Source organism: Eublepharis macularius, chromosome 14, assembly GCF_028583425.1.
Source record: "Eublepharis macularius isolate TG4126 chromosome 14, MPM_Emac_v1.0, whole genome shotgun sequence".
NCBI lineage: Eukaryota > Metazoa > Chordata > Lepidosauria > Squamata > Eublepharidae > Eublepharis > Eublepharis macularius.
Window position 1 is genome coordinate 60812614 of NC_072803.1, and position 219060 is coordinate 61031673.

At 46.3% G+C, this 219060-nt stretch overlaps 1 protein-coding gene and 2 pseudogenes across 3 annotated transcripts; 1 reads left to right on the plus strand and 2 right to left on the minus strand.

Annotated features, from left to right (window-relative positions):
* Positions 1 to 34804: 34804 nt before the first annotated feature.
* LOC129341916 (39S ribosomal protein S30, mitochondrial-like) lies at positions 34805 to 41096 on the minus strand (annotated as a pseudogene).
* Positions 41097 to 44801: 3705 nt separating this feature from the next.
* ASS1 (argininosuccinate synthase 1) lies at positions 44802 to 213661 on the minus strand. 3 transcript variants are annotated; one of them, XR_008598202.1, is made up of 17 exons: positions 213560 to 213652; positions 201801 to 201913; positions 200201 to 200269; positions 192909 to 193097; positions 174132 to 174188; positions 171674 to 171748; positions 155851 to 155921; positions 154663 to 154693; positions 126552 to 126642; positions 120517 to 120601; positions 118342 to 118406; positions 99516 to 99647; positions 82325 to 82481; positions 58880 to 58945; positions 51325 to 51410; positions 48191 to 48349; positions 44802 to 45288 (listed from the first exon to the last, which is right to left on the minus strand). XR_008598202.1 is itself a non-coding variant. In XM_054997683.1 (15 exons), the coding sequence occupies exons 2-15, from the start codon at positions 201906 to 201908 to the stop codon at positions 51359 to 51361; spliced, it is 1248 nt and encodes a 415-aa protein (XP_054853658.1). In that variant the 5' UTR covers positions 201909 to 201913; positions 213608 to 213661; the 3' UTR covers positions 51098 to 51358. The 3 variants fall into 3 exon arrangements, 2 of the variants coding, with proteins under 2 accessions (XP_054853658.1, XP_054853657.1); XM_054997683.1 differs by lacking the exons at positions 44802 to 45288; positions 48191 to 48349 and having other exon boundaries at positions 51098 to 51410; positions 213608 to 213661; XM_054997682.1 differs by lacking the exons at positions 44802 to 45288; positions 48191 to 48349 and having other exon boundaries at positions 51098 to 51410.
* On the plus strand, positions 130471 to 130589 carry LOC129342760 (5S ribosomal RNA; annotated as a pseudogene).
* Positions 213662 to 219060: the final 5399 nt, after the last annotated feature.

Here is a 219060-nt window from a genome sequence, read left to right on the forward strand (position 1 = left end):
GGCCTTATGTTTGCTGGGCTTGCTGGTCGCCTTGGCCGTTTTACCTCAGTCCCGAGTCACTGCTGAGTTCACAGGTTAAGTGGCGCCTTCCCGAGATGTTGCCACAGCCTGCCTTTTCCGAGTCGTGGCTCAGCCTGACGTGATGATTCACTGCCTTGGCTTGCTGGTCGCCTTGGCCATTTTACCTCAGTCCCGAGTCACTGCTGAGTTCACAGGTTAAGTGGCGCCTTCCCGAGATGTTGCCACAGCCTGCCTTTTCTGAGTCGTGGCTCAGCCTGACGTGATGATTCACTGCCTTGGCTCATAATGCCTTTTTTCCAATGTGGCCTTTTCTCTTCCTGCAAGTTTTATGTAACGGCTCAGTTGACAGACTTTCAGTCAGGGAATTCCCATTTCCAACATGTCTCTTTTCCTGGTAGCAGTCAGGTTAGGGGGAAAGGTATTATGCAATAGTAAACAACATTGATCATGTGCCTAATATTTATCTTAATTGTTTATTAAATGTGATATTTATTGAGGTATTTATCATATTAGTATCCCACCCTGGCCCATGGCAGTCTATATGAACTCCCCCCCACCCATTTTATCCTCCTCACAAATAACCTATGGTAAGTTCATCTGAGAAAAAGTGACTGGTTCAAAGTTAGCTTCATGGCCAAGGAGAATTTTGAACCCACTTCTCTCATGCATCACATGCATAGAGGGTTACCATTCCCTCACCACGTGCTCCTGCACCCACAGTGGGCCCACTTTGGGCAGAATCATGCCCTGCAGGGCCCGATCTGACCCTTGGTGAGTGCAGGAGCGCTCCCGGATCGCCTTTGACCCCTGCACGATGATGTCACTTCCAGAAATGACATCATCGCGCAAGCTGGGAGCGCGTGCGCGCGTAAAAAGAACCCCCCCCCCGAGCGGCAAGGTGAGTGCCAGGCTCCCAATCTCCTGTCAGGGGAGTAAAGGGACCTTCAAAGCCCTGGTTTGGGCTCTAGGGGACCTGGCAATAGGGTTGCCGTCCCCCCGCCCGAGGCGGGGGATCCCCCGGTTTTCATTACTGTTACTATTTTGGTTGGCTTTGGCGGATGATTTTAATTGTCAGCTGCCTTAATCTTAATTATGATTATGATGATTATGATTATGATTGTTTTTATTGCAGCATCAGTGTGCATGGCATTGGTCATGGCATAGGTGGCATTCAGATTTCATGCTAAACTGGTTTTTCAAACCGCATCTTGTACATCAAATTCTGAATAATCTACCAGGGCCACTTTCACACATCTTTCAAATAGCGTGATACTCACGGAAGGTTTCCAGTTTCCTCAAGCAATTTTTGATGCCATCTGTGACGATGATGCTTTCGTGGCTGCCTGCCTCCAATTTGTAAATGGATGGCATCAAAAATCACACAAGGAAGCCTGCAGCCTTCCGTATCATGCGAAAATGGCCCAGCTGGGAATAACAAATCCTGGTGTGCGTGTAAACCCTTATTTGTCTGCTTCTTGCCTTTTGCTTACATCCCAACCTTGAGGCATCTCTGGGCCTGCTGGGTGGAAGATATAATGATATTCAACAAACTGTGATGCGTGACTTCAACTATCACAATAAACCACAATACAAATTGTGGATCTACAGGACAAAGGAAAGGAGACATCCAGATGGTAATCCTGGGTAATAAGTCCCAGTGCCACACCCATCACAATGCCAGATTTTTGCAGGGGGGGGCAGGGAAAAGAGCGTAAGAAGAACATAAGGCTAACCCTGCTGGATCAGGCCAGGGCTCCATCTTGTCTCACAGAGTGGCCAACCAGTTACTCCAGAGGGCCAACAACAGGGCATAGGGGCTGAGGCCTTCCTCTGATTTTACCTCTAGCAGTCTTATTCAGAAGTTTACTGCCTCTAAATATGGAGGTTCCATTTAGTCACCATGGCCAGTATGCACTGATAGACCTCTCCTTAGGGTTGCCAGGTCCCCCTGTCCTCCCAGCCACAGAGGAGGGACTCAGCACTTACCTTCCCCCCCTCCTCTTCCTTGCGTGTGCATGCACTCCCAGCCCGCACGATGACATCACTTCCATCACACAGGCCACAGCTGCCCCCGAGAGCGCAATTCAGGCCTGAATCGGGCCACTGCAGAACGCAGTAGCGCTCTTGTGCTCCACAGCAGCCCGATTTGGGCTGGATCAGGCCTGTGGGAGCACACAGCACCTCCCAGGAGCATGCCCCCAGGAGGCGCATTCCTCCCCCACCGGCCAGGTAAGCAGGGGTGGGGTGGAAGGTGGGAACAGAGAATCCCCTGCCCCCCAGTGGGGGACTGGCAACCCTACCTCTACTCCATGAATCTGTCAAATCCGCTTTTAAGGCCAGCTATGCCTGCAGCCATCACTACATCCTTTGGCAGTGAATTCCATATTTATTTTATCACTCATTGTGTAAAGAAGTATTTCTTTTTGTCCATCCTTAATCTACTGCCCATCAACTCCATTAGATGCCCTCCAGAAAGGTAACGAAATCAGCATTTGCTGAGGCAAACCGGCATTTTAATATCGGACTGCCCACAGAGAAAATTAAGGATGTTGGCTTGCCAAGCCAAATCTGGGTTTCACAAACTTACCGTAGTTCAAATAAGCCAAGGTTTCACATTATGTCTGAACTTAGCCTTTGGTGGAATATTTCAGTAGTTAAACTAGTATAAAACTGCAATAGGCTTGTATTGTAAATATGCCCAGTTTGTGGCAATGAATTACCTCTGAATTATTTTCTGCAGTTCTGTGGGTTAAACGTAACTTTCAAAGGAAAGGAGAGAAAGCCCAGGAGCCCAGAGAAGCACTGCGCATTGAGCACAAAATTCGCAGTGAGCATGAGGGAAAGTGTTCGCCTTTATACTTGCAGTCTTGTCTTTGAGCAAAGTGGGGAAGCCGATGTACAGGCCAAAAACACACCATATCCCACCACCATTTCTTCGTAAAATAGATGTGCTGTAACTTTACAGCAAGACTGAGAGGGAAAATGACCTGGTGTTCAGAAACTGTGATAACACTAGGGTCTGTAGTACATCTGAATGGAACAGCTGACAGCTTAGCCCTGATTGATGGGGAGGGGGCCTATGGGTGGAAGTGCAGGCGGCAGAGCGGGGGGGGGGGCGGATGGAACCGCTAGGAAATCAAACAACATCAAGTGGCAATTGAAAAGAGGAAATTACAGTCCTTAAACACTTCCAGAAACAAATTTTTGATGTAAATCTTCTGAAATTAAAAAAAGGGAGAAGGGGGGGGGACTCCTTGATTCGACATCACTCTTCTCATAAGTGCAAGCACATACACAAAGATACCTTTCCCCAACACACACACACACACACACACGCACGCATTCTGGAGAATCAAAATTAGTTGTGACAGCTGAAATTCTGTGCTCGTTTTACGACATTTGACAGGGTACTTTAAAAAATACACATAAGAAGAAAAGACGAAAGTGGCTCGTTGTAGCACTGGGGGGTGGAAGGAGATGTAGGGGGATTTAAAGTGATACAAGACGCATAATTCAAGGCTTCTTGGATTGCAAAAGCTCCTCTTACCTAAGGGGCCCGCTGCCTTATTTTTATCCAAATGGCTCAATTACCTCAAAGCCCCACAGAGAAAATTATGGATGTTGGCCTTTATTTTCTCTCCCTCTCTCTCTCTCTCTCTCTCTCTCTCTCTCTCTCTCTCCTTGTCTCGACAACTGTAGATATTTTGTTTTCTTTTCATTCTCTTTCGTTCTCTCTCTTCCCTTCTTAATCGGTGAGTTGCGTCATTGAATCAAGATAGTTTTTTTAAAGAATTAAAAATTACTGAACGGAAGGTATTGGATGGGATGCAAAGGCCAAGGAGTTGTGGCAATCTGGCCTTTTAATGACGGCTGATTTTTGTTGCGCAGGTTTCACGTTGTGCCTCATTACAGACCCCCACATACACTCCCTAGCAGTCTCCTCACCCTTACTTTTCATCCTCCTCCATCTTTGCTACATCATTTCTCTCCCCCTTGTCCCTTCTCTCCATTTCCCCCCTCCTTCCTACTTCTTAAAGCTGCTCGTAATAGTAGCTTGTTTGGCACTTCGCGCGGCCTCAATGAGAAAATATCCCCCTCTCCCCATCTTCAACTTCGTTATTTCCAAACCCTGCAATAGCTGGTTTGCAAAGGGCTGCGGGAAGTGCCCATTTGGCAATGTTTTTCTTTGCCTCATGTTTGTCATCCTTCGAATTACCGCTCCAGGGAGCCTGGTCAGACCAACACTGGGCCTTGCTATTCACGCCTCTCCTACTCCTTGAGATCATGCAGGGAGAAATTAGTTATTTATTTTGAGCGCCTGCTGCAACTCCTTTAGCTTCAGGAGTGTTTGTTTGGATTACCGGCCGGAGTAGGGGGAAAGAAAAGATTGGGGCTCAGTGGGGGATCCAGCTTTAGAAACCACGGTCTGCAGGGACCTTGTGACTACTCAACACCCAGCAGGGAGGGCCAGACGGAACCGGGACAAAAAGGGCTACCTGCGGGAGCACAAGCGTTATGTGGAGGGGGGGCTCCATTTCCCAGATGGTGTCAATAGGAGGTGCTCTAGAGACCATTGTACAAGCCACAGGGACAGAGACGTCATAGAAAAACTCCCACTTCCGCAACAGAAGGCTTTTGAATCATTTCAGAAGTTATGGATCTGAAATAGGAACATTTGCTCATTCATAACTCAGCAGAAAGCAGATATGTGTACACAAAATGTCTCTGGATTGGGTTGGCCATATATGCGCAGGAGCTGCGGAGCTGAGAACATATTAAAGTGCCCCTTAACACCTCTTGACAGATTTCAAATGCCAACGGACAGTTAGCTGTCTAAAAAATTATCCATACACTTCACTTTTGAACCAGTTTCAAATCTTTCTGGGCTCTCAGCCCATTTGAGCATGCTGACTTCTAACACTGGTACACAGTTTTGTGTCTTTTGTGCTGGGTTTGAAAATCTGTGGATTGGGGCACATGGATATTATGAAAGCTTCCTTGAGCAGGAGTGTTACCCCTTTACCCTCGTCCTGGTCTCCTTCACTTTGCAGGCTGGCAACATGGCCCAAAGACAGGGAAAGACTAGCATTTTCTGCCACCTGCTAGAAAACTTCTTGCTTGGGGTTGTACGAAGATAAAAAGACATAAACAGTGATTCTGCACACGTTGGATAATGCACTTCCAATCCTCTTTTATAGATCATTTTGAACAGATTTTTCATGTGCAGAACAAAAAATCCACCTCAAACGATTGATAAAGTGCATTGAAAGTGCATTATCCAAGGTGTGCGGAATCAGCCAAACTGTCTGCTTAGGGTTGCCAGGTGCTCTGCACCTCGATACTTATGGTGAGACGTGGTGATGCCACGGGCTGGGTGCTGGTACAGTTGCCAAGTCTAGCTTGCGAAATTCCTGGAGATGGGGGCAGTAGCAGGGTAGGGACTTCTGTTTCTCCTAGACTCTATGGTATACCATAACTGAGTCTGCCCTGTGAATCTACCATTTGTTCTAAGGGAACAAATCCCTGTAATCTGGAGATAGGGTTGCCAGCACTAGTTTGAGAAATTCCTGAAGATTTTGGGCGTGGAGCCTGAAGAGGGTGGGGTTTGGGAAAGGGAGGGGCCTCAGTGCGGTATAATGCCATAGAGTGCGCCCTCAAAGCAGCCGTTTTCTCAAGGGGAACTGATCTTTGTCACCTGGAGATCAGTTGGAATTCTGGGAGATCTCCAGCCACCACCTGGAGGCTGGTAACCCTATCTGGAGATCAGTTATAATTCCAGAAAAACTCCTGCTCCCGCTCCTGGAAGCTGGCAACTCTGTTGCCTGGTGATATCCTAGGGTAAAACTAGATGGTGGCATGGGCAAGACCTATAGGTGGCATTACTTTTGAACAGCAGTACATATGGCAGTACTTCCAGAGATTGCTTTGGAAATGTACATCCTCCTGGGCCCTTTTCACACTACATACCTGCTTCCAGAACATTGCGAAACGCAGCGCAAAAAACACGGAAGATAGCGTCTTCTCGCGAGAGTTTTGCGTGATCGCGCAAAACTCTTGCGAGAAGACACTATCTTCCACGTTTGTTGTGCTGCGTTTCGCGATTTTCTGGAAGCAGGTATGTAGTGTGAAAAGGGCCCCGGTATTTTGTGAATGTGTATTGTCACGCAATATGGAGCTGAAGAGACAAACCCTTTGTCGCACATCATCATTTTAAAAAATGGAGATTAAATATTCATTAAACATTGAACGTAGTTTACTTATTTATTTAAAATATTTTTATGCCATCTTTCTACCCAGCACAAGGTCCCCAAGGCAGCAAACACTCAAAAACATTACAACCAGCTTAAAAAATACACAGTATAAAAACAATTAAGAATAACAATTTTTAAAACTACATAAACAATCTAGGGCCCATTTATGAGCATTCGCCCCAATTTCAGTGGCTTCGGCGTTGCACCCGTTCATTTCACACTGTCCGCTGCAGTTTCGATTTGGTGTCTGTGATTCGTTTCAGACCCGCTTTGAAGCCTCAGTGCAGTTTTGGGCTTTCGGGGCTTTGCAATTCACGTCACACTTTAAAAAAAAAAAAGGTGGGAGAAGGGCCCCCGAGGGTTGGGGGGCATTTTGCATGCAAAATGCCACCCCTGGCAAGACAAGCCTCCCCCAGCTGTAAGTAGTAAAGAAAAGAGCACCTACTTAGGGAGGCCATGAAATGCCCCCCCAAGTGGTAGCAGGCTGAGCCTTGGTGGGGGGTGGGAGGAAAGGTGGGAGAAGGGCCCCTGAGGGTTGGGGGGCTTTTTGCATGCAAAATACCACCCCTGGCAAAGGAAGCCTTCCTCTTTATTTTTTCCCCATAGGAAATAATGGAGATCAGCAGCAGCAAGCACAAAATAGGAGATTAGCAGCAGCAACCTAAAGCTATGCCCTTTTATAGGCGAGGATAGGGGGACCTGGTTTGGGGGGCCATAACATGGCCCCCCAAAGCCCAATCGGTCTGAAACTTGGGGGGTTGTTAGAGGGGAGTGAGAGGAAGGCCCCCACCAATTTTGGCTTGATTCGGTGGGAAAAAGCCTCCCCCAGGCTTCAGAGAAGCATGGGGAGGCTTTTTCCCATTGAAAAGCAAGCAGAATGCTGCCCCGAATTGCCCCGAATTGATTCGGGGCATGCCGATTCGGGATTCCCGAATCGATTCGGGATTCCCCGAATCACCCCAAATCAGGGTGATTCGGGATTTTTTCGGGATTCGGATTCCCGAACTGCACACCCCTAGTAATGTTACAATGACCATTTCCACACTACTCACCCTGTTCCAGAACGGGGCGCAACGTCACGAAAAAAACACGGAAGATAGCATCTTCTCGCGTTAGTTTTGCACAACGTCGCACAAAACTCGTGTGAGAAGACGCTATCTTCCGTGGTTTTTTCATGATGTTGCGCCCCGTTCTGGAAGAAGGTGAGTAGTGTGGAAATGGCCAATGTTGGAATGTTCAAAGGAAGGAGAGTCAGTGTGGGAATTCAGACAAAACAGGAAGAACAAGTGAAGAACCAGGAACTGTACCACAGTGAAGATAAAGCCACTGGGCTGAAGTGTGGAAGAATCCTCTCCACCCCTGCGTGGCCTCGCCTGATCGTTCTGCTGTTCCTCTGAGTGGATGTATTCTATATGACTAATTAAATGGAGGGTTGAGGATATAGAACATCAAACTGAGTGTGTGTGTGGTCAAATTTTCAAAATATTTTGAAGCTGGCAGTTTATTTAACATTCTTAAAATAAATGGCTTCAAAAGAGTGTTCACCCTGGCAAGATGTTTGACCCTTCCTTTTGCAGTATTGGAAGGCAGATACAGTAATATCTCTTATCTGGACTGAATCCACACGTCCCAGAATTGAGGTAAATGTTTGCTAAACTTCTGGAAGTATAGCGTCTTTCTAGTGCAATTTCTGACTCATTGCGTGATTAGTCAGAAATCACGCTAGAAAGATGCTATACTTCCAGAAGTTTAGTGAACGTTTACTGTGACGCCGGGATGTGCGGGGACATGTGAATTTGCCCCTGGAAACGCTTTGTTCCTGTACATTAAGAGAGGTGGAAACTGAAGAGCTTATGTTTTTCAGTTGTCCATATTATAAGCATGTGATGAGATGATCACGGCTATTAGGTAAAATCTCAAATCTCGCTGAAAAAGGTAGACTTGATTATCTCCTATCCAATAAGGATGCCAAGATTACCTATCAAGTAGCCAGATATTGCTTGGTTATATACAGGTCTCAGAAATTAAATGCCTTGAATTTTTCTTTTGGTGTAACCATGTTATACAATTGGTTAGGTAAAGGTAAAGGTGCAAGCACCGAGTCATTACTGACCCATGGGGAGATGTCGCATCATGACATTTTCTTGGCAGACTTTTGTTGGTTTGCCATTGCCTTCCCCACTCATATGGTTAAATGACCATAAATAAAGAAATGAATGGATTCAGTACATGTATACCAGGGGAACGAAAATGATGGGTTGACAGGGACTTATATGACCTATCAAGTGGGCAGGAGCAGTCTTAATGCTTCTAGAGTCCTGGGTGAAACTTGAGGGTGGCATCAGAATCACTCAGGCAGCGTTGGGGGGGGGGAGCAATCAGTTGCAAGGGGATGGTCACTCCCAGCTATGGTTGCCAACCTCCAGGTGGGGCCTGGAGAGCTTCCAGCATTATGACTGATCTCCAATCTACAGAGATCATTTCCCCTAGAGAAAATGGCTGCATTGGAATGTGAGCACTATTGCATTACTTCTTTGCTAGGAGTCCTCCCCAGATTCGATCCTCCCTATGTTCGACCCCAGATCTCCAGGAATTTCCCAACCCAGAGTTGGCAGGTTCTGTTTAAGTTACTCCAACCAAAATGATAGATAGATAGATAGATAGATAGATAGATAGATAGATAGATAGATAGATAGATAGATAGATAGATAGATAGATAGATAGATAGATAGATAGATAGATAGATAGATAGATAGATGATAGATAGATAGATAGATAGATAGATAGATAGATAGATAGATAGATAGATAGAATCATTTTCTGACAGTTGCCATTTTTTTCTGGGTGGTTTCCCCTAATGCAGTTCTAATATAGTGGCCATCTTATTGACAATCAAACCAAGAGACTGCAGGGTCTCTTTGTATTTATGTATCTGACAGATGGGACATTTGGGTATCAAACGTATAATCCTTTGATACGGTCTGGTGTTGGGTGCATTTAACCCCTTCCTGCCTAGAAAATGGGGAGGGCAACTGATATTCCTAGGAGTCAGAGAACTGCATGGTGGAAAAGAAGAGCTCGGTATTGAATGAGGAAATGCTGCTTGCTTTTTGGGGGAGGGAGGCGTTCTTGGACATGAAATTTTTTTTATACCTAACAACGTTTTCATGTTTGAAGGGTAAACCCATTTGTGTTTAAGTCAGTCCTTAACGTAAACCAAAGGTCTCTACATGGCTCAAATAGTGGTTCGAATCAGAGCCAAAAGGAAACAGCTTTTTCAAAATGCAGAATATATTTTAAAGGTTTTTTTAAAATCCCACCTCTAATTAATACATGCTACAAAGAAAACTCAATAATCAATAAAAAAAGTCAATTTGAACCACATCATAGCGGGGTGAAACAAGAAGCCAGGATTAAATCAGGAGTGGGATAGGAATCTGAGGAACTGTTTGCTAGTAAATAACTTTGTTAGGTGCTAGGTTAATGTTTGTGGGTAGTGAGTTCCAAAATCTAGGTGCCACTACAGAAAAGGCCCTGCCTCTGATAACCAGCCACTTTACTTGTGAAGGTGTAGGGGGTTTGCTGAGAAGCACCTCAATAGAACATCTTAATTACTAGGCAAATTCATATGGAAACAAACAGTTCTTAAGTTCCCCACTATTTAGGGGTTTAAATTAAAAGTTAAAAGAGGTTTAGTTAAAAACTATTAAGGGGTTTAAATTGCCCTCATAAGTGCAGGGCAAACTCTGATGTGAAATATTCAAATATTTCATATAGATCCAGAGGAGTTAGCCATGTTAGTCTGTAGTAGCAAAAATAGAAAAGAGTCCAGTAGCACCTTTAAGACTAACCAACTTTACTGTAGCATAAGCTTTCGAGAATCACAGTTCTCTTCTTCAGATTGCGTCTGAAGAAGAGGACTGTGATTCTCGAAAGCTTATGTTACAGTAAAGTTGGTTAGTCTTAAAGGTGCTACTGGACTCTTTCAAATATTTCAGAGATCCTTATTTATTTTTAGTCCTCCTTTCTTACCAATGGGCACCCATAGAAGCTTACATAATTCTCCTCTATTTCATCCTTATGACAACCCTATGAGGTAGGCTTGGCTGAATGTGTGTCTCACCCAAGGTCACTGAATGAGCTTCTGTAGCAAAGCAGGGTTCTGAATCTTGGTTTCCCAGATGCTAGCATGACACTCTCACCACTATACCATACTTAAGTAATCTTCAAGTACTTGCCAAATATTTGACATCTCTAATTTGATATTCTATGATACTTGATTTCTGTATTTGTGAAGCTTTTAAAAATTGGTTAGGCAGCTTACTAGGGGGGCATAGTCTGGGGTGAGACAGAGATCAAGTCACCCCCCTGTCCTAGGCACGTACTGTCAAACATAAGTTCTACCGCTACTTTTCATAAACTGTTTTTTGCATCAATTGCATGGGAGTGGCATATGTGTATAAATGGCATTGAAGAAAGAAAAAAAGCAAAAAAACAATAGGTCACAACAACCACAATGAGGCAGACCAAAGCCCATGACAATGACCACACATGGAATCTAGCGGAAACATTTGGGCTCAACCAGGGCCTTTTTTCTGGGAAAAAGAGGTGGTGGAACTCAGTGGGTTGCCCTCGGAGAAAATGGTCACATGGGTGGTGGCCCCGCCCCCTGATCTCCAGACAGAAGGGTGTTTAGATTGCTGTCTGCTCTGCTCGGCACGGAGGGCGATCTGAACTCCCCTCTGCCTGGAGATCAGGGGGCGGGGCCACCAGCCATGTGACCATTTTCAAGAGGTGCCGGAACTCCATTCCCCCGCGTTCCCCCTGAAAAAAATCCCTGGGCTCAACTGAAGAATAGATGAGCAAAGGTGCTGCAGGACATTTTTGACCTGTGTGCCCTGCTGGCCAACATCTACCTGACAGCTTTGTGGAGTGCAAAAAGATTTCAAACGTGCTGCACCATTGCTTGATTTCTGTCCCCCCTCATTATCAGAAGTAACTGATTTCATTATCAGAAGCTACTGATTGCATCTACTCCCCCCTCCCCTCTCCACCTATATATCTGACCAGTTTCTTCGTACCCTCCACGCCTCTGATGAAGAGAACTGTGATTCTCGAAAGCTTATGCTACAGTAAAGTTGGTTAGTCTTAAAGGTGCTACTGGACTCTTTTCGATTTTGCTACTACAGACTAACACGGCTAACTCCTCTGGATCTATGTCCCCCAACACTCAGTCCCCTATTCCGCTTTAAAACGGACAACCAGTTTAAAGAGTGGCCATGGTCTTACTCCCTCGTTCCCCCAAAGGGCCTGGAAATATGACCAGCTCTTTTGCAAAGTGTTCCTGTTTAAGAGCCGCATAGCCTGTTTGATCTGTTTACATGTCTTGCAGAAACAGATCAATGTGCCTCCCGCAAGTGTGCCTTTTCCCGATGAGATTTAATATGATACTCCTACCATCCAGCATTTGACAGAGGAAAAGAGGGACACGCTTATCACACTCTTATTCTTTCATTCTAAGGATCACTTTGCAAACACGGGCTGTGTGTTTTTGAAGGCTGTTTACCACTTGGCAGTGGCCGAATCCACACTTCCCTACCTTCCGCTTTTCATATGCATTAATCGCGCTGGATTCTATCCCGCAATGTCCCAGTCTGTGTTCACATCCCTTCTGTTACTGCCGCTGCCTCGTGCTATACTTCATCCACATCCCTGGTAGAATCGCGCAATACAGGGCGGGTTTAGATCCAAAGTCGCCAATGACGACATCACGTTCATTTTTTTTTTCATTTTTTCATCAGATTTACGCTATAGCGATTTTTTGCTAAATTGCTATGGCGAGGCCAAACCCCTATGATGCCTGGTTAATGTTACTCTATGCCTTCTTCTTTGAAATCCATTGGACCATTATTCTGGCGGGCTAATTTGAACTGATATTTAAGGTGGGGGTGATCCAAACTCTCCAAACGGGCAGACTAATTATTTGACGCTTGAATGTAATGTTAGAATGACGGATTTCCGCTATAATGGTAATTTCAACAGTTAAAAAATAATAATTTTAAAAGCCACCGATATTTCCGACTGTTCGGCATCCGAAAAATGACACGGAAATTTATTTATTTTATTAATTTATTCAATTTATATACCGCCCATCCCCAGGGGCTCTGGGCGGTGAACAGTTAAAATCGATAAAAACAAAAACTAAAATCAATATACAAATAATAAAACAAATTAACAAGGTGCAGTGGTGGGGAGAACCCTCCCCCACCCCAAAGGTGGGAGGCCGACATGGCACCGCCCCCTTCAATCACCAAACGCCTGGCGGAACAGCTCTGTCTTACAGGCCTGGCGGAACGATAATATGTCCCACTGGGCCCGGGTTTCCATTGACAGAGCGTTCCACCGGGCTGGGGCCAGGACTGAAAAGGCCCTGGCCCTGGTTGAAGCGAGGCGGGCTTCCTTAGGGCCGGGGACCACAAGTAAATATTTATTCGCTGATGGAAATGGAAATGACGCCACCCCTTGATGTCTCCGTGGGCATTTTGGAGCACCCGATTAAGATTTATGGCCAGGATTGTGCAACAATGCTGGGAAAGTCCCCTTTAAAAAAAAAAAGGAAAGGGCGGGCAGGCAAAAGCTTGATAATTGCACGGCAAAGAGGGATGGTGTTCCGGAAAGGCTGCAAACATGGAAGTGGGGCGGTTTGAAGGGGGCGGTCTCCTTGTGAAATGCTTCTATTTGTCCACATCCACAGTGAGAACCGCACAAGAGAAGCGTTTGAACGCTTGACAAATTCTTCTGAGGCGCAACGCAAAAGACACGAGAGAATGGCGGGATTGAGGTAAGAGTATGTGAACAACCCTCTGAGAAGCGAATAACGGGCAGGGAAAAAGCGGAAAACTTGAGACGTGTGGATTCGGCCAGTATTTATACTGCAATGGGCTTCCATCACCCACTGGAAGCCACGAAGGTGTTGTGTCTAGCATTTATACCATTATTGGCCTTGGGTTCTGAGATTCTTGACAGAAAACCAGATATAGAAATATTTTAAATAAATAAATGTTTCTTTAAGGATTAGGATTTATTTCAATTTTTTATGCCCCATTATTTCCCCAAAGAGTGACCAAAGTGGCTAAGAGCCAACGATGAACCTAAAACACATAAGTTACTGAAGCCAATGTGTTTTAAGAACAGCATGGGGGCGTTTATCTTGCAATAAAACCAAACTCATATTAGAATATCCAGCCCAAAATTTAATGTACAAAGACATTGTAATATTTCTGGGTCCACAGATAATACTACAAGAATGACGAATTACTTAAAACAACTTCAGTTTAAAGATAGTAAAAAGTCCAGTAGCACCTTTAAGACTAACCAGCTTTATTGAGGCATAAGCTTTCAAGAACCACAGCTCTCTTTGTCACGATGTATCTGACAAAGCGAGCTGTGGTTCTTGAAAGCTTATGCCTCAATAAAGCTGGTTAGTCTTAAAGGTGCTACTGGACTTTTTACTATTTTGCAACTACAGACTAACACAGTTAACTCCTCTGGATCAGTTTAAAGAGAAACTAAAACTTATTCTACAGCAGTTTCTAAGCTTTGCTCTTAAAACAAAGCCAACTAGGGCAAATTCACAAATTCCTAGTTCCTTAACACTGTAGAACAAAAAGAGAATATCTCCAAATTGTAAATTCTATAACTACAGAAAAGACTAAATGGTTTCCTGGCTCTAGTTTTATCTGTGTGTAGGGTTGCCCGCTCCAAGGTGGGAAATTCCTGGGAGATTTGGGAGGTGAGTAGGGTTGCCAGCCTCCAGGTATTGGCTGGAGATCTCCCGGAATTACACCTGGTCTCTAGGCCACAGAGATCAATTCACCTGGAGAAAATGGCTACTTTGGGGGGTGGATTCTACAGAATTATGCCATGCCAAGGTCTTTTCCCTCCCCAAACCTCACTTTCTCCAGGTTTCACCCCCCAGATCTCCAGGAATTTCCCAACTTGGAGCTGGCAACCGTAGCGTGAGTCTTGGAGAGGACTGGGTTTGGGGAGGTGAGAGACCTCAGCAGTGTATATTGCCATCCAGTCCTCTCTCCAAAGCAGCCATTTTCTCCAGGGAACTGATCTCTATGGCCCGGAGATAACTTGTAATTCTGGGGGATCTCTGTCCGCCACCTGGAAGCTGGCAGTCTTATCTTTGGGCCTGCTTCACTTCTGAGCCCTTGAAATGCAACAGTGACGGGCTATTGGCTGAAAATACATCTCGTTTCTTCTGGAATCACAGTGCTGCAAAACTGCTTAAAGCTGCAATAAAGTGTACTGCTGGAAAATACAGTAGGAGAAAGAAAATGTGGAAACTACAATATAATTATATGTGTTCCCCCCCCCCATTCAAATCTAAAAAATGTAAACAGTAGCATACTGCATTTTAAGACACATATCCGTGTATGTGACATGGCCTGGCAAAATCTGCATGTGAAGAAGACATTTGGCAGCTTTCTGCAAGGAAAGATGAGAAATAGGTATGCTGAACCTTGGAGCCTGTGTTTACAATTACTGCCTCCCACTGACTCCATTATTGTACATTGCTGTACGCTGTTGTTTGCTCTCTCGTCACCCCATCATCATTCACATTGATGCAAAAGCCAGGACAATGTTTGTTCTTTCAAGTAACAACATAGTAGAAAAACATAAACGTGGCCTAAAATATGTTATCAAGGGGAATGCACCTCAAGTGCTGCGCTGTATGAGCCTGCAGGTGGTACACTGCAGGGTGCCTTAGTGTTCACGCACATGAATTTACATGGATGCAGGGCTTTTTTTCAGCAGGAACGCGGTGGAATGGAGTTCCGGAACCTCTTGAAAACGGTCACATGGCTGGTGGCCCCGCCCCCTGATCTCCAGACAGAGGGGAGTTGAGATTGCCCTCCGTGCCCAATCTCAACTCCCCTCTGTCTGGAGATCAGTGGGCGGGGCCACCAGCCATGTGACCATTTTCTCCGAGGGCAGCCCACTGAGTTCCACCACCTCTTTCCCCAGAAAAAAAGCCCTGCATGGATGTGTACCAGAGGTAGGCTGGTTCTGCTTGAGAACCTGGGAAAGGAGATGAATCCTGAAGAATGAGAACTCACAATAACAACATTTTAATAAGTCCTCAAAGGCCAAAACGGGGACAGTGACTCAGAGGCGCATAACTAACTAAGACTAAATATAAGCGCTGTTCTTAGTATGTAGGGAGAGATGGCACGTTGCATAATGCTTCCAGAATGCTCAAAGCTGCTGCTGGCATATGGGATTGACTGACCTTCAGCTGATAATCCCAGGAACGTTGGGGAACAGGGGAAGGGAGTATCATGTGATGTGGCAATGTCATTTGAGTAGGGTTTCCAGCTCCCCCCAGGCAGCCAGCAGGGCTGGCGATGTGCTAGTTACTTCCTTTTTTCGTATGTTTTGGGTCACACCAGAAGTGACGCCATCACTCAGGTACACAGGCAAGTTCACACCTGTTTTCTCAGCCTCCTTGATAGGTTCCTGCCAATGCCCACAAACTCCGGGTGGGCAGCCTGCCCTCTCCAGCCAATTGCTGACAACCGCTGGTCAAAGGCTACAATCACTGAGAGATTGCCCAACATCAGAGGGAACTGGGGAGATCCAGGTTCAAATCTCCACTCTGCCAGGAAGCTCACTTGATGACCTTGGGGCAGTCATTTTATTGTGTGCTGAGCCTGGAGCTCGGAATGATTGCAGCCCAGAGTGATTTCAGCCAAAACAAGGTTCTTTATTGCAAGCCAGAACAGACAGACAACAGCAGACACTGCTCACTAGACACACACTACTGACTGAACAGAAGCCCTCAATATATACAGAGAAACCTCGCCCTAAGAATAGCTAGCAACCAATAAGAATGTGTACTTTACAATACCATCATTTGCATTAACTGTATACAATGTATACAGGCCACTGATTGGTCTTTATTTGAGAGGACCGATTGGCTGCTGCCTTCAGAAAGTACCCAATGAATGTGCATGTGAATGTACCCAATGAGAATTAAGTGCAGGCAATGTAACCAATGAGAATGAAGTGAGTTAGGAACCTTGACATAACCTGAAGCTAACAGTGCAGAACATTCAATACAGTAATTACCTTAGAGGCCTCGTTTGGCCTAACTCAGCCCCATACACAATTCTTAGATTAACCTACCTCATAAGGTAGTTGTGAAAAAAATGGAGGGAGAACCATGCATGCTGCATCGAGCTCCTTTTGAGGAAGGGCAGGACAAAAATGTGATAGATATTCATTCTCTAGGGATATGTATACCTGCCTTCCTAGTATTACAATGTCATTCCAGACAGCTTACAACATGTCATTAAAAATTAAGAATAAAATTTGTATGATACAAAAGAACATAACAAAAGAAACCTAAAAAAACAGCAACAACATAAAAGCAGAAGTTAAATATAGCAACAGAAAGAGCAGCTAAGAATGTAGCCAACAGTATAAATTAAAAAGCATCCAATAAGAGTATAAACACCAATTATCTTCAGGAAATGGCTACTAGTCACTGGAGGGTCATGAATGAGGTGGCGTTCTGGGACAGAGAATTCCACAGTCTTAGGGGATACAACTGAAAAAAACCCTATGCTACATACCTGCCAAGCTCAGGCACATGAACATGAGCATGCAGAAGAAGGCATCAGTTGTGGATATCAGATCATGAATGAGCAATCATGGTCCTTCGTGTACCCTGATCCCAAGTCATTTAAGGCTTTGAAGAGCTATCATTTTATTAAAACAACAACATTCAGTTTATATACCGCCCTTCAGGACAACTTAACGCCCACGCAGAGCGGTTTACAAAGTGAGTCATAATTATCCCCACAACCAGGGCTTTTTTTCTGGGAAGAGGTGGTGGAACTCAGTGGGTTGCCCTCGAAGAAAACGGTCACATGGCTGGTGGCCCCGCCCCCTGATCTCCAGACAGAGGGGAGTTGAGATTGCCCTCTGCGCCGCTCAGCAGCGCGGAGGGCAATCTCAACTCCCCTCTGTCTGGAGATCAGGGGGCGGGGCCACCAGCCATGTGACCGTTTTCAAGAGGTTCCGGAACTCCGTTCCCCTGCGTTCCCCCTGAAAAAAAGCCCTGCCCACAACAACAATCACCCTGTGGGATGGGTGGGACTGAGAGAGCTCTGGAAGAGCTGTGAGTGACTCAAGGTCACCCAGCTGGCTTCAACCAGAGGAGTGGGGAATCCAACCCAGCTCTCCAGATTAGAGTCCTGCCGCTCCTAACCACTACACCAAATTGACTCTCTTGCCATTTCTTGAAGGAACTTAAGGTGAAAGAGTGACTGGCCCACAGTTACCTACTTAACCTCATGACAGAGTGGGGATTTGAATCTATGACTCTCTGGTCTTAGTCTGACACTATCCATTACAGCACACTGGTCAATGCCAGCACTTTGAACTGTGCCCAGAAACAAATGGTCAATGGTACAGTCTCAACAGCTGTAGCAACTGAAATTTTCCAACCTCTTTCCACAGCAGCTCAAGGAAACCACATTACACTAATCTAATCTGGATGTTACTTAACTAGGTATGACTATAAGTATGATAGGTCATCCCACTCTAGAAACTCTCATTTAACACCCAAATGCTCCATACTATGAAGTGTAAGTTTTATAGTGAGTAGAAATTGGGGAGGCACATTCCACAGTGGGAGGGAAGGCAACATGGTATGGCCTGATCTTGTCAGATCTCAGAAGCTAAGTAGAGCTGGTACTTGGATGGGGGCAGGGCTTTTTTTCAGCTGGAACACGGGGGAACGGAGTTCCGGAACCTCTTGAAAATGGTCACATGGGTGGTGGCCCCGCCCCCTGATCTCCAGACAGAGGGGAGTTGTAATTGCCCTCCACAGTGGAGGGCAATCTCAACTCCCCTCTGTCTGGAGATCAGGGGGTGGGGCCACCACCCATGTGACCATTTTCTCCAAGGACAACCCACTGAGTTCCACCACCTCTTTCCCCAGAAAAAAAGCCCTGGATGGGGGAATAACCAAGGAAGGCTCTGGAAAGGAAAGCAATGGTAAATCACCTCTGCTTCTGACTTGCCTTGAAAGCACATTGCTGGAGTTGGGGTAAGTTGGTTGCAACCTGACAACTCATACGTACACACACAGTGGCTTGAGATGAAAAATTGTGATACAGTGCAATTACTGCTATTGTAAGGCCTGAAGTATTTAGTTAAATAAATAGTCGGTTAAACTGATTAATAGCACTTTGATTAACCTAAAATCTGTCAACAGCTGAAGATACATTTCAGCAGAATGCATTCTAACCCAATTCAGAAAAGAATCCAGTAGCACCTTTAAGACTAACCAACTTTACTGTAGCATTTCGAGAATCACAGTTCTCTTCATCAGATGCAATCCAGAGACTGAATAAACTTCTAGAGATGGAAAGGTTGAATCCTATACAACTCAACTACGAAATTCCGCTTTCACACCATTTATACACAAATATATACAACTGATGCAAAAAAAAATGTTGAAAGTGTGTTAATTGAACAAGAAACAAAACGGTGGGAAAATAGACTCATGGTTTGGTTTCTCACAAGGGGGAGGTGAGGAAATCAAAACGGAGATTTTCAAATCAAACCAGCAAGATTGCAAAATTCAGTTTCATCCCTAATTATGGCCCAAATAGGAATTAGCTCTCTCATTAGGAATCCTCCTTGCATAGGAGAATGAGCCATCTTGTCCACAGATGTAACTATGGCCCCATGTAAACCGCCTCTGCCTCTGCCGGGAAACCCAGCTGCTTTGACATTACTGAGGCTTTCCTTTACAGCACCGCTTTTGCCTCAGGGTTTACGCTGAGTGAGTTCACCATTATTTTTATGAACCCATCTTTGTAAAAGTTAATGTCCCAAGTCTTTGCTCCTGTCCCTTGTCCCACGCCATCTGCCGCTCTATTAGGCATTATTTAAACTTCCTCCCCATAGAGAGCTCAACCCACCGCACAGGATTTACTGCCATACCTTAAAAACCCTCGTTATAAGCACCAAGAAGCTGAGGGGTCAGTATGTCACGGCAGCCCTCCATCGATTGGGTTTTAAAAAACATGCAACTTTCCCCTTGGCTAAAGCTCTTAAGATTGGTCTCCGGCTTCACAGCTTCTGTCTATACCTTCCATCGACTGACCTGAGCTTCTCTGAGGGGACAGAGGGGCCCAGGCAAGGCAGGCAAAACCTCAGGCCGACACTGTCGACCGCTGAGCATTACTAAAACATGGCCGTCAGGGAAGTCGCCAGCTGCGCAGTTGAACTATTGACCCCCAAGAGATGTAATGTGCTTCCCTGGTTTATCTTAATCAATATTTCCATAAAATAAGCCACACAAAAGCTAGATAAAGGCCTTTCTGAAACCCCACCTCACCTTCCACATGTCTGGTAAACGGGCCAGGACACTCCTGTTTTTGTTTTTCTGCTGAGCTAGACTTCAGATGAACCCCAAGGCCTTTGGCGGGACAAGAGATCAGCAGAACCTCATGAAGAACATATATGACCCATCGACTGGACTGCCACCACCTTCCTCAGTGAAGAAGAGAAAACCTCCCTTTGAAAACAAGCAATGAGAGCAACTTTTCCAAACCTGCCAGTTCAATTAGACTAGTGAAGTAAATGGTACCATAGTCAGAAGAATAAAAAAAACAGTATACTTCAATTTCTACCAAGCTCCGTCCCTATTTGCGAAGTTCTGCAAGAGTCCACCCACAGCAGAATGGGTGCCATCATCATGGCTCTAACCAGAGCTTTTTTTCAGCTGGAATGCGGTGGAACAGAGTTCCGGAACATCTTGAAAATGGTCACATGGCCGGTGGCCCCGCCCCCTGATCTCCACACAGAGGGGAGTTGAGATTGCCCTCTATGCCGCCAAGAGGCGTGGAGGGCAATCTCAACTCCCCTCTGTCTGGAGATCAGGGGGCGGGGCCACCGGCCATGTGACCATTTTCTCCGAGGGCAACCCACTGAGTTCCACCACCTCTTTTCGTATCATTCAATAACTTCTCAATTGAATTCCTAAAATGGAGTTTGCCACCTGCTATGGCTTTCCACTTCTGGGCTGCAACTTCTTCCTGTTCACAACACAGTCCAGAATTCTAACACCTCAATCGCCTAACTAATTCTGAACAATGTGGGATGTTTTCTTATTACTTCTGCAGCATGGCAGTTGATGAAATGTGGCTCTTTCCTACCACAGCAGTAACACCCAATGCCTTAGGCTACAGGGGAGGGTCCCGTGGTGTGGCTCCTTCCCATACCTGTGTGGCCACAGTTTCTTGCAGGTGTAATAGTTATCTCTTCTCACGTGGAGGGCATCATGGCACCGGAGGGGGCTGTGCAGCAGTGGTACCCCATGACACCGGGGTCATATGATGCATGCTCTCAAACTAATACAAGCCCACTGTCTGGACTATAGCTCAGGGCTGCACGTCTTGATAAGAAGGAGGAACCTACGAGTGGGATAGGGGTGAGGAGAGCAATCCCTGTTGTGTTAACCATTGTTTAATGCAATTGGCAATTCATCTACTGTGGGTGTTAAATAGAGAGGAAGCCATAATACCCTGTGTCCCAATTGGTGGGACTGCTTTAGTGCTTGGGAGATCGATATCCCAAGGCACTTAAGTACATATAATATATATCAAGACTGAATGGTGGAATGTGTATGGGGGGGTGGGGTGGGAAATGAGAATGAGCTGGAGAGACTTAGTGGTACAAATCTCCAATCGCTCCCTAGGTGATGGAGTAAGGACACGGGGGGTTCTGAATGACCTCATCTCTTACTTTGCTATCTGCCCCAGCTGGGTTTCTTTCACAATCGAATCCTATGAGGGTTTCTTCAAACATTAACCAATTTTCTGAATAGAAAATATTGGAGATTTTAATGAAGGATAGTTTAAGCACATGTCTGGCAGTGTTTTGTACATCAAGATAAACTGCAATAATTTTATTTTCCAGTGATTTGTATCTTGCAGTTCGAAAGGGCCCTTAAGGAAGCCAGAAACAATTACTACTGAAAGCAGTAAATACAGTAAATGGTTACATGTTGCCACAGATTAGACAAACTCACTAGAAAACCCAACAATGGATTTCAAATTTCTCATCCCTGCTCTTTTGACTCAGAAATTCTCACTTCAGTTTTGCTCTGCTCTTCTGCAAATCAAACTCACGAGAATCTCAATTTTCAAGTTTATTTTCTGTCTCTTCCCATTAAACTGTTTCAGTGACATTTACATGATTTTTAATATTATTTTTTATTCACGGCAGAAAAATGGTGCAAAAATGAACTGGGAACACCAGCGATGAAAATGAGTGAAACGAAAAGGCTCGCAGCAATAGCACAACAAAAGAAACACACGTTGAAAAATGATTAATGGAACCCACTTAATAATCTTGGTAAGGTTGGGAAGTCAGTAAATATAGAAAAGGCCAAACTGGAAGTGGGCTTAAGAAGGCAATAGGTCAAGAGAAGAATGGCTGGAATGGGTGGTGGTGGTTCATAAAAGACGAAATGGAAGAAGGACTATCCCATGAGAGAAAGAGAAGGTCAAATTAGACTTTATTCATATATTAATGTGTAAAGTGTGTGTGTGTGTGTGTTTAACCAAAAATTCAGCATGCAGGAGCAAAACCTTGTCCCTACCCATGATTTGATGGATTTTTCTTCCAGTGCAATTCCAACAAAGACTTGAGCCAGAAAAGAAGAAAAATGCTTCAATCAACAGAGCACAGCAAAATCAGATGGGTAAGGAAGGCTCAGTCATTGGTTGCTGAACATATAAATCGATCCCATCATTAAAATGGCCCAGGATATAGAATTGTAGGGTTGGAAGGGACCTCTCGGGTCATCTAGCCCAACCCCCTGCACAATGCAGGAAATTCACAGATATCTCCCCCACCCCTCCCACACCCAATGAACCTTACTCCACACTCAGAAGATAACAAAACGTCATCAGGAGGATCCCTAGCCAAACTGGTCTGGGGAAAATTGCTACCTGACCCCAAGGTGGCAATTGGCCTTACCTGGGCATGTAAGAAGGGGTCACCATGAGAACTAACCACTGATATAAGCCTTCCTGTCCTCCCTCTCGTGATCTGCCCAGGTTCACAGAATCAGCGTTGCTGTCAGGTGGCCATTTGGCCTCTGCTTAGAAACCTCCAAAGAAGGAGGATATGGTGACCTGAGAGATTCCAGCATGGGCCCAGCTGATGGTGATGTGGGAAGAGGTACAGGAACGTCACCTGTCATCATTGCCAGAGGCTGTCAGAGCTGAGAGGCCCTGCAATGGTCTCAACATCACTGGGGCTTGATTGGGTTTCCTACTGGCTGACACAGACACTAGGAAAGCAGCCCAACAGGAAGCTTTCCAGTGAAGTAAAGGGCCAAAGATGATGCCACTGGTCTCTCTAAGAGCCAAGCTACAAGTGATGCCTGACACAGGTTGGACACTTGTCAGCTTCCCTCAAGTTTTGATGGGAAATGTAGGTGTCCTGGTCTTGCAGCTTGGCTCTCCATTTAATTGAAGTTTACAGAGTGGCAGTCTATGGGAGGGAGAACATGCGGTCGGGAAGGGATTGCAGACGTCGGGCACTCACCGGGCACCCCCTTCCCCTCTGCTGGGTGTGCATGTGTGGGTTTCTGTAAACTTCAATTAAATGGAGAGCCAAGCTGTAAGACCAGGACGCCTACATTTCCCATCAAAACTTGAGGGAAGCTGACAAGTGTCCAACCTGTGTCAGGCGTCACTTGTAGCTTGGCGCTAAGATGCTGGGCGCTGACAATTCACAGGCCACACAACTATCCCTACATGGGGAATAACTGCAGTCCTCATCACAGGTAATGATGAAGGTGCTGTTTTGATTATAAAATTCCAATTGCTGAAATGGGTTTTCCCTGCTCAGAATGGCTCATTTGTCTCAACCCTAATAACAACATTCAATAGTATTATTACTATTTAAACTGACACATGCTTTTGTGTCAATAATGTAGAAGTGACATTAAAATGGGGAATAGCATGGGAAAGGTGTAAAACGTGTAAAAGGAAGAAACCACTCGGGAAACAAATCAATGTGTGTGTGTAGGGTGGGGGGACTCACAATGATAACACTAGAAAGCCAAAGGAAATGAAAAGAGAGGGCTTCTCAAGGCCCCTGAGCGCAGAAGGAGTTCAATAGGGGGCCTGCACCTGTCTGCATAAGGCAGAATGGAAGACGCAGAGAGATGGAAAGGAGTCTTCCAGGCTAGCTAGTCCAACAAAACAACCAGAAGAACCCAACTAGTTCTAAGAGACCCAAATAAATATACTTTTTGATTTTTAACCAAGTGCAAGTGCTGTACGTGCAAGAACTTATAACATTATATTACTACCATTTCAAATATTACAGATTCTCCTATATATACCAATGCTATAAATAGAAAATCACAATCCGTCTATACATTCAAGAAGTCTATTTGAATCCTAACACAAGGTAAGTGTCCATGTCCAAAATTCAGAATGGGAGCAGCTTGTTTTTTCTTCTCCTTTACAGGCAGAATATTCCAGGAGGAAAGCAGATGAGGCAAAATCTCCTGGGCAGTTGGCAACGAGTGCGCCAGCCTTGGTTATGTCCCGTTTCGCGTTGCTTTTTCAAGCCAAATTATTTACTGCACGTTCCTTCTTAACAAAATCTTAGCAAGCATTGGTGAGTATCTTCTTATGGTGAGGCGGGTGGGGCTGAGAGAGCTCTGAGAGAGCTGTGACTGACCCAAGGTCACCCAGCTGGCTTCAAGCGGAGGAGGGGGGGATCAAACCCGGTTCTCTAGAGTTGAGTCCCGCTGCTTTTAACCACTACACTAAACTGGCTCTCAGGCAGCCTAAAACTAGAGCTTTCCCAGCAGAGAGATGTCCAGAATCGGCATGAAGACCTCCAGTGAGGAAGAACTCACCAAACCTCACCTCAGGGAATTGACTGCATTGTGGAACAGCTCTTATTGTTAAGAAGTTTCTCCTAACGTTCATCTGAAATATATACCCTTCTGTAGCTGCTCCCCATTGGCTCTCGTCCTGCCCTCTGGAACAGCAAAGAAGGGCAGCACAACAGAGTGGTTAGAGTGTCGGACCAGGTTCAAATAACCACCACATCTGCCCTGGAAGTTTGCTGTATGACCTGGAGTCAGTCACATGCAATAACTCAGCCTAATCTATCTCACAGGGTTGTTGTGAGGATAAAATGGAGGAGAGAAGAAAAATGTAAGTTGATTTGGGTCCCTGTTGGAGAGAAATGGGGTATAAATGAAATAAATGAACAAACGAACAAACAGAAAAAAGCCTTTACTTTCTTCCAGGGGACAGCCCTCCAGGTATATGGGAAACCAAACCAAAAAGAGGCTGCCCCGGTACCATAAGCACAGACCCGAAGTGGACCAACCATGACGGAAGGCATAGGAATGAAAGTTCCCCAATGATATAACTCAATATAACATCATAATTATGATAATTATGATGTTATATATATATGATATATGATAATTATGATGTTATATATAAAGTGCAAGGTGATTAAATGCGTTACGATAATAAATATCCATAAAATTCATACAAAAGTCAGTTCATTCCATAAATACACGTCAATTCTGCAAATACAATTCATATATAGGTAGTGTCAGCTGTCAGTAGAAACAATGAAAAGTTAATGTTCAACAAAGCTTTGATAATTGTTCTTCTTTCTCTTTTAGGTACACCGTGGAAGAACCTGAGAGTATCCCTCCCACTGACCCAAGTAAGTAGAAAGCTGATTTCTGAAGAGTGAGTCTAAATTAACAAAGCTGTTTCCTCTCTTTACAGGTAGGACCCTGTTCAGGGCCGGCGCCACCATTGAGGCAGTGAGGCGGGTGCCATGGGCACCACAGGGCTGGATGGGGCGTCGGAGGGGGTGCCAGGGGCAGAGGCACGCGCCACGGAGCTGGCGTGCCTAGCCCACAGCTGCTGCTGCAGTTGGCCAGCCCCACGCCGCTGGTGCTGCCGCCGTGGCCACACGCCCCTGGCTGGGTGTAGCAGCCACAGGCCAGGCACAGCAGGCAGCCGGGGCGGTCTGCGGAGCGCGGGCAGCCTCCTCACGCCTCCCCAGCCACCCGCCAGCCAATGGCCCCGGCTTTGCTGCATGATGATGTCATCATGCAGTCTGGGGGGGGGGCGCATGCGTGCTGTGAACATGCATATAGGAGGGTAGCCGCAGGCACCAGAAACCCTGGCGCCAGCAGTGACCCTGTTCCTGAGGTGCATGGCTCACCATCCATACACCCCATGCCCAACAGGGGACTGGTTATTCAAACCACAAGTTTCATATATAACTTTCTTAGGGGTATCAGTATACAGGTCCGATCTTTCCTCACATTTAACAATAAATACCAACTTTGTACATCGCAAAGAGAGACTCAGGAGCTGCAGAATTCCTATGCCTTCGGTCGTGGTTGGTCCACTTCGGGTCTGTGCTTCAGGTATATGAACCAAAATCATGTCTCCCTTCAGTCTCCTTCAGGCTAAACATGCCCATTTCCTTTACATTTTCCTCATAGGACCTGTTTTCCAGACACCCCGCCCTCTTCATTACTCTCCGTTGAACCCATTACAATTTTTCCACATTTTTCTTCATGTTTAGCACCCAGGTAACCTGTGACAAGGGCCGATTTCAGACGGCCCTCCCCATCCAGAAACGTCGCGCATCATCACGTGGAAAACACGAAATATCGCGTTTTCCGCACGACGATGCGCAACGTTTCGGGACGAGGAGGGCCGTCTGGAATCGGCCAAGGTTCCAGATGAGTTCTGACTAGTGCGGAGTAGGGTAGGACTATTATTTCTTGCGCCTTGGTGACTAATCATCTATTCACACAGGATAAGACCGCATTCGCCTTTTTTGCCACTGCATCACACTGCCAACTCAGGTTCAGCTGGTGATCAACCATAATCTTGACATCCTTTTCATTTATATTACTGCCAGAGGCTGACTCTTTGAGGTGTTTGTAATTACTACTAGAGAGTCTCAGTGTGGTGCTTCCCCCCCCCTCTGGTGTATTGTTTCTGCGACTCCTGAGGAAAGTTCTATAAAACAAGTCACTTGCTGGCTCCTTGTCGAGTTGTGGGATCCTTGCTCCCCTATATTTACTGTAGAAAGGAAAAAGAAAAATAGACTATCATAGTTTGTTTGAAGCAGGGCTCATTTTGAGGGGGAACGCGCCGGAACACAGTTCCGGCAGTTCCCCAAAAAGGTCACGTCATGTGGCCCCGCCCACCTGACTCTCGGTTATTTTGGGCCCGTTTCAGCCTGGATTGGGGCTGAAACAGCCTGGATCGGGCCTCTGACGGGTGATAGATCACTCTCTCACTCAGCAGCGGCCCGATAGGTGACGTCAGGGCTGTGTGGCACATGCAAATCAGTTATGCTAATGACACACTTCCGGTGATGGCAAGGGGTGTGGCATATGCTAATGAGATATGCTAATGAGTTATGCTAATGAGTTCCTCCAGCTCTTTTTCTACGAAATGACCTCTGGTTTGAAGTATTATATACTAACCTGCTATGACGAGACGTCGTTGCTCTGTCTTCTTCCCCTATTCTACTCAGCACCTGTATTGGTATTTAGACTATTAGTTACTAGAGAAATTGTGTGACAGCCGCTGGCCTGGTTTACTACGTACTTTTTGGACGAATATTTTCACTATATCTACTCCTTTTTGTGGTTATGTAGCATATGCACTTTACTGTTCTTGGAATATATCTTTAATATATATATATTTACACTTTTCATTGTTACTGCCCTCTGCGATTTGCTTGTTGGCGTGCCTACTGGACAGCAGCAGACATTCTGAGCAAGAGCAGTCTACCTAGCCACCCGGGCTTCCAGCAAAAGTCCACAATCAATTATTTTGCTCCAAAAGTTTTCAGTCACGCTGGCCAGGTTGGATCAAGGTGACCCTTTGTGATTTGTGCAGTACTGGTTGTAGGAGGGAGCAGGTAAGGTATAGAATCATATTTATGAACTTTCCCTGGGCTCGTTGAAATGGCTACTTGCAGCGCTTTTAGCTGGTCAGGAGGGCCACTGCTCATTTCTTCCTTTCTTTTCCCTTTTAACCGTTCCAAGTTCAGTGAGAGCAATATTGCTACACAGGTAGCAAACAACTGTACCGGTAACCATGTGCCCTTAGATTTATATTTTTCTAATCCCCTTCTTACTCTTTACTGGTGACTTTTGTCCTTGATGGGTTCAGTGGCTGAAAGAGACTTTATTATATCACATAGAGGGAGCTATTAAAGGGAAACTGGCATACATTCTCTTCCGAACAATGCCAGTTTTTGCTAATTCTCTTGTATGTTATCGGCGTTTGGGTCCCATCTGGTTGGCACAGTTTGCCTCAATCTCTGCTGCTATTATGTTACTGCTTGCCTGTTTGAATAATATTTTTCCCCCTCTGTTTTATCCACCTCCCCCTTCTTCCTTTCTTTTATTCTCTCTTTTAATAGTCTCCCAAAGGCCGAGCAGAACTTGCTTAATCGAGTAATGTCAAATGTGTGCAAAACAGACCAATAAAACCTAATGCATTTCCCTGTCTTTGTCTGTCAATCTCTCGAGTGCCTAACATTTTCCACTCTAAAAACCACTTAAAACACATCTGCAACAATCCCTCACAAAACAGCCACTTGTTGGCTAATTGTACGGCCCTCTCTGCCCATCTCCCCATTTTGTCTTTTCTTATCTCTTGCCTGTGGAGGCTCAATCCTGCCAGGAACTGGTTGGCTCCGAGGGCCCCCTGCTCCAGACTAGGGCACACGGCAGCAAAGGCAACTCTGCACAGGTCTCAGGACCCAGAAGGATCATCATCTTTGCAAAGACATAAGGATGTGCTGTACATTCGGGAGCTGGAGCTTCTGTTTCTATGCCACTGAGTCGCTTGGGTGACCTTGAGCATGTTGCTTAAATGCAGGATGGCATTTAGGCTGAGGTGTCTCTCTAGGCTTTTGCATTAAAAAAAACCAGCCTGGAGCAGGGTGGGGGGGGGATGGTTTTAAGAGTTTCCAGTAGGTTTCCTGCAGGCGTCATTTCAGGAAAAAAGAGAGGGAGAGGAAGCCGAGCAGTTTCCACCTACAGATATCACAGGATTGCTGGAAGCTGGAAGGCTGTAGCCGCTTCCCAAAGCAGTCAGGCCACCTTTTGAAAAGGGAGGTGCAAAGGGGACATACGGAGGGAAGCGCAGGAGAGATGCTGTCCCGAGAAAATAATTTTCTGAGTTGAGTAGATTGTTGCAGAATGTTTTTTTTTTCACCAAGGGCCCTTCTGGACAAAACTCCAAGCAGTGAGAGAGTGCAAGAGACTTCGTTGGCTGATGTTTGTGAGGAGGGGCACTGAGAATGTCACTTCACATGTCATCTTTAAATGAATGCTACTTAGGGAAATGCAAGAGAGGGATGTGGACTGAGGACAGCCAGGGCCCTGTTGTCCTGACCTGGATGGCCGAGGCTGGCTTGATATTGGAAGCTAAAGAGGGGAAGGTTCTAGTCAGTATTTGGATGGGAAACCACCAAGGAAGTCCAGGGTTGCTATGCAGAGGTAGGCAATGGCAAACCACCTCTGAATACCTCTTGCTTTTAAAATCCCTACAGGCAACTTGACAGCATGCACACAGACAAGGCCCTATATACGCAGGAGAGTCCCTGTTTCTGGGATCTGCCACAGAAGTTACAGTCCTTGTTTTGGCCTTTAGTGTTTGTTGTGTTAAGATTTTTAATGTGAGCGGGTAGAGTTCTCCGTCTTCAGGACTCAGTTCCCTCCCCAGGGTCTCTAAAAGTACCACTTTGGAATAGGCAGCAGGCACATCATGCCTCAAGAGCTCACGCATGTCAATGCAGGCGCATGAATTTAACAGTGTGCAATGTTCCACCAGCCATTTCACACACTACAGCTGCGGAGGGCTATTTTAAACTGTTGCTAACATAATAAGGGACAATTATTGCAAGTTCTTGCAGAGTTCTTGTGGAGTAAATGGACACCTATATGTTTATGCAATACATTTTATTCCTCTAGGATCTCAGAGCAATGTGTGCGGTACTCCCTTCCTTATTTTTAGTCTCACAATGATCCTGTTGGGAGAGAGTGACTGGCCGAAGGTCATCCAGAGAACTCCAAGGCATGGTGGAGGTTTTTGTTATTGGTCATGCTACTGCATTGTCACACATGCACACTTGAGAAAGGATACATCTTTAATTTCTATTGATGGGGGGAGGGGTGAAGTTCCTAAAGAACAGGAACTGCAGCAATGGACAGTAACCACCTTTTAAAAGGCACCCCCCCCCAGCATTTCCCCCAAAGACAAAGGGGAGGGGGGAGAATAGGGTCAATCAGGGCTCATTTCGAGGGGGAACGTGCAGGAACGCGGTTCCAGCAGTTCCCCAAAGAGGTCACATGTCAGGTGGCCCCGCCCTCGGCCATCTTGAGCCCGTTTCAGCCCGGATTGGGGCCAAAACGGCCCGGATTTGGCCTCTGACGGGTAGTAGATCACTCTCCCACTCAGCAGCGGCCCGATCCTGACTGTTTGGGGCCCCTTTTCTGCCATTTTCAGCCCCTTTTTGCCATTTTGGGCCCAATTTCAACCCTGAATGGCCAGGATTGGATCCAAAACAGCCAGGATAGATGATGTCAGGGGGTGTGGCATATGCAAATCAGTTATGCTAATGACACGCTTCCGGTGATGGCAAGGGGCGTGGCACATGCTAATGAGTTATGCTAATGAGTTCCTCCAGCTGTTTTTCTACGAAATGACCCCTGGGGTCAATAATGTACCAGGGCGGTTTCCATACGTCTTAAAAACAGAGCCACACTCATCGAACGCTGGCGGCTTCTTCGCGAGATTTTTGACGTCACCGTTTCCAAAACGGATGCAGGCAGTTATGATTCCATTTTTGCACATTCATTTTCGCACATTTGTGTGAAAATGGAATCATAACTGCCTGCATCCGTTTTGGAAACAGTGATGTCATAAATCGCGTGAAGAAGCCTCCAGTGTTCTGTGAGTGTGGCCCGATTTTTAAGCCATGTGGAAACGACCCTGGAAAGCCAATATGGTCTAGAATACAAAATTGAAAAGAGTCCAGTAGCACCTTTAAGACTAACCAACTTTACTGTACATAAGCTTTCGAGAATCACAGGTCTCTTCTTCAGATGCATCCTCTGGATCTATGGTCTAGAATAGGAATTCCCAACCCAGATGATTTTCAGTGCCTGAAAAGTTTTTTTTTAACGTTTCTGCTGGGTTTTAAATGATCAGTACACAATTTGAGTCCCTCGATCTGCTGTATTTTCCTGCCACAGCTTACTTTTAATCAGTTGCTGTTTGATTTCAGATGCTGCTGCAGGTTTGAGTTTCAATTGATTTGTGTGATGGATTTTTTTTTTAAATGTAACTTTCAACACTGCTGTTGATCTGATTGTGGGATTATTTTATATTTTCCAATTATTTATGAGTCTGTCACTCATCATGGGAACACATTTGAGGAGAGGCAGTATACAAATATTTGAAGTAACAATGAGAGGGGATGGAGAATTTCAGAAGAGGTGAATTCAGACGAAAGATCTGGATGAAGAGAGATGATGATATTCTAAGAAGGAGTTCCAGGCATTCGGTGCGCTAGAGTCATTTATGTAACATGTGAGCTGCTGAAGATATGGACCGGTCCTGTTGGTCTGTCCTGCTCCTCTCTCTCTTGTGGGTTATCTAATGAGCCAAAGAAACTGACAGGACAGAGGCGGTGGCAGGACAGATGATGTGAAGTCTAAATGAGCAGCTCAAGTAACCCTTGAGGTCAGCCCCGTGACCTCCCCTTGTACCATTTTCTACCAAGAGCTAAAGGAAAGCCAGAGGCCAAAGGTCACTAATGTCTACGGTTACCACAGGCCAACAAAACATACCTGTCCTTTTGGTGGTCTCCTGGACATTTAAGCCCCTTCTCAATTAGGGTAGAGGAGGGAGGGGATGAGCAGAAGGAGGGCCCACAGAGTGCTGGTAGGGCAACTGACCACAGCTATTAAGTGACCAGATGGATCTCCGTTTTGGTTCTCCGGGGCTCCTTGTGTAGGTCTCTTGTCTTCTGTCTTTTCTTGCCGCGGCCCAGCTTTGAGGGCCTGTCCCCTCGGGGCAGCCTTTTGTAACAGCCGTGACTATGTGCCCTCCCGCATTTCTGATCCTGGTTGTCCTTCTCCCTCAGGTTTTTCCCATGACAGCGGGTACCATCGAAGGGGAATAATGCTCCCTTTCAGCCTTTCCAGTGATGGCTTTGGGAAACTCCTGGGAACAGAGGCAAGGCAGATTCTTGTTAAATATTTAGACAAAGCCACCTTGTTAAGAGGTTTACAAAGGAACCCATCTCCTCAGCTGCCTGGGAAGCTTTCGGCTATAAGTCTCTCAACCACACAAGAGAATTCTTATTCTCTTTTGCCAAGCTGGATGTATTTAATAACCATCCACGGCTCTCGGTATGAGGTACGTGCCGGGCCACCAAAACCCCTAAGAGATGCTGTACTTTTCAATGTGGTCAGTTTAGCCATGGCTATGTTACACTAGGGTTATGCTCTGGATGAAGGCTTTCTTGGGGAGCACAAACCACTGTGGAGTGATAGTGAGACATGCTGTCAGCACATCTAGTTTGACCCAAACGTCCAGCCAAGTGGAATAGGTCTGGAGCAGAGGACAAGTATCATGTTGGCTTTGTCTAGTCCCATCCAGTTGGCAGCTCACAACTGAACTGTGGCTCATCCACTATGCGCACACTGCTAGAGCTGCTGTAGCACAGTGGTTAAGTGGTTGGGCTGTGAATCAGCACTCTGCTGGTTTGAATTCCACTCCTGCCATGAGCTCAGTAGGTGGCCTTGGGGAAGCCCCTCCTCTCAGCCCAGTTCTCCATCTGTATTAGGGTTGCCAGCCTCCAAGTGGTGGCTGGAGATCTCCTGGAATTACAACTGATCTCCAGGTGACAAAGATCAGTTCACCTGGAGAAAATGGCTGCTTTGGAGGGTGGACTCTATGGCATTATACCATTCTGAGGCCCCTCCCCTACCCAAACCCAGCCCACTCCAAGCTCCACCCCCCAAATCTCCAGGAATTTCCCAGCCTGTACCTGGCAACCCTAATCTGTATTGTGGGGATAATAATAATACTGGCCTTGTTCTCTGCTCTGAGTGGGGCACTAATATGTCTAGAAGAGTGGTATATAAGTGCAGTTGCTGTTGTTCTCTGCTTTAACAGCTCTTGGTGCTACTGGAAATATGTGCTGTCTTGGGAATTTTTCCATCCTGTCCTTAAATGCCTGTTTCAATTCCTCTTCCACTTCAAAAGTTTTGAGGTTTTGTTTTTTTAAAAACTAGCTGTGCAGCCTAAGGAAGAGCTCTGAAGCACAAAGCCTTGTTCATTACCTGGCGATATTTTTGCGGTCTTCATTAAAAGTCACTGCTGTTTGTTTTTTTAAAATTTCATAGCGTTTGTTCTCCCTCTGGAGTTGACTTCTGGCCCTGGAGCCCTAATGGGAAGGAAAAAAATATCTAAAAGAAGACCAGTTTGGAGACCAAAATACCTCTGAGGAAGGGCTTGATTCCCCTCTCGTGCCGCCCCTCTTTGTAGGGTCATGTGGCATCCAGTCCAATTTCAGCCTCTTTATCTGGGCTTAGCGAGGTTGCCTCCAAATCCCACAGGACAACATTAACCCTCTGCATTGTTGTATGGCTGTTTATGTGCTGTGATATATTATTCATAACATTTTTCAGTTTGGACCTGTGCTTCCAAGGGATCTCCAGCTCAACTGCCCCAAAGCACCCTGCCCCTTGCTCATGAAGACAAATGTCTCACAAGCCCCCCTAGAGACGCAATGTCACTTCACCCCTAATGTTCTGGCAGTTTATCCCTGGCTGCAGCAGTGATGATTTTATACTGTCGATTGCATTTTAGAAGTACCAAACTGCTTCTGGAAGGAAGCATTTTCCAAAGAGTATTACAAATCCCCCTTTTTGTGCATAAGATCACTATATTTTGGTTTTAAAAATGCTGGCTGCTGGGTGGGGCAAGAAGGTAGAGCATGGGTACAATATCGCGGGCCAGTGGCAGAGCCAAGTAGAATCCCAAGAGCTAGTTGGGTGTAGTGGAGAGAGTGATAGACTAGGTCAGGGTTGACCCAGGTTCAAATCCCTACTCAGCCATGAAGCTGTCTTGGATATCACACGCCCATCACTGTCTCACCCAAATCTACCTTATAAGGTTGTTGTGAGGACCAAATAGAGGAGAGAATAATTATGCTCTTTCTCTCTCTCCCCCTCTCTCTAGTTGCCTAATTGGACAATAATAGATCAAGATAGGTAGCTGTGTTATTCTGTCTGTAGCAGTGGAAAAGAGCAAGAGTCCAGTAGCACCTATAAGACTAACAAAATTTGTGGAAAGGTATGAGCTTTTGTGAGTTACTGCTCAGGTATCTAAAGAAGTGAGCTGTAACTCACAAAAGCTCATACCCTACCACGGATTTTGTTAGTCTCAGGGCTCATTTTGAGGGGGAACGCGCAGGAACGCAGTTCTGGCAGTTCCCCAAAGAGGTCACATGTCAGGTGGCCCCGCCCTCGGCCATTTTGGGCCCGTTTCAGCCGGGATTGGGGCTGAAACGGCCCAGTTCGGGCCTCTGGTGGGTGGTGGATCACTCTCCCACTCAGCAGCAGCCCGATGCTGACCATTTTGGGCCCCTTTTTGGCCATTTTCAGCCCCTTTTTGCCATTTTGGGCCCAATTTCAGCCCTGAATAGCCAGGATTGGGTCCAAAAAAACCAGGATAGGTGATGTCAGGGGGTGTGGCATATGCAAATCAGTTATGCTAATAGATCCAGAGGAGTTAGCCGTGTTAGTCTGTAGTAGCAAAATCAAAAAGAGTCCAGTAGCACCTTTAAGACTAACCAATTTTATTGTAGCATAAGCTTTCAAGAATCACGTGATTCTCGAAAGCTTATGCTACAATAAAATTGGTTAGTCTTAAAGGTGCTACTGGACTCTTTTTGAGTTATTCTAATGACACACTTCCAGTGCTGTCAAGGGGCGTGGCATATGCTAATGAGTTCCTCCAGCTCTTTTTCTACGAAATGACCCCTGGTTAGTCTTATAGGTGCTACTGGTCTCTTGCTCCTCTCCTCTGGACAATAATCCGATCCGATCCAAGCCACACAGTCACGTCTGACCCTCGGCTACTCCGTAGATCGTCCCCCTCCAGGCCTTTCTGTCCTATAGCGTGTCGAGAGAGACCCACAGAGTCTCGCAGTGAAGTTTTTACAGGGTAGTTCACCATTGCGTTCCCCAACCCAACACACTTAGCCGTACGACAGCCACAGATGGTAAGCCATACGTTGCCACCCCCTTGGCACTTTGAGCCGGTGTGGGATAAGGGGGCTGGACAATAATAGCGCTAAGTTATTGTTTCTTTTTGATTTTACAAAATGTCATTGCCGACTGTTTTCATTTCCCTCATCTCATTGCTGTTGTCAATGGCTCTGTCAGTAATCACAGCCTGTGATACAAAGGGCCGGGTCACATCTGCCTCACTCCAGAATCCCTCCCTGGTACATTGCTTGCGCTCCAGTCCAGGCAAAAAGACTTGCCCTTCCATTGGCATGGTAGACAACGGCCGTTTCCACATGCTGTTAAAGAGACGGTCTACTTACTGAAGGCTGGCGTTTTTTTTCACATATTCCAGATGCCTCCGATTTCAAAGCGGAAGCAGGCCGTTTGTCTTGCGTCTGATCAGCGTCTTTTCTGAGATCGGGATTTCCCGCTCTTTCCTGTGCTGGGTCAAGGACGCTGATCAGACGGAAGACAAACGGCCTGCTTCCGCTTTGAAATCGGAGGCATCTGGAATATGTGGGGAAAAAACGCCAGCCTTCAGTAAGTAGACCGTCTCTTTAACAGCATGTGGAAACGGCCATTTTCAATCTAATCAGTGAGGCCTAATCTTATCAGCCTCTCTCTTTTCAGTCTGCTAGGAAGCAAATGAAATTGCACATGGCCATACATGCAGGGATTTTGGACCTATAAATATTTTGTTATCATATTGCCTTTTGAACAATGGAAGTTTGTCAGGTAAAACTCTGAAAACAGGCATCTCCCCAGGGGCCGCATAGTCCAGAGGGACAAACTCTGAAAGCTGCTTTGGTATCCAAAGTTGACAGTGAGGTTTATCATCTATTTGAAATCTCATCGGATCAATTCTGCCCATCCAGTGTCCACGGGGAACTACCACCTCACCACGCAGCCAATAGAAATTTACTTCTGGTTTAAAATCAACGGAGGAGGAAATGAGGACCAGGATGAGGCTGGCCCAGTCGGCGGTGGGGGCAGGCTCCCTGATTCTTTTATACCTTCTTAATGCTGGTGGAGGCAAAAATGATACTTATAACAACAACAACATTCGATTCATATACTGCCCTTCAGGACAACTTAACACCCACTCAGAGCGGTTTACAAAGTATGTTATTATTATCCCCACAACAAACACCCTGTGAGGTGGGTGGGGCTGGGAGAGCTCCAGAGAACCGTGACTAGCCCAAGGTCACCCAGCTGGCTTCAAGTGGAGGAGCGGGGAATCAAACCCGGCTCTCCAGATTAGAGTCCCGTGCTCTTAACCACTACACCAAACTTGAGGAAATGCATTTATTATTGTAAGAAAAATTCAGTATAAGGAAAGAGAAAGCAGTGTAAAATAAGGACTTTCAGGGCTGTTTCTCATAAGGGAGAAACAAAATCAAAACTGAGATTTTCCCAATCAAACCCAACAGTTTTCAAAAACTTAGTCTCAACCCAAGGTTGATTCACTAAAATGCTTGCTGGCATGGGTTCACTATATACCAGTTCACAAAGCAAACCCTGTCCACATCTAGGGTCATCAACTCTTCGTCACCGTAAGCATTCCAAAACAGCACATGCCACGAAGCAGTGGGTGACTCAAGTAAGTGAGCCAAACCACATCCAGTGCACAGGAAGTAATGGGTTTCTTTTTTAAAGCCTTTTTTTACATTTTCATAATGTTCTTAAGCATACATCCTGAACACACGTAACCACCTTTTATTGAATCAGACCTTTGCTCTATCAACTTCAGAACTGCTTCCTCTGCAGCACACCACCTGATCCTTCTAGCTGGAGATGCGGGGACTGAACCTGGAACCTTCTGCATACAAAGCAGCGGGGCTTTTTTTCAGCTGGAACGCGGTGGAACGGAGTTCCGGCACCTCTTGAAAATGGTCACATGGCCGATGGCCACGCCCCCTGATCTCCAGACAGAGGGGAGTTGAGATGGCCCTCCACACCGCTTGGCGGCGCAGAGGGCAATCTAAACTCCCCTCTGTCTGGAGATCAGGGGGCGGGGCCACCAGCCATGTGACCATTTTCTCCGAGTTCCACCACCTCTTTTCCCAGAAAAAAAGCCAAGCAAAGCAAAAGCTCTTCCCCTTAGCCATGGCCCCTCCCCTAACATTTAGGGGATCTATAGGTTGGCAGAAGATAATTACAGTCACATTACATGAGATAAAGAATTTCATCAGGTCAAAAATAGCCGAAGGAAGTATAAAAAGAGTTGCATCCAACCAACTTTTCTGCTGATGAGAAAAGGGAGGAAGGGGTCCATGAAAAACTCTATGCTGGGGATTGTGGAATTTTGTATGATGGGGGGGCTGTACAAAGGAAAGGAATTAGAGTTACCAACCTCCAGGTGAGGCCTGGAGTTCTCCTGGAATTACAACTGATCTCCAGGCTGCAGAGATTAGTTCCTAAAGAGGAAATGCAAAATTGGGAAAGTGGACTCCATGGCATCAGATTCCCACAGAGCTGCCTCCCCATACTCTTTCCTCCCCAGACACCAACCCTAAAACTCCAAGAATGTCCCAACTAGCTCTAAAGGGAATTGGGCAAAACTGAATGGAAAAAATGCTTGATCCAACCCAATATATTATTTCTGCTACAGGTACAGTATTTTACATTTAGATCTATTTGTCTGTCTGTCTGTCTGTCTTTCAAGGTATGTGTCAAATTTCTTATTTACGTGAACAAATGATCCATAGGGAATCTGTTTTTTCTATATTTCTATATTTTTTTTCTATAATGTTTTAATGTTTTTATAATGTTTTTACTGTTTTAAACTGTTGTTAAACCGCCCTGAGCCTGTCTGATGGGGAGGGCGGTCTAGAAATGTGACAAATAAATAAATAAATAAATAAATAAATAAATAAATAAATAAATAAATAAATAAATAAATAAATATTTATATGTGGAAAATTTTGTTTGGCTTTAATTTACGCAGTTATTTTGTAAGCTAATTAAAATTTCCCACATCATTGTTATATGGCGGAAAGAAGCACTGTTGTCACTCTTCCCTCAGTGGCCAATTCCACAAACCTTCAGAAAACAGTTTTGAGATGGACTTTAAACACTGGCTGTTTTCACACATCTTTCCCCTCATGCAAAATCGCACAAAACTCACAGAACGACGGTGTCTTCATGGTGCAATTTCCTGTCGTGATTCCGTTTCATGGCGCAATGACGTCAGAAATCATGCCATGAAACGGAATCATGAAGGGAAATTGCACCATGACACCGCCGTCATTCTGTGAGTTTTGCACGATTTTGTGCGAGAGGAAAGATGTGAAAACGGCCACTCTTTGAGTTTTCGTAGGTTTCATAGTGTTCGGTGCTAAAATGGCCAGAAGAAATGAGGCCTTTCCAGTCAAATAAGGGAAGGAAAGAACAAAAGAGAAAACAAGAAGGCAGATGACCCAGGGGTGAGGAAGATGTAATGGTTTCTTCACCCTATTTTTCTGCATTCCAGGAATTCAGCCAGCAGCTTTAGCTCCATTGGGTTGTCTTTTTTTCTTTCCCCAGTATTAGAAATTGATGGGCAGCAGGTTCCGGACAGACAAAAGAAGTGACGTGCTCATACTACAGAGAACTGATTTAGAGAATTCACTGCTGCAAGAGGAGATAGATAATGGCTACTTGACTTAGACAGCTTTCAAAAGTAGGGTTATAAACATCCACAGAGGAGAGGTCTAGCTGAGCCTTCATGTTCAGAGGCAGTGCACCTTTGAATACCAAACAACGGAGGAAGTTGGTTTCCTTCATGTCCCCGACCTTTCCAGGGCCATCTGCCCGGCCACGGTTTTAATTCTTATGATAGACTAGATAGTGTTGGGTGTGATCCAGCAAGGCATTTCGTATGATTCTGGCAACCAGCCCTGAGCATCAGACTCCCTGCGCAGTCCTGGTAGTTTGAAGACGGTACCCTAGTGGTCAAGCTTGATCCGGGAGGATTCCATTTCAAAACTTGCCTCTTCCCCAAAGTTAGATTTAGCAAGCCATTTTCTTCCATCCTCTTCAGTACTGAGAGCAGCACTCATTTCAAGGGGGAATGCACAGGAACACAGGCCGTCGTCACACGGGCATCTCTTCCGTTAAATTTACAGCATATAGCGTCCTACCTGTTATCGGCACAGTAACGTTTCTTTGGGTCACCTAACGGCTCTTCACGCCACCAGCTGTCCACACCGAAGCACTCTGTTCTGTTCTCTCTAACTGTGCAGAAGCAGCTCCTCCCCCCTTTTTTAAAATTATTCTGGCGTTTAATTCCGCTATAACGGTATAACAGCATATAAACATTCCGTTAGAGCAAAATATTACGACCCTTTTGTTTTTCCAACTTTGAAATTATATAAATAGCCCTTTGCCCGCAGAAAACTCCCTGTCTGATGTGATCCCCATCACTGACGACTCTGCCATGGCAATTGAGTCATTTTTACTTCAGCAGAAAGTTTGCATTGTGTTATGTCGTTATGGCGTTATAAGGACATAATAAAATTTTAAAAAAGGGGAGTCGTGGGAAGAAATGGATTCTGGGATTGAAGGGAGGGCATAGGATGTTGCGAGGCGAAATACATCGATGTGAGGCATTCACACTGAGGCACAAAATAGCGCGACTATCAAGCACAAAGCAGAAGAGAGAAAATCGCTACAGTGTTGGAATTAGGTGGGTGTTTGCCAGGAAATAGCGCCATTTTAGCGCTAAATAAAAGCCCGTGTGACGACGGCCACAGTTCCCCAAAGAAGTCACATGTCAGGTGGCCCCGCCCACCTGGCTCTCAGCCATTTTGGGCCTATTTCGGCCTGGATTGCGGCCGAAATGGCCTGGACTGGGCCTCTGACGGGTAGCGGATCACTCTCCCACTCATCAGCGGCCTGATCCTGTCCATTTGGGCCCCTTTTCAGCCATTTTCAGCCCCTTTTTGCCATTTTGGGCCCAATTTCGGCCCTGAATGGCCAGGATTGGGTCCAAAACAGCCAGGATAGGTGATGTCAGGGGGTGTGACATATGCAAATCAGTTATACTAATGACACACTTCCAGTGATGTCTAGGGGTGTGGCATATGCTAATGAGTTATGCTAATGAGTTCCTCCAGCTCTTTTTCTACAAAATGACCCCTGACTGAGAGAATAATACCAGAATACCATATAAGGCTGTCACCAGATAGTTCTGTAAAACTCTTTGTGTATTTGAAGTGCTTTATAAATTTTTCTTTTTAAAGGCTACAGCCTTGTGTTTCCCCACACAAAAGGGTCTGGCTGAAAACTGCAATTTTTTACCCCCAAATGACAAGGTGCATCCAGGTGTCAACTTGTTAATAGATCCAGAGGAGTTAGCTGTGTTAGTCTGTAATTGCACAATAGTAAAGAGTCCAGTAGCACCTTTAAGACTAATTGTAGCATAAGCTTTCGAGAACCACAGCTCTGATGATGCATCTGACGAAGAAAGCTGTGATTCTTGAAAGCTTATGCCTCAGTAAAGTTGGTTAGTCTTCAAGGTGCTACTGGACTCATTACTGTTTTGCAACTTGTCAATAGACTCAGTAAGCCTCCAGTGGGCTTTCTCAGCCTGCCCTGGAATGCAAAAAAGGAGGGATGTTCTACACTTGGCAAGCTGCAGCAATGCCGGGTGGGTGGCAGTCAGCTTGGGTGGGTTTGCCACTTTTACAAGGCCGTGCCACCCCCCCCCCACCCCCCTGCAAGCCACCTAAGTTTGTCCGCTGGAGCTGACTGGTAAGGAGTTGGTGACAAATGGGGCCGCTGCATCTTTAAAGGGGAAAAAAGGACCTTTTCTTCTGTGTACTGTGGGGGAGCCCAGCAGTATGCCTGGAGGAAGATGCTGGCGGCCACCTGCAGAGATCCTGTACAGCTGGGGAAGATTAGCCTTTTCCACTAGACCAGAGCCATTACCTTCTGCCAATATGCTATCACTTCCGCTAGGAGAGCTGGCAGATGAGATATCGATTGAAAGTGACCCTGGAAGAGCCCCTTCTTTCCAGCCTGAGAGGCGTACAGATCAGCCCCGCCAGCGGCACAAGCTAGAGGTGCACGCGCACCGGAAGGTCACTCAACAGCTGCCTGCGCCCCAAAAGTCTCCAGGTTCAGCAAGTTATTCGCTTCTCTCGCCGGGGTTGAGAGGAAGAAGGGGCGATGTCCCTAAATCAGGTCACTTTCAAAGGGGATTTGGCAGATTGATGGGAAAGAGGCCCGTCAACAGCTACTAGCCATAGCGATGAAGCAGGACCTCCGTGTTCAGAAACAGCGCATTACAGCTGTGAGAGGGGAGAGCTGAGGCCTCTCTGCTCCTGCTTGTGGATCTTCTGTGCTATCTGGCGAGCCTCCCTACCAGTCTCCTGTCCGTCAGGGGCCTGTGTTATCATCCTGGCCCCCCCTTATGAATCAGCCCAATTCGAATGTTGCCCCCTCCTTCCCTTCCCTTCCCTTCCCTTCCCTTCCCTTCCCTTCCCTTCCCTTCCCTTCCCTTCCCTTCCCTTCCCTTCCCTTCCCTTCCCTTCCCTTCCCTTCCTAAGGATGCTAATGATGAGGACCAGCATCTTGGAGATGGCAAACTGTACAATTTGTGTATTATAATTACCTGATTTTATATTGTGTTTATATCTGATGTGACCCACCCTGAGCCTGTTCGAGGGGAGGGCAGGAAAAAAATTGATGATGATGATGATGATTTGGTGAGTCGCTGTTGGAAAGAGGATTCGGGGCTAGATGAACCTCACTGGTCTGAGCCAGCAGAGAAGTTTTTACGGAGATGGAAGTAAATTTGAGGGAAAGAATTCAAGAAACGATCCATCTGCTCTAACAAGCCCATAGGAGTTTTCAAGCAGTCCTTCATCCCTCTCCTCCGAAAGAGTCCAGGGACTGTCATTTGGTGAGGGGGGAGCAACAGTTCTCTGGCAATCCCCTTCTCACTTCTGGCACCTTAAAGCACAACATCCATTGTAGCCGTTTGGTTTTGTGGCATGGAGCTCGCTATATCACATGCATGAAGTATAACCTAAAACGGCAGACACGTGTGTGGGTGTGCTCGCTCACATGTACGTGGCTACAGAAATATAAACAGGAGAGAAAGGGCTGTGAAAGGCAGGCAGTCCAGGCTGCAACGACAAACACAGCTACCCCTCTGGAATTTGTCACAGGACTACACTTGTCAGGGGGGGAGCAAGAGTGACCATTAAATCCCGCTGATGTCCAGATTCCGGAACACTCCAGAACACCTTCCAAAGAGGAGGTGAAATTGACAGGGACTTCGGGGGCGGGGGGGGGGAGAGAGGAAATTAACAAACCCTCTGAGGAGCGATCTTTGCCGGCTCTGTGGGGAGGTGAAGTTGACAGAACTTTTGACTCTGTCTTTTTAAACTACGCTTCCTGGCTAGCATTGCGCCTCCCTACTCTTGAGTGTTCTTGTGTAAGAAGTCTCATGTAGAGAGCCAAGATACAAGGTAGTGAGTGAGGGTGAACTAGTGTGGTGTATAGGGTTGCCGGGTCGCCCTGGCAACTGTTAGATCAGGGGGTGGGGGACACATGGGGGATGAAGAACTTACTTTTGTAACCCCCCTGCGCACACTTCCACCCCTTGCTGCAATGATGTCACTTCTAGAAGTGACGTCATTATGGTGGGGTGCAGAAGCGTAAACACCCATTTGTGCACCCATTTGTGTACCCATTTGCCCAAGATGCGCCAGGCAGCGTGCCACCTCCTGTCATTTGCCAAAGGGCTTGCGCTCTGTTTCAGCATTTCTTCAGCTCTTTATTGGATTTCTGCAGGTTTTTAAAAATCTTTGCAAATTTGCATGCATACACCCTTTGCAGGTTTTATTGCAATTCCTTTGATACGGATTCTACCAAGGTTGCCTTGCCAGGGGTCCCAGGGCCCAAGCGGGGGTGCAGGGGCTGGGATCCTGGGGACAGTGGGAAACTCAGCTCCCATGCGCGCGCACAAAGCGAGCACTCTCCTGGGCTTCCCTTTTGCAGAGGAATCCTGGAGTGTGTTGAAATAGGGGTGAGTGAAAACCACTCCTTTGTTCTCTCAACCGCATGCTGGCAGGATCCCCAGTGCAAAATGACGCTTTGATGGGAAGCAGTAACACCAGGCGGCTTGAGGAACTGGCAGTGCAGCCACTCAGGTTGAAGAACAGTGATTTGAGTTTTCAGGGGGACTTCCAGTGCCAGGCAGGCTGCTACTACTGTTAGCTGTTGCTTTCTCAAAATCACTCCTTCCTGTCCCTCTCCCATATCTGCACCCACCAGGCTGCACGTTCTTCCCAGTTCCCACAAGAGTCAGAAGATCTCCTGCCAGTCATCATATGCTGTGTTTGTGCACAGATGTCAGATAAGATACTGTAATGCACAGTACAGCTAAGATACTGAAAAGTACAGTACTGCCTTCAATGGATTAGTGGATTGTGAAAATGATGGAGTTAGCTGAGATGGCTAAACTTATAGCTTTGATTAGAGTTAAAACATTGTCTACATGTATTATGAATTGGGTGAAATCAACAGCAGCTGATACGTGGACTTTCTCGGTGGTGGCCCCTGCCCTGTGGAACAGCCTGCCTGAGAGGGTCAGGAGAACCCCCACTCTCCTGGCTTTCCACAAACGATGCAAAACCGAATTATTCAAAAAGGTTTTTTACTCAGATAGGAGGGTTGTACTGTAGGGAGGGGGTCTCAGATGCTTCACTAATGAGTTAGGGACCACAGACTTCACCACTATGTTGCCTTACATACTACTGTTGCTTTAAATATGTGCTCCTATAAACTACGTGTGCTTCATGTTGTCTACTGTCAGTTTATTCTCCATTTCAGTATTTCTTCAACTCCGTATTGGATTCTCGCTAATGCTATGTCTTTGTAAACTTGTATTTATTTACCCTATGGCATTGTTTATGGAAATGTCCTTGATATTGACTGTACTAATCTCATACTGTGTAATCTGCCTTGAGTCTCAGTGAGAAAGGCAGACTGTAAACAATATAAATAAATATTGACTTTCTGTGTGAAACAGAAAAAAAATGAACAGATGATTTGTGAATTTGACTTATAAAAGGATAAATTTAGGAAAACTAAACAAAAGGGATACATAGAAAAGGTTAAGTTTATGTATTAAGACTATAAGTATATTGTTTGTAATGATATTATATGTGTCATAGAGAAAACTGAAAATGGCTTACTATAGATGTATTTTTTCTTTTCTTTTTCTCTCTAATTATTTCCAGTTTCTTTCTTTTCTCTCTCTTTTTCTTCACTCTCTTCTTATATATATTTTCTTTTTTTCTTTCTTCTTCCACCTTTAATGGGATTTTAATCTTTTTATTAAAAATTTTTTTAAAAAAAAAGATACTGTAATGTGTGTATGAAATGTATGTAATTTTATTACGGGACTGTGTGTGATAAATAACATTAAGGTGTTGCGTTTGGGTTAAATTTGGACACCCAGATATACAACAGACTGAGCAAGATTGAGGTCCAGTAGCACCTTAAAGACTAAATACATTTCTAGGGTATGAGTTTTCGAGAGTCAAAGCTCCATCAGAACTTTGACGTATGAGTGTTGACTATTAAAAAGTTCATACTGTGGAAATCTAGTTGGTCTTTAAGGTGCTGTTGTACCAGAATCTTGCTCTTCTGCTGCATACTAACATAGATACCTACCTAAAATTATCAGCACAGACTGAGTTACACAAGACAGAAAAATCTCAAATTAATTGTAAGAATCACAACAGCTTTAGGGTGGGGTGGGGGGGCACACAATTAAACATCAAAAGGGTTCAAGGACACACAGTCAACACAGCCACTGCTAGTCACACATTGAAACAATAAAGAACTAATGAAGCAAATAAGACTGAGGGGGATTTAAACAAAATATTGGTGTAGGGCTAGGGGGAAGCAAATCTCAAATAAAAACAGTAAAATGCTTCAGAAAGGAGACATGCAAAAGAAAGAGACAGCACACACAAAACAAAATCTATATTCAAGAAGAAAGCTAAGAAAGTAAGAAAGGAATAATATAGTATGAAATACTATATTGTACTTTGGCACAAGAATTACCTTTCTTTCTGGGTATTAACATTTTCTTTATTTAAACTATAAACTACACACCACAACAAAATAAACAACACACATAGAGAACAAGAAAAAACACACAGTTCTAAACATAACACACTAACAATACATATATGTATAAAATTAAGAGGAAAAGAAAAAAGAAAACAAAAAACCCCTAAATTACACTACAAGTTGAATTCCGATTTTCTCCACACAAGTATATATCATTTCTGGAGTCCCACTTATTCTAAGTTAGTCACAAACCCCCTCTTTTTTCTATTGTTCCTGTTTCTTAATCCATAAATCCAGATGTCATCAAATCCTTGTTACCCATTTCATGCAAAAAGTCTATTAGCGGTTTCCATTCAATCAAGAAGTTAACTAATGTCCTTTCTCTAATTAATGCAGTAAGTTTTGCCATTAACGCAAACTCCAAAACTTTTGTCAACCATTCCTCCACTGTAGGCAATGTTGTAGTTGTCCACTTTTGTACATAAAGTACTCTTGCTGCTGTAATAGAGTATAAAAACAGTGTTCTAAAACTTTTTTCCAACTGGCTGTCCATTATTCCCAACAGAAAAGTCTCTGGTTTCATCTGAAGTTTAATCTTCAAAATCTTCTGAATCAATGATTGTATCTGCAACCAAAAACTCTTTGCTTTCTTATATGTCCACCATATGTGAAAAAATGTCAGTTCTTGTTTAGCACATTTCCAACATACATTTGATGCCTCCTTATACATTCTAGCCAATTTTTCAGGAGTCATATACCAACAATACATCATTTTGTAAAAATTTTCTTTAATAGTGTAGCTTAATGTAAATTTCAGCCCTCTTGTCCACATATTTTCCCATTGCTCCATTAATATATCATGTCCACATTTTTTCACCCATTTAATCATACATTCTTTTACTTGCTCTTCTTCTGTCTACGAATTACCTTTCTTTCTGAGTTGGTTCCTACAATCATGCATGTTCCAGAATGCATAAACAACTCTTATCTGATTTAGAGTCCAACCCCATATTTCAGGATTGGATTACCTCACACATATATGTAATCTTAATGGCTGCCGTCTGCAATCAATCAAGAAAGTCCAGAGGCTGTCTCTCTATTCCTCACACTATGAAATGCACCTTGAGTCTCAGTGAGAAAGGCGGGCTATAAATGACATTAACAACAACAACAATAATATAACATGTGATTTATGTACTGCCTTTCAGGACAATTTAACACCCACTCAGAGCGGTTTACAAAGGATGCCATTATTATTCCCACAACAATCACCCTGTGAGGCGGGAGGGGTTGAGAGAGCTCTGAGAGAGCTGTGACTGACCCAAGGTTACCCAGCTGGCTTCAAGCAGAGGAGTGGGGAATCAATCCCACAACAACAACGACAACAACAACAATAAGGAACACAGCTCTATGCCCTTATTAGGAAAACACAGCAGAAAGAGGAGACAGGTCAAATCAGAGAGAAACAAAAGCAATGAAGTAAAAAAAAACCCCACGTGTTTTTTCCCATTATAGTCTGTTTAGATAGGGAATTTGTTTCATTTTCATATTAATTACTATAATTATGAAACACTCCATTTTGTACTTAGTGTAATTAATAATGAAAGAATTGCACAAGTCTACTGTGCAGCCTGAGTCAGACCATTGGTCTATCCAGGCCAATATTTTCTCCTCTGGCCAGCAGTGGCTTGAGAGCCAGTTTGGTGTAGTGGTTAAGAGCATGGGACTCTAATGTGGAGATCGGTTTGATCCCTCACTCCTCCGCTTGAAGCCAGCTAGGTGACCTTGGGTCAGTCACAGCTTCTCAGAGCTCTCTCAGCTCCAGTGATTGTTGTGGGGATAATAATAACATACTTTGTAAACTGCTTTGAGTGGGTGTTAAGTTGTCATGAAGGGCGGTGTGGTGATAGAGATAGAGTGCCCTGAAATCATAGCTGACCTATGGCGATCCCTGGTGGGGTTTTCATGGCAAGAGTCTAATAGAGGTGGCTTGCCATTGCCGGCCTCTGCAACTGGTCTTTGCTGGAGGTCTCCCATCCAATTACTACCCAAGGCCGACCCTGCTTAGATTCTGAATTCTGACAAGATCAGGCTCACCTGGGCTGTAGACCCTGAAGGGCAGTATATAAATCAAATGTTATTATTATGTTATGATTAAGAGTCATAGGACCAAGCTACAAGTGACGAATGACACTTGAACAGCAAGTGAACAGACTCACGTGTATTCCTCCCTGTTCACTTGCGCTCCACTTGCGCTCTACGTGATCAAGTGGAGCGCAAGTGAACAGGGAGGAATACACGTGAGTGTGTTCACTTGCCATTCAAGTGTCATTTGTCACTTGTAGCTTGGCTCTCAGATCAGGGGCTTTCACATCACCTACAGCCTGATCTTTTTCCATGGGAGATGCCACAGATTGAATGTGAGACCTTCTGATTGCTACGCAAATGCTCTGCTGCTGAACCATGGCCCCTTCCTTCTCCCCCCCCCACAACCGTTTTCACACTTCCTCACTGACTTCCGCTTTGGTCAGTCCTACGTATCAACATGCTGTAAATCAAAACTTGTCAATCCTGCATTGTGTCCCCACATCATTAAAAGATCCAGCTCAGTGGAGATATAACCATCTGCTACGGGCACTGCAGTGTCCCCAAGAGCAGTGCCTCCTCTTTTCCCAAAGAAGCAAATAGCAAACAGTTATAGGAAGAAAGTACAGTTGTGAATATGATCTTCTGTTTCCTGCCCTTTTAGTGGAGGGGGGGCAGGTTTATGCCTTCCGCAAGTTTAGTTGATCGTGGTCTAGAACTCAAAAGGAGTCACTTGGACTCTAACTCACTCATATCTAGCCCGCTCCAAATAAATGTCACATCCTGGTTTCTGTTTGTAGGCCATGCGTTTACAAATTGCAGACATTAAGTCCTGGTGCTCCACATTTTCATGGCCATTGAATCAAGAGATGACGTTTCTTACCTGGTGTTCAGCTTTTCTGGATACTAATGGCTTAATAATGATCCTTCGATGGCTTTTGATGACTTGGAGCACACTTCTGATATTTGGATGGGGTGGAAAAAAGCAATACAGGATGGCCATTTTCACACTGCTTACCGGCCACGGAACATCGCGCCAAGCTCCTGAAACAACAGCATCTTCCTGGTGCGATTTTGCGCGAGAATGGCAGTTCTCGTGCGAAATCACACCAGGAAGACGCTGTCGTTCTGCGAGCTTGGCATGATGTTCCGTGGCCGGTAAGCAGTGTGAAAACGGCCCAGGTTAAAGGGAACTGGCAAGAGAGAAAAACCGTAAGTTTTGCAACTATGGGGGGGGGGGCTCCAAACATATGCTGTTTTCTAGAGTCAATAGGGATACTTGAACTCTGGCAAGTTCAGATCATAGTTTGCTCACCAGATGCCAGCAGAGAGCCAATTTTTCACCAAGCACTTCAGTTGTTTGTGAGCATTGTCTGGTAGTTACCTTCCATGTATTTCAATGCGAATGCAATCAGCAGTATTTCACACATATCTGTTCTCACATAGCCCAATGGGAAGACTTTGTTTGTCCTTGCTGTATAGTCAATTGTTAAATAAAGAGAACAAACTAGCAGTTAGTTATTTATAAACACTGCGCTTTAAAAACAAGTCTTACAGTTTGGTGTTTGTCTTAGTCCTCATTATTGACATTGTTTTGTGGATACACATTTTTTTGCACAGCCTTGTGAGAGTTATAGTTACCCACCATCATTATGACCAGAACCAACCATCCATGACGCTGGGGGAGAATCAATTTCACCTTCTGTGTAGATGCAAAAGAAGCCGGCCACAAGCTGCATTGCTGCAAAGCTGTTCAGCTACTGCTCAAGTTGGACAGTAGTGAGATGAGATTTGAGGCTCAGCTCACAAGCAATTCTGGCTGTTGAAAACAGGGTGATGGCTATGATTGCCTCACAGTTCGTAGCACCTCTAGAGAGGCAGATGTAGCTTTAGAAACTAGTTCGGTGGGTGTACTGGCCTTATCCTTCATGCTGAGTGTATATTTGTATTTTTTTTTAAAGGATTACAGAACCACCATATGTCTTCAAGTACTCTTTTGTTCTTGTAAAAAGCTGTTTCTCTGAAACTTCTCAGGCCAGATCAGATTGTGCAATGATGGCTGTCACCTCTATGCATTGTGAGAAATGAAGATGTACCCTCTATGCCCCCTCCTGCTCTGCATGCAAACATCCTTACAGGGCCAAATCAAATCAAGCCAACAGACGTGTTTCATTCCCAGAGTTTAGTGGAAAATCCCTGTGATCCACATGCATGGATTCTCAGTTCCCACATTAAGCTTCTGCATGGACAGTTACATGTTGTTATATTGAATTGTTATCTAAAATAATTTAAAAAAAAAAAAAAAAGCTTCTGCATGGACAATCAGAGGCAGGTACGGCATATGGCCAGGCAGGTGTATTTTCATTCTGCAACACGAAAACAGGTAATCTCCCCATGAAGCTTGAAGCAGAGCCTATTGTCTACTCTGACTGGCAGCAGTTCTTCAGGATCTTCATAGTATCTGAGAGCCGAAACAGACGTGATGAGATACCTGGGTTCAACTCATGTTCTCTTACTTCAAGGTTTGTCGGGAAGTGGAGGCGTCCTTGCAGCTTAAAGTTTATGCAGCTCCAAGCTGCGCAGCTTCAGGTGGGGGCCAGGCGAGTGAGGGGGGAAATGCAGCAATGCCCTCGCCCAGCCCCCACAGAACGACGCCAGGCTGCACAGGGAGAGCAGGAGGAAAGGCGCCCAGAGCATTGCTGCATCTCTCCCCCCCCCCCCCGCTCACCTGGCCCCCACCTGAAGCCGTGCGGCTCGGGGCTGCATAGCTTGCCATCGCTCTGCGGAGGCTGGGCAAGGGGTGGGAGGAGCGACGGTCTGTGCAATCAGGGTAAAGGCAGAGCACACCGGGCTATGTAACTCTGGGCCATGTGGCTTTGGGTAGGGGCCAGGCGAGCGAGGGGGGGAGATGCTCTGGGCGCCTTTCCTCCCGGCTCTCCCGGTGCAGCCAGGCGTTGCTCTGCAGGGGCCAGGCGAGCGAGGGGGGGAGATGCTCTGGGCGCCTTTCCTCCCGGCTCTCCCGGTGCAGCCAGGCGTTGCTCTGCAGGGGCCAGGCGAGCGAGGGGGGGAGATGCTCTGGGCGCCTTTCCTCCCGGCTCTCCCGGTGCAGCCAGGCGTTGCTCTGCAGGGGCCAGGCGAGCGAGGGGGGGAGATGCTCTGGGCGCCTTTCCTCCCAGCTCTCCCGGTGCAGCCAGGCATCGCTCTGCAGGGGCCAGGCCGGGTGAGGGGGGGGAGATGAAGCGATACTCTGCGTAAGCGGGGAAGGGAAAATGCCGCGATGCACCTCGAAGGCGGGAGGAAAGGCGCCCCACGCCTGCACTTCCCTCCCTGCTGCTCTGCAAATACTAAACTTTAAGCTGCAAGGACGCCTACACTTCCCGACAAACCTTGAGGTAAGAGAACACGAGTTGAACCTAGGTATCTCATCACGTCTGTTTGGCCTCTGATTCAGTTCCTTACTACTTGGAGAAGCAGAATGATACAAGGCACATGCATGAATATTCCTTGACTACTCCAGCATAAAGCGGTGATTTGGACAGATCATTGAAGATACACTGCCACAGACAGAACTTTGCGTAGTGTGCTCCCTTTGCAATGCTTTTGCCCAATTGCTGTATCCACCCCCCCCTCCACAGTCTGATCCTTGTATCAACAAGGACAAGCAAACTTTCTATCAGTTTTCCTCCATGCCTCTCAATCTGGAACAGGTCTACAGCCAGCAGAACTGCAAGCAAAGTAGTTTTTTAAATCTCATTTTCTTGCCCTCCAGTTTTGTTCTCTCCTTTTCCTCTTTACCTTGAATTTTTGTTTAAATGGACAGTTGCAGACTGTAGAAGGGTGGGGGCAGAAAAATCCAATCCAAACAAATTTCTTTTGATAAAAGACTTTCTTTCTTTAAAGGAAAACCAAACCAGACCAGAGCAGACCTCATGGCAATTAAAGCAAAGAAAATGCACCTCTTGATGATAACAAAAATGAAATTGTTATCATTAACAGCCCTCCCTCCATTTTCCTTTTAGCATGCTACAAGTAGGGAGAAATGGTTTGGGCAGATTCCAGCTCTCATTTTCTCTCCTACTCCTCCCCAATAAAAATGCACACCACCCAACAAAACTTGTGTGTCCTTCAGAAGCACTTAATCTTTCGCAGCGCTACAAAGACCAGCTTGGCAAAGAGCTGGGCTGGCTAAGTGGAGAAGAACAAGGAGCAACAAGCAGCAAAAGAGAGAGAAAAGACCCATTTATTAAAATGCAAAAATAATAGGATGGCTGTTTTAATAAAATCCCCATGCACAGAAACACAAGCACGCACCCCTCGTCTCTGCTGAGCTCTCTTTATTTTTGTGCCAGTGAAGCGTGTGTCCCAACTATTGCACAGTCTATGGGTTTGGGGAGACGAGTAACAGTTACCAAGAACTGACACGATTAGTGATAATGCGTGGGAAATTACCGGAGGGGACGAGCCTGCAACACATTGATTGCCATTAGTTCTGAGCGGAGTTGACCTTGCCTTGGAGTCGATGATATTCTTTCAGCCTGTAAACCAAGGAGGGAGGGAGAGAAGGAAAACAATTCATTGTGAATTAACATTAACAACAAGCAAATCTGAAGCAATTAAGTTCAGTGAAACAAGGAGGGGGTAGGGAAACACAGACATTTCTCAAAATATGCACATTTTCTGCATTCTTTCTCCCACCCCTCAACAATTGATTGCTGCGTAATTAATTCATCGGAAGGGAATAAAGTGGTGTACATTATTGCACAGAACAAAGAAGTTAACAGGCTACGGCGTGTGTGTGGCTAGAGGGAAAGAAAAGGCCATCATATAAATGCATCACTTTATGGTCTTTTTCTTCATAGTCTCTCCCGTTGGGGAGGGACATTGGAGAAGGTAACAGGAATGCCAAAGAGAGCAGAGATGTGCAATTTGGGTTCAGCAGTACTCTTTAAAAATGCCAAATTTTACCTGATTCTGTAAAATTCAGTATTACTGGATTCAAAAGCGAATACCGAATCAGATTCAGCATTCCTGAACTCAAGTTTACCAAATTAATTGAGGTTAATTTGGTAAATTTCGGTAATAGTAGCTGGGCTGTTCCTTTGCTAAGGATCAGCAAAGAAACACTGTTTCCCACTTTTTTAACCAGATGGAAGGGAGGAGAAGGGAGGGGGAGTTAGGCAGAAGGGAGGGGGAAGTGGCCAGTCCTTGCAGGAACTGTCCTTCTCTGGCCTATGGGATTCTCTACAAGGAGAGTGCCTATTTTAAATTGCCCTGCAAGGAGTTAAGGCAGGCTTGCCTCAGAACAGCCTCCATTTTGTATTCTCTGGCTGCCTGGAGAGATCTGAGATCCTGCCCACTGCTGGCTGTGGACTCTCTCTCTCTGTGGTCTGGTCTGGGCCTGGACTGCTTTGGACTCAACATGAACTGTGAGTAGATCCTGTTGCCCAGTGAGTGGACTTCTCCTGCTGCCTGCTCAGACCTGCTGCTGCACCTGGAGGACTTCTGCTGCTGCCTGGTTTGAGAGTTGTAGACTCACTGGGTTTTTTCTGTCTTTCAGACCAGGGGATTGGCCTGGTGTCTGGAAGGGACAGGGGTGGGAAAGGGAAAGTTTTTTTTCAGTTTGCATTTTAAAAGCTGGGGGGGGGGTTGCTGTGTGGGGGGTGCATTTTGGTTTGGCTTTTAATTACAGTTAGTGTTCATTTTGCTGTTCTTCTAGGGTGGGTTCTTCTGTTTTATTGTGTTGTTGGGGTGCTTTGTTTTCTGCTTTATAGTTCCTCCCTGCTTATTAGATCAACTTATTCTTCTGGGGGGGGGGTCTGTGTTTTCCCCTGTTGTCGGTGTTTTGTTGCTTTACATTTTTTCTGGTTGTTTGCAGGGGGCTGTTTTCCCTTGTTGTTGGGGCTGCTCTTACTTCAAAGTCTGGTAGATGTTTCTATTCTCTGTTGGCATAGAGGTTTGGCTTCGTGAGTTTGTTGGTTGGTTGTTCTTCTGGGGAGGGTGTTTACAGGGGTGTTGCTTGGTTTACATTCACCTAGTGTTGTTTTGGTGTACTTTGGATATTCAAAGAAGGTTGTGTGGACTTTTAAGAGTTTTTAAAACAGGTTAATTGTAGGTCTTGTAAAAAAGAATTTAATTAGCTTTTAGGGACTAACAGAGTTCCCCCCCCCTTTTAATATGCTTGCGTAGCAATTAAGGATTCTGGTGTGTTTGTGTTCTACTCAAATTCTATCGATAAATAGGCCACCCATTAGTGACATTTAACTAGGCTTCCCTGCCCACCACTGGTTCCCTTAAAGCCAGGCCAGGCACATTAGAAATGGGTTGGGGTTTTTTTGCCATAGGCTTACCTGTAGATTGGGGTTCAGGGGTAGCTTAATTCCTGAAGAGGAATTCAGCTGCTGGCTAGTGTAGCGCCACATACCTAAATAGGGCCTTTGAAAAAGAGGTGTGTGTGTTCATCTCCAGGTTTAGACACACAAAGCAAGCTTTCAGAGTAGATAGGTAGATTTTAAAAGGAACTCTCGTTTTTGGCTAGGTGCTTTGGATGGGTTGGTAATTTAACTATTTACTAAGGTTAGTTACAAGTTAGTGTAGGTTCCAGGGGGCAGAAAACTGAATGACAGGAGACCGGGGGGGCATGGGGGAAAGGCAAGGGGTAAGACTAGAGGGACAGAGGAGAGGGGGAGGGCTGCAGCTCTCCTCCCACTTGCGTGGAGGAGGCCTGGCCCAGAGTAGGCGCTGTTCATCAGCTTGGCTTCTCGTGACAGCGAGAGGGTTCGCAAGGTCCTCTTTCCTGGGGCAGCTGCAGGGGCACCACCCAGGAATGTTGTTCTCTTGCCACTGGGATGGGAAGAGTCAGAGAGAGAGATGTTAGGGAAAGCAGAGAATGACACACTATGTGTCGCAAAGGGAAAGCCACAGAATGCTGTTGTGTAATATAATGTATGTAATGTGTTGTTCTAATGTTAACTTTCCTCATTGCAGGGGTGGGAGGGAGCCAATGAGGAAGGCTGAGGCAGAGAGAGGATTACTTGGGTTTCCCAAATACCTCCATGTCAGTTTCAGCCTGAGGCCACATGGGTGGGATCCATCCAGGGCCAGATCTACGGTTGCCGGTGCCCAGGGCAACCAAAGACTGGCCACTCACGCGCCAGCACTGCGTGATGACATCACTTCCGTGATGTCATCATGCACGGGGGCGCGTGCCGCCCCTCAGCAAGCCGGCTGTCCCAGCGTGCCGCGGAGCTGGTGGCGGCAGTGCGAGTGGCTGGGAGGCCGCTCGTGCCATTCACCTGCCCCACAGTACAGGGGGTGGCTGGCTTGCCATGAGCCCCTTGTCCTGCAGGGCAGGCAAATGGGGCGGGCGGCCTCCCAGCCACCCACGCTGCCTTTCGCCTGCCCCGCAGGACAGGAGGCATGTGGCAAGCGTGCCCCCTGTCCTGCTGCCCATACACTCCCGGGGCTAACAGCTGCACCAAGTGCCCCCTCTTTGGTGGCGCCGGGGGCAGACTACCCCCCTGCCCCCCTGTCGATCTGGCCCTGGATCCATCTTATACCACCGTGATTGCCTGCTGTCACCTTGAGCTTGTGGCTGGGTACTGCTCAGTTCCGTTCTGTAGTGTATGTTCCCCCTCTGGCTGAACCCAGTGCCTGGCTGCTGCTGTGAATGGCACTAGTTCTGTTAGGCTAAGTTTCAAGAGTGACCTTTGCTTCAACTAGGTTTGGGTGGAATGGATGTGATTCTCTGGAGTGAAGATGGTCCCCTTGCTTCACTTTCGTTCTAGGGGAAATCCATTCCCTTGCTTCAGTTTGCTTCTAGTTGCAAGACTGCCCCCTTGCTTCAGTTTGGTTTGGGTGATTCTCTGGTGTGAAGTTGGTCCTCAAAGGGAACAATGGAGAGTGGCCAGTCAGCCTGATCAGGGGTTACTAGAGTATGGGGGGGGCATCAATTTGGTTCTTTTGGGTTTCCCCAGGGATGAGCTTGCATTTGGGAGTGCGCCTTGGCCGTGGCATCCCTGCCATGTGTGTACGTGCCTCTAGGAAAGAACTTGTAAAAGTTCCCATCGTTGGGAACACGGAGAGTGGCTGGTCAGCCTGTTCAGGGGGCATTGCAGTTTGGGGGGCATCAATTTGGTTCAGTTGGGCTGTCTGGTGTGGAGCATGTATTTGGGAGTGTGCCTCTGGACATGGCAGACTTGGTCCATGTATTTCTGCAGTGGGAGTCGGCTTGAATTCTATTCCCACAATAGGAACAAATGGAGTGGCTGGAGGTACCTTCTTCAGGGGCCCACGGAATTGGATCCTGGGGTCCTATCTCCCTGAAACTAAGGGGGGTTGGGGACAGTTAGGAGTAGGTCTCTGGAAAATGTGGTGGATTTCACTTGCAAAATGCCACCCCCCAGCCTCCTAGGTAGCCCCCAGGGAATAATGGAGATTGGAGGTGGTTGGAGCACCTTCTCTGGGGAGCCATAAAGTGCCCCCTGGAATCCAATCTCCCTGAAACTGGGGGAGGGTCTTTACGAGACTGTCAGGAGTAGGTCCCCTGCAAATCTGGTGAAATTTGCTCAAAAAATGACCCTTCCAGGCCACTGGAAAAACCCACATTGAGTTTCATATAGGAAACAATGGCTGAATTTTACCAGATTTGCTCTGTAATATTGAACTGAACTAGGGAATCAATTCAGTATTCAGGGAATACTGAATTTTTTCCAGTTCTGTATTACCAAAATGAATTTAAATAAAAATTAATTAATTAAAAAGTAATTAAAAAGCCATCTCTAGACAAAGCTGATGTGGCCAATTATCGTCCAGTCTCTAATCTGCCCTTTCTGGGCAAAGTGATTGAGAGAGCAGTAGCTGACCAACTCCAGACCTTCTTGGAAAACCCTAGTGCTCTAGACCCTTTCCAGTCTGGATTCAGACCAGGGCATGGGACAGAGACAGCACTAGTAGCGTTAGTAGATGATCTCCATCTAAATATAGACAAAGGCCACGCCTCCTTATTGCTCTGCCTGGATCTGTCTGCAGCCTTTGACACAGTAGACCATGCCATCCTGTTGAGGTGTTTAGAGACAGAAGTGGGCATCAAAGGATGTGCCTTGGACTGGTTTAAATGGTTTCTCATGGAATGGACTCAAAGGGTTGCCGTCGGAGATCAGCTATCTCCAAAATGGAAAGTACCTTGTGGGGTCCCGCAGGGTACAATCTTATCTCCCATGTTATTCAACCTCTACGTAAAACCTTTAGGAGAACTCATTTGCAGCTATGGAGTTGGATGTCATCAATATGCAGATGACCCCCAACTCTATATTTCACTATCCAGGTCCCCACAGGATGCAGTAGAAAGCTTAGATCGCTGCCTGATAGCCATAGTAAAATAGCTGAAAAATAACAAATTAAAATTGAACCCAGACAAGACTGAAGTGATGCTTGTTGGGAAGTCAGAGATCTTGGAAAACATTGTACTCCCCACCTTCGATGGAGTTCGTTTGACCCTTGCAGACTGTGTTAAGAGCCTAGCGGTTATATTGGATCCAGCGCCACTACTAGAAAAACAAGTTAAGGCAGCTGCAAAAAATGCTTATTACCATCTCACTCTAGCCTGAAAAATGGCTTCTTATCTCGACACGGCCGACCTGACCACCTGGATCCATGCTATGGTAACATCAAAACTTGACTATTGTAATGCATTATACATTGGTCTCCCATCTAAGTTAACTAGGAGGCTCCAATTGGTGCAAAATGCTGTGGCTCGACTATTATTAGGAGCAAGCAGGAGCTTGAACATCACTCCCATCCTACAGTCATTCCATTGGTAATGGTTATTACATACAAAGCCCTTCATGGCCTTGGTCCAGCATACCTATGGGACCGCCTCTCTCCCTATGTCCCTCTACGGCAGCTTCACTCATCTGAACAGGGTCTCTTGCAGGTGCCAGCCTGTACATGGGGGAAATCAACAGCAGCCCGTACACAGGCTTTCTCTGTGGTGGCCCCTACCCTATGGAACGGGCTGCCTGAGGAGGTCAGGAGAGCCCCCACCCTCCTGGCTTTCCACAAACAATGCAAAACTGAATTATTCCAAAAAGCCCTTTTTCTCAGCTAAGAGGGTGGTATTGTAGGAAAGGGGCCCCAAATGTTTCGCTAATGAGTTAGAAACCATAGATTTCACCATTACGTTGCCTTACATATTATCTGTTGCTTTAAATATGTACTCCTATATCCTACCTGTGCTTTATGTTGTTCAATGTAAGTCCTAGAATTGATTATGATCTCTTTCAGCAATTCCTCAACCCCATACTGGATCCTTGCTAATACTATATCTTTGTAAACTTATATTCTTTTACCCCAGGACATTGTTTATGGAAATGTTCTTGACACTGTATGGAAATGCCTGCCCTTGTCCTTGCCACTAATCGTACTAATCTCACGCTATGTAATCCACCTTGAGTCTCAGTAAGAAAGGTGGAATATAAAGAAACAAATAAATAAATTTACCAAATTTATTTCCTGTGCACTCCCCTATAAGAGAGGTCTGTAGTTAAGGCAGCGTTAATTAACTATGTTTTTTGTTCTGAACATTTTGCTCCTTTCTTTATGCCATTTACTGCCACAAGATAAGGAGGCAGCTCCTTCCTGGAAGTAGAAAACTAGATCTTTGGGGAGAAGAGACCCAGACTAACCCCCTTCATGCATGTGCATTTTTGGGAAGAGCGTGGCACTCCACCTGCATTCTAAAGAGTCAAAGAAGGAGTCTAGCACATGATTCTACTGACTGTGTAGCTCTGCACTGATTTATGTCCTTGCATGTCAATAAGTGAGTTGATTTACAGCTGAAACTACTTAGGAGGCTGCCTATTACCATGGCCGTTTCTACATGGCTTACCTGCTTGCGTTATGTCCCAGCAGATCGCGCAAAAAACGTGGAAGATCGCGTTTTTTCGCGCGGGATTTGCTCGATGTCACATGACATCGCTCAAATCTTGTGCGAGAAAACGCGATCTTCTGCGTTTTTTGTGCGATCTGCCAGGACATAATGCAAGCAGGTAAACCGTGTGGAAACGGCCCAAGATTTTACAGAACTTCAGATTATGTCGCTCGGATCTGGTTTTTTTTAAAACAACATTCCCAATTATTAATGCATACAGAGCTTTAAAAAAAGCAGTACACTTTGGTAACAAAAATATTGGGTGACATACAACTGGCTACTTGGTGGGATTTTTGACTCCCCACCTATCCTGTGGAATGACCTGCCTGAGGAAGTCAGAAGAGCCCCCATTTTCCTGGCTTTTCGTAAACGATGCAAAACCAAACTATTCAAAAAGGCTTTTTATTCAAATGGGCGGGCTGTATGGTAGGGATGGGGTCTCAGATGCTTCACTAATGAGTTAGGGACCATAGACGTCACCACTATGTTGCCTTGCGTATTATTTGTTGCTTTGAATATGTACTCCTATGTACCACCTGTGCTCCATGTTGTCTAATGTTAGTCCTAGAATTGATTATGTTTCTGCTTCAGTATTTTTTTCCTACTTTGTATTGGATTCTTGCTAATACTATGTCTTTTAAACTTGTATCTATTTACCCTGTCGCATTGTTTATGGAAATGTCCTTGATACTGTATTGAAGTGTACTTGATACTGATTGTACGAATCTCATACTATGTAATCCGCCTTGAGTCTCAGTGAGAAAGGCGGACTAGAAATGACATAAATAAATAAACAAGCCCCAAAGTCTCACTGGGCAGGGGCTTAATATAGTGCTTTGGATCTTGGATCTGGCATTGTGATATTTAACCCTGTTGCATTAAAAGCCATGACCTTTTTGCTATTATAACTTTCCAAGCTGAACTTCAAACACCAAAGTGCAACGTGAATCCAACATTTTGAAGGGTTGCCTGATTTAAAATCAGTAGGATTTTTAAAAAATCCTGTCTGAAAGGGTTTGCAGAAATAGACACATAGACATGGTTGGCTTGAACACAACCTGGGGCTTCCATACAGACCTAAGGGAGTTGATATTGATGAATCCTGTGGCATCCGACGGCTCGTAATTCCCCTGGACATCCATGCTACATCAAGAGAAGGTGAAAGAACCTGTTAGCCAGCTCAACAGATAGAATCTGGGATTAGCAATCAGGGAATGCAAGAGTGGGCTTCCCCCACCCTCCTCATCTGCTATATTCCGACCGTGTGTAGTGAGACACCAAATGGAACTATTCACTTGTTCCTGTGGAAATGAATGGCAACTATTTGTTTATATGTGAAAAAATAAGAAGAGCATTTGGGGATACCTTGAGGACGTGGCCTGAACCTGCTCTCTGTGCCTGGTGAGCCCCTATTTCTGAGGGCCAAACTAGACATGACATGACCGTGTCCTTCTGGCTGTCACAAGGATGCTGCCACCATGTTAAAGTGATTTTAAAATGCTGCACGGCCCACAACAGAGTGGACTGGGCCATTCACACTCCCCCCCCCCACTTGAAAAGGTGCAAAGTGGGGGAAGCAAGAGCGCTGTGAGGTTGGCCCCGTCAGAATCAGCCCTTTCGGCGTAATTTTTAAATCACTATAAAATGGCAGCACTGCCTGTTTGCAGTATCACCCCCCCCCTTTCATCTGCATTGGTGTCTCTTGGTCATATAAGAGTGTGACAGACTGTTGAGAGAACTGGCTATACATACCAGTGAGAAAGACAGAATGCAATTACACCAGAAAAGCCGTTAGTTACTCATCTCAGATTTACAAAAAGCAGCCATATGCTTTAAAAAAAAAAGCTTCATTTTGCTAAAATTGGAAATGTCCCTCGCTTGAAAGTTCCATCCCACTTGTGGACCCTTCAGGGTGCAACTGGACATTACAGGGACCCATGATCACATCTTCCATACTTCTCTTTTAAAAGTACTAGTAGCAAACATGGTGGAGAGACGTTCAAATCAGGACTGTAGTACTTGGAGAGAGGGGAATTAACCCACTCCCCAACCTCCCAAAATACATAGGCAGCCACAGCGATTGTTGTACGTGTTGCCCTGTGGGGCAAATAGCTGCTGGAGGCATGGACTTAAACTGAGACAATGGCAATGGGTGAAAGGGTATTTAAAGCCCACCCCACCACCATGGCCACAAGCCATCTCCCCCGGGGCAGTTAGCTTTTTTAAACCATGGTGGCGATCTGATTGAGGATCTAACCATCAGCTGTACGAAGTAAAAAATGGCCATGCATGACGAAGGGGCAGAAACTGTAGGAATGGCAACATATACTTTCAAATTTATGTAGTATAAGGACCAGAAAACAAGTGCTTTGCCAGATAAATACGCGGGATTGGAACATGTTGCTTTGCGTGCGTGGGGGTGGGGGGGCATCTATCAGAGAGCAGGGCTGCCCCCAGATCCCAAACGGAATGACAAAGCCCCCCCTCTGTTGGTTCCTTCTTGAAGAACAAAAGGTGCCAAGCCTGTTCGTACAGGAGCCTGGATCTTTGCAAAGGAGTATCTTACCTTACAAGATGGTGCTCAGAAAGGGCCCCTTTGTTAGGCCGAGCCCATTCCCGTTAATTATAGAGCCATAAAACACACACACCACAATGCTCGGTGCCCCCAAGGTCTCGGAAGCAATCTCTTCCTTTTTCCTCCCACTTCATGTTAACTCCCCACCCCCCCGTCTCTCAAAAGACAGAGCCCAACCTCCATTACCAAGTGCTAAGCACGAAGGCCCCTTCACCTTGTCTCTGGCACCTTAATTTGACCCCGTGGCAGATGTTTGAATTCCACAGAAGAGAAGCTGCTATTGCCCCCTTTAACTACAAGAAGAAAGTGACTTATGTAAGAGTGAAGATAGTCATAATAATTTAAGCTTGACTGAGGTGGTTTAACCCCCTTATCCCACACCGGCTCAAAGTGCCAAGGGGGTGGCGACGTATGACTTACCATTCATGGCTGTCGTACGGTTAAGTGTGTTGGGTTGGGGAAAGCAACGGTGAACTACCCTGTAAAAACTTCACTGCAAGACTCTGCGGATCTCTCTCGACGCACTATAGGACAGAAAGGCCTGGAGGGGGACGATCTGCGGAGTAGCCGAGGGTCGGACGCGACTGTGTGGCTTGGATCGGATCGGAGGTGGTTTAAAACCACATTTTTTTCCAGAGTAAAATTGGGGTTGGGGGTGGTTCTGTGCAGTACGCTAGGGGAAAGAGGGATGTGGCAGCTGTCTACTGGCTAGCACCCATGCTCTCACCAACTTTCCCCATGCCACCTCCCTTCAATTCTTGCAGCAGTTCAGCTGTTTTTAAAAGTGGGTGGGGTGGGGGTGTAAGGCGCAGAATGAAAAACCCAACAGAAACCAAAACTTTAACAGAATCAGTACCAAATCATTAACTATGCCAACTAAATAAAATAATTGCAGAAAAAATACAAGATGGCGAAAGCAGGTGGTAAAATGGCCGCGGGGGAATTAGGCTCAACCTGAGCAAATAAAATCTTCTTTACTGGGTGCCTAAAAGACATCAAAGTAATCACCAGATGAACTTGGGGGGGCGGGGGGAGCATTCCACAGACCAGGTGCCACCGCTGAAAAAGCTCTGTCTCTGTTAGCCTTACCACCTCACCTCCACAGGTGAGGAGAGCAGGACTTGAGATGAGGGTCTTAATTTGCAGACAGGACAGTAGGGGAGGGGGTGCTCCTTAAGGTACCCTGGTCCTAAACTCGGGGCTTTAAAGGTAAGAACCAGTACTTTGAAGTGTGCCCATAAGCAAATACAGATTTTTCAGTACAGGCAAGATATCCAACCCTCCAGCTGGCTGCAACACTCTGCACTAGTTGTAATTTCTGAACTGTCTTCAAGGATAGCTCAGTGTAGAGTGCATTGTGGCAGTCCTTTCCTTTCCCGGTACAGCTCTTTTGGCCATAACCTTAAGCTTGATCCTGCATAAACAAACAAAAACCAAAATACTACTACTACTATTACCAATAATAATCATAAAAGAATCTCACTCCAATCACAAAAGTGTTCTAATTTTAGACTGGATTACTAAAAGGTATGATGACAGTGACCTGGTAATGTATGGGTCCTTATCGGGGCTTTTTTTCTGGGAAAAGAAGTGGTGGAACTCAGTGGGTTGCCAGCACAGGGGGCAACTCCTGGTGGGAGGTGGCGTTCCTGGTACCACATGCACGAGCGCAAAGTGCACGCAAGCTCCCAGGCCCACACAATGACGTCACTTTGGGTCAGCTGGAACAAGGGGGAAGTGTTTTAAAGTTTAAACTGCGCTTGGTGAAAATGATCACATGGCCGGTGGCCCCGCCCCCTGATCTCCAGACAGAGGGGAGTTTAGATTGCCCTAAGCACCAAGCGGCACCGAGGGCAATCTCAACTCCCCTCTGTCTGGAGATCAGGGGGCGGGGCCACTGGCCATGTGACCATTTTCAAGAGGTTCTGGAACTCCGTTCCACCCCGTTCCTGTGTCAGGTCCAGTATGTTTCTAAACTGTACTGACTCCATTTTCTAATGCTTCTAGTGTTTAAGTGCTTTCTCCCCAGGTGCACCAGTTCCCAGGCAGCATTCCCACCAGAGGAGATTGTTGTGTCTAACCCAGTTCCACCAAGCATTGGCCTTGAAGGAGAGCAGCTTCCCAGGACTGAAAGATGTTGTTTTGAGAACTGTGGGGGGAGGCTGTTCCAGATGGGTATTGTTACTCTGTATCCTATGCTTGCTCTTCATTGGTAACAATGATCATGTACCATCCTGAGTCTCCTATTCAGGACAGTGGACTATAATGGACCTTTTCTGCAATAAAACTTCCTTTGCTAGACATTGGACTTATTCTTGCTTCTAAAGGGAATCTGGCAGAGAGTACCTTATCTAGCCACAGTCTGACATTTTGTTACCAATCATGTCTGAGTCGGGCCCAGCGGAATCCAAGGTTGTCCCGGACAGGGATCCTTTGTTCGAGCCGTATGTGTCTCCCGACAAACAACCCGTACAAGCCCAAGACTCCCAGGAGCTGGGAGCAGCCGGGAATGGAACCGAAGTCTCCACTTCCACCCCACCTCTCATCGACCTCAGTGCTCGGGTCGAGACCGAAGCCGACCTCGGGGCAAGGCCGAAAGCGACCGCTCTCCCCTTGATTTCGGTACCCACCCCGTCGGAGTGGGGTGCCAGACCCAGAGAAACTAGAGAGCGTCGTGTAGGTGGGCTCCATCCTCGAGTTTCTATGGAAAGGCGCCGAAGCCTAGGAACCGTCCTGGAGCTAGACAGCAGCCAATCATGGAATTATTGGAACAGGACGCTCGAGCAGACGGAAGAGGACACGTCTCGCCGCGGCGCCCTGAGTTGGGATTACTCCGAACTTGCTCCGTGGAAAGAGCCAACGGAAGTCCCTGAACAAAGTTGGGAGCAGATACAAGGTCGCACCTATGCGGTGGATACCAGCATCTCGGCCGTAACGGGCATGGCCAAGGGGATCCTAGCCGCGAGATTGAGAGTCGTCCAAGGGGACCCTCCTCCTTGGGGCCCCTTGTCCCCGGTGAGTGCAACGAATGAAGCTTCCACGAGCGAACAACCGGGGGCGAGTCGTATGCAACAGTTAGAAGCTAAACTGATGGATATGGAAGAAAGTTTAGCTCGTGCCATCCATTTAATTTCGGCAATGGGAGCAGGGGAAAGATTATCCCCTGAAGAGATGGCGATACAGATAGCTACCCTTCAAAGTGTCATATCCTATCCGGTGGAGGATGCCCAACAGCAGCCGTCACCTACCGGCGAAGGGGGCACCTATCTGGGCGAATCGGGAGAGCAAACCGAGGAACTTCCCGAGCAGCAAGAAATTCCACCGAGAAGGGATGACTCGGTTGAGCCACCCGGAGAGACCCCCACCGAACAACCTAACCAGGAAGGGGATGCGCCCCCAGATGAGACTCCCGTGGAGAGGCCTACAGAAGGTGACGAAAAGCCAAGTGATACACCGGTGATACCCCCTCTTACTTCTCCTATAGCGGTCCGGCCGGACCAAGAGGGAGCCCCGCGTCAACCGCCAAACACTGTCCCCGTCGGCCAACCTACGGGAGAAGGTCCAATAGCGCCCAGAGGCCAGCCGCTGCTTCCTAGATTGACGACGCCCGGAGGGGCAAGCCCGCGCGGCCTTCCACCTACTCAACCCTCGCCGCTGCGGCCCCTCTTACCTCGACCGCAGCTCACACCGGTGCAGCAGCCTCAGGACCAGCCCGTCTTGCCACCCCCGAACCAACCGGGACGGCCTGCACCACTACGACCCCTCCGACCGCCTCCGCAGCGGCCGATCCCAAATCAACCACACCAACCTACTCCACCTCGACAGCCACCGCCAACGCCTCCGGTGTTACCCGCTAGACCGAGGATACCGCCACCTGCTCGCCCGCCATTGCAGCCGCCGGCCCAGCCAAGGCCAACCCCGCCAGCGCAACCACGACAACCTCCGCCCGCACCACCAGGTCAACCCCAGCCGGCACCGCCGGCTCGACCGCCGCCAGCACAGCCGGCACCGTTGCCCCTACCGAGGCCCCAGTTACCTCCGCCTGTGCCTCAGGGACAACTAGAAATGCCGATGGACTTTTACCCAGTGCCTGCTCCGAGACAAGACCTCCCGATGGGCTGGGTAAAGCTGGAAGCCACCTTCGATGGGGACCCCTCCAAACTGGGATTTTTCTTAGTACAAGTGGTACAGTTTTTCAACCGTTGGGGGCACCTATTCGGCAGCGAGGCCAGTCAAATCGAACATCTCGGATCTCGTCTACAGGGCAAGGCAGCAGACTGGTATGTAGGACTATACAATGTCGGGGCCCCAGAACTTGATACTCTCCAGGGGTTGGTGGATGCTATTCGAGCCCAATATGAAGACCCCTTAGAGGAAACTAGGGCCCGAACAGAACTGCAAGCCATCAAACAAGGCAGCATGACAGCAAGAGACTATGTTACAAAATTCCGACAATTAGCAGCCAAGTGCCCCAGGTGTGAGGAGTCCACCAAAATTATCCTGTTCAAACAAGGCCTTAACCCGAGACTTTTGGACAGAGCCCTCATGCAAGACAATCCCCCTACGCTGTTAGGTTGGATCCAACTTATTTGTGAAGTGGAGAATCGCATATTAGAAGTCCGTTTGGTTGAACAACAACAACAAACGGGACAAAGAAGACCATTAACCTTACAGAGGGCGGCACGGGGAACTAGCTACGCCACCCGTGGAGCGAGAGATGCTAGATGGCAACAAGGGCTGTGCCTGCATTGCGGACAGGCTGGTCACTTTGCAGCACAATGCCCTTACCGGCCTGTGCAAAGACCTCCGCTCCAACTACGCCGTCCAACTCCGGCTCAGTTTTCTGCGCCCCAACGCCCGACTCCAGCACCCCGGGCGAATAGAGGTCGCGGCACTTCCCAAAGGCCAGCCTCAGAGAGAGGGTTGGAAGCGGAAGAAGTCATGGAATATGATCCCGCTTCCCCAACCGCAGAAGTCAATCCAGAAAGTCCCCAGTCGGGAAACGAAATGGATCTGTCGTAAAAGGACCCAAACGACAGATCCACCAGAAGCCCGTCCCTGCACGGGACCGGCCACCTGGGTCCATTTTATTCATGCCAGTGACTCTACTCAACCCTGAGAGGAAGATGCACATTCGGGTGCAAGCCCTTATTGACTCGGGCTGCTCAAGAGACATTATCGCCCCTGCGTTAGTCAATGGACTAGTCCTACCAACCCGGGATTTACAAAATCCAGTAATCTTTGAACAAATGGATGGTACCAATATGAATCCTGTAACAACGGAGACCATCCCAGTAATCACGGGCATGGGGCAACATTGGGAGAAGAGGTCCTTTGTCATCAGCTCTACTGCCAAGTACCCGTTAATTCTAGGCAGTAGATGGCTATGTGATCACAACCCCTATATAGATTGGGCACAAGGATGTATTACCTTCAGTCACACCAACTGTAAAAATCACCGTTGGAATCAGAACTGGGGCGACGATCCAACGCATAAAGAAAAGGCCCTTCTCACCCAAGAAGAAGTCAGCCAAATACCCGAACCGTACTGGCCCTTTCTAAAGGCTTTCTCGGAGGAGGAAGCGGATACTCTACCCCCGCACAGACGTACGGATTGTGCGGTAGAAATTTTACCCGGAGCCTCACTGCCCAAAGGACGGCTCTATCCCATGAGTCTCCATGAACGTGAAGAGCTTCGAAAATTCATTGACACCAACCTCCAACGCGGATTCATACGCCCGGCCACCAGCCCCCACGCCGCTCCAGTCCTCTTCGTGAAAAAGAAGGATGGCGGACTCCGACTGTGTACTGATTTCCGAGGGTTAAATGCGGTATCCACAAACAACGCCTATCCTATACCGCTCATCCGAGACCTTCTCAACGTCGTGGCCCAAGGTAAGATCTTTACAAAATTAGATCTTAAAGATGCTTACTTCCACGTTCGTATTAAGGCAGGGGATGAGTGGAAAACGGCTTTTAATACGCCCCTCGGACAATATGAATACTTAGTTATGCCTTTTGGTTTGACGGGAGCCCCATCCGTATTCATGTCCATGATAAACGAAATTCTACACGAATTTCTGTACAAAGGGGTGGTGGTGTACCTTGATGATGTGTTAATTTACTCAGACAACGAGGAGGAACATATCCAAACCGTACAGAAAGTATTAGCCACCCTGATGGAAAATAATCTGCCCATCAAGTTGTCCAAATGTGAATTCCATAAAACCGAACTTACTTACCTCGGGTATTGTATCTCCCAAGAGGGTCTGAAAATGGATCCAGCCAAAATACAAGCGATCCAAGACTGGCAAACACCCACCACCCGTAAAGAACTGCAATCCTTCCTGGGTTTTGCCAACTTCTATAGGGATTTCATAGCAAACTTCGCCCAAATCACGCTCCCTTTAACAGACTTGCTAAAAACCAAAGATAAAGGGGACCAAGCTAAGAAACCATCTTCCAAACTGCTATGGACCCCCGATTGCCAGGCGGCCTTCGAATATTTAAAAAAGCAATTTGTAACGGAACCCGTCCTCTCCCACCCCAACGAACAAACCCCTTTCATAGTGCAGGTCGACGCCAGCGATACAGCGGTTGGGGGAGTTCTGCTGCAGAAGGGGGAGGATGGGAGGCTGCGGCCTTGCGCTTTCTTGTCTAAAAAGTTTTCGGAGGCGGAAAGAAATTGGAATGTGTGGGAGAAGGAGGCCTTTGCAGTAAAGGCGGCCCTCACTAACTGGAGACATTGGCTGGAGGGGGCGCGATACCCTTTCGAGGTCTGGACGGACCACAAGAATTTGGAGGCCCTCCGAAGCCCGCGCAGACTGAATGCTAAGCAATTGCGATGGGCGGAATTCTTTTCCAAATTCAACTTCACTCTAAACTATCTCCCGGGCAAAACTAACTTTTTAGCGGACGCCCTATCGCGCATGCCCCAGCACAAGAGCAAAAGGGAGGAGACTGTCGACACTGTATTCTCACCTACGCAACTTGGGGGCGTGGTGACCACTCGCAGTCGGGCCAAGCTGCCCCTCCCGGCTAACCAAGAATGGAAATCGAAACTCAAAACTGAAGTAGAGAAAGAGGGGGATAGGGCTCCACGAAACAAACTAACCCAATCCCCACACGGGGATTGGCTAGCTGGGAGCAAATTTTATGTCCCAAACAGCCTCAGGCTGGAGATCTTACAGCGCTGTCATGACGCTCCCACTGCTGGACATTATGGGTATTTGAAAACTTTACACCTGATCCAGAGACAATTTTGGTGGCCGGGCATGCGCAAAGACATTTCCCAATACGTTAGTTCCTGCCCTATTTGCCTCAGCGCCAAAACCAGGAAAGGGAAGCCTCCGGGTCTCTTACAGCCCTTGGAGACACCAAACAGACCCTGGGAAGTAATATCTATGGACTTTATCACTGATCTGCCTATCTCTAAAGGACATAATAGTATCTTAGTTGTGGTAGATCTGTTCTCCAAGCAAGCTCATTTTATCCCTTGCACTGCTATACCCTCCGCTCGAAAACTAGCGGATTTGTTTCTAAAACACATTGTAAAATTACATTCCTTTCCGTCCAAGGTGATTTCGGATCGCGGCGGACAGTTCGTTGCCAACTTCTGGCGGGAGCTTTTGAAAATGTTGAATATTGAGCAAGGCCTCAGTTCAAGCCACCACCCACAAACCGACGGGCAATCCGAAAAAACAAATCAAATATTAGAACAATTCCTTCGTTGTTACATCAATTTTCAGCAAGATAATTGGGTGGACCTCCTCCCTTTGGCCGAGTTCTCATATAACAACAGTGTACACGCTTCGACGGGAGAGGCCCCCTTCAAAATTGTCTACGGAGCCCACTTCAACCCCTTCCCGTTGGACGCACCCCCTCTCCATTCCTCAAAATTGCCAGATGTGTCTTCATGGTGGGGGGAGGCGGCACAGCAATGGACTCTCATTAAAAAACACCTCGAAAAAGCCAAACTGGATTACAAAAAATACGCAGACCGCCATCGTGTGGCCGAATGGGAATTACAACCCGGAGATCATGTATATATTTCCACAAAAAATCTGAAACTAGCTCAAACAAGCCGCAAACTCGCTCTAAAATTCCTAGGACCTTTTCCTGTGCGCAAGATAATAAATAAAGTGACTGTTGCTGTAACTTTGCCCAAGAACTTGCGCCATGTGCATGATACGTTCCATGTCAGTCTTCTGAAAAGAGCTCCCACCGACAACAAATGGCACGTCAAAGCTCCACCCATTCCAACTTTGATTGACGACCAAATACACTATGAGGTACAACAAATCTTGGACTCTAAGCTCAAACGAAACCAGCTTTTTTACCTCATTCGCTGGAAGGACTTTGATTCTGGTTACGATGAATGGGTGAACTCTGCACATGTTCATGCTCCTAGATTAACCAAAGCTTTTCATACTCGCTATCCATATAAGCCAGGGGGGGATCTATTTTAAGGGGGGCAGAATGTCAGGTCCAGTATGTTTCTAAACTGTACTGACTCCATTTTCTAATGCTTCTAGTGTTTAAGTGCTTTCTCCCCAGGTGCACCAGTTCCCAGGCAGCATTCCCACCAGAGGAGATTGTTGTGTCTAACCCAGTTCCACCAAGCATTGGCCTTGAAGGAGAGCAGCTTCCCAGGACTGAAAGATGTTGTTTTGAGAACTGTGGGGGGAGGCTGTTCCAGATGGGTATTGTTACTCTGTATCCTATGCTTGCTCTTCATTGGTAACAATGATCATGTACCATCCTGAGTCTCCTATTCAGGACAGTGGACTATAATGGACCTTTTCTGCAATAAAACTTCCTTTGCTAGACATTGGACTTATTCTTGCTTCTAAAGGGAATCTGGCAGAGAGTACCTTATCTAGCCACAGTCTGACATCCTGCTGAAAAAAAGCCCTGGTCCTTGTCTTGTAAAAGAAAAGAAAGGCTCTGATTAATAGCTGTGAGCTCATTCTTCTCAAGTATCGAAGTAATCCATCTTCTGGCAGTCTAACCTAGGTGCGATCAGAGAACAGGTTGCCATGGCCAAATCTCACTTCTCAAAGAATAGCCACAACTGATGTACTGGCCAGAGCTGATAAAATGCACTAGAAGCCATAAAGGGAATTTGAGTTTCCAGACTAAACAGATCCAGAGGAGTTAGCCGTGTTAGTCTGTAGTAGCAAAATCAAAAAGAGTCCAGTAGCACCTTTAAGACTAACCGATTTTATTGTAGCATAAGCTTTCGAGAATCACGTTCTCTTCGTCAGATGCATGGAGGGCAGAAGGCTAAACAGCACCCCCAAGACAAAACTTGCTTTTTCAAGGGGAGTGAAAATCTGTCCAGAAGCGTCTGACCTGCTCAACCATTGGCCAACAGCACCCCAGTCTTGTCCAATGAACTTCAGATTATTGGCCCTGACACCCAGGAGATCTGTTACCACTCAGTGCAGAGTACAAAACTGAGCTAGATGGACTCAAAATACAATGTGTACAGATGTTGGTGGTAAGCTACAGCCAGCTTTCTACATGCAAAACTTCAGGTTCAACCTGAATTAAAAAGCAATCAGCTAGCTGGACCGGGAATAAGTCCCATGTGAGCCCTTGCAGTGCCCATCAGAGCAGGTGATTCTGAGCTACAGAAATCAATGGTCTGGCTCTGTATGAGACAGTTTCACATGTTGAATCACTGTCTCTATAGTAAATCATCAGTGCTGTGGGGAATCGTCCAGAGTAGGGGTGTGCACTTGAAAAAGATACGGATTTCCTGCTTCGTGTTTACCCGAAGCGGGAAAACAGTTCGGGTGTTTAAACCGCTTCAGTATGCTCCATAAAGATTCAGGAATCTTTACGAAGCACACCGAAGCTCAAAGCAGCACTTTTCTTGCAGCTTACAAGCAGCAAAAAAAGTGCTTCTGTCAAGCTTCCCGCCCCACCACCTTTTTTACCCAACGGGAGGGGGCAGGAGGGGGTTGTAGTGAGTCACTACAACTCCTCCACCCCCCTCCCATTGGGTAAAAACAGGTGGGCAGCTCAATGCAGAACTTTTCTTGCTGTTTGCAGAAGCTTTCTGCTTGAAGCTTTCTGAAATGCTCTGACGTTTTCGGAAAACTCTGCTTCAGTATTTCCGAAACGGCTCAGCAATGCTGGGGCCAATTCGGAAATACCAAATCTACCCGAACTGGGACCGATTCGGGTTAAAAACTCATATCGGAAACCCGAAGCGCACACCTCTAGTCCAGAGAGATACATAGGGTAAAGGGACAGGGACTGTAGACTATACTATTGCATACTGCCAGTTGCTGTAAGTATGCTCCTCCTGGATAACGCTCCACATTATTTAATATGTTATATCAATGTACTTATGTTTTGTTTCAGCTCTTTATTGGATTTCTGCTCTATCGTACTGACTTGCGCTATATAATCTGCCTCGATTCTTGGTGAGAAAAGCGGACTATAAAATAAATCATAAGCCACTTGGGATCCAAGAAATCGTCTCGTTCTCTGCCCTGCTCCACCTCTTTCTGCTGTGATTGGCCTCTGCCTTTTGCTGGCCCTATCTAGCCACTACCCTTCTGTTTAGCAGGCGTTGGGTGCTGCTTAACATCTGTGGCATCTTCAGCTTATGGGTCAGGGCCCTCATGTGGTTCGCACAGCTCCACTAGTGGGACTGCTGCCCCTACCCCTCTGATGCCTTTTGGATGGACCTGCTGCTGGTGTACAAGATGAGGTCACTTACTGGTGGAGAGGATTCTGCATTGCTCCGAATTTTGGCTTGCTCCTCACTTTGGTACATCCCCTGGTACTCAGACTGGGCATCTTGTCCATGGCTTTCTTGGTTAGCTACCAACAATTCTGGCTTTGGTACCAGTCCCCCCACCCCCTTGAACACATGAAGCTGCCTTATACTAAATCAGACCCTTGGTTGATCCAAGTCGTTACTGTCTGCTCACACTGGCAATGGCTTCTCCAGGGTCTTGGTCAGGGTCTCTTCCTGTCACATGACTCCAAAGTCATGTGCTTGCAGTTTTGTGGGACCTGGTTCTGGAAAGGTTGGAGACTGCTGATCCATGGCAGGCAGCTTGCAGATGCTGCTTCTTGTACTACCCGTGCCGCAGCCTGGCCCTTGTGTTTCCCAGTTCCCCAGGTCTTTCCCCAGTTGTGGGCTACATGCTATTTTCCCTCTACCTGCCTGCACTATCTGGCCAGAACTAGCTTCAGGTTGCCTCTCCAAGCTACAGTTCTCTCTTGTTCTTTGACGGGATGCCTCAGCCCAACCAGTCCTCCTTTCCTGAGAGGCCCTGCCCTGGCAAAGGAGAGCCAGGACATGGCAGAGAGAGGTTGCAGGGCAATATGACATGCATTAACAATGTGCAGTAGGACCAGGGCTGCCTCCAAGGGGCTCAAAGGTCAGGGATTTGTCTAATAGAGCACCCCAAAAGATCAGAGACAGCATGAAAGAACATTCAGTTTGCATGTCCTGCCTCTCTTCCAGGAGAAGGGGGTTGTCTGAGGGTCCCCCAAAAAACCCTGGAGCCACCAATGAGAGTGAGTGGGCTGGGCCAATCCCCAACTGTTCATAGGAAGGGTGTGGCCTCTGGTAAAGGCAATGTGCTCTCAATGTACTAGGCAGAAAGAGTCCCCTGCTTGCTTGAGTGCCCCTTCATTCCTGTGGCTTCTTCTTCATCTTTCTCCTCATCCTACAGTCAAAGGCCCAAGATGGAAAGAGGGTTTCCTGATCCGGCAGCTGCAGGGCACTGTCTGGGGACCCCATTCCCCCGGTGGGGGCGGGGGTCCCGCGCTTTCAACCTCCACCCCCCCACCACCACCACTCATCTGACCAGCAGGGGAGAAGGGCACGGGAACGGGCCTCCCAGGTGCTCTCCTGGGAGTGACGCCATTGCACTGCCCTGGGAGCACGCACAAGCTTCACAGTGAGCCAATTTGGGCCCAAAATGGACCAAATTGGGCCCATTGCAAAGTGTGTGCGTGTTCCTGCACCCGCATGATGACGTCACCTGGGAGTATCGTCACCGACAGAGAGGTCGTTGTGCAGGTGCAGGGCCGCAGGTGCAAAGCGTGCCTGGGTGAAGCATGCTGGGGCCCAAAGAAAGGCAAGTGACAGGTCCCCTGCCTCCCTCCAGGACTGTAAGGGGCCCTGGCAACCCTCGCACCTTCTTCCTCAGACAGTGCAACCGGCCAGCGGAGGTCTAGCATTTTGGGTCATATGTTACAGCCGCTCACGCCTCCAAAACAGACCCCCAAAGTGCATTCACAGCACCGCAAGCCAATTTTTCATGCGTGTCTATATATAGCCCTCGTTTCCTACATGCAGGCTTTTTTTTTTTTTTGACAGGGGAGCAACCTCGAATTGTACCACCTTGTTTCATGCAGATTGGCTCTGCGAGGCATAACGTGAAGGGGCTTATTGCAACCAGAGGGTAATCATGGGTCTTTAATCACATTCTGTTAATTATTTTAATTGTTAAATATGGAACTGCAAGAAAAACAGGTCACTCACGTCTAATGGCCATTGTGGCTCCTCATTATGTGGCACAGCAGTTCCACTTTCCTGAGTGGGTATGAGAGAACTAAACGCTACCATTATGCATCACTTTTCGACAAAACAACCACCTTTCCAAGGTTTTTGATTTTAATTGGAAGCCGGCTTGTTGTTGGTCTTTGCTGCCTCCATGAGCCCTCTCTTAGTTTTCACAAGAGGCAGAGCAGATTGAAGACTGCCGGAACCCACAATTCCACCTCCACCAAATAAAGAAATGAATCCGTAAATATAGCCAACCTCCAGTCTTAGAAGAACTCCTCTACTGGGGACAGAGCTTTCCAAAGGAACAAAGATGGAGGACAACTCTTCTTCCTGATAGGTGCTGCTCGCGGGAACCAGGGGGAAAAGGTCTGTCTTTGTGGATGTGCAATGGGAGTCCCTCCCAAACAACACAATCCACATCTGATAACTTTCTCAAAGAACATGCAGTAAGAATGACCCTGGACATATATGCCCACACAGATTTTCTTCCCCTTCAATGTCTGCTAGGAAAGTCCTCAACAAGTCCAGACTGAACGCCAAACTACAGGTTTGGTGTAGTGAAACTCTAATCTGGGGAACCGGGTTTGATTCCCCTCCGCTTGAAGCCAGATGGATGACCTTGGGTCAGTCACAGCTCTCTCAGAGCTCTCTCAGCCCCACCCACCTCACAGGGTGATTATTGTGGGGATAATAATAACATACTTTGTAAACTGCTCTGAGTTGGCATTAAGTTCTCCTGAAGGGCAGTATATAAAAACCTAATATTATTATTAAGTTTGGATTTTAATAAGTTGGGTCCAGGTTCCCCGCAGCCACACAGCATCTGCCGGGAATGGCTTTTATAATATTCAGGAGAGCCTGAAAGGACTCTGAATGTGCCATGAGAGGAGGGTGGGCTCCTGTGTCCCCCCCCCCGCCTCCCCAGCCATTTTCCCTGGTGGAAACGGTGCTGTGGAGGGGAGCTTTCCCTATTTTTGTTGCTCCACGTGGAGTATTCTATGCACGTGCAGCAGCTCAAATGAGGAAATAACTCCTGGCCAGCAGGGGAAAACAGCCAGGGGAGGAGGCAGGACCCCCCCCCCAGTGGTGTCTGAGCCTATTTGGGCACTCCTTTATTTTTTTAGAAGCCATTCTCCACAGCAGTGGTGTGAGTTAAAAGTAGGATTGCTAGTCCCCTGCTGGGGGGCGGGAGATCCCCCACTCACACTCTCCACCCCCCAGCCCTGCTTACCTTGGGCCCAATTCAGGCTGAATCGAACCGCTGCGGAGCACAGGAGCACTCCAAGTCCCTTCTCACTGCCCGGCAGTGCTCCTGTGCTCTGCAGCGGCCTGAATCAGCCCCCTGCGGAGCGTGCGAGTGCTCCCAGGGATGGCACATGGCCTGCACGATGAAGTCACTTCCCAGAAGTGATGTCATCATGCAGGCTGGGAGCGCGCACCTCATCAGGCAAGTGCCAGGTCTCTCGCCTCCTGCCGGGAGGATAAGGCGACCTGGCAACCCTAGTTAAAAACCTGTGTGAGCTCCCACTGAGCCCAGAACCTCATGCAGGGTGTCTGAGGGCCTCTCCACAGTGGCCTCCTCCTCCTCCTCCTCCTCCTCCTTGTCTCTGATGGTGGCTATGCTGAAAAGACCACACTGTGACTCCTCACACTTCTTTAAGTCCTGCTGGCACCGATCTCAAAGGATCATGGGAGAGTCCTTCTGGCATGCCTTCTACCCAGAAATAGCAGACTGCTCCAGAGGTTTAGGCAATGTCACAGGGGCCTTGGAAGCAGTCTCCCTTTCCTCGATGGGCTAGACACCTGTGGGAGGGAGCAGGAACATGCTTCTCTTACACTCTGCTTCCTGTCACCAGGCACTAGATTGACCTAGTCCGTTTCCATACGCCCTTATAGGGACGGCCCACTCATGGAACGCTGGTGGCTTTCCCACAGGAATCCAGGTATCTCTGTTTGCAAAATGGTCCGGGAATACACTTTCTGCAGTCCCTGAAAAGCTGCCAAAAAAAATGGAAGCCAAACAGCCCAAAAGCGTTTTGCAAATGGAGACGTTGCCAGCGTTCTGTGAGTGGCCCATCCTATAAGGGCATGTGGAAATGGCCCTAGTGTCTCCAGTAAGGGTGCAGGCCTTCTTCCAGGTGGTCATGAAGGTTCCTGACCATACCAACCCACTTTAGAAGCTACTTGAGAACAGGTGCTTGCAACATCTGCCTTGGCAATTGTCAAAACATCTGCCTTGGCAATATGAAGGTTCTGGATTGGCCAGAGCTGGTGTGACAATGAGGGGATTAGTTTTCAGCCTTGGCCTGATCAAAAGAGCAGAACCTTCTGTCTGTCCCACTTTTGCCTCCATGTCCGGAAACAGACCTCAGGACTCCTTGGTTGGAGACCACTCGGATTTGTCACTTCTGTAGCTTGACCCAAAATCAAGTAGATGCTGTCCAGCTGGTATCAGAGACCCAGATAATGAAGGGTTGCTGATGTGGCTCGCATCTGTATCATCGATGAACCCCACATGACATAGCCACTGAGCTTCTGCCCTAGAGAAGCTGTAGAAATAGTTTCATTAATGGAGAAGCAGCCAGATAAGGCTCCTGCGGCCCTACCGAATTTTAAAGCAAGATTACGGTAAAATGTTTGTCCTCAGTTCTGCTCATAAAGAAAGAGAAAGAAATGTTTTCAAGTTGGAAAAATAGGCTACTGTTTAGTTTCAGGTGGGTAGTTGTTTTGGTCTGTAGCAGAAGAGCAAGATCCGTGTCTAGTAGATATCTGACCAAGGGAGCTTTGACTCTTGGAAATCTGGAAATCTAATGGATTTTTAAGACGTCACTGGACCCAAATCTTGCTAGGCTACAGTTTAATATCACATCTCTTATCTCTTCCTTCTTGAAGCATCTAACAGCTTATTTTGTGGCTCCTTAGGGCCTTTAAAAAACTAAATTTTATTTCATGTTTTAAATCCCTTAGGCTAGAGCATTCCTAACCTTTTGGAAGCTTGAATGTTATTTCTCTAAAAGCCATTGTGCTCTATAGAAGTTCCTGAAAAATATCTCACTGACACCTGTCTTTTGTTATTTTATACATATGCAGTGCTTTGGAACACGTCTGCCATGATGTGCTAGATGATGCCAACGCTATTACGGAACCAATCCATCTGTACCCAAAGACCCCAGATCAATGTCTATAGAAAAAAGGGGCATCCTCACAGAATGAAGTTGGCCTTCCACCATTAATATATAAATTGGGTTGCGCTGTTCCTCTTATGGCAGGTGAGTGGCTAGGGACGAGGAAGCAGCTAATCTTGCTGAGCAGCTTGAGGCAAATGGCTAGAGGGGGAAAGAGGCTGCCTCAGACCCGCCTCTCTGCACTTCTGGATGCAGTGAGAGCCAAGCTACAAGTGACGAATGACACTTGCCAGGCAAGTGTCATTCGTCACTTGTAGCTTGGCTCTGAGAAAGTGGAGACAGACCCAGAGACAAGGGGTATGGGGAGTGCACCTTGGAAAGAGCTCCTTTAGCACAGTTCCACTGGGGCTATGAGGAGCCAGCAACGGTTATAAGCAGCTTCTTCCGAGCTCGGACTAGGGTACAACTGGACCATAGTGTGAATGTTAGAAATACCAAATAACACCGTGCAATGGACTCATGAAACACAATACGAAGTTTACTTGTAACAATGCTTAATTGTCCGATACAAAATATGCAGGCAGATATACAACCACAAACCAGAGGAGACGTTACCGACTGAGCTGCGTGAAAGGAAAGGAGAGGCTAAGCAGCTCTAACACAATTCACAAGCAGGATTAGAAGTCATAGGTTTGCTGTGTGCAGGCAACTTGTGAAACACGACCCTGAGGAAGGCACTGAAACACACAGCCAGATGTGAGTAGGCCGTGTGTTCATCAACACAAGTACTGAAGATTGAAGTCTGATATTGTGGAGAGAATATTTTCTGTATATTATGTATGATTTTGGTTTGTGGTTTCTGTATATCTACCTGCATATTTTGTATCAGACAATTAAACATTGTTGTAAGTAAACTTGGTATTGTGTTTCATTAGTTCATAGCATGGTGTTATTTGGCATTTCTTCTGAACTCAGAGCAGAGAAGAAATGGGTATTAGGCAGGGAGATGACCTTGCAGACATAAAGACTGTGCCTCATCTCCTTATTTACGGGACGTGTGTGTGTGGTGTAGACTGGCTGGGGGTAGAGGAATCTTTGGGAACAAACTCCAAGAATTCCAACACAGCCAAGGGCCTACCTTGAAGAGCAGTGAAGTCCTGTTTACATATCCAGGGAATCTCAGGCCTGCCGAGTGCACCCCATTTAACAAGAGGCTGATGGAATTATTTTAAAGAAATATCCTTGCAGCTTTAATAACCGTAAGATTTAAACACATGCACACACTCCACACAAACAAAACCCAAACTAAGCTTGTTTCTTTACCATTCCCACCTTTCCCTTGTAAAGGGGGAAAAATCCCTGTTCTTTTTCCAGAAACTGCAAAACCCTTTTTTTAATTTAAAAAAAAAATAAGAGAGAGTTTACAATGATTTTACCTCCCCTGACGGGCTGTAGAAAAACCTCTACGCTTTTATTTTTGCTCATCCGAGTGGTTCTGACCTGCTCTATAATTACATTACTTTCTACCTACTGTGCGAAGGCATTTTTTGCACGATGTACCTCTCACAGCTCTCTCCCGGGTTCCCGTGATGCCGTCACTCAAACGCTTTTCAAACCAGCGATGTAGAAATCAAAAAGAAAAGAAAAATGGCTAGAGACGCAGAGAGAATAAGTGCTCCTGCCCCCCCTTTTGCTCTCTCTCTCTCTCTCTTTTCCATCTCTCTCTCTCCCCCCTTCTTTTTACGTTATTCATTTAATCTCCCCGCATGAGAATGCAAACCATAATGAAGGGTTGGGACGGATTATTAGAAGCTGTTGATTTCGAGGGGGAGGGAAGAAAGAGCCAGAGACAGAAAAGGAGAGGATAATTTGACATTTACTCTGACTGATCTAAACTGATTTGGGTATATTTATGGCTTATAAAGTGTTTAGAAGGATTGAAAGGGGCTGAGGGGAGGCGGGCAAGAAAGTCACAGGAGAGAGGCAGACAGCAGTATAAAAGAGGGAAAAGTGTCATATACAAAAAGGAAATATATGACTTCTAAATAAGGCCCCCGCTTACATTTTAAAAACTCAGCTAAGAGGAAGTGATCACTCTGGAGTTAAAACATGGGCACGGCACCCTCCTTCACCTCCAGTGCTACGCTTCAGCATCACAGCTGCTGTGATTTGCCAATCCATTGGTTAGATGAACTATTAAAAACTTTTCTATTGACTGAAAAGGTGCCTCAATTAATTATTTTTAAATGGGACAAACCCCAGAAAATGCGAATAGGAGGCACCATCTTAGAAGAGGCATTTCCACTCACGGAACAGAGGATGGAATGCATCTTCGAAGGGCCGTGATGGAAAAGATGCCAGAACAAGGGAGGGCAACCTGTACTGTATATGCCAAACAGCAGTACACCCAGGGCTTTTTTTCAGCTGGAACACGGTGGAACGGCATTCCGGAACCTCTTGAAAATGGTCACATGGCCGGTGGCACAGAGGGCAATCTCAACTCCCCCCTGTCTGGAGATCAGGGGGCGGGGCCACCAGCCATGTGACCATTTTCAAGAGGTTCCGGAACTCCGTTCCCCCGCGTTCCCCCTGAAAAAAAGCCCTGCATCCATCCATCCATCCATCCATCCATCCATCCATCCATCCATCCATCCATCCATCCATCCATCCATCCATCCATCCATCCATCTATCTATCCATCTATCCATCTATCCATCTATCCATCTATCCATCTATCTATCTATCTATCTATCTATCTATCTATCTATCTATCTATCTATCTATCTATCTATCTATCTATCTATCTATCACTGCTCATACGACTATTGCCTTAAGCAGAAATTAAAATGGGAAGAAACTTACTTAGTATCATTTCTCTGATATTTCATTATTGCCCCTACATATTTTGCCACAGAAAGAGTAACAGAATCATTTGTATTCGACAAGAACCACGTCACCTGCGCTCTCGTATTAGGTAGTTCTGTATTTTTAAGTAGAGGGATGATTAAGCTAGCCCTCAATTCATTAAATATGGGACACTCTATAATCACGTGTTCAATGGTTTCAATTTTACCATATGGGCACCTGCATGTTCTGTTGGCATATGGTACTTTCTTGTACCTACCCACCAAAACTGCCGAGGGAACTGCCCTGTGAACCTAGAAATTAAGTTGTTGGCAATGGGACCCCAGGAGTAGATAATGAACCTTGTTTGAGCCAACAAAATATCTTGAGCTGATCCATGTTGGTCACATTACAGAGACAGGTCCCTTAGCCCAAGGAATTTACCGCTGACAGATATGCAGTCACTTCAGCTGGTGGCAATAGAGACTGCCTAGCCCCTCTGACTAAACTACTGTGTCCCAAGGAAGGAATTGTCACCACCCAAGAGCACAGTTCCCCCCCCCAATATTTTTGACATTTCTTTTCCTTTTCATACATAGTCCAGGAAGACCATTTTCATCCTGCCTAATTTCTATGGCAAGTTTCCCATTTTTGGTGGTTTCTTTTATGCTCTTTTTATGCAATTAACACAACAGCAAGCACCAATTTTAAAATCAACATTTCCACCAGATTGTGTGAGTGGGACGGGAGGGAAAAGGCGTTTCATGCCAAGTGCTGGGAACCCATAAAAGAAATTTGAAATTTTGAAACCATCCAGTGCTGCCTCAGAACAAACGGCCATCCTTACTTGGCAGTCAAATGAATATAAAACCAGCCTCAGTTTATCCTGTTAACATGCCTTGCAGAGGAACTTGTGCTGGTATCTTCCAGAGGAGAAGCAAGGGAAAGTGGGTCCTTTTAATCAGGGCTTTTTTCTGGGAAAAGAGGTGGTGGAACTCGGGACCGCACAATGACGTCACTTTGGGTCAGCTGGAACAAGGGGGGAGTTTTTTAAAGTTTAAATCGCCCTTGGTGAAAATGGTCACATGGCCGGTGGCCCCGCCCCCTGATCTCCAGACAGAGGGGAGTTTAGATCGCCCTCCGCGTTGCTCAGCGGCGCAGAGGGCCATCTCAACTCCCCTCTGTCTGGAGATCAGGGGGCGGGGCCACCAGCCACGTGACCATTTTCAAGAGGTTCCGGAATGCCGTTCCACTGCGTTCCAGCTGAAAAAAAGCCCTGCTTTTAATCATTTTTATTATGTGCAGTGGAGCTGCCACACCTTTGGTTTAAAGGAGAAGACTGAGATTGGGAGGGGGCTCTTTAACCCTTCAACTTTGGGGGCCATGTGGAAGTGGCCTCACTGCACTCACCCCAAATGTAACTTCTCTCTCCAGGCTTAAGAGCGGACAGGACAGGGTCTGCAACTGTGCAGCACTGAATGGCTAGCATTTGAGCTGTCATGAAGAAACCTCCCCTCCCTAACAATTCCTGGACTAGGATTAAGACATTTTAAAAAAAATATGGTCAGTAGCCCAGTTTGGCCTGAGTTCATCAGCGCTTGAGAGCTAATAGGGCTGGCCACAGCCAGTACTTGGAGGGGAAACCACTTAGGAAGACCAGGGTCACGATGCAGAGGAAGGCAATGACAAACCACCTCTACTCATTTCTTCTTTTGAAAACCTCATGGCTGGGGTCACCATGAGTTGATAGCGACTCAATGGTACAGTCTTCGTATTCTCCTTAAAAATGGGTATGCCGTCTTCAAGATGGGAGAAGATTTACAACTGAACTGGTATTTGATTGGGGGTAGGTGTACCTGTTGTTCAAGTTGTGAATCATAGAATCATAGGTTGGAAGGGGCCTCCAGGGTCATCTAGTCCAACCCCCCCCCACAATGCAGGAAATTCACAACTTCCTCCCCTTCCTCCTCACATACCCAGTGCCCCTTGCTCCATGCCCAGAAGATGGCAAAACACCATCATGATCCCTAGCCGAACTGGCCTAGGGAAAATTGCTTCCTGACCCCAAAGTGGTGATCGGCCTTACCCTGGGCGTGTAATATGGGGCCACAAGAACTAAGCACTGATATAACCCTTCCTGCCCAGGTTCACAGAATCAGCACTGCTGTCAGATGGCCATCTAGCCTCTGTTTAAAAACCTCCAAAGAAGGAAAGCCCACCACCTCCTGAGGAAGCCTGTTCCACTGAGGGACCTCTCTAACTGCCAGGAAGTTCTTCCTAAAGTTTAGCTGAAAACTCTTCTGATTTAATTTCAACCTGTTGGTTCTGGTCTTATCTTCTGGGGCAACAGAAGATCTGTCTGTATCCTTCCTAAATTGTGGTGCCCCAAACTGAACACAGTGAAGGCAACTGAAAACCAAGTTTGCCTCATTGCTGACAGACACACTGTGAACAGTATGTTTTTAAAGTGCCTCCCAAAGTGATTTTCAATATAATTGACTGAATATCCTTTTCTACTAGGCATGCCTTCCTAAGAGACAAATCCCTCTGCTCCCCCAAAGGGAACAGGAACTTTTCTATGACACAGTTATTCTGAAGTGCTACTAGAAACTAAACCCAACAAAACACTCTTTCAATTCAGGTTTTTTAAATGCAATTTGACTGTGAATGTGTTCAAAAGTGGGCCTTCAAATCTTTACTGCCCTGTCACAGAAATCTCAAGTGGCGTCAAGATTGAAGCCAAATGTGCAAACAGCTTTCATTGAGAAAAGAATCAAGCAAGAGAAAAGCTCCTTCTATGAGGTTTGATGGGGATTAGACCTGGTAGCCAAATGGAGCCTCCATGTTCAGAGCCAGTAGACCTTCAAGTTCCACGACCCAGGGAGATGCACGAAGGCTATTGCCGTACGAATTTCTGAGAGGTATTTGGCTGGATAGGGTTGAAAACAGAACACTAGACTGGGCCCAAATATTACTGGATATTGGGCCATTGCAATCTCTGAACTTTGGGGTGTTACGGGAAAATCCAGGCAGTAAATGACTCCCAATAGCACAATATCTGATGGTGTGCAGATGCTACCCTAAACTAAATGTTCAGATCCAGCAGGACTGTTAAAGATGTCTGTTTCTCACATTGATTTAATTCCTACTCCACCTACCCACCCCGACAGCCCATGTGGTACAGTGGTTAGTGTGTTTGGCCAGGCCTGGGGAGACCTGGTTACATATCCTCTCTCAAGGTCAAACCAGATGTGCAAGGAAGGATGCCTGCTTGCTGCTGAGGCTGGGAGCCAGCCCAATCCCAACGACAATCTTCTCCCGAGGTCACCCCAAGCTGTTGCTTGGGTGGTTTGGCTGAACAGCCAGCCCTGGAGGATGCTGTACTAAAAATCACTCGGTAATATTAACCTCTGTGGTGTTGGAAGGCTGACGCTTACCTTACAAGCTCCTCGTTGTACAGAGAACGGCAGGACTCCCTGTTCAAAATGTAGACTTGGCCCTTGAAGACAGAGACCCGCACCTTCCCATCTACAAAGTCCTGGGACTGGGCAATGCAGCGGCGGATATAGACACACTCTGGGCTGTACCAGAATCCTACAAGAAAGGAAGGAGCTAGTCAGCGCCTCAGCGGACCGTGGGGAATTGAAGGGTGCAGACTGGCCATCGGCTTTCACTTTCAGTTCTTCAGAAACTTTCTTGGATGAGAAGGTCAGGCGTGGGCAACCTGATGGGCAGAATGGTTGCTGTTATGAACCTCTTTTATAAAGCCGCATAGTCGTGCTGGTGTATCAGCAACACAGAGCAATGGCTAGAGGGAAGGGAGGCCACAGGGAAAGGCTCTGGTTTTTAGGGCCAAGCTAGAAGTGATGAATGACATTTGAACGGCAAGTGAACAGACTCACGTGTATTCCTCCCTGTTCACTTGCACTCCACTTGCACTCCACTCGATCACGTAGTTTCTCAGGGCGGTAATTGTTAAGTGGTGGTTTGCCCTGATTGGCTGGATTCGCTTTAAAGTGGGACTGTTTCCAGCCATAGGGAGGGGTGCAGCTTTTCCTGCTATCGACGCTGCTGGACCACTACTTTGATCTGAACGTCGCAAGACCTGTTATCATGCAATGGAGTCCGTGAGTGAGGCCAACCTGTGGGAGTATTAGTCAGCTAATCTAAGTGTTTCGGTTATGTTAGCCCTAGTTAGCCTTTTAGTAAGGATTTGTTATTTTATAGACGCTTGCAAAGTTTGAGTTTCTTAGAATAAAAAACTTCTTAGTTCTGTGTGCCTTGGTTCACTGTCTCTAACGCTATAAACTGTGTTACACTGGGCGAACTCACATCTAAGGATAGAGGGGCCTTCCTCTGACATAGTGATCGAGTGGAGGGCAAGTGGAGCACAAGTGAACAGGGAGGAATACACGTGAGTCTGTTCACTTGCCGTTCAAGTGTCATTCGGCACTTGTAGCTTGGCCCTTAGTGACTTTAGACGGGAGAGAAGCTGTTCACAATTCCCCGAATCACCACGGTCCCCCGAAAAGTCTTTCTGCTCCCTTTTCACATCATCCGTATCCAACCTAAATAGCGTATTTTAAAAACCCTTGATGTTTCAAGTAGTTATTCACATAACTGCTTGCCCCCCACACACACACACCGTTTCTTCATATTTTTATCCCACTTTTTCTCCATGGAGGCACACTAGATGCATTCCCGCTTTGTGCAGTTTCTTGGGCCCCCACCTTGACCAGACCCTCCAGAATTTCACCCCCCCCCCCGCCCAGCCTTCCTTTCCAGCAGACCTGGGGATAGAGCAACAGCCCTTGGCATCACCCGTGGAAGAAGTCTCAGGGGGAAGGCCTGGGAAGGAGTCTCTCCCCACGGCTTTGGTGAGCTACCATCAATAGGGCGAGACGGAGCATTGGCCTGATTCCCCATAAGGCAAGCTTCACAACAGAAGGGACCGTGGCTCAGTGGCACAGCACCTGCTTGGCACGCAGAAGGCCTGAGGTTTGATTGCCAGTAGCAGCTGCTGGGAAAGGCTTTTTTCTGCAGGAAATCCCAGAGAGCTGCGATCAGCAATCCAGTAATCTAACTCAGTAGAAGACAGTTCAAGACCTAAGCATGCAAGGCAATAGGAGCCACCAGGAGCAAGAACGAGGCCCCCAAAGAGATTTAAGCTTCTCCTTCTCCTCATTTTGTCTATATGCCCCATGATTAAAGCCAAGCCTGCCCCCCCCAAACATCCACATGAACTTCAATCGCACCCCTACTGTTCACACAGGGTGATTGTTGAGGGGATAATAACAACAAACTTTGTAAATCACTCTGAGTGGGTGTTAAGTTGTCCTGAAGGGCAGTATATAAATCTAATGTTGTTGCTGTTGTTGTTAAAAAGACATGCAAGGAAGATGGGTTCATGGCTGCCACCAAAAGGGGCACTTATCCAGTAGCCTGAAAGAAAAGGTAACCCTGGGCTGGTTTGTGGGTCTCCACCAAAGCACACTAGCCAGAAAAGATCCACTTTCCTACTCCATACGATCCCAAGCAAGACACTCCGATTCCTCCCCTGTTGTTGCCTCTCTCCTCCCCCTGCCGCTGCCCCCCCCCACCATTGTCTGCATTCAGAGGTCTATGGCCTTGGAACAGGGATTGTCTGGAATGCAACTGAAAACCTGAACCAGAGTTGGAACCCAGTCCAGTGCCCATATTCTGGCAAAGGTCTGTGTGCCAGGTGGTGCCTTTGCATTCCACTCGTCCTTTCCTCCCCCAGTCCCCTTTCCTTTCTGGACCCCCTTCCTCCCCGCCTTCTCCTGCCCTCCTTATCCCAGTTCCAGTTCCCAAGCTGGGAGTTTCCCCCACTTAAAAACTAAGTGAAGGAAATGTGTCTCCAACACATTACCTCCCTCCTGTGCTTAGCGTAGCCAGGGCCTTGATTTCTGTTTCGCCATTGTGCTCACGGGCAATGCTGACAAAAGAGAGAACTCGGGGAATTAGTTATTATACATATAACATTACCAAAGACCATCTGGGGCCACCTGAAACCAGGCAGGCAACAGGTGTGTGTGTGTGGGGGGGGAGATGGTTAAAGCATTGAGGTGTCTTCACTGCTGTGGCAAAAGCCCTCTATGACCCAGTTGAACCAGGGAATTGGTGTTAACCTTAATTCTATGGCTATAATTAAAGTGGGGGGGGGGAGTTGGAGAGATCCAGAATGAAAACTGCAATGGAGGAACCAAACCCTTCAAAGTACGGTCTCCAAAAGTGGAAGCTGATTGTCAAGGAAGACAGCTACTCCTCTTTGGCAGTTAGAAGTTACCTTAGAAACAGACTGCCTTGCTGGTCACTGAAATGCTTTTGCTGAAGTTCAGATGCTGCAGAAATGAGCCAGATGTGATTTGGCAGCTTGCTGGGCTGACCAGCTCTTGTATGATACAGTCATACTGAGCAGAAGAGCATTATGGCACGTAAACTTTGACCTGAGGGTCTTTATCGGGCTGGGTAATCGGGACCCATATGCCCCAGGTAGGCTCACCTTTCCCGTCTCTTTCATTTCTCAAATAACCCGGTGCTATCGCTCGAGTCGGCATACGCAGCTCATCTTTCCCACCTCCATGGAGTGCTGCTACAGGGCATCTGTCTACTTAAGTCTGGGTCTCTGCTTTTGTCACTTGCCCTCTGGGAGGAAGGCAGAATTCAGCCTCCATTAATGGTGACAGGAAAGTTTTGTCTTCTTCCCATGGCAAGGGGGAATGGAGGGGGGTGGTGAGACAATTGGGCTTCCCTAAGAGTTTTGTGTGGGGTACCCTGGATGCAAAACCTGTTCCTTCATAGCCACATATTTTTCTTCCTTCTCATGTGCTGGCATTATATGTTGGGGACATGACCTGCACATGAGCATTTAGCAACGCAGATCTGATTCACGTACTATTGCGTATTATTACTGTGAGCAATATACATATGTGAAATATACGTACTATTTTGTGAAATATACTTAATTGCACATCATGTTCTCCATTCAGCTGCACAGACTTCTCTCTTTGTGTATGGCATTACAGGTTTCAAACAGGGGAGCCTTAACAGCAGAACCACGAAGCTTATACTTTTTACCATTGTAGTGGCTTAGTGGCAAAGAGAGCTGCTGACCTGAAATCTCCTATACTCTAGCGCCACCACTGTGTGTGGCCAGAGGGTGGTATTGCACCTCCCAGTTCATCAAGAATCAGCTGGTATGAAGGCCCAGTGGGCTTCCACATAGTCCTACACAGTTAATAATTTTGGTCTGGTTCTTCAGACTGCGCTGCTCGTTGCTCTTGCCTTGCCTGGATAACTGTTTCCTGACCCCTCCAATCCCAATTCATTTTACAGTGAATCATACCTGAACCATGGCTCTGCACTTGGCCATCACTCAACTCCCTGAACATGCAGCTTCTGCCCCCCCCCCCCCACCTCCAGACCTAATAAAAATATCCTCAAACCTGCTGCCTGTTTGGGATGCATTCACAACAGAGAAAATGTGGTCTTTGGACTGCAGCCAGAAAACCACAGACATCCTGAAGCTTGAACTGGTATAGAACAGGGCAGCTTCCCTATTGATTGAGTCCCCTCCCCACTATATTCCCTCTGTGCAATCCCCCTGTGCCGCCCCCCCCCCCCCCCACTTTGCCTCTCTGTTGATCCTGATGATCCACTGATTCCCAGGAACAAAGTTTCAGGGTGAAAAGTGGGTTGCAGAAGAAGGGGAGAATTGGCAAAAAGCCCAGTTTGGAAACCTTAAATGCCATGGAAGTGCATGGCTGGATCTAGGCTACTGTGTGCAAAAGTAGAAACATTCCACCAGACCCCATTGCTGTCCTGGGGGCAGCCCTATTACCAAATCCCAGCTAGCCAGTAATCGAGGTTCCCCAATCCAGCATCTGGCCACCAGAGAACAAAACACTTGCTGGGAATTAAGAGTGGCAGAAGTCCTGTTTATCAGTTATCCCCCTGTTTTTAATTAGTTAATTAAGCTTGCCAGTGTTTAAGGAGGATCCTTCTTTCATCCATTAAGTGTTTTTGGTGATCAGGCCATTTCCCCTTAATCTTTTTGTGTGTACACAGGTGTCACTTCTCAATTTTCTTTTCCGAGCTACACAGGCCAATTAAATAAACACACACTCCCCAGCTAGAATTGGATTAGATTAATGCCCTCTTTAGATCTAGTTCTTCTAACTGGGATGTTCAATGTGTGTTGGACTGTGCCACTTTGTTCTGCAGGTCAAATACGTCTCTAACTTCACACACATAGAAAATTAGCATGGCAGGGAGCAAGTTAGGCTGGATTAGACCTTTCTCCCTGGCATGCTAGTTTTCCACGTGGCAGGACTTTTGTGTACAGAAGAGCCCCTTTTTGTGGTCTGAAGAGCTATACCTTAGAAATGGGCTGTGAGGCAATTTCCATGAGCCTAATTTTTTCCCCATTGATATTCCTCCATGAATTATTCACATGCTTGCATGGAGATCTTTAACCAGTTCTAGATTCCAAGAAAAAATATAAGGAATATTTGAGGAGGAGGCACAAGAGTGATTCCAAACCTGACAGATATACTTGAATATGGGAACCGATTTGCACTGACATATTTCAAGCTACAAACAGCTGGCGTGGTGTAGCGGCTAAGAGAATTGATTTGTGATAACACAGGAAGTTCACAGTTCAAATCTTGCCTTGGCCATGAATTCAGCCGGTGGCCTTAGAAAAGCCACTTCCCCCAACCTGAAACCTGGGGATTATGATAAAAATGCCCTGCTTTGGAGGGCTCTTGTAATTATAACAAATTAATGTACGTAAAGCACTTTGAACACTCAAAAATTCCATTATTAAAGGTATCAGCCTTCTCTGTTTTTGGTGTGTTGAGCTGCCCTTGCAACTGCACATGCTCTGACAAGCTCTGATACAGCCGCCTAAGGGATCAGTTTGTGTGCTCTGAGAATGCAGGATTTCTGAAAATAACCCAGCCCCGATAAGGGAAGTTTCCTGCTGCATCTCTGCATGATTTATTGCACTGGCCTTGCCGCTGTCTCTGTTGTGTAACTGTGTTGTGTCTCTGTTATGGATACATGTGGAGCACAAGATCACACCTCCGACACAGCAGATTTAGCCACTTCAAGGAGGCGGCTATCTGCAGGAACCACTGCTCTGGGCTTCCAGCAGTAGCTCATGCAGAGACACCAAAATGAGCTCCTCAGAGGATGGAGAGGTATTTTCATCCCGCCCTTCCTCCAAGGAGATAAGGGTGGCCTGCACAGCTCCCACCGTAGTTATTATGAAAGAGACTGACTGGCCCATTGAGGTTCATGGCTCCGTAGCAATCTCTGAACCAGGATCTCCTGACACTGAGAGCCAAGCCACAAGTGAGGAATGACCCTTGCCTGGCAAGTGAACAGACTCACGTGTATTCCTCCCTGTTCACTTGCCCTCCACTTGCCCTCCACTACGTGATCAAGTGGAGCGCAAGTGGAGGGCAAGTGAACAGGAAGGAATACACGTGAGTCTGTTCACTTGCCAAGCAAGTGTCATTCCTCACTTGTGGCTTGGCTCTCACTGCTACACCCCTCTGGGTCTCCCTCCAGAGTAGTCTACAAGTAATCCTCTTTTGAGGGGCAGATTTCATTCCCAAAGTAAAAGGGGCTGTAGAAACAGGGGAGACCCTGTTCTACTCACGCCACACCCACTGCAACGGCAGGCATTTTGCTAGCATGAAAAATAACCATCAGTTTTTAAACTCTCAAGTCAGATATGCTCAAGACTGGCAGCCTCTCCTTTTCTCGGTCTGCTCCCCCGCCCCCCCCCCCCGGCCACCTCTCCTCCTCCCCTCTTAAAATGAATTCCCTACACAACATGATCCCCTCTTAATAGCCTTCCCACTTTGTAACTGCAGTCCTGTTCTAATCCTTGCAACAGAGGGACCCGTGGGAGACCGTGCCATTTCCAACACCTGGCCTGTACCTGGCAAGGAGAGAACAAAACCGGGGACGTCTGTTTTGCAAAGCCACCTTTCCCACTGCGAGAGGAGGAGGGGGGAGGTTGCGGGGGTAAAAGGGAAATGACAACCGCTAATTGCCTTAAATTCAGAGAGACTAGTTACAATAATTAGGTGTTTAAGGAAGACAGGGCCATGAAAGCCAGGCCTCCAGCAGGCTCCCTCTGCAGAGCGGAACATGGTTGGAGATTTGGCCTGTTTTTAAAAATGACTCTCTCTTTCCCTCCACCCACCACGGACTAGACGATTGTTTCATGCTAACCTCCATCCCCGGAATGGGAAAGATCATAAACTGCAAGAGCCTTAACCTAAGTGCGTTAGATTTAAATGGCATATTGAAATATATACACAGATGCATATTTTAGAGTGGTGCCCAAATCTGACTAATTTGGAGCTTTGCTCAAGAGCTCAGGGTGTGTTGCGGGAAGATCAAGTGAGCACAATTTGAGACTCACCAAGCCACACACAGCCCCGCCTCCCAGCTCCGTTTTCTTTCTTCCCAGCATCTGCAAACTTCACATGTCCAACACTGATAGCCTTAGATCAGCGACCCAGAGGAGTCGGCCGCGTCAGTCTGCAGTAGCAAAATCGAGAAGAGTCCAGTAGCACCTTTAAGACGAACCAACTTTACTGTAGCATAAGCTTTCGAGAATCACAGTTCTCTTCGTCAGAGGCGTGCTGACGAAGAGATCTCCATGCACCTGACGAAGAGAACTGTGATTCTCGAAAGCTTATGCTACAGTAAAGTTGGTTCGTCTTAAAGGTGCTACTGGACTCTTTTCGATTTTACTGATAGCCTTAGAGGTGCTCTTAAAAGAACTCTACCTTCACTGCCCCCCTCTCGTGTGCAGTTTCTTTTTCCTGCAAGCCTTTGCCCCACTCTTTCTCCCTGGAGGCCTCTTATGCAGGGGAGTGGGATGCCTAGGGTTGCCAGCCTCCAGGTAGTGGCTGGAGATCTCCCAGAATTACAACTGGTCTCAGAGATCAGTTCACCTGGAGAAAATAGCTTCCGTGGGGGGTGGACTCTATGGAATTATGCCATGCCAAGGTTCTTTCCCTCCCCAAACCCTTCTTTCTCCAGGTTTCTCCAGGTTTTACCCCCTAGATCTCTAAGAATTTCCCAAATTGGAGCTGGCAACCCTAGGGGTACCCCATCTAACTTCCTGCAAGCTTGAGCCCAAGACCCACCTTTCCTATGTCGTTTATTCCTTTGTCCTCAATTTGAACAAAACTGAAGCAACTGAGAAGGTTGCTTTGTTTCTACAGTATGCCATTAAGATCTGTCAAGATAAGACATAGCCTGTTTTCACACTGCTTACCAGCCACAGAACATCGTGCCAAGCTCCTGGAATGACAGAGTCTTCCTGGCGCTGTCATTCCAGGAGCTTGGCGCGATGATCTGTGGCCAGTAAGCAGTGTGAGTGAAAACGGCCCTTGTGATGACCCGACACTCTATTTAAATTTTATCTGAACAAATGTTTATTTTCTTATTGTAACAATCCTGCAATTTGTACCAGCCTATCTTTTCTGCTATAATACCATTAAAGATCTTGTGTGTGTGGGACCAGCTTCTTCAAGGGATGAAGGTGGTCCTATGCAGCGTCTGGACCTCTGGAGCCTGCTAACTGCTAAAGAAGAAAAAGAAGAAGAAAAGCCGATGCTTGTATGATTGCACCTCCATCTCCTATTATCTGTAGCTTTCCCTGTCCTCTCTCAGTTATTTCCACCATCATCAAAATTTAGACTTAAGAGCTTCTTGGGTCATCATGGACCCTTTTTTCTAGTTTATGCTACTCTGCCAAGCTCTGAGTACATTAGTTAGCATAATGTAAATAAATTAATAACTTCGGGGGTGGGAGGTCTACCAAGGGTCAATGGAGTTTCTGTTTATTTCTGCCTGCATAGGACTGAGAAAACAGAGAGGGCCAACAAGCAAAAAATAGGTCCAAATACATAGCTAGGTTCCAATGTGCATCCCCTTTATTAGGGATTGTTGTAGCATTTAAATGATTAAATGATTAGGCCAATCAAAGATGGTTTCATCAATAAGACAATGTTTCCAATTACTAGGAAGCAGTTGTTAAAAAGTTATTTTTAAAATAAACACAAAGAATAATAATAATAACATAATAATAACAATAAAATTCAATTTATATACTGCCCTTCAGGACAACTTAATGCCCACTCAGAGTGGTTTACAAAATATGTTATTATTATCCCCACAACAACAATCACCCTGTGAGGTGGGTGGGACTGAGAGAGCTCTGAGAGATGTGTGACTGACCCAAGGTCACCCAGCTGGCTTCAAGCGGAGGAGTGGGGACTCAAACTCGGCTGTCAAACTCGAGTCCTGACACTCTTAACCACTGCACCAAACTGGAGTATGCCTCCTTCTCCCACAAGCAGATGCCTCTTCCAACATGGTACCTGTTGCAACAGGCACACCCAGCACCCCAAAATAATGATTCTTTTCCATGGCAGAACTATTGTTCATTAGTATGCAAATCTTCTGGACAATCAAGTAACATTTGTTCAAACAAAAAATGGAAATTTAATTTTTTTAAAAACCATTCCTCTTTTATCTTCACAAATTCCCTGTGAGGTAGACAAGATAGAAGATTAATTATCACAGGGGTGGGCAATCTGTGACTGGGCCATACCAATTCAGAGTGCATAGTGGAGTATATGACTAAATGCTCTTTCTCACAAATTAATCTTCTGCCCATGGAAAATTAGACTGTCAATGCTAGAACCTTTTCTCCCTGACATATTCGTTTTCTATGTGCTGGGATTATTTTTTTCTGCAGAAAAGCATACAGACATGTGAACCCTCAACCACAATCTAAAGTGGCATAGCCCAGGCACAGGGTGGCCATCTTTGTAGGAACTAAGCTTCAGAGAGTGACCTTTCTGAGGCTACAGAGATGGGCACAAACGGGAAAAAACCCGAACCATGTGGTTCATGGTTCGTCACATTTCATGAACAACAAATTTTCATGAACCTGTCCCAGTTTGCGAACCAGTTAGTTTGGTTCATGAAAACATCACTTCTGGGCCAGCAAATTGTCACTTCTGGGCCAGCAGAAGGTCACTTCCAGGTCAGCAGAAGGTCTGCAAGAAGTCCATCCCATGTTGCCTAGGAAACTGATTGATCAGTGCCAGGCTGTCTGTGCTGACGAACCAAAAAACGAACCAAACGAACCAGCCTAAAGTTCGTGGCGGTTCATCAGAAATGGGCTCTGATGAACCACCGGTTTGCGAACCACGACCGCCCTGGTCATGAACTTTGGTTTGTATTTTGGTTCATGCCCATCTCTACTGCAGAGATGAGCTTTCATTGCTCAGTAGCAATTCCAGGACGGGCCTCTCAGCACTCTGTTTCATACAGCCCACCCCCACCAATCGGGCCTATCTACATTATAAACCTATATGATTTTTAACCTGGTTTTTGTGATCATAGATTCCCCCAAGGAATGCTGGGAAGTTGGGGTGGCAAGAATGGTAAAGATTCTGTTAGAGATCACCAGCCCATTTTACAGAACTTTAGGAACAACTTTGCAGGCATAAGTCTGCAAAAATATTGAAGAATTGCCATGTGTACAGTGTCCCTAGATGCAGAGGAGTTAGCCGTGTTAGTCTGTGGTAGCAAAATCAAAAAGAGTCCAGTAGCACCTTTAAGACTAACCAATTTTATTGTAGCATAAGCTTTCGAGAATCAAGTTCTCTTCGTCAGATGCATGGTACAGAAACTGGTCAAATATAGAAGAGGAGGGGGGAGGAGAGAGCAAAATCAAAAAGAGTCCAATCTGATATATGCCCTCATGTGCCAACAATGTCCTTCTGCTCTGTACATTGGACAAACCAGCCAACCTCTACGCAAAAGAATAAATGGACACAAATCTGACATTAGAAATGGAAACGTCCAGAAACCAGTGGGAGAACACTTAAATCTACCAGGACATTCCATCAAAGACTTAAAGGTTGCTGTAGTTCAACAGAAACCTTTCAAAAACAAAATCCAATGGGAGGCTGCTGAACTGGAATTCATATGCAAATTTGACTCTGTCACGCTGGGAATGAATAGGGACTATGAATGGTTATCACATTATCACAGGTAACAGATTTCCTTTACAGAGGCGGGGTCTGGGGGAGCCCAGAGGCACCTGGCATGGGCTTCCGAGGACCACAGTTCTCTTTGTCAGATGCATCTGATGGGGAGAGCTGTGGTTGTCGAGGGCTTGTGCTACATTGGAATTGGATGGTCTGGTTGTTTTGCTGCCACAAACCAACACGGCAAACTCTTTTGAAGCCTCACAAAAGCCAATTAATCTCCATACCAAGAGGAGATGTTTACATTTACTAGCAAAGGAATGTTTTGGTTACATCCCTCTCCCCCCCTAACTGCATCTTCTCTCTCCTCCCCCCTCCTCTTCTATATTTGACCAGTTTCTGTTCCATGCATCTGACAAAGAGAACTTGATTCTCGAAAGCTTATGCTACAATAAAATCGGTTAGTCTTAAAGGTGCTACTGGACTCCTTTTGATTTTAGTGTCCCTAGAATATGTGCAAATGGTTTTCCTATAATAGAAAGAGATCCCCTCCTACTACTCTGGTGCCTATGCTTCTCCCATTACGGGAAAAGTGCATGGAGGGAGCGAAGGAGCGCTTGACACATCACCTTCAGATAACCAGTCATGATGGGCACAGTGGTAGTCATGCATCCCAATGGAGCACATGCAACATCAGGACTTTGGACAGAGCACCATGGGCACCAATGACAACGAGGACTCTTGTGGCACTCTACAGACAGAGAGACCCTCTACATGAGACAATTTACGCAAGGATGCTCAGTGAAGGGAGATGCAATGTTAGCTGGGAAGCTGAGTTTTAAAAGACAGATCGGAATGCTCTGTCAGTTTCACCGTTCTAGAGCCAGCAAAGATGGCTCCTAAGAGGGTTTATTTCCTCTTCGCCTCCTTGAAGGCTCTGACAGTCTCATGTCCCCTTTGGGTATCTGGTTGTGGTTATCTGAAGTTATCTGCTGGGAAACTTTTTCTCTTGGTGCGTGTCATAGAAAAAGCATGGCCCCTGGGGCAAGGAACACTCCTTTCTTCTTGACATTTGCAAAAGTATCTGAATAAGAGGGCTGCTTTGGAGGAATGGTCAACACGCCCCCCAACTCCTCATATTTTATTTATTTATAATATTATTTATAGTCTGCCTTTCCCATTAAGACTCAAGATGGAGAGCAAGAGCAACGGATTTTCCTTTCCCTCTGTCCTCCAGCCCTTTTAAAAGACAATGCAACAAACCACACATGCCCCATAGGTCTTCACTGAACACTCAAGAGAGTCCTTCATTTTGTGAGAACCCACCCCTTATTTTAGTTGCCTAAGCAACCATGTAATTGGCAGGGTTACCAGGCAACCAATATGATGCCCAGGCCAGAGTTGTGCTTCATACAGAACCTACTATGATCCTGAGCACCACCTTAACTCTGCCCAATTTTATTTGCTGCTGGTTCCTTCCCCTTTTTTTGCAAACTGGTATCCACCAAGAGCTGGGCCTTTTTTTATGCAGCCCTGAGCATGCCTGAGGCTGTACAATATAACATTATATATAGTCAGGGATTTTTCTCTGGGAAAAGAGGTGGTGGAACTCAGTGGATTGCCATCGGAGAAAATGGTCACGTGGCTGGTGGCCCCGTCCCCTGATCTCCAGACAGAGGGGAGTTGAGATTGCCCTCCACGTGGAGGGCAATCTCAACTCCGCTCTGTCTGGAGATCAGGGGGCGGGGCCACTAGCCATGTGACCATTTTCAAGAGGTTCCAGAACTCCATTCCACCGTGTTCCAGCTGAAAAAAAGCCCTGTATATAGTTATATATAGTTTTTGTAGGCAGACACGTTGATCTCTCTGTAAATAGATAAGCTATAAATGTTTGTAAATAGACATGTAGTAAATAGCCTCCCATATAGATGGGAACTTTGGTGGCAGAGCTCAGAGGGGCCAGTCACAATTTAATTCCTTTTTCAAGCTACATTATCTATTGTATAAAGACCAGTTTGGGAATGACTGCTGTAGTTCCAGACACTGGAAAAATGAAATTGACTAGTCCACATTAAAGAGCTCCTGGTACAGTCAATGGAATTGGCTGCCCAGGGACGTGGTGGGTTCCCCTTCATTGTCAGTCTTCAAGGAATGGCTGAATGAATACTTGTGGGGGATGCTTTAGGCTGTTCCTGCATTGGGCAGGGGCTTGGACTAGATGGTTTGTATGACCCCTTCCAATTCTGTGATTCTATGAATTTGACTCTAAAAAGAAACTTTACACATTGGGGTTTTTTTTGAGGGTCCAGGAGCTGATGTGTGGACGTGCACCCACCCTTTGGGGTACTGGTGGAGGGATTCTCTTTAAAAAGCTAAAAACAGTTCCAAAATTGTACTAGGCATTGGGGAGGGGGGAGTAGGCAGAGGAGGAAGAACATAAACATGCAGACAGACAATTCCCCCCCCCCCAGAAAATATAAAGGCGGTAGGAGGGAGGGAGGCCTCATTGCCTGTGGGGTGCATATTTTGTAGTACTTCAAAGACTTGAGAACCCATTTTGCCAACGATAGCAGTGAGTCAAAGGAAATGACTGTGTACAGCTTGGGAAACAATGCCTCTAAAATACCACCTTCAGCTCTCTCAAAAGCTATTGTCTGCCTTCAGCATTACTTGTCAATGTTGCTAACCGTTATGAGCAGATGCCACACAATGGTGTTTCCACACTGAGGGCCATGCTAGAAGTGACGAATTACACCTGAATGGCAAGTGAACAGACTCATGTGTATTCCTCCCTGTTCACTTGCACTCCACTTGCACTCCACTCGTGCAAGGGAGGAATACACATGAGTGTAATTCATCACTTCTAGCTTGGCCCTGAGTTACAGGGACTCTGAAGCTGTCTGGGACTCTTTAATGACAAGTTCCACAGTGGTGGACAAGTTGCCTTCAAAGGAAACTTGTCCATCCCCTTCCAGTCTTCTGCAATGTGGAGTAATTCTGTATGTTCCAAGACATATGTTTGCATTGAGCAATATGAATAGGCCCCAAAGTCCTAGCTAGCACCTGTTATGAGAGAGAGTTTGGTGTAGAGGTTAAGAACACCGGGACTCTAATCTGGAGAACCGGGTTTGATTCCCCACATCTTCACTCAAAGACAGCTGGGTGACCTGGGTCAGTCACAGCTCTTTCAGAGCTCTCTCAGCCCCACCCACCTCACAGGGTGATCATTGTGGGATAATAATAACATACTTGTAAACTGCTCTGAGTGGGTGTTAAGTTGTCCTGAAGAGCAGTATATAAGTTGAATGCTATTATTATAAGGTTATTATTATTATGAACTGAGAGGGGGACATCCTGGAATCCTTTATGATACACAGAAAATCCATCAAGTGTTCAGAATTTCTCGGGCAACCTAAGTGAAAAAAATGACAGCATGACAAAAGCATTAGTTTGAAAGCAAATATAGCCGTCGGCATGTCAGACACAGAATGGGAACGCCTGGTTTAAAAGCTGGCTCAGTCATGAAACCCTGTCTCACAGGGCTATTGTGAGGATAAAATGGAAGAACGTCAGGCAATATATGAGCCGCTTACAGGAAGAGTAGGATAAATGTGACTGAACCCTACATTTGGACCAGGCTTAGTATCAATGGTATGCTAAGAAGGAAGTGCAGATTATTTTAGATGTCTAAGGGGGGGGGATCTAAGGATGTACCCAGGGCTTTTTTCTGGGAAAAGAGGTGGTGTGTTTCCCTCGGAGAAAATGTTCACATGGCTGGTGGCCCTGCCCCCTGATCTCCAGACAGAGGGGAGATTGCCCTCCGCGCCACCGAGTGGCACGGAGGGCAATCTAAACTCCCCTCTGTCTGGAGATCAGGGGGCGGGGCCACCAGCCATGTGACCATTTTCAAGAGGTTCCGGAACGCCGTTCCAGCTGAAAAAAAGCCCTGGATGTACCAGTAGATTTAACGTGGCCCTCCAGACTCACCTATGACAGGACATTTCCCATGCTAGCTCCTGGCTCAAATGCCACAGCCTCCTACCTCAAATACAGTCACAGTTTCCACTCCTCTCTTCTTTTCGCCCTCCAACTGGCAGCAATTCAGTAATGGCTTGCCCTGCTGACCACACAACTGATTGAAATGTCAGAGGTAACAACCTCCTTGTCCCTCAGGGACTGGACTCCTTGGGAGCTACCTTTACAAACCCGACTTTCACCTCCCATTTTCATGTATTTCTCTCTAGCAAGTCACTGGAGATCTCAACCACAAAGAAAATGCACAGTGCCCCAGTGTGGGCCTAGTCCCACATAGCAGGTTTCCTTTAATACGAAAGAACGGACAAGGAAAGAAATCCAAAAGTGCTGTGGAGAGACAGTGACATTTGTTTAGGCTTCTGCAGTTTGTTATTTTTTGTGCATCCCATTCAAATCTAGAGGATCTAGCCGCGCAGCTCGTGACTTCAGATGTTTTCCCAGAGTAGCGAACTCTACAAATCTTTCAGCCTATCTAGAGGAGTTCTTATTCTGAGTTCTGGCCAGGCCATGAGTCTGTAGGGAGTTAAGCGAGGTCTGAAGGTGTCTGACCTTTAGCAGGAGTCATCCAGAAACAGAAGCTGCTAATCGGTTTTGAAGTACTGGTTTAGGTTAAGAGGCAGGTTCTTCAGGACCCTGGAGAGTTCTCTGGGAAGTGAGAGGTTGAAGGCCCCAAACTCACAAAGCTCTTACCCGAGGTTTTAGCTTGGCTCAGGGGGAGGGTGCTTTCATTATACGAAGGAAGTCCCGGGCACCTCCAGTTAAAAGATCTCAGGAATCAGGTGTTCAGAAAATCCTTCTCTGCCTAAGACCCTGGACTGGATCACTTAGCTGTGATCTTTACTGAAGAGACATGATCTGGCTGCTGTGACCCCCCCCCCCTTACCACCTTTGCCCTTGTTTAATGCGCTGTATGTGGGACCATGCTCAATGGTGGCCCAGAGGATTTAGGACCTTTCAGGACCAAAAGAGTTCTGGTCAGAGGTTTCTGATAACTCTGAAAACTTTGTGAGGGGAGGAACTACCTGCCAAGCCCTGCTGTAGACGTAGTACGGCAAAACGCATCAACCCACTGACTGCAGATATAATATCTGTAGAATGTGCTCCCTGACCATAACAGCCAGTTGTGACTACTGTTTTTTTAAGGCAGATAAAGAGTAACAAATGAAACAACCACTAAACAATAGGAATGTGTCTGAAGTAACTGTTCTGTGTTGTTGACCTCTAAAAGTACGCACCTGTTCCTGACCCTTTGCTTCCAGTTTTGTTAATAATGTCAATCTGTGAACTTTTCCTTAGTGTGAGGTGCACTGGTTGCTAGTCATGCATGGGATTTGGTATAATGGATGTTGATGTCATACAGATATTGATGGCTGCCTGCAGCATGGGAAAGCAATCATATTCCCTTGGTGGTGATGGAGACTGCCCTCAAGTCAGAGCTGACTTATGGCGACCCCTGGTGGGGTTTTCATGGCAAGAGACTATCAGAGGTGGTTTGCCATTGCCTGCCTCTGCAACCCTGGTCTTCCTTGGAGGTCTCCCATCCAAATACTAATCAAAGCTGACCCTGCTTAGCTTCTGAGATCTGAAAAGATCAGGCTCTCCTGGGCTATCATATAAATATGAGCTAGGGCTAGTATCAGGGGTGGATTGGGCATTCCACTAACTAGGAAAGTTGCCAGTGGCAGCCAGAAGTAAGCTCAGCCAAGCAGCCCCCGTAGTGCTGGCAGAGCTGCAGGAATCAGGCTCCAGGCTTGTTTTGACATCTCAGAGCCAAGCTACAAGTGACGCCTTACACAGGTTGGACACTTGTCAGCTTCCCTCAAGTTTTGATGGGAAATGTAGGCGTCCTGGCTTTACAGCTTGGCTCTCCATTACAGCTGCAAGACCAGGATGCCTACATTTCCCATCAAAACTTGAGGGAAGCTGACAAGGGTCCAACCTGTGTCAGGCGTCACTTGTAGCTTGGCTCTCAGTCCACCCCTGGCCAGCTTCCTGGGTCAGCACAGGAAAGCACCTGCCAAGGTCTACAGCCAGCCAGAGGCCCCAGACCTAAGCCTGGAGGCAGTGGAGAAAATTGAGACTCATACCCTGATGCCTTCTCCGGGTATATTTCCCAAGACCCCCTTAAAACAGACCAACCAGCACTGAAGGAGCTAAAAGAACTGTAAGGAAGTCACACTTGGTTCCCTGCAAAGAAGTCCCAACGGGGGTGTCAGAAGGGACCTATGATTGGGAGGGGGAAGAAGGGAGATGCAATGGGGGGGCGCTATGGACTCTACCTGACCTGCATAAGGTGCACTGATCACATACAAAAAAAGGATTAACATTGAAGTGTGAAATCTCTTGTTCTGCGTCAAACCTCCTGGGCCCAGATAAATTGCCCAGAGGCCACAATCCACCACAGGACCCCCCACCCGCCGGCTATCCCTGACCGCAGGCAAAAACAACGTTGGCTGGATCTTAAAAGTGAACTGGCTTCTGTGACTCAGTGCAGGAGCCTTTAAAAAGGAGGAGGGGGGGGAGATGCGTTACATACCATTGTACACCAGTTCTGCGAATTTCAAGGCGAGGCCCTGCTTGACTCGCCGTACTTCCCGGTCCATAGTGAAGGCCTCAATGTCTAAATGAGCGTGGTAGAGGATCGTCCCTGCTGGGGTCTCGTAGATACCTAGCCATTTTGCCAGGCAGGGGAAGAAAGGAAAGGGGGGGAGGGGGAGAGGGAGCGGGAGAGAGAAATGAATGAGACCCAAACTGTCAGGAAATGACAAAAAATAATGATTTGGCTGACAGAAGGAGCCACGGTCCCAGCTCCATTCAGTCTCAGCTTGCCATAAAATGCATCTATCATTATAGTCCTGCTGGGGCCGAGACAGTCCACTCCGCACCTTGCGGAGAAAATTTCTAGATTCCCCTCTTTGAAGAGGCACTCCAACGAGGCTAAATGACAGGGTTTAGGAGCCGATCCCCCTGCAGGCGCGTGCCCACCGGTCTGAGGCTGAAAACCTGTAATTAAACGAGCCACGCAGGGCAAAGTCATGGGGGTCTGGAAAAATCCTCCCCCTCATCTTTCCCCTCCCCATATCTTGCATTGAGGAAGAAGGGGGGGGGGAATCCCTCATATCAGCTGTGGAGAATGGAGACTACCCAGGGATGGGGAATTGCAGTGTACTTTCATTTGGGGCTGTCAACCGAAACCCCCCCCCCCATCCAATCCTCGCTGCCAACTACAACTTGAACCATTGCCGAATTTAGCAAACAGTCAACAGCAGCCCGAGTTGAATTGTTTTTGATAACGGAGCACTGGGCCAGCGACTGCTGAGGCTTGGCTGGAATTGAATTGAGTGGTGAGAAGGAACTCGACTAGTTTTGCCATATCTCCACATTTCCTTGAGTTTTTTTTTCTTCCTCTATTGCCCGTTTAAATATGTGATATCCCCTTGTGGATTGGCACTGACCAACTCCTGTTTAGCTGTGATCATGTCTTGGGGAAACAGAATGTTTGCCTTGAAAATTTTCTCAAGGTGAAGGCATGCAAACAGAAGGAGGACTGTCGTTTCCAATAGGGAAGGGCGTCATTCACAGTTCTCAAAAAGAACAATGAGTCCTGTGAATGGTTCTAGTAGTCTTCGTGCTGAAAAGGATAACTCTAAGCAAGGAGAGGTACAAAAATGCTGACATGGGGGATTGGGGCACCTTCCCTTTGAAGTATTGGGGGGCCTCTTGAATAATTTTAACAATGAAAAGAAGATCACAAAAGAGGTTTATAAAGTTATGAATGGAAAGAGAATGGAAAGAGAGAACTGTTGTCTCCAGTTATGGTTGCCAGCTCCCAGGTAATAATAACGGGAGATCTCCTGGAATTACAACTGATCTCCAGGCGACAGAGTTCAGTTCCTCTGGAGAAAATGACTACTTTGGAAGGTGGACTTTATGACATTATTCAGCGCTTAGGTCCCTTCCTTCACCAAACCCCACCCTCTCCAGGCTCTGTCCCCCAAACATCCAGGAATTTCCCAGTCTGGACTGGACAACCCTATAGTCCTTCTCTCACGGCTTAAGAGCTCAGCCAACGCATGCCATAGGCAGCATGAACAGACTGCTTCTTCCCAGAACACGTTGTGAAGTTATGGCATTCCTTGCTGCAAGATTTGGCCAGGGCTATTAACACAGATAGTGGGAGGGAGACAAATTCATGGAGGACAGATCCAGCAATGGCTATGTATGCTATTGAACACAAGATACTAGGCAGGGGTGGAATGGCCCTAAAGTGGCAGGAGCAAGCTTCTCCCTGTTAGATGAGAGATGAGTTGACCCACCCAGTGACAAAACACCCGTAGTCCATGTTGCCACAACCTACACAGGCCATGTGGATTATCTTGTTCCAGGGCTGTTTTTGTGTCCTTTTTGGCCTCTAATCCCAAGGACAAGCCAAGGGAGGCGGCCATCACCTCCATCCCTTGGCTGTGAGCTTGCACCTGGTCGATGCTGGAAAGAAGATCGGTCTGCAGAGACTTCAGGCCTAATCAACCAGGCCCAAGATAACTAAACAAATGGGTGGGGATTTGGGAATAGAGCTAACAGTTAAAAATATTGATCTGTTTAAAAACAACTATGAAAAGCTCTGGACTCAAATTGAAAAAGACATGATAAAATGGAACAAATTGAATTTATCATGGTTAGGTAGGATTGCTACAATCAAAATGAATGTGCTGCCTAGAGTTATGTTTTTGATGCAAATGATACCAATTGTCAAGGACAAAAAACAGTTTGAAAAATGGCAGAGGAAAATATCAGAATTTGTGTGGGCAGGAAAGAAACCTAGAGTAAAAATGAAAGTGCTCTGTGACGCAAGAGAAAGAGGTGGCATGCAATTACCGGATTTTCGACTGTACCATGAAGCAATATGCTTGGTATGGCTAAAAGAATGGGTGTCCTTAACTAATCATAAGTTGTTAAATTTGGAAGGCTATAACAAACTTTTTGGATGGCATGCATACTTATGGTATGATAAGTATAAAATGGACGCAATGTTCCAGCACCATTACTTGAGAAGAAATTTACTGTCAACTTGGTTAAAATACAAAAAATGTATAGAGCAAGAGAAACCAATGTGGATTGTTCCTGCAGAAGAAATTAACCTGAATTTGGAATATAAAGGAGATGAATGGCTTACTTATAAAGAACTAATAAAAACCGAAAACAATGAGTTCAAACTTAAATCGAATGAAGAATTAACATTTAAATATGGTTGGCTACAATATCGACAAATTAAAGACTTATTTGAATCAGATCAAAGGAAGGCAGGTTTCAGAAATAAAAACTCAGAATTAGAAGAACTTTTATTGGGGGATAATAATAATAAAATTTCTAAAATGTATAAAGTATTATTAAAATGGTATACTGAAGATGAGACGATTAAGGTTCAAATGGTAAAATGGGCAATAAATTGTAATAATGAGATTATGATGGATGCATGGGAACAGTTGTGGAAAAATCCTCTAAAAATTTCAACTTGTACCAGTATCAAAGAGAATGGCTATAAAATTATATATAGATGGTATTTAACCATTCTTGCCACCGTTATCATATAGTACAGTATTACTCTATCCTTTCTATCCAAAACATTTTAAAACAAAAAACAACAACAAATGGGTGGGGATTAAACACCTTCAGGGCCGGATCGATGGGGGGGGACAGGGGGGTAGTCTGCCACCCCCACTGCCAAAGAGAGGGCACCATGTGCAGCTCCCAGCCACCAGGAACGTGCCAGTGGCAGCACGGGCTGCTGAGCAGCCGCAAGTGCCATTCACCTGCCCCACAGGACAGGGAGCACACGGCAAGCCGGCCGCCCCCTCAGTGGGACAGGCGAGTGGCATGGAGGGCTGGGAGGCCGCCTGCGCCATTCGCCTGCTCTGCAGGACAGGGAGCACGCGGCAAGCTGGCCGCCCCCTCAGCGGGGCAAGCAAATGCTGCTGCCGCTCTGCTGGTGGCATGCTCCGCCCCAGCGTGATGATGTCACGGAAGTGATGTCATCATGCAGCGCCAGGCGCACGCACACACGGGGCCAGACTTGGGTTGCCCTGGGCGCTGGCAACCCTAGATCCGGCCCTGAACACCTTGAAAGAAAATTCCTTCCTATATAGTGGAGATTGTACCCTATTTCATGGTTCACCCATTATCCATGTTTAGATAGGAAATCACTTCGACTTGCCAAGTCCTGATGGCTGTCAAATCTGACCTACCAATTTTCATGACCCAAAAGGGCAGCAGAATCATCAAGGAGTTCAGAACTGAAAAATTTCCTGGTTTAGCCATTGCACTGGCAAGACTTCCCAGACCACAAAGCCGGACAAGCTGGTATGTGTGTGTGTGTTCGGGGGGGAATCTTTTCTATAGGGAAGACTTGATGCTAGAATAGCATTGCAGGAAAGATGGGTGGTGGCTGAGGAAAAGGGTTAGCACAGGCCATCGAAGCAACCCCACCCCAGGGCATTTCTACCCCCAGCAGTTTCACAGCCTGGCAGTCTTACAGTATTCAGCCAAGGTTAAGTGACAGGCCTAAGGCCATAGGGCAGACCAGTACCTGAGAAGTAGGGGGGGAGGGGGATCTGTTTTGTAAACCCGTTTGCAACTTTGCAATTCTGAACATAAATCCTGGACAGGAGAAAGTGCTAAATCGGAAAACATCTGCGACAAGAAAAGAAGCTTCAGTTCTGTAAAGCCATGCAACAACCTTCATCCATTCCAATTAATCTGTCTGCTCCTTTCCTCAGAAGGTGTTAAAGTTAATTTGGGCTGACAAAAAGCTTGGTTTTGTATGTGTGTGTGTAGGTGCTTTCAACCATTCCAGCCCCCGCCTTTCCCTACACTTTACTCTGAAAGAGAAAAGGCACATAGACTGGATTATTCCCCTCTGTCTTTTCTCCCCCCTTTTTTTCTTTCTCTCTCTATAATATTTTTGTTTGATTTGTGACAAGAACCTGAAGCTAAAAAGACTGCAGCTCTAGAAGCCTCCCCCCCACACACCCTTGACAGTCAAAGTACGAACCGCTGCATGAAGGGAAGAAGAAAATGACAGGCGCTCTTCCTGCGTTACAGCGCAGGAGACAAGAGACACCTTCAAAGTGACACTCATGCCGTCTCCAAGTGTCTATTTTCATCTCCCCATGTTTACAGGAAAAAGACAGAGGTGTCAGCGATGCAGGCTCATGGCATTTCAATCATGCTGTAATTGCTGCTGGGGGGGGGGAGAGGAAGGGGGGTGAGAAAAGAAGTGGACTAGGAGGGGGGAAATAGAAGGGAGGGGGAAATAGTGACAGCTGCCACTATTTAAAAATTTCTAATTTGTAACCTCAACTGTCTGTTCACCTCCAGCTGAACAATTTGGGCTTGTTCAACGGTGCTTTGCCAGGATCGCTGTAACACACCAAAGCCACTGGTGTTAATGCTGGCAGACTCCAGGCAATGGAAAGGAGAGAAAAAGCAGGACTCGATGAAGTGGCATACATAAGGGATCCAGCAGGGGTGGATTGGCCCTGAACCTTAGTGGGAAACTTCTGCCTGGGCCACCACCCTGAGGGGCCACTGGCAGCCAGGAATAAGCTGACCCCAGTGGCTCTTGCGCTGTTGGCTGTACTGCAAGGTCTACCCAGCTCAGACCCAGTCCCTATTAACAATAACAATGGGTATGCACTTGTTGCTGTTGTTGCAGCTCATGCCTGGGCAAAACCCACAAATCTTTCCATATGCTTTTTTTTAGAACGAATAATAGTTATGAGCCTGGGGAAAAGATATTCCCTGCCTTCCCCTCCATGAGGCACCAGAGTTACCAAACAAAAAAAAGAGAGAGAGATAATTGGTCCCATTGTCAGACATCCTGAAGGAAAGCACAGGATAATGCTCCTCTTGGTGGTAGCTTTGGACAGCTGGCGTCTCCAGAATGAGGCAGTGCTTTAAGTTAGTCCAAAATGTACCAGGTGATGCAAAGACTGATGGTTTCCAGACCTACAGGAACTCTGCATCTTTACCTCAAACTAGAGGAATGAATCATCTCAAATAACATCCTTGGATCTGACGAAGAGAACTGTGATTCTCGAAAGCTTATGCTACAGTAAAGTGGGTTAGTCTTAAAGGTGCTACTGGACTCTTTTCGATTTTGCATCCTTGGATGGGAACAAATTGGCTTCAGGAAGGGCTTTGCACCTTGAGACCGTTGTTTGATCTTAGCCCATTTAGTTGAAAAATACACCTCCCCGCCTAGAGGTAAACTGTATGTTGCATGTATAGATCTCAAGAGAGCTTTCAACACCATTCCCAGGAGCAGACTGTGGAGAAAACTGGAACGTACTTCCATCAGTAAAAGATTGCTCTGTCTAATTAAAAATTTCTACTCCTCTTGTGTGGCTCAGATCCGCTGTGGAGAAAAGGGAGAACTTATGGAGTCTTTTCCCTGTCTTTTAGCACCACTACTTTTAAATCTATATCTGAATGACCTTGCAATGGACCTCTCTTCAGCAGAATTCCACCCCGCCCCCCGCCCCCCGTAGTTATCCTCCAAGGCACTAACTCTACTCCTCTCCGCAGATGACACTATCCTTATGTCCCACGCTCAGATTGGACTGAGAAGACTCCTAAGTTGTTTCTCAAAATCAAAGGTTATGGTCTTCTCTGAAGCCAAAAAGAGTACCTCCTTCATCTGGAGAACTGATGCTGTTCAACTGGAACAAGTCTCCAAATTCCCATAGTTGGGTGTGGTTTTTGATCCCCATCTTAACTGGCAAACCCATCTTAAATTTGCAGTAAATAAAATCAAGCCTTCCATAGCGTTTGAATGTTTTTTCCTCCAAGGGAGGCAAACATATCCCATGTATTCAATATGAGAATCATCCCACAGCTCCTTTATGGAGCTTCAATGTGGATTCTCTGAGTAAAGGAGAACTTAGATCGCCCACTTTGCCACCTTCTGCGATGCATTACAGGAACCTCAAAATGTATAGCTGGGATAGCTCTGTGATGAGAATTGGGCCAGGGCTCTATTGAAGCCAAAGCGCAGCTACATGGATTCAAACACAGGCTAAAGGTCCTTTTTTTCAAAAAGAAGGACAGTTTGCTTTATGAGCTAAACCAAGATCAGTTCTACTCTCATTGGATGCAAGAAATAGACAAGAAACTATCTAGCTTCGGCCTAGCAAAGGACAATATATTGAGACTTGGGGAAAACTAAATCCATTCTAATTATCAAGAAATGCATAAAGGACCTAGATTACTCCAGCTCAGTTATATGAACTCGGAGAGTATGTTTCACCCAGTTCTTTGGCATCCTTCCACCTCCAACAATTCCAGCCTATACTAAATATCTAACTCTTCCTCGCTACTGTAGAGCATTCGTGCTTGTGCACCTGAACGCTGCCCCCTCAGCAATCCTACATGGGGGAGACTGTAATTTGCCTTATTCAGACAGACTCTGCCAACGTGACTTGGAAAAGGTTGACACCCTGTCCTCTATGATACTGGAATGCCCTCATTATAACTTTTATCTTGATGGATTGCCCCTATTTTAACTAAATTATTTCCTATTGTGTCAAGAGATAGTATAGTTCCCTATCTGCGAGTGGATAGAGACCCAAGGACTACGCTGGCCGTGGCTAAATATCTCTTCTTCACCATATTTTCCTTAAAGAAATAAAGACTCTGCTGTTCAAGATAATTGGATTAAAGGAGCTTGAAAGGAGAAGAAAAGATAAAAGGTCCAGGTTTGCTATGAAGTGGCAGGCAATGGCAAACCACCACCTCTGTTTGTCTCTTGCCTGGGATGCCCCATGGGGTCACTGGAGGTCAGCTGTGACTTGATGATCCTTTACACACACAATTCTATTACGTTTCTCTATCAGGGTTTCTGAATGGCTCCTTGTACCAAGGCACGGTGGCATTGCCTGTTGTTCCTGGATGCTGCCTAGTGAGTCTCTGTATGAGTCACTCTTCTGGGCATGCCTTCTTCAAGTCAGGAGTCAGGACTAATACCCTGAAGAAACACTCAGTCAGACTCATGAGGAGTGGGCTCACCTGCAGGTATATGCTAAAATTATACTTTCTGGATTGCAGAGTTAAGTGTGCCTCCAATTTTAGCTCCGAAAATAAGCAAATGTATGTCACTCTGCAATAATGCCAGCACAGACTGGCAATTACTCGCTAGTTTCTTGGGGACGGAACCTGGGATCTTCGGCTTGCTAAGGGCTAGGTGTGATTGAGAGAGAAACCTCTGGTTTAACAGAAAACAGCCGTCTGTCACTGCCACCCCAATTCAGATGTGGGCCACAACAGGCGGGAAAGCTAAACCTCTTCCCAGGCTGTTTTTGTGGTCTCACTTGTCTCTCCTGATACTGCCCCACAGGGGGAAAAACATACAGGCAGCACCATCCCATCTGTATGTTTCTCCTGCAAGAGAGGCAGCAACCTGGGAAGGGGAGCACTGAGATTAGTAAGATGCATGGGGGGACCTCCCTTCCCCTCTGCTGCAACCCAGACCCACCTCCCACCAGGAGGACTGCCATACAGAGCTTCAAAAAACTAGGAGACGTGTTCATCAATCTCACATCACCAGGTCTAATTTGGCCTTGAATCAAAACATCAATCTGTCAATTCCAGCACTATCTGCTCGATCTGGCAGCGGCCGTTTGGCGAGTGAGGCCATGCCCAACATCTATTATTATTATTATTTACTAGCAACAAAGCCTGGGTTGCAGCAGAATGGGAAAAAAATACAATGAGCTCTAGAATGAGGAGAGTTGGCAGGCAGGCATTCCGTCCTCCTCCATCACTGATCCCAGCTGGATGAAGGCGGAGGGGGGGCAGGCATGGCCACTTCCTCTGCACCTGATCCCGGCCGAGTGAGGGGGGGGGCAGGCATTGCTGCCTGCTCTGCGCCTGATCCCAGACATGTGAAGAAGAGATGGGCATTGCCTCTCTGCACCTGATTCCAGCAGGTTGAACAGGGGCAGGCATTGCCTCCTGCTCCATGCCTGATCCCAAATGGGTGAAGGCAGAGGATGGGCAATGCTGCCTGCTCAGCTCCTGATCCCAGCTGGGTGAAGGGGGACCAGCATTGCCACCTGCTCCGGTCCTGATCCCAGCTGTGTGAATGCAGGGGGTGGTGGTGGCAGGCATTGCCACCTGCTCTGCACCTGATTCCAGCTGGGTGAAGATGGGGGCAAGCATTGCCACTGACTCTGCTCCTGATCTTGGCCAAGTAAAGGGGGGAGTGGGCATTGCCACCTGCTTCGCTCCTGATCCCAGCTGGGTGAAGGCGGGGATGGGCATTGCCTCCCCCCTCTCCTGATTCCAGCTGCGTGAAGGTGGGGAACAGGCATTGCCACCTGCCTCGCACCTGATCCCTGCCTGGGCTTCCCACTGTGGCATGCTCTCTGGAGGTCTGGCTGCCTCATGTGGACTTCCCTCCACAGCAGTGCCCTCTGGTGGCGCTCCAGGGTAGGAAGTGAGTTGTCTTTAAAACGCTTAGCCTTTTATATAGTAGGATTATTATTTATTTAACTTACAGTCTGCTCTCCTTGCAAGCAGGCTGAGAGCAGATAACGAAGTTTGAATCTACTTTAAAAATTACCATTTAAAACAATAAAAATTCACAATTCAGCAGTAAAAAGTACAGCATTAAGCAGCAGCCTATATTGCCCATTCCTAAAACATTTCTGTAGGTCGGAGGTGAGGGATAGCAATGGTCCAACAGATGGAAGAGAAAAAAACTGGGAAGGGGTTACATTCCCCCTCCGCAGGCGGCCGGCCTATCTGAGCTCCTCTTCGCTGCAGAAATAAGGGGTTGAGCCAGGAACTGGGGAGGGCTCATGCCTCAGCGGCAGAGCAATTCAATTCTTGGCACCCCCAGATCAAAGGGTCAGGAAGTAGGTGGCCTGAAATACCTCGACTTCAAGAGAGGTGCTGCCAATCAGAGCAACGATACGGAACTTGATAGACTAAAAGCCCGACTCAGTATATGGCCGCTTCCTGTGTGTGAATTTTCTGCTTGCAAAGCGCGTGTACCACCACTGTGCTGCAAGCCCATGCCCATAGGCCAGCGGTCCCAAACATTATCACGGCGAGTGCCATGGCACCCACGGATGCCTTCCCTGCCACCAAGTGTTTTTAGAATGTGGGTGAGGTCAGATGGGGCATCTGATTGGCTGGGAAGATTTTTGGGGAGCAGCTACAACCATCACACAAAGATCTTCACTGAGTAACTGAAGGTAAGCTGTGTGTGTATGCAAACATTTTTTAAAACATAAAAGCATCCTCTTAAACAGAACATCTGCCCGAAATGCTGAAGAGTTCATGTTAGAGTTATGCATAACACAACTCCTGACATTGTGTGGTTGGCTCCACCTTCTCAAGTGTCATTTTATGGTCGCGGCATCATCTTGTGCCAGAATTTCAATGCCCCCCCCCAGTCCTGCTCCCTGAATTCCTTCCAACCCAGAGTGAACCTAGCGAGACTTCTGCATGCAACGCTGCCAACCCCTCTGTGAGATCTAAAGCAGGAACCTGCTGTTTCTCAGCGCTGCCTCAGTTCGCTCCCCCACCTCAGCCATTGGAAGTTTGGGAAGCACGGCATTTCATACCTCCTTGCTTTGCTTAAACCCATCTTTTTAATCAAGATGAGAACAAATATTATGATAAGGCTTCCTTACAAACTATCACTTTCTCCCCCCCTCGCTCCTTCCTCCTCTCTTCTCCTTTCAGCTCAAGGAAGGTTGGGATTCCTTATTAGAAAAACCCTGGAAGCAGACAGCAATATAATGGGATGAGATTAATATTCTTTTCCTTGTTTGTTTGTAGTCTGCCTTTCTCACTGAGACCCAAGGTGGATGACACAGCACAACTGGGATATTAATTTTTTGAAGACCATCACAATATGCTTACAATTTGTTGGACAATTTATCTGAAGCCATTCCTTTTTTCACTTTATTTGTTTGAAAGAAAGTTAACTGACTTCCTCTGGTGACTCCAGACTGCTGGATAAAATAACAAATCTCCACACAACTGTTAACTGCTTGTTTCACTTTTCATGGAAAATGTCGTTTCTCTGCTTTGAATTTAGCGTACAGTCTCAGGTACATAGATCTTCCTTCATCGAATAGCCTTGGCTATGACCTCTGTACTTTTTTGTCCACCAGGAAAAACCTAGAGAAGGGCCAATTCCAGACGACTAACCTGAAGGCGCTGCATGCCGCCATGTTCTGGATCGCGACGGGGAAAATGCAAAATATCGCGTTTTCTCGCGCAAGTTTGGCGTGACATCGCGCCAAACTCGCGTGAGAAAATGCGATATTTCGCGTTTTCCCCGTCGCGATTCGGAACATGGCGGCATGCAGCGCCTTCAGGTTAGTCGTCTGGAATCAGCCAAGAACTCATTGGGTGATTCAGAATCAGATGCCTTTTGGACTGCCCCTTTTGCCAACAGGGATCACAAATTCACAATTCCTGTGCCAGCTCAGGGGAGGAGTTACCTGCAGCCCTGCTAGGCAAACTCAGAGCAGACTTGTTGACCCACCTAATCCATGGGAGCGCTTTCACTTCTGCTGTTGTAAGTGTTGTGGAGAGTAGGAACAATGTTGTAGGTACTATAGCTGGTACCAAAACTGCCTCCTTTAATTGTAATGTGGGCTGTTTCTGCATGTGGCAGCTTTTCCCCGGGCACATACAGGTGATCATTTGCCAGCTGTGTGCATGTTGTTTTTTTAAACCAGGTTTTCTTCATATTTACCAGGATCACACTTGCTCCAATGTTTTCTTTTGTTGTGGGCTTCTGGTAAGGGGTTTTTGTTTTGTTTTTTGGCATTTCTGGCCTATGAATTTAAAGCATTTTTGAAGAAACTTCTTACTCCTCTCCATCTCTGCCCAGTTCTTCCCCCGAAGCTCTTGTCCTTCCTTCTTCCCATTTCTGTTCAGCCACAGAAGACTGTTTGCAAGAGTAGCTACATTCAATCGCACATGGGCAAAGTAAAAAAATAAATAAAGGAGGACAGGTGCTTTTAGTCTATGACGATGAAAGTGCCTGATCTCCCCTCCAAAACTACTTGCGGGGGGGGGGGGCTGTTTGGAAGTTTTCTTGTGACCTCACTACCAAAGGTCAGCGGTAGAGATAGGCATGAACCAAAATACGAACCAAAGTTCTTCACAAACTGGCCAGTTCATGGTTCGCGAACTGGCGGTTGTCAGAACCCATTTCTGAGAAACTGTGACAAACTTTAGGTTAGTTCGTTTGGTTTGTTTTTTGGTTCGTCATTGCAGACAGCCTGGCATGATCCATCAGTTTCCTAGGTATCTGGGGATAGGCTTTCTGCAGTAGAGGTGTGCACCCCGCCACTTTTCAGCTAATGGGAGGGAAGTCCCCCATCAGCTGACAAAAGCTGCCAGTATTTGAAAGCAGCAACACTTTTCTTGTGTGAAGCCTTGGTGTAGTTTCAGGCTTGCAGAGCTTTGCAATTCCCGTCACACTTTTTAAAAAAAACTTTGAGCAGGTGTAGTAATGTTGCAATGTTGGAACTCTTCCCCTGTATTTGCTGATTAGGCTGTCCCCTGCCCATTGGAGAGGCAATTGGTGGCAAAGTTCTGGGGGAAACATGTACTTTTCGTGCTTGTTCCACTCTCATTTTTTTAAAAAAAGCTAAACCAGGAAAGAGTTTAAATGCTGCTGCCTTATCGTGTCCCGGCAGCTTTCCTGCCACTTTGTTTCCAAAGGGCTGTGCAAAACACTTGGGTTTTTTTTCTCTTTAGCAAAGCCAGAAACATGCCTGGGAGGGAGGGGAAAGCAGCCATTTAATCCTTTCCTGGCTTTTAAAGCCAGAAGGAATGTGCAGTAATGCTACAATGTTATAACCTATTCTTGCCGCACCAAAAAAAAAAGAGTGTGTGTGTACTCCAAATGAAGAAGGGAAAAGCAGCCATTTAACCCTTTCCTGGCCTTTAAAGCCAGCAGGAAATAAGCAGCAACATTAGGAATTGTTCCTGGCTTTGAAAAAAAAGAGAGAGAGCTTGCATACTCAGGAGGAAGGAAGCCAACAGAGAAGCAGCTTTATGACCCTTACCTCACTTTATCTCCTGGGAAAAAGTAGAGCAGCAGGTGTTTGAAAGAAGCAACACTTTTTTTGCCATGCAAGAAAAGTGTTGCTGCTTTCAAATGCGGGCAGCTTTTTTCAGCTGATGGGGGATCCCCCTCCCATCAGCTGAAAAGTGGATGGGTTTGAAAGAAGGAAACTGGAAGCACACATCCCTATTCTGCAGACCTTCTGCTGCCCCTGAAGTGATGTTTTCACGAACCAAATGAACCAGTTTGTGAACTGGGGCAATTTCATTGTAGTTTGTGGTTCGTGGTTTGTGAAATGCAGTGAACCACGAACCATGCAGTTCGGCATTTTCCCAGTTTGTGTCCATCTCTAGTCAGCACTTGTGGGTACTGCATGTGAAGGATGAGTTGTCAGAGTGACTCAACAAAACATAGACCTAAAGCGGGAAAAAGGCGGGAATGACTGGCTGTGTGGAAACGGCCATTGTCTGCTATATTGCCTGCGCCCAGTGGCCTGTTGAGCAGGAAGAAGTATCCCATAGGACCTGGACATTTGTCTGTTCTTCCTCTTTTGAGAGAAGCATTCTGCACTTTTCTGTGAAAACACAGACTGTCCCTCAGATGGCATATCCTCAACTTTATTTCTTGTTTCTACAGGAAGAGCCACAGAATATAGCTATGCATGTCTTTGCAGGTCTACCAGTGAAGCCAGGACTCCCATAGAAGAGTTAGCTATATGTCTCCCAGAGTTGATCTGCTGCTTCAACCATTGGAGGGCCTCATCCTGAATGACCTTGGCCATTGTAGGAGACCACTTTGTTCTACAGGAATATCTGATATGCTCCCGTGATCACAAGATAATTGACAATTTTAATATTAAGGGCCAAAGTGGTGTAGATCTTCCAGCCTATAGCATCCAACTTTCTTCTCTCCTTGCCCACTGGAGTGGAGTAGGTACTTTGCTTTGTTTGCATCTCCTCCACAATCAGGGAGGATGGAGGAGGATGCATGAAGACACAATTGTCCTCCTTCATCTTGTATGTGACCTCAGCTTTTCTGGCCATGTCAGTGTCAAGGGACTTGGCCATTCTTATCATTTTTTCAACATTAAAGCTTGAAATCGCCTGTTTGTGATATTGGTTCTTTATCACCAACACTGTCATCTAGGGACAGATCCGGCCGCCTACTCAGACCTTGGTCTCTGAGTCTGAGAACTGGAAAGATAGAGAAGACTGAGGGGGCATCCACTGCACAGCATGACATTGGTCAGTCTTTGCTGAGATTGGATACGAGAAGGATCCATAGGAGACTGGATAACTGACATCTTCCCAGCTGGGTATATAAGGGGGAAGCACGTAGTAAGGATACCAGGGAAGGCACTGGTGAGAAAAAGGGCCATGGTGTGCAGAGCGCTTTCAGTTCTGATGCCACAACTTTGAGTGGCATGGGAGTGGTTGTTCTGCTTTCAGCGTCTGTGGGTCTCCTTGTGAGCCAGGACTTACCCTGCAGGTGTTCACTGAGCAGGGTCTGGAGCTGGACCCAGCACTCAGAGTTATGGCCTTGCAAAGTGGTTGATCCTACAAAGGCTGTCTTCCCAAGTCTTACTTGAAGTAGCCAGAGAAGAGATAGGCGCCAGCGGCACCATTGGCGGATGCTGGAGCTCCTTAGGCTGTTCTGTGCACCAGCCAGGATCCTGCCAGGAACTGCCCTCAGTGCACTGCTCTAGCTCTACCATCACATGGCATGCAGGCAGTCTGGCACTTCACCTCCTATGCCCTTGCTTGACCCAGGCCATCTGCCACCAGCATTTCTGCAGACTGGAAGAGGATCCTGGGGGACTATAGGCCCAGGCTCGAGTCCTATCAGGCAGAGGCCTGGTGACGGTCTCCCTCACAGATTGTGACAGGGTGTCCTCTGGCACTAATGAGATGTCCACAGGTGTCATGCAGTGCTTGGCCCTTCCTGGTCCCTCTGGTCCATTACAGTCACGGGTCCACAGTCACTCCTCGGGCTCCTGTTCTGGGGATTCTGAGTTGGAGTCACTGAGTGGGCCAGAGGGGTTCATGACACTGGTTCCTCTTCATCTTCTGATGATGAGGAGGAGGGGGAATGCTACTGGACTGAGGGCATCTTGGGCACTTAAATTATCTCAAGGTCCTTGCTGAGAGCCAGTTTGGCATAGTGGCTAAGAGCACAGGACTCTGGAGAACCAGGTTTGATTCCCCACTCCATCACTTGAAGCCAGCTGGGTGACCTTGGGTCAGTCACAGCTCTCTCAGAGCGCTCTCAGCCCCAGACACCTCACAGGGTGTTTTGTTGTGAGGATAATAACGGCATACTTTGTAAACCTCTCTGAGTGGGTGTTAAGTCATCCTGAAGGGTGGTATATAAATCAAATGTTGTTGTTGTTGTTATTATTATCATCATGGTCTCCAGATCTGCAGTTCTTGCACAGGCTGTGGTCTTTGGCTTCTTCTTTGTCCTAGCCTTCTTAGCTGGTGGCTCCGAGGTGCCGTGGAGCAGAACACTGGATCCCCGTGAGCAAGAACGCCCAATCTATGGGTCTGACGATGATACGATGTGCATCAGAGATGACAGGCCTCTGGGTGTTGGCTCTGATGGGTCTCTCTACTTGGATCAGAGTTGGCTCTGACTCCATGCCAGATCTGAAGGCCCTGGGTGGCTTGGTTTTGACACCAATGGCCCCAAAGGCCCACAGGATCCGATTTTTCCATGCACTGCCAGGGCAGATAGCTTCACTGCTGGGTTATTGGTGCTGGGGAAAGCCCATTCACAGAGTATCACTTTCATGTGAGTAACTCTCGCCACATGGGCTTTGAGGTTAAATACTAGTCAGCAGGGCTTTTTTTCAGGGGGAACGCAGGGGAACGGAGTTCCGGAACCTCTTGAAAATGGTCACATGGCTGGTGGCCCCGCCCCCTGATCTCCAGACAGAGGGGAGCTTAGATTGACCTCCACGCCACTCGGCGGTGTGGAGGGCAATCTAAACTCCCCTCTGTCTAGAGATCAGGGGGCGGGGCCACCAGCCATGTGACCATTTTCTCCAAGGGCAACCCACTGAGTTCCACCACCTCTTTTCCCAGAAAAAAAGCCCTGCTTGTCAGTGTTTGTATGACCCGACAGTATGGCTTTCTCCGAGGCACAAAAGATAAAGTGAGCGTCCATCCATCTTTGCCATTTTAGTGCCACATTCTGTACACTTTTTAAAGAGGGCTATCTCAGCTGTGATAGTTCTGTACAGTACTAATTAAAGCAATATATTGACTTGTCAATACATTTATTTGTAAATCAGCAAGTTCAAAATCAACTTATTGATTTACAAATACAGTATTACAAAGCAAAATGTCATAGAAACGTTAAACTGGGTCTGTTATGCCCCCAATGGTCTCTCTGAACCACCATCACCCCATGTCTGAGTGCTGTTAAATGTTGCTAATTTTGATGTATGAGACAAAGTAAAATGATTTTTTAAAAAACAAACACCTTATTTATTGAAGTATTCCTTTTAAAAATTCATTTTAAGTTCCTGCACAGTCACCACAGGACATTACTTTCATCCTGAGGAGTTATCCATGTTAGTCTGTAGTTGCAAAATAGTAAGAGTCCAGTAGTACCTTTAAGACTAACCAACTTTATTGTAGCATAAGCTTTCGAGACCCACAGCTCTCTTCGTCAGATGCATCACATCTGGACTCTTTACTATTTGCATTTACTACTCCCCTCTAAAACTCTTCACCTCTAGGGGGCACTCTAATAACAGAGACTCTGTAACTCCAATTCTCCCCAGCTGTTCAGAAAGAGACTTTGAGAGCGGACAATTTTCAAGGCAGCTGGAAGTAGTTAAGGCAATATTGCCGCTCACAGGGCTTTTTTTCTGGGAAAAGAGGTGGTGGAACTCAGGACCACACAATGATGTCACTTTGGGTCAGCTGGAACAAGGGGGGAGTTTTTTAAAGTTTAAATTGCCCTCGTCGAAAATGGTCACATGGCTGGTGGCCCTGCCCCCTGATCTCCAGACAGAGGGGAGTTTAGATTGCCCTCCATGCCGTAGCGCAGAGGGCAATCTAAACTCCCCTCTGTCTGGAGATCAGGGGGCGGGGCCACCAGCCATGTGACCATTTTGACGAGGTGCCGGAACTCCGTTCCACTGCGTTCCAGCTGAAAAAAACCCCTGGCCACTCATATGAAACTGTCCTAGACTGAGCCAACCAATTAGCTGACATAGCCCAGCAGTATCTACTCGGCTAGCTATCTAACAGATTTCCCATAGCTTTACTATCTAACATCCTTTTAACTGGAGGTGCCAAGGACTGAACCCATGACCTTCTACTGCCAATGGCTGCAGTTCTCCAAGGTCTCGAGCAGAAGTCTGGCATCTTTTATCTGGAGGTCCCTGCCAAGGATCAGATCTCCAGCATGCAAAGCATGCACTCCATCATCCGAGGTATGGCCCTCATTTATTCCTTCTCTTAATTTCTCCCTTTCTCATGAGGCTGCCTTCCGTCTCCCATGGAAGGTCTACACCGGCTTGGTTCAAGCAGCGGTGAAGCTCCGGGAAGGCCCTGCTTGTTTACTTATTTCTGGGCAAACAGGATTCAAAGAACTACAAAGCCCTGCAGAATTGTGGGCACGCGCAGTGGTGGGCTGAGTCCACGTACTGTGGGCTTCAGTTCTCACCTTCAGCTCTCAAAAAAGACCATCTCCAGTCTATCAGGAGCAAAATGTTTGAATGCGAACCTGTTTCATACCATGGATAATCTATCAGACTGGGGAGGCCATGGCAGCTTCTGCCTGGTGAGATTTCGGCGTTTTGCATTCACTGCTGCAACGCAGGTTGGCAAGGGTGCTTCGATACAGAAGTGCTTCACATATTCTACTCGACCAGCCACCATTTTCCTAGCATTTTCCCCTCACTGTGCCACTGAAGAGAATGGCTGTGGTGTACTGCCTAGACTGGCAACTAGGATTTGAGAGACCCAGGTTCCAATCCCCACCTCTGCCATGGAAGCTCACTGGGTGACCTTGGGCCAGAATCACACTCTCAGTCTAACCTACCTCACAGGGTTGTTGTGAGGATAAAATAGAGGAGAGGAGAATGATGTGAGCTGATTTGGGTCTCCATTGGGGAGAAAGGCAGGATATGTATGTGTATGAATGAATGAATGAATGAATGAATGAAATGGAGGCGCCCCCCCCCCCAACTTTAAAAAATCAGTAATTACTACAGTGTTAAGAGCCCCGTGGCACAGAGTGGTAAGCTGCAGTACTGCAGCCCAAGCTCTGCTTACGACCTGAGTTCGATCCTAGCAGGAGCCGGGTTCAGGTAGCCGGCTCAAGGATGACTCAGCCTTCCATCCTTCCGAGGTTGGTAAAATGAGTACTCAGTTTCCGGGGGGTATAGTATAGATGACCGGGGAAGGCAACGGCAAACCACCCAGTAATAGAAGTCTGCCAAGAAAATGTCGTGATGCGACGTCCCCCCATGGGTCAGGAATGACTCGGTGCTTGCACAGGGGACTCCCTTTACCTTACCTACTACGGTGTTATAATGCTATACAAATGACTGTTTCTTTTTTTCAAAAGCCTTGTGAGGGAAATGGTGGCCACAAGTGGCTGGCAGAAGGCAAACGGTTCCACTTGGGGGGGGGGCTGTTGCAGGGCAAGGCAGTGTGATAACATATTTGGAGTCTGTGCTCTTCCCAAAAAGATTAAAGCAGGTGTGGGAAAGAGTGCATTGGTGATTAGGAAAGAAGAATTAGAACACAACATTGTGTTTATATTTTTTAAAAGAGCCGCAGTTTCAGAAGCCAAACTTGTGAAAGCAGACTCAACTTCCATTTCCCACTCACCCATGAAGCTCACTGGATAACCTTCTAATTACTTTCTCCCCACCTCTCACCCTAATCTAACTTACAAGGCTGATGTAAAGTTAAATGAGGGAGGGAAGTACAGTACCTTGCTCTAATTTAATGGATAAGGAGATAGGGGGGATGGAGGAAGCAGGGGTGCAGCCTATGAAAAGAGGAAGCACAGAGAGGGAAAGAGAATTATCCCAGAATCCCTTGTGCCTTTCAAGAGATGCAGGGGTGCCTGGCTGCACGGGATATGTTGTCTCTGAGACAAGGCACAACCAAGGTGGCAGCTTGGGCTTTCATCTGGAGGAGTCTTGAACAGACCCACACCTGAGAAATTGTCTGCCTTGACGCCATCAAATTCAAGGAAGATCAGACCTCCTTGGGACATGACTAGAAGAGAACAAAAATCTTACCTCTAGACTTCATCCCAATAAACCGGTTTTCCACTATGTCAATGCGCCCGACTCCATGCTTGCCTCTGCAGGGGAAACGAGTCAGGGGTTCACATGGGTGTGTTTTGTTAACTGACACACAAGAAGTGTGGAACTGACACATCACGTGCACCTCCCCCTTTAAATCAGAGCCCCAGTAGCAGTTTTCTGCTTTTTGGGGTGGGTGGCGGTGGTAATCATGGAACTACATGTAAGAGATATGTCAGCCCCAAGATGACTTTTAATAAGGGCCAATTCCGCACGGCTTACCTAAAGCCAGGACGTTGCGGAACTTGCTGGAAAAAACGCGGAAGATCGCGTTTTCTCGCGCGAGTTTTGCGCAATGTCGTGCAAAACTCGCACAAGAAAACGCGATCTTCCGCATATTTTTCGGCATGTTCCGCAACGTTCCGGCTTCAGGTAAGCCGTGCAGAATCAGCCATTGTTTAGACAAATGAATGAAGAACACACCTATTTTTGGCTATTGGTCAAGATAATTCAATTATTGTTCTCACACATTTTCATCCTACCCCTTATCCTTCATGCATAAATCCCCTTCCTCCATTTTATCGTCACAAGAGCCTCGTGGCATAGGTTAGGCAGAGAGGCTGTGACTGTTCCAAGCTCAGCTAGAAAACTATATATAGCTGAAAGGGGATGACAGTACAGGATAACTTATGCTTTGAACCTGATTCTTGCCAATAAGTGAAACCTCCATGTTCAGAAGCAGTATACCTCTGAGCACCAGATATTGGAAGCAAATAACAGACACTGTTTGTGAACTTCCCAAATGGGTTTCTGGTTCGATGCTGCAGGACTGCCAAACGCTTGACTAAACAAGCCTTTGGTCGGCTCCAGCGAGGAAACACTTAAATATCTTGACAGGGGTTTTCAGTGTGGCGCCCACTGGCAACTTTTCTGATGCCCATCAAGTGTATTTAGAAAGTAGGCAGGGCCTGGTGGCGCTTTGCCCGGCAGGGCTTCTGATTGGCCGCTGGAGATCTGATTAGCTGTGCAGATTTCTTAAAAGTTGCCTGGCAGCAGCTGCAGCCACCACAGCACAAAGATCTTCACAGTGTGGCTGAAGGTAAGCAGTGTGTCTGCTTACCAAGCTCCCGGAATGACCAAGCTCCCGGAATCGTGCCAAGCTCCCGGACTGACAGTGTCTTCCTGGCGCGATTTCACATGAGGGGTGGTAAGCCTGCCATTTTCGTACGAAGACGCTGTTGTTCCAGGAGTTTCACACGATGTTCCGTGGGTGGTAAGCAGTGTGAAAATGGCCATTGTGTACTTTTTCCCGCCTCCTGCAGCAGCCATTTTGCAGTGATATCCACCACCTTGTGTCAGAATTTCAAAGGTGGCTGCAAGTTCAAAAAGGTTGTTGACCCCTGGCTTAAGTCTTCACATGCAATAGCAGAAGGGTTGCCAGCTCTCAGTAGGGAAATTCCTGGAGATTTGGGGGGTGAAGCCTGGGAAGGGGGAAATTGGGGAGGGGAGGTACCTCAGTGGGGTATGATGCCATAGAGCCCCCCCTCCAAATCAGCCATTTTCTCCAAGGGAACTGATCTCTGTAGCCTGGATATCAGTTGTAATTCCAGGAGATCTCCAGCTACCACCTGAAGGTTGGCAACCCTAACACAGCAGGCATTTTTGCAAGAGTGTTGTAGTGAGCAAAATTGCCTGGGGTAGCAGGATTTTCTCTTTTTTACGATTTTTATTAAAGAGAATTTTCCCATATTGATAAAAGGATAACAAAGAAAAAAGGGGGAAGAAAAAAAATTAGGAATAGTTACGAATTTTCTCTTTGAAAAGGTATGCAAATACTACACAATATCCCCTAACTTTATTATCCTCTTACTCATCAAATGCACAAACCATCAATTCATTTCTCTCTGTTTTGCACAAAATCTATAAGGGACTTTCCGGTAGCAATATATTCCAGCAGCAGAATTTCTCCTCTGACAGGCAGGCTTTTTCTTGGGTCTCGTGGTGAGAAAGCTCTTTCCCATCACTTGCAACCAGAGCTCTTCAGCTGGAGGTGCGGGAAACTGAACCGGGCAGCGTGCAAAGCCCGAGTGCCTTTGAGATCCTGGAATGAACAGCAGGTGTGCAAGAGCCTGGCAGTGTGCGCGCGCACACACACACAGGGCAACTTACGCAATTTCGTTCAGGTAAAGGAAGAGCTCAAGGGCCGACTGGCGAGTGGTCGCTTCGCTGACATTGGTGACCTTGATAGGGACACCTGCAGAGCGAGAGAAAAGCAACACTGAGACAGCAGGGAGGGGGGGCAGGAAACCAGGGGGGTGGGGATCCCAAGGACTCTGAATCACCTTATTAATGTCAAGATCACCTCTTTAAACATCACCTCCTGTGCGTTAAATAGACGTGACAGATATGAACTCTAAATAACTTCTTAAAAAGGCATGTCCAAGCTGCTTCGCTCAGAAGGCTTTTTTAAAAAAACCCACACACAATACCAGACAAAAAAAAGCCTCAAGAGAAAAGAGAAATAAAAAGGCAATAAAAATTCCCCCTCTCCCACATACAGCTCCCCCTTCCCACCCGCCCTCCAGTCCTCCCTTTTTAGAAGTCTGAAATTGCGGCTAAGACCTCGACTAATTAAATTTCACGCTTGCTCATTGTCTTTGGGCCTAGCACCTTCTGTTCCACCAGCCACTGAGGCTGGCCCGACGAACAACCAGCAGCCAAAATGGGGGGGAGCAGGGCGGGAAGACAGAGGTGTAGGCAAGACACACCCGGCCCCTGTAATGTCTCTCTGGTGGACAACAAGCCCCACACATGTTGCCAGTTAACCGCTTGACAAGAGTGAATGGGGACCCTGTCTCGTGATGAGAAGGATGAAGACAGGGAGCCATGAATTCATTAGTGCACCTATTTTATTATTCTTTTATTACTCGTATTATTATTTAAAGGTTAATGCTGAAAGAGGAGGGGGAACTTTGGGGAGGGAGGCGGGAGGTGGTGCCCAAATGGGAAAGAAAACAGGTTTTTTCCCCCCTTCAAGTGGGATGAAACGAGCAAAAAAAGTATGCAGAAATAGACACAGAGGAAGGGAGGAGGGCAGCCATGAGGGCCCACAAAAGGAAAAAGAAAACCACCTCAGTTAGCCCTGTTTGGAGGCTAATCTCTTCCATCTGCCCTCCTCATTACCATATAGAGCTATATCAATTGCTAATCAGGATTCAATGGCTTCCATTCTAATCTTTATACCAAGGCGTCCACTAAGGCCCACTGTGTGGTAAAGGGTCCCTGTCAACTTTTCCATTCTAAACCCCTTTATATATATATGGGGGGGGGGCTGGGAGGGTTTATAAACTCGGCTGTAAATTACTATTAAATGTAAGCTCCGACGATAATGAACCCTAAGTCTCTTTCTTGGTGGACCTGCCGCCTCCCCTTGTCGTCTCCCCCTTTTCGTTCTATTATCGTCTTTCGCCTGGCTCTTGGATGCGGTTCGCCTGGCGGAGCGCAGGCATTGTCAAAGAAAGCTGCTTATCCTTTTTAAAATAGTTAATAATTAGATTAGAACTTCAAATAAATTAACTAGGGGGTGAACTGAGGGTGTGGAGGCAGGCTACGGGAGGGGAAACGAGAGACAGAGCGAGACGCAGTTCTTAAACCGAACCAGGTCTTTTCATAACATCGGGAAGGGGAGTTGGCTTTAGAGACTCTGAAGCTGAAGGAACGTTCAAAAGCCTTTGCACTACCAGCTAGTTAATTTATCTGCGGTTTTAATCAAATTATTAACTATATTAGAAAGGGACAGCAGCTGTCTACCCTCCCATAGCCCAGAAAAAAACACCAATAGTAAGAGGAGACAGAATGAGGGAAAGGGTTGGTGAAGGGGACCTTGAAATTAAGGTAGTGAGAAATCATCAAACTTTCTATTAAAAATGAAATTATGTGGTGCTGAGGGTGAGGTCGTCTCTGGTATGCTGTTTGGAGTCCTGGTCACCCCATCTGGTTACTAGTGTGGTGTGGTGGCTAGAGGGATGGGCTAGGGACTGGGTGGCCCAGCTTCATTCATTTCCCTGCTCTCTGCCACAGACACTTGCCGGGTGACTGTGGGCCAGCCACACACTCAGCCTAACCCATCTCACAAGGCTTGCTGAGAGGAAACAGGGGGGGGAGGAGAACGCTGTAAGCTGCTTTGGGTCACCATTGGGGAGAAAGGGGGGGGGCAAAAATGAAGCAAAATAAATAAATAAATAAAATAAAGAGCAACCCAAAGGACGAAGGGTTGTTGCGCCTTTCTTGTGAAATAGATCCAGAGGAGTTAGCCGTGTTAGTCTGTAGTAGCAAAATAGAAAAGAGTCCAGTAGCACCATTAAGACTAACCAACTTTACTGTAGCATAAGCTTTTGAGAACCACAGCTCTCTTCGTCAGATGCAATCTGATCAGCCCTGTGTCTGATCACCACCCACCTCATCTTTGTCATGCATCTGACGAAGAGAGGGGTGGTTCTCGAAAGCTTATGCTACAGTAAAGTTGGTTAGTGTTAAAGGTGCTACTGTTTTCTTTCTTGTGAAAAAAAGCTAAAGAGTTTGGGACTTTTCAGCTCAGAAAAAAAGGTTGACCAATGGGAGCATGGCAGAAGATTACGAAATTATGTATGGTGTACACAAAATGTAAATAGAGCAAGATAGTCTGTCTGTAGCAGCAGAAAAGAGCAAGAGTCCAGTAGCACCGAGAAGACTAACAACATTTGTACTAGGGTATGAGCTTTTGTGAGTCGCAGATCTGAAGAAGTGAGCTGTGGCTCACGAAAGCTCATACCCTATGACAAAATGCAGAGAGAGGGATTTTTCGTCTTCTCCTGTGATACTAGGCATCCAATCATGAGCAATAGCTTCAGGACAGATCACATTTTTTTTCCCACACAGTTATGGAATTTTTTCCCACAAGTGGTGATGCTGACCACCAGCTCAGATAATTTTTCAAAGGGAGTAAATAAATCCACAGAAGAGAGTTCTAACAAAGGTTACTAGCTATGCTATACTAGCGAGAGTGCCATTAAGTCATAGCTGACTTATAGCGACCCCTGGTGGAGTTTTTGTGACAAGAGCAGGGCTTTTTTTCAGCAGGAACAAGGTGGAACGGAGTTCCAGCACCACTTGAAAATGGTCACATGGCCAGTGGCCCCGCCCCCTGATCTCCAGACAGAGGGGAGTTGAGATTGCCCTCCGCGCCAGTGGCATGGAGGGCAACTCCCCTCTCTCTGGAGATCCGGGGGTGGGGCCACTGGCCATATGACCATTTTCACTGCGGGCAATTTAAACTTTAAAAAACTCCTCCCTTGTTCCAGCTGACCCAAAGTGACATCATTGTGCGGTCCTGAGTTCTACCACTGAGTTCCACCACCTTTTTTCCCAGAAAAAAATCCCTGGACAAGAGACTAACAAAGGTGGTTTGCCATTACCTGCCTCCACAACCCTGGTCCTCATTGGAGTTCTCCCAAACAAGGCCTACTCTGAGATCTGACAAGTTTGGGCTTGCCTGAGCTATCCAGGTCAGGGCAGCTGTGCTGTCTAGTTATTTCATTAAAGGTAAAGGTATAGGTAGTCCCCTGTGCAAGCACCGAGTCATTACTGACTTTTTACGGGGTGGTTTGCCATTGCCTTCCCCCTTTACCCCCAGGAAACTGGGTTCTCATTTTACCGATCTCGGAAGGATGGAAGGCTGAGTCAACCTTGAGCCGGCTACCTGAACCCAGTTTCCTCCGGGATTGAACTCATATCGTGAGCAGAGCTCGGACTGCAGTACTGCAGCTTACCACTCTGCACCACAGGGTATTTTAATTTATACCTCACCTTTCCTCGTGATTCAGGGCAGCTATGTAGAACTTGCATTGTCAGAGGCAGTCTACCTTTGAATATGATTGTCTAGGGAACAGACAATGGGGGGCTGTTGCTTTTGTGCCTTGTATCTTGCTAACTGTTCTGGAAACAACATGTTGTACTAGAAGGACCTTTGTTGTGATTCAGCAGGGTTCTTAGGTACAAGGGATGCGTCTGGAAGAACTGAACCTTCTCAGTACTAGGAAGCAGGGCTAGAAGACTTCCAGGAGAGGTCTTATCTGTGTGGCAGCCTCACATTTGCCCAGGGCCCTTTGCTGGGGAGGGTGGGAGGCATGGCTTTTTTTCAGCTGGAACGCGGTGCAACGGAGTTCCAGAACCTCTTGAAAATGGTCACATGGCTGATGGCCCCGCCCCCTGATCTCCAGACAGAGGGGAGTTGAGATTGGGAGGGCAATCTCAGCTCCCCTCTGTCTGGAGATCAGGGGGCGGGGCCACCAGCCATGTGACCATTTTCTCCGCAGGCAACCCACTGAGTTCCACCACCTCTTTTCCCAGAAAAAAGGCCCTGGTGGGAGGGCACAGCCAGTGGGGGTGATATACTATGTGAGCTACTGAAGAATCCATCCAAAACTTCACCCAGTGGATGGAATGAAAAATCTGATAGGATTATCAGAGAGAAATGAAATGAAATAGATGACAGCTAAATCTCAAACAATAAATAGTTCCAGATGTCTACCTGCCCTTTGGAAATGAATTATTTCACTCTTGCCCTTCCGTGGTAATTTTTTAATGTCACCCACATATGACCAGTCTAGCTAGTGCTATTTGTCGGTCATAATTGCCAAAATGCAAAGTGCAGTACATTTTCGAAGAGGCATGCCTTGTGAAATCTGTACGTTTTATTCTTGTTCGTAGTAGGTTGGGTGGGGATAAAAGACATGTGGGTCCCCAATCCTTGACTTCTGCCCAGGACCCCAGAGTCGCTTAGACTGCCCCTAAAGATTTAGAAAAGAGCAAGAGTCCAGTAGCACCTGTAAAACTAACAAAATTTGTCGTATGGTATGAGCTTCCGTGAGTCACACTTCTTCAAAAATCAGCATTGGTAATGAGACAGGAAGCCTAGGTCTCGATTCAGTCCAGGTGTGATAATGAAGCTCAAGACAATGCGTCCACCTGGACTGAATCGAGACCTAGGCTTCCTGTCTCATTACCAATGCTGATTTCTCCACACCCACTACCCCTTTGCATAGCCCACCCTATCCAATCATGCCTGCTATTGTCATTCACTGGCTATTTCGTTCAACTTCTGTAATTACTCCACTCTCCAAGATTTAAGGACAGATGGACTCACATTCTAGTTGTATCTGAAGAAGTGAGCTGTGACTTATGAAAGCTCATACCCTGCCACAAATTTTGTTAGCCTTAGAGGTGCTACTGGACTCTTGATCTTTTCTGCTGCTACAGACAGACTAACGCGGCTACCCATCTTGATCTATCCCTAAAGATTTAATCAGGTACAGTGGTAGGTCAGCTAGGCTGCTTCTAATGAAAACTGCTGTGATCAATTGTATTTCTTTCTATCACATTTCTTACCTGCTCTGCTTCCCATGGACTCAGGGGTTCCTCCACGTTACCCTTATAACAACCGAGTGAGGTAGTTCAATCTCAGTGGCTGGCCCAAAGTTACTCAGTGAGCTTCACAGCTGAGTAAAGACCTGAACCCAGCTCTGTTTGATCCTAATCAGGGCTTTTTTTCTGGGAAAAGAGGTGGTGGAATTCAGTGGGTTGCCAGCATAGGGGGTAACTCCTGGCAGGAGGTGGTGCCCCTGGTACCACATGCGCACACACAAAGTGCGTGCATGCTCCTAGGACCACACAATGACATCACTTTGGGTCGGCTGAAACGAGGGGGGAGTTTTTTAAAGTTTAAATCGCCCTCTGCAAAAATGGTCACATGGCTGGTGGCCCCGCCCCCTGATCTCCAGACGGAGGGGAGTTTAGATTGCCCTCCACACCACTCCAGTGGCGCAGAGGGCAATCTAAACTCCCCTCTGTCTGGCGATCGGGGGGGCGGAGCCACCGGCCATGTGACCATTTTCAAGAGGTTCCGGAACTCCGTTCCACCGCGTTCCTGCTGAAAAAAAGCCCTGATCCTAATCCAACACTCTGAAATGCTACGAGGCACTGGCTGTGGGCAGGTAGCAGCCAGTACTATGGCAGGTTTGTCTGTGGTGTTAGATCTCTGACAGGGCTCATTCACATGTACAGTCTCATCAAGTGATGGACACGCGGGTATGGATCACCTATAGCACTTCCAAAAGGGGCATAAAAAGCAAGTGAAGGAGATAGCACTGCGCCATCACGGCCCTTACCCTTCTTGAATTCAATCTCTAAGATGTCAGGAGTGTCAGGAGCCACAACAGGGTCGCTTGTCTTTGTATAGAGGCCAGGAGGAGCTTGGTTCTGTAAAGAACATTGCAAAAAATTACACTGTGCTAATGTCTCCAATTGTACATAGCCTGGGGCCAGCAAAACTGGAGGCATAAATGGACGCAGCATTTCTGGAGCAGCCGGTCCAGTTTAAAAGCCCCTCATCATAATCAATAGAAATGCACCTTTTTCTCTCCCAAGGTGAGCTCTGAAAAACCAGCTCTAAACATTTCTGCAGGCATCAGTTGGAACCAGGAAAAAAATAGCTGAGCAAGGCACCTGTTGGCAGGTGCTGTGACGTCGTAAGACATACCTAGTTCCTAGAGGAGTTTTACAACAGATTTTTAAAACATATGTGTGTGATTTTTTTTCTTTCCAAGCAATGAACGAATGGATATATTAAGAAACATATGTGTGCTATTTAAAAAGAAAAAGGACAGTCCTCCTGATAAGCAAGATGGGCGGCTGATTCAGCGTTCAGCTTGATGAAAAGTATAACATTAATGTATGTTGAAAAGCTGGGCTCACACCCTGGGTGAAGAACCCATTGTGACTGCCCTTTGGATCTTGCATCTGTGTTTGTTCATCATATCTTACTGCTCATTGTTCCAGCTGTTGATCACATGGGCCGTTTTCACACTGCTTTACTGGCCACAGAACATTGCGTCAAGCTCCTGGAACAACAGCATGTTCCTGGCATGAAATCGCACCCGGAAGACACTGTCGTTCCAGGAGCTTGGCGCGATGTTCCATGGCCGGTAAGCAGTGTGAAAATGGCCATGGACTTACACTATGTAATCCACCTTGAGTCTCAGTGAGAAAAGCAGATGATAAACGTAAGGTGCTGCTGCACTCAAAGCTTGCTATTATACTTCCAGGGACAAGGAGCAACAGAAAAGTCCTCATAGAAATTGTCAGAGTCAAAGACCACACTTCCTTATGGTTATGAAAAAGGGGGTTGCGCTGCAGCGGAGGGCAGGCTTATTTCTGAGATGCGCCTGTGGGGTGGCCTGGCAGTGCCGCACCCGAGCCAAGCACCAGCCTAGCGATGCCGAGCGATGCTGAACAACACTGGTGCTGCCGCCGCACCCATGTGAAAACAAAGGAGTATCACGGCAATTATAGATAATGAAAAAGAAGAGAACCCCCACAATAAACACTTTGTAAGGAATAGATGTTTCACTTCAGCAACGTTTAAGGAGAAATTAGAGAATTACAATTTGTAATTGTGGATCTGTGTTTATATAAAGCGCAAGTGCAAAACGTCAATTAAATTCACAATGATCCACCATCAACATCCTATTACAATTCATAACATTGAGTAACGATGTCATGACTGTAACCCTACATTCATTCCATTGTTCTAGGTGTTGAAACACTGCTAATACTATGCCTTGATTTCATTTTCAGGTGCTCTAGCCACCTAACCATCACTTTCGTTTCTCCCTCTGGCGGCCTGAGAACACAGCTGTGCTATCTCTTTCTTTGAAGCTCACTGAAGTGACCTTGCACTGTCTGAAATGTTGCTGTTTCTCTTATGCCTCTTTGTCTTGTCTAGCTTGATGTATAAACTCCAGCAGAAGTTCCCAGACTTTTTCCTGCCCGAACTTGTGATTTGGGAGGGGGAAAATGTTTGAGTCTTTAGAGCTGTACTTTTCTCAAGTTTCTATTCCTATCAAGGAAGCGTGTACTGCTTGGATGCTTTCTTGCCTCTGAGTAACTCTATGGACATATATATGGAAAGATTGGATTTCTGAATAAAAACCATTTAACCAAGAGCTTGGACTGCTTGTTGCAATGGTACAAGGACCTGTTTACCATATTGTGTCATCCATAGCCTGACAAACAATATAAATACATAATATCCATTTCTGACTTCTGTTTCCAACAGAAAGGTTCCAGTCAAGCAATTAACAAGGTAAGTCCATGGAAGGTCCAAATTTTTTTTTGATTTGTTATTTCTATTTTGCAGATAGCCGAAGACTGCGATAGCCATGTGACTCGGAGACTGTAGCGGCTGTGCAACTCAACAAGGAGTCTGGCTGGATCCTTGTTTTGTGATCTTTCTCAAGAATGCCACAGGCTTTGCTCCCTAATGTGTGATGTCTTTCTTTCACTTTCTAAACAGGAACCAACATACTAATGACCAATTAGGTAAGCACTTGCGTGTAGACAAATTGTAATTCGTTAATTGCTTTTTAAGTGTTGCTGAAGTGAAACGTCTATTCCCTACGAAGTGTTTATTGAGAGGGTTCCCTTCTTTTTTGTTACCCATGTAAAAAGGGGCAAACCCCAGGGTGTGGTAGGAGTTAGATGCAGGATTGCCAGCTCCAAGTTGGGAAATTCCTGGAGATCTGGGGGGTGAAACCTGGAGAAAGTGGGGTTTGGAGAGGAAAGGACCTTGGCATGGCATAATTCCATAGAACCCACCCGCCAAAGTGGCCATTTTCTCCAGGGGAACTGATCTCTGTGGCCTGGAGACCAGCTGTAATTCCGGGAGATCTCCCGCCAATACCTGGAGGCTGGCAACCCTAGTTAGATGGCTCTCTAAGCTGCGCCAGCTCAAGAAAGCCCCCCCCCCCCAAACCAGGCAAAAAGTTACATCATCAAAAGCCATGGCTCAGCCCATAGACCTAGATCCAACGGAAGAGGCCAAGTGCCCCACCACAGGCACAGCCCTTCCCCAAAGCCCAAGTGGAGGCACAGGATGCTGACTCCACCCACACCCGGTCACAGCCCTCACAGCTCTACAGGAATCCCAGCCAGGGTGCCCCATGGTTCAAGAGGTAAGGTGCACACAACACAGAGGCTTCTGCCGTAAGCACTTAGAGTGCACAGCATTGCACTTGGGTAGTGGGAGAGGCACAAGGAGCGCCAACGAAGGAGCCCTTAGCACTAGCACCAAAAGGGGGAGAGCGAAGTCCATGCCGTGTGTCTCCCTTCGGAATCCTCCTAACAGGGACCTCATCACTGGCGGCGCAACCCAACGGGCTGGCCGTGCACTGACAGGCGAGCAGGGGCAGGAGCCCCTCCAGCCAGGAGCCTGCGCCTTCTTCCCCCAGCCCCCCTGCTTGAGCCCAGACACCACTCCATCAGCAATGCTGGCTCTGAGGCTAGCAGGGTATGTGTATGGGAGTGACTCAAGCCTGGCCCACTTGGCAACATGCCCCACATCATGCAACGGGGCATGCTCCAAGGGAAGTGTACCCAAGGACTGCTGTCTAGGTTGGGAGGGGGGGCAGAAACAGTGGCAGCCCCATAGCAGGCTATAAGGACACTCCTTTGCCACGGTGCCCTTCCCCTAGGAAGAGGACAACTGGTAACTGCTCTACTATGCTCTGTGGATTAGCTGGCCAATTAGCCATGGGCCCATTGCCTGACAGGAGCTGGGCTATATGCAACAGCAGCAAATGGAGCAGTTGCAGAGTACTTCTTCACAGGACTGTAATTGTCCTTTGGATGGCTACAGCATGCACCCCAGTGTGGGTGTGGGGGGGGGTCATCAGCTTTTGAAAACCACAGCTCTTTTCGTCAGATGCATCATCAGCTTTCAAGAACTGCTTTCAAAAGCTGATGATGCATCTAACGAAGAGAGCTGTGGTTCTTGAAAGCTGACGATGCATCTGATGAAGAGAGCTGAGGCTCTCGAAAGCTTATGCTACAATAAAGTTGGTTAGTCTTAAAGGTGCGATTGGAGTCTTTACTATTTTACATCTATCTGTGCAATAGTCTCTTCCTGGCCCCGTGGTGTGCCATATGCCTGATGGCATCTCTCCTTTGAACTTACCCTCTTGACCCAGTGGTTAGGATGCCAGTCTTGGATGTGGGGGCTGTGGGTTTGAGTCTAGCCTCTGTCTTTCTGCCTATGGCTATGCCACTCTGAACACGCCTAATCTCATCTGATCTTGGAAGCTAAGCAAGGTTGGGCCTGGTTAGTACTTGGATGGGAGGCCTCTCGGGAATGCCAGGTGTTGTGCCCCTTTCTGTCTTTCTTTTTAACGTTTTTATGTGGGAGGTGACTCAGAGCAGGGACAGTTGCATGTTGCAGCACTTTTGCTGCCCACATGCCTATGGGCTGGGTTGAGGCTTCTCAGGCCACATCCTGTGTTGGGGTTGCACAGTTGCTTGGTCTTCCCCTCCTGCCCACTGGCTCTCCATGGAGGGAGGGGCATCACTGAGGAGCAGTGGCTGGATTGGCTGTGCCTGTATGTGCCACTCGCAGGGGCATCATTGCCTGTCGTTGTCTGTTTCGTGGGTATTGCCACGGTTGCTATGGACTCCAGTGTGCTTGCAATGCCACCTGTGCCTTGCAGAGGGGCACATGTTATTTCCTCCTGCAGAGTGTCCAAAGGGAATAGACCAGCTGTGCCCTGGTTTATAATCCAGGTAGAAAGTCCTGTTTAGCATGACTACCAGTGTTTCACATGATCATTCATTCTTCTGAATGGTGTTGACCATCTACTAAAATGTTCATTATCACGATGATCAGAGGGCCTGATTAAACTTGCTGTAAATGCAAAGTGGGTTCCATGACTCTAAATGTGAGGTGGGTTGCTCTAAATGCAACATGACTTGCGTTTAATGTGTGAACAGCCCACCTCTACTATCTACGAAAGCATGCTGGGCGGAACACAAGGACTGATAAAAGCTGTTCCTGCCTCTGTGTGCACTGGTGAATCCATGGCTGTTTTTACACTGCTTACCAGCCACGGAACATCGTGCCAAGCTCCTGGAATGGCAGCGTCTTCCTGGTGCAATTTCGCATGAGAACGTTCACACACGAAATCCCGCCAGGAAGACGCTGTCATTCCAGGAGCTTGGCACGATGTTCCATGGCCATAAGCCATGTGAAAACGTCTCATTTCCCTCCCCCCACCACACGGTTTTGAAGGTGAGTGCAGCCACACGTTAAACGTGAGTTGTGTGGGAGTTTCCCCAACCCACCCTGCATTTAGAGCACGTGTGATCAGACCCAGACTTCTCTGTCGCAAGGATCCTTGCCGTGGGTTGCAACACGCCTCCTGGTGCACCCAAAGACATTCCGCACACATGGGGTCCCTATTGGAGGAAACCCATCTACCAGGGGAAGGAGGGTGGGTTTTGCCTTCACTGCAGAGGCATCCCCAAATGCGAAATGAAGAAGGAACAGCAAATGGTGCAAAAAGGAAGAATTCTTTAATTGTAAGATTAAAGGATTGTAATGGGTTACTTACAATTAAAGAATTCTTCCTTTCTGCACCATTTGCTGTTCCTTCTCCGTTTTGCCTTGGTGCAGCCCCCCCTTTCTTTTTCATCCCCAAAAGCAAAACATGACCCCCCCCCCGCAAGTGAGATGGGGAGCTCAGCACTGAGAACTCAAGCCTGCTCTGTTTGCATAGCCCCAGCTCTTCACTGACATGGTCTGCCGCTCGGTCACATTGTGGTATGAGTCCCACCATGGGACAGAACTGGCTTTTGTACTCAAGTTTATATAAATCTTAGTTGGCTGTGTAGTATCTTGGTCAAACTGGGCTCATGGCCAAGATCTGTTGCAGTGAAGCAGCTTTTAAAAGCAAGGTTCCCGACATTCTTTCAAGCCACCCTTCCCCTTCCCTCCCACGGCTGTCTCATTCCACCTGGATTCATCAGAGGGACAGGTGAAATAGTGAGCCCCCCTCCACTGGCCTATCTGGGAGGGCCAAGCGCTGTTGGGTCCCACCCCCTCTCAGAACCATTTCCTGCAGTAACTCTTCCACCAGGTAAGGTTGCCAGCACTGCTTTAGCAAATGCCAGGAGATTGGAAGGGGGAGGGGCAGTGGCTGGGGAGGGTGAAGTTTGGGAAGCATGAAATATCTCTTCTGGGAGATGCTCTAGTAATTCCTTCAATCCCTGGGTTGATCCTAGAAAGACTCCTAGGAGGTAAGCCCCAGTGCCTTGTGCCACTAAACCCACACTCCAAGTAGAAAGCAAATAAAGACCTTTTTCTCCTTCTCCTATAACAACAACAACATTTGGTTTATATACCACCCTTCAGGATAACTTAACACCCACTCAGAGTGATTTACAAAGTATGCTATTATTATCCCCACAACAACAATCAACCTGTGAGGTGGGTGGGGCTGAGAGAGCTCTGAGAGAGCTGTGACAGACCCAAGGTCACCCAGCTGGCTTCAAGTGGAGGAGTGGGGAATCAAACCTGACTCTCCAGATTAGAGTCCTGCCGCTCTTAACCACTACACCAAACTGGCTCTTAAAACAGGACCACCAATGTAGTAGTCGATTCCCCAATGGGCAGTAGATTCAGGACAGAGACAAGGAAGGCCTTCTTCACATAATCTGTAGAACTCACTGCTGCAGAATGTAGTGATGGCCTATAGCTTTAAAAGGGGATGAGACAAATTCATGGATAAAAACTATTAGCTATGATGGCTGCATTAAACCTCCAGACCGGATGGCAGTGTACCTCTGTACCAAATGCCTCCATGGCATAGGCCTTCCAAGGCACCTGGGTGGTCACTATGGAAGATAGGACGCTGAGCTAGGTAGAACTGTGGTCCAACCCAGCAAGGATTTTATGTTCTTGCATACCAAAGGAGTTTCAGGTTGAATGGTGTCAACCCAAATTGCCACCTAGTCAGTTTTCTAAGCTCCCCGGGCTAACTCAGCCTCTGATTAGGTTACTCAGGGAGCCAACGCTGCCCCACTTGGCTCTATAAAACCTCAGCCCTAATGTCTGCTTTTAAGTCTGAGCAACATATCCTCGAGGAGGAGGTTTTGCCAGGCTGAACACTGGCTCTCTAATCTGGCTGTCCCCTCTACAGTTTGCACATGGGGCAAATAACTCCTCAAGGGCATTGGAAAGAATGCAGAGGCAAGGTTGAAATCTCTTCCTCCACTACCTGGGAGAGCTGATCAGGAAATACCCAGTATCAGATCTGTTGCACTATCTGGTCAGTGGGCCCTATGCAGGGTTTTTTTTTCAGCAGGAACGCAATGGAATGGAGTTCCGGCACCTCTTGAAAATGGTCACATGGCCGGTGGCCCCGCCCCCTGATCTCCAGACAGAGGGGAGTTGAGATCGCCCTCCGTGCTGCTCCAGCGGCACGGAGGGCAATCTGAACTCCCCTCTGTCTGGAGATCAGGGGGCGGGGCCACCGGCCATGTGACCATTTTTGCCGAGGGTGATTTAAACTTTAAAAACTCCCCCTTTGTTCCAGCTGACTCAAAGTGAAATCATTGTGCGGTCCTGAGTTCCACCACTGAGTTCCACCCCCTCTTTTCCCAGAAAAAAAGCCCTGGCCCTATGACTGCCCATTCATCAGCATTTACTATATGTAGAAAGCATCTGACTCATTGTGTTTTAAAGAATGATTGCCTACAAAATCTGTTGGCACAAGGAAGTACCATGGCTACTATCCACAAAGACCTTTTAAACAAAGGATCCATTAAACAGATGAAAGATAGCACTCGTTGTGGCCACCATGAGAACTAGAAAAAGAACTTCCAGTCTCCAGAATGATATACCAGAGGTGAATAGCTGTGAATAGCAACAAAGCAGTGACTGACTGGTCCGTTTGTAAATTTTTCTGCAACATCCGGCAACACCAGCAAAAAACATCTGCTAGACACCAGCCATTGTCAGGAAATGGAATGTTAAGATGGATGGATCCATCAACTGATCTAGAACCTCAAGCCTAGACCTGTTCTTGCTTAGGCCTTCTCTTCAGGAGAAGCTAAACACCAGTGTTAATTCAAGTAGAACAGTTGGCATATCCCTCCTATCTACACATCCTTCCAGGAAGATCCATCCCATCCAACATTTCTGATTTATTTCTTTTCAACCAATCATTGTGCTCCCAAAACGTTTCATAGGAGGAGGGAAACGGTCCTCTGGACCCCGATCCAGCTGCAACAACATTGCTTTCTGCCCACCTTCTGATGACTCTATCAAACGACAGCCACCTGGGTGCAACTCACAAGCAGGATATGAATATAACGGCTTGACTTTCCGTTGCTCTTTGCATCATGCCTGCGGAGGTACACTGCCATTGTTCATAGAGGCTCCACTGAGCCAACATGGCTTCTTTTAGCTCCTTTGCTTATTCCTAAGCATAAACCGGATAGAACTTTTTAAAAAGAAAACTACCCTAAAAGCCTAGGATTGCATAGGCAGCAAAACCCATGAAGAAGAGTTTCTGATGCCTTCACAAAAGGAGAGGGAGAGAGAGACAGAGATGACTGGGAACAAAGGGCCAGGGAAATCAGACAATTTTTTCCCCTCAACTTGATCTCATCTTTTTCTTTGACGCCCCCACAGCTGGAGATGGAATAGCTATGGAGGAACAAGTCACGCAGGAAGAAAGTGTGACTTTGGCAGAGAGGAAACGAGAGCGAGGAGAGGCAGAGCCCATACTCTTCCAGCAACCGAGAGACACGGCCGTGGAGAAATGGGGTTTATTCTGCACTGACCGAAAAACTAATGACTACCCTTGACCCCAGCAGGTGCTGCTGTCGAATGCGCTTTTTGACGGTGTCCCCGAGGTTAATACACCCAGGGGGGAAATAGAGGAACAAAGCAAAAACCCATTTCAAAACACATCAACCTTTATGTATATTTTTTTTCTCCCTCGCCAGATTTTATAGCACAGAGGTGTCTTATCTCTTAAAGCCGGGCCGGTGGAAAACGGTCACATTCCCATAATTAGTTTATGCCTCGGGCGCTTCTGATGAATTTTCACATTTGGAGGCATGCAATAAGTGGAGGGTGGAGCAGAAACAACGGGTTATTTATTTTTTTAAAGGACTCTCTCTGGGAAAGTGGAGCTTAATGCCCTTCTCCAATTTGCAAGCTACACAATTTAGCCGTATCTTGCTCTAAAGACAGGCCTCCCCCCCCCCACACACACCCTGCAAAACAGAGAACAGAAAGTCAAGACAGAATTTCTGTGTCTTCTAGGCCCAAGCACAGGGCCACTCAAAGCCTCAACAACGTATCTGGTAGAATCATAGGTGTCATTTTGAGATGCAGGCTGCAGAAGCTACCCAGCTTAGCTGAACACCAGACAAGACCACCTGCGCTCAGAAAGTATCCAGGCCACCTACACGGAACCACGGTGGTTCCTTTGGTTGGTCATTACTGATTTGTTTTAGCCAGGGCTTTTTTTCTGGGGAAAGAGGTGGTGGAACTCAGCGGGTTGCCCTCGGAGAAAATGGTCACATGGCTGGTGGCCCCGCCCCCTGATCTCCAGACAGAGGGGAGTTGAGATTGCCCTCCGCGCCGCTGGAGCGGCGCGGAGGGCAATCTCAACTCCCCTCTGTCTGGAGATCAGGGGGCGGGGCCACCAGCCATGTGACCATTTTCAAGAGGTGCCGGAACGCTGTTCCACCACGTTCCAGCTGAAAAAAATCCCTGATTTTAGTGCTAAGGAGGCAAGCCTACTTGGAGTTGGAGGGGGGAGTCAGACCCCTTTATTTGTATTTTACCTGCTCAAAGCAGGCGGGGCTGGTATTAAGGTTGTGGTTTCTGGGGAAGGAAGATTAGCTGTCCCCCCCCTTTCCATTTCCCCAATCAGCAATAACCCCCCCCCTCCCCAGGGCTGCTTTAAATCCCAGGAGAGAAAATAAGACAGGCGCAACTACCTGTCTTTTTTCTCTCCCATGGTTTAAAACAACCCAGGAGGGAAAAGAACCATTTCAATCAGGGAAATATTGCAAGTGGGAATAGTTAAGCACACACACACACACAAACATACCAGCACTGCCGCTCTAATCTTGTGTCTGTTTATTCTAGCTAACTGACAGAGCTCTGTTATTGTGTGTAACTTGGACCCTTAGGAGCATTTGGTGACTGTGAGACAACTTTATAGACCAAGGCCCTCATCAAAATCTCCTAAGTAAAAAGAGCAGCGAATGGGTAAGAGGCAGGTCTGGCTAAATTTGAGGAAGGGGCCTGTAGGATAGGTGTAAAGGGTCCGTTTACACCAAGGAGCGAAGTCCGCAGGGCTGGAGTGGCCCAGTTATTTACCAAGAAAGTTCCAGACTGCCGGCTGCCTTAAAGGGCCGCTGTTGGCCAGGTCACAGAGGCCACTCAGCTCAGACCTGGCCAGTGTCAGTGGCCGTTTCCACACATCTTACCTGCCTGTGGAACATCGTGCGTAAGACCCGGAAGACACTGGCTTCTCGCGTGAAATCGTGCAAGGAAGACGCTGTTATCCAGGAGTTTCGCACAATTTCACACAAAACTTCTGGATAACAGCATCTTCCTGGCGCCATTTCATGCAAGAAGACGATGTCTTCCAGGTCTTTCGCGCGATGTTCTGCAGGCAGGTAAGACATGTGGAAACGGCCATTGATCATGGGCAAGCCCACCCCCTCCATGAACCTGATGGCCCCTGCAGTGCTGCTTGCCTCAGTTTGCTCCTGGACAATTTAGAGTTGCCAACTCTGAGTTGGGAAATTCCTGGAGGTTTGGGGGCAGAGCCTCGGGAATGCAGAGTGTGGAGGGAGGAGGTCAGTCAGAAGGGTGTGAAGCAGCCACTTCCTTTGTGGAGACTGATCTCTTGAGGTTGTAATTCCTGGAAACCCTGAGGCCTCCCCGAGAGATTGACAACTTAAGTTCTAATCTGCTCACAAAGTAAGCATTCCCCTCCACTCAAGGATCGATACTGGGACTGATGCCAACTCATTCATCAAGTGATCTGGAGCCACGGGGATAAACCGAGGTAGCCACATCTGTGAACAGAAGTTATCACTTATAAATCTTAAGATGGAGGATCTTTTTTCTTCCACAGTAAATCAATGTAGAAAACAGGTAACCAAACTGATTCATGCTAGAGATAAGAGCAACACCCATTTTGATGCTAGGAGACGTGTTCTCCACTTGCCTTGTGCCTGCTAAGGGTAAACCCCCTTCCTATTTAGAATCCTTGGTTAGCCCAGAGTTAAGTTATGCATGCATGATTTAACTGCCTCTTTTCAATGGTATCGTTGGGTCTGTCTTGTACATGTTCTCCTGGAGTGCCCTTATGCGCTCCAATTTAGGCTAAACCGGAAGAAGCGTTGCTTTGATAAATGGAATATGTCCTTTAGTGACATCAGAGCAAAAGGTTCAATTCCTCTTAGAGGATTCGGACTCCAAAAGCACTTATTTTGTTGCTCAATTTCTAGAGGCTGCAGAGAAGCGTCAAAGGGACGTGTTTCTAGACATGGGTTCTATGTAAGTTTTCTTTTTAGCCTTAATCTTCAAGACCTAGGTCAAAGAGCAGGAGAAGATGAAAAAGAGGTAGCCACATTTGTGGCTGGCGCCAAATGATCAACAATGGCAAAAAGCTGATTCATTCGTCAGAAGAGGCCCAAACTGGTAAATGGGCAACCAAATGGACTGTGAAGTTTAACGTCACTAAGCATAAATGGAAGCACATTTGGGTCAATTACAAACCGTACGTCCTTCACATATACACTTTGGAGGTCTCCACTGGCTATGGACAGGGCTTTTTTTCTGGGAAAAGAGGTGGTGGAACTCAGGACTGGACAATGACATCACTTTGGGTCAGCTGGAACAAGGAGGGAGTTTTTTAAAGTTTAAATTGCCCTCGGCAAAAATGGTCACATGGCTGGTGGCCCCGCCCCCGGATCTCCAGACAGAGGGGAGTTTAGATTGCCCTCCGCGCAGTCGAGCGGCACGGAAGGCAATCTAAACTCCCCTTTGTCTGGAGATCAGGGAGCGGGGCCACCGGCCATGTGACCATTTTTAAGAGGTGCCGGAACTCAGTTCCACTGCGTTCCCGCTGAAAAAAAAGCCCTGGCTATGGGTAGCCAGGAAAGAGATCTTGGGGTCACAGCCCACAGCTCAAATAAAATGTCAGCCCAATCTCCTGCGGCAGTGCAATGGATGGGTAATAGAGCAGGCAGCATCCTAACGCCATTGCATAGATCTGTGATGCTGTTATAGTGGGAATCCAATGTATAGTTTTGAGACTGCCCCATTTTGGAAAGGATCTCTTACTGCCAGGAAAGGTGCCGAAAGGGGTAATCAAAATGATCAAGGGGCTAGAGTACCTTTCCTATGATGGAAGTAGGATTCTCAGATGCCCACCCGTGGCAGGCAATCTCTCAGCGGTTTGCCCCCATTGCCCATGGATCACTGGCGATCGGAGGAGGTTGCAATCTGCCTGGCAATTGGCCACCACAGGCAGACAACCTGAGCAAGAATGTGGCGGGCATTCTCCTGGCGGGGCAAGACAACATCACTTCCTGAAGTGATGTCATCACGCTTCGTGGGGTCAATTTTGGGTTAAATAGGCCAATTCTAAAAGAATTGGCCCTGTGCGATGCACAGGAGCATTGCCATGCAAAATGCAATTATGCCATTTCTGGAAGGGACGCCATCATGCTGGCGCAAGGAGTGCATGTGCAAAGATCTCCGTGCAGGTAAGTACTGCCCCCCCCCCCGTTCCACCAGGAGTATATGAGGACCTGTCAACCCTAGATGGAGGGCAAGAAAGGTTGTGGATTTTTAGTTCAGACACAAGACAGTTAAGAGAGGATATGGCTGAGGTTTGTAAAATTAGGACTTACGTGGAGAGAGGGGACAAAAAGAAATCCTTCTCATTAGAACATATCAGGGCAACCTGATGAAGCTGGTTGGCAGTTGGCTCAGGGCTGACTAAACCCAGGGCTTTTTTTCAGCTGGAATGCAGTGGAACGGAGTTCTGGCACCTCTTGAAAATGGTCACATGGCCGGTGGCCCCGCCCCCTGATCTCCTGACAGAGGGGAGTTTAGATCGCCCTCCGTGCCACAGCACGGAGGGCTATCTAAACTCCCCTCTGTCTGGAGATCAGGGGGCGGAGCCACTAGCCATGTGACCATTTTCACCAAGGGCAATTTAAACTTTAAAAAACTCCCCCCTTGTTCCAGCTAACCCAACGTGACATCATTGTGCAGTCCTGAGTTCCACCACCTCTTTTCCCAGAAAAAAAGCCCTGACTAAACCTCTTCATACAATGTGCAATCTTGGGGGGGGGGGGCGGGGGCAGGGGGGAAGGCGGGGAGGAAAGCATGTTAATCTGCTGCAGAAAAGCAAGATTGGGGTCCAGTAGCACCTTTAAGACCAACAAAGCTCATACCTGGGAAATCTAGTTGGTCTTTAAGGTGCTACAGGACTCCTATCTTGCTCAATTATCTAATGAAACCACTGCCACCAGATGTGGTGATTGCCTCTAGTTTATTTTTTTTTTTATTGCCTCTAGTTTAGAATGAATACCTTAAAAAGACATGGAACCAATTCATGGAAGCCAGGTGTATTTATCAGCTATCACAGTTAAATGGAACCTCCAAGTTCCATGTTCAGTGCCAGACACTGGAGACAAAAGAATAGGTTGTTGCTTTGGGGAAGTTGGCTTTTCAAGATACCTGGATGACTGTTGTGGGAATCAGACTGGTGGCGTAGACGGATGTGTGATCTGATCCAGGGAAGTTCTTTGCTTCGTGTGTTAGAGCAGCATCTCCCCAAGAGCCCCATCTCCCCGTGCTCCCCTGGATCACAGCCTGTTGAAGTCACTGAAAAAGCTTCCACAATGTAAAGACCTTTGGCTGAAGTCCAACAGGCGCATTTGTCCCATTGAACAGACATCACCAACAGATGGGCGAGCCCAAAGAGAAGCCCGGAGGGCTAACCATAAAGGAGGATGGAGGTGTGGGGAGTGACTTAATTATTTAAACATAGTGGGTTTAATTTCCTTGCTGGTACGAGCATGTGCAACTCCACGACAATCAACGAGGCCCAACGGAGGCCAATGCCGCAGCTGCAGGATGGGTCTCTTTTCCTAAATACAGCCAACGCGGAAGGTGGACAGAGATGAGCTCAATGGATGTTGCTTGCGGCTTTTCCTCCCCTTCTTGGAAGGAATGTGGCTCAATCGAATGCCTCACCATTGGCCCCAAAACTCAATTTGCAGCATCCTCTTACAAAGGCTTGGCTGAGCACCACTGCAGGAAAATGGGACAGAACTTGGATGTGGTGGAACAGTAAAGCCAGGGCTGGTTGTCTGGTCGAGCCACCCAGTGAGAAGGACACTGATGTGCCATGGAGGCTCAGTTGACCCATATCCGTAAGAAGCGTGGGACCAGCTGGCATCCTTCCCTGGGCCCTCCCACCACAGACTGTCAACCCCACATTTTGGACCTGGTTGGCCCCGGCACAGGCATAGGCAGGGATGGGTGCACCTTGAGGGGGGTGACCCAAGTCTCTGAACTGGCTCCCTTGAGCAAAGCATAAGACTGTTAAGAAAAGCCTTGCTGGGTCACACTGAAGGCCCATCTAGGCTGCATTCAAGCATCACGAGGTGACAGTAGGCCGGGATGTGCACTCACTCACCTGGCTGCTACTCTTGTGCAGGTGTCCCCCTCCTTCTTTACTGCACAGAGCCTGGCGAAGGAATCCGGCTTAGAAACTAACTCCAGTGTCTTACAGAGAAACACAAGTTTAGAGTTTAGAACCAGGCGTCCAGTCTCCATTTCTGGAAGAGGAGCAAATAATGCAATCCTATGCAGAATTACTCCAGTCTAAGCCTCTGGATTCTGATGGGCTTCGACTGAAGTAATGCTACACAGGATTGCTCCATAACTCCAGGTAACCCCTGTGCCTGCATGGGTACACCATGAGTATCACAGCTCGTTTGTAACTGAGATTCTTTCACTGCTCCAGGCAAGAAGGGCGAGAGGAAAGGGAGGCATCACGCACAAGCCAAACTTGTGACTTTTTAAATTGTAAGCCACCTTGGGTCCTGCTTTGCAGGGAAATGTGGGTAAAAATCAGTCCATCAAATCTGAATGCAGCCATAGCCCAGCAACTTGTATCAGAGAAGTAACCAGCCGGATGCTCCCGGGAAGTCCACAAGCACAGCATGAAAGCAGCTGCCCCTCTCCGCCTATTTCGATTCCGTTAAACGGTATTCAGAGATGGACTGCCTCTGACCATGGGTGCTCTGTTCAGCTATCATGGCCGACCATGAACTTGTGCGATCTGATTAGTAACAGTTCTCCAAGCGTTCAGTCAGAAAGAAGTCTTTCCAGGGCTTTTTTTCTGGGAAAAGAGGTGGTGGAAATCAGTGGGTTGCCCTTGGAGAAAATGGTCACATGGCTGGTGGCCCCGCCCCCTGATCTCCAGACAGAAGGGAGCTTAGATTGCCCTCCAAGTGGCGTGGAGGGCAATCTAAGCTCCCCTCTGTCTGGAGATCAGGGGGCGGGGCCACCAGCCATGTGACCATTTTCAAGAGGTTCCGGAACTCTGTTTCCCCGCGTTCCCCCTGAAAAAAAGCCCTGAGTCCTTCCTAGCCCTGAAATCCGTTCAGTCAGAGATGCCGGGGACTGAGCCTCCGCCTTTATATTGTTTTCTTCATTGGCAAGGAAGCTCTAGACAGTCAAATCCTTGAGCAAGGCAAACAACTATCCAGGCACCTCTTAAGTGTTAGGCAAATGGGATGGTGGTTACGTTACATTTTCAAAAAAATTTCTCTCTGCTAACAGATCCATAAACAAACTCCCTCTCCCCCAATACGCCTCAGCAATAGAAAATGCTCTTTGTATTTGCGAACATTCGTTATTTGATATCCGCATCTGCCACGTCATAACATTTTATTAGCAGTCAAAATATCTTGCAGCTGACTTAAGACAGCATTTAATTAAAAAAAAAACAATTTCCAAACATCATTCGTTCATCTAATCAAGAAACATCCTCTTGAAAAGGTAAAGGAGAAAATCAAGTCAAATCTTTATATCCTATATTGCAGTTTAGCAATGTGACATTTCAGTTCTCACCTTTTGATGTCACATTCTGAATATCGGGGGCTGTTCTCTTCAAACAATTTGTTTATGCATACGGGAATCAGGGCTTTTTTTCTAGGAAAAGAGGTGGTGGAACTCAGGACTGCAAAATGATGTCACTTTGGGTCAGCTGGAACAAGGGGGGAGTTTTTTAAAGTTTAAATCACCCTCGGTGAAAATGGTCACATGGCTGGTGGCCCCACCCCCTGATCTCCAGACAGAGGGGGTTTAGATTGCCCTCTGCACTGCCAAGCAGCACAGAGGGCAATCTCAACTCCCCTCTGTCTGGAGATCAGGGGGCGGGGTCACCGGCCATGTGACCATTTTCAAGAGGTGCCAGAATTCCGTTCCACCACATTCCAGCTGAAAAAAAGCCCCGCAGGTAATGCTTTTGATTGAACATAGGTCTTTGTGACTGGAATGAGTTGTCATAGCGGACACATGGCTGCCACTGAAAACAGCAGACCCATGTCCATGCCTCCTCTCATCCTCAAGTATTGTCTGGTACATGAGGTCATCACCACTTGTGGTATCCTGTACTACTGCTCCACTGTGTTGGCTGTGGCTTACGAAACACAGAAGTTGCAATTTGATGACATCACATGTTTTTTTACTACAAGACATTACCAGAATGGCGAAGAGGAGGAGATTTAGGGCTGCAATTTCCTGAAGTTGCGGCACATGTGCAGTAACAGCAAATTGTAGCCTATGTATAAAGAAATGTTGGTATTCAAATGAGCATGAAGAGCGCAGCCATACAGAAACTTAATGAAACAAGGCTGTGACCCACCCATACAGCAGAAAAGATTAGACTTTTTTCTCATTTCATTTTTTCCTCCTAACTATATCATTTTTTTAAAAAAAATGCCTGTGTTTTCATGCTTGCTTCTGTTTATTTTAACAACACATATATGTCCTCAAAGCACAAAAATGCAGAAGCCCAAATTACATGGGCGGCAGAGTCCAATTTTATATTGCCTGCCCTTTTGGTAGGCTCGATCATACTTATTAAACTAGGCAAAAACCTGCTTGAGATTATGGAAAACTTTGGCGCTCAAGGTTGAGGAGGGGAGGACGAGGAGGGGAGGGGAGAAGAAAGGAAGAGGGTCGAAGAAACAGAAGGAGGGGGGGGAAGCATTTTAAACTCTTTAACCAAACACCCAAAGGCAAAGTTGGGTCTGTTTGCAATTTTCCAAGCTGACAGCAAAAGCTCCCATTAAATAAAATAACTAAATAGAAATGGGGGGGGGGGGCTTTGGCTTGCATTCCATCATCACGGTGCGTGCCTGCCTGCCTGCCTCGATTCTTCTCTTCCCCTAAAAGCCCAGTTCAAATGACACATAGGTTTGCTACGGTGTATCAATGCCTTCTATTCATCCCACGCTGCAGGAGGGCTGGTCTTGCAATGTCATCTTTAAAGGGATGGAGGGGCAGGGATGAAGGGAGGTGGGGGGGGAGAGAGGGGAGGCCGAGGGGGGGGGGGGCGGGATCAGGGCAAGAAGAGAAAAAATTGGAAGCAAATGGTCCATGAACTAAACTATGATGCACAGCTATCGATGCCGCAAATGGTTTATTCATCCGGGTTGATATTGTTGTGCCTGGGACTGAATGAAGTCTTTTCAGGATGCCCATATGAAGTTAAAGCAAGTAAATTTCTATCTTTCTCAGCATTAGATGCCTCATTGCTCCTCAATCGGGCCTCACAGAGGCAGAAAATAGCTCAACCATCTGTTTTCAAATCCCTCCGGCTGGCAGGTCTTGGGGGGTTTTCACAGAGGGGGGTGATGGCTGTGGGGGGATTAGGTGGAGGACTCACAGAAACTTCGCACCCGCATCCTATTTTCCTTGCTCCCAGTGCTGCTTACCTTCCACCACTAACCCCAGCGACGAATTTCAGAAAAGGGGACAGATTTGGGCTAGTTTCTAGCTTGTCTTTTTTCAGTCATACTTCTGTACCAAAAAGGGGATATAACAGATATGAGTTAATGCAGTTTGTCCCAGTTGAAGGTGTACAGAGGATGTCGGGACCAGAATGTTCGAGTCCTCCAGCTTTCGGATTCATGAGTCCACCTCAAGGGATAACAGGAACCACGAGTGCTTGAGTCTCAGGGGAAAGGGAAGTGGTTATCTCCTGAGGCTCGTTTCTGGATACAGATGGGAATTATTCTGTAACAGAAGCTGTGCCACTGTGGCACACCTGGCTAGCCTGGCTCCCAGCAAATGTCCCGATCAATTGGTCAATACAGAGGTGGAGAAATGTGTGTGCAATCACTCACTTACGCCTCTGAGCCTACCAGTATAGGATAGTAGCACAACCCCATGGGTTGCCAAGACTGCACATTTGACTGCACAGGCCAGCTTTTGGACTTCCAGCCAGGCTCCACCAGAAGAATTTGCTCAAGAAAATTCTGCTCTGGAGCTCAGCTTAGTAGCAAAGTTCAGAGGGAGAGAGAACCGAGGGAGGCAGCACCAGCAGAAATGGCCCTGGGCAGGAAGCTTTTTTCCCCAAGTAGTGTCTCCTTTCATATAGAAAATAATAGAAATTAAATAAATGACTTTCTGTTTTTACTAAAATTTGCCACCTGAGACAGATGGTCTCACTGTGCTATTAAAGCCTAGGGGGGGAATGGGGAAAAAATCAGCAGGGAATGTGTGAATTTTTTCCAGAGTACTTAAAAAAAACTTCCAAAGGAAAAATTGGAAGTTTGGGGAAGCTTTGAAAAAAAAAAACCTCATATGAAATATTTTCTCTTCTGGAAAGAGTGAAATGAACTCGCTCAAAATGTATAGTATGAAGGTTTTTATGTAAGAAAATGAAAATTTCTGTGTATATTGTAGGCATAGACAACACATTTTCAAGGGTCTCGCTGTTGTTTAAATGACTGTGCCAGGAAGTCAATGTCTCTGTTCAGTCCAGGTGGTTGCATTTCTTGAGCTTTGTTATCAGTTTCAGCCCAATCATTCCCTACCACAAATGTTAGTCTTATAGGATAAATCAGTTAGGTTAAAATTAGCCTAAATTAACTAGGTTAAAAACATTTCTTTTTAAACAGTTAAAAGAAGGCTCTCTTTGCTTTTTAATTTCTACTTTTATGGCCTGCATCTCACCTGAGGATTTTTTTACGACTGATGTTATATGTCCGTTACTAAAATAATTTTATTCTTGTTTTATGCTGCGGAATAGAGTTGTTATGCTCCTTGATGCTGCTTTTTATGGACCTAGTGGGTACTTGGCAAATGTTATCGCTAGTTTTAGCACCAATGGGTTTTTTTTAGACATTTTTTATTTTTATGAATTTATTGTAGAATTGTTCTTACTTAGTGAACTGCCTTTCTAAATAAATAAATACATGCATACATAACCAGGAATAGTCAGTGGTGACCTTTGAGCCACCAAGACTGCGAAAGCAAAAAAAGAACAATCCTGCCAAAGTCCATTCAGTTACAATGATCTTGGAGGTCCAGCCTCATATGCTGCCCACAATACTCCCCATACACGCAGAGAGCCCATTTGGTGTAGTGATTAAGAGCGCAGGACTCTAACCTGGAGAGCCGGGTTTGATTCCCCACTCCTCCACTGGAAGCCAGCTGGGTGACCTTGGGCTAGTCGCATCTTCTAGGAGCTCTCTCAGCCCCACCCACCTTACAGGGTGTTTTGTTGTGGGGAGTGCTCCCGCTGTGGTGTGTAGGAGCACCGCCAGGAGGGCCCTGGAGAGCTCTTGCACTTCACAGTGGGCCAATTTTGGCCCCATATGGGCCCAATTCAGCCCATTTGTGGCACAAATCAGCCCACTACAACATGCTGAAGCATGCTGCGCTGCCCGGGAGCGCACCTCAGGAGGCGTATTTTTTCCCTGACATCCAGGTAAGGGGGGTGGAGGGTGGGAGTGAGCGATCCCCACCCCCAATGGGGGACTGGCAATCCTATGTGAGGGTGAAGGGAAGGGAAGACCCACGTATATCACTCTGCGCTCCTTGGAGGATAGGCAAAATAAAAATGTGGAGAGAGAAAGAGAGCCTTTCCAGCTAGAAGAAACAAGTGCATCTTGTGGTCAAATGCTTTTAGGGTTACTGGTTGGAAAAGTGCGGATTTATGATGAATATGGATGAGCAAATCTTCTCTATTTTGTTTCTTTGTATATTTGATCATGTTAGTGGCTTCGGTTCTCTGCTTTTCACTGTCAGTTTTATGGACATGTTTGCATTGGGTGCACATCTCGCAGGGCTTTTAAATGCAATTTATATAGTACTTATGCGTGCAATGCACCTCATTGTGCATAGCTGTGTGGGTTTAATCTGTGCATGGTTTATATTTGTTAATGGACTCTTATGTTTTTATGGCCTTGCAACATGTGTTGCAGTGTTTAGTCCATCACCTTGAGTCTAAGGAACTAAAGTGGGATAGAAATACTTTAATTTTTTTAAAAAAAAATCTAGACTTTTAGTCTATAAAGACGTATTGAAACACAAATAATGTTGGGAAAATGTTTATCCAAAATTCCAGTGTGAAGAAACAGAAAATGATGCAAACAAGAAGACAAAACAAAACAAAAAATCAATTTTGTAGGAGGGGAAAATGAAATGAAAATGTGACAGGGCTGGAAACGGCAGCAGTGAGACATTTAAAACTGTCCCTGTCTAAGAACATGTCAGAAGCCACAGCAGCCGGGCCTTAACTCGACTGTGGGCAGGTCATTCATTCCTATCCGTCCACAGACCTTTTGGATCTGATACCTGCTCCTGTGCTGTGACCCTCAAGACCAAACACAAAGATCTCCACAGCCAGCTCCTCTCCTTTTGCACAATCTGTTATTTTAGGCCTGTGATACTCACAACAAGAAATGCAATTCAAACCAAGCCTGGGGATCACTTTGCTGGCATTTTACTTCTGAGGAGAGAAACAGAGGCTGCCTTCTTTCAGCAGCACCTTCATGTTCTCCACCAACAGCTGCCGTTGAGAGGAAAGAATGCTTCCCCTCCATGTGCATAAGAAACAGTTTGAGAGGAGCTATGCAATGTTTTCCCTTGCTTGAGCTAAGGGAGAAGCGCTGAGATGTTTGCGAATGTCAGCCTTGAAATAATGATGAAAATTAAAGATTTCTGTCAGGCTACACATACACAGAAGATCAACATAGACCAGAAAAGGATGCAATGGTCTTCAACAAAGTCTTGCAAAATGCTGTTAATGAAGCACTTTACCTTTCTGAATTAAAATTTGGAAGAACGTTCCACTCTGATTTCCACCCCAGGAACCCGCTGCCTATGCGTCTGTGTGAGCCACTTATCTAACTGGAAGAAGGCAATCCAAGAACCATAAATCAGGCAGTGATCCAGTAGGCAGCGCCCTCTGAGAGTGATTTTTAACAACAACAACAACATTGAATTTATATACCGCCCTTCAGGATGACTTAACACCCACTCAGAGCGGTTTACAAAGTATGTCATTATTATCCCCACAACAACAAACACACTGTGAGGTGGGTGGGGCTGAGAGAGCTCCAGAGAGCCGCCCGTGACTAGCTCAAGGTCACCCAGCTGGCTTCAAGTGGAGGAGTGGGGAATCAAACCTGGATCTCCAGATTAGAGTCCCGCGCTCTTAACCACTACACCAAACTGGCTCTCTGTATCAGAACTGATTAGGTTATCCAAGCACACCCGCATGCAGAGCCATTGGAAAAACTCGCCCATCTAATGAATCCTGTCTGAAAGAAGGCTATGCTAAAGCTGGGCTCATACAAATATGCAGTGGGCAGCCTCCTATGACCACCAACTGAGTAACTGAATGAGCCAATCACAACCAATGAAGAGCTCCATCAGAACAACTACATGTCCCAGGAAAGGTTATTGGAAAGAGGTAAGTGAATCATGCAGAGATTCAATAGGCACCCTCCTCTGGTACTTGGTGCTCAGAGGAGCCTTTCAGTATTATTGTCTCATGATTAGACATGGGCACAAACAGAAAAAAAACCCGAACATGGTGTTCGTTGTTCATTGTCATCCACGAACAACGAACAAAGAACATTGATGAATATGACTTGTTCATGAACATGTTCGTTGTTCCAGGGGGGCAGCACACTCTCCTCCAGCCATCAAGATCCCTACCACACCACTCCCAGAAACCCTACCTGAGCAGGCAGCAGGAAATGTACCAATAATAAATAATAGCTTGGCCTCAGAGCCTGGCAGCAGCCTTGGAACCTGAAGGGGTAGATCCCTACTGCACCACTCCCAGAAACCTTACCTGAGCAGACAGCAGGAAAGGTACCAGTAATAAATAATAGCTTGGTCTAGAGCCTGGCAGCAGCCCTGGAACTTGAAGAGGTAGATCCCTATCCCACCACATACAAAAAAAATTGAAGCTCCAATGTACTCTCCCTGTCTCTCTCTCAAAATGCCAACAGCAACTGTCTCTCCCTCACTGTCTGCAAAACCAGAGCTGGGAGCCCCCCTCCCCCCTGCTCTTTGCTTCCTTGTAACAAATTTGGAGCTCCACACTTGAAAGGAAGACCTGCCTATCAAGCTAAATTGGGCTTAGATTGGAGTTTCCAGGGCAACAACAGGAGTTCAGACAGAGTTCAGGCAGTCCTTGCCTCCGGTTGCCAAGGGAATTGATTGCAGGTGCCAGACTGTCTGGCTTGACGAACAGCAACGAACGAGACTTGCAACGACCACCTGTTCGTTTAGAATGGGGCCTCACGAACAGCTTGTTTGCGAACAGCTGATTGGGCTGTTTGTGGCTTTTTAAAGTTCCTATTGCTGTTCATGCCCATCTCTACTCATGATACACTAAGAGTTTGCTCATGGAACAAAGTTTGAGAATGAGTGGCCTCTAAGGAGCATCCCGTCACAGGGAATTGCTCAGAATCTTTTTCCCATCTCCATACTCCCTCATTCTCCTCGTCTTTCCTCTTCCACCATTGCCTACTCCACCCCCAATGAAGGATTGTCTAATTAGTGCTGATGGATAGTTTAAGTAGCTCCCCTGAGCGTGGCAAGTCCAACAGAGCATGAAGTGGAAAAGACGAAGACCAGCAGGCAACAAACCCATTCGGCCCCATTAAGACACAGCAAGAGCAAAGTCCACGATCACCTGAATGACACATGATGCTCTGCACAAGCACAGCCACAGGCATGGGCAGAGAGGGGCAACTCAGCTTGCCCCACCCCGGGAGTGAAAGGGGAAGAGTAGAAAACCAACGCAAACTCTAACGGCAAAATTCTGGCCAGAAGAGAAGGCACAAAAGAGGCCTGCGTATGGCGGAGAGGAAGGACTTGCAGGATTCTGCTTGGAGCAATAATTTGTATCTGTTGTGGCCCACTCCCCAAACCCATTTGACAGAAAATCCTCCATCAACAGACTCAAGCCAGCCTTGCTTCCTTGAGGAGGGGGCAGGGGTTCACATGATCCTAGAACCTGCTGGATCTAGAGGCTATCAGATGGATGGGGAAGATCCTCTCTGAGGATCAGGGCAAGTTACCAGAAAGGGACAACAGAGATTTTTCAGGGGGGGTGGGAAACTGATTTGGCCTACTTACCACCTGAGTCTACCCATCACTGAAGGGGTAACCCAGTGGAGAGGGCAGAGTGTTTGAACCAGGGTTTTCTCAGGCATGCCACCATTACAAGCTAGAGGTGGGACTCTGGTAGTCCTCAAACCTGTCTTGGTCTCAGAGTCTCTCTACACGTTACTAAGTACCTAGGAATGCTCAAGTGCAGGATTGTTTGTGTAGTCCTCAATTCATGTGCAGGCTGTTCTTGCTCTAAGCACATGAATGCCACTTTCACGGGAGCTCCCTTTGTGTGACTGCATCTGCAAGTGATTCTAGAGAACAAAGCGCCAATTCATCTCCATTTTGGCTGCAAGAACAAGTACTGTAGGTGCCTTTGAATTGCCAATTTGCACTTCTTCAAGGTGTGAGAAAGTGTCAAGATCTGCATTTCAATTAATGGATGTGGGGGAAACTGGGATACCTTTAGCAGTTGATATCAAATGCGTGAATGAATTAATGGGGAGAAAAATGAAATGAGACTGTGCAAGTGAGTGCATGGAATGCTGGAGGGGAGACACGTGAAATGAGGTTCATTTGAGCATCTCTAGGTACTTAGTAACATGTAGAGAGACTCTGAGTTGGGCTGGGCTGGATCAGCATTTGTCTTCCTTGTGAACTCTCTGGTTCTGAAAAGCTTGGTGATAAATCAGATACTGTTACCTGGAATGGTCTCCTTGCAAGTAAATAGAGTGGGGGAATTAGCAAGCAATGAAGACAGCTATGTGAGAGGCCAGTAACCACACGATCTTTCTCACCAATAATTTACAGAGTCCTTTCCCAAGGATACACACACACGAAGCCGGTGTTCTAAATTAAGGGATGATTTTTATTCGAGGGGCAAATGCATATGCACAAGATTGCACACAAACACACAAGAAGCCTAGGAAAAGCAGTGGTGAAGGTGGAATAGATCTGAAGGACTGCAAGGCGATAATTACCTATCCAGAGAGCAGGGAAGTATGCGGAGGGAGAGCTTCAAACACCAGCGGTCTCAGACAGGAGAGCAAGAGGTGTAGGGCAAACCTCAAGGGAACAGTACTTTGGATCCGACAAGTGGGTACAATTTGAATGGGGCTGGGGCAAAACCTTTATAAGTAAAACATGCCCTGAGGTGGGAAAACCCACCTAGCTGTTAGAACAAAGACTCCAACCGCCAGTTCCTGGGACCAACAAAAGGTTTGCTTACCTTGATTGGTAGCTGCCAGGGCGTGTGAAAGAGAATGCAAAATTTGTTCTAGAGCTGCACAAAAGGGCAGTTTGTTAATGAAATCCACTGGAGCTAAGTTGATTAATTTAGTTGGGGAATGTACCTTCCCAGGAACGAATTGTAAATACTTATGAATGTCATTTGCTTAGCTCCTCAATGAAGGACAGGAGATCTCATCATGGGAGGAGGGAAAGGAATGTGTTAAGTGGGGATGACTCTGTGAGACCTTTGTTGCACTGGATTCCTTAGGGGCTGGGGAGACTGCAAAACTAATCACCGTGAATCTCTCCACATTCTTATGCAGCATTCCATTCATGCCTGGGTCTCCTGGGCAGGACTCAGCAACTATTAGCTGGAGGTCCTCTGGCTGCAATACAAACTGCCATTTTTAAATCCAGAGGCCCGGTGCCATTTAATATCACAGGCAGCCATGTTAAATGACTATTAAAGATGGCGGAGGCCGGGCCATCTACTTACAATACTTGGAACCAGGTTGCTGAAGCTCAGTGACTTCTGCTGAAGCTCATTCCCCAACCAGGCCCTGTGAGCTCAGCGCCAATGGAGCAGGACAATATTCTTAGGCCCTTTGTAGGGAAAAAGTAGTTCCCACCAGAGAAGACACTGCACACACTCAGGGGCACTCTGACTGGCATTGTTTCTAAAAACCAAAAGCAACCCAACCAAACCCTACCACTGCAATCATTCCAATTCATTTATAGGGTTGATTCAAACTACATGTTCATCCATTAAATTGAACAATGACAGCTTGGCAGGTTGAATCATCCACCATTAGATGAACAACATGGACAAATGCTTGGATCCAGTGATGCGCAAGTGAAAACACAAATGGACATAGTGTGCTTCTGCTTGCACAAGAGCTGGTGCAACACTTAGCACTTTCATCCCTATACATTATAGTGTCAACTGGCATCAGTTGCACAAGATCATGAACAAGTGGGAACACAAGTGGGAACACAATAAATCTGGCTTAGTGCAAGCAATTACCACCGTCTTTTTCTTGTATTTCTGTTTGTGCAAGAGCAAGTAGAAATTCTGCACTGGATCCAACCCAGTGTGTTCTTATCACCCTAAACATGACAGAGTTCAGTACACCCATTCAGCTATCAGTCATCAAGCATCAATTCACTGAACAGTAGCAATGCTCCCAAAATTCCCCTCACCCAACTTTCAACCTGGGTTTTGTAGATATGAACGAACTAGTCTTGTTTCCGACATGGAACCGACGCATTAAAAACCCGCCGCATTGTTCCATTCTTCAGCTCCTGGGTAGGGGCAGATAGCAGCATGAAGACAGCGAGGGTAAGGCAAAGGCAGAGGCTACCCTCCAAAATCCACATGCTGTGGCCACCACCTCTGCTTACTTCATTGGAGGCAGGAGCACATGCATGCGCAGAGAAAACAGCTCAGACACACAGGGGTTTTTTTCTGGGAAAAGAGGTGGCGGAACTCTCAAGAGGACAATGAGGAAGAAACACACGGGACTCTTTGAAATCATATTATTTTCAAGCACTATTGCCGAGTATTTTCAAGAGGTGCCGTAACTCCGTTCCCCCTGAAAAAAAAGCCCTGCGGACAAGGAATCTTAATGCAGTCGCATGACTGATTGCATCAAGGCTGTTTTGCTAGCAGTTTTATCGACGACTATGCAAACACGGAGAAGAGGTAAATTTATTATTTACTTCATTTATACCCATTTTTCTCCCCAATAAAGGCCCCAAATGGCTTAAATCAATCTCCTGACCTCTGTTTTATCCTCACAACAGCCCTGGTAAGTTTGGTTGCGAGTGTGTGACGAACTCACAGTCACCCTGTGATTTTCCATGGCAGAGCGGGGATTCAAACCCGAGTCTCCTAATTCTTAATCTGATGCTTTACCCACCGCACCACAATGGAAGGAACTGAAAGCCAAGATAAACTATGCGCGACCCAATTCCAGAATTAATTTTAGAAACATTCCAAGTTTAATTCTTCACTTAGGAATATGTATTTTAGTATAGGACAATCCTTTTGCTAGACTTTCTTTATTGCAACCCTTAGGGCAGAACTGGGTATTTTCTGGCAAAAATGAATTTTTCAAACAGAAGGGAGTGGCATTTGTAGGTAGGCAGAGGGTACTTTTCTGATTCTTCCCTTTAAGCTCTTCTTCCCCCGCCAGTATTCCCCCGAGGGATATTATTGAACGTTATTACTACTTTTCTAGGTAGACGTCAAGCTGATGGGTTGGTAGTTACCCAGATCCTCCTTTTTCCCCTTCTTGAAGATGGGGACAACATTTGTCCCTCTCCAGTCTTCTAGCACCTCGCCTACTCTCCAAGAATTCTCAAAAATAATCGACAGAGGTTCAGAAATTACATCTGTGAGTTCTTTTAGTACCCTTGGATGCAATTCATCTGTCCCTGAGGGCTTAGTTCCATTTAAAGACATTTTGTTCATGGAGTAAGGGTCACTGGAGGGGGGGGGGGTGTATTTGGGAATTTCCTGCATTTTGCAGGGTTTTGGACTAGGTGACCCTAGAGGTCCCTTCCAACTCTGTGATTCTATGATTCTATAATTCTACTCTGGTTCAGTTAGAAAGTTGGGTTTCCTTTATGGTTTCTCAGCCCTCAGGGGAAAAAAGGGGTCATCTTATTCATTACTGAAATATTGAAAATGGATAGTAAAGTCAATGTTAAAACAGACATCTGTTTTTACATAAAATGACAAATAATGTTATAAATGCCATAAAACAACGGATAATGCAGAAACAGCACAAAAATGCCCTAAAAGAAACAAGCAAAATGTGAAAACTAGCAGACAGGTGGGATGGAGTACAGCACATCGATAAAACACAGTAAAGACGTAACACCGGACATATTTGTATATCTTTACTTCCACCTCCCCACCTGCCAAGTTCCTTCTCGATTCCAGAGCCCAGTTGAGAGAGAAAAATCCTGTTGGGATGGGGGAAGCATCGGTGCATAAGAGGGATTTGATAAGCACATGAATATACACACACCTGCCATGTGCTGCTCCCCTGGAAATGTGTATTTCTTATCCCCTTGCATCAAGATAATGCTTTCAAACGCAGGGTTGGGAACTGTATTTTTGCTCCATACTCTCCAAAGTAAAAAGATGTCACCTCTTGAAAGCCTTTTGCATTCAGTTCTGGCTCCCACCATACTGAAGCCTCATCTGTCTAATTGCTCCTTTATTGTTTCCTAATGACATTTTCTCCTGCAGTGTCACTCTGAAATACTTCCTTCCCCTATTTTCCCCAGCAGCAATTAATGTACCACAAGATGAGGGGGGTGGAGGGAGGTCAGAGGATGAGGGGATGTGGGGGTCAGAACAGCAAGGCCTGGCATCACCACCGCCCATGGCTGTGCCATGAAGTTTTGACACCAGGACTTATCAACCCATGGAGAAGCCATCAGCCTCTAAAGCACTTTTTTTAATGATTTCATAATTGTTTTTGTTTTAGACATCATCTTACCTTGGGGTTCTCCAAAATCCCAGCCTCGTAGCTTGGAAGGACAGAGATCAAGGAAGAGAGAGGGAATAACAGAAGGTACAATGAGTTCTTTTGTGTGTACATGACATGCGCCAACAAATCACAACCAATTTTGGCAACCCTTCAAGGCAAAAGATGTTCAGAGGTGGTTTGCCATTGCCTGTCTCTGCGTAGCAACCCCAGCCTTCCTTGATAGTAAATACATAAAAGCATTGGCCCAACAAGGAGGATGGTGTCAAAATACTCCATTGAAGGGCTCCCAGCCTTCCCAGCCATCAAGGGCATGGGAGGAGACTGGCATGCCTTGGTGGGGCCCCACTGCCGCCCGCCGGTTCCAAGCCAGGGCTCAGAAGCAATGCTGCAACAGCTTGCGTCTAACCAGCAGGGGTTGCACAGGCCCAAAAGAGGATCATTGGACAGGAAATTATTTATTTAAAATATTTATGTACCGCTTTCTGGCAGCCAGGGCTTTTTTTCTGAGAAAAGAGGTGGTGGAATGCAGTGGTGGAACTCAAGACTGCACAATGACATCACTTTGGGTCAGCTGGAACAAGAGGGGAGTTTTTTAAAGTTTAAATTGCCCTTGGCAAAAATGGTCACATGGCCGGTGGCCCCGCCCCCTGATCTCCAGACTGAGGGGAGTTGAGATTGCCTTCTGTGCTGCCAAGCAGCGTGGAGGGCAATCTCAACTCCCCTCTGTTTGGAGATCATGGGGCGGGGCCACCGGCCATGTGACCATTTTTAAGAGGTGCCGGAACTCTGTTCCACCACGTTCCCGCTGAAAAAAAGCCCTGCTGGCAGCACTCAAAGTGGATTTCCTTGCTTGTACCTCACTTCTGGAGACAAAATACCTTGAACTGGCCCTGGCTGATGATTCCACAGCTTGGCTGTAAGCTCAGGATTCTTTTCTTCGTGTGAGAATGGGGTGAGACAGGAGAACCAAACAAATTCTTGGGCCTGCTGTTCCACTTAAGAGGAGGCAGCAACTTCGCAGTGATGTCCAGGGGTGGTATGAGGGGCCATTCCCTACGAATCTAAGGAACAGTCTGCCTTTGCGCCCCAGAAGATGAACGGGAGACACCCAGCGTCTTCGTGCCCTTTCCTGGAGGTTTCTAGTTAGTCACAGAACACATCTGGTTTGACCCAGCAAAGCAATTTTGATGGTCTCACCTGATATGCATAAGGTTTTCATCCATACTCCAGGGATTGGAGGGTGTCACTGGGACCGGAATGCCGTGTTTCTGTAGAAAAGGGACGGGGAAAGAAAAAGGACGCAGTGTCACAACCTGTGCTGCAGCAGACACAGAGAGTCGTATGCTTGTGATCTGCTTTTTGGCTTGCCCAGGGAGTGGCTACCAATTGTTAGAAAAGATACAGTTTTTCAGAATATTCCATGGATGAGAAAAGAACTGGGGGGGTTGGGATTGAATGAAATTCCAGGATTATAAGGGATCGTGTCTGATCCAAGAGAAGCGTTTCAGCATCAGCCTCTCCCATCCGCTCTGATGAATACGAGATTCCTATTTGTCAGGAGAATGCCTCTTGTCATTAGCCCCCATTCATGAAGCATCAACTAATTATCCTGGACAATTAGCAAGCCACCAAGCTAACAAGCAACCCTTAATGGTGTGCATTTAAATCAAGATAGTCTGGATTTTCTACTGGGGGCAATTTCTCCTTCTCACCAGCACACCAGTGGCTGAAAACAAGAAATATATTTTGCTTTTTACTTAGCCAGGAACAAATGTTTTTGGTGGGTTTCCCCCCTCCCAGTTTGCTCATTATCATTACAAAAAAAGTATGTATTGGGGAGTGGGGGGAGGACCAGGGAGTCCTTTAATTACACTGTGAATGTACAAACATAAGACTACTTTATACTGAGACAGATCACTGGCCCTCCTAACCCAGAATTATCTTCTTTGACTAGCAGTGGCTCTCCAAACTCTCAAGATCAACTTTTCTAGCCCAGTTAATGAGATAGGCTCAGTAGAAGAGCACATGCCTAATATATAGACAGGTCAGATCTCTATCATCTGCTGCTGCTCTGAGTGCTCCCGAGTCATGACGGGAAATCACGCCTGGAAGACACTTTTGCACGGCCGGTAAGATGTGTGAAAACAGCCAGAGATACTGCATTGTATCAAGTCAGATGATCTAACGTGGGCCGTTTTCACACATCTTTACTGGCTGCGCAAAATCGCACAAAACTCCCGGAACGACAGCGTCTTCCTGGCATGATTTGCGGCATGATTCGGAGTCATGACGGGAAATCACGCCAGGAAGACGCTGTCGTTCTGGGAGTTTTGCACAATTTTGCATGGCAGGTAAGACGTGTGAAAACGGCCCAAGATGCTTTTAACTGGAAATGGAGCCCTGGGCCTTCGGCAGGCAGAGCAGGAGCTCTCTCTCTCTCTCTCTCTCTCTCTCTCTCTCTCTCTCAGCTACCCGCTGCCTGTTGACTAGATCCATCCTCCCTTATACTGAACCGGATCTTATATCCAGCAAGTAGCTTATCTGCCTCTGGTCTCTCACAGACTGTAGCTCTCCAGGGGTCCAGTATAAGGGAGAATTCACCCAGGGCTTTTTTTCTGGGGAAAGAGGTGGTGGAACTCAGTGGGTTGCCCTGGGAGAAAATGGTCACATGGCTGGTGGCCCTGCCCCCTGATCTCCAGACAGAGGGGAGTTGAGATTGCCCTCCGCGCCGCTTGGCGGCGCGGAGGGCAATCTCAACTCCCCTCTGTCTGGAGATCAGGGGGGCGGGGCCACCAGCCATGTGACCATTTTCAAGAGGTGCTGGAACTCCGTTCCCCCGCATTCCCCCTGAAAAAAAGCCCTGGATGCACCTATTTAAGGGTGGTGTGGGGGTAGCAATGATAAAATCCCTGCTCTGGCTGCAGAACATCCAGGTTCGATCACCAGTTAAAACAATGACCCAATTTGTTTATTTGGGGCGGGTTACATCCCTTTTTCCCACCATTTTAATCCTCAGCGTACAAATATTGTTAAAATAATACTCTATAGATGATCACACTATAGGATCATGTATTTGGGGGAGGATTTGGGGGAGATCAAAGCTAATGTCGTTTATTAAGATTTGCAAACTTTGACCATTACTTTATAATATTTCAGACTGGAACAATATTCATTCTCACAGGGAAGTTAAATATCGTATTTTGAAAGTAATGTGCGCTTGTTTCCAATGGTAGAACGCAAAACTTCTTTGTTTTTATTAGAGATGATTTCAAATGTTTCATCCTTCCTGGTTGGACACCCCCCTCCCCCGCCCCCAGCCCGTCCTCATTTATAATTTTGCTATTCTCTCTCGTACAAATTGAAACTTGATTTTTTTTTATTTTGGTGCCATTTCCTTTCACAATCCCCCCCCCCATAAAATGTACACATTTCCCAACATTATTTGTACACTGATAGATCAGCATCGTGCCTCGTACATGTAAATGCTACCCATGGTTTGGGAACCAGTTCTTTTCTTGTCTTCCTCAAAAAGAGAAGAAAAGACCAAATTTCACACCATCCCCTGCAGACTTTTGCAAGCTCTAAGACTCTTTACTCTTCTGTGCCCCCTTTCCCCACCTCCTCCCACTCTCTCTTTCTCTGTCTTGCACACACATACGCGTGCACACACATACGCGCGCGCACACACACACACACACACACACACACACACAGAGCACAGACAGCTATAAACCCCAGCTCCGTTACAGGGTCACTCACTCACTCAATTAGCCGGCGACATTTCAGTGGGTGAAATGGTCTGTGAAAACTGGGCGACTAAACGCAGGGCACCGAATTAGCAGGAGATGTAGCAATGACACGGTTCCCAGCCTGACAAACGAGAGGCAGCAGGACGCTGAGCAGCAGGCTGCCTGGGACTGCCAAAGAAAGCCCAAAGCAGGCCCGGAGTGTTTTTGTTTTGGTTCGTTTTGTTTCCGTCACTAACTTGCCTTTTAACATTTTTGCAACAAAATGTTTCTGTCTTGATTCCGAAAGCTTGGTCAGAAACAGCAGCCCCTGGAGTCACCTCTGAGCATCTGTTTGTGGCTTCGAAGTTTACTTAGGGACGGAGGCTGAAGTCACCCAGGATGGGTGGCAGCCACCAAACACAGTCGCCCTGTTTCACCACTTCTTCCTCCTGTGTGGGGTGGGGCTTTGGTGTACACCTGTTTGGTGTAGTGGTTAAGAGCGGCAGGGCTCTAATCTGGAGAGCCGGGTTTGATTCCCCACTCCTCTGCTTGAAGTCAGCTGGGTGACCTTGGGTCACTCACAGCTCTTCCAAAGCTATCTCAGCTCCACCCACCTCACAGGGGGATTCTTCCGGGGATAATAATGGTAAACTGCTCTGAATGGGCATTAAGTTGTCCTGAAGGGCGGTATATAAATCTACTACTACTACTACTACTACTACTATTATTATTGGTAGAGCACCTGCTTTGCACACACAAAATTCCAAGCTCAGTCCCCATCATTTTCAGTCAAAATTATTGGGTAACAGGGATGTGAAAGGCCTGCACCTGAGATCCTGAAGAGCTGCAGCCACTTAGAGTAGACCCCCCCCACCCCCAAAGTAGCGAGCACCACCACAAAATGGCTGCTATGGGGGGAGACAATCACAAAATGTTTGGAGGTTCCATGCCAAGCATCTTCCTACCACAGCAGTCATTTATAAATGGATACCCCCTGCAGCCCAAAAGGTGATTAGATGGAGAAAAGCCAGGACTGGCTCTTTGTTTGGGAAGAGATGGTTTAGGGGCAAAGCAAGTGGGTCCCTGGAGACGCAGCAATGAGCAACATGGTGCCCACGGATGCCATGTTGGGGTTCACTGCTCTAAGGCATATGCAGCTCTTCACTCCATCTTCCCAGCCACTCTGAGCGGCAGAAAGACTGTAAATGGCCCACAGAAGCTTCATTGTTGCGGACATTCGAACCAAAGTTGCTGCAGTCCACTGGTTAAGTGGTTCGGCTGCGAATCAGCACTCCACTGGTTTGAATCCCACTCCTGCCGTGAGCTCAGTAGGTGGCCTTGAGTAAGCCCCTCCTTTCAGCCCAACTCCCCAGCTATATTGTGGGGATAATAATAACAATAACTTGTTCACCGCTCTGGGTAAGGCACTGATCTGTCTAGAAGAGCATTATATAAGTGCTGCTGCTGTTGTTGTTGCTGTTATACCCATTCTACCACACTGAATAAACTTTGGTTTGCAAGGCTGGTTTGCAGGGCAAGCGCAAACCACAGCTAGACTCTAACAACAAAACCACTGCAAACTAGAAAGCCATTCATTTGCTAGAGAAATGAGAGTGGAGAAGAGTCTGCATCAGTATGCTCTGAGCTTTTTCCAGGCTCATTCATTTATTGCCAAAACATGGTTAGGCATTAGGTTTTAGCCACGCTGGGGGAAAGAGAGAGCTAGAAGGAAGAAAGGTGCATGGCTTTTTTTTTAAAAAAAATCAACACTGAAAAGGCTGGGCCAATTGCCTGTTTCCAACATAAGGGCCGATTCCACACTACCTTAGCTCCCACTTTTCTTGTGCAATGATTGCTCCATCTGTTATTGCGCGTTCTTCGCTTGTTTGTCCACATCACCCTTTGAATAGCGCTTCTGCTGCGCAATCCGTTGATCACATCCCCTTTCAAAAAGACCGGTAAAGGGGCGGGAAAAACCCGAATGGCCCCGCGGTTGTTGTTTTTTAAGGACAAATTGACGCTATATCAACGAGTAAGCATCCTGGTTCAATGGTACAACGACACCATTAATATAATATATTTTTAAAAATCACCTGAGACACGATGAGCGCTCAGAACATCACAGCCTGCATGCCGGTTGAAATCATCCGGGAATGGGTGAGCGGTCACTATCACCTACAGCAGCATCCCACAGCAGAGCTTCATTTTGTCTTTGGAAAATTGACATCTGTGCCTAACTCGTCGGCACAGTCCGTGTCGGGGCGTAACATGAGCCATGATTTCAGTATCATGTGGATGCCCCCCCCAAATATATAAATTGAATTAACATATGAAATTGTTCCTCTGATATTTGAGGTCTGCCTGCTTTTTTAAAATGAGATTAATATGATAAGATGTCGCCATATCGACATGGTACTCTTTTATTTTTTTAAAAAAGGGGTGGGGACAAAGGCGGAGAATTACTCCTTAATTGGGAGGCGGGTCAAGAGAGGCTCGGAATTCAACGGAGGGCAGTTATTCGTCAAAAGATAACCCGCGGCGAAAGTGCAATGGGCTGTGGCGACGCCATGCCGAATTAATGACGGCTTCGGAGATGATGCGTGTGAACAGATGAAGGAATGGCACTGCGGAAGCGAAAAACTGCCGCGAGAACAATGGTAGTGTGGATTCGGCCAAGGTTTAAAATCAGCACTGAGCCTCACACATGCTATTTGGGGCGGATGCAAGATTTCTGTTCATGTGGAAAAGAACATGGAGGAGGTGAGGCATTTGTCATGCAAATGAGCAGTCTTGCCAGTGCAGGTTTGACATCTGTGTTGCACACCTGACTGAAGCAAAAGCCGCTTTAAGCTTCCCATGTAAAAGATGCCCTGCTGATCTACAGAATGAAAAACTTTTGTGTCTTATTGCATTTTCCAGCAGGGCTCTTCCTGGCAGGATTACCACAGCACTGTGCAAACTGCTTTTAGCTACAGCCAGTTGGCCGCTCTTGTACGTGGGAGAAAGTAGATTTGAAATGGACAAAACGAAAAATCAAAATGTTGATGGTTGTGTGCACATTCTAACTTTTGCCTTGGAGCTTCCCATAGTTTTGTATGTAAACAGTTCCTAGTTAAACATGAAGGTGTCTTAATTTTGTAGCACTGTGCTGACAACCTGTCTAACTTTCTAGTAGATTTTTATCCCTCCCTCCAAGGATATCTTCACACAAGATTCTTGTTTCCTCGGTAATAAACAACAACCCCAGGCGGGTCCTTCTTTTTGACATATGTTCGTTGTCTTATTTACGGAGTGTGAAGACTGGAATTCTGAGAAAGGAAAAGTGCAACTTTGAACAAGAAGATGGAGCAGAACAGGAAAGATATAATGTCCTTTTGCTCGTGAAAAGCAGACCCACACACCCACTGCCTGGTGCTCTTTTCCTGCCCACCCACCAAAACCAAGCTAGCACTGGACAGTCCACAACTCTGCACCCAGTGAAAAGAAGGGCCCCCATTCACACTTCAGCAGCCGGGCTGCTCCTGACCGGTCCATTAGCTTTCAAGAGCTTGTTAGTCAATTAAAGCACTTCTTTGTTTATAGTGAATGGCCTGCCATACTAAGCATAGGGTGGGTAGCGGAGGCTAATGCCCCCTTTATGACAGCAACCTTCCCTCCCTCGGCCCACCCTGGAGACTGGGGGCACGAGGGCGCGCGCGCGGACACACACACACACACACACACGTCAGCCCATTACACTCTTCTAGGTGTTTGCCTGGAGGTAAAAATGAATTTCAACACCATGGACCTCATTCTGAGCATGTCTGAGTCACAGAGTGTTGTTGCAAGAGTGTACCTATCTGGGATTCGTGGCTTTGACCCTGGAAGTTTGTGGCTTTCATACCATCTCAAGCCATGACACCTAGTTTACGGGTCTGCCCCAATCCACCCCAGGGCCGATTCCAGACGGCCCTCCCCGTCCCGAAACGTCGCGCGTTGTCGCGCGTAAAATGCGAAATACCACGTTTTCTCGCGTGAGTTTTGTGCGATGTCGCGCAAAACTCGTGCGAGAAAACGCGGTATTTCGCATTTTCTGTGCGACGACGCACGATGTTTCGGGATGGGGAGGGCCATCTGGAATCGGCCCAGGTCTTGTCAACCAGACATGCACTAGGAGTTCTGTGCTATTTGCCCCTTTGGGTCAACTTGCGTGTAGCCCATCAGTACACATGTAGGTTATCAGCATGTGTAAGTGGCTTCCTGGCGCTGTTTCAGGTCAGGGAAGATGGTGCAGGGGGGTGGTGCCATCTGTCATGGTCCCGTGAGGAATCCACTCCCCTGCCCTTGGAAAAAGCATTCCAAGCACAGAACTCCTAGCACACATCTGGTTGGTAGGACCTGGGTTTCTAGCCCCAGGCTAACAACTAGTGGGAAGCTTCCTTGGGGGCAGAGCTAGCTGAGGACACAATCACAACATATCCAGAGCAACCTGGAAGCAATGTCATCACATAGGGGGCAGTACTGGTATTTGTCCAAAACTCTATGGTTTACCACAGAGTTTTGGGATAATGCTAGAGCATCAGCTGACATCATGATGTCATTTCCAGGCTGCACTAGAGTTGACATCATGGTGTCCCCCTGGAAATTCCCCCTCCCCCTGCCACATAGCTGAGAGGCATTGGGGACAACTGGCCTGGGGCAGGAAATTTCCCATCAAAGCAAGAGACCTGGCCTCGCTGCCGGAGGCAGCCTTGGAAACAAAGTATTGTAGTTAGGCCCTCAGACTTCTCTCAGCCTAAGGGCTGAGTGTGCCCCCCTTTAAAGACCTCTTAATTTGTCCAGTTTTTATTTTATCATTCCTCCAAGGAGCTCATGGTGGCATACATGGCTCTCCTCTCCTCTACTTCATCCTCACAACAACCTGGTGAGGTATAGGCAAAGAGATAACAACCAGCTCAAGGCCAGACCATGAATTTCATGGCTAGGAACTATCTGGATCTATATGTCCAATACCCACAACTTGTACACTACCATAAACATTGTGAGTTGCTATAGTTGGTGGTGTGTGTAAGTGTGTGCAGCATACATTTTATTTCTATTTATTTTGTTTACTTTATGCACACCATTCTCCCCAATGGGACCCAAAGTGGCTCACATCATTCTCCTCCATTTTATCAGCACAACAATCCTGTGAGGTAGGCTAGGCTAAGAGGGTGCGACTGGCCCAAAGTCATCCAGCAAGCTTCCATGGCAAAGCAAGGATTTCAACCTAAGCCTTCCAGATCATAGTCTGACACTAACCACTACGCTATGCTGGTTTTCAACCTGTTTTAATAAATGAATAAATAAAAACACACAACACTGTGTGGGATCTCCCTGAGCCTTCAAAGAGGGTACCAGACAGAGCAAACCACCTTGGCCGCCATGGCCAGAGGAGGCCCAGATGGCTTGGCAGCAACTGACCAGTAAGGGCAGGGCTCAGAAGGTAGTTGACCATCACCTTGATGACTGGAACGCCCTGTCTCAGACCAGAGGCCCAAATGTCTGACAAGAGTTCCTCACCAGACCCAGAAGTTGTGAGAGGCTTGAGGGCCAGTTTAAAGTCCTGTTACCTGACAACCAAGAAAGAGCAGTTGGGGTACATGCAGGGCTCATTTTGAGGGGGAACATGCAGGAACGCAGTTCCGGTAGTTCTCCAAAAAGGTCACATGTCATGTGGCCCCGCCCACCTGATTTTGGGGCATTTGGGGCCCATTTCGGCCTGGATCGGGGCCAAAACGGCCCAATTCAGGCCCAAAATGGCCAGGATCAGACCCAAAACAGCTAGGATTGGTCCCGAAATGGCCCAGATTGGGCCTCTGACAGGTGGTGGATCACTCTCCCGCTCGGCAGCAGCCCAATCCTGACCATTTTGGGCCCCGTTTGGGCCATTTTAGCCCCTTTTGCCATTTTGGGCCCAATTGCAGCCCTGAATGGCCAGGATTGGGTCCAAAACAGGCAGTATAGGTGATGTCAGGGGTGTGTGGCATATGCAAATCAGTTATGCTAATGACATACTTCTTGTGCTGTCAAGGGGTGTGGCATATGCAAATGAGTTGTGCTAATGAGTTATGCTAATGAGTTCCTGCAGCTTTTTTTCTACGAAATGACCCCTACATGAAGGGTTATTTGGGGCTCACGCCCACTCGAAAGGAGGAGATGGGGTGCAACTTTGGCTCCTTTCCTAATTATGAGGCTGACGAGGCTGCAGAAGGCCAGAAACAGACCAGCACAGAAGGAACTAGCTCAACCACCAACCCTGCAAGGTAGGTGAGCAACCCTTCAGGAACAGGTCCTAGGAGGAAACAAAGGTACTGAGGCAAGGAATGCAATAAGGGTATGTAGCAACAGGCAGAATAGATTAGCCAGCCCTGTGATGAATGCAAGACGCCTGGCTTTTCTGGACAGTGGAGTAGCCATTGCTGTCGGCTCTCTTCTGTGGCATTTAGCTCCAGCCACAGAGATCCCAAGTCAGAGAAAGCTTATTAGGAACCTATTAAGCTTACACAAAAGGGATGATTGGTCTATACCATTGCTCTGTTTCCTCCAACAGGCAGCCTGTAGGGGAGGCCTCTCTCTTCCCTAATCTTACTCAGAGCTTTTAAGTGAAGATGCCAAATTAGACCTGGGTGCTGCTGAGCCTTCAGCAGTTTGACATGAGGGAACGGCCCTGCTCAAGCAGCAGAGATCTTTCACGTGAGAATTTGGGAGTCAGTCAGGGTCTTTATGGCTGTCTGAAGGCAAGCTGAGCCCAAGCCTGCTCTTTCAGGTGGCAGGAGCCTGGCGACGAGGAAGGGAAAGGATGCAGCCAGCCGTTTGAAGCAGCAGATTGGAGCCTTTCCCTGCTAGTAGATCTACTTGGAAGCAAGCCCCCCACTGGACCACTTCACATCAGTTGATGCTTTCAAAAGAATCGCATGAGGTTGTCCTGGGCTGTACCACTGCAAGCTACAGCAGGAGGGAACGGATTTGCATATCTGAATACTTCCATATTAAACAAAAAAAGCACAGCCACCATATCGAGTCCTTAACATGGACTCAAAATTATGTACAATAACATTGTCCCCATCTCCATTTTATCCTGACAGCCATAACCCTGGCCGTTTTCACACTGCTTACTGGCCACAGAACCTCGCGCCAAGCTCCTGGAACGACAGCGTCTTCCAGCTGCAATTTCATGTGAGAACAGTTCTCGCGTGAAATCGCGCCAGAAAGACGCTGTTGTTCCGGGAGCTTGGCACGAGGTTCCGTGGCTGGTAAGCAGTGTGAAAATGGCCAGGGAGTTGCTTTGTTTTCTGGAGTGCAGGCAGGACTTTTTTTCAGCTGGAACGTGGTGGAACAGATTTCTGGAACCTCTTGAAAATGGTCACATGGCTGGTGGCCCCGCCCCCTGATCTCCAGACAGAGGGCAGTTTAGATTGCCCTCCACTCCGTGGCGCGGAGGGCAATCAAAACTCCCCTCTGTCTGGAGATCAGGGGGCGGGGCCACCAGCCATGTGACCATTTTCTCTGAGGGCAACCCACTGAGTTCTACCACCTCTTTTCCCAGAAAAAAAGCCCTGAGTGGAGGCATGTATACTCTCCCACAGGCAGCCTGAAGTGGTACAGTCCAGGGAACATTTCTCCATTCAGGTTCAGCTAAATGTATAAATTGGCTCAGATTGCTTGTAAATAAACCCTGTGGATATTTTACACTTGTGGGGTGAGCAGCGCAGGAACATAGCAGAGTAGGGTGGGGTGGGGGAAACTAAGCATAGGGGGAAGACAGATGTACCCCCCTTCAGGAGGGGGTCAGAATTTTTCTGCTTCCAGGCTATCTCTGCTTCTCTCCACCCTTGTTCCTCTGCTGATACACATGTAACTAGATCTGACTCGAGCATTGGATGTTTGCCTCTCCTTCATGACCTGGTCAGACTTACGGCTTTTGAATCTTTTTTGTACAAATGTGCCTCTATCCTTTTTTAAACACTCATCCTGCAGTTTTTTCTTAAAGTCACTTCTTTTTAAAAATCTTGAAGCATTGTTCTTGGCAAGAGGGTGGGATAGTTTTGCAACGGCCACAAAGGGGAAACAAGGTGTGCAGCTGCATTTTCCTGGAATTTGGGAAAACCCATCGGACCTGGGCTCAGTTCAATTTGGAAATGTGTATGTATCTGTAGAAAGATCCGAGCATTAATCTGTACAGCAAGTTCACTGTATGGCCAAACTTTTATGCCCTCCTGCAGAAAAGAACACCTGTTGGTACAAGAAGAAGCTGGCATTTATTTCTGCCAGTCAAAGAACTGCCACAATCAAAGAACAGCCCCTTGCCGTCTCCACACATCTTACCTTCTGCCGGAACATCACGGAAGACATCATCTTCTCATGTGAAATCGCGCCAGAAAGATGCGATTTTGTGCAAAAATCCCGGATGACAGCGTCTTCCTGGCGCAATTTTGCACGCAAAGACGCTGTCTTCCGCGATGTTCCAGCAGAAAGTAAGACGTGTAGGAACGGCCACCATCAAGGAAGCCTAGGGTCGCTATGGCAAACCACCTCTGAAACCACCTTGCCTAGAAAACCCTGCCGTAGCCACTTGCGACTTGATGGCAATTTCCAGCACCACCAGGTCTGTTCAGTTTATCCCCTTCTTCAAAAGACCTATGTGTGAACAGACAGGTGTTTGCATGAGTCTTTTTAAAATAGTTCACAAACAGGCACTGCTGTGCTTATGGAGGGTGGGGGGGAGGAATGGCACGTTGTTCCGCATGAATACTACACAGTACTTTCAGTCACAGCAAAATATTCCCAAGCCCGAGCAACATGGGGAGCTACTTCCAGCTTTCTCCGAGTATAAAAACTTGCTAAATCAGTTTGACCAAGGTGGGGGGGGGGAGAGAAATGAAGGTGTCTCCTGCAGCTCTACAATGCCCCTGCCTGGTCTCCAAAAGCCTCTCATCTGTGCCTAGAATCTAAGAATGGTGTTATGGTGAAGAATGAGTACAAAAAAGCCCATTCGTTTTTCCATTAAACAACGCCCCCCCCCCATGCAGACGCACAAGGCAGTGGCTTGAATGGTCTCTAAAACACCTCCTTATTCTACCCTAATTGCTTTAAGCAGTGCCCCCACCCCCACTCCATCCCATAGCTGTTGAGGCCTTTTTCATAAAAAAGAAAAGAGAAAACACACGTTCCATTTTCCATATAGTAAAAAAAGTACAAAAAACCAGCGATCTTAATAACTCGCCTATTTGACAATTTGTTTGGCAACATATGGGAGACACTTGTAAATTCCCCTCTTAATAACAAATAACAGATGGCAAAATACAAGCCTCAAAACACAAGCATTTGGGGGCTTTTTTGTGTGTAAACGGGACACAGCGGCCTCCACCATACTTAGCACCCCATGCAGTACACTGCCTGCGACTCAGCTCCTCGGCTTTACAGATATTATCTGGCCTGCTTTAGATGGCAGCTATTTTTTTTAAAAAAAAGACAAAGGGGGGGGGAACTCAAGCAATTTTCTGGTTTATACACATAGCTGCTCTTTTCCTTTTGATTGATTGAGCCCAGTTGTCAAGCATTTCCTTAAAGTCGTTGAAAAGAAAGGTCCCCCGGTGGGCATTGAAGGAACCGATGCAAAACTTCTAATATGTTTTATTGCAACTTGTTCTTCAAAAAAATAAAGAAAGAAAAAGAAAGGGGGGGGAGTAAAGGGCATGGAAAACTGAGAGAATATGCTTTTACTTTGATAATCACACAAGCCATTCAGGTGGGACAAGTTTCTCCCTTTAAAGTGGCTTACAATTAACATCTAGATAATTATGGGGCATTTTTTTAAAAAAAGAAGAAGAAAGGGGGGGATATCCTCCCACCCCCAAGACGATAGAGCAGAAGCCCTCCCGCAGGGGTGGCTGTAATTGCCACAGTAACGAGCGGGCGAGATTGTGTGGAGCGAAATCCAAAGTGCCCTTTAAGGTTAGAAAATTAAAGGGTCGTTGCAAAGAAAGAAGGGGGGAAGAAATCGCATGTTGCCTCAGCAGAGAGGAAAGGGAAAATGGGTGATTTTTGAAAGCCCTTTTTAGGTCTTTCTTCAGGCACGCTCAAGAGACTGCAGTGCATTGCCCAAGCACCTCTAGACTGGTTTCACTGGTCTTTGCCCTCCTCCTGGGCAAAGACCTGCAGCCTGCCATCCTGTGGCAACACGAAGATAGATTGAGGCCTGGTTCGCTCAGTACAGAAGTATGAGGTGATCCGACCCTGAAGTGCTAGGATGGGTTGCAAGAGAATGCAGGAAGGGAATTCCAGCTTTCAGCATTCCTTTACATACAAAAACTCCCTGAAAACAGAAAACTAGCACACCAGGGAGAACGGTTCTACGTCCTCTCTTTGCTTGCTATGCAAAGTGTGATGGTCCATGATCCCCCCCCCGCCATCAGACGTGGTGCAAGCCACGCTGCTGCCTCAACATTTTAGCAACTTATTCTTCTGAGGACTGTACCACTTCAAACTGCAGGTGCAGAGGAGGGGAGGATCAAACGTTACATTGCTGTCCTATGTGTAAAACTCCATGCAAGGACAAAACTGGGGTACAGGGGCAAATTGGGACATTGAAACAGCCTGAGCCAAGTGCCCTCGGGGGTGCTACTAGTACTGTGGAGGCTGTGTGACTCAGTTTCCCCTTGGCGGTCTATGCCGGCCCCCATCAATGGCCCACCACCAGGAATTTTCCCAGCAAGGTCAAGTGCCAGTACACACCCTGTTAGCACAAAAAGAGTCTAAACAGGTAATATATTGTTGTTGGGCCCATCCCAACTGAAATTCCTGGTGCAACTGGATTTGCAGATACAGGAGGCCTAATTCAACCTCCGGATGAGGCCTGAAGAGCTCCTATAATTCCAACTAATCTTCAGGCTGCATAGATCAATTCCCTGGGAGGAAATGGCTGCTCTGGAGGGTGGACTCAATGGAATTAAACCCTGGGGAGCACCCCCCCCCAAATGCCTTCCTCAGCACCACCCCCAAATCTCCAGGAATTTCCCACCCCAGAGTTGGCAACCCTAAATCAAATCCCTGCTGCACTCCCTCCCCCAACTCCACCCCTAGACTCCACCTCCAAACTTTCCAGAATTTCGCAGCCCAGAGCTGGCAACCCAAATTGGATGTGGGCCACATGTGTGAAAAGGGGAGTAGGGAAGACCCCCCCTCCCCATCTGCCATTGTCCTGACCTAAAATGGCTTCAGTAAGTTGCTGTTTGCCCCATTGGGGAAATTTAGGTGTAGCCCATCAGAAATGCCATTGGTGCAATGTGAAATCGGGTAAATAGCAGCTCCCTGGTGTGTTTCAGGTTAGGGTATGGCATGGGAGTGGGGGGACAGGTAAGGATAACTCTACATACATTATATCTTTTATGAGTTTGCCACACAGCCAACCCATGCGCTGCGCTGTCACACAACAGCTCCGGGGAATGTCTTCAATTTTTTAAAACAAGAACATAAATGGGCTTGTAAAGCTGCTGCAAGGAGAGGTAGCGCGCCTGCCTTTCTCCCTAGTTTTTCCCCCCATGCAAAAACAGTGCAGGGTTAGGGGACACTTTTCCTGTTTCTGCTGCCACAAGTGCACACAATACACACAATACAACTCTCTCTCTCTCTCTCTCACACACACACACACACACGCACGCACGCACGCACGCACGCACTGCTATTGCACAAGGAAAAAAGGCTTGGGAGAAAAACAGAAGCTCTCCTTCCCCCAGCAGTAGCTTTTTGAGCCCATTTGTGCTCTTCTTTTTTAATGGAAGCCATTCCTTCTGTATATTCCTCCCCAGAGCACAGGTTGACTGGCATGGCAAACTTGAAAAAGAAGTAACGTGTAAAGTGATCTCCCTGCACACCACGGCCCCCAATCAAACTGGGTCCCACATTCCTGGGGATTGAGTTGCATCCCGGGAACTGCCAGCACGCATCCGGTTGAGAGGAAGTTGGGCAGGAACCCCGGAACAACATATTAAGTAGCTAAGCCATAAGAGTTGGGTTGGATGACAACCTTCCTCCACGCTGTGCTAAGTTTTCCCTTTTAAAAATATGGGAGAGTTCAAAAGTGGTATTCCTCGCCTGTTCCCAGTAAACCAGACTGGCCGCTTCACCTTCTCCCACAGGTGCAAGTGGCAACTGTTCTCGCCTGCAGGAGACATGCGCCCCACTGAAGAGTGAGCTATCAAATACAGCTGAATTCTCAGCACCACGGTGCCACACCACTGAGCACTCACCAGCTCAGTGCGCAAGTCTTGCCGAACACCAACCGGCAAGCATCAAGCTCTGAACTCAAACACTGCCCGATGGGCTGGATCCTATGAGCCAGAAACAAAAGGCACTGCCAGCCATGGATCTTTCCCACCTGCCTCTTTCCGCAGCAGTCCTGTTAGACTGACAAGAATCTCACAGACAAAACATCACAAGCAGGGCTTTTTTTTCTGGGAAAAGAGGTGCTGGATCTCAGGACCGCACAATGCTGTCACTTTGGGTCAGCTGGAACAAGGGGGAGTTTTTTAAAGTTTAATCACCCTAGGTGAAAATGGTCACATGGCTGGTGGCCCCACCCCCTGATCTCCAGACAGAGGGGAGTTTAGAATACCCTCTGCACCACTGGAGCGGAGCGGCGCGGCGCGGAGGGCAATCTCAACTCCTCTCTGTCTGGAGATTAGGGGGCGGGGCCACCGGCCATGTGACCGTTTTGAAGAGGTGCAGGAACTCCTTTCCACCACGTTCCAGCTGAAAAAAAGCCCTGACCACAGGACACCAGGGCTGCTCTGAAGAAGGGGAATCCGGCATCACTGCCCCATTTTCCTCTTGCATTCATGGAACTTCTTGCATAAGAGATCAACGGAAGAGCATGGAGACGCTACGTCACCCACTCCACCTCTTCATTGCATCCCCATGTACCCCATCACATTTTGTTTGTGGGTTTCCCACAGCTCTGTGCATCGTATTTTCTGAAGACTCAGGAGGCTGCTGAGGAAGGTGAGAAAAATCTTCATCTACAAGCGTCTGTGTGATCATTGAATTCAGGCCAAGGTCAAAAACAGACTGTGGATATGAATCTTCTGCGGATCTGGATCTTGAACAATTTGCTGGGGAGAATTTTCAGAAGCAAATTCCTTCCCGCTTTAGAGTTGGACCTTTCGGTCTGAGGAGGATCCAGAGGGCAATAGGCCAGGGTAGGAAAGGACACGCAGCAATCTCAGGGACAAGAGCCACTGGGGAAACACCAAAAGAGGGAAGGAGACAGGTACCTTTGCAAATTCCATCAGATCACTCCGCCCTCGGAAGCGGCTGTAGAATTCTGGCAATCGCCAAGGAGCAATGACCTGTAGAAAGGGTGGGAAAGAATTGGTTGGTATAACCGTATGGAACTGCCTTACAGCAAGACAAACCTCTGGCCTGTCTTGTTCAGCACTAGGGTTGCCAGCCTCCAGGTGGTAGCTGGTGGACAATAGTCCAATCTAAAGGTGTAAAAGAGATCAGGTGCCTTATTTTAAATGTGACTTTCGTTTCTCCAAAATGATGTCACAAGCCCTTAAAAGTAACATGTGCTCCTTTGTTCGGGGGTACATTCTGAGCTCATCTTGAAGCCTGTACCTTATATTTGCAAATATACTTTTTTGTCACAACAGCCCTTATCTGTCTCATCTTCTCTTTGCTCAGCGAATTGGAGGGGCAAAGGGGAAGCACTTTTGTGCAACAGGAGGAGCCTCAGCAGGTTATAATGCTATAGAGTCCACCCTCCAAAAGCAGCCATTTTCTCCAGGGGAACTGATTCCTGTCAACTGGGGATATTTTTTGTAGTTCTTTAATTTTTTTGTAATTCTGTAATTCTGCCACCACCTGGAGGCTTTGATGAAAAGAAAAACACCCCCATAACTATCTATCGGCTTATACTTTTTACTGTCAGTTCAAATATTTCAACCCAAGTCATTAGAATTTATAGCCACTTATCAGTCTCTTCACCATATGCAAATCATACAATGTCACTTTTCCAAATACACAATCATAAAAGGATCACCTGTATTGTTATACTTTAGTAATATTAATCAGTTCAATAATATCTCTCTTTCTTGTAGGAGAAATTCCTCATTCCAGACACCGTCCGACGGGGGGCCTGGCTTCTTGTTGCCTTGTTTCCCGCTGCTTTCTCAAGAACGTGTCTGTAACTCCTTTCACATGAATACAGGTGTCATATCCTACAGTTGTATCATCCACGGGCTTCTTTCAAATGCACATGAGAAAGCAGCAGGATGGTGGATTTTATTGTTAAATATTTATAGATACATTTTAAATATTGTGTTAATGTTTTAAATGTTTGATGCCTGATGTTCACCAGTTTGAGGTCCTTGTTTGGGTGGAAAGGTGGCATGGAAATGCTTTAAATAAATGAAATAAACTTAGGGCAGAGCAACCTTCACCACAATGAAGCAGGGCCGGATCTAGGGTGGCTGGCGCCCAGGGCAACCTAAGTCTGGCCTTGCGTGTGCACGCAAGGCCAGTGACATCATCATCCCAGCACTGCGTAATGATGTCACTACCATGATGTCATCACGCACTGTGGAGTGCGCCACCCTGTGCAGCAAGCCGGCTGCCCTGGTGCACCATGGAGCTGGTGGCAGCAGCGCGGGTGGCTGGGAGGCCGCCTGTGCTGTTCACCTGGCCTGCTGAGGGGACGGCCGGCTTGCCGTGGACCCCCTGTCCTGTGGGGCAGGTGAATGGCGCGGGTGGCCTCCCAGCCACCCAAGCTGCTGCCACCAGCTCCGCGGTGCACCGGGGCAGCCGGCTTGCCATGCAGGTGGCACACCAACAGGGCGGCAGGCTTGCCACGCACCCCCTGCTCTTGTGGCAGGCAAATGGCGTGGGCAGGCTCCCACTGCCCTCTGCTCAGCTGCCCATGCACTCCCAGGGGCTGGCAGCTGTGCCCGGCGCCCCCTCTTTGATGGTGCCGGGGGCAGACTGCCCCCTGCCCCCCCCGTCAATCTGGCCCTGTAATGAAGAAACAAAACACCTGCCTGCTCCTCAGTCTTTCCCCCTCAGTCTTGAACTCTTGGAGGCTCCAGTCAGGACTTCGCTACCCTTTGGCAAAAGAAGGCTACCAAATCTCAAGATTTAGCAACCTCTGCACAGTTAAAAGGGTTCCACTTTGCTACTACCTGTATCTGGTGCCACAGAGGGGATCTTTTCATAAGGCACACTACTTACAGGGCAACCATAATTATGCACAGGTGGGTTGACTCAAAATCACAATCAAATCTAGTGAAAACTCAACTACACATCATCACCTTTGGGCAAGCCCAGAGTTGCCATGACCAATCAATTTAAAAGGTGTCTCTGGTCTTAAAAGTTGACCATAGTTTGATAGAAGGAGGGCCTTTTTTCTGGTAAAAGAGGTGGTGGAACTCAGTGGGTTGCCCTCGGAGAAAATGGTCAGGTGGCTGGTGTCCCTGCCCCCTGATCTCCAGACAGAGGGGAGTTGAGATTGCCCTCCGCGCCGTCGAGTCTGGAGATCAGGGGGCGGGGCCACCAGCCACGTGACCATTTTCAAGAGGTTCCGGAAGTCCATTCCACCATGTTCCTGCTGAAAAAAAGCCCTGGAAGTACCTATAATAGAGCATGAAAGGTTATCCTAGAAGAGGCATTCCCATTCTTTCCACACATGGTAATGTGATAAATGATCATATGAATCCAACCCATATAGCTCCTTACCTTGATCTTAGGGCAAAGAGCATAATAAGTGAGCTCAAATCGAATCTGGTCATTACCCTGAAAGGAGAGAGAAAGAACTTGAAGTACAAAGTGCAACCACATGCCCCACAGCTCCTGTTCTTGCATTTTGGCACCTTGGCTGCTTGCCATTATCCACCGTCACCCTGTTTGGATTGGCATTTGGTTCGGCGCTCTGTTGGTCCAAAAGATTTAGGCCACTGACTCACAAGAACCTCCACTGAATATGAACACACAAAGCTGTCTTAGATCAAGAGTCAGACCTGGGCCTGCCTGGCCCAGTACCTAGTCTGGCCCACGGTGGTTCTGTAAGATAGCGGGCAAAGAAGTGTCTTTTCCAACATCTTCTAGCCAAGATCCCTTAAATGCAGCTGGAGCTGTCCAAATGCAAAGCACAGGGCAGGACCTACCACTGAGCCACGGACTCTTTGCCGCATACACACACGCATCTGTCCATTTCACTATGAACATATGAGGCTGCGATATGCCAACGGAGGCCCTTTGTCCATCTAGCTCAATATTGTCTGTTCTGACTGGCCGCAGCTGTCCAGGGTCTCAGGCACAGAAAGGCCTTTTCCCATCACCTGCTCAGCATTTCATTGCAGGGACTGAACCTGGCACTTCCTGTTGCAAAGCACTTGCTCGGTCATTGAGTCATAGTCCCTCCCTGATTCCTTTCTCCTTACTTTAAAGCTTCTAGTCTTCAACACAATTGCTGAAAAGGGGGGAAGCACGCAAGGAGGGAACAAGACTTATTAATGAAATATCTGTTCAAATCCCAACAATGCCCATTAAGGGCAACAGACTGTTTTCCCTGCAACCTCCTTTGTAGGACACGCACACACACACACACAAAACACCACATTTTTCCAGGTCATTTTGAGCTTTTCAGATTAAACACAGAGCGTTTCAAGTTTATGTAGGATGGACACAATCAGACTAGCCTATGACATTTGCACACTCTCTTTAGCAAGATTCGGCTCGAGAAGGGGAAGGGGGAGAAGCTTCTCACAGCACAGGAGCAAATGGAAAAGTCCATTCAACCGTTTTCCTGAAAATTCACCCACCACACCCAAACACTTCCAAGTACATCTCTGAGGCCAGAAGGCCTAGAAAATCTGAACCCCCTACAAGCCACAGCCAAGATTTTCGGGATGTCGTGCCCAGAATTTCAGAGGTAAACACATAGATTTTTAGCAGATGCAAATGTCATATTTTTAGTTGTTTCTGGAGGGAACAAAATGCACGTTGCTTAATGGAAAAGAAAGAGGCTTGTAAGAAGCCAAGAGTCACCTTACCTCATGCATGTCACAGCGAGAGGTAAAGCTGGGGGCAATCTGTGTTTTAATGAGAATGCTGGCAAATGGGCTGGTGGTGACCAATACATTAACAAGCCCAAGATACTCCCGACAGTATCTTTCCCTAATTAGCCTTCTCCGTGCACACATAATTCCTTGCCCATCTGCTTACCATTATTGCAAAGGCAAATATTGGCACGAAGCCATCCTGCTGCCGTATCGTTCGGCCAGCAGGCTAAAAAGCCAGGGTCGGACGAGAGATCTGTCTGAGGCAACCAAGAGAACGCACGGCCTCCGTTTCTGAATGAGCTCCGAAGAAGCGCAGCACGTGGTGCTGGAAGAACAGAATCCAGCTCTTAAAACGGCCAGCATTTGCTGTTCTTTTAAAGTACAGGGGCAATGTCTGCTGCTACAGGGCTGGTATAACGTGGTGGCTGAAGCGTAAAAGAACAGTGAAGCCAAATATCTTAGCTTTCATTTATTCTTCAAGCTTCTAGTCCTTATGGTGGCACAGATAACCTTGAAAGTGCAACAGGGCCATTGTCACAGATCAGTATCAAAAGCAGCTGCCAGGCCCCAACATTCGGGAGGGCAGGGCTTTTTTTCAAGGGGAACGCGGGGGAAAGGAGTTCCGGAACCTCTTGAAAATGGTCACATGGCTGGTGGCCCCGCCCCCTGATCTCCAGACAGAGGGGAGTTGAGATTGCCCTCCGCACCGCTCAGCGGTGCAGAGGGCCATCTCAACTCCCCTCTGCCTGGAGATCAGGGGGCGGGGCCACCGGCCATGCGACCATTTTCTCTGAGGGCAACCCACTGAGTTCCACCACCTCTTTTCCCAGAAAAAGAGCCCCGCGGGAGGGTATACCACCATGAGGCAGCAGCATAAATGTCTTCCCCTCTCCCTCTCCAGGAGGTAGCATTGGGCCCCCTGGTCCTGATCCTGTCTACCCCTTCCCTTATAGCATATTCTACTTTCTTCTTCCTCCCTTCTTTTGCCAAATAGCCTTTCAGTCACCCTCCATTAGAAAAGTAGGGAAGGGGGGTAATTCCCCCCTTTCTGCATCAGGTTTTAACTGGATTATTCAACTGCTATTTCTAGAAAGAGGCAGGAGAAAACTCGGCTGCCTGTTGTGTCTCTGTATGAGTCAATGCTTTCTTCCATCGGAACAAAGGCAGCAGCAAAATAGGGAGGAGGGGGGTGTCTGCATGTAGAAAGAAATTCCTGCTCTTGCAATGTGAAGTAACAATGACAGTGTGTGACACTGAAGAGAGCAGTCTGAATATTTCTGCTCTCTCTCTCTGATTAAGCCCTGTCCCTCTTTTCTTTTTAATGGAGAGAGAGAGAGAGAGAGAGAGAGAGCGCTTTGGGACAAATATATTTTAAACAATGGCCATTTCCACACACGTTGAATAATGCACTTTCAATGCACTTTAGCAATCCTTTGGAAGTGGATTTTTTGTTCCACACATGGAAAAGCCGTTCCAAATGTTCACTAAAGAATATTGAAAGTGGATTATCCAACGTGTGTGGAAGCAGCCAATGTGATTAGTGCTAATTGGACAATGCTTATTCCTAAAGGTTCAACGCCTTTTCCGGGTCTCTAGAAAGACATACCCTGCCTTTCTGTCCTACAGATAACACAGAAACTGGCTTACTGCATGAAATTAAAACTTTATAAATTGTAAACCATAGGTGTTTTTTTTTTAATGTAGAAGATTGAGAACAGTAGAAAGGTAGGAACAGCAGGCTGTCAAAATCAGCAGCACGTAAAAGAGGTTTCAGGGAATCAAAAACCAAATGTCCTTGACCCTTTTCAGTCTGATTTTGGGAGGGAGGTTGGTTTAATTGCTCTGGTTGTGATTGGGCAAAGAAAATGTGTTGAGCCTCTGGGATCTCTTTGGCTTATAACAGAGGGAACTGCTGGATATTGATGTTGAGCTGCGCTGCCACGGAAACCCCAACAGGCTTAAGAGTTATCATGTTAAATTGATTTCAGTCTTTCTAATCTGTGTGGATCTAGAAAGCCACGGTTAATGACCTGGAGTCTATGAAGCGGTCCTGTGTTTGCCCCTTTCACCAACTTTTTTGAACTTATATGTTAGATCTTTAAAAGAGATCATCTGCAACTTTGGGGTTGGACATTAGCAGGATACTGATGGCACCAAACTCCATCGTTCTTTAGCTAAACCACCAAAAGCAGCCATCTCCAACTTAGGCCCATGTCTCTGGAGGCTGAGGGATAACAAGGTAAAACTGAAGTCATGCAAGTTGAGGCAGATGCTGGTTGGGAAGACAGGACATCTGAAAGGGATTGTTCTGCTCAGTTTGGATAAAGCAGCATTGAACAAGATAAATGCTGTGAAGAGTTCAGGAACTGTACTGTTATTTGAAGATCATGTAAATACAGTTGTGAGAATGGCTTTCTTTCAACACTATCTTGCACAGAAACTGTCTCCTTCAGACTCCTGACTTGGCCATGCTGATTCACACTTCAGTAAATTTAAAACTACTGGCCTAGTTTGCTGTTGGTATCAGAAGTCTCCTGGGACTATTACAAAACCCCCAGGAGAAAACATCTACCAAAGCTTTACTGTCTCTTATAGGTCCCAAACAATTCCATCTGCTCTCAAGCCGTGAGGCAGATGGTGTGTGCTGTACATTTAAGAAGTTAGAGCTTCAGCCAGAGGCTGGTGTATTCTTCGGGATCAGGTTACTAGTCTTTGCTACTTTTATACCATTTCCCCGCAAGCAAAGCTTAATTTGGGGGAGGGCAGGAGGAAGGGTAGTTAATGGTGATGGAGCGGAGTTCATTCCTCATAGTGCAGGGTGTCTTAAAAAAAAAAAAGTCAGGCGGGCGGCTCCTCTTTCACAACCTCCAAAGTAGGCATTTAATGCTATGCTTCAGCCAGTCCGTATGTTGCAATTCTTCAGTCCCAATCCTAGGCAAGTTTCCTTGGAAGAAAGAGTTCAGTGGACTATACATCCAAGTAAGTGCATGTGGTTCTGCACCCTGAGATCTTGGCGTTAGATGAAATCGGTGGTCTGGCATTTTTATAAGCCAGCTCCATTTATTCAAAATTTGGAGAACCCTAAAATGAGACCTCCTCAGAGGTCTCTAGGCCTTAGCCTTGAAAGGACAGACCATGAAAGCTCAGAAGCAGGGAAATTTTCAATCAGATTTCTCACTCCTGTTGTTTTGATTTTGTTTTTCAGACTCAAGATACCTTATTTGGGGCTGTATTCTATGCCCTCCAACTGAACTTTTCCCATAAAACATATGTATTTTTTCTATATTTATACGTTAGAATATACACATTATCAGGGGTCATGTTGTAGAAAAAGAGCTGGAGGAACTCATTAGCATAACTCATTAGCATGTGCCACACCCCTTGCCAGAACCGGAAGGGTGTCATTAGCATAACTGATTTGCGTATGCCACACCCCCTGACATCACCTATCATGGCTGTTTTGGACCCAAACCTGGCCATTCAGGGCTGAAATTGGGCCCAAAATGGCAAAAAGGGGCTGAAAATGGCTGAAAAGGGGCCCAAATGGTCAGAATTGGGCCGCTGCTGAGCGGGAGAGTGATTCATCACCTGTCAGAGGCCTGATCCAGGCCGGTTCAGCCCCAATCCAGGCCGAAACAGGCCCAAAAAGGCTGAGAGTCAGGTGGGTGGGGCCACCTGTCATGTGACCTCTTTGGGGAACTGCCGGAACTGCATTCCTGCGCGTTCCCCCTCGAAATGAGCCCTGCACATTATACATGTAATTGATGCATACTGTATGTATTTATTCAATATTGCATACATTTAACCCCTTCCCAAACCCAACCAAAGTTTAGTGAAAGCAGTAGGGCTTTTTTTCAGCTGGAACGCGGTGGAACAGAGTTCCGGAACCTCTTGAAAATGTTTCTTTTTAACATACTGCTTTTCAGGGATTTTTTTTTGGGAAAAGAGGTGGTAGAACTGTGGGTTGCCCTCAGAGAAAATGGTCACATGGCTGGTGGCCCCACCCCCTGATTTCCAGACAGAGGGGAGTTTCAATCGCCCTCCATGCTGCTCAGCTGCACTTATATTTTTAAGCAAAGTCTCTGTAAAGATTTGCTTCGTTGCACCATTGTTTTCAAAGTTTTGGGCAGCCAACTGGAGCTTTCAGGGATTCAAATTCACACAAGAATAGAGAAGTCAGAATAAATCATTGTCTCCTCCTTGGGACAAAGTAATGGGATAATTTATTTTAACCTTTCTTCATTACAGAATTCCATCATCAGATCAACATCAGAATTCCACTTGCTTTTTTAAATCACTGCTTTCTGATTTTAAATTGGATGTACCATCTGTATACAAGTTTTACTTGTAAAGTGTGTGACCCTAAGATCTAACCACTTGCAAAGAAGTCCAATCCCATTTCTACTTGAGTTGCTAATCTGGGAAAGTCTCTTCCATGAATAGAGGCAAGCCCTAAACAGTGACTTACTCATACAGAGATGCAACAGACAACCTCCTTGGAGAACAAATCATTCCACTGCAGCAAAAGTGATGAACTGCTCCAGTCACACCTGACCCAGTGACAGAGTGAGATATAGTATATACCCAGCACAGATGAATTTGGAAGGAAGGAAACAAAGCCAGAGTGGAAAGATGTGGATTGGGGCTGCCTGATCTAAAACTATATTATGCAGCTGCCTGTTTAGTTTGGTTAAAGGATTGGATAAAGTTAAAGAATAGCGGCTGCAAGAATAATTTGTGCACAATATTGGAAATCGAATAAACTTCCAACAACAGCTGATTGGCTAGTGAAGATGTTGGAGATTGCGGAAATGGCAAAATTAACAGAATTGCTGAGGGACAAAACAACAGCCAGTTTTGTGAAGATCTGGAAACCTTTCATGGACTTTCTGTATGCAAAAGAGAAGTCAGAGCTAATGATCTGTGGATCTGAAAATTAGAGTTATACGGTTGGCAACAAATGATAGGTTGAAGTATGGGGGATAAAAAAATGCAGATATCTTCGCAGTAAAGTCAAAGTTATATGTTTAGTTAAGATATGGGTAATACAGAAGAGTTATTGATTAAGTAACGAGCTTAAAGAAATTCTGTAAAGTGTTTAAATGGTATGTCTCCCTCCATGTTTTCATGTATTAGTTTGTTTTTTGTTTCTATGTTTTTGTTTCTCTATGTGAACTTTTGTTTGTCGTTTGTTGCAATAAAATAAAATAATTTTTTTAAAAAAAGAAAAAAGGAACAAGGCCAGAGCAATGATTCATGTCCAAATGTAGTCGACAGCCTCTTAGGTGGTTATGTGCTTTGAGGTCTACAGGAGCCTCTAATTTTTTTCATTTATTTCATACAGTATACTAGTAGTTCTCTGGGTTGCTGCATTAGCCCAAAGAGAAAATGAAGACACCAGTGCCTTACTACTAAAGCACAGGGGCAGACAGCAACTTTGCTCCGACTTGTGAGGAGATAGCAGTAGTTATTGCCACTATCATTTTCCTGGGACCTTTTCTCATTAACATCATTCTTATTAACATCATTTTCCTGGGACCTTTTCTTGTTTACATTAGACCGCGTTTCTTTTACTCCTGAAACTCTTTGCGCCGGTTCCACGGTCTCTCTCTGCCCCTTCAGGAGCATTTCTGCCTCATCAGGCAATGAAATCCTGAGTCAGCAGCCTAGTTGGCAGAGATGGTTTTCAAATATGGAGCTCTGGCCCCCTCTAGTGGAAGAATGCTGAGCATGCAACTTTCTGTAGGACAAAGTCAACTCTACAACAGCTGTAAAGGAGCTCTCTGAATGCCAGTTGGAGAGAGAGCAAAGAGGGATAGACTTTGAGATGGATCCTGTGGTTCCGTTCTGCTAGCAGAAGAGCAGTCCTTCAGCAGGAGGAGCCTTTGCTAGACACAAGATGCCCCCAAGCCCTGTTGTTATTCTGCTTCCTAATGCCACTGGGCATTCAATGCAGAGCTCAGTGTTAAACACAACTGCCCCCAAATAAACAAAGGGTGAAAATTAAGCCCAGATCAGGCACTTAAATGATCCCCAGAGGTATGCAAGGAGCCTCTGCCCCTGACGTTTAGCCATTGTGCCCCCCACCTCAAGGGCCAACCCGCCCAGGCAAGTACAGATTTTGCTTCCCCTCTGCACTACAGGATATTTGTCCAAACTAATAACTAACCACTAAATCATTTATCATAAACCCATGGAGGGAAAGTGAGGCTGTGACTGTCACTTGCCAGAGAGCTCTGCCACCACTATTTCTCCACTTTCCTGTTTTCTCCATTACTAAAAAAACATACTTGGGTGTACAATAAAAAGAAATTGGCACAGCCAAGAGCAAAAAGTGAGAAACCATTGACAAAAACAGCAATTAATATAAAACACTAGCGGATCAGGGAACATTTGTTCACTACAACATAGTCCCTGCCTCTGTGCCTCAAGCAGCCACTGGAGAGCCAAAAGCCTCAGGAATGCTTCCATATCCTCCTCCCAAAGGGGCTTGCTCTTTCTCCCATCTTCTCCAGGCCATTTACAAAGCAAACGAAGATGCCCCTGGAAGTTCGGCATGGCTTGTCTCTGCCAACTTGTTTTTTTATGATCATGGATTTCTCAATATCTTGTATACATATAGGCCCTGAGCTGTACCTCATACAAAGCAGTCAGCTAAAACCATTTTCAGTCACATAAACAAGACAATGAATGGACTCTCTCCTTTGCCCAAAAACAGTTTAACTAATTTTTAACAGAGAAAGAAAACAGATCATCTAGATATGTGAACCGTGACGAGCTTTCTTGAACTGTGCCCTGGGGGTAGTTCAAAAGGGCTATTCTCCCCACCCCAAAATGCTGACGTAGAAAACTTCAATTTTTTTTAATGAAAATCCTAAGCTTGAATTGTTTCTGGACTTCTTGGTAGCCAACTACCATTTAGTATAAACAGTATCCTAATGTACTGCCAGAAATCCACAGTAATTCATAACCTAAACCACTCTAGCAGCTGGAAGTCAGATTTGGTTCGAAGAAGGGGCTTGCCATTACAAATTAGCACCAAATAAAAAAGTCTAAATTTAAATAGTCTAATCTGTATATTTTATTAAATATAGATCCCATAAAGGAAGGTTCAACTTTTAAATAGTCAGTGATAATCATGTGGTAAGAGCCCCGTGGCACAGAGTGGTAAGCGGCAGTACTGCAGCCCAAGCTCTGCTCACAACCTGAGTTCAATCCTGGCAGAAGCCGGGTTCAGGTAGCCGGCTCAAGGTTGACTCAGCCTTCCATCCTTCCGAGGTCGGTAAAATGAGTACCCAGTTTCCTGGGGGCAAAGTGTAGATGACGAGGGAAACCACCCCGTAAAACCGTAATGACTCAGTGCTTGCACAGGGGACTACCTTTACCTTTACCTAATCACCTGGTACTTGTGAACCCTGAAAACCAGAGTATCCCCACTTGGACTAGAGTAAGTCTGGGAGTGGGACCACAAGTGACGCCTGACACAGGTTGGACACTTGTCAGCTTCCCTCAAGTTTTGATGGGAAATGTAGGCAGCTTGGCGGAATGTTGGACAAGTGACAGTTGAAAAGTCCATTGGACAGCAGTCGGAGAGCCAAGCTGCAAGACCAGGATGCCTACATTTCCCATCAAAACTTGAGGGAAGCTGACTAGTGTCCAACCTGTGTCAGGCGTCACTTGTGGTCCCACTCTGGTTCTCCAGCCAAGCTTGGGGGCAGCCCAAGGAAGAGGGTGCCAAAATATCACAGGGACTCAACGCACCCCCAGTCATAAGCAGCACAGAAGGCAACTGACACCGCCCCCTGGGCCTGCGGTACCCCTGTCCAGGCCCAAGCTGATGCTCAACCCAAAGGGGATGCTTGGGGTGACAGAATACCATGGGCTACCCCTGCACTAGGTTGCAAACCGTTGTGGCCCATTCACACACTTTCTCGATGGCAGACCCCTTTAAGGAAGAGCCTCCCGGAATGTGTCAGAAAGTCTTCTTTGCGATAAGCTTCAGGGAAAGCCAGAAGAGGGAACTTTTCAGATGGGTAGGTAGACAATGGTAGCCAGAATCAATAGTATGGGGAGCCCACAAATTCTGGGGTTCGCCTCCATCCTCCTCCTTTGTAACACTGCAGAAGAAGACGAGTGAATTTAGAAAACGTGTGTGTGAGGTGTCACGAAACTGCAGCTGACTTATGTTGACACCTCGTGGGGTTTTCAAGGCAAGAGATGTGCAGAGGTGGATGGCCGTTGCCTTCCTCTGTGCAGCGACCCCGGTCTTCATTGGAGGTCTCCCATCCAATTACTAGCCAAAGCTGACCCTGCTTAGCTTCTGAAATCTGACAAGATCTAGACCTGGGCTATTCAGGTCAGGGCATTTAAAAAACATAATTTAGAAATATTTCTTCCATTGTATAAAAGGGGGAATATCAGTCCCTATGTAGGTGCAAGCCTAAAGCAACTTCTCCTTCCGCAGGTGTATTTACAACACAGAAGGCATGCCCAATTTAGGATAGAAATCTTGCCACATGCCCCCTGTAATGTTTTGTATCAAAATAGTTTCTAGCTGAACCCTAGCGGGCAGAGTGAACTGCATTTTGTAGTCAGTGTGCTGAGAGAAAGTGATCATTCTTACTAAATCAGGCAAACTGTGTGGAAGCCTGAAAGGGGTTTTATTCTAGTTAAGTCAGACAAACTGTGTGGAGCCTGAGGGCCAAGCTACAAGTGACAAATGACACTTGAACGGCAAGTGGATCGAGTGGAGAGCAAGTGGAGGGCAAGTGAACAGGGAGGAATACACTTGCCATTCAAGTGTCGTCTCTTGTAGTCTGGCCCTCAGAGAGTTGATTTGTGTGTATCTCTGAGAAAGGTAAACTATGCATGAGCCTAAGTCAGTCTTTGGGTGTCTCAGAAAGGATTCTGGCTAAATCAGGCAAACTGTGTGGAAGCCTGAGAGCCAAATTCTGCCAGCCAAACTTGGCGCTCCAGGAGTGAGTCTGTGTGTATCTGAGGGCCAAGCTACACATGACGAATGACACTTGAACTGCAAGTGGATTGAGTGGAGGGCAAGTGAACAGAGAGAAATACACTTGCCATTCAAGTGTCATTCGTCATGTGTAGCTTGGCCCTGAGAGAGAGATTATCTTATCTAAGTCAGGCAAGCTGCTTGAAAAGACCTGAGAGCAAATCTACGTCTGTGTGGATGAGATGAGAGTTTAGTATGCTAGTGAAGATCGGTGTGGAAAATTAGTCAGGTGACTGAGTCTGGGAATTTACCTTTTAGAAGAGAGAATTATTTGTGAAACCACCAAGCTTAAGAACTATTCTGAAACCAATATGCTTATCAAAACTCTACAGCCATCACAATTATGTTCTTATAAGTGAATTCTACTTCCGTTTAAGCAAGAAAATCCCTTTTTTACCTCACAACCCCCTTCACATGCTGAGTGTTCTGTCCAACTACCATTTATAACAAGCCTTCCTATATTACCAGTTATAACAAAGAGATCTAAGGCTAAAACCTTTGGTGGCAGCTAAAATGTTTTGAGGGAGTCAGGGAGGCAGCAATATAAGGGTCACACAAACACAGCATGGAACATGTTCTTGAGGTAAAAGCTTACATAATGTAGAGAACTCCTGAAGTCTGTGTGAGTGGAAATAAAAAGAATGTTGGGTGTGACCAGAGCCCTCCTGAGGTATAAACTGAGGCTATCGTACTTTGGTCACATCGTGAGAAGACAAGATTCTCTGGAAAAGTCAATAATGCTAGGAAAAGTGAAGGGCAGTAGGAAAAGAGGAAGACCTAAAACGAGATGGCTTGAATCAATCAAAGAAGGAACATCCTCTAGTTTGCAGGATCTGAGCAAGTCTGTTAAGGATAGGATGTTTTGGAGGTCTTTCATTCATAACATTTCTATAGGTCAGAGGCGACTTGGTGACACACAGGGCTTTTTTTCAGCAGGAACGTGGTGGAACGGAGTTCCAGCACCTCTTGAAAATGGTCACATGGCTGGTGGCCCCGCCCCCTGATCTCCAGACAGAGGGGAGTTTAGATTGCAATCTGTCTGGCAATCTAAACTCTCCTCTGTCTGGAGATCAGGGGGCGGGGCCACCGACCATGTGACTATTTTCACGAAAGGCAATTTAAACTTTAAAAAACTCCTCCCTTGTTCCCGCTGACCCAAAGTGACATCATTGTGCAGTCCTGAGTTCCACCACTGAGTTCCACCACCTCTTTTCCCAGAAAAAAAATCCTGGTGGCACATAACACAAACAAAGTAAGAAGGAGCAGGATTAAAGATCCAAAGGTGAAGGTTTAAAAGGCAATTAAAACTAAGCAAATCATTACACCCCCATTCCTAAAACCCACTTCTCAGCACACTAGTACAAAGGGTAAGGTTTATGAGACACAGAAGGCTATGTGCATTGCAGGTTTCAACTGGAGCCAAAATGCCCCCAGAACCTTTGCTCAAGAACTCCTTTTCCATGTTGAAAAGCAACATAAAAAGGAGGCCTTGGACCATGTGCAGAAGTCCAAGGCCTTCTCTCACCAGTGGGCAATTAATTACATAGAAAACAGTGTTGCTGTAATAGTGAGGCAAGAAATAGCACAAGCAGTCAAGAGCTACAACACGAAGTCTGACTGAGTAATATCAATCAGACTTCAGGGAAGGCCTGTTAACATAACAATTATTTAAGTTTGTGCTCAAACTACAGATGCTGAAGAGGAAGAAACGGAAAACTTTTATGCAAGTGTCCAAGAAGAAATTGATCATACACCTAAACAAGATATGCTGATAATCATAGGTGACTGGAATGCAAAAGTAGGAGACAAAGCAGAATCAAACATAGTTGGAAAATTTGGACTAGGAGCACAAAATGAAGCAGGAGAGTGACTCATAGAATTTTGTGAAGCCGACAACCTGTCCATTGCTAACACATACTTCAGCAACTAAAAAGATGACTGTATACATGCAAATCACCGGGTGACCAATACAGGACCCAAACAGGTTACATACTTGGAAACAGAAAATGGAGAAGCTCTATTCTCTCTGGTAAAACAATACCAGGAGCTGATTATGATACTGATCATGAGTTGCTAATATAAAAAAAATAGAATAAAGCTGAAGAGAAACACTAAAAGAATCATAGTGCCAAAATACAATTTAAATAATATTCCTGAAGAATTTAAAGACCATGCAAAGAACAGATTTGCAATACTAAGTTTAATTGATTGAGAGCCAGAAGAGAGATATTATCAAGGAAGAATGTGCAAAGACTGTTCCTGTAGCCAAAAGAAAGGAGAGACCTAAATGGATGACTGAGGAAACTCTTAAAATTGCTAAATATAGACAAGAAGCAAAAGCAAAAGGTGACAGAAATAGGGTCGAAATTCTAAATGCAGCTTTTCAGAAACTTTCATGCAGAGAGTTCTATTATAATAACCAGTGCAAAGAAATAGAAGACAGCAACAAAAAAGGAAGAACAGGAGATCTGTTCTAAAAGATCCAAGAAATAAGACAAATAAGTGGGTACTAGATCAAATCAAGCCTGAATTCACCCTAGAAGCTAAAATGACAAAACTGAGGCTATCATACTTTTGTCATGTCTGTAGCCCCTACATCCGTGTCATTGTTCTAGGGGATGCTAATTGCTAATACTGTGTTTTGATTTCATATTGCAAATGCTATGTGCATCACTTTCGTTTCTCCCTCTCCCAGCCTGAGAACACAGCTGGGTAATCTCTTTCTTTGAAGCTCACTGAAATGACCTTGTAGTGTCTGAAATGTTACCATTTCTTTCTGTCTTGTCTAGCTGATGTATAAACTCCAGCAGAAGTTCCCAGACTTCTTCCCGCGCAAACTTGTGGTTTGGGGAGGAGGGAAATGGTTGAGTATTTAGAGCTGTACTTTCCTCAAGCCTCTATTCCTTTCAAGGGAGCTGTACTGCCTAGATGTTTCTTTGCTTCTAAGGGCCAAGCTACACATGACGAATGACACTTGAACAGCAAGTGTATTTCTCCCTGTTCACTTGCCCTCCACTCAATCCACTTGCCGTTCAAGTGTCATTCGTCATGTGTAGCTTGGCCCTAAGTAAACTTATGGACCTGTGCATATGGAAAAGATCTAATTTCTGAATGAAAGTCATTTAACCAAGAACCTGTGTCTTGCTGCCATGATCCAGGGGTCTGTCTGCCATATCCTGTCATCCATAATCTGACAATTTTGGTCACATCATGAGAAGACAAGATTCTCTAGAAAAATCAGTAATGCTAGGGAAAGTGGAAGGCAGTCGGAAAAGAGGAAGACCTAAAACGAGATGGCTTGACTCAATCAAAGAAGCCATGTCCTCCAGTCTGCAGGATCTGAGCAAGTCAATTAATGATAGGAAGTTTTGGAGGTCTTTCACTCATAGGGTTGCCATAGGTCGGAGGCGACTTGATGGCACGTAACACAACACAGACCAAACCAAAGTGAGACTTGCTGGTTCCGGGGTGGGTGGGAACCACTTTTGGGAACCCCAAAACCTTTCCTTGAAAGAGGCAACATATTTCAGAAGCTTTAGTCACAAAATTATGAAATCCAGAGGAGTTAGCCATGTTAGTCTGCAGTTGCAAAATCGTAAAGATGCATCTGATGAAGAGAGCTGTGGTTCTCAAAAGCTTATGCTCCAATAAAGTTGGTTAAAATTATTAAAGGCACTCTGCACATGTTCTATTTACCACTCATGATGCAATCTGTAATCAAAAGTTCCCCTTTATGTGGTTGTACCCTCTTTCATAGGTCTTTGAAGGGTTGTCTTTTCTTTTATGGTAATAAAAAAGTAAGTCCTTCTATGTTCAATTGGACTCATCCCCAAGAAATCATGTCTAGAACTACAGCCTGAAAGTGGTTTGGTTGTCTTTGGGCAAGGGAAGTTAATGGGAGGGGGAAGCTCTGGACTTGAATGCGTGTTATGCTCAACAGCTGAGTTACGGAAGGAATTTCTTCCATCCCCCTCCTTCTCAGAGCCAGGGTAAAGGCTGAAGGATAGCATTTCCCAACCCCTCGGCCAGACAGAAGATTGTCTCTCTATTCTGCAGCAATAAATATTCATTGTGTGACCCCACCCCATGTGAATACTCCTCCGCTGATTTTCCTACTAACAGAAACGGAGGGGGCTGGGCTGAATTTTCTCAATGAAATGGGCATATGTAAAAGAAATCACCCTGGATTAATTCTGTTATGTAGGCCTGATTCTGAAGGAGGGGGGTCCAAAAGACAATACACTTGTCCATTGTGGCTATGGCCATCCATCCAATTTCTCCATCTGGCGAGTCTATGGCTGGTCTTTCCCCCTCTCCTCCCTTCTTCATGGGAAAAATGGATACGCTGGTTGAAGGAATCTTATAGATGCATTAGGAACTCAGAGGGAGCCATAAGGACAGGCTCCCTGCCCAGTGAATTAGCATCCTGGTGTGAATGGGCCAGGTTTAAACAGAAAGAAGAATCATAGAGTTGGAAAGGACTTCCAGGGTCATCTAGTCCAACCCGTGCACAATGCAGGAAATTCACAACTACCTCCCCCCACCACACACTCAGTGATCCCTGCTCCATGCCCAGAAGATGGCCAAAAAAACTCCCCTCTAGGATCCTTGACCAAACTGGCCTGGGGGAAATTGCTTCCTGACCCCCAAAGTGGCAATAGGCATTACCTTGGCCATGTAAGAAGGGGCCACGAGAACTCAGCACTGATGTCACCCTTCCTGCCCTCCGTCTCATGATCTGCCCAGGTTCACAGGACCATCATTGCTGTCAGATGCCCATCTAGCCTCTGCTTAAAAATCTCCAAAGAAGGAGAGCCCACCACCACCCGAGGAAGCCCATTCCACTGAGGGGCTGCTCTAAATGTCAGGGAGTTCCTCCTAATGTTTAGCCAAAAACTCTTTTGATTTAATTTCAACCCATTGGTTCTGGTCTGACCTTCAAGTACTTGAAGATGGATATAATATCACCAAAACTGAACACAATAATCTAGGTGAGGTCTAACCAGTGAAACCATTGCTTCACATGATCTGCACACTACACTTTATCTATCTATCTATCTATCTATCTATCTATCTATCTATCTATCTATCTATCTATCTATCTATCTATCTATCTATCTATCTATCTATCTATCTATCTATCTATTCTATTTATATTCCGCCCTCCCCACATCAGCAGGCTCAGGGCAGATTGCAATTAATACACTAATATAAAATACAAATACCTTTAAAACCAATAAAACTCCTTAAATATTCAAAAACACACAACAAACAAATTTCTGTTGATACAGCCCAACATGTTTAGCCGAAAACCCTTTTGAGCTAATTTCAACCCGTTGCTTCTGGTCTGACTTTCTGGGGCAGTGGAAAACAACTCCACGCCATCTCTATAGGATAGACTTGGTCTCCAGACCCCTCACCATCTTTGCCCTCCTCTGGACACGTCCCAGCTTGTCTATATCTTTCTTAAATTGTGGTGCCCAGAAATGAACACAATACCCTAGGTGAGGTCTAACCAGAGAAAAGTGATACTGTTGCTTTGCATGATCTGGACACTATACGATGATACAGCCCCAAACCACATTTCCCTTTTTAGCTACATAATCACACTGCTCTCATAGTCAATGTATGGTCTACTAAGACCCCTAGATCCTTTTTGCACATACTACTGCCAAGACAAGTCTCCCCCATCCTATAATTATGCATTTGATTTTTCCTACCTTAATGCTGTCAAGATCATCCTGTATCTGTCTTCTACCGTATTTGCTCTCCCTCCCATTTTAGTATCATCTGCAAATTTAATAAGCATTCTCTCTATCCCTTCATCTAAATCATTTATAAAAATGTTGAACAAAACAGGTCCTAGGACCAGTCCCGGAGGCACTCCACTTGTCATTCTTCTCCAAGAGGATGAGGAACCATTAACAAGCACTGTTACAGATCCAGCTAACAGTAATAGGATCCAAACCACATTTTATCAACTTGTCAACAAGGATATTATGGGGAACCTTATCAAAAGCCTTACTGAAAACAAGATAAACTTTGTCTACAGCATTCCCCTGATCCAGCAAAGTAGTAACTTTCTCCAGAGAGAGAGAGAGCGAGAGAGAGAAAGCTAGTCTGATGTAACTTGTTCTTGAGAAACCTATGCTGGCTCTTAGTAATCACAGCCTTCCTTTCTAAATGCTCAAGGACTGACTGTTTGATGATCTGTTCTAAAACTTTTCCAGGTATAGACATCAAGCTGATGGGTCAGTAGTTCCCCGGATCCAACTTTTCCCCCTTCTTGAAGATGGGGATATTTGCCAGCCTCCAGTCTTCTGGTACCTCACCTGTTCCCGAAGAATTCTCAAAAATAATGGACCGAGGCTCAGAAATTGCATCCATGTGTTCTATTTGTACCCTTGGATGCAATTCATCTGGCCCGAGGACTTAGTTTCATTTAAAGACATTAAGTGTTTATGTACTATCCCTATGTCGATCCTAGGTTGTAATTCCTTTCCCCCTTCATGTTGAGCACCATTTCCCTCGCAGGAGAAGACTGAGGAAAAGTAGGGATCGAGCAGTTCTGCCCTCTCTTCATTGCCTGTTACAATTGCACTTTCCTGTTCCTTTAATGGGCCTACCATGTCCTTGCTCTTTTTCTTACTTTGAACATAAATAAAGAACCCTTTTTTGTTGTTTTTAGCATCTCTTGCTAGCCTAAGCCCATTCTGAGCTTTAGTTTTCCTAACACTCTCCCTAAAAGCCTTTTGTTGTTGTAAGGAGAGACTTGCTTGCTTACAGTGCCAAGTTAATGACAAACAGAGACTGGCTTAGCTGGCAGCCTGCGTTTGCCACCCTCTTGATTGTCTGGTGAAAGTTACCAAAAGCCTAGAGAAAATGTCCTGCCTAATAGAGGTTTAATGGGGTGTCATTTACCTCCATGCCAAGCAAAGCTTCCGCTGCCCATTTCCACACATTAAGCCTCTATTAACAGGACAGGACGTTTGTTCCCAGACCTGTAGGCAACTCTAGAGAGGACAGTAAGACGGTAGACAGGAACAGGTTGGGAGGCAGCCCGAGTTCATAGCCTCCACTGCCACTTTCCTGGGGAGAAGTAATGTGTCTGAGAGCGAAACTACATGAGATGAATTACATGAAGACACTCAAGTGAAGGGAGACGCAATGTTAGTCAGGAAGAGTAGTTTGAATTTCACCTCTCTCTACAGAGCCGGCAAAGATCACTCTTCAGACGGTTTGTTCATTTCACCTCTCTACAGAGTCAGCAAAAATGCTTCTCAGGGGGTTTGTCAGGGGGAGGCACAGAGGAAATTAACAAACCCTCTAAGGAGTGATATTTGCGGCTCTGTAGAGAGAGGTAAAATTCAAACTACGCTTTCCGACTAACATTACGTCTCCCTTCACTTGAGCGTCCTCGTGTAATTCATCTCATGTAGTTTAGCTCTGAGTCCTCAGAACAAGCAATGTTTAAAAAAAACTAAAAGATTTTGTGCAGCCATCTCTAAGGGCTGAACTACACACTGCAATTTGCCCCTGCCAGGCCTAGGTTCCCTGACCTGACTTTCTGTCAGTCACACGTCACCCTGTTGGGAGCTCTTCCCAAGCACACAGGGGCCGGATTTGGATTTGGACCATGGCACCCAAGGGAAAGGCGGCTTTAGCTCCCCCATACCATTTTCTGGAACTCATCAGTACTGTCTCTTTCTCTGCTGCAGAATATATTGGAGATTTAAAAAGAACCTTCTGCTCCCCCCACCCCATCTTGAAAAACTTCCCTAAAACACGGCCACACACTCACCACACTTCTGGTGGTGGATTCTGCCCACAAGAGATTCTGCCACAATCAATTTGCTCAGCTAGAAGGTTTGGGTTGTTGTTTTGGCTGCAATAGATTAACAGTGCCGTCCTAAGGAGAGTTACAGTCCCCTAAGCTCAACTCTGCTTGGGATGACACTATAGTACAGCTACTTCTCTGGAATGCAACACATAAACTAGCTGATACAACTATGTGTGTCTAGACTCTCCTTGCCTACCCGAAAGCCACCCTGAGTTCTGTGACCTGAAAAAAAGCACGCCGACTTGCATATAATTTCTCTTTTTCTGAATAATTTATTCCACAAGATTTGCTGCTTTGCATAATTTATTTTATTTTATTTTGTTTGCTAGCCATGGGGATCTGCACTCTCTCACACAAGAAATCTTATCTGCCCACCTCTGATTTTCTGAGACTCCAGCAGGCATTGTCCCCAGCCTACATTTACTGGCAGATCATAAGAGCTAGAAACTAACCGCATTTTTCAGTACTGAGAAGCTGAAATTCTCAATAAGTGGCATGCAGCGTCAACCAGAGTAGTTTCTCCTGCCCTCCTGCTGAATATGGCACGCACACAGCCTCTGCTGGAATTTCTAAAGAAAACCATTTCAGCTGTGTCCTACCTTTCCTGTGGCTCCATGGGAAACATACTGGGCTCCTTCCTTCTGGGCTATTTCCATCTGCTTCCGGGCAATGCAGGGTCTGGCCAGGGCAGTGCCAAGAAGGTAACGATCTTCGTAGATGGCATTGGCTTGGACTGCTGGCCAGATAAATTCTTCCACAAACTCTTGGCTAATATCTTCAATGTAAACCTGAAAACAAAGCCAGGTTGGGGGGGGGGGATACAATTTTTTCAGAATGTTTCTTTTTTTTCTGCTCCATTTTTATACCATTTGAACAAAAACAGAAATCATTTTTTAAAATTTATTTATTGACTTTGTCCTCCTCCTTCACTGAGAGCCAAACTAGATGTGATGGCTGTGGATGACGACCCCATTTTAAAAACATCTTAAAATGCTGTGAGGGCTGCAGTGCAGCAGACTAAGGCACTCCTCTTTCCCCCAGTAACTTTTCAAGTGCCAGAACAGCCATGGAGGGGGTGGGGGGAATGGTGGTTGGTGTCCACAGATGGGGAAATGGTGGTGGTGATTGGCGTCCACAGATCAGATCCACAAATCTAATTTGGCCCTGTTTACACAGTGTAACTCAATGTAACCATTACGGTGTGCAGGGCTTTTTTTCAGGGGGAACGTGGGGGAACGGAGTTCCGGAACCTCTTGAAAATGGTCACATGGCTGGTGGCCCCGCCCCCTGATCTCCAGACAGAGGGGCGTTTAGATTACCCTCCGCGCCGCTGAGATCTTAACTCCCCTCTGTCTGGAGATCAGGGGGCGGGGCCACCAGCCATGTGACCATTTTCTCCGAGGGCAACCCACTGAGTTCCACCACCTCTTTCCCCAGAAAAAAAGCCCTGACGGGGGTGTGTGTGTGTGTGTGTGTGTGTGTGTGTGTGTGTGTGTGTGAGAGAGAGAGAGAGAGAGAGAGTGATGAAGGTCAGTAAGGTCTCTCTATGTTAACTTTTATAACAGCTTAAATAAAAGTTTTTTCTGTGGATGTAGGATATGGTATGTTGTTAATATATATGTAAGCTTATGCAGTCTTAAGTTTCTACACACTAAATACATATTATGACTTGCACTCTGCACATGCTCTGTATAATAGTCCTGTTTTTTATATTTTGTAAAAAAAAATATTTAAAACAAAAAGCTATAACAATAGGAAGTACATAGCACTACATTTGAATATAGATTAGGCTAATAGAAAGAAATATTCAGAGTATATAACAATACAACTAAATTATATAATAGCTCTCATTCCCTCTCCTTAACTGCTTATACCTAAACTTTAGTATCAATAATTTTAATCAATCATTTCTCTTGTGTTTTATCTTTGTATCATATTACCTTAATTTATCTCAGTTTTAACCTAAATAATGTTTTTATAATGTTTTTTCATGTTTTTATGATGTTTGCTATAACATTTACTATTGCTGAAATGTTATATTAATTGTACTTCATATACTGTTTTACTGATCGATCCCCCTGACAAAGATGAGGCGAAACGCATAGGGGTTATACAACATTAAAGAATTTTCTCTTTGCACCAATTTCAGCAATGACTGATGCAGCCAAAGAGTCCTGGCAAATGTCCTCATGGTGGATAAATCAGTTGTATGTTGTGTCATAGGAACATCTAGACTGCATACAGACATCAGGATAAACTGGGGTTTGTTTCACCAGTGATTTCTCCAATAAATACCAGCCTACCTGCTAGATACAACAATCCCCATTTGTCAGCTTCTTGCCTCCTACCCATCCCCCTACCATGCCTACTATTGCAGTTTGTGAGTTCAGATGTCAAAGCAAACCACAATATTACCAACTGGCTACAAACCCCGTTTTGAAACCGCAGTTTGATGCCAACCAGCAAACAGCAGTTTGTCAGCCTGTTCACATTTGAATGTGGTGTTAAAAAAAATAGACTGAATCCACACATCCTGGCATAACACTAAACTGCCGGAACAATACTGTCTTCCTGGTGCCTCGCGTCAGGAATACGGTATTGTTCCGGCAGTTTAGCACTATGCTGGGACGTTTGAATTCAGCCCTAGTTTTGTGAACGATAGTTTACAAGCAGCAATGTCTGAATGCAACCCTAGTGTGACATTTCTTTAATTAAACCACATTTTTATTTTCAACAAATATGCACAACATACGAACAGACATTGACCATTAATCAATATACAAAATCATAAGTTCTGCACATTTATAAGTCTACAGATTTCCATGCTATACATTCTACAAACACATCCCTAGTGTAGTGGAGAGACTTTCATACAGCAGAGATGATCTGTTCTGATCTCTTGCTTGTTGTGGATTTTCCGGGCTGTATCACCATGGTCTTGGCATTGTAGCTCCTGACGTTTCGCCAGCAGCTGTGACTGGCATCTTCAGAGGTGTAGCACCAAAAGACAGAGATCTCTCAGTGTCACAGTGACACTATTCTGATCTCTGTCTCACGTTTTGTTTTGCTTTTTAACTAGAACAGCTTGGTCCACCAACAAGCTTCAAATCTGCAAAGCCAAAGTGCATCGTCTGGATCTTTTAAAACAGATTCAGCCTAAGTAAGCCGAATTCCAAGTGTGCGCTCATGCATCAGGGCCAGGGAACGGACCAGGGCACCCAGTGCAGCAACTCTGATGAGAATAAGCAGATCTGAGTCTGGCCACTGCCTGGAAACAAGATGTGTATGGGGGGAAAGTGGGATTAAAATAAGTAAGAACAGGGCTTTTTTCTGGGAAAAGAGGTGGTGGAACTCAGTGAGTTGCCAGCACAGGGGGCAACTCCTGGTGGGAGGTGGTGCCCCTGGTACTACATGCGCGCGCACAAAGTGTGCGCACACTCCCAGGACCACGAAGTTAAATCACTTTGGGTCAGCTGGAGCAAGGGGGGAGTTTTTTAAAAGTTTAAATAGCTGTCGGCGAAAATGGTCACATGGCCGGTGTCCCTGCTGCCTGATCTCCAGACAGAGGGGAGTTTAGATTGCCCTCTGCGCTGGTGGCACGGAGGGCAATCAAAACTCCCCTTTGTCGGAAGATCAGGCAGCGGGGACACCGGCCATGTGACCATTTTCAAGAGGTGCTGGAACTCCGTTCCACTGCGTTCCAGCTGAAAAAAAGCCCTGAGTAAAAAGATCTGACCAAGATCCAAGTAGCCCAGAATTCCTTAAAGCAATCTCAACCAGCAAGGACTAAGTAGCCCATGAGAAATTATCCAGTGATGTCCCTGCTGCTTATACTGGATGCCAAGAATTATGCTTGCAGAATTTAAGACAGTAACTTGTGATCCCAACTGGATCTTTTCAAGTGCACTTTTGCAGTCAGAGGCAGCTGGCAGAAGATAGGCATGAAAGAGATCATTCCTCTATACAGGGGTCATTTTGTAGAAAAAGAGCTGGAGGAACTCATTAGCATAACTAATTAGCATAACTCATCAGCATATGCTACACCCCATGTCATCACCGTAATTGTGTCATTAGCATAACTGATTTGCATATGCCACACCCCCTGACATCACCTATCCTGGCTGTTTTGGACCCAATCCTGGCCATTCAGGGCTGAAATTGGGCCCAAAATGGCAAAAAGGGGCTGAAAATGGCCAAAAAGGGACCCAAAATGGTCAGGATCAGGCCACTGCTGAGTGGGAGAGTGATCGACCACCCGTCAGAGGCCCAATCCGGGCCATTTCGGCCCCAATCCAGGCCGAAACGGGCCCAAAATGGCCGAGAGTCAGGTGGGCAGGGCCACCTGACGTGACCTCTTTGGGGAACTGCCAGAACTGTGTTCCAGCGCGTTCCCCCTCGAATGAGCCCTGCCTCTATAGGGATTTATTTACATCATTGATCTTGTCATGATCGTTCACAGCAAGATCAACGGCTGCTAGTTAGGGGTGGGTCACGCCCACAGTGATTAGATCCACTATTTATGTGACTAGATACCATATTGATTTATGCTTTGCAGAACTGTAGGTGTGTCACAGTATCCCCTCTTACATGGCTTGAACGTTTGGCTTCACTTTCGGTGGGGGGGGGGAGATTTATTTATTTTACCTTCTCATCTCTGAACTCACCAAAACTTTATGCCACAATATCCAGATGTGACCAGAGCAGTCTTGGGGCTAACTCACACAATGCATGACCGCCACTAGGACTTTCAAGCAGGTATTTTTGGGGAGTTCTGTGTTGACAATTTAATATCCAGGTACAAGCAAAGCCCAACTTGGATTTGGACAGTGGGGTAGAGGGCGAGGGAGCATCAATTCCTCCCCCCAATACACACACGGTTTTCTCTGACTTGAATTGGCCCACAGGAATTGCTACTTGCCCCACTGGAGAAACTTATCTGTACTGGTTGATAGCTGCATGTAACTAGGAAAATAGGGGGTTCATGCCACATTTCAGATCAGGTATACATAGCTGTCATGAGCTGGCTGGGCCAGGAAGGCCTAGCAAGGCCTCAGAAGCCTGTTAGCAGTGGGAGTAGGTCTGCCTACAATTCCCAAGAGCCCCTGGGCCGTTTTGGCACCCTTTTTGGCCAATCAGAACACAGGGGGCTGGTGCTATATAAGCCTGGGAGGGGGAAAGCTCGCATTCTTCCTCCCAGGGAACAGGCCGGAGGAGGTTTCTGCTAGGGGCAGAGACCCTCGTCCAGGGAGGGTGAGAAGACAGGTCTGGCAGACAGCGGGACAGGGAGTTCAGTCGTGCTAGGGCCTTCGGTTTATTTGGCTGTCACCCATCTATTGTTGCTAAGACACCTTGCTTCTTGTTTGCTTGTTTGTTTGATATTAACTGACCTCCCTGTAAATAAACCCTTTTGTTTGTTGTTACTCTGCCGGGTCCTCATGCCTGTTTATTGGCCAAGCTACGGAGGTCAGAAGGGTCGGGAGGGGACTCTGGGCCTTCCCAAGGGACCCCAAATCCCAGAGTGGTGGCAGCATAAGGTGGCTCACCCCACCTGAGGCATGACAATAGTGTTGCCAGCTCTGCGTTGGGAAATTCTGGGAGATTTTGGGGGTGGAGTCTGGAGAGGGTGGGGTTTGGGTAGAGGAGAAGCTTCAGAATAGCATAATGCCAAAGAGTCCACCCTCCAAAGCAGCCATGTTCGCCAGGTCAAATGATATCTGTTGGCTGGAGCTCAGTTGTAATTCCAGGAGATCTCCAGCTGCCACCTGGGCTGTTTCCAAATAAAGTTACTTTGCGTGCACTAACATGGATACACCCTACTGGAGACTTCGTATGAGCAACTTTGAGCATCAATAGGACTTAATGCAGTAAAAGGTTGTATTGGATTGTCTTTCTTGTGGCTCCTATTAGGAAGATTTGTGAAACGGAACTGACTTCTGCTAGCTATCCTGTAGTAGTTCATAAACAGAGGACTCCAAAAGACGCATCCCTTTACACTGAATTGTACCTTTATTTGGAAAACAACCAAACCACATTGCTGTATTTGTATGTTGTTTGTTATATTAACTCAGGGCAAGCATAGTCACTTTATACAGGCACTAGCACTTGGAAATTACTATTGTAGCTATATGCAAACTTGTGTTTGAGAAATTCAACCACTAGCACTTTGCACTTTAGAAATTTATGTCTGTGTCTTCTCTGCATTGCTGGTTTGGTGTTCTTGTAAGATTGATAAATGCTTTGATGCCTGAACGACCGTTTGCTCCCAGTATGTTATAGTTGTGTGCGTTTTTGGAAATGATTCATTATAAACACACACTTTCAAATCAATTGTATAAACTCTTTACTGTGATTACAAATGGTTTAATTTTGCTGTCCGTAAGTAGTTAATCACAGCACACTTTTTGGTTTGCTGTTGCTTTCCATGATTCTCTCCTTCTTGCCACCTGGAGACTGGCAACCCTAGGTATATGGTATGCAGGGGGAGGAGAAACCGACACAACATGCTACTAATCCAAATGTGCGCTCAGGAATTACGTTTTGAGCACAGAATTTCCAATGCATGTCTGATTTTAAAAATCCTGTGAATAGGATATGCTGAGATAGAATGACTGGCTCAAGATTACCAAGTGAGCTTCAAGGCCAGGAGGAAATTTGAATTCAGGTCTCCCCAGGTCTATGTCATGTCTGTCCCCCTACATCCATGTCATTGTTCAATGGGTTGAACAATTGCTGATACTGTGCTTTGAATTCATATTAAAAAGGCAATAATCATTACTTTCGTTTCTCTCCCTCCCAGCCTGAGAACACAGCTGTGTAATCTCTTTGAAGCTCACTGAAATGACCTCGTACTGTCTGAAATGTTACCATTTTTGTTATGCCTCTTTCTGTCTTGTCTAGCTGATGTATAAACTCCAGCAGAAATTCCCAGACTTCTTCCCACACAAACTTGTGGTTGTGAGGAGGAGGGAAATGTTTAAGTATTAAGAGCTATACTGCTTCCAAGTCTCTATTCCTATCAAGGAAGCATGTACCGCTTGGAGGCTTTCTTGCTTCTAAGTAATTTTATGGACATATATATATGGAAATGGTTTGATTTCTGAATAAAAAGCCATTTAACCAAGTTTCTGTGTCTTGGTGCAATGGTCCAAGGATCTGTCTACCATATCCTGTCATCCATAGCCTGACAGTCTAGTCCAAGTAGTTCTATTGCCATATCTGCTCTTCTTCTGTTTGCACCTCTGGGTGTGCATATACTAGCCAAGCACATCTCTTTCTGCATCTGATGAAGTGGGCTGTGCCTCAAGATTCTTTCTTATTTTGACTGAGAAAGACTAAAATGGCTACCCAGAAACATTCCATAACTCGTTCACTTGTGTGCAGCGAACATTGAATAATAAATTTGTGAATAATTAGCCAGATAGTAGGGATGGAGTGGGTTTGCCTGTTATTGCTTGCATCCCACTCTTTGCTCCCAGACATATGGCAGCCTTTTCCCCTTTGTGTGAGCCATGTTGGTTGGTGGGCATGCAGAGAGGTCTGAAAGGAGGGAGGTGATTTGGTGCAATGGCTGTTCATGATGCAAAAGCAAATACGTTTTCTACAAGCGTCAGTGGCTACCTAGAAGAGCGGAAAGCACTTTCTAGGTAGGCAGGATGAAGGACGGACTTCTCTAAACAACAGCTCTTGGGGTCCCATGTTGCCTTTCCCCCACTCTTGGGTTTCCGGCTGTACCTCTTTCACTCAGGACATTCCAGACAAGAATGTGGATAGACTCCTTTGCTTATGGGACAATTTCCAAGGCACTTCACCTGATACTCTCTTAACATGAAACAATCCTGCTCTTTTGCATCTACTGGACGCAGCCTACAGGCATGAGCCACGTGACTGTTACCTTTTTGGCTCCAAGGGAGAGGGCTTTCTTTCTTGCTTCTTCAAAGTTCTCATCTTGTCCAATATTGGCCTGAAAGAGTTAAAAACAAAAGAAGAACACCTAAGTGCAAATAAAACAGGAACTTTGGCCTTACCACAATTACCACAGGCATTCCAGGGCAAAATAATATTCCGGGGCAAAATAACAACAACAACAACATTTGATTTATATGCTGCCCTTCAGGACAACTTAACACCCACTCAGACCATTTTACAGAGTGTGCCATTATTATTCTCACAACCACCCTGTGAGGTGGGTGGGGCTGAAAGAGCACCGAGAGAGCTGTGACTGACCCAAAGTCACCCAGCTTGTTTCAAGCAGAGGAATGGGGAAATCAGACCCAGTTCTCCAGATTAGAGTCCCGCTGGTCTTAACCGCTACACCAAACTGGTGTATTGTTATTGTTATTATTCAAATTACATGCAACACAATAATAAATAAAGATTGCATGTTATCATTGATTGGCCTTGCTAAGCTGATAAAAGTTTCCACTTGTATCATCATCATCATTCCTCCACTTGTGTTGTTGTTATATCTAGGGTTGCCAATTAACACTTGGGAAGTACCTGGAAAGAGTGGAGTTTGGGGAGGGGAGGGACCTCAGCAGGGTATAATACCATGGAGCCATTTTCTCCCAAGAGAGTCCAGTAGCACCTTTAAGACTAACCAGCTTTACGGTAGCATAAGCTTTTGAGAATCACAGTTCTCTTCATCAGATGCATCTGACGAAGAGAACTGTGGTTCTCGAAAGCTTATGCTACCGTAAAGCTGGTTAGTCTTAAAGGTGCTACTGGACTCTTTTCGATTTTGCTACTACAGACTAACACGGCTGACTCCTCTGGATCCATTTTCTCCAAGGGAACTGCTCTCTCTGAGCTGAAGATCAGTTGTAATTCTGGGAGATCTCCAGCCCCCACCTGGAGTCTGGCAACCCTAGTTGTATCCCACCCCTCAATACAGGTTGGTCTAATTTATTCTTTCCAGGACTTGTCCACGGATCCTCCGCAAAGCAAATCTTCCTTGCTAGGTGGGACCTGGATGGCCCAGGTAAGGCTGATCTCTTCGTATCTCAGAGCGGAACCACAAGTGACAAAAGGCAGAGGTTGGACACTTGTCAGCTTCCCTCAAGTTTTGATGGGAAATGTAGGCGTCCTGGTCTCGCAGCTTCGCTCTCCGACTGCTGTCCAATGGACTTTTCAACTGTCACTTGTTCAACATTCCGCCAAGCTGCCTACATTTCCCATCAAAACTTGAGGGAAGCTGGCAAGTGTCTAGCCTGTGCCTTTTGTCACTTGTGGTCCCGCTCTCAGAAGCTAAGCAGGATTTGAGGGGGAGAAGGACATCAACAGGACATAATGCCATTCAGTCCACCTCCAGAGGAACTGATCTCTGCAGTCTGGAGATCAGTTATAATTCCAGGAGATCTCCGGGTCCCACCCTGGAGGTGGGCAGCACTCAGTGGGGGGGGAGGGAGGGCACTTGTTTTATACAGGGGTATCCTAATTGGAGGCCTGGCCTGGTCCTCAGGGGTGCCTGACCTAGTTCCGCTTTCTCAGCTTACCAGGTAAGCGATGACATCATAGCCTTGCTCCTTCAGCCAAACCAGGATGCACGAAGTATCCAGCCCCCCGCTGTAGGCAAGGACCACCAGCCCTTTGCTCTGAGACATCGTATCTGTTGGGAAGGAGAAACAAGGAAGGCCCCAGTCAATCACAATTAGGGACGCCAACTTTAACTGCAGTTAGCAAGTGATTACTGTGGTCTCTGATCCAGAAACTTGCCAATTCTGCATGGGAAACTTGTTAAATGAGAACATTATTTTTTTTTTCTGGTCAGCTGACAACTCTCTTCACACTGGATACTAGGCAAAGCTCAGAATGTTTGGCCCAAACGCCACTCCTGTAGGCAGAGAATGTAGAGAGACATAGCAGCCCCCAAAGAGCCGAATTCAGATTCTGTCTCTGCAACCTACTACTCATCAGATGGCACCAATTCATACAGGGAGGGGAGCTTAATCAGATGAGACCTAGTGGGACCCAGCAGCCAGGCTGCACCAAAGGTCAAAGACAAAAGCAAGTTATTCTAACCAGCAGCATGGACATTGTTGAGTATGTGCAAGTAACTCTGTCTCCCCGCCCACAAACTGCATGCTGGGATGTAAGCAGCGTTCTCAAAATACGTTAAACACCATCCACAAGTAGTTAATTAAAAGTCCTGTAAGCCAGGATAACCACCCACAAAGGAGACTACCCACTGCAGCTCTGCATGAGTTACTGCTCCGGACTTCTTCCAATCATTGGGCCGTGCTCATCTCTGCAATGGATGTGACTGCAGCATTCAGCACACAGCACTAGCAGAAATAGCCTCCCACCACGCATGAGTATGCATGCTCTGCTCTCGCCTCCTAGCCATGAAGTGTGCTCATGAGCATGTTGTCATCAATTTGGGCAGATGCAGCTCCTGTCTGAGACAAGCAGCCCCCACACCTCTTTGGCTCAGCTTGCGGAGGGCAATCTCAACTCCCTTCTGCCTGGAGATCAGGGGGCGGGGCCACCGGCCATGTGACCATTTTCAAGAGGTGCCGGAACTCCGTTCCACCGCGTTCCAGCTGGAAAAAAAGCCCTGCTTTGCAGAAGGGAGAAGTTGAGCAGATGCTTCTTTACTGTTGCTATGAAGCAGCGTGTAAATACTGCTGCCAGAAAAGCTAATACCTCCAATAGGAATCTGTTGCAATGAAATGATTGCATTGCTGACATTGCAACAATGCTCTTGTGGTGTTTACCTAGGATAAACAGCTTGGTCTTTGCACAAAAGAAGAAATTGACACAAATTTGACCAGTGGGAGAACATCTCAGTCAATTGGGACACTGTTGCTGAACTGGAGGTCACTGTTCTTCAACAAATTAACTTCAAAAAGGAGATTCCAGAGAAAAATGGCCACTTCTAAAAGGCTTAAACAGAACAGATACCTTTCTTAGCTATCACAACTGGGCCCTTTTCACACTGCTTACCTGCTCCTGAAAATATTGCACAAAAAACGCGGAAGATAGTGTCTTCTCGCGAGAGTTTTACGTGATGTCGTGCAAAACTCTTGCAAGAAGACGCTATCTTCCGTGTTTTTTGTGTGATATTTTGCGACGTTCCGGGAGCAGGTAAGCAGTGTGAATAGGGCCCTGTTTCACCACTTATTACAAGACAGAATTTAATGTCAACAGCTGCAGTTGTCTTAAAACACTGTACTTATCTCATATACTTTTGAATTTGCACAGATTATCATAAATGATCTCTTGGACTTCCGATTTGGGATTTATGGAGGTCTGAAGCAGCTCCATTTGCGGAGCTGACCGGACTGCCGTTTTAAGCGGCCGGCGGGGTGAAAATAGCCTGCGGCCGACTGCTCTCAGGCGGAGAGCAGGCAAAGAACGCTCAAGACCCTAGGGTGAGTTAGATCTTGGATAAGGGGGGGCTCTACACAACGGGTCCCCTCCCGATCCTTGAGGTCCCACCCTGCGACAGGTCGGCTACAATCTCTGCGGCAGTTCTGGGGCCAATTCGGCTGGCATAAGACCTACATACCCAAGCTTCGATTGGGGGAAGAAGTGGAGAGGAGAAGCTAAAATCGAAACAGCGATTACAACCCGAGAAAAGTGAATGAGAAGGTAAAGATCACTATCTTCCGATACGGGACAGATTGATAAAAGCAGAGAGGAATAAAAGTAGATTTTTAAACTGCAACAGGCTAATGAAAAGGAGGGGAAGATTCGGCAAGAGTTGTATTTGAAAAGAGACTAAGTTTAAAGAAGTTATTAAAGAAACTGGACTATTGTTTTGAATACCTGCGGTTATGGAGCTGTGAGAAAAAGACACCATCGCAAGATCTGCTGTGGGAAGTCGGGAGACAGGAAGTGCGTAATAACAATAGAGTGGCTGGAGAGAAGCGGCCCTTGCTGGAGGGCAGGAAGAAGGGAATCACCATCTTTGAAAGGGGAAGGGTCGCGGCTTCAGTGGAAAAGGAAGTAGGCCATTTTGGATTACAAAATCATAGAGAGACCATAGAGAAAAGACGCCCGACATTTTGGACTCTTTAAAAATTAATTTATGCAAGAAGACCGGGACATTTGAAACAAAAAAGGCATTAAATTTTACGCCACGGAGTTAAGGAAGAGAGCGGACTCGTGGGAGCGAGCTAAAGCAAGCCCCACGATGTCGAAAAAAGAGTGGCAATCGGCAATAGAAAACCTGGATAAAAAACTTTTAGAGGTGATTAAAGAACTTAAAGACACGAAATTGGAGCTGATCAAAGAGGTTAAACAGACAGTAAAATCGGAGCTGTCAGAAGTGAAGAAAGGTATGGAAACAATACAAAATGAATTACAAGGAACGCAGCAGAGAGTTAAAGCAGTAGAAGGAGCGATGGAGAATCTAGCAGACACGCAACAAACAGAGATGAGACTGATGAGGGGAAGAATGGCGGTTGCGGAAAGTAGACACATGGAGAAGCAGCTGAGATTTCGCGGCCTGCCGGAGGTGGAAGGAAAGACAGCGCAAGAACAGATGACTGAGGTGTTAGCTGAATACCTGGGGAAGGAGGAGGAGGAAGTTGTGGCTATCCTTGATGTGGCATATCGCGTAAACTCGAGAATTGCAACCCAGAGGAAATTACCAAGAGATGTGATTGTGCAATTTACAACACGAAACATGAAAGAGAAGATTGTGACTAAACAGTTTCAAGACCCATTGGAGATTGATGGCAAGACAATTATCATAATGAAGGAATTACCCAGATCAGTGTTACTAGATCGGAAAAAATATAAAGTGCTAATCCAGATGTTGAAGGACATGAAAATCAGGTACAGATGGGAGCTTCCAGAAGGTTTGTCCTTTGAATTTGGAGGGGCCAAAAAGCGCATTAGATCTGAGCGAGAGATGGAGCGATTTATAAGGGACAATGAAAAAGACTTACCAACAAGACTATGAGTATGGAGTGTAAAGTTTTATCTTGGAATGTAAATGGACTAAATTCACCGAATAAGAGAAAAAATATTTTCCACTGGCTATTAAAACAAAAATGTGACATTGTTTGTTTGCAAGAGACCCATATTCGAAAGCAGGATGTAAAATATTTAAAATTGGGAAAATTGGGCAAGGAATTTGTAGCGGCCTCAAATAAGAAAAAAAGAGGAGTGGTGTTGTATATAAAAGAGGAGCTACAGCCAAAATTCGTAATGAAAGATGTGGAAGCCAGATTTATAGCAGTGGAATGTACTTGGAATTTAAAGAGAGTGTTGGTAGTCGGAGTCTATGCACCTAACGGTGCAAAAGAAAGCTTCTTTGAGGATTTGAGGAAGCAACTAGACGATCTTTCATATGACCAGATAATTCTTGCTGGAGACTTCAATGGAGTGACAAATTTGGAACTAGATAAAAAGACAATAACGGCACAAAAGAAAAGAGGACTATTACCAAAGCTCTTTTTTGAGTTGATACAACAGGAGACTCTTGAAGATGTATGGAGAAGAGAATATCCCAAAAGCAGACAGTTTACTTTTTATTCTGCAAGGCACTCTACATTATTAAGAATTGATATGATCTGGGCCTCAAAAGACTTAGCGTTATGGACTAAGGAGGTAGAAATAATGCCGATGGTAGGCTCAGATCACAATCCAATTATGTGGAAATTAGGGAAAAGGAGAAAAAGGAAAGCATGGAGAATAAATGAGGACTTGCTACAGGAAGGAGAGAATATGGAGATGCTGAGAAGAGAGACAAAGTTCTTCATACAATACAACGTGAATAAAGAAGTACCAACTGATAAAGTTTGGGATGCTTATAAGGCGGTTATAAGGGGCATACTAATGGACTTAAATGGTAGAGCAAGAAAAAAGAAAGAGGAGAAAAGACAAGAGATTGAGGAGAAAATAAAAGCCAAAGAAATACAGTTAAAAAAGAGACCAGGGAAAAAGAAATTATATCAGGAAATTAAAATACTTCAACAACAGTTAACAGCAATGAGTAACAAAGAATTGGAGTGGAACCTTAAAAGACTGAATCAGAAAGCGTTTGAAGGCGCAAATAAACCTGGGAAGTACCTGGCATGGCAATTGAAGAAGAGAAGGGAAAAGAAAATAATAAATAAAATTTGTGAAGATAATAAAACGTATTTGGAACAGACTACCATTAGTAGAGCCTTTTATAAATTCTACGCTAAGCTGTACAATAAGAAAGAGGTAAATAAAGAATCAATAGCGTCATATTTGGAGAAAACGAAACTTCCAGTAATCTCGGAAGTTTGGAGAAATAAATTGAACAGTGAAGTAACGGAGGAGGAAATAAGTAAGGCAATACAATCTGCAAATCTAGGAAAGGCGCCAGGGCCAGATGGACTTACGGCTAAATTTTATAAGACAATGGCCAATGAACTGGCACCATTCCTAAAAGAGGTGATTAATGGAGTTCTAAGGGATCAAAGGATTCCAGATACCTGGAATGAAGCGAATATATCATTGATCCCAAAAGAGGGCCAAGACTTGACTAATGTGAAAAACTACAGACCTATATCGTTACTTAACAACGACTATAAAATCTTTGCGAAGATACTGGCGGAGAGACTGAAGGGGTGGCTCTCGGAAGTTATAGAGGAGGAACAAGCAGGCTTTTTGCCAGACAGACAAATCAGAGACAATTTAAGGACAGTGATTAATGCTATTGAATATTATGACAAGCGTTGTGACAAAGAGGTTGGTTTCTTCTTTGTTGATGCTGAAAAGGCGTTTGACAATTTAAACTGGGACTTTATGTTTGCCACTATGGAAAAGCTACAATTGGGAGAAAGATTCATCAGAGCAATTAAGGAAATTTACAGAGACCAGACTGCAGCAATTGTGGTGAACAATGAAGCGACTAAGAAATTGATTATAAGTAAAGGAACAAGACAAGGTTGCCCGCTGTCTCCACTGTTGTTCATTTTAGTATTGGAGATCCTGATGATACAAATACGACAAGACGAAGAAATTCGAGGAATAAAAATAAAGGACTATTCATACAAGGTCAGAGCATTTGCGGATGATATAATGTTAATTGTAGAGGACCCATTGGAGAACATGCCAAAAGTGATAGATAAGATTAAGGAGTTTGGAGACTTGGCAGGTTTTTATATTAATAAAAAGAAGTCAAAGATATTATGCAAAAATATGACTAAGCAGAAACAACAATTGTTAACGGAAATAACGGACTGTGAAGTAACAAGTAAGGTGAAATATTTGGGAATTGAACTGACTGCGAAGAATATAGACTTATTTAAAAACAACTATGAAAAACTATGGACTCAGATAGAGAGAGACTTGATTAAATGGAATAGGCTGAATCTGTCATGGTTGGGTAGGATTGCAGCAGTTAAGATGAATGTGTTACCAAGAGTAATGTTTTTGCTACAGACAATACCAATCATCAGAGACTCTAAGCAATTCGAAAAATGGCAGAGGAAAATATCAGATTTTGTATGGGCAGGCAAGAAGCCTCGAGTGAAAATGAAAGTTCTACAAGACGCAAAAGAAAGAGGCGGAATGCAACTGCCCAATCTGAGACTTTACCATGACGCAATCTGCCTAGTGTGGTTGAAAGAGTGGATGACGTTAAAGAACAAGAAATTACTAGCCCTAGAGGGATACAAAAAAATATTCGGATGGCACGCATACCTATGGCATGATAAAGTAAAGGTGAACTCGATGTTCCTGCATCATTATATACAGAGAAGTTTATATACAATCTGGAAGAAGTACAGAATTTATCTACAAGAAGGAACCCCTTTGTGGGTAGTTCCATATGAGGTGATAGATCCGAGAGCTGTTGATAATGAGCAACAATGTTTAACTTACAAAGAAATAACTAGAACTGAAGCATCTAAACTTAGAATAAAGACGCAGGAGGAACTATCACCTTATTATGACTGGTTCCAGTACAGACAGATTAGAGATTTATATAATTCGGACTCTGTAAAGGGAGGTATACGAACAGAGAATTCGGAACTAGAGCAGACCCTTCTTAAAGAGGACAAGAAAAGAATATCTAAGGTATACCAAGTACTGTTGAAATGGTATACTGAGGATGAGATAGTTAAAACACAAATGGTGAAATGGGCTATAAATTTCAATAAAGAAATAACAATGGAGGCATGGGAATACTTGTGGAAGACTACAATGAAGACAACGACATGTACTAGCATTAAAGAGAACATTTACAAAATGATCTATCGTTGGTACATGACACCAAAGAAGATTGCGCTAGGGAATTTGAACACTTCTAATAAATGCTGGAAATGCAGGAAGCATGAGGGCTCCCTCTATCATATGTGGTGGTCGTGTGAGGTAGCTAGGCAGTACTGGGGGGAAATAATAAGAGAAATGAGTGAAATTTTGCAATTTCAAGTAAATAAGAACCCAGAACTCCTGCTACTAAACTTGGGAATGGAGGGAATTCCAGCCCATCATAGGACGTTGATATTTTACATGACGGCAGCAGCTCGAATTTTGTATGCGCAAAAATGGAAAGTACAAGAAGTGCCAACTATTGAAGATTGGATCTACAAATTGCTGTATATGGCAGAAATGGACAAGATGACAAGAAAACTGAGAAATCTGGACTCAGGGCAGTTTAACACAGACTGGGAGAAGCTGAAACAATATTTGGAGAAGAAATGGGAGGTGGGAGGAGAACTGTGGCAGTTTAAGAACTATTGAAGTACAATAAAATGTAGAGGGGGGTGACTTTACCGGGGGGGGAGAAGAGGTAAACGTGAATCTCTAAGCAGTTAGGTTAATAGATTGATATATATAGAATAACAAATAGAATATTGATAGAAAATAACTAACCATAAGGGTTAACTATAAGGACTGATTAACTAATAATATTTTCTTTCTGGTAAGATTTGTATAATGTACCAAACTGAATATGTTTATTTGAAGATATATATGAGTCAAATTGATTGATTATATGATGATAGTTATATAGATTTACTATTGAAGGGGAATAGAAATATTAATGTAATTAAATATAACTAAAATAGAAAGAAGAAGATAGAATGAGTAACATATAGAGTATAAGTCAAATTGTTTGATTTATATGAATGTATGATTTATATGGTTTATGATCTATAGAAATATTTGAAATTGGAATTATGAAAAATGGGATAAATTGTCTATCCAATATGGAAATAAGGACTCATAGTTTGGGTACAGAGTATTAAAAATAGTTAAAGAAGTATTGCTTAGAATAAAGGGAGAATATACATTTGTTAGATAGAGGAATTTAAAAGGAGTAAGGGAAAAGGGACAAAGGGTTGGAAAACTGTTGGAAGTCAACAAAAAGGGGGGGAAAGGGAGGGGGTTAGAAATTGGAAAATGGGAGAATTGATTGTAATGTGAAAATAATTGATCCTAACCCAATAAAAATTTTTCAAAAAAAAAATAAATGATCTCTTGCACTTCAATTTTCACAGCCACTTAACATTTTCCCCCCTTGCCTGATGGTACAAATGGATGGGCTCAGTGCTTTTTTTCTTAAAAAAGAGGAGCTGGTACTCAGTATGTTCTCCCCTCTCAGCCCAGGTCCCAAATGCCCAAGACATTAAGAGGTGCAAGTATCGAGGACTGGAGCAAACCTCCTGCAATAAAGCCCCCGATTCGCTAACTGAAAATGCGCTTCATGGAGGTTTCTAGCCCCCTACCCCACCCCAAGGTGAGGCTTTATAAATTTCTTAGTCTGCTAAGTGCAAGAAGTCCTATAGGAGCTGCCAACCAAGCAAAGTTTTTAATGATTTTTTTTAAAGGCATACAATTACACTGTAAGGCTTCCAGAGCCTCTGACCCTGAGTCTTAGGGAGAGGGGCCTAAGGACATAAGGGTGAAGCCCAGAGGCCCTCATTGATGGCAAGGGACAGTTTGTTCTGCACCAGAGGGCATAAGCTTTCGAGAACCATAGCTCTCTTCGTCAGATGCATTGTCAGATGCATCTGACGAAGAGAGCTGTGGCTCTCAAAAGCTTATGCTACAATAAAGTTGGTTAGTCTTAAAGGTGCTACTGGTCTCTTTACTATTTTGCTACTGCTGACTAACGCAGCTAACTCCTCTGGATCTATTGAACCAAGCTTCTGTTGACCCACTTCGCGTTCATGACCCAGCCAGCAGCCCCAAACCTCCCCAACCAGCGTACTGCTGCAGGCTAAGCTGGCCATCCTCTCCCCATTTGCATTTCTTGGAGGATTACGGAGTTCTGAATCTCTGTGTCACTTTTCTGCAGTCAAAACAATACATTAGGAATGCATCATCATTCCTTCTTTTAGTTTAATTTTGTACAAAACATAAAAAGAGCTTGCAAAACAGACCAACGGTCCTTTTAATTCTGCTTTCCTTCAGTGGATGATCAGATGTCCTGGAAAGGGCACAGAGACCAAAGTATCTCCCTGCTGCTGCCCTCCAACCACTGGCATTCAGAAGCGCAGCGCCTCTGAACAGGGAGGTCCCATTCAGCCGTAATGGCGAACAGCCACCGATGGACCTATCCAGGGCTTTTTTTCAGCAGGAACACGGTGGAACGGAGTTCTGGCACCTCTTAAAAATGGTCACATGGCTGGTGGCCCCGCCCCCTGATCTCCAGACAGAGGGGAGTTGAGATTGCCCTCCCTCCGCAATCTAAACTCCCCTCTGGAGATCAGGGGGCGGGGCCACCAGCCATGTGACCATTTTCGCCAAGGGCGATTTAAACTTTTAAAAACTCCCCCCTTGTTCCAGCTGACCCAAAGTGATGTCATTGTGCAGTCCTGAGTTCCACCACTGAGTTCCACCACCTCTTTTCCCAGAAAAAAAGCCCTGGACCTATCCTTCATGAATTTATCAAATCCCCTTTTAAAGCATCAGGAAACTTAGTTCCACAAGTCAGTTAGGCGTTCTGTGAAAAGGTACTTCCTTTTTTATGCCTGTCAATTTCATGGGGTGCCACAAGGTCTAGTATTTTTTTAAAAGAAGGGAACGCTTTCTATCCTCTCTGTTAAGGCTAGGCATTCTCCAGAACACTGTAAGCATTGGTCTTTTTACTGTATTTTACCACTCTTGATGCAAAAGCACATACAGCTGCATCAAGTTTGCTTTTGTGCAGTGTTTTATTAATGCAAAGCAGTGTGTGTACATCAGAACATGTACAAAAAAAGAATTTTGCTGCAATTGTAAACAGGATCACATACTGTCTCTTTTTCAATATTTAATAAATGGAATAGGAAGGAAATACATTAGTCTGTGGCAAACTGCTCACAATCCAATACAGGAATTAATTTTAGATAACATCTTAAATAAATCAAAATTGAAAAGGAACAGAACTCAGGACAAAGAGAAATTCCAGAACAACAATGAAATGGTAATATACAGAGAAACAAAAACAAACAAGCCGTGAAATCTAACTAATAAATGTTTCTATTGCAAATCAAGCAAATTTAAAGCAATATTATAGTCAACCTGAACAAGAGAAACAATATATATATATATATATACACAGGCAGGGTTATTACAGAGGGCAAAGCATCATACAAAAGTAATTCAAATATAGTTCAACAAGAATTCCTGTGCAGTATTAAAGTGCTATGTGCCTAGAATAGACTAGAGGTCTGAGCAGAAATCACCAAAGTCCCAGTAAGTTTGTGATGAAACAATGCCAGAAGGTCTTCAGTGCAATAAATTTCTTTTGAAGAAACAGTGTATATGGTCTCATATGAAAACAATGAGAGGCGGCAGAAAAGAATTGATACGCAACTGCGACGGGAAGCCAGCTATCTGCCCGTTTCATTTCTTCATCCTGGCAGTCGTTATATCACAGTCCAAGCATATACACTTCCACTAGTCATTCAATATTCTTGCCTTTAGCACCTGCCTTCCAATCCAATACAGGAATTAATTTTAGATAACATCTTAAATAAATCAAAATTGAAAAGGAACAAAACTCAGGACAAAGAGAAATTCCAGAACAACAATGAAACGGGACAGGAATAATCTGCTCACCCCTAATAACAATCAAGAGGAATCATAGTGTTTGAAATAAACAACTACAAATGCACTGATCTAAGGGTCACTAAACACAACAAAAATGTATTCATCCAATTAGAAGTGTGTATATTAATGTAAAAATTGATTTTAGCAAGTAACCAATGAATATTGTAATAAAGTAATTATAATTCATACAATCAAATACACTTCATGTTGAGTCCAAACATTCCAAACATGTACAACGATGTTCCTTCTTTTTGGAGTCTTCCTCAGAGGAGGAGTAAATAGTTGTAAACCATACATATATCAAAAAACATAATCAGGAAAAAGTAAATGAATCATTGCATGGAAGGCACCAATCAGCACTACTTCCAAAGACAAAACTTCAGATATTCCTGTTCGTAAAGCCCTCTTATTGGTTACTTGCTAGTAACTGAACACATTTGTAGATTGTATTGGATGTATTGTTTGTTGGATCAATTTTTACATTAATATGCACACTTTTAATTGGATAAAAATGAATTTCAATTGTGTTTAACGGCCCTTGGCTGTTTTCACATGCCCGTAAGTTACCGTAACCTCTGGAAAACCACGCAAAACTCACAGCACAAAGTGTCTTCCTAGCACGATTTCCTGTCATGATCCCATTTAATGGCACGATTTCTGACATCGTGCTAGGAAGATGCTTCATGCAGTGAGTTTTGCATGATTTTCCGGAGCATTATGGGGGCATGTGAAAACGGCCCTTATTTTAGTGCTTTTTGTAGTTGTTTACCCCTAACCACAATTGAATTAATTTAATTAGATTTCTTGCCCGCACTTGCCTGGGCACTCATAAACTTTATAACAGCCCTGTAAGATGAGCTAACTTCCATCAAGCTAAATCGAGCCCAAGTGAGTTTGTGGCCAAATCAAGATTTGAACCAGCACCTTGCCAGCTGAAGTTCATACCTTTCCAGTAACTACAGATCACTAGCTCTGCACTGCATATTTAGGAAACAAAAATTAGATTTCTGCTCCTTGTCTAAAGGATAGGCACCCTGATAGAAAAGAAATGTGGAAATTCTTAATTTTAATCTGAAGGTAAGGTGCCCATCACTTGGGGGTCATGTTGCAGCCGGCAGGGGAGAGGTGCCTGAAAACAAAGGCTACTGCCCTTTTAAACAGGTAGAAGCCCCCACCCAGATATTTGTCCCTGTGGCTCTTCCGTGGTTTGCAGCACCATCACATTTCCCTCGTCCACCCTGCCTTCAAACCCTGAGTCAATAATCTCCCACAAACTTTAAAAACTCACCTCTACCAAATGAACCTGAATTGCACGTGCAACAAAACCCCTACTCACAGCAAAAACTCTGCACCTCTTGGGAAACTGTCCCAGAATATAAACAGCCAGCAGTTAGCTGGCTGGGAGGAAGGAAGAAGGGAGGAGCATCCACGCAAAGGGCCAGGATCCAGCCCCTCCTGACCTCCCTCCTCCACCTATTCACAATTTCTGCCTCTGCTGGTTTAAATATTCCTCAAACACATCCTAGAGCTGTCAGACTGCCAGCTTTCCCCCACATGCTGTGCTCTTGTGCCCTCTCGACTAGCAGCTTGGCATGCAGAATTTTAGCAGACAAAGCTGTTCCTGGCATGGAAAGAAAATGTCAGGGAGGGGTTTGCTGGCGTTAATTGGGGCGTGTTTAAAAGCACCAGAGCAGGGCTGATTTTTAAAAGCTGGCAACACAGGTGTGTTGACCCAGGGCTCTGTTTTTACTGCAGGGTCGCTTGGGATTACAGGCCCAAGTCCAGAGAGATGTTGCAACCAGGTGTCATCTGCTTTGATCACCTGATGTTGGCTCAGGAAGGTCTCCTGACGGCTCCCACTTCACGGACCCTTCCTCCCCTGCTTCCAAATTCCATGGGTCTGTGCTGAGTTGGCAGCAAACAGAGCAACCAAGGAGGGCAAGATGCTCGGGGGCACTTCTCTTGCATCCTGTCCTTAGAGATCCGCCTTCTGAAACATGAGACACTTCCAGGATCAGGTCAGAGGTCCACCAGTCCAGCGTTCTGCTCCCAACCCCGGCTGGACAGATTTTCTTAGAAGTTGGGAGGGAGAGCTTTGATTTGACCCCAGTATGTGACAACTTAGGGCTATACTGCTTCAGATTAAGGAGACGCCTATAACTATCGTCAGTGTCAGCAGATGTATCTTTTATGGATTTATTCCCATCCTTTTTTTAAAAAAAAGGTTAAATAATATTTTATCCTACCTTCCTCTCTGAAGAGCAGAGACTCAAGGCAATAAATGCACAGACAAAAAACATAAAAGACAGTAAGAGCTTCAAAACCAGATTAACAGAGGAAAATCAACTGCTGATAACCAGGCCTGTAGCTACCTATTGGTGGTGGAGAGGGCCCTCAGCTCATAGCTGACTTATGGCAACTCCCAGCAGGGTTTTCATGCAATAGGGTGGAGTATGATACTATTCCTGACAGGCAACTATTTGCAGGTGCTTTGCCTTGTGAGAACTGGAGACAGGTGGCATTTTTGAAATCATATCTGATGCTTTTAAAAGCTACACTTCGATCAGCCGGGGACAGAGCTGGTATCTGGACCAGTAACACTCGTTTTTAAAGCTTGCCACCGGTGGAAACCCAGCACAGAACAGCCCTTGCAGCTCTCCAGGCTGGTTCCTCTCAACCAACTACAGAACCCAGACCGTGTCTCCTTTGCTGGCTACCTTCTTTGATCCTTTTGATCAACGTTCTTTGAAACTTTCCATGGCCTGCAGCTAGCCATGGTCCCCAGTCCGTTGGTACTTCGTGTTCTTTTTTGAAAAATTCGATGCAGTAGCATTACATTGGTTAACACTGTTCGTTTGTGTAATTCACTTCCCTCTTTGTTTCTAGTTATTTCAGTGGGGAATACAAATTCTGCCTATAGCTTTCTTCTCCCTCAAAGCCACTTTGGGTGAAATTCTCTAGGACTGTATCCCTCACACGAGATCCTCCCTGCCAGATTTCAGACAAATAGAACATCCCTTTTCCAATGGCAATTAAATTTCTCCCCTGCCGAGGGTCGGAGTGCTGCTGAGCACTGGTGTGCGTGTGTGGGGGCTGCATTCAAGTGATTATTTGCAAGTTAAGAAAGCAAGAAAGGAGGTTCTATTCTGAAACAAAGCCAGAATATACTGGTTGAGTAGAACTCAACCCTCTTGCCTTCTGTCTTTTGCCTCCAGTGTTTCAAGCATGTTGCTCTGATACCAAGACTGGCTGGAAGTAAAATCCTCAGACACCAGCACTCCGTGAAATAAGAAAGGGGTCCACTCCCCTTGCCGTGTGCTCCATTTTGTCTCGAAATAGACCTCCCCAACTCTCAGGTTCTTTTATTCAGTTTAGTGGTTAGAGTGTTGGACTAGGATTTAGAAGACCCAGGTTCGAATCCTTGCTCTGCCATGAAATTCCACTGGGTGGCCTGGGGCCACTCACACGCTTTCAGCCTTACCTTCCTCACAGAGTTGTTTTGGGGGTAAAATGGAGGAGAAGAGAACAATATAAACTGCTTTGGGTCCCTGCTGGGGAAAAGCCAAGGTATAAATTAAGAATAGGCACATTTTCCCCTATGCACTGGCTTGTATAATTTCATCCTTGGCTATTATGAGAGGAAAGCCGAGAGAGGGTTCTTCTAGTCATTCAATCCAACATGGTCATTGACACTGGGAAATCCTTGCAGTAGGGATTTGCATTTTCCCAATGTTACAGTGAAAATGGTTAAATACACTGCTACTGTGATGATGATGATGATGATGATGATGATGATGATCCTTTTTGGATTTTTTCAATATTGACAGGTGCGCAAATTCATGGAGGACCAGCAGAGGGCACCCTAAGCCCTTCTCTCTCTCTCTCTCTCTCTCTCACACACACACACACACACACATTCTGCCATTTTTGAAGAGTTAACTTGCATTTAACTCTTATGGACCAACTCATGAGATCCCCAACCCTCTTGTGTAGTTGCTAGTTAAGCCTTACAAAGCTGCCATGCAGAATCAGTCTTCTATCACAGCTGCAACGTCGGGGAAGAGATGCTTGTTTCTTACCCTGCACTATTTCCTCAACTGAAATGTACCCCCTTCAGGGCCATTAGTGCTGGAGGGGAGGGAGAGGTCAATCCTCTTTTTTTCTATCCCCCTTTGTTAATAAGGACACAGAAAGTGGGGGTAAGGTGGCAGAGGAGAAAAACTTCACTCAGGGTAATGGCTGGGGAAGCAAGGGCTGCTCCATTGTAGTGTATAGGTTATTTTATTTATTTATTTATTTATTTTACTTATAGTTTGTTCTCCCCGCAAGCGGGGTCAGAGCGGATTAACAACATATAAATACATATAATAATGCAGAAAAAACTCTTGTAGCAATCATATAAAAACGGCAATAAAATATATTAAGACTGCCCACATTGCACCCTACATCTAAAATCTTCAATTACACAATTCTTTTGATATCAAGGTTTATTTCTCCTTTCTAAGCATCTGAAATTAATCCAGACCCCCAAAAGCATCACTGATTTATGTACATCAAAAGTTTGAGAGGGGCCTGAGCTCAGCAACAGAGCCCCAATGGGCCATGTAGAAAGTCTAAGGGTCTGGAGATCTCCTGGAATTACAGCTGATCTCTGGACGGCATAGATCAGTTCCCCTGGAGGAGAGGGCAGCTTTGGTGGGTGGGCTCATGTCATCATACCCCAAGGGGGTCCCTCCCTTTCCCAAACCCCACCCTCCCCAGACTTCAGCACCAAATATCCAGGAATTTCCCAGGGTTTGTTAATTTCACATCCCTCTACAGAGCCAGCAAAGATTGCTCCTCAGAGGGCCTGTTAATTTTCTCTTTGCCTCCCCCAAGGTTCTGTAAATTATTAACAAACCCTCTGAGGAGTGATCTTTGCCAGCTCTGTAGAGAGAGGTGAAATTCAAACTATGCTTCCCAGCTAACATTGCATCTCCCTTCACTTGAGCATCCTCATGTAATTTGTTTAGCTCTCAGATGAATGCCAAGCTGACTCAGATCAGACGGACTGCTCCGTTCTGGCCTCCTCCTCATTAGCTGGGTAACCCTGCCGCATCTCTTGCGTTGTGTGTTGATCGTTCCGAATCCAGAGAGGCAGCAATCTCACTCTAGCCACCCTCAGAAGGGGGTAACAGTTGCATCTCCACTGCTCTTGGCTTGCTTCTTCCTGCTCTGCTGGTTCCTGTGACTGTGCCATGTCTGTGCATCGAGTGTGTGAATGAGCAACCGGTTAGGCTTTGCACAGGAAGGCGCCAAGCCTCCCCCCCCTCCATTCCAGCAGATTCCAATAAACACAACCACTCATCTCTCTCCTGATAGCAATTCAGTCTGACCCTCGTTTAGTTTGTGTTTCTTGAGGATTGCTTAGCACTAAGAATGGACAAAGGGGCCATTTAATCTGTTTTGATTCATTAACAAGCACAATTTAAAAAATTAATAGAACCTGAACAAGTGCTTTAAATAAGGGGCAAATAAGGGTAAATAAGGAACACTGTGTTCCTTTCTTGTTTCTTAAACAAAGAGTAGCTGAGGAAGGATGCAAATCTGATGGGAGAGAAAGCGGAGAAGGGGCTGCTTAACTCTTTACAGTACAGCCATTTTCCTGCTCAAAATTGCTCCCCTTCCAACGACAGTTTTTTCCACCTGCAAGCAAAACGATGTGGGTCTTCAGCTACGAATCAGAGGGCTGAACCCAATACAAAATGCCCACTTGTGCAAGTGGCAACGTAAGGATAAGACTCCGGTACTTACTTGCACTGAGTCAAACTTATTGTATCCCACCTTCCAATTCTGTTTGTGCAAGATCTTGTGCAACCAGTTTCTGGGCATTGTAAAATATATGGGCTGTTTCCACACTGCTTACCGGCCACGGAACATTGCGCCAAGCTCCTGGAACAACAGTGTCTTCCTGGTGTGATTTTGCGCGAGAACTGCCGATCTTACTCGAAATCTTGCCCGGAAGACGCTGTCGTTCCGGGAGCTTGGTATGATGTTCTGTGGCCGGTAATAAGTTATCTCTAGACATGCATTCAATAATTGGGTCCCATTTGGTTGCAAAGTTTGTTTCTCTAGGGAAATGTTCAGCTCTAAAAATGGTATCGTAGATTTTCTCTTGAATGTAGTGGTCAAAGGTTCTCGTTTTCCAAGTATCATTGGAACTTTTGGAGATTTCCAATTTCTTGCAATTAATGATTTAGCCACCACTAACAGTGTGCTGATTAGCTCTTTACTAACCTCATAGAGTTCACCATTCAAAGCGGCCGTTTTTTCCAGGGGAACTGATCTGTGTGACCTGGAGATCCACTGTAATTCCAGGAGATCTCCAGCTACTACCTGGAGGCTGGCAACCCTAGTTCCAAACAGTGTGCTTTTGGGGGGGGGGAACAGGCACAATTCAGGCACCTGTTTTCAGTCACTGAAATGCCACAGGGGGGTCCTTCCCCAGCACCCACAGCCCTATCACTTTCTCTTCCTTCTCACTGTTTCTCAGATTAAAATTTAACTTAGGGTGGCCCAGACTCCCGTGGCCTATGGCTCATGACAGCTTTCGAGAGCTCATATTTGACCAAACAAATGAGAGGTGCAAATAAGTCTGAAGTGCTCCCTTTTTGAATTTTGAGGGAACTGCCTACATTTAATATGCAAATATGCTTTTTTGAATTAAAATTTCGTATTCAAAATTGGATCAGCAAGCAGGGTTACCAGTCTCCAGGTGGGACCTGAATGACAACTGATCTCCAGGCGACG

Coding starts and splice junctions, on each gene's coding strand:
- ASS1 (XM_054997683.1), bottom strand. CDS start 201,908: ATGTCTCAGAGCAAAGGGCTGGTGGTCCTTGCCTACAGCGGGGGGCTG. Junction 174,189..192,908: donor CCCATGGAGCCACAGGAAAG/GTAGGACACAGC, acceptor CTCTCCTTTCAG/GGTAATGACCAGATTCGATT. Junction 154,694..155,850: donor GAAAACCTTATGCATATCAG/GTGAGACCATCA, acceptor TGTCCTTCCAAG/CTACGAGGCTGGGATTTTGG.